The sequence below is a fragment of the Hyla sarda genome, chromosome 3 (genome assembly GCF_029499605.1).
Source record: "Hyla sarda isolate aHylSar1 chromosome 3, aHylSar1.hap1, whole genome shotgun sequence".
Classification (NCBI taxonomy): domain Eukaryota; kingdom Metazoa; phylum Chordata; class Amphibia; order Anura; family Hylidae; genus Hyla; species Hyla sarda.
The window spans coordinates 125065181-125328061 of NC_079191.1; the positions used below are offsets into that span (position 1 = coordinate 125065181).

Below are 262881 nucleotides of genomic sequence, written 5' to 3' on the forward strand. Positions count from 1 at the left end.
GGCGTGGCCAATCTAAGACGGCAGAGAGTTTGTCTGGATCCATTTGTAGTCCCTGGCCAGAGACCAAGTATCCTAGGAAAGGAAGAGATTGACATTCAAACAGACATTTCTCCATTTTGGCATAAAGTTGATTGTCACGAAGTCTCTGAAGAACCATGCGGACATGCTGGCGGTGTTCTTCTAGGTTGGCAGAAAAAATCAGGATATCGTCCAGATACACAACAACACAGGAATATAAGAGATCACGAAAAATTTCATTAACAAAGTCTTGGAAGACGGCAGGGGCGTTGCACAGGCCAAAGGGCATGACCAGATACTCAAAGTGTCCATCTCTAGTGTTAAATGCCGTTTTCCATTCATCCCCCTCTCTGATGCGGATGAGATTATAAGCACCTCTTAAGTCCAGTTTGGTAAAGATGTGGGCACCTTGGAGGCGATCAAAGAGTTCAGAGATGAGAGGTAGAGGGTAGCGGTTCTTTACCGTGATTTTATTAAGACCGCGGTAGTCAATGCAAGGACGTAGGGAGCCATCTTTTTTGGACACAAAGAAAAATCCGGCTCCGGCAGGAGAGGAGGATTTGCGGATAAAGCCCTTTTTTAAATTTTCCTGGATGTACTCAGACATAGCAAGAGTCTCTGGGGCAGAGAGAGGATAAATTCTGCCCCGGGGTGGAGTAGTGCCCGGGAGGAGGTCAATAGGACAGTCATAAGGCCTGTGAGGAGGTAAAGTCTCAGCTTGTTTTTTGCAAAAAACATCCGCAAAGTCCATATAGGCCTTAGGGAGACCGGTTACAGGGGGAACCACAGGGTCACGGCAAGGAGTACTGGTAACCGGTTTAAGGCAGTCCTTGAAACAAGAGGGACCCCAACTCTTGATCTCCCCTGTGGACCAATCCAGGGTTGGGGAATGGTGTTGAAGCCAGGGTAGTCCAAGGAGAATTTCGGAAGTGCAATTGGAGAGGACCAAAAACTCAATTTTTTCGTGGTGAGGTCCGATGCACATTAGGAGGGGTTCCGTGCGGTAACGCACGGCACAGTCCAATCTTTCATTGTTAACGCAATTGATGTAGAGAGGTCTGGCGAGACTGGTCACTGGGATGTTGAACCTGTTGATGAGAGAGGCCAAAATAAAGTTTCCTGCAGATCCGGAGTCCAAGAAGGCCTTAGTGGAGAAGGAGAAGGTAGAGGCAGATATCCGCACAGGCACAGTAAGACGTGGAGAAGCAGAGTTGACATCAAGGACTGTTTCACCTTTGTGCGGAGTCAGCGTACGTCTTTCCAGGCGGGGAGGACGGATAGGACAATCCTTCAGGAAGTGTTCGGTACCGGCACAGTACAGGCAGAGATTCTCCATGCGGCGTCGTGTCCTCTCTTGAGGTGTCAGGCGAGACCGGTCAACTTGCATAGCCTCCACGGCGGAAGGCACAGGAACGGATTGCAGAGGACCAGAGGAGAGAGGAGCCGGGAAGAAAAAACGCCTCGTGCGAACAAAGTCCATATCCTGGCGGAGCTCCTGACGCCTTTCGGAAAAACGCATGTCAATGCGAGTGGCTAGATGAATGAGTTCATGTAGGTTAGCAGGAATTTCTCGTGCGGCCAGAACATCTTTAATGTTGCTGGATAGGCCTTTTTTAAAGGTCGCGCAGAGGGCCTCATTATTCCAGGAAAGTTCTGAAGCAAGAGTACGGAATTGCACGGCGTACTCGCCAACGGAAGAATTACCCTGGACCAGGTTCAGCAGGGCAGTCTCAGCAGAAGAGGCTCGGGCAGGTTCCTCAAAGACACTTCGAATTTCCGAGAAGAAGGAGTGTACAGAGGCAGTGACGGGGTCATTGCGGTCCCAGAGCGGTGTGGCCCATGACAGAGCTTTTCCAGACAGAAGGCTGACTACGAAAGCCACCTTAGACCTTTCAGTAGGAAACTGGTCCGACATCATCTCCAAGTGCAGGGAACATTGTGAAAGAAAGCCACGGCAAAACTTAGAGTCCCCATCAAATTTATCCGGCAAGGATAGTCGTAGGCCTGAGGCGGCCACTCGCTGCGGAGGAGGTGCAGGAGCTGGCGGAGGAGATGATTGCTGAAGCTGTGGTAGTAGCTGCTGTAGCATCACGGTCAGTTGAGACAGCTGGTGGCCTTGTTGCGCTATCTGTTGTGACTGCTGGGCGACCACCGTGGTGAGGTCGGCGACAACTGGCAGAGGAACTTCAGCGGGATCCATGGCCGGATCTACTGTCACGATGCCGGCTGGCAGGAGGTGGATCCTCTGTGCCAGAGAGGGATTGGCGTGGACCGTGCTAGTGGACCGGTTCTAAGTCACTACTGGTATTCACCAGAGCCCGCCGCAAAGCGGGATGGTCTTGCTGCGGCGGTAGTGACCAGGTCGTATCCACTAGCAACGGCTCAACCTCTCTGACTGCTGAAGATAGGCGCGGTACAAGGGAGTAGACAGAAGCAAGGTCGGACGTAGCAGAAGGTCGGGGCAGGCAGCAAGGATCGTAGTCAGGGGCAACGGCAGGAGGTCTGGAACACAGGCTAGGAACACACAAGGGAACGCTTTCACTGGCACAATGGCAACAAGATCCGGCGAGGGAGTGCAGGGGAAGTTAGGTAAACATAGGGAGTGCACAGGTGAACACACTGATTAGAACCACTGCGCCAATCAGCGGCGCAGTGGCCCTTTAAATCGCAGAGACCCGGCGCGCGCGCGCCCTAGGGAGCGGGGCCGTGCGCGCCGGGACAGGACCGACGGAGAGCGAGTCAGGTACGGGAGCCGGGGTGCGCATCGCGAGCGGGCGCCACCCGCATCGCGAATCGCATCCCGGCTGGAGGCGGTATCGCAGCGCACCCGGTCAGTGGATCTGACCGGGGCGCTGCGGGAGCGAGAGTGTAGCGAGCGCTCCGGGGAGGAGCGGGAACCCGGAGCGCTCGGCGCAACAAGGTGTAGTGGACATTACACTGTAAGAGGCACAAAGAGGGAATTATTACTTTGTAAGGGGCTCAAAGGGGGAATTATTACTTTGTAGGGGCATTATTACAGTGTGGGGCATTAGCCCCTTAAGGACCAGGGTTTTTTCCGTTTTTGCACTTTCATTTTTTCCTCCTTACCTTTAAAAAAATCATAACTCTTTAAATTTTGCATCTAAAAATCCATATGATGGCTTATTTTTTTGCGCCACCAATTCTACTTTGTAACAACATCAGTCATTTTACCCAAAAATCTACGGCGAAACAGGAAAAAAAATCATTGTGAGACAAAATTTTTAAAAAACACTATTTTGTAACTTTTGGGGGCTTCTGTTTCTACGCTGTAAATTTTTTGGTAAAAATGACAAATTCTCTTTATTCTGTAGTTCCATATGCTTAAAATGATACCCTAATTATATTCTAGTTGGATTTTGTCGTACTTCTGAAAAAAATCATAACTACATGAAGGAAAATTTATATGTTTAAAATTGTCATCTTCTGACCCCTATAACTTTTTTATTTTTCCGTGTATGGGGCGGTATTAGGGCTCATTTTTTGTGCCGTGATCTGAAGTTTTTAGCAGTACCATTTTTGTATTGATCTGACTTATTGATCGCTTTTATTCATTTTTTCATGATATAAAAAGTGACCAAAAATACACTATTTTAGACTTTGGATTTTTTTTGTGCCTACGCCATTGACCGTGTGGTTTAATTAATGATTTAATGATATATTTTTATAATTCGGACATTTCCGCACGTGACGATACCACATATGTTTATTTTTATTTACAGTTTTTTTTTTTTTTTAATGGAAAAGGGGGGTGATTCAAACTTATAGTAGGGGAGGGGTTAGATCTTTATTCACTTTTTTTTTTACTTTTTTTTTTGCAATGTTATAGCTCCCATAGGGTGCTATAACACTGCACACACTGATCTTTTATATTGATCACTGGTTTCTCATAGGAAACCAGTGATCAATGATTCTGCCGCTTGACTGCTCATGCCTGGATCTCAGGTACTGAGCAGTCATTTGGCGATTGGACAGCATAGAGGCAGGAAGGGATCCTCCGGCTGTCTTGTAAGCTGTTCGGGATGCCGCGATTTCGCTGCGGCGATCCTGAACATCTCCCTGAGCTAACCGGCATGGTTCTACTTTCACTTTAGATGCGGCGTTCAACTTTGAACGCCGCGTCTAAAGGGTTAATAGTGCGCGGCACCGCGATCAGTGCTGCGCGCTATTAGCAACGGGTCCCGGACGTTGTTAGAGGCCGGGCCCGACCCGCTATGATGCGGGGCCACACCATGGCCCCGCGTTATAAAAAGGGAAAGGACTCAGGACATACCGGTACATCCTTGGTCCTTAACAGGTTAAGTGGAGAACTATTACTGTGTGAGGCTGTACCTATCGTTAACAAAAAACTTTTTACATAATGTAGATAATATTATTATATGTATATTTGTAATATACATTGGTTAAAAAATTTGTATATTTTTGGCCCTGCAGCTATTGACTGTGTGTCTATGTGAGGAGACCAAATACAGGACGTATGAGCGGGACAAGAAGGGCTCTGTGCACTGAGGCTCTGTGGCATGCTCCTGCCTCATACAGCAGGATGATTTACAATTTGGGAGCCTGCACAGACCCCTGTTTGTCCTGCCCTCACTTCTTGTATTTGGTCTCTTCACAGAAACACACACATGCAGTAACTGCAGGGACAGCATTTTGTCACCGAAAAATATACACATTTTATTACAAATATACATATAATTGTATTATCTACATTATATTAAAAGTTTTTGTTAATGACAGGTACACTTTAAATGGGGCACATACAATACAACAGTGATGTAAAAAGGTGACTTGTAGGCTAGGGCAACATGATGGCTGCTGAACATGACATGAGTTGCATGGCCATGTTGGGCGCGAATATTCGCATTTCAAAATTTTTTGGTGAATATTGCAAATTCGCGAATTTGCGAATATTGCAAATATATTCGCTATATATTCAAAATTACGAATATTCATTTGAATATTCTTTTCACTTGTGGGCCAACTAAAATGATGCAAATACACTTGTCAAAGGTTATCAACAACATCTCTAGCAACCAATAGTAAAGTTGCCCACCCCCTCACAGTTTTCTTCCTCAAATATGCGAAAATGTGAATATTCGCATATGCGAATATTCGCATATGTGAATATAATGAATTCGCAAAATTCGCCAATATAGGATGAATATTCGTCTATATATTCGTGAAATATTGCGAATTCGAATATGTGCAATGCAGCTCATCACTAATGGCCAAAGATCACCTTGTTGTGCTACCTAAATCATGCTGCATCACAGCTAATGTATATGACTGTCATGAATGTCACATGCTGTATATGAATGTCACATGCTGTGACCGAAAAAATTATTGCAACCAGAAATTAATCCAGGAATGGATTTCTCATGTTTGTCTGATCACGTCATTCACTTAGATTAGCTGGAATGCAGCATGAGGAGCAGTACACACTGATCTTTAACAGGGCGACCATTGGGACCCACTTTTGATTTTGCCCAAGGTCACACTTGGTCTACAACTGGCCCTGCATGTGTGTATTCAAATATGCAAAGCAATTTCAACATCAAGCGTGTGTGGCTTCTATTATGCCCTTTTTAATCTTACACACTTCAGTGAATAGGTTACTTAGAATATGGTACTGGAATAGTCTTCATTTTCCAGTCAATGCGTCTTGACACATCATTGCTTAGTTGCTTTTTTCTATCATGTTCTTTCCATGTGTTTAACTCCTTAATGATTACGGATGTACGTCCTAGTGCGGAGTTACATTTACGTCCTGTACATGACCACGAGCATCAGAGTGAGGCTCGCGTCATGCACTGCAGTAATGGCGGACATCAGCGATTACGCTGATGTTCACCATTAACCCTTCAGATGCCAGGATCAATACAGATTATGGCATCTGCACCAATGCGCATGTTTAAAAGGATGATCGGATCGCTCACGGTGCTGCCGCAGGGATTCAGTTATCTAAAATGGCAGAAGGAGGTCCTGTCACCTGCCCCGTCAGTCTCCTCGGGTCTTCTGCTCTGGTCTTAGATCGAGCAGACCAGAGCAGAAGATCCCTGATAACACTGATCAGTGCTATGTCCTATGTATAGCACTGAACAGTATTAGCAATCTAATGATTGCTATGAATATTCCCCTATGGGGACTATTAAAGTGTTAAAAAAAAGGTAAAAAAAAAATGTTAAAAAAACATTTAAAAAAAGTAAATAAAATGCGAAAAATCCCCTCCTCCAATAAAAATATAAATTGTCCCTTTTTCCCATTTTAACCCAATAAGCGTAAAAAGAATAAATTAATAAACATATATGGTATCACAGTGTGTAAATGTCCAAACTATCAAAATATAATGTTAATGATAGTGAACGGGGGGAAAAAAAAGTCCTAAATTGATGCTTTTTTGTCACATCATATAAAAAAAACCTAATAAAACATTTCTTAAAAGTTTTATATACACAAATGTGGTACTAATAAAAAGTACAGATCACAACAGATCACGACAAAAACTGAGCCCTCACACTGCCGCATATATGGAAAAATTAAAAAGTTATAGGTCGTCAAAATAGAGGGATTTTAAACGTACTAATTTGGTTAAAAAGTTTGAGATTTTTTAAAAGCGGTACAATAATAGAAAAGTATGTAATCATGGGTATCATTTTAATAGGAATGACCCACAGAATAAAGAAAACATGTAATTTTTACCATAAAGTGTAGAGTGTGAAAACGAAACCCTCCAAAATTAGCAAAATTTTCGTTTTCATAAAAATGTCCTCGTACATTTTATGGTAAAATGAGAGGTGTCATTGGTCACGCAAAAAACAAGCCCTCATATGGGTCTGTTGATGGAAAGATAAAAGGGTTATGGATTTTAGAAGGCGAGGAGGAAAAAACGAAAACGCTAAAATAAAATTGGCCTGGTCCTTAAGGTCAAAATGGGCCTGGTCCTTAAGGGGTTAAATAAATCTTTTTTGTCCGTTATTGCCCACATTTTTATTCTTTACATGTACAAACAAACTTGCAAGGCCCACACAGGGGTATAAGGATGCTATAGAGGAAGGTAGCCTTCTTGGGACTTTACCACCATTCAAAGTGAATGGATGCTGCAAATGCAGCACTTACTATTACAATCTCAGGTTAAATGTGCATTCCAAGGCAGCAATTGAAAGAATTTGGAGCAGAAAAAATTCAGAAGTAGAAATAACCACTTCTATCACTGGCGTTGATACATTTCCAATGGGGGCAATGTTGAAATGGATAATAGTACATGATCTAAGTATATATTTATATATATAGAAGAAATGTAGAAACAAAGAAGCACCATGTGAGGGATTCCAGATCTGGGTTGGGTGCTCAGCTCCAGCGTCAGACCAGGCCCCAAAAAAATCAAAGTAAATAGAAGAGGGCGGCACTCCAAAGTTATAGTGAAAACCCAGTGGGTGTATTTATTCACACATCTGTACAAAACGCGACGTTTCGGCCCATCAATAGAGCCTTTCTCAATCGCTGTGATTGTATGTTGGGGGCATGGGTGGGGGGCAGTCATACTTAAAGGGGTAAGATGCCTGATCGCGGGGGCCCCGCCACTGGGGCACCCTGTTAGAATCAGTCCCTGGAGAATGTTCGCTCCGGGTCTGTTTACTGGCGATCACGGGGACGGCTCCGCCCCGTGTGATGTCACGCTCCACCCCCTCAATGCAAGCCTATAGGAGGGGGCGTGGCAGCTTCCATAAGCTTGCATTCAGGGGGTGGAGTGTGTCGTCACACGGGGGTGGGGCCGTGAAGTCACAATGCTCCGGCCCCGTGATCGCCAGTAACCAGACCTGGAGCGAACATGCTCCGGGGACTGATTATAATGGGGTGCCCCAGCGGCGGGACCCCCGCAATCAAGCATCTTATTCCCTATCCTTTGGAGTACCCCTTTAAAGACTTCTGAAAGGATTCTGAACCAATGATATGACAGGAGGTGTGTTTCAGACTATTTTAGACTCCATTTAGATTATGCAGCTAAGTTGTGATCATTGATAAACATAGACGGTCGCTGTGCTTTAATGGATGAAAAAACAGCCAATCATCTATTACTGAAACACAATAAACAATAACAACAGATAAGCAATGCTTAAATATACTGCTTGGGTGATACATCAATTTAAGCAGGTTATTATCAACATGCAATGCAATGGGAATATAAGATCTTGTTAAGTTGTCTGCTCATTTAAGACAGATGATAGAACTTGCGGTTTTAAGGTCTGCATTGACCACATTGTAAATGGTAGAGGAATTCTCTAAGATTATTGATCTTTAGGGTTAACACCACATGTTATAAACAGATTACAGGTTTAGCAAAGGGATCAATAATATATAATTGAAGTTCTGCTTTTTCTACCCAAGTGATGCAGCAAAGTGCCCCATAGAAGTATATTTATACCGCATGGTATACGTACGAGATAATGTCACAATTCACAGTAATTCACTGTGTAAACATAGCAAGAAATATTCTATATCTAGATGAAGTAGCTGACTACACATGATCGATATCTAAAGCTGCCATCTATATAACCACATGCGCTTAACAACATACAAATTACTAGTACTGAAACATAACACTTTATTTTCCAAAGTAACAATAAATAGCAGTATTTCTAGCTACACTACAATGACTGCACGTCAAGCACCGGCTGAGTGAATGACACCAATCCAAGGATGTTGTAGTATAGTTTTTATTTAGCTCTGCCTCAGTCCCTGCTGTTATGTCTGCAGCTTTAGTATTCAGAGGTTGACATTCTGCTGAATTCAGGATTGTTAAATGTCACTTCCTGTGGTTACATGGACGATTAACTATCTGATAAATAATTCTTAGAATAGGTACATGATTATTTAACAATTTCTTATCCACGTACCATTATACGGGCAAGAAATTATATCATAGGGCAGTAGGGAAATCGTACTAAGGATCCAAAGACATTCTTCTAATGGATGCCATTTAATAGTGTTCTATTTAGGTAGAAAATCAATTACTTAGATCTGAAATGTACAGTAAGTGATGGAATTTACTAACATTGCATTTAGGTGAAGATTTTCAGTAAAGTACATCAGGGAACCACTAAAATATATTTATCTGAGATGTGTAATGGTAGATGAGGTAATCTGATGTCTCTATAGAATAGATTCAAGGGAGTTGTCCAGTAATAGGAAAACTAATAACTAATTTATTTTAAAAACAGCACCACTCCTTCTAAACTGGGCGTTTCCCGAGACAGGCGTCATCAGAGAGGATTTAGACAGAAAAGAACAACCTTAACTTCAGAAGCTCATAAGTACTGAAAGGATTAAGATTTTTTTTTTAATAGAAGTAATTTACAAATCTGTTTAACTTTCTGGAGTCAGTTGATATATATAAAAAAGTTTTTTTCCGGGAATACCCCTTTAAAGTTTAACATAACAGCAGCCATTTTGATGAATCTGTAATATTCACATATTCTCATAAACATTCAATTTTTCACAATAACAGATAAGGTTCTCAGAACACCATATTAGCTTTGTTTGGGGTATCTCTAATGGTCCCAGCTACAATGCCCTTCATAATGAGACATTAGCAATAAACAATATGGTGTTCATAGATATTACGAGGTAAAATTTCTCCTTATTTTTCTTATATTTTTGTTATAAAACTAAATGTTACCTCTTAATTATCACATATGGTCCCGGGCATGATATGTGGTGTTGAAGCGACACCTAGAAGGAATTGTACTGTCACGGTCCAGGGGGGCTGCCTATGTCCCTGTTGGTCAAGAGTTTTATACCAGGGGCATATGTCATAACAGCCATGCTCAAAAATATATCCCCATGCCACAGTAAGGGGAGGGGGCACATGGGAGAGCAGAATACACTAGTAGTTATCATATAATAATGTAATCTTCTAAGAGAAGGGGGTCCTGCATGGACGCGCCATGAGGCACAAAAGGTATCATGGGACCATAAGCCTTCCCTTGGAAGTTACCTGAGAGGCAAGGCCATGAGGAGCTGGAGAGGTCCTGCAGCAATATGATGGTAACTATACAATGGTCCTATGATTACACCTTCAATGGTCTTCTGATTACACCTTCTTTCCCTCTTTCCCACTACTTAGAGGTTTCACATATCACATATATCTGGTAGCGTACTAGTTCTTATTTGATTGTGATCATTTTACAATGTGGATGAGAATTATATCAATTAGTACGTATGGTGAAGATCTATCCTAATCTCCAGTTTGAGATGGTAAGTTCTAGAATACAGAAAATTATCCCGTCTACTGCAGAGAACAGGGTTTGTTCTGTGCATATTAATGCATACATATATTGCATATAGTATAGTCTTATTTTTCACCATCTAATTGACATAATAAAAATGTATCCACAGGGAAACTTATTTAAAGGGGTTCTTCGGTGCTTACACATCTTTTCCCCTATCCAAAGGATAGGGGATAAGATGCCTGATCGCGGGAGTCCCGCCCCTCAATGCAAGCCTACAGGAGAGGGCGTGACAGCTTTCACGCCCCCTCCCGTAGGCTTGCATTGAGGGGCGGAGGCGTGATGTCACACAGGGGCGGAGGCGTGACATCACACGCCGCCGGCCCAGTGGTCGCCTGTAATCAGACATGGAGCGAACACGCTCCGGGGACTGATTACAAACGGGGTGCCGCGTGCATGATCCCGGGGGTCCCCAGCGGCGGGACTCCCGCGATCAGGCATCTTATCCCCTATCCTTTGGATAGGGGAAAAGATGTGTAAGCACCGGAGAACCCCTTTAAGTATTCCTCTAAATAAAGTGTGCCATAGAAGACATAAAAGATTATAAATATGGTATTGTACCTAAAAATGTCCTACAAGATATGTATGGTTAGTTAGAAGGGCTGGTGGGTTCATGCAAGTCACCTCTATTTAATATATATCCAGAAATTAGATATTGGCCCATCCTTTATATCATTTGGTGTAGATATGATACAGTATATTGACTAACCATTGTTGTAATTGATATAATTGTCTGTAATGTGTAGTTTTACTACTAAGATAAGCTTAGAATGCTTCATTTATGTTCTACAGATCTCTTTAAGAATTATTACCATATAGATGTAAGTTACTAACATTAGCTTATAATGCTTACTAATATTATACATGATCATAATGAGTGGTGAATCATATATACTTTTATTGATTGTGTTTTGATTTCATATCCAATAAATCTGCATATTTTAGAATATCTGTGTATTGTTTTGTGATGTTGGAAAGGTACTGCCAAGCGCTAATCAATGAACTAAACAATTCTGGGTAAATAGTAACACCCAGAGACATAAATTGCATGATTTATATTTTTGGCAATTCATCAGGTCACATATTTTGCATCTTGGTGACCATAGGTCATAGGCCATATTGGCATCATGACCTTGTGCCATTAGCAGCACAATTAATGGGCTTCATTATTGGAGATCCCTTACCGAGATCAATGATAAGTGCAAAAATTCGGCTCCACATATTTGGAGATCCCTTAGCGGCGCAATAACCAGGGAACGTTAAGGGAGGTCCCTTGCCGTAATCATTGTGGCATTATGAATAAAACATTAGCTCTGTTTTTTTTATCCTGGATAACCAGTTAAATTGAGAATTTTCCTATCCTGGGTGACGGAAAATTTGGATTTTAATAAAAACAAAACGCGAGTATTATGCTATTAAACTTCTTTACTAAAACTCAGCAGCATATAAGTAGTAGATGAATTAAAGAAAATTTTCAATATATTTAGTGTAAATAAACGTATGAGATCTAGGATGCAACCTAGAGTGCTGTTCATGGCATCATCCAATCAGGACATAGTATAGATGATATCAATAACTGCCATATAGAAAACTTCCTTCTTCTTTGCGAAGTAGATTTCAGAAAAAACAGGAACAATCATCAACAGGTAATCGTAGAACAGGAAAACCAAGCGGAATGTAATAAGGAACTCCATCGATGACAAATGTTGTAACAGGAGAAGATGAAGCAATCATTGTTTAACTGAAAGAAAGAAAAAATACAATTACAGGAATGGGTTCTGGGAGGGATAATACTCGCGTTTTGTTTTTATTAAAATCCAAATTTTCCGTCACCCAGGATAGGAAAATTCTCAGTTTTAAGGCAAAAGAAAACGCTTCGTATTATGCTAGTTCAAAGCTATGATAAATATTATAGACTCTAATTAAAATATAAGAGAAGAAAATACATTAGATTACAACAATAACATGGAAACATGTGATTCAGGTCTAAAGTAGAAGGTTTTAAAGGTAGAATCAGAAGACCAGTTGGCAGCTTTAAGTAAGTCTGATAGGGAAGCCCCAGATTGGAAAAGTCTAGTGGAGACAGCACTTCTAGTAGAGTGGGCAGTAAATTTTGAAGTGTCAATACCAGCAAGTTGTAAAGTTTGTTTAATCCATCGTGCCAGAGTAGGAGAGGATACAGGTGCATGAGGTTTGCAAAAGGAAACTAGTAATTGAGAGTGGGAAGTATTTCTAAGAGATTCAGTTTTTTGTTCATAAGATCTGAGGCAACGAACCACACAAATTTTTTCGTGATGTGGAAAAGATGGGTAGAAAACCGATTGAAGGTTAGTTTTTGTACGACGATAAATTGAAAAAATAACACCTTGAGGAGTAAATTGTCTATGAGAAATGTCAAGAGATTTGACATCAGAGACCCGCTTCACCGAGATAAGGCATAAAAGTGTAGTGAGTTTAAATGAAAGAAATTTTAAAGAGAGGGAATCGTTATCATCCCATGAAATGAACATATTGAGAACTAGATTCACGTCCCATGTGGAAGTGTACTTTGGTAAAGGTGGTCTGCGGAAACAAATTCCTTTAAGTAGTTGGCAGACCAAAGGATGTCTACCAATAGGAATTGAGTCGACAGGTACATGTCTAGAGGATATAGCTGAACGATAAAGATTAATGGTTCTGTACGCTTTACCAGCATCAAAAGAGGCAGATAAGAAATTTAAAATGTGGTATATAGATGCTTGTAAGGGATCCAAATGTCTTCTATCGCACCAATCAGACCAAAGTTTACAGGCTGATCTGTAAGCAGATCTGGTACCTGTGGCCCATGCATCAGATAAGATGTCCTGAGCTGATTTTGAAAGTTGGAGGTTAGATCTTGGTGACCCGAAATCAAAACCAGAGGGTGGAAATTCCCCTGGGGATCCAGAAGAAGATTCTGACATGAAGGAAGAAGACGGGGAAAATCTAAGAGTAGATGAAGAATTTGGGGAAACCAAGACTGGGTTGGCCATAGTGGTGTTATGAGAACTAGAGTTGATTTCTGTATCGAGGTTTGAAATAGAACTCGAGGAATGAGATTGAAAGGAGGAAAGGCATAAAGAGTCTTTTGAGGCCAAAATTGCAGGAAGGCGTCTACCCCCAAAGCTTCCGGGTCCGGGCGCCAACTGTAAAAAAGAGGTAATTGAGTGGTGAGACGGGATGCGAAAAGATCTATGTGCAAAGGACCCCAAAGAGAATTGATCGATTGGAAGATTGGAAGATGAAGTTTCCAATCGCTGGAATCCGTCAAATGACGAGAATACAAATCCGCTACTGAATTGGAAATTCCGGGAAGGTATTCCGCTTTCAGGGTAATATTCTTGTCTAAACAAAAATGCTAAAATTCTTTGACAAAATCTGCAAGAATTTTTGAAGTTGTGCCTCCCAAATGATTGATGTATTGGACAGCGGAAATGTTGTCCATACGAAGAAGAATACAACAATGGGAGGAATTATTTGCAAAACTTTTTAAAGCAAAAAATCCTGCCAGAAGTTCTAGACAGTTTATGTGAAGAATGGATTCTGAAGGAGACCATTTGCCTCCTGTAGAAAGGGAGCCGCAACGAGCACCCCATCCGAAAAGACTCGCATCTGATTCAATAACGATGTCTGGATTCGGATGGAAAATCGCTTTCCCATTCCAAGATTCTATGTGATTGAGCCACCAAAGAAGTTCTTCTTTGGCTTCTGAGGACAGAGGAACTTCGTCTGAATAACCGAGACCTTGTCTCAAGTGGCGAATTTTTAGGCGATGGAGAGCTCTGTAGTGAAGAGGAGCCGGAAAAATGGCTTGAATGGAGGCTGAAAGGAGACCCACAATTAGAGCTATTGTCCTCAGAGATAAGATATCTTTGTGGAGAATCTGTCGGATTTCTTTCCGAATAACTTTCAATCTCCTTGGAGGGAGACTCAAAGTGGTCAGTTGAGTATCATGAAACCCAAAAATTCCAGATGTTGAGATGGAATCAGGATGGATTTTTTGTGATTGATGAGAAATCCTAGATGAGTTAGGAGGTGTAATGTCCAGTTCATGTGGAGCAAAAGTGACTCTTTTGTTTGAGCCATAAGGAGGATGTCGTCTAGATAAATAATAAGACGAACTCCGCGACTTCTTAGAGAGGCAACTACTGGTTTCAGTAGTTTTGTGAAGCACCACGGGGCTGATGAAAGACCGAACGGGAGACAAGTAAATTGCCATGTCTGATCGTTCCAAAGGAAACGAAGAAAAGGTTGAGAAGATGGATGGATTGGTACTGTCAAATAAGCATCTTTTAGATCTATCTTCACTAACCAATCGTTTTTCAGAAGAATGTCTCTTAGAAGATGGATGCCCTCCATCTTGAAGTGACGATAAACAACCAGATTGTTTAAAAGACGTAAATTGATCACAGGTCTGTGACCTCCGTCTTTCTTTTTTACCAGAAAGAGGTTGCTTAGGAATCCCATGGAATGTGGGGGTACAGATATAATTGCTCTTTTGGAAGCCAATTCTTGGACCTCTTGGACTATGAGTTTTTTGTCCAATAGGGAAAATTGGATTGGATGAGGTAAATGTGTTTGGATAGGAGGGGTGACAAATTCTATTTGGTAACCCATGACTGCATTTAGTATCCAAGAGTCGGACATAATCATAGTCCAATTGTGGAAAAAATGAAGGAGTCTTCCCCCTAATGGGATATGTTGGGAAGAATACAGGGGTAGGCTTACCTGTGGGAGGTCTTGAGCGGGGATAACCTCTTTGGCCTCTGGAACGCCAAGGTCTGGACCTGTAAGGGAAAAATGGGGAGGGAGTGGCAGGTGGAGCAGTGAATTGTGTGGGTGGTTGAGAGTAGGGGCCTCTATAAGTTCTATAGTGGGATGACCGGCCGGAAAATCGGCCCCGGCCTTTTCCGGCCCTCCCAAAAATTCTACTAGAGAATACTTTTTTCATTGATACTTGAGCTTTATTAAGAGACGAAAAAAGCCCAACATATTTGTTAAGCTCTCTGATGAAATCTTCCCCGAAAAGCATGCCGTTTGTGCGGTTGACCGGTTCAGCAGTGGCTAGGTTGGTAAGTTGTGGGTCAATTTTCATGAGTATCGATCTCTTTCTCTCAGTGGAGAGCGCAGAGTTAGCGTTGCTGAATATACAAATGGCACATTGAATCCAACCTTTAAGGGTCTCAGTATCAACAGTAGTATTAGAATTGGACGCTTCATCAGCCATATCCAAAATTTTTGAGAGTGGGCCAAGAAGGTCCATCAATTTGTCCTGACAGGACTTAAAACTACGGTCCACTCCTTTCTTCGGATTTTTACCCGTTTTAAACAGGAATTTGGCTAGAAGAGGGTCCAATTCCGAAGTAGCAGAAGCGTTATTAGGCAGAGAGGGACGGGGGCATTCCGCCTTTAGCTTGCTACGGGATGGACGGTCCAAAGATTTATTAGCGCGAAGAGCTAAAAATTCCGCAATCCTTTGATTGGGAAGCCACTCACCAGATCGTGGATGGCATATCAGAGTGGGGTCAAAATATGAATCCCCAGGTAGGTTCACTGTAGTGTCTTCCTGCATAGCAGGATCATCGTGATCTGACTCACTTTCCGCCGAGACATATAAAATTTCATCAACCTCATGTATGTCAGAATCCTCAGATTCTTCGGATGAGACAACTCGGTAGGAGTCTGGCTTCGCTGTAAAAGTGGAAGTCGTGGCCCTGATAGGTTGGACTTCCTCTTGGGCAGAGGGTGAGGAAATAGGTTTTTTAGAACCACTAGAAGGTAGGTCTGGTTTAGAACCCATATGTTGGGTGATATCGGTCTCATGGTAAGTTTCTGATGTGTGTTTCACACTTTTGGAGGTGTATGGTACATTGCCTGGGATATGGCGCTTTTTTGATTTTTCTTTACCAGGACCTCTAAGACCTTCTGCCAAACGAGAAACAGATTCGGCAGGAGACCAATAATGATCCGATGGGGTTATAGGAGGTAACACCCCTGTAATAGTAGTGCCAGAGCGAGCAATCACATTGGATAATGATTTCTCAAAAGATTCTTGCAGAGTAAAAACTGCATTTTGTATAGATTTAGACACTGAGGCATCTACCATGGACTGTAGAGCGTCAGGATTAACTTTATCAGATGAGATTTGACTATTTTCCTGAGACATATTGATAAAATAGAGGTGTAGAATAATGTATAAGTATATACTGTATATAAGGCAATTAAGGAAAATTAAATATAAGTAGAAGCATTAAAAATATCTAATGTAATCAAAAAATAAATTAATTAATAAATTATGAGGTAATAGATTAATTAAATATATATATTAATCAAGTATATTGATCAATTAATCGTATTAAAATCATGAATTAATAAATAAACAATATATTAACATAAGGTATATCCATATGGGTAATATAATTTTTTAAAACTATAAAATATTAAGATGTAATAAGTAAAGCAGCCACAAGGTGGCTGCAGAGGATAAACTAAAAGATTTTGGGAGGGTTTTTGGGAGGGGACAGAGGTATCTACATATAAGGATACAAATGAGTGCTTAGAAACAGACGCGTCCTCGGGCTTTGGCAGCTGTTAGGTGAATGCCGAAAGCCCGGGAATGCTTGACAGGAGATGACCTCGCTGTCAAGTGATCTCGCGAGAACAAGCAGAGCTCGAGACGCGAGAGGAGAGAACAGTCACTGGGAAAGGCGCAGAGGACGGGTCCCGTGCTGAGGAATGGCGGCGATGACGCAGTTTAAATAGAAGATGCGCAGTAACAGGTAGGAACTAATAGAAAGTTAGGAGTGATATAAAAGATCAAGATTCAGAGCTAGGGACGTACATAAAAGGCATATTATAATGAAATAATGAGAGGAACTATGTAGAAGATATTTTTATGTGAGAAAAGAAAAACAAATACAAGAAAGAGAATATATATATATATATATATAGGGTACAATCAATTAAGGAGATTAAAGTAATAAAAGGAATTACAGTAAAATTCAAATAAATTTAAATAAGTTACATTAATAAATAAATAAATTAAATTAAATTAATATATATATATATATATATATATATATATATACATATATATATATATATATGTAATAGTAATATTAATTGATTAAAGGATTAAATCATATATATTTTATACAACAATATATAAAATTTTGAGAGAGAAAAAATGACATAACTTCACCATCTGCTGAGCAGCAAAGAATAAGGAAGTTTTCTATATGGCAGTTATTGATATCATCTATACTATGTCCTGATTGGATGATGCCATGAACAGCACTCTAGGTTGCAACCTAGATCTCATACATTTATTTACACTAAATATATTGAAAAATTTATTTAATTCATCTACTACTTATATGCTGCTGAGTTTTAGTAAAGAAGTTTAATAGCATAATACGAAGCGTTTTGTTTTGCCTTAAAATTGAGATTTTCACACAATTCTAACTTGTTAAGGACTTAGGGGGAAATTTATCAAAACCTGTGCAGAGAAAACTTGCCCAGTTGCCCATAGCAACCAATCAGCTTGCTGCTTTCATTTTTATGAAGGCCTGTGAAAAATGAATGAAGTGATCTGATTGGTTGCTATGGGCAAGTGGGCAAGTTTTCCTCTGCACAGGTTTTCATAAATCTCCCCCATACAGTGTACAGATCCTGGTACTTAAGAACCAAGTGTCCTGGTATTAAGGACCAAGGGGGAGATTTATCAAAACTTGTGTAAAGGAAGAGCAGTGCAGTTGCCCTTAGCAACCAATCAGATGGCTTCTTTAATTTTTCACAGGCCTCTTTAAAGATGAAACAAGCCATCTGATTGGTTGCTATGGGCAACTGTACCACTCTTCATCTAAACAGGTTTTGATAAATCTCCCCTATAGTGCATACCTGTATGCCCTGAATCTTTAAAGAGTACTAGTCACCAAACTGAACTTTTAATATATCGTTCCTGAGGTAATTATAAGACACTTTGCTCTTCACTTGCTGTTAAAATTCTCAACCGTTATACGTTTTTAATATGATCGAAATATAAGGCCACTAGATGGCTCTGTTCTGTTCCCTGTGCAAGTCAAAAAGTTAATTTGGTCTCCTCCCGGCCTGGCAGGAGACCAAACTCAGAAAGTGCATGCAGGGCATGGCAAAGCACAGCTCTCACAGGCTTCAGTGACATCATGCCTGCTGATAAACACCCACTTTCTCCTGCTGGGAGCTCACACAATGTGAGCAAGGGCAAAGGTATGATACATAGCTTTTTAACCCCTTAACGACCACGGGGTTTTCCGTTTTTGCACTTTCCTTTTTTCCTCCTCACCTTTTAAAAATCATAACCCTTTCAATTTTGCACCTAAAAAATATGATGGCTTATTTTTTGCGCCACCAATTCTACTTTGCAGTGACATCAGTCATTTTAGCCAAAAATCTACGGCGAAACGGGAAAAAAAATCATTGTGCGATGAAATTGAAGAAAAAACGCCATTTTGTAACTTTTGGGGGCTTCCGTTTCTACGCAGTACATTTTTCGGTATGACACCTGATCTTTATTCTGTAGGTCCATACGGTTAAAATGATACCCTACTTATATTTTGTCGTACTTCTGTAAAAAATCATAACTACATGCAGAAAAATGTATACGTTTAAAATTGTCATCTTCTGACCCCTATAACTTTTTTATTTTTCCGCATATGGGGCGGTATGAGGGTTCATTTTTTGCGCTGTGATCAGAAATTTTTAGCGGTACCATTTTTGTATTGATCGGACTTTTTGCTAGCTTTTTATTCATTTTTTCATGATATAAAAAGCGACCAAAAATACGCTATTTTGGACTTTGGAATTTTTTTTGCGCGTACGCCATTGACCATGCGGTTTAATTAATGATATATTTTTATAGTTCGGACATTTATGCACGTGGCGATACCACATATGTTTAGATTTATTTTTATTTACATGGTGTTTTTTTTATGGGAAAAGGGGGGTGATTTGAACTTTTATTAAGGAAAGGGTTAAATCACATTTATTAACTTTTTTTTTAACTTTTTTTTTGCAGTGTTATAGGTCCCATAGGGACCTATAACACTGCACACACTGATCTTATACCCTGTTCACTGCAAAGCCATAGCTATGCAGTGATCAGGGTTATCGGCGGTCGATTGCTCAAGCCTGAATCTCAGGCTTGGAGCAATCAATCGCCGAGGGGACATGCCGGAGGCAGGTAAGAGGACCTCCGCTCGTGTCCCAGCTGATTGGGACACCGCATTTTCACTTTCGGTGTCCACTTACCTGCCTCCTGCCGCCAATCGCCGATCCAATTATGTAGCCTGGGTTTAGCTTATATAATTGGATCACCAATCTCACAGTGTAATGCTATGCCATAGGAATACATCGAATGCAATCTAATGATTGATATGGACTTAAAAAGTATTAAATATAAAAGTTTAAAAAAGTTTCTGAAATTATATAACCCCTAATGGCACCTAAGTAATTAGGAATGTGGGAGTATATGTTCTCACCTACGCAGCATGATGTCAGATGCTTGATGAAGTACGTTATGACGTAAGAAACAGCTGTTTTTTGCTGATCTCTCCTCCTGTTGTAATCATTACCGGATCCCACTGCAGTGTTAATGTATGCACGTTTTACTCTGGATGAATAAAGGTGAGTGCCATTGCATTTGTTTCTATATGATACAGTGCTTATGCCTCTACTATATCTACACAATAGAGCACCACTATAGTCTGGGACTTAGTGCATGATTTGCAGCAATAGTGCAGCCTTCCAAGAGATTGTGAACACATCCTGACAATTACTCTAGTGCCAGACAGAATCTACTATTTGTACTTAACACAAGAAGTTGCATATATATATATATATATATATATATATATATATGCTTAACTGTATGAATTAAGGGGGAAATTTATCGACACATATGTAGAGGAAGAGTGGTGCAGTTGCCCATAGCAACTAATCAGATTGCATCTTTAATTTCTCAATAAACCTCGGAAAAATGAAAGCAGCAATCTGATTGGTTGCTTTGGGCAACTGGCCCACTCTTACTCTACACAGGTTCTGATAAATCTCCCCCTTACAGATTCCACCACAACAATATGCTAGGGCTTGAAGTGGCTCAGTGGCAACTAAGTCCTATAGGGGAGTAACAATGTTCATTTTCTTTATTGTGATTAATGTGTGCCTAGACTTTTAACTAGATTACTCTGCTTAATACCCCTTTGTTGTTACTGTATTGTACTGTAAGAACAATGGCCCAAATGTATCAATCTGTTGAGGACAGAAAAATCTGTCTGATTTGCTTATAGCAACCAATTACAGCTCAGCTTTCATTTTACCAGAGCTCACTCAGATATGAAAGCTAAGCTGTGATCGGCTGTTTTGGGCAAAGCTAGACAATTTAGCAATCTAATTGGTTGCTATGCGTGACTGCACCACTTTTCCTCTGCACAGGTTTTTATCAATCTCTCCCATGAGATGAGACATCACCACATTTATCAAACCTAGAGTAAAAGAACAGTGGAGCTGTTGCCCATAGCAGCCTATCAAATTCCAGCTGTCATTAAAAGAAAAATCTGGGCAAAATGAATTTTTGCACAAATGATAAATTCAGTGCACTAACCAGTGCATGTGCTATCCATGCCCCCTGGAAGCGCACGACAAGAAAAATGGCAAAGCCAGTGCAGACAACATGAAAATAGCCCAAAATTATATGATAATTTTGGTGCAAGTCAATGTGAAAAAAAAAAAATAAAAAATAAAAAATAATAATAATAATATATATATATATATATATATATATATATATATATATATATATCAGTTTAATATAGGACACTCACTTCTGGGCTTGTAGCAGCAAACAAAATAAATGCTGGGTGTTGGGCTATCACACATGAATCTTGTAGAGCATTTCAGTTTCTTTTATTCTTTATATTATCGTCTTTACATGTAGATCCTTTCATATGATAAAACACTTTAAAAGTGTAGTAGACAGAAGACGTTACATTTGCGGTAGCCCCATAGTTCTGACCCTACGTTTCGGAGGCAGAGCCCCAATACTCATGGGCATAAGTGAGGAGGCCCTGCCTCCAAAACAAACCATGGAGATACTGCAAATGTAACTACTGCCTCCTACACTTACTAAGTGTTTTATCCTACGTAAGGATGTAAATGTAAGGACAAAAATATGATGCAAGAATGTTCTACAAGAATAGTGTGTGATAGCACAATAGGGCATTTATGTAGTTTGCCACTGCAGCCCCAGCAACATATAAAGAAGCGCTCTCTGCTCGGACAACACCTTTAAATGGATATTTATTATTTCAGTTTGCCGGCATGTGGAGTTTTACTAAAGTTAAAGGATTTTTTTTATAATAAATATTCATTTAAAATAATGTATTTAAGGTAACACAAGCATTCAGAGGTCAATGAGTGTTGATTTTTTTTTCAGATTTGATTGCAAATAGTTAAAGGAAAACTGTCACATATTTTCTCCCGCACTATCCACAGGTGTTGGTGGATAGTGCGGGAGACGCTGAATAAAACAAGCCCTACCTTGGTCTCATCCGCGCCGCCGTTCGCCCGCAATTGTAGTTTTAATCTCTGTGTATATCCTGTTGTAACTGGCAAAGGCGGGGCTTCTGCGGGCTAACGGACACTGACGTCAGCGCCGCTCATGAATATTCATCCCTCCCTCTGGTTAGGAGCGGCGAAGAGAGGGAGAACAGAAGGGATGAATGTTCATGAGCGGCGCTGACGTCAGTGTCCGTTAGCCCGCAGAAGCCCCGCCTTTGCCAGTTACAGCAGGATATACACAGAGATTAAAACTACAATTGCGGGCGAACGGCGGCGCGGATCAGACCAAGGTAGGGCTCGTTTTAATCTGCGTCTCCCGCACTATCCACCAATACCTGTGGATAGTGCGGGAGAAAATATGTGACAGTTTTCCTTTAATGTAGTGTTTCTGTGGATGACTTCATATATTCATTTTCCAATGCCCATCTGAGCACACATGAAACAAGGCATTAATGTCTAAACATATTTGTGCTTTCTTTATCTTTTGTCTTCTTTTCATCAATGATAAGCATTAGAGCATTTCTTTTTTAGAAAATTTCATGAAAATGAATGATTTAAAAATCATGATACATTGTGGGTGCATGGGAAGTGTGAAATTGTTGACTATTTTTATATATTTAAATGTCATTGTGATTCTGCATTTACTATGTATGAGTTACTTATTTCAAACATCCTGCCATCTCAAATCTACATCTGCTCACTTCTCGAAAGTGACTAATATTTCTGCCTTTGCCTTTTTAAACCAGCTTTAATGACATTTAGCAAGCTGCTAGTAACTTTTAGTCAACTACTCTATATAGGACAATAATTCTAATTTAAATGGGGCATCTTTCCCTTATATTGTACTTAAGAACGTGTGAAACTGGAGAAAAAATAATGTTATAAATAGAACAATAAAAACACGATGATTGCTGTCTTCAGCAAGAAATCTACAACATAGAAAAATGTTATGTAATCCAGTTAAATACATTTCTGTGGGGTATATTTCTATATGGCCATATGCATTTTAATTAAGTATATAAGTATTTAGGTATCTTGCATATAAACATTACAAGGAAAAGCCACATATGGGGTATCTATCCAGGGAATTCATGAGGATCCTTCCAGGCTTAAACCATTACAGTCCTCGATAATGCACTTTTGATCTTCAAAGCCCTGGTACAACTCAGACTGCATTGCACATTGGGTAATACCAGCAGAAGCACTGCTTGGGCATGCTTATTTTTTGGCAATCCTCAACCATGTGCCCTGCCATAAATTCCTGCTAAAGAAATGGGACACATTAAAATCCTTCCCTGCACAGGATCTTGGTTTGAGCAGAGAAACTGGCCATGTCTTCAAAAAATTGGCTGATTCAAAGTTCAGTTTGGGCTCTTGAGGACAGGGGATGGATGGAGTCCACATTTCCCATGGTCCTTTTAATGCAGTTTATTCAACAACCTCCTCTTCCTGGAGATTAGGTAAAAAATAATAGCACCCATCCATACAGTGTTTCGTGTATAGCCGAAGCCTTTTTAATATAAAACCTACAGTACTACTCCAATTTCTTGTGCCCGGCAAAACCGGGACAGACTGTGAAACATCACATCAACAAGTTGGCTTTGGATCTTTCCAGACGGAAGCCAAACATTGAACATTACTTTGATAGTACTGATGTCTTTGTTACCTCTTTGGGTATCAGCCAAATATGTTGTAACTCCTAGTAGACACTATGATAATCTTTCTTACAGAAGGGCAGAAGGAGCATCCACATGGCCTTTACAGCTATTGGGAACACTTGGTGTCTTTACATGGACCAATTTGTTTTTGGCTAACTATGTGTAGAAAATTTAGTCTATTCTGGTGCTTTCATTAGCAATTGGACTTGTGGCTTCTTTTTTTTTTTTTTTTTTTAAACTGTTTATTTGTAGTTTTTACAATTTTACAAAATGGTAACAAAGGAAAATAGAGCTAAGGTATAAATACAAAAATGGAAATTAAAACATATCAGTGTCATGTATATATATAGCAAAGTTATGACATCACAATAACAATGAGTAGCATTGTCACAATGCTTCAATATACAATACATGCTATTTAATTATAATTTTTTTTTTTATACCTAATTAAGTAAGTCGATAGAAAATAGATTAAGCTTACCATTCTACACATGGCAAGTTAGCTTATCTACATGACCAGTATAACCGCCTTGCTGAACATATTCCATTTTAAGTAAAGAAAGAAGAAAAATAAAAATAGAAAAGAAGAAAATGAGAAATAAAAATAAAAAAAATAATCAAGAAAAAAAAAAAAAGGGTAAATCGAAAGGAAATAAAAGTAGTTATAGATAAAATTAAAAAACACAAACTAAAAAGACAAGCTGCATGATCCCCTTCAACCTTTTGGTAGTTTTTTTATTTTATTTATTTTTTTTAATTATTTTTTATTTTGTCTATGGTGTTCTTGCTATGTGTCGTATTCATCCCACGGCCGCCAAATTTCATAAAATTTCGGCAATGAGTCTTCTAATGACGCTGAAAAATATTCCATTCTTTTCATTTCTCTAATCCTATCTAGTAATACATTTATAGGTGGAGGTGTACTCTCATTCCACCAACTAGCTATTACACACTTGGCTGCAGTCAGGATATGTAATAAAAGTCTAGTCTGTGTTTTATTAAGGTTTCTAGGGAACATATTCAAAAGGAATATAGATGGATCTAAAGGTAAATGTATCCCCAAAAGACGCCTCACTAGGATTCCGATGAAATTCCAATAATCAGCCAGGGCAGGGCAATCCCAAAAAATATGTGGAAGCGTACCCCTGGCTTGTTGGCACCTCCAGCATAAGGGTGGAACCTGGGGAAAAATGCGATTCAATAGATCGGGTGTATGGTACCAAAAGGTGAGTACTTTATATTGATTTTCCCTATAATTTATACAAGAAGAAGATTTAGCTGCATTTGACCAAATTGTCTGCCATTGTCCAATAGTTAGAGTCTTACCCAGGTACGCCTCCCACTTGTCCATATAAGAGTGTCGTATTTTAGCGATATCCTGTGGTATTAGTAACAGAGAGTAAATGCCTGATATAAGCCCTCGAGTCGATGTGGAATTTTTACATAAAGACTCAAAGGGTGTCATAGGAGGAAGGGTCGCAGCTGAAGTAAGGGAGGTCAGTTGGGTGCACACATCTTGATATAGTGAGTATGATGAATCTGGGAGATTATATTTGGACTGCAAGTCTGAGAAGGGGATTAATGTACGTCTCAACGGGTCTATCAGATCCGTCAAATACAAGAGTTTAGCTGACAACCAGTGTGTGACCACATCACTCCTGTAACTAGATGGGAAGGAGGGATTAGATATCAGTGGGGTAAATAGAGACTTTGGTGATTTAAGTCCATATGTTGACCAGGTTGCCTCCCACACCTTAAGTGTTAATGCAGTAGACTTGAGTATTTTCTTAGGAATTTTGGGTGTCTGCCATGTCCAGATTAAGGAGCTAGGATGGACTGGTGATATCCATTCCGTTTCAATTTCCAACCATTTATGGGTCAGTTTAACTGCAGTCAGAGAAGGAATCCTTCTTAAGTGTACTGCTAAGTAATATTTATATACATCTGGAAACGCCAGACCTCCATATGTTTTAGGCATAGTTAAAACTGCTATAGGGATCCTGTGACGCCCACCCTTCCAAATAAACTTAAGTAACATTGATTGAAACTTCATTAGGGCCCCCTTAGAGATAAAAATTGGAAGAGTTTCCATGATGTACAATAATTTGGGAAGTACTGTCATCTTGACTGCTGCAACCCTTCCAAGGAGGGATAGAGGAAGTGACTTCCATTTGATCAATAAGGTGTTAATCTCCTGGACCAAAGGAGGAAAATTATGTTTAAAGAGAAGAGAAGTGTTCGGTGTGAGTTTAATGCCGAGATACTTCAAGGTATTCTCTTGCCATCTATAATTAAAATTAGATTTAAAAATTTCCAAGTCTCCAGGTGAGATATTGATTGGCAGTATTTCAGTTTTATCTGAGTTGATTTTATAACCAGACATTTTAGAATATTTTTCAATGACCCTAAGAAGGTTGGGTAGCGACGTATGGGGTTTGGTCAATGTTAGAAGAACATCGTCCGCATACAACGATATCTTAAATTCTTTGGAACCCAACTTAACCCCTGTAATATCAGCATTTCTACGGACATATGCTGCTAGGGGCTCAATGCTGAGTACAAAAAGTAAAGGGGAGAGGGGGCATCCCTGTCGCGTCCCATTGTAAATTGGTAGGTATTTTGATGTTGCATGTTTAAGTCTTACTTGGGCAGATGGTGTTGTGTATAGGTTGGAGACAGCCGAGAAGAACGGACCATTTATTCCAAATGTGCGGAGAGTATTCATTAAAAATGGCCAACTTAGCCTGTCAAAGGCTTTCTCAGCATCAAGGCTGATAATTACCCCGGGCATGTTGGTCTTGTTCAACATATCTATTATATCCATATTCCTTCTCGTACTGTCTCCCGCCTGCCTACCCTGTATAAAACCCACCTGGTCCCTGTTGATTAAAGAAGGGAGAACCACCCTCAGACGATTGGCCAATAGTTTAGTAAATACCTTTAGATCCGAATTAAGCAGGGATATTGGTCTGTAATTTGCACAGTCTGTTGGATCTTTATCTGATTTAGGCAGTACGGTAATATATGAGCCTAGCATGGAGGAAGGTACAATTGCATTCAGCATAAATGAATTAAATAAAATTTGCATGTGTGGAGATAAAACTTCGATAAAAGTTTTGTAATAAGAGTAAGGTAGGCCGTCCGGTCCAGGAGATTTACCATTGGGTAGCTGCTTAATTGTATCATGGATTTCATCCAAGGTGATCGGGGAATTTAAAATTTGTAAGTCAGACTCCTTAATCCTCGGTAAGCCACAATTATCCAAATAATTTTGAAGAAGAGAATCTCTTTCCTCGGCTGTGGGAGGTAGGGAGGAAGGTAAATTATAAAGTTTAGCGTAAAACTCCCTAAATAGATCAGCTATACCTTCAGGGCTATAGACTAAGTGACCACTATTATTTTTTACTGCAAAGGGACTAGATTGTGAGGGCTGAGAATTCAGTTGAGAGGCAAGCAGGGTGTGTGGTTTATTGGCCCTAGCATAATATTTGTGCCTGGAGTAGGAGACCAGTTTTTCCGCCACATTCATCTCCAAATCCTTCAATTCATTACGTATCTTAGTTATTTTACGCAGTAGTGAGACTGTGGGGTATGTCTGTAACCTAATCTCCAGAGCTTTTAATTTGTTTTCTAGTTCCACTGTATTCTTTAGTAGGTCTTTTTTGAGCTGGGAAGCCAACGATATACATTGACCTCTTATTACTGTCTTATGGGCCTCCCATAAGACCGAACAAGATGAGACCGTCCCTATATTTTGTTCAAAGTATTCCTTAATGCACGCCCCCAATCTATCCCTATTGTCCGCTTTCTTCAGAAGAGATTCATTTAATCTCCAGTGACAAATTCTTCTTGGGATGGAAGGGTCGGCTAATTCCAACATGATCGGTGCATGATCCGACCACGTAATCGGGAGTATTGTTGAGGTTTTGGTTAACCTATAGGCCAGGATATTCCCAAAGAACATGTCGATTCTCGAGTGTGTTGTATGTGGATGGGAGTAAAATGTAAATTCCTTAACATTAGGTTGAAGGGAACGCCATAGGTCATATATATGGTGTTTCCTTATAATCCTACGAAATAATTGAGATAAGCGAATTGTATTTTGTGGGGGTATTGGGTGATTGACTGACGTCCTGTCTAATTTTGCGGAAAAGGGAAGGTTAAAATCACCTCCTATCAATAATGTTGTTGGAGGCAACCTGGACAACTTGTTAAGTACTCTACTTAAAAATGGAATTTGGCTATGGTTGGGTGCATATAGATTGCAAAGTGTCATAGGTGAGGAAGACAAACGGCCGGTAAGAATGATATATCTACCATGTGGATCTAGATAGGTAGTGTCAACCTGAAAGGGACATTTAGAGGAAATCAGTATGGCAACACCCCCCCTTTTCCTGTCTTGATTAGCTGCATATATCTTTGGGTACTGTTTCAATGCAAAATTGAAGGAGTTTGGATCACAATGGTGAGTTTCCTGTATAAAAGCAATATCAACCTCTCTCCTCTTAAGTTCTTTGAGTAATAATCGGCGCTTAACATCCGTGTTTAGCCCCTTAACGTTGTATGACATTAACTTAGCCATATCTTGGTTTTAAGGAGAGAGGGATTTACAACCACACAGAAAAGTACCAACCCTCCCGGATTGACCAATACCGAAGAACCCTCTGCCCTCGTGTAACGTTGGTGTGTGTTCGTTACCGTAAAGCAAGCGGGGATGAAGAACACCTTGTCATCCCAGACATTCCTGTGGTTGAAGGTTAAGGTGGGGACCATGCACTTAAAGAAAAAAAGGAAAAACATTAGAAGCAAGAAGATATCAATACAGGTATAACCACTATCCTGAGAATTAACTCTCTAACGATATCCAGTATATTCTCCTTGGATAGAACTTCGAAGAATTTCTACCTAATACTCGCGCCTGAGGCACTATGGGCTCAGGGATGAGAAAAATTCTTCTATAATAGGGGGAGAAAGCGTATATCAACAGAGAAACTAAGCTAGTCTAAGGAAGCTAGCTCCAAGCTGTACTTCAGTTAAGCATGTAAAACTAAGAATCCTAACTATCATAACTTGAATAAAGGACATTAGACTCAAAGTTTTTATATATCAATGCGGTCTAATATTACTTGAAATATATACTATGGGCCTGCCTAAAGCCATTTTTACAAAGTAATGAGGACTCAAGGATGCTATGTGGTACACTAAACTCTATCACTAAGAGTCAATATTCAAAGCAACCTCTACTCAAGATAGTCCATCACGTTGGGACGGACAGCCATTTTCAGGAGGGCGAGGTTGTGGTTTTCTATTCCTCCGCGGAGTCACCTTCGTCCAAACCGGAGGAGGAGCAGGAGGCGGAGGCAGGAGTTCCCAGTTACTCAGCTGTGGGACAGGGATACCCAAAAATCCACAGAATGAAGAGAGATCCTGTGAAGTCTTCAGTGTGACGCTTTTCCCATTCTTTCTTGCAGTGAGGCTAAATGGAAAACCCCAACGATAGACTATGTCCTTTTCTCGTAGGATCTGTAATAGTGGTTTCAGTTGTCTTCTCTTCTGTAGCGTTAACCACGATAAATCTGGTAGCAGTTGTATTGCAGCACCGTCAAAATCAATCTCTCTGAGATTTCTGGCTTTGTTCATTATTTGTTCTTTCAGGGTATAGTCCGTGATGCAGCATATTACATCCCTCGGATAGGGTGAGGAACCTTTTGGTTTAAGTGCTCTATGGGCTCTGTCCGGACTTGTGGCTTCTAACGTATTTACAGGGGTATTCCAGAAAAATCAACTGGCTCCAGAAAGTTAAACAGATTTGTAAATGACTTCCAATAAAAAAATATATGAATCCTTCCAATAATTATCAGCTGCTGAAGTTGAGTTGTTCTTTTCTGGCTGACAACAGTGCTCTCTGCTGACATATCTGCTTGTCTCTGGAACTGCACAGAGTAGAACAGGTTTGCTATGGGGATTTGCTTCTACTCTGGACAGTTCCAAAGACAGGTGTCATCAAAGAGCACTTAGACAGAAAAGAACTCAACTTCAGCAGCTCATAAGTACGGAAAGGATTAATATTTTTTTAATAGAAGCAATCTACAAATCTGTTTAACTTTCTGGAGCCAGTTGATAAATATAAAAAAAGGTTTTCCTCAATATCCCCTTTAAATTTCTAATGACTGATATCCCGGATAACACACATCTGTAATAGTGGTTTTCCCTACTAAATTGTTTGCTCTGCCTTATTCTGAATTAGGTTGCTATCTTCTGAAAAAGCACAAAAACTAACATGCACTTACAAACAATGAGGACAACCTGTGGGTCCAGCCTGCTAGAAGACCTAATCATGGCACCTTGACATCCAACCCTTTAAGTACAGTAGTATTACAAAAAATATGGCATAATATCATATTTATTACACACTAGCTGAGTACCCGGCGTTGCCCGGTTTTTCCTTCCTCATCCTTGTTGGGGAGGAAAATCAACAAAGGAGGAAGCTTTTGACTTTATATCCCATCCCCATATATTGTTGTCATATCCCAACCCCATATCCCGTCCCCATATGCCTACCTCATATCTCAACCTCATATTCCGTCCTCATATCCCATCCTCATATCCCGACCTCATATCCCATCCTCATATGCCAACCTCATATCTCGACCTCCTATCCTGTCCTCATATCCCGTCCTCATATTTCAACCTCATATCCTGACCTCCTATGCCGTCCTCATATCTTGACCTCATATCCCAACCCCATATCTTGACCTCATATCCCAACCTCATATCTCGACCTCATATCCTGACCTCCTATCCTGTCCTCATATCTTGACCTCATATCTCGACCTCCTATCCCGTCCTCATATCCCATCCTCATATGCCGTCCTCATATCTCAACCTCGTATCCCGACCTCATATCCCATCCTCCTATCCCGTCCTCATATTCTGTCCTCATATCTCAACCTCATATTCCTTCCGCCTATCTTGACCTCATATCCCAACCTCATATCCCGTCCTCATATCCCATCATCATATCCCGACCTCCTATCCCGTCCTCCTATGTCAACCTCATATCCTGTCCTCATATCCCGTCCTCATATCCCGACCTCATATCCCATCATCACATCCCGACCTCCTATCCCGTCCTATTATATCTCAACCTCATATGCTATCCTCATATCCTGTCCTCATATCCTCACCTCCTATCTCGACCTCCTTTCCCGACCTCCTATCCCAACCTCATATCCCATCCTGATAACCTGACCTCCTATCCCGTCCTCTTATCTTGACCTCATATCCGGTCCTCATATCTCGACCTCCTATCCCGACCTCCTATCCCGACCTCCTATCCCGACCTCCTCTCTTTGTGAGATGAGGTGTGACTTGCAAGCCGGATTGACACATTCACCAGGAGATGCAGAGCGGAGCTTGTGGAGTAAGGTACTGAAAGTCCCTTATACTCGCATGGGACTTGAAACAAAAACCCATCTTTTATGTAAGAGTGTAGGTAAGGGTTAATTTAACTATCATATATTTTTATTTGGCATATAAGTAATATGTGTGCCAGGTATGAATGAAATATCTCCAGCCGTACAGAAGTTATGTGGGAACATACATTTCCCATTGATTTGCAATGGACTTTAAACAAAAACCTCGACCCTCACAAATGGGGGTAGTTAAGGGTTAAATTAACTATCCTATATTTTAAGTGGACATATAAGTAACATGTGATCAAGTATTATAGAAATATCTCCAGCTGTTTGGAAGTTATATTTCCCATAGACTTGTATGGGACTTTAAACAAAAACCCTGACCCTGGCAAATAGGGGTGAGTAAGAGTTAAATTACCTATCCTATGTTTGTTGTTGACATATTAGTAATGTGTGTGCCAGGTTTCATGTTAATATCTTCAGCTGTTTGGACATGATGCTGAAACATACACACACGCACACACACATTGGGGGACAGGTATCAAAGATTTTACCCATTTTGTGTTAACATTTTAGCACAAAATTTTGCACAAACTGTTTTTTTTGCGTTTTTTGCGCAAATTCTGGTAGAGCATTTCCTCCAGATGTGTAGGTTTGGGTGCACCTTGGAGTGACATACTGGTATTTAGTACGCACAAATTTATTAACTGTGTACATTTCATTTACTCTGAGAAATCTTGCCCAATTACCATATTTTTAACGCAAATATAAGCCATCTTGGACTGCATGTAGCAAGGTGCTCTAAATCATTGATTCCATTTTTCAAAGAGTGGATTGAGGAGATTAGTATATTTGCCCGCAATTTATGAAACCCATTGCACTTGATTGATAAATTGAGCGCTTCTGCGCATAATTTAGAATTCGGCAAAAGGAGTAAACTGCTTCTACCATACACAAATAATTATACATGTCCCCCATTGAGTTTTATATCTATAGATACATACGGCATAATATAACAACTATTTATTACCACACTTAATAATAAAAATTATATATATAAATACATTACAAGAAAATGGCACATATGATGTATCTCAACCAGGATTTTCCCATGCTATAAAAAGATATTGATAGGTCCAATATGAAATAGACTGTGAGCCCCATTATTATTAGTTTAAAAATAGAGATGTATTTTCTTTCTATTTTACAGATGTTTTATGTTATTCATTTTATAATGTGCAAACATAGCCTTACTATTTGTACAATTTTTTTATTTTTTATGATTCTCTTGCAACTTTGTGATTTTTCAAAGGGGGATTCTGAGATCACTTCACCAATTCTCTAACTAAATTATGGGAATTTTTTAAAAGTTTAGTTCTGATTAATATGTGAAGATACGTAAACACTGACATATATGAACACAAAGAAGAATTTTTGATGGCACTCACCTATATAAACATGTACTTTATTGCTTCATATTAAAAGGTGCTGGCTCGTGGCTGGAAAGGAACAAAAAGTGCAGCAGCCGTGGCTGCGCGGGGCAATGGCGAAAAGCTTGTTTCGCCATAACCTGCTTCCTCCGGCCTCACCTGACATCAATCCCAAGAGACCATAAATCGGGAATTCAGAGATGACGTCACTTAGGGGAGGGAAACACTTTTTTTCTATGCAAAGAAATATTTGTAAAAACAATATAAAAGTCATTAGCAATAGACATAGGATGTAAATCATCGGAGGTGAATGAGTAATCTATAGAAATACAGTTAATCCGTTATGATCATTCAGTCCTAAAATTCCTAGCGCTTCAGTGTGCATGATCCACAGGGTTCTTTTTGCCGTAAGATCCTAACTCTTGCTAGTCCGAAAAATGTTTCACCACTATTGTGATGGCTTTTCATGTGGTCAATTAACCTCGCCGACCCCAGGCGTGTCATAAGAGAACGCTTGTGTTCTCTGAATCTTGAAAAAATATATCTTTTCGTTGATCCTAAATAGATTTTCTCGCATGGGCAAAGAATCGCATAGATTGTCCATTCCGACCAACTACTGATAAACTCTTTTTCCACAATTTTGTTTCCACCCAATTTGAAAAACACTCCTTTCCAAAATTGAGTGCAGTGGGAACAGGAGCCACAACGAAAATTGCCTGACAGTTAATTTTTCATTAAACAGTTCTCTGACTTCAGTTTAGATGAAAATGAAGAGGTAACTAACATATTCCTCAGACTTTCGCTTCTTCTGAAGTTAATCAATGTTTTTTGTTTCACTGCATCATGCAGAACTGGGTCCCTCTCCAAAATGTGCCAATTACTATACAGTGCTCTTTTCATTACATTCGAGACAGAATTAAATTGGAACAAAAAAAAATCTTCTACTTTTGTTATCTTTCACATTCTTTTTCAGTTTTTTTGTGGTTTTGAAGATTAAATCTGTATGTGGTATTTCTTTCACTTTATTTACTGAAGAAGATAAGAGATCTTCAGGATATCCTTGCTGTAGAAATCTATTTGTTAAATCCCTTGCTTGGGTTTCAAACACAGTATCATCACTATTTGTTTTTTGATTCTCAAAAACTGGCTATATGGTAGTGATTTCATTGTATGGTCTGGGTGGTAACTGTTATAATGTAAGTATGAGTTTGTGGCTGTTGCTTTCTGAAATCCTTAAGTAATAACGCTGTTATTTTGATGTTCCACTTCCACATCTAGAAATTTGTTTTTTGTTGTGCTGAACTTACTTGTAAAATACATATTCATTTGGTTATTGGAGTTTAAGTATTCCACAGTACGAATGTGATAAAGGTTTTTTTTCATCCCCTTGCCATGCGATAAAAATATTGTCCACAAATCTTGTTTAGAGTTTTAAATGGGTTATAAATGGATTACTTGGAGTATAGATCATCTTTTGCTCTAGGGCTGCCTGAAATAAGTTGGCGTGCCCATCGTCATTCCTGACACTTGAGAGTACCATCCTTTTTTGAACATAAAGCAGTTGCTGAGAACTAATTTGAGCCCTTCTGTAATGAAATGAATATCATTTTCACTTTTTCCAACAGACTGTAGAAATTCTCCAATAACTTGAATCCCCTCTTCTTGGGGTATGCAATTATAAAGACTTTCAACATCCATTGTTCCAAAGTTGAAGTCGTTTTCCCAGTTGAAATCTTCCCTTGTTTGTAGAAACTGGTCGGTATCCTTTAAATAGGAAGGAATTTTCACAAGCAATGGTCTTAGGATCCAGTCCAGATATTTGGATAAATATTCTAGAGGAAATCCAATGCCTGCTACTATAGGCCTTCCAGGCGGAGATGTCTTATTTTTATGTAGTTTTGGCAGCATATACCATTGTGGTTTTTTGGTATATGTAGGTATTAGTTTTTCTGCCTTCTTTTTAGAGATTAATCCTTTTGTTAAATTTTCATGCAGAAAGGACTGTAGCTTGGACATAATTTTTTGTGTGGGGTCTGTGGTGAGCGCTGAATATACATCTGTATTTGTTAAATGTCTCAAGGCTTCAGTTTTATAGTATTCACTAGACATCACCACCACAGATCCCCCTTTGTCTGCTTTTTTATTACTAGATCTCCTCTGGACAGTAACCATTTGATAGCTTTTTGTTCTTTCTCTGATAGATTACTGGGTGTATTAGGGTAAATGAGAGCTTTTACATCTTTTAGAACTTGTGTGTAGAATATATCTAAACAACTGCCCGGTTGTACTTGAGGTGTAAATGTTGACAGATTTCCTCCTGTAAATTCTTGAATAGTAATGCTGTTTTCTTCATTTTGATTATCTACCTCTAGGTTAATAAGATCCATAATGCAGGTTTGATCGCTATGCGATAGCGCATTCAGAGCATTTTTCTTTTTTTTCTTGTGTTTGTAGAACTATTGGATGATTTATTGACTGCAAAATACTTAAATAAATGTATTATCCTTATTCCTTTAAAAAGATCAATTTCAAAGAAATTTCGAATTTCTTAGGAATGCAAAAATGAAGTCCATTAGATAGCAACTTCACACATCCCTCTTTTAAATCACCTCCTAAAAGATTCAATACTGCATTTGAGTCTATGTGCGTTTTATCCATGATACTTGTTTTTTTTAACTTTTTTGACTTGTTCCTTCTTCCCTGCCGGATGTGTTTCCTGACGGGGGAGCTTCCTGGTTTTTTGATCCAGATCCTGTGGAATATTCAGATTGATTAAATTTTAGATTTTCCTTCTTCAGAAGAACTTGAATCACTATCAGTGGTCCAGTAATCTTTATTTCTGTTTCTTGGTTTTTTATTGCGAAAAAATCTTCTTCTTGATCCAAAATTTTTATTTTTCTCTTTTTCTTGTTCCTGTTTCCATCCAAATATTTTGTCATTTTCATAATCGGTTTCATCCCTCAAAAATTAATCTTTTTTCTTTCTTTAAAATTTGATTGGATCGGAATTAATCTTTTTTCAAATTTTTGCATGAAGAGTTACATCTGACCCTATGTAAGTCATTTTCTTAGCTCTATTTTCAATTCAATAATTCTATTATATAACTGTGTTATACTCTATTTCATTTCTTCTTAACACCAGATTCATCATACGTGTAGCACAATCTAGTTGTAAATTTTTCCATTCGGTCTGAAAATCTGTGCATTTGAAATTGATAAGCTTTCTTAAACTGTCTATAACCTTTAGGTATTTGGTAGCATTTACTGTAAGAAGTCAGTGATTTTATTGTCCAAAATAGTCTAACTTCTTTTTTGGCTAGAGTGGTAATCCTATGTTCTTAAGTGCGAGTGCTAATGACTAAAATGTCCACTTTATTATTGCATTTATCAAAAAAAAATTCTCTTCCAGCTCCCCGAGCTTTAGCTACATGTTTTGTGTTCTCCTCCACTCCTTCACTGGTTTCCATTTGCGAAAACATAGTGTTATAGAAAAACGGCTCTGATACTGCATGGTGTGCACAAACTTCAAAAATACAAATTAAATAAAGGCATATAATGAGGAATAGCGGGGTAGCACCACCAAATAGGTATACAAAAATAGCCCAATAAACGGTAAAATATTACATAGTGAGTGGGGGAGAGCCGGAAAAAAACAATAGGGGTGCACATCAATAAGAAAAAATAGCTTTCATTTCATAGACACAAAGAAGAATTTTTGATGGCACTCACCTATAAAAACATGTACTTTATTGCTTCATATTAAAAGGTGCTGGCTCGTGGCTCGATAGCGACAAGCTTGTTTTGTGGTAACCCGCTTCCTCCGGCCTCACCTGATGTCAATCCCAAGAGACCAAAAATTGGGAATTCAGAGATGACAACACTTAGGAGAGGAAACCACTTTTTTTCTATGCAAAGAAATATTTGTAAAAACAATATAAAAGTCATTAGCAATAGACATAGGATGTACATCATCGGAAATGAATGAGTAATCTATAGGAATACAGTGAATCCGTTACGATCATTCAGTCCTAAAATTCCTAGCGCTTCAGTGAGCATGATCCACAGGGTTCTTTTTGCCGTAAGATCCTTTCTCCTCCTGTGGTAACCCTTTCTATCCAGAAAAATGTAAGTAAATTACCATCACTATTGTGATGTCTTTTCATATGGTATGAAAAGCATATCTTCAACTTTCAGCCACAAATATTTAGATTTGTGCATTTCTTTCAAAACATTTAAAAACCTTTAAAGGGGTACTCTGCTGCAAAACATCTGAACGTGGGGTCCCGCTGCTGGGCCCCCGCGATCCCCCATAGCACTCGGCGTTCTAAACAAATGGCAGGTTCCTGCGGCAGTGGTTGTGATGTTAGGGCCATGCCCCGCATGACATAATGCCACGTCCCCTCCATTCATGCCTATAGGAGGCGGACATAGACATGAATGGAGGGGGCGTGGCGTGATGTCACGAGGGGGCATGGCTGTGACATAATGATCACGGCCTCAGGCTCCGAGCATTCTGAACAAAATGTTTAGAATGCTGGAGCACCGGAGTACCCCTTATTGAAAAATTGTATGGATATATAGAGCTAGGGTTATGATATATTTATTAGACTTGTGCACTAGAAAAATTTTCGTTTAATTTCGTTTTGTTTTTTCGTTTTGGAAAAAAATTTCGGTTCGGCAATATTTTCGGTTTAGATTTTTCGGATACATTCGGTATCCGGGTATTCGTGTTGTTTCTTTCGGATACATTCGGTATTCGGGTACATTCGGTAAATCTTTTTAGTCTTTTTTTGGACTTTAGTGATCCTAATAAATAATGGAGATACCTTTTTTATTAAAATTTCGCAGGGTATCATAAAAAAATTATAATAAAAAAGATACAGTGGTGATGGAAAAAATTGTATCTAACGAAATGTATCTTTTTTATTATGAAATGTTTATTCATTTTTAAACAGGGATCAATTTATGTGAGCGGGTAAAGCACAAAAAATGGAGCCGACAATAATAAAAATGTAGTGTGTGCGTGTTTTTCACTTTTTTTAAAACATTTTTTAGGTAGTACTACTACTCCCAGCATGGAACACACTCTTCCATGATGGGAGTAGTAGTTACCTCTACTAATTGACAGATCGCAGGGGTCCCTTGCGATCCTCTTGTATAATGTATAGATGCGGCGGCTGCTCTTCTATGGTCCCCTGCACTCACGTATATATACACATATTCATATTTCCCGCAGAGCTGTGATTGGCCAGATGGTTCCAGCCAATCAGAGCTCTCTGTGAGAAATAGGAATATGTGTATATATACGGCTGTGCAGGGGTCCATAGGAGAGCGGCCGCCGCATTCATACATTATACTGGAGGATCGCAGCGGGCGTCAGGAGTGATACCCGCAGTGATCTTTCCTTTACTACAAGTACTACCACTCCCAACATGGAGTACACTCTGCTCCATGCTGGGAGCTGTAGTACCTGCATTAATAGACAGATCGCAGCGGGTGTCAGAAGTTACACTCGCTGCCATATGTCTATTAATGCAGGTACTACAGCTCCCAGCATGGAGCAGAGTGTGCTCCATGTTGGGAGTATTAGTACCTGCAGTAAGGGACAGATCCCAGGGATGTCACTCCTCCTGACACCCCCTGCGATCCTCCTGATGTGAATGTCAGGATCAGCTGTTCTCAGGGCTACAGAGCCGGGAGAACAGCTGACGCTGAGCCGTAGGTATACATCGTATATCTACTGCCCAGCAAGAACTTACAGTGAGCCTGCAATGTGTATACAGTATACACATTGCTGGCTCACTTAACCCCTTGCTGAGCTGTGCGCTATGCGCAAGCCCAGCAAGGGAAGAGTTAACTTACACTGCTGGACAGTGTAGGTTAACCCTTTGGGCGGTATACACTTTATACAGCTATCTATAGATAGCTGTATACAGTGTATACAGAAGACGAAGTCCAGCTTACTTCCTTCGAGTCCCGGGCTGGGTTCGTGTAGCTCCGCCCCCTAGTGATGACATCATTAGGGGGCGGAGCTACAGAAGGGAACAAGGCTAGTTAATCTGAAGCTCTGTTCACATTGTAAGTTTTGTATAATGTGAACAGACCCTTCTGGCAGTGTCTACCCAGACAGGGAGACTCCAGCTGTTGCTAAACTACAATTCCCAGCATGCCCAGACAGCCAAAGGCTGTCTGGGCATGCTGGGAGTTGTAGTTTTGCACCAATTGGTTGCTCCCTGTTTGGGTAGACATTGCATCATGGGTGCTCTCCCCAGCGGACAGCGCCAAAAATGTCATAACCAATTTTTTGTGTTTTTTTTCTTCTCTTTTCAGATCCGTGTATGCAGAGGATTACTGCGGATTCGATGGATTACGGCGGATTATTTATTTTTTCCTTTAATAAAATGGTTAACGAGGGCTGTGGGGGAGTGTTTTTTTTAAATAAAATAATTTTTCCAATGTGTTGTGTTTTTTTTAATTTTTATTGAATTTTCAGGGTTAGTAGCGGAAGCTGTCTTATTGACGGAATCCATTACTAGGCCAGGGCTTAGTGCTAGCCCCAAAAACAGCTAGCGCTAACCCCCAATTATTACCCCGGTACCCACCGCCACAGGGGTGCCGGGAAGAGCCGGTACCAACAGGCCCGAAGCGTCAAAAATGGCGCTCCTGGACCTAGGCGGTAACAGGCTGGCGTTATTTAGGCTGGGGAGGGCCAGTAACAATGGTCCTCGCCCACCCTGGTAACGTCAGGCTGTTGCTGTTTGGTTGGTATTGTGCTGAGAATGAAAATACGGGGAACCCTATGCTTTTTTTTTTTATTTAAATAAAATTAAAAAAAAAAAAAAAAACGCATAGGGTTCCCCGTATTTTCATTCTCAGCACAATACCAACCAAACAGCAACAGCCTGACGTTACCAGGGTGGGCAAGGACCATTGTTACTGGCCCTCCGCAGCCTAAATAACGCCAGCCTGTTACCGCCTAGGCCCAGGAGCGCCATTTTGACGCTCCGGGCCTGTTGGTACCGGCTCTTCCCGGCACCCCTGTGGCGGTGGGTACCGGGGTAATAATTGGGGGTTAGCGCTAGCTGTTTTGGGGGCTAGCACTAAGCCCTGGCCTAGTAATGGATTCCGTCAATAAGACAGCTTCCACTACTAACCCTGAAAATTCAATAAAAAAAAAAAACACAACACATTGGAAAAATTATTTTATTTAAAAAAACACTCCCCCACAGCCCTCGTTAACCATTTTATTAAAGGAAAAAATAAATAATCCGCCGTAATCCATCGAATCCGCAGTAATCCTCTGCATACACGGATCTGAAACGAGAAGAAAAAAAACACAAAAAATTGGTTATGACATTTTTGGCGCAGTCCGCTGGGGAGAGCACCCATGATGCAATGTCTACCCAAACAGGGAGCCACCAATTGGTGCAAAACTACAACTCCCAGCATGCCCAGACAGCCTTTGGCTGTCTGGGCATGCTGGGAGTTGTAGTTAAGCAACAGCTGGAGTCTCCCTGTCTGGGTAGACACTGCCAGAAGGGTCTGTTCACATTATACAAAACGTACAATGTGAACAGAGCTTCAGATTAACTAGCCTTGTTACCTTCTGTAGCTCCGCCCCCTAATGACGTCATCACTAGGGGGGCGGAGCTACACGAACCCGGCCCGGGACTCAGGGAAGTAAGCTGGACTTCATCTTCTGTATACACTGTATACAGCTATCTATAGATAGCTGTATATTGTGTATACCGCCCAAAGGGTTAACTTACACTGTCCAGCAGTGTAAGTTAACTCTTCCCTTGCTGGGCTTGCGCATAGCGCACAGCTCAGCAAGGGGTTAAGTGAGCCAGCAATGTGTATACTGTATATACACATTGCAGGCTCACTGTAAGTTCTTGCTGGGCAGTAGATATACGATGTATACCTACGGCTCAGCGTCAGCTGTTCTCCCGGCTCTGTAGCCCTGAGAACAGCTGATCCTGACATTCACATCAGGACGATCGCAGCGGGTGTCAGGAGGAGTGACATCCGCTGGGATCTGTCCCTTACTGCAGGTACTAATACTCCCAACATGGAGCACACTCTGCTCCATGCTGGGAGCTGTAGTACCTGGATTAATAGACATATGGCAGCGAGTGTAACTTCTGACACCCGCTGCGATCTGTCTATTAATACAGGTACTACAGTTCCCAGCATGGAGCAGAGTGTACTCCATGTTGGGAATGGTAGTACTTGTAGTAAAGGGTAGATCACTGCGGGTATCACTCCTGACGCCCGCTACGATCCTCCAGTATAATGTATGAATGTGGCGGCCGCTCTTCTATGGACCCCTGCACGGCCGTATATATACACATATTCCTAATTCTCAAAGAGAGCTGTGATTGGCTGGAACCATCTGGCCAATCACAGCTCTGCGGGAAATATGAATATGTGTATATATACGTGAGTGCAGGGGACCATAGAAGAGCAGCCGCCGCATCTGTACATTATACAAGAGGATCGCAAGGGACCCCTGCGATCTGTCAATTAGTACAGGTAACTACTACTCCCATCATGGAAGAGTGTGTTCCATGCTGGGAGTAGTAGTACTACCTAAAAAATGTTTAAAAAAAAAAAGTGAAAACCCGCTCACATAAATTGATCCCTGTTTAAAAATGAATAAACATTTCATAATAAAAATCATACATTTCATTAGATACAATTTTTTCCATCACCACTGTATCTTTTTTATTATGATTTTTTTATGATACCCTACGAAATTTTAATAAAAAAGGTATCTCCATAACTTTTTAGGATCGCTTAAGTCCAAAAACAGAACAAAAAGATTTACCGAATGTACCCGAATACCGAATGTATCCGAAAAATCTAACTATCTGTATCCTTTTTATTAACTTTGTTATCAGAATTAATTCTTCACGTCGTTTACGGATAACGAATGCATTCGTTATTTACAGGTCGGGAAATAACGATTGTATTCGTTACTTTGCTATTCGTATTATCGTGGCTATTCGGGAATGTTCAAAATATGTTTTCGTGCATTCGGATGGGTCCGAATGCACGAAAACGGTAAAATTCGTTAATTTAGACATTCGTGCCGAACCGAATTGCACATGTCTAATATTTGTTTGTCTTTTAATTTTATAATACAGATTTTATTTGTATATAGTAAGTTAGTCATGTTCTGAACTTGCTCTGTCACTTCTAATGCTTGATGTCTTTATTTAGAGGCAAAACATATTAGTCCATCCCAGAGTCGAATTTCAGACCGCTGAGGACCAGATTAAATTCAACAGTACTCTTACTACAGTTTTTTTTTTTCTTATCAACTGGTGCCAGAAAGTTAAACAGATTTGTAAATTACTTCTATTAAAAAAAATCTTAATCCTTCCAGTACTTCTACTCCAGTAGCTGCTGAATACTACAGAGAAAATTGTTTTCTTTTTGGAACACAGAGCTCTCTGCTGACATCATGAGCACAGTGCTCTCTGCTGACATCTCTGTCCATTTTAAGAACTGTGCAGAGTAGGAAAAAATCCCCATAGCAATCATATGCTGCTCTGGACAGTTCCTAAAATGGACAGAGATGTCAGCAGAGCGCACTGTGCTCATGATGTCAGCAGAGAGCTCTGTGTTCCAAAAAGAAAACACTTTGCTCTGTAGTATTCAGCAGCTAATAAGTACTGGAAGGATTAATATTTTTTTAATAGAAGTAATTTAGAAATCTGTTTACCCCTTTAAGGAAATCTGGAGTACCCCTTTAAGGAACATCTTTTAAATGTAATCTTTCAACTGAAATATATTTCAATGCTATGATAAATGTTTGAAATATTTAATTCCACCCTGTATCACGCACAATAGAATTCTGTCTCATTTTACTTCCCCGATGTGTTTCTTAGCTCTTGAGAAACCCTTGTGTATATCATCCAGGCTGTACTGACTTTGCTGGTTACTGAAGCATGGGCAAAGCAAAAAAAAAAAAAAAAAGACTGTCAAAGGATTTGTAAGCAAAAGTTTTCCAACTATATAAATCAGGAAAAGGATATAAAAAGATATCCAAAGATGTGTCAATGTCAATCAATTCTGTATAGACTCTGACCAAGAAGTGGAAAATGATGGGTTCTGTTAACACTAAGCCACAGTCGGAGAAAGATTTCAGGCACAAAAATTGTCAAGATGTAAAAAAAAAAAATTTACAAGCAACTTCTATTGTTTTACAGGCTTCCTCTAAATGAAGTAGTGAGGCTGTTTCAACATGTCCAATAAAGAGATAAGTGAACAAAAATTGTCCAACATCACAAAACAGCCTCTTATTACATCAAGCAGCTGATAGAGAAAACTAAAAAATTTCGGAACAAAATAACTTGTACCCATGAAGCCCAAACAAAAGTTTATGGTCACAGTCATAAATGCTGTTAACAAAGTAGCCAAAAAATAAATAAATAATAACAATAATTTTAAATACACTATCCCCACAATGAAGCATGGAGATTGACTGCTGCTGTTTTGTGGGAGTGGGAACTACAGCAGCAAGGGGAAGTTAGTCAAAATTAGAATGAATACTGCACCATATTATGAAATATTGCAGCAGAATCACTATTCACTGGCTGGGAAACTGTACATAGACTTTACAATACAATCTCCTGATATCAACATCATTGAGCTACTTTAGGAAGAACTCAAACATGAATATAATGCTAAACAATCATATATTTGCAAGATCTAAAGGTTTTTTTTTATCAAGAAGGTGGACAGCTTTAGCATATGAGTATATATATATATATATATATATATATATATATATATATATATATATATATATACACCGTATATACTCGAGTATAAGCCGTCCCGAGTATAAGCCGAGACCCCTAATTTCAACCCAAAATCCCAGGAAAAGTTATTGACTCGAGTATAAGCCTAGGGTGGGAAATACATCATCCCCCCCCTGTTATCATTTAGACCCCCATCATTAACATCCTCATCATCATCACCGCCTGTCATCATCCAGACCCTCATCATCATCACCTGTCATTATCCCCTTGTCATCATCCCACACACCCCCTTCATCATCCCCTTGTCATCATCCCCACCCCCCTTCATCATCATCCCACACACCCCCCTTCATCATCCCCACCCCCCTTCATCATCCCCTTGTCATCATCCCCACCCCCTTCATCATCCCCTTGTAATCATCCCACACCCCCCCTTCATCATCCCCTTGTCATCATCCCACACACCCCCCTTCATCATCCCACACCCCCCCTTCATCATTCCACACCCCCCTTCATCATCCCACACACCCCCTTCATCATCCCACACACCCCCTTCATCATCCCACACCCCCCCTTCATCATCCTCTTGTCATCATCCGCCCGCAGTGGTCTTCAACCTGCGGACCTCCAGAGGTTTCAAAACTACAACTCCCAGCAAGCCCGGGCAGCCATCGGCTGTCCGGGCTTGCTGGGAGTTGTAGTTTTGAAACCTCCGGAGGTCCGCAGGTTGAAGACCACTGCGGCCTTCGACATCATCCAGCCCCCTCTCGCCCCCCTTTAGTTCTGTACAGTACTCACCTCCGCTCGGCGCTGGTCCGGTCCTGCAGGACTGTCCGGTGCTGCAGGACTGTCGTCCGGTGGGATAGTGGTTCCGGGCTGCTATCTTCACGGGGGGCGCCTCTTCTCCGCGCTTCGGGCCCAGAATAGAGGCGTTGCCTGGACGATGACGCAGAAGTACGTTGGCAATGAACGTACCTCTGCGTCGTTGTCAAGGCAACGTGACTATTCTGGGGCCGGGCCCGAAGCGCTTAGAAGAGGCCTCCCCGGTGAAGATGGCAGCCCGGAACCACTATCCCACCGGACCACCTCCTCACCGGACAGTCCTGCGGCACCGGCGGACCAGCGCCGAGCGGAGGTGAGTACTGTACAGAACCAAAGGGGGTGAGAGGGGGCTGGATGATGTCGAAGGCCACAGTGGTCTTCAACCTGCGGACCTCCGGAGGTTTCAAAACTACAACTCCCAGCAAGCCCGGGCAGCCATCGGCTTGCTGGGAGTTGTAGTTTTGAAACCTCTGGAGGTCCGCAGGTTGAAGACCACTGCGGGTGGAGAGTTCACTCGAGTATAAGCCGAGGGGGGTGTTTTCAGCACGAAAAATCCTGCTGAAAAACTCGGCTTATACTCGAGTATATACGAGATATATATATATATATATATATATATATATATATATATATATATATATATATATATATGAATATCTCAACTATTGTATAAATAGGAAGAAGGAGATAATAAACAATATTATAAACTAAGGCTATGTAAACATTTGAGTAAGATGATTTTATTACTTCTTTTATTGTTATGTAAAACATAATAGTTTAAATGGGTTATCCAGGAGTAGAAAAAAAGAGCTAATTTCTCTCACGTCTGTCCCAAGGTTGGGTGTGATATTACAACTTGGCTTCATTCACTTCAATGGAACTGAGCTGCAGAGCCACACTCAACCTGGAGACCGACAGGGAGCGGTTTTTGAAAGAAATTAGCTAATTTTCTATTCCTGGATAACCCCTTTTAAATTGAAACCACATTGAAATATCAGACATGATTTGTCTGATCAGTCATGTTTACTTAAAAAAATGTTATATTCTTTTATATTCTTTCATATTCCACCTTGGGGTATGAGTCCAGGTAGAATGCTAGGTTGAATATTGGTAAATCCTTCTCTTTTAACAAGGACGTGTGGACAACTCAAAGAAATTATTTTGCATTACCAGATCTGATGAGATTATGATCACACACCTTTTTACAGTTTCTTGATTCACCCTTCAGTTGCTGAGATATGAGGGTTTATAGTTTGACAATTCAGGGAATCAGTCAGATGGATGTGAACTTAATTTTAAAAATTGAAACTATTATGAGATGATGGGCGGGATTATACAGTCAGGGTGTGTGTCTTAGACATACCCCTTAATGTAAAACATTCACATCTCCTAACTGTATAATCCCACCCATTACATAAATAGCAGTACCATAACATGCACTTGGGGTATATCATGTGACCTTTCAAACGGAGGCTCAATCCGTATTCACACATAGAAACAAATGACACTGCACATGATATGCGATTTAAAATTATTATTGTTATACTATTATTATACTATTATGCAATAGTATTATTAAATGTGATCAGATTAGTCATCCTCTGAAAGGGAACAAATATCCTGTGAATGGTTACTACAGTTGCGACTCTAAACAGGTAATTTATCTACTAAAATGTCCCTGTGGACGTATCTATGTCGGCCAAACAGCTAAAAGAGTGAAATGCAGGATTAATGAACATCGGACGCCAATCCGGAAAATGATGAATGAAGGAATAGGTGAGGAACAGGTTAAAAAATATGGAGAAACTGGGGTAGCCAAACACTTTGAAGAACATAGACATCAACTCAGTGAATTAAGATGGATGGTTATTGAAGGGGTAGAAGGTCCAACTGAAGCTGCTATTAAAAGAAAACTGTTACAAAGAGAAGTCTTTTGGATAGAAACATTAAATTCATTATGGCCCGATGGGCTTAATGAAACCTGTAATTTTACGGTTTTTCTGTGATAGAATATCCTATATATATGCTGCGTTTTAAGTTCATGGTTTTAATATTATTTGTTATGAAATTTTAACACTTACCTTCTCGTTTCAGAGGTAACCTCTCGCGAGAATTGATGACTATGTAATTGGTGATGGGTGCACAGTAGGGATGCTTGAGAAAGGAGATGTGGCCTCCGAAACGTCGGAAGTGTCCGGCGCTCATTGCGGCTTCTCCTTCGTGAGAGGAAGGTGAACCTTATGGATTCTGGAAAGCCCGGCAAGGGTGAAGCATAAGCCGGAGACCATATGGACAGTCGTGCAGTTCAGTGAGCACTGTGGGTGAATATTGCTGTAATTTTGCTAAAAGTAACCTTTTGGTTAATACTACTAAAAACCAAATAATTTTTAATCCCGCCCATCACCTGATAGGCACTCCCATTATTACACTTAAAGCGGAGCTTGTGATGCTATAGCCCCGCCCCCATCATGATGTCACACCCTGTCCCCTCAATGCAAGTCTATGGGAGGGGGCGTGACAGCTGTCATGCTCCCTCCCATAGACAATGCATTGAGGGGGCGGGTTGTGACATCATGAGGGGCGGGACTATGATTTCACACGCTCGCGGCTGCAGGGTTCGGAACAGTTTGTTCCATACGCTGAGCAGCAGAGTACCCCTTTAAGTTATCGTGCATCTGACTGATCTGCTTTTTCAGACAAACTATAAACCCTCATATCTCAGAAATGGAAAGATATATCAGAAAACTGTACAAAGGTGTGAAATCAGGGTACCCTAAGATATTTAACCCCTTAACGACGCAGGACGTATATTTACCGTCCTGCGCCGGCTCCCGGGCTGCGACCCCGCATCACATCGCGTCGGTTCCAGCGCTCATCAATGGCCGGGACCCGCGGCTAATACCACACATCGCCAATCGCAGCAATGTGCGGTATTAACCCTTTAGAAGCGGCGGTCAAAGCTGACCGCCGCTTCTAAAGTGAAAGTGAAACTATCTCGGCTAGTCAGTCGGGCTGTTCGGGACCGCTGCGGTGAAATCGCGGCATCCCGAACAGCTTACAGGACACCTGGAGGGCCCTTACCTGCCTCCTCGGTGTCCGATCGACGAATGACTGCTCCGTGCCTGAGATCCAGGCAGGAGCAGTCAAGCGCCGATAACACTGATCACAGGCGTGTTAATACACGCCAGTGATCAGCATGAGAGATCAGCATGTGCAGTGTTATAGGTCCCTATGGGACCTATAACACTGCAAAAAAAAAGTAATAAAAAGTGTTAATAAAGGTCATTCAACCCCTTCCCTAATAAAAGTTTGAATCACCCCCCTTTTCCCATAAAAAAATAAAACAGTGTAAATAAAAAAAACAAAAACAAACATATGTGGTATCACCACGTGCGTAAATGTCTGAACTATAAAAATATATAATTAATTAAACCGCACGTTCAATGGCGTACGCGAAAAAAAATTCCAAAGTCCAAAAAAGCGTATTTTTGGTCACTTTTTATACCATTAAAAAATGAATAAAAAGTTATCAAAAAGTCCGATCAAAACAAAAATGGTACCGCTAAAAACTTCAGATCATGGCGCAAAAAATGAAAAATAAAAAGTTATAGGGGTCAGAAGATGACATTTTTAAACGTATACATTTTCCTTCATGTAGTTATGATTTTTTCCAGAAGTACGACAAAATCAAACCTATATACGTAGGGTATCATTTTAACCGTATGGACCTACAGAATAATGATAAGGTGTCATTTTTACCGAAATATGCACTGCAAAGAAACGGAAGCCCCCAAAAGTCACAAAATGGTGTTTTTTCTTTGATTTTGTCGCACAATGATTTTTTTTTCCGCTTCACCGTGAATTTTTGGGTAAAATGACTAATGTCACTGCAAAGTAGAATTAGTGACGCAAAAAATAAGCCATAAAATGGATTTTTAGGTGGAAAATTGAAAGGGTTATGATTTTTAGAAGGTAAGGAGGAAAAAATGAAAGTGCAAAAACGGAAAAACCCTGAGTCCTTAAGGGGTTAAGGACCCAGCCAATTTTCACTGTAGGACACGGCCATTTTTTGCACATCTGACCACTGTCACTTTAAGCATTAGTAACTCTGGGATGCTTTTACCTTTCATTCTGATTCCGAGATTGTTTTTTCGTGACATATTCTACTTTATGTTAGTGGTAAAATTTTGTCGATACTTGCATCATTTCTTGGTGAAAAATTAAAAAAGTTGATGAAAAAATTGAAAATGTTGCATTTTTTTTTTTTACTTTGAAGCTCTCTGCTTATAAGGAAAATTAACATTCCAAATAAATGATATATTGATTCACATATACAACATGTCTACTTTATGTTTCCATCATAAAATTGACATGTTTTAAATTTTGGAAGACATCAGAGGGCTTCAAAGTATAGCAGCAATTTTCCAATTTTTCAAAAAATTTTCAACATTGAAATTTTTCAGGGATCAGTTCTGTTTTGAAGTGGATTTGAAGGGTCTTCTTATTAGAAATACCCCACAAATGACCCCATTATAAAAACTGCACCCCTCAAAGTATTCAAAATGACATTCAAAAGGTTTGTTCACCCTTTAGGTGTTTCACAGGAATAGCAGCAAATTGAAGGAGAAAATTCAAAATCATTTCCTTTTTTACCCTTGCATGTTCTTGTAGACCCAGTTATTAAATTTTTACAAGGGGTAAAAAGAAAGAAATCCTTCTAAAATGTGTAACCCAATTTCTCTCGAATAAGAAAATACCTCATATGTGTATGTTAAGTGTTCGGCGGGCGCAGTAGAGGGCTCAGAAGGGAAGGAGCGACAGTGGGATTTTGGAGAGTGAGTTTTTCTGAAATGGTTTTTGGGGGGCATGTCACATTTAGGAAGCCCCTATGGTGCCAGAACAGCAAAAAAAAAAACACATGGCATACTATTTTGGAAACTACACCTCTCAAGGCACGTAACAAGGGGTCCAGTGAGCCTTAACACCCCACAGGTGTTTGACGACTTTTCGTTAAAGTTGGATGTGAAAATGATTTTTTTTTTTTTTTCACTAAAATGCTAGTTTTCCCTCAAATTAATTTTTTTACAAGGGATAATAGGACACAATGACAAAATTTGTAACCCCATCTCTTCTGAGTATGGAAATACCCCATGTTAGGACATAAAATGCTTTGCGGGCAAACTACAATGCTCAGAAGAGAAGGAGCGCCATTGAGCTTTTGGGAAAAAAATTGTTTGGAATAGAAGTCAGGGGCCATGTGCGTTTACAAAGCCCCCTGTTGGTGCCAGAACAGTGGACTCACATGCGACCCCATTTTGGAAACTACACCCCTCACAGAATTTAATAAGGGGTGCAGTGAGTATTTACACCCCACTGCCGTTTTACATTTTTCATTTTCACGGACCACTGTTCCAAAAATCTGTGAGACATCTGTGGGGTGTTAAGGCTCACTGTACCCCTTATTACAATACGTGAGGGGTGTTGTTTCCAAAATGGGCTCACATGTGGTTATTTATTTTTTTGCGTTTATGTCAGAACTGCTGTAAAATCAGCCACCCCTGTGCAAATCACCAATTTAGGCCTCATATGTACATAGTGCACTCTCACTCCTGAGCCTTGTTGTGCGTCCACAGAACATTTTTCGCCTACATATGGGGTATTTCCATACTCAGGAGAAATTGCGTTACAAATTTTGGGGGTCTTTTTTTCCTTTTAACGCTTGTGAAAATAAAAAGTATGGGGCAACACCAGCATGTTAGTGTAATTTTTTTTTTACACTAACAAGCTGGTGTAGCCCCCAACTTTTCCTTTTCATAAGGGGTAAAAGGAGAAAAAGCCCCCCAAAATTTGTAGTGCAATTTCTCCCGAGTACGGAGATACCTCATATGTGGCCTTAAACTGTTTCCTTGAAATACGACAGGACTCCGAAGTGAGAGAGCGCCATGCGCATTTGAGGACTAAATTAGGGATTGCATAGGGTGGACATAGGGGTATTCTACGCCCGTGATTCCCAAACAGGGTGCCTCCAGCTGTTGCTAAACTCCCAGCATACCCTGACAGTGAGTGGCTGTCCAGAAATGCTGGGAGTTGTTGTTTTGCAACAGCTGGAGGCTCCATTTTGGAAACACTGCCGTACAAAACGTTTTTAATTTTTATTGGGGGGACAGTGTAAGGGGGTGTATATGTAGTTTTTACTCTTTATTTTGTGTAAGTGTAGTGTAGTGTTTTTAGGGTACATTCGCACTGGTGTGTTACGGTGAGTTTCCTGCTAGGAGTTTGCGCTGCGACAAAAAATTTGCCGCAGCCCAAACTTGAAGCAAGAAACTTACTCTAAACCTGCCCGTGTGAATGTACCCTGTACGTTCACATGGGGGGGGGGGGGGGGGCAAACCTCCAGCTGTTTCAAAACTACAACTCCCAGCATGTACTGACAGACTGTGCATGCTGGGAGTTGTAGTTTTGCAACAGCTGGAGGCACACTGTTTGGAAAACCTTCAGTTAGGTTCTGTTATCTAACTCAGTATTTTCCAACCAGTGTGTCTCCAGCTGTTGCAAAACTACAACTCCCAGCATGTACTGATCACCAAAGGGCATACTGGGAGATGTAGCTATGCAACAGCTGGAGGTACGCAACTACAACTCCCAGCATGCCGAGACAGCTGTTTGGGCATGCTGGGATTTGCAGTTTTGCAACAACTGGAGGGCTACAGTTTTAGAGAACACTGCAAAGTGATCTAAAAACTGTGACCCTCCAGATGTTGCAAAACTACAAATCCCAGCATGCCCAGACAGCAAACAGCTGTTTGGGCATGCTAGGAGTTGTAGTTTTGCAAGATCTGGGGGGATACAGTTTAGAGACCACTAGATAGTGGTCTCAAACTGTAGCCCTCCAGCTGTTGCAAAACTACATATTCCAGCATGCCCAAACAGCTGTCTGGGCATGCTGGGAGTTGTAGTTTTGCAACATCTGGAGGGCTACAGTTAGAGACCACTATCTAGTGGTCTCTGATTGTACCCTCCAGATGTCGCTAGGCAATTCACCGGCTTCCGTAGGATCCAGCCGCACGACGTCGCCGCCCGCCGATCTCCGTCGCCCGCAGCCTCCGGATCGGTAAGTGGATCTTCGGCGCCGGTCCTCAGTCGTTTCCCCGTTCTGCCCCGCCTATTGTGGGTGGGCAGGATGGGGAAAACAAAAGTAAACCCCCCTGCCCCCGATCTGATATTGGTGGTCACTCCTATACCTTCAGGGGGATTGTGGGTGTCATGGACATCCGCGATCCCCCTTCTATTCCGGGTCACCGGGTCACCATAGACCCGCAATGACCCGGAATCGCGCAAATCACTAGTGTGAATTCACTTGCGATTTGCCGCGATCGCCGACATGGGGGGTCTGATGACCCCCCTGGGCCCTTGCACGGTCTGATCCCCGCCCGATGCGCGGCGGGTGCCGGAATTCTCCATGACGTAAGCACACGTCATGGGTCCTTAAGTACCAGGGTGTCATGACGTACGCTTACGTCAAGGGTCCTTAAGGGGTTAATTACAATCTCATTTTTGGGGATTGGCCGCGGTTCCTCTATAAGAATGTAAATTTATCTTTACTGGGAACACATATCCATGACATACAGTACAATACCATAAATTCATTTGAGGTAGCCAACTACATCACCTATTATTGACACTACTTAAAATAATCTCAACTTCCAGTCACACATCAAATGTGGATAGTTAACACATTGAAAGAACTCAGAGGAAGAGGTATAAGACTATAAGGGAAATGAAAAAAAAAAAAAAAAAGGAGAAATAAGTGTATGATACAAAACCCACACTGCTGTCCTGTGAAATAATTTGCAATATGGCCAATTCTGTCAGTTATGCCTCAAGCTATTTTTTAAGTAGCTTCACTTGGCATCTGGCTTTCGAGATTTTAAAAGTCACTTTTTTCCACCACAGTATAGTTATAGTGTCTGGAATTAAAGATAAGAAATGTAATTGAATACTTCAGAAAGAACAAAGAAGAGGAACAAAATGACAACATGTAGACCCTGGAATATCCGCTTTATCAGAGGAAAAAATAGGCTTGTTGCTTATCATTTTCTATGCAGAGTGAGAATTGGCAGATTTTCCCAGGTTCCTTTTATCATATTAGAAAACAAAATAAACTTAAACATAGTTTGTAGATATCAGTAGTATTATTATTACAAAGTGAAATTTATGTTAAAATGAGAGGCTCCAAAGAGATCTTCAAAATTGAGTATTTATCAAGTTCATCATTATCTACAGCATAATTGTCTATCTATCTATCTATCTATCTGAAAACAAACAATTGGTAAGCACATTCAAAATAACTATTATAAATATGCAGGTGCATGATACCATAGCTGAAATATAAATGCAGGCGCACACTGCAAAAGCTAAGTTATACTGTATGTATTTTATCATTTTTACCTTTTCACCTAGGTACACCTTGCTAGTACCGGGTTAAACCCATTTTTGCCTTAATCACTACCTCTATTTTTCGTGGCATACTTTCTACAAGATGCTAGAAACATTTCTCAGAGATTTTGGTCCATATGGACATGATGATATGAAGCAATAGCTGAAAATTTGTAGACTGCACATCCATAATGCTAATCTCCCGTTACACTACATCCTAAAGGGGATCTGTTGGATTGAGATCTGGTGACTGTGGAGGCCATTGAAGTACAGGGAACTCATTGTCATGTATGAGATGATGTGAGCTTTGTGACATGGTGCATTATCCTGCTGCAAGTAGCCATCAGAAGAAGGGTACACTGTGGTCAAAAAGGAATGGACATGGACGGCAACAATACTCAGACTGACGTGTCCAAATGATGATCAATTGGCACTAAGGGGCCCAAAATGTGTCAAGATGATGAGAGAGATTTATCAAGGGATTTTTATTTTTTTTTTTGCTTACAGAAGTTGCACAAAAAGTCACACGTGCGCCTAAGCAATTTTTTGTGCGACTTTTGTGGGTAAGCAAAAAATACCCATCAGCCCGACCTAAGCAATTTTCAGTTTTCACTTTGCAGTGGTCGGAAATGTATCAAGTGCGAAAGACGCACGTAAGCAAAAAAAAGTCACAAACTCCGTTCAAAAAGTCACAAGTGTAAGCCAGGTCAGACCTGGATTACAAACTTGCCTTTGACTTTGAATCTATACTTGAGAGCCCTGTCTTAGTCTTACGGACCATGTTGATATTGTAGCATTGCACCGCAGTGTTCAGAATCAGATATTTGCCTCTTTTTGTAACCATATCACGTAGTCTACTATTATATCACTAAGCCTTAATAGACTAAGGTTATGTTCATATCTGTATCAGATGCCTTCATCACAGATTACACACCAAAAAAGAAAAACTAACAAATAAAAAAACGTAGCGGAAATTATTTTTTTTGTGTCTGATAAATTCCAGGCCAAGCCCACTGGAAACCCATTGAACCCCAATGCAGATTTAAGCTTCCAACACAATTGTGAACAGAGTCTAAGAAGTATTGCATGAGCTGAGACCATTGGACATAGGTGCCAAATGTAGCAGAGAAGGAAACACAATCGATTGTTGAGTTACAGTCTGGTTACACTGTAAGTTACTGTACTATAAAATGATTACTAAAAGCTTCTCAGGATACACTCATTAGGGATGAGCAAATCAAATCTGATGAATTTCAATTTGTTATGAATTTCAGGAAAAATTTGCTTCGCAACAAATCCGAATATTGCAGTGCTTCGATCTCCCGAATCACTTCATTGAACTCTATTTAGTGCGGTCCAGGCTCCAGGGCATCTAAGATGGAAGTTCAACATGTCAAGACATGGGGCAAGGAACTCTGGGAAGGCGGGAAGATGGGTACGCGGGATGACCCTGAATCAAATGCAGCATGCAGCCTATCAGCAGCCAGCCACCCCTGAGTTTTATTAAAGAGAGAGAGAGAGATAGAGAGAGAGAGCAGTGTGTGTTGCACAGGAAAGCATTTTTACAGCCCCTCGTGACATCACGGCCCGCCCCCTCAATACAAGTCTATAGGAGGGGGCATGGCGGCCATCAAGCCCCTCCCATAGACTTTCATTAAGGGGGGGCCGTGACATCACGAAGGGCGAAGCTGTGACATCACTTTGCTCAGGCCCCTGTATCGCCCGTCATTACGCACAGAGCGAGTTTGCTCTGTGCAGTAATTACAGCAGGGTGCTGCAGTCGAGATCCCGGGGGTTCCCAGCAGTGGGACCCCCATGATCAGACATCTTATTCCCTATCCTTTGGATAGGGGATAAGATGTCTAGGGGCAGAGAACCCCTTTAAGCCCAAATCCAGTATACAAGCACTGATAGGGAAGGGAGAGAAATTGAGAGAGTGAGAGAGAGAGTGCGATTTTGGGTGTACTACACAGCGACTGTGTGCTGCAGCACTGGTGTGTACAACAACTGAAAAGCTAATAGTAGCCAGCCAGTTAGGGGGATAGATAAATACTGTTTTAAGTGTAGTGGAGCGTATTGTACTCCCCTCATAAGTGCATACCACGTACGTACATCTATGTGGTGTACCATTTTGTTCCTGTTATAGTCCTAAGGGCCTAGATACTGTGAAAGGCCAGCCAAAAGTACACACCTCCTGCTGTTCTAGATAAATACTGTTTTAAGTGTAGTGGGGCGTATTGTACTCCCTCAAAAGTGCATACCACGTACATACATTTACGTGGTGTACCATTTTGTTCCTGTTGTACACCTAAGGGCCTAGTTACTGTGAAAGGCCTGCCAAAAGTACACACCTGCTGCTGTTCTAGAAAAGTGCTGTTTTAAGCGTAGTGGAGCGTATTGTCCTCCCCTCATAAGTGCATACCACGTACGTACATCTATGTGGTGTACCATTTTGTTCCTGTTATAGTCCTAAGGGCCTAGTTACTGTGAAAGGCCAGCCAAAAGTACACACCTACTGCTGTTCTAGACAAATACTGTTTTAAGTGTAGTGGAGCGTATTGTCCTCCCCTCATATACTCACTAAGTATGTCAGGCAGAGAAGTGCTAGGACATGCACAAAGGAGTGGCAGAGGCCTAAATTCATCAGGCACAGTCAGAGGTCGCATCAGACTAGGAGCGAGTGGCAGCAGGAGTGGCAGCGAGAGGCCTGAGCTCCCGTTATCAGCTAGCGGTCGTGTCTCAACCAGCAATCCATCTGCCATCATTGACTGGTTAACTTGGTCATCTACTTCATCACAAGTGACATCTGACACCCCCAGTCAACAGTCGGTGGGTTCCTCAGACACAACTCTCAGTTGGCATGGCCCGGGAGCAGTCCCTGTCCTCCAATTGCTTCTGCCCTATGCTGTTCCATCCCCCATAGAAGTATCCTATGCTGTGGGTTCAGCTCCACTTTTAGTTAGGACGATCTACTAGAGCAGTGTTTCCCAACCAAGTCCTCAAGGCACACCGACAGTCCAGGATTTTAATTTTTCCCTGTTATATTCCAATGGAGTAACTGAAAAAACCTGGAATGTTGGTGTGCCTTGAGGACTGGGTTGGGAAACACTGTACTAGAGGACAGTCAGCAGCTACTGCCCAGCCAATTAGTGGAGGAGACATCCCCTGCTTCCTTCGCTAGGCGGACAAGTAGTGATAAGGAGAGTGGCGTGGTAGGCTGTGTTGGGAGTATTTAGGCTCTTGAAGCAGACACTGTTGAGGAACCTGAGGAGGACATCAGTGATGTGCAGACACAACTCGATGATGATGAAGCCAATCTCATTTGGTAGCGGGTGCAGAAGGGGCTTCATCATCATCATGAGAAGAGGGTTGCAGGTTGCCTGTGAGGCAGCAGTTGAGCAAGTAAGGTGATAGCATGATTGGGAGTCAGCATGGTGGCAGCAGTGGGAAGTCTGGAGCCAAACATGCCTGGGGTAAACCACCTGCTTCATGGCAGCCTACCTGCCCGGGAGGTAGTGGAACAGGGGTCCCTGGAGTTGGCGGCAGTAGCATTCAGTCAGTACGGACTGTTGGGGGGGAAATCAGCTACTCTGCGGTGTGGCAGTTTTTCATCAGGTATCCATTATGTTAATATGGCCGCATGCAATTTAAAAAAATATCATTAATCTCTTCAATTGTGAATCCCTATGGTCTCGTCAGGCTGCCAGCACCTCCAGGCTGTGTCATTCCGTCACCATATGGTCTCCTCTTGCTGCTGCCACCTCCAGCCTTGGTCATTCTGTCACATTTTTGTCTCCTCATGCTGGTGCCCGCTCCAGGCTGTATCATTGTGCTGCCATGTGGTCTCCTCATGCTGCTGGCACAGTACATAAAACATTTTATGCTAATCTATTTAACCCCTTAAAGACCATGAACGTGTATACACGTCCAGGCTGGATGCACATTCTGCCATTAGGAAGTGTACACTCGTCCATGGTTCTCGTGGGTGCTGCTCATTGCACCCACGAGATCGTGGCAGGGACTCAGCTGTAACACACAGCTGAGACCCTGCCGCACTGCCGCGACCGAAGTAAACTTCAGTCCCGGCAGTTTAACCATTACAGCTGTGGTCGGAAGTGACCGCTGGCTATAAGTGTTATGACAGAGGGAGGGAGCTCTGTCACCCCTGCAGCACTCCGCAGCGCGATCGCGGGGGGCTGTGTGTAATCCCCAACCGGCGGGGACCACCCGCACTGCCAGGACCGAAGACAACTTCGGTCCCAGCAGTTTAACCTTTACAGCCACGGTCGGAAGCGACTGCGAGCTGTAAAGAGTTTTGACAGAGGGAGGGGCTCCCTCTGTCCCTCTCCTGCTTGTTACCTGGGCAACCGGGGGGTCTTTCCAAGGACCCCCAGGTCTGCCCTGGTTGTTGCCTGTCAGGACGTGCCAGAGGCAGCATATATCTTAAATGCTTTGGAATACTAAGTATTCCAAAGCATTAAAAAAAAAGTGAAAAAAATATAAAATAAATAAAAGTGTATAAAAAACAAGTATAAAAAAGTGTAAAAAAGTGTGAAAAAGTGTAAAAAAAAGTGTAAAAAAGTGTAAAAATACATTGATTAAATAAACATAATGAAAAATAAAATGTATAATGTGTAGGATAATACATGCTGTGGATGCCCACCAACAGTCACCATAATGAGCTCCCTGCTGCGGCTTGTTAGCTTTGTGTGGATTTCCCGCTGGCAGTCATAAGCAGACACACTGAGCTACCCAGCCACAGCAGTGATCTCGCCTTTGTGACTGCTGGGGGGCATCCGCGGTGTGAAATATGATGCAGATGTGCTGTATGTGACCCTACACAGCGTCCCATTCATACTGCGTTTCCGAAGTGTAAGAGGTATCTGTCAGCATCACTTCAAAAAGAGCGATGCTGACGTATAATGTAGCAGCTCCATTTATTTCTGAATGAAATTGCTACAGTATACATTGGATCCCTTTTTTTGACATGACGACGGACACCCATACTGCAGAAATGCAGTATGAATGGGGACTAATTATACAATGTTGCCCTGAAAGCCAAAGGGGCTCCTCTCCTTCTTGGTCCTACAAGGCGGTCAGGCAACAAGATATGGCCTAAGTAGGGGTACTGCCCAGCCCGTGACGAACAGGGTGATAAAATATGGGGCGTATTTCCTCCATTTCAAAAGCGACGTACCAAAATGATGTCCCACAATTAAAGAATTTGTGGGGAAAAAAGCTAATTTCTATTATTTCCACTGACTTTGAAATAATTCTAGCCACACAATAAGGGCTCAACATACTCACTTTTGCCCTAGGTAAATACTTTAGGGGTGTAGTTTCGAAAATGGGGTCACATCTGGGGGTGCAGTACTGTTCTGACAGCTAGAATACTTTGCAAGATGAAGTACGGCCTACAATTTGTATAATGATATCCTGAAAGCCAAATGGTGCTCCTCTCTTTTTGGGTCCCACCATGTGGCAATGCAACCAAATATGGCCTAAGCATGGGGTTTTACCGAACACGGGACAAACAGCGTAATAAAATATGGGGCACATTTTCTACTTTTCAGATGCAATGTACAAAAAATATGTCCCACAAATAATGCATTTGTAAAAAAAAAAAAAAAAATTTAAATTTTTCCACTGACTTTGTATCCATTGCAGCCACACAAAAAGGACTCAAAGTACTCAATTTTGGTCTAGATGAATACTTTAGGGGGTGTAGTTTCCAAAAAAGGGGTCCCTTGTGAGGGCTCTGTGTGGTTCTTACAGCTAAAACCCTTTGCAGGCATGAAGTGCGGTCTATAATCCATTCGGCCTAAAATGATGCCCTGAAAGCCAAATGGCGTTCCTCTCCTTCTGGGTCCTACCACGCGGCCAAGGAACCAAATATGGCCTAAGCGGCGGTATTTCCATACATGGGCCGAGCAGCTTAATAAAATATAGGGTGCATTTCTTGCAATATCAAAAGTGATGTACAAAAAATATGCCCCACAAATGATGCAATTGTGAGAAAATGCAAATTTTGAATTTTTAACACTGACTTTGTAATAATTCCTGCCAAAAAAACATGGTGTTAAAATACTCACTGTACCCCCTAATGAATACCTTGAGGGGTCTAGTTTTTAAAATGAGTCATTTGGGGGGGTGTTCCTATGTTCTACCACCTTCAAATTTCTGCAAACCTTGCATAGCACATAAAAAAAAGATGTACTTTTCAAATTTTCTAAATTTCAAGTTAAATTGTTAGGCTTCTAATTAATTAAAAATGTTAATTAAAAACAAAAAATGCTGTCAAAATAAAGTAGACATCTGAAAGTATAGGTTTCATAAACTATTTGGTCAGTAACCTATTAGTGTTAAAATAGCAAAAAACGTAATTTTTAAAAATATTTCATGATTTTTTGTATTGGAAAAAAAATACAAATGATATCGGCTTACTTTTAATATGTACATAAAGGACAACTTGTGACAAAAAAACAATGTCAGAATTATCGTGATTGGCAAAATATTACCAGAGTTATTCTCTAATAAAGGAAGACATCCCCGATTTGAAAAAAACAGGCCTGGTCTTTCATGAGCATACAGGTTTACTTGTATTGGTCCTTAAGGGGTTAAAATCTTCAATTTAAAATTTTAAATATATATTTACTCTTTTCAATTGTGAGGCCTTATGGTCTTGTCAGGCTGCTGCCACCTCCAGGCTTGGTTATTCTGTCCCTATTTGGTCTCATTATGCTCCTGCCACCTCCAGGCGGTGTCATTCTGCCACTATATGGTCTCCTCATGCTTCCGCCTCCTTCAGGCTGTGTCATTCATCAAGAAATCGAATTATGGCTTACTCCACTAAAATCTGGAAATGGGAACCATGGTGACCTACAACGGGAAGAACATCTTGTCTGTGCTGCGTCAAGGTAGCCTGAGCCATACGCCCTGCATGACAAACTTGTTCAATCTGGTTGTCAACCAGTTCCTGAAGTGTTCCCCCCATCTGCAAGACATCCCAACAATGGGAAGGAAACTTTGCATGCACTTCAGCCACTCGTACACTGCAAAGCACACCCTCCTTGAGCTGCAGCGTCAGAACGGATCTCCCCCAACATAGTCTGATTTGCGACATTTCCACACGTTGGAATTCTACCCTCCATATGTTTGACCCACTATATGAATAGAAAAAGCCATCACCGATTTCTTGATGATCCAAGCGGATAGGAGGACTCCCCTATGTAACTTCAATGTCAACCAGTGGCAGTTCATAAGGTGACACCTGCTGTTTGCTCAGGCCCTTTGAGGAAGCCACATTATTAGTCAGTCACCAGGATTACGGGATGAACAACGTCATTCCACTGCTTCATATCCTACAACACGTGTTGGAAACGATGGCTGGTCTGGGCACTGTTGACGTGGCACCTACATCTCGAGGCCACATGAGCCCGGTGGGTCCTGAACTGGAAGAGGAGAAGGAGGGGGAGGGGCATAGTGGAGCACAGTTCAGGTTTCGCAAAATAGGTTGCTTTTACAGTCATCTGACAGGACAGGAGGAGCAGGAGCAGCCAGAGGAGCTAGAGGGTGAAGACGAGACAGATGACCCAGACACACTGTGGCAGTATGCAGTGGAGATGGAGGCAGGGAGTCCCTCCGAGTCACTTGCACAAATGGCATGATGCATGCTCACTTGCTTGCGCAGTGACCCCCGGATTGTCACCATTCGGCAGAGGGATGTCTTCTGGATCTCCACCTTATTGGACCCTCGCTACCGGCACAAAATGAGGGCTTTTTTTACACCCACTGAGAGGGAGGAAAAACTGACCTACTACGGATACATCCTACGTAGTCAATTGGATGATGCCTATCTGTGCCATTGTCCATCCTATCGAAGGTCTGATTGTTGGGGGCCCTCTGTGCTCACCCTCCACTGCCATGGCTTTTGGGGAGGGGAGGGGTGGGGTGGCAGGAGCAGTACCAGCTCCATCAGCAGCAGCCTGAGTCTACAGTCTGTGATGAGTAGCTTTCTTCATCTGCATAGTGAAGCAACTCATCAGCAGAGTTAGATCTGGAGCAGGACCTGAACCAGCAGGTGATGGCATACCTTGACATGACCCTGCCAACACACTTTGAAGATCCGCTGGACTTCTGGGCAGCCAAACTTGATATGGGTCCGTAGCTAGCAGAGTTTGCCCTGGAAAAGCTGTCCTGCCCAGCCAGTAGTGTACCATCAAAGCAGGTGTTTAGTGCGGCGGGGGCCATAGTAACTCAAAGCTGAAAATATTTTTATGTTAATCTATTTAAAATCTTCAATTTAAATTTTAAAATATATCCTTCATCTTTTCAATTATGAGGCCCTATGGTCTCGTTAGGTTGCTGCCACTTCCAGGCTGTCATTCTGCCACTATGTGGTCTCCTCATGCTGCCACCACTTCCAGGCTATCATTCTGCCACTATATGGTCTCCTCATGCTTCCGCCTCTTCCAGGCTGTGTCATTCAGCCACTATATGGTCTCCTCATGCTGCTGGCACATTAAATATATATATATATATATATATATATATATATATATATATATATATATATATATATATATATTTGTATCTGTTAATCTATTTAAAATAATTTCAATTCAAATGTTTAAATATATATTTAATCATCCAGGCCACTCAGCTACTATATGGTCTCTTCATGCTGCTGGTACATTAAATTTAAAAAAATTATGTTAATCTATTTAAAATCATCTATTTAAATTTTGCTGCTACCACTTCCAGGCTGTCATTCTGCCACCATATGGTCTCCTCATGTTGCCGCCACCTCTAGGCTGTGTCATTCTGCCGCCATTTGGTCTCCACTGGCTCATGTCAGTTTTTTTATAAATTCATATGGACCAAAAAATTTTCTGAAAATTCTGCTAATAGGACAGATGACATTTTTCATAAAATTCGACAAGGCAAAGTGTTCTACACCCCTATTGAGTCTCTCTGTAGTCTGGAAATAGCCATTTTTAATAGCGATTCGGCACGGGGGAAAAAACGGAAAATTTTCCTAATCGGCTGAATAAAATTTTTCAAAATATTGCTCATCTCTAGCACTCATCCCTGGAAGCAGAGAGCACCCAAGGCCGGCGGAGGAAAGTGCAGCACCTTCTTCTGAGGAAACCATATACAAAAATTGTGTCTGTTAAACTTGTTCTACAATAACCTCTTGTTTATTATGAGAACACCAAACGTACAGTAAGTACTGTATCTTCAAAAAATTAAGCCAAAGGCAAGTTGTTATTTCCCCTGAAAAGTTGAGTCTAAATGTAACATTACTCTAACCACAGCCACATCTTGATGACAAATGCTGGGTACAGCTACTCCTACCAATATGAACCCCATACAATTTGATGTTCTGCTACTGTGGTATGTAGACACTTAGCCTCCTTATTAGTAATAATACTTATCAATACATATTGTAGCCAATTTAATTTACATAGTTACATAGTTAGTACGGTTGAAAAGACATATACCCATCAAATTCAACCAAGGAGGTGAAGGGAAGGGATATGGTTGGGAAGAGATTCTATATTTCTGTGTAAGCATTTAAGTTATTTTGTTCTAGGAACGTATCTAACCCTTTTTTGAAGCTCTCAACTGTTCCTGCTGTGACCAGTTCCTTAGGTAGACTGTTCCATAAATTCACAGTTCTTATGGCTAACTCATCTCCTTCCCAGTTTAAAGTTTCTGCTTAACTATCACATCCACAATCCCTGACAATCCCCAATCAGTTTCTCAGTTTCTATTTAAGATGTGGAGAAACATTAAAGAATTGGTTATGGTTTTCCCTAAAATCCGTTGGCATATATTTGAAAGATCGTAATTTCTAGGTTACTTTAATTAAACATCCTAAAGATACATCTCTTCAGGCAGGTCTATATCATCCCCTAATTGGTCTTCTCTACTAACACTTCACTCCCTTCTGAGACCTCTGGGTCTTTGAAACATCTGCCATATTTGGCAATCTCCCCCTATGTTGGTGACTGGTTCCCCCTCTTTTATGTAGCTACTCTATTTATAAAACCTGGCTGGACCATCAATAAAGCACTTTCTGCCTCTTGTCTCAACCCCGTTCCTCACAGACTATAAGCTCTGGCGAGCAGAGGTAATATTGTAATGTCTGATATTTGTCTTTATTTGTATCCCCAAAATTGTAAAGTGCTGCAGAATCTGTTGGCATTATATAAATAATGATAATATTATTATATAGTTTTCTTAAGTGTTATTATTTTATTAAATTATATTAAACAAAAAGTAAATTGTAAAGGGATATAAACACAGTAAAAACTATTTTCAGAGTAATCCTTCCTCAGAAAGGGGAATCCTAAAATGCAATCTGCTTTATTGGTTCACTCTTGCGCTTTCTTCAAGCCTCAGTTAGCAAGTCACTTGTCACATCAAGTATTACCACTCGGCTTGGTCACCGCAGAAGGAGATTTGCTGCTTGTTGGTCCCAATGCTACAAAAGCATCAGCTGGGTCACTGCTCTCTGCCAGGCTGCTCACATCTACTGTAGATAAACAGAAAGAGAATTGAATTTGTTAACTCAGCAGTCTGCTGGAACTTCAGCCCCTTGAGTAAATGATAAAATGCAGCTAGTATATTTTAAAGACACACTAAAGAGCAGCATAAAAAATAAGGGTAAAAATAAGGTTAAAAGGACAAACAAAACTAAGTAATAAATATCTTTCCCTAGGCACAGGCATTTGCTTTAGTTCTCTGGTGCTTTCAACAAGTAAACAATAGCTAATGCTTGTCTTAATAGTATATTGGATTAATAGGAAAAATGCATAATTCTTCATGTTGTCATGGACTTAGGCATCACCATGTGTTCTCTGGGGAAGCACCAATAGAAAAAGGCTGAGTTACCTTGCTTTAACCCCTTTAGGACCAAGCATTTTTCTGTTTTTACACTTTCGTTTTTTCCTCCTCACCTTTTAAAAATCATAACCCTTTCAATTTTGCACTTAAAAATCCATATGAGGGCTTATTTTTTGCGCCACCAATTCTACTTTGGAATGACATGAGTCATTTTACACAAACATTTATGGCGAAATGGAAAAAAAAATCATTGTGCGACAAAATTGAAGAAAAAACACCATTTTGTAAATTTTGGGGGCTTCTGTTTCTAGGCAGTACATTTTTCAGTAAAAATTACACTTTATCTTTATTCTGTAGGTCCATACGATTAAAATGATACCCTACTTATATAGGTTTGATTTTGTCGCACTTCTGGAAAAAATCATAACTACATGCAGGAAAATTTATACATTTAAAATTGTCCTTTTCTGACCCCTATAACTTTTTTATTTTTCCACGTACAGGGCGGTTTGAGGGCTCATTTTTTGCGCTGTGATCTGAAGTTTTAATCGGTACCATTTTTATTTTGATTGTACTTTTTGATCACTTTCTATTCCTTTTTTTATGGTATGAAAAGTGACCAAAAATACGCTATTTTGGACTTTGGAATTTTTTTGCGTGTACGCCATTGACCGTGCGGTTTAATTAATGATATATTTTTATAGTTCAGACATTTACTCACGGGACGATACTACATATGTTTATTTTTATTATGGTTACATATTTTTAATATGGAATTTGGGAAAAGGGGGGTGATTTAAACTTTTAATAAAGAAGGGGTTAATGTGTGTGTTTTTAAACTTTTTTTAAACTTTTTTTTTTACACTTTTAGTCCCCTTAGGGGACTTTTAGGAGGAATCATTTGATTCCTCATACAGATGAATGGGATTGCATACAATCCCATTCATCTGTGTGCTCTGCGCTCGATTGATAAAGCCTGGTCCTGCCAGGCTTTATCATTCAGAGAGCCGGAGCCGACACAGGAGGAGAGGTAAGCCCTCAGGCTACCTCAGCAGTGGATCGCTCCCCCGCGATCGCGCTGCAGGGGAGCGATCCACCCCACTGGACCACCAGGGACTGTATACAGGCACCTTTAGACGCCGCTGTCAACTTTGACAGCGGCGATCTAAAGGGTTAATAGCTGGCCGCGGCGATCACCGCATGTCGGCTATTAACGCCGGCCCCCAGCTACAGGAATCAGCTGGGGGCTGACCGGTATGACGCGGGCTCGAGTCGGGAGCCCGCGTCATACCCCGGTAACGGCCATTGGACGAGTATAGACGTCCATGGTCGTTATCGGGTTAAAGGGAAACTGACAGCGGCATCCCCAGCACTAACCTACTAGTACAGCTAAAAGTGCGGATGATACTGACTACAAGAGTCTTCTCTTTTTTTCTTTTCTCCTATGTAGCACCATTCCCTAGATATGCCTACAAATCATGTTTCTTTGGTGCACTTAGGGCACATCCTTTTAATACATATTTCTAACTCTACCCTAAAGCATGTAGCCACTACCTGCTGAGATCCTGCACATGTGGGTCGACGGGCTGACTGTGCTGCAGATCTGACCGCGCATGCGTGGGATCTCAGCATGTATTGGCCAAGTACTTCAGGGAAGAATTATGAATATTTATTAAAGGGGTATTGTCCAAGGACCAGTCGGGCAGGTGTAGCAGTGGACAAAGAGGCTGGGAACACCCCAAGTGCACCAAAGGAACTGATTTACATATAACATTTTATGGTCATATCTCAGGAACGGCTCCAAGCAGAAAACAAGGAAATACCTTCGTAATCAGTATTACCTACACTATTAGCCTATATCAGCAGGTTAGTGTTGGTGAAGCTGCTGCCAGTTTCCCTTTAAAGGGGTACTCCGGCCCTAATACATCTTATCCCCTATCCAAAGGATAGGGGATAAGATGTCTGATCACAATGTGTCATTCAGCACCCACCTCCGCTGCGGAGAACTCACAAAGGTGGGTGCTGAATGACAGATTGCGGGGGGCCCCAGCGGCGGGACCCCCGCAATCAGACATCCTATCCCCTATCTTTTGGATAGGGGATAAGATGTATTAGGGCCTGAGTACCCCTTTAATGCAGTGGTCTGAATCTGTCAGTGCATGGTGGAAATTTCAGATTGGGATACAACAGGCCTTTGCTTTAAAACATTTAGATTTTTTTTATCACATATAGAAATATATAAATATATAAATGTACATTGTTTTTTTTAATCTTTAACAATTGTGTGGAAATCTATAACTGTAGTGTAATTTTTGCATTTTTAATGTACTCTCTGTAGTTGTGATGCCTTTGCCAGTCTCATATGCATTCACATGAGTATGCTTCTGATGTTTATCTCCTGCTGGTGTGACATCCTGCATTATAAACATGTGTTCACCCCAGTGTCGGCAGCTATAAATGAAGGCAATGAATGTAAAAGGAGAGAAAAAGTATATGCTGAGCATTTAGCCATTTTTGAATACTTTTCTGTATTTATAAGCTCAGAAAACCCCTTTAATGTAGACTGCATATCTGGGTACCAGATAACATCTGTAAATGTAAAATAAAGTATTTTTGTAATAAACCACCATTGCCTTTTTTTTTCTGTTTTCACTGTCACACTGTCACATTATCAGGCTGATGTTATGCTTAAACATAATTGCAGTATATCAATGTGTACCCTGTGGGGCCTGTTGGTTGGTGGTGGTTGATTGTGCTTTGTTTTATATGTAATTTTGCACTTTTGTAATGGATTTGAATTGTTCTATATTTTACGTTTAGTACACGTTCAGCAGTACATGTTTTGTATGACAGGAAAACAAGGCAACAGCTCCAACCTCAACTCATCAACGTGTACAAAACAAGTTTTTGTTAAATTGCTGTTGCTAAATTTTTTTCATTTCTGGCTGTGAGTAAGGGGTTAACCAATGAACTGCAACCATTCCTATAAATTGCGGAGGTAAAATAAGCTCATTGGGAGCCTTGCTTCTCTATTTGCAAACAGAAGAAGTTGAGTCAGTTGTAAAGTAGGGTGAGGAAAAGAAGAATGTCCTATCTCCCTCTTTCTATAGTTAGGCCTGAAACCAAGGATTGCTTGGGGCTAAATTCATCCTTCTTTACCAGGTGCCGAGAACGTGGCACTGAGACATAGTCAGAGTCCGAATTTAGGAACTACTGCTCTATGTAAGCACATGGAGCGGCTTTACAAGGCCTGGCTGCAACTATCACTGGTCCACCAATATTTGTTGTCTGCTGGTTACAACTACCACTAGTCCACTTCCCCTGCTGTCTGCTGGCTACAAATAGCACTAGTCTACCACCCCTGCTGTCTGCTGGCTACTACTATCACCACCAGTCCAAATTCCTTGCTGGCCACTGGCTTTAGCTACCACTAGTTCAACACTACGAAATTACGAATATTCTTTTTTTTTTTTTCACAGTACACATCACAGTGATTATCCCTCTCTGCTTCCAGCTTGTGTGGTCTAATGAAGGCTCTAATACTACTGTGCGAGAGCGCCGGGCGAAAATTTGCATATGCGAATATTCGCGAATATTGATCCTTCCCTTCTGCTGTTTCTATCAAGTTACACTGCTATACTTGCTATGAAGTTCATACATTTTCACATATGCAAATTTTTGCATATGTGAATTTTCGCATATGTGAAAAAAAGTGAATATTACGAATATGCGAATTTAGCGAATATATGACGAATATTCGTCCATATATTCTCGAAATATCGTGAATCTGAATATGGCCTATGCCGCTCAACACTATTCCTGGATAACTCCTTTAAGCACCATGTACTTAGTCAGTGTTGAGACTGTCGCCAAGTTGAGACGGTGGGTTTGGTTCAGCTCAGGGCTGCACTGTCACCCTACTAATAACATTATCTAAACAAAAATTAACAAACAATGAAAAGTTTTTTTTTGTTTTTTTTCTTTTGGGGGGGGGGGGGGGGAGCAACTGCAACAAATCAGCCAGATATCTTATCCTAGTTCAAAATCAAATAAATATATAAATTGGAAAATAAATACAGTATCACAGGGACTTTGCAGTTACTGAGTGTTGTTACTATATTGGCACTCATTTTTAATGAAAAATGAATAAATATTTACAATTGTTATCTGTTAGTATTGAACTTATGCTACTGTAGCTCTCATTTGGCAACAAATCTATTTAAAATAAGTAACTATTGGAATTATACTAAATGTGTCATTTTTTTGTCATAAAGCAAATATAATAAAATGAAAAGTTGGGAAGTTAAAGGAGTTCTTTAGTGAGAGATAACTTATCTTCTATCCAAAGAAAAGGGGATAAGTTATAGATTGCAGGGGGTCTGACTGCTGGGACTCTCCGCAATCTCCTTTACGGGGCCCAGCAGTCTGCTTGAAGGGGGTGTGCCGACCCGGAGGGCCGGAGGCCGACATATCCCTTCAATGTATCCCATAGAGATACATGGAGGGGGTGTTGGCCACAGCTTCCTTTTGGGTCGGAATGATCTCTTCCAGCAGACTGCTGGGGCCCCATTTAGGAGGATAGGGTATAAGTCATTTTTCACTGCACTACTCCTTTAATTTTTGTTGAAGATAAACTGCATATACCATCAAACACTTTTTGTATATCAAATAAAAGAAATAGGTCTCGAGCTTACCATACAGATTATAGACAAGTGATTTAGACTATTTTTCTGCTGAAGTTGTCATTGTCCACTACTGTCGTTTGAAAGTCATTCATTCCTGACAAACTGTCTAAAACAACAACCTTTAAAGACTAACTGTGAACAAGTCACTCAGAAAACAGCTTTCTGAAAGCCATAATGTATTGCCAGCAAAACTGGACAAATTAGGACTCAAGGCAACACATTTTTAAACAAAATGATTGAAACCCCATCTGGGTCAGAGGCCTCCAGGGTTTTGAGTGCCACAGCCTGAATCATGCTGTACTATTCATTCAGGCTATCTGTAGTCTCTCATCAATATTGTTTGTCAGGTGGGTCAGGTCACCACATGACAACCATATTGAATATTTCATGAGGTCCTACAACATTCAAACTGTGTACATATGTAGAAATCATATTTTCATCGCCACTATGTTTTGTTTTTTGACACCCGTTCAATTCCTGTTATCTCTGGCAGCCCTTAAAGAGAGCAGTGTTACTTGGTATTAATAACTTTGGTGGAAGAAAAGGGAATTGGTCTAGGATACAATATGTAATGTCGTACGGGGTAATGTGTTATTAACCTTTTCGTGATGCCAGGGCGTGGTTGACCTATACACCACCCGAAGTTGGCCAGCTTCACCTGTGCCAGGCACGGGGCAAATATTGACTCCGACGCAAGGTTACAGTTAACTGGCTTGCTTTACTGAGGTTGGAAAGATGGTACAATCCATTACATCTCAGATAAGCATGAAGGAGTTGCAGGGTGAACTTAGGGAAGCTTATCGGCTTGATGGGACTTATAGTTTATTGTGCTGTATATGACTGACTTGACTTGTGTTGCAGCCCACACTATTCTGGAGTTACTTGGACTGGACTAACTTGCTTGACTTGAACTGAATTTTATCCCCAAGACTGTAGGCTCAGATCAACCTCACAGACTTCACTCACAAAACTGTACCTCAGCATCAGACTCTTCTAAACTCTGAACTCTGGCTACAGTATATAAGGGAGAGAATTTGGAGCCTTCCGATTGGGCAGATAAGTCACATGTTCACCTCTTAACAACAAGGTCCTTGACAACAGGTTTCTTAAGGTAACAAGTACATAGAAAATACAATACATACATTAACCCTTACATTATATAGTGCATTATGGAGAGTTCTGAGGCGAGTGGACCCAAGACAGACATTGAAGGAGCATCTGCTACACAGGATGGGCAGGAGTACGGAAGAACACGTGATTCTGTACTTGGTCACCACAAACTTCCCCACTAGAGTAAAGCCGTCCTCAGCGTAACATCCTAGAGGGTAGATGTAATGAAATGGCCTATTGGGCCTTGGTTAGAACAAACAAAATAGTTCCTGGGGCATTAGTGAAAACATCATGCACAGGGCTATATACATTTTCCTGGGGCATTGGTCAGAATGGGGGTTGTAATTCACAGAGTTGTAAACAGTTGTAAGAGTTCATGTGGCATTTTTACAAATGTCTTCACATACTCCAATTAGGTGTAACAAAGTCTAAAGGACAGTAATGGTTATTGTAACGGTTTGTTGTGATGGGTCATATGTACCTTTGTACCAACACTTAACCCTGATTGTACTAATATTTAAAACTTATAAACATTTGTGGATACTGACAATAACATACACATACATATATGAAACCATATACACATTAGACATATTTAGGATCAGGCTGCCAGAGGCTTTCTACCCAGATGTCTGTGCTACGGGCCCATCGGCTTTCTGCTACTTCTCCCTGAAACATATATATTTTTTTAGTATTTAGAGGTACGGACAACAATGACCTCCGCTTAACCTCTTGGGGATGCAGGGCGTATGCATGCGCCCTGCATCCCCGATCCTTAAGGACTCAGGGTGTGCCTGTTCGCCCTCGTCCAGTATAACAGGTTTAAACCGTTCTCACCAGCTGAGAACAGGTTAAACCCCGTGGGTCCCGGTTGCTACCGGCCCAGCTGATTACAGGCATTAACCCTTTAGACGCCATGATCAAAATTGATAGAGCTGTCTAAAGTGAAAGTAAAAGAATCCCGGCAGCTCAGCGGAGCTGATTGGCACTATCGTGTCAAAATCGTGACGTCCCGATTAGCTTACCGGACGATGGGAGGGTCCTCACCTGCCTCTCCGTTGTCTGATCGGTGATCTATTACTCCATGCCTCTTCTTCCTCATTTCCACAACTAAAGCAGCCACTCGGGCCTCTTGTTCAGCTCTCGCCGACAGGGTTGCTGGAACTGGGGGATGCCCCTTTCTGGGTATGGGCAGGAGGTGCTGATGCATGTATTGGATAATTTACGGCTCATTGCTGAATACCCAATGGGGTAGTGGGGGTGGCTGAGGCCGTGGCATGGGCTCCAGGACCTGAGGTGCAGACTGGAGGGCCTGGGATGCGGACTCTGGACTGGACAGGGTAGAGGGAGTAGAAAAAACGGCTTCCACCAGGGTACTCACATCAGACTCCTCCGTGGGGATTTTTGCCCAGGATCCTCAGGTCCGGTGATGCGGTGAGAGCCTCACAGGCAATGATTCCCTCAATGAGACTGGTGTTCTGGCCTCTGCGGTAGCTGTCCATTGGTCGGCGCTCTCCTGCAGGGAGACATGCAGGCATCGGTCCTCCAGGGAGAGCGTCTGTAGCCGCTTTGCTAACTCTTGAAAAACGTGGGCAGCTGCTGCTGCTGCAATTTCACAGGTGCTGGGCGCCATCTTGGGACTCATTGGACTTGTGGCTTCTAGTGCCTCCGCCATGTTACTTCTCTTGAGAACTTCCGGTGGTCTGAAGAGGTCCTGCTGCACTCCGCTCTTTATGCTGGTCTTCGGCAAGATGGCTGCCGGACAGAAACACGTGAGCAGTGCACCCTCTTCAGCCACCCCCTGGGCAACAGTGGGTAAGCACTTTAGGTTCCACCTTGGATTCGGCACGGAGTCCTGGCTTCCACGCCCAGGGGCAGGATGCAGACTTTCGCGGGCATTCATCGCAGGCTTTTGTCTGGCTTCTTTAACCCTTTCAGGTACCGGACACTTTTAATAACGCAACATGTCTTCTTTGCACATGACAGACACAGACTTTGTTCTTTCACAGTGGCAGACAAACTTTTCTCCTCCACCCTTATTTCACAAGTGCCTCTTTGCATAAGGGTATTCACAGACAAGCTCCTGTACAATACTGGCACAATTTCGGTCACACGGATGTGCGTTTTTCTGCAATATGGACACAGTTCAGACTGGGGGGAAGGTTTCTTGCATAAGGCACACACCCATATCCTGTTTGTAGGATGCCAAGATAGACATTAAAGCAGCATCTGCCACACAGAATGGGCAGGAGTACAGAAAAACCCATGATTCTGTACTGGGTCACCACAAATACATTTGTTTACAGGTTGGCATGAGGTGTTTTCCTGGCCTCATCCTTGTGTCATGACTCAAATATTACTACTTTACCCTTGTATATATATATATTTACAGTGAACAGAATTGCAGAGATGTAGCTGCTATCTGGTACAATAATTGCTTTATTAACCCCTTAAGGACTTAGAGTTTTTCAGTTTTTGCACTTTCGTTTTTTCCTCCACACCTTTTAAAAACCATATCCCTTTCAATTTTGCACCTAAAAATCCATATGAGAGATTATTTTTTGTGCCACCAATTCTACTTTGTAATGACATCAGTCATTTTACTCAAAAAATTCGGACATTTCCGCACGCGCAAATGTTTTTATTTACACAGTTTTTTTGTTTTGTTTTTTTATGGGAAAAGGGGGGGATTCAAACTTTTATTAGGAAAGGAGTTAAATGATCTTTTTTTTTTTTTTTTTTAAATGTTATAGCCCCTATAGGTACACCCTGCATCCTTAAGGGGTTAAGTAAAATGTGCAATATTATAAAATATTTAAGATGTGCCTAAGTCTCTGAGCAGGGCCCTTGCTACAGAGATGGTACACTAGGTCATGTGATATGGTAAAGCAGTATGGTAAAAGCAGTTCGTGCATAAAATAGTAATAATAGCCAATAATGTGACTATGTAGATGTAAAATTGCCACATTGTAGCAATAAGAAAAATAGATGAAGCGCAGTTAATAATCAAGATGATATGTCAAAGGAAATAGTATGATAGAACAGTTAGTATATTTAAATCAGGTTAAGGGATTGTAAACAGGTTGTCACCGTCACTGATGTAAAGTACTTGTGATCTTCTTATGAACTGTCCCGTCTGTTGCAGGGGTATTTGTCCTCCTGGCATATAGCATCCCGTTTGATCGTAAGATCGCGGAGCAAGGATGTATATAGCACTGGCGGCAGCCACGTCCTCGTGTAGTAGAAAAAGCTTTCTGAGCACATAACTTGCTCCACTAACTTGACCACTACTCAGCAAGTTATGCGCTCAGAAAGCTTTTTCTACTGCACGAGGACGTGGCTGCCGCCAGTGCTGTATACATCCCCACTCCCGCGATCTTACACCCTTGCAGCAATGACCTACCTACCAGGAGCCAGACACAGTTCCTAGCCATCCATCCACCGGTCCAATGGGATACCACCTGCCAGGAGGACAAATACTCCTGCAACAGACAGGACAGTTCATAAGAAGATTGCAGGTACTTTTGCAATCAGGCCGGGTGCGCTGTGAGCATCAGTGCCCGTGCCAACCTGGTTTCCGTTATCCCTTAACCTGATTTGAATATACTAACTGTTCTATCATACTATTTCCTTGGACATGCAATCTTGATTATTAACAGCGCTGTAACTATTTTTCTTAATACTACAAGGTGGCAATTTTACATCTACATAGTAACATTATTGGCTATCATTACTATTTTATGCAAGAACTGCTTTTACCATATTGCTTTTTATCATATCACCTAGTGTACCGTTTCTGTAGCAAGGGCCCTGCTCAGTGACTTAGGCACATCTTAAATATTTTATTAGTCTGTCAAAATTGGTGGGACGGCACCACTGAGTAGCGTTCCAATAGTACTGAGCAGGTGGAGGGCAATACGTAGCGGTGAAACAGATACTCGACCTTAATAGTGAGTCAGCGGAGGTGCAAGGACGTGATATAGGGATAGACTAAGTATATTTACTGCTACTTAGTATATTTACTGGTTTAAATATTTAATTATATTGCATATTTTACTTAATAAAGCAATTATTGTACCAGATACCAGCTACATCTCTGCACTTCTATTTACTGTAAATATATATCCACACTTAACATTTGCAAACTGTGTGATTTTTTTCCTGCTTCATTGGTACCACGGGTACAGTGCATCTCAGTGCCTTGCCTCAGTTTGTTAATCCTTTTTAGTGTGTAGCCTCCCAACCATTTCTCATTTGTTTCTGCATCTTATTTGGAAAACGTTTTAGCTGTCTGACTTATATCTGGCTATAAACATGTTTTTAATAGAGATAAGCGAGCCGAATCTGACGAACCCAGATTCAAACTGAACTTTAGGATTTTTCAGGCCCTGCGAACTACCGAGATGTTACCGGTTCAGCTCGTGCAAGCTGGTAAATAGCACGAAAAACGGTGAAAGCATTTTTATGGGCGGCCGGAAGAAGCAGGGCGGGCAGGGGGTAGAAGTGAGATGACATAGGGAAAGCAGCAGATTACATATAACCTAGCTCTATCATATGATTGGCTGCTTTCATGTGTCAGTCAGCACAAAGGCCAATAGGATGCAGCAAGGGACACCGATAAAAGGCCAGTGACATCATCCACAGTGTTCAGAGCGACAAAGCAACTGAAGAGAGCAGGAGAGGCAGTAATAGGGACAGCTAGTGTTTAAAAAGAGAGAGATACAGATTAGAAAGAGAGAGAAAATAGGGACAGTTAGTGATTAGAAAGCTAGAGATACAGATTATAAATAGACCTTGGGGAAGATATAAAAAAAACTGCAGTACTTTCTGTTTCAGGGATATTATTCATGTTTTTTTTTTTTTTTTTTTTTAAATCTCCTAACATTTTCAAAAGTCTATTTTGCTGCTTTGAATATGTGAAAATTAAGTACGAGTTCATTTCTGTGTCACTTTTGTTTTTTTGCACCAAAATTGACAATTTTGGAGCCCCCAATTAATTTTTTTGCTGCCATCTTAAATTTTTGGTCCCAAAATTGCAGATTTTACCTCCAAATTTTGAATCATGGAGTATTCTTGTGGAAGCATCTCACATGACATTCCATGATTACTAGTGCCCATACAAGACTTAGAATATCTGATGAAAACTTTTTTGCGCCAAAATTTTGGAGCGAAACGCTAAATATTTGATATGAAGAGTTTTGTTTTTGACCCCCTTGTGTGTGTGAACAGGATTCAATTCCCATGCAAGAAACCTGTACATGAAAATAGTTTAACCACTTAATGACCACAGACATAAATGTACATCCTGGTGCGGAGGTACTTCACGCACTAGGATGTACATTTATGTCCTGTACATGACCTTGAGCATCAGAGCGGTGCTCACGTTATGCACTGCTATCAGCCCCCGGTATTGGCGGACATCAGCAATCGCGCTGATGTCCGCCATTATCCCCTCAGATGATGTAATCAATACAGATCACGGCATCTGCGCCAATGTGCACATTTAAATTGATGATAGTATTGCCAGCGCTTGTAGATGCAAGTTTGTGCAACAACAATCCTAGCCTAGTCATGGTATTCATCAAAGAAGATGCCTACTCAGCTGATGTCCCTTGCTGAGGAGACAACCTGTGTAATACCGTGTAGGACCTGTGCCTGGACTTGTTTGGAACAAAACATGTTTTATTGAAGATCTACCCCTAAAATTCCTACAGTTTTTTCCTACAGTTAAATGCGATACGTTTTCCAATATGTTTGACTCCATTAAGAAGCCTTAAAGGGGTATTCCAGGATTATTATTTTTTATTTGACTATGCTACATGGGGTTGTAAAGTTAGTGTAGTTCATAATATAGTGTCTGTACCTGTGTGTGATGGTTTTCTCACAATTCTTCTGTGATTTTCCCCCCAATATTTATTTTTAACAGCATACAAAATGACTGTTGTCTCAGATTTTTCCCAGGTTGCAATGCGACCGAGACCTTACTCACTAGTTAGCTGATGAGAGGGAGCCTGTTTTCTTTAAAGGGTGGAGGGATCGCTTTGTGGGAGAGAGATCAATCTGCAACTAATGCAACAGCTGTAGGCACCCTGATTGAAAACCACAGGTCTTTTGATATGATGCAGCTCTTTTATCTTTCAATGGGTGGGGTGGCTGATGTGTGGGAGGGAGGAAAATGAAATTATGGCATTTGTAGTCAAAAAAGAAAAATCCAACAGGAAATACCAGTTCACAAAAAGCTAGCCACAGTGTTATGGTAATCTCACAACATAGCCATTTAGCCCCAAGACAAGTGCAGATCCTTCCTAAGCATGTCCATTACTGCCTGCCAGGTACATACTCAAATCACCTTATGGTGGACAACCCCTTTAACTCATGACTGGGAATTTAATTAGCCAAGCAAGGTGGTTCCCAATAAGGGAAAGTTACCCATTTATAGACATCTGTTTAGGGATTGTTGGCCCTTGTCAGTACAGAGCAAGATGCTGGCTGGCTGCAGTTTATCGTTGGGACCAAAATGATAATGTTGCTCATTGAAAAATGTGGCATTAAGGCATTTTCTTCCAAACTACATGCCCATGTTATTCTTTCATGTTGTAGCTTTCAAATTGAATTGACATCCCACAGATTTCTTGCAGAAATTGTCCAGTTTTTGCTAAACAGACAGTATTCAGATTAGTTGAACTGCAACAAATTAACAATTTCTGCAATAAATTTGCAACATGTGAATCTACTTCAGGCAGGAGAGGTGATTGTCATTGTCATTTGAGCTACTGTTTCCTTATTTCATTTTTCACCCATATCAAGCAGCATTTATTTATAAACTCATATGCTTACTATGACTTGATCAATAACATGAAAAGAGTGGATAACTAATTCTTTTTTATAATACATAGGCTAAGCATCTTAATTTTTTTTTTTTATTAATACCAAATACCAGCTTTCATTTTTTAATCTCTTTGCTAAACTAGACAGAACAAGCATGGTCAACAGGTGGCCACACGTAGAAGCCAACAGTGTTAATGTGATGATTGATGAAAGCTGGATCATTTTCATAAGAGCCAAATGCTTTGAGCTCAGGAACACCGCCATGTTTTGCTGAATTTTTTTTTTTACTGGATCACTTTCTGCAATGGGGCTCTGCATTTCCCTGTAATATGTATTTTTTTTTAATTTTTTTATACAGATTAGCATAATAAACATCTTAATATTAATACTAATAATAATAATCCTATAATCCTTAACTGCAAAATTGTACTTCTAGTCTTGCTAAAGCCAACCTCCATTGGCCCTCACTTTTCCAGTGTTTACATTCTGTTACAATGATGTTTCATCAATAAGAGTCACTGGTCATGTGACCACAGCAGAAAAAAAGGACATTACACCTTTAAAGCTGTGTTCACATCAGCGTTGTTCTATTCCCTTATGAATGACCTCAGTTATGTGTTAATTATGGACATTTCATAATGTTAACGGAAGTAAAATGGTAAAAGATTTTGTAAAACTTGCATATAAAATGCAAGTGGTCTGTTAAAGTAAGCGCTGGCCTAAGAAACAGCTGTCACACCTTCTTGCTGAACGCTCCGGCGCACATGCCTGTCGCCCTGAGGAAGCTGCAATTTGTACTTTACCCACTCCATGAAGCTTATGCAATAAAGACGATCTGCATATGATGGTCATGGTGAGTGCTATCCTTGCTTTCTTTATGCATGTCTTGCATATAAAATAATGAACCATCAACAAGCCATTAAAACATCCGTTTATCTCTGTTAATGTCCGTTATTTTATAACCAGTAATTTTTTTCCTGAACATGCTCAGTAGGAATAACGGATATAAATAACGGAGGATACTTCCATCACCATGGACTTCAATGTTTAATTACTAATGTATGTTAGAATATCCGTTTTTTACGACAGAAAAAAAATATTGCATGCCCGGTATTTTTCTCCATTATAAATAACTAAAATGAAGCACAACTGATGTTAACCGAGTACAACAGAGATTTCAAAAAGCCCATAGGAATGAATGGGATCCGTTACCCTCATTTTAATTTCTGTTTCTCTATTTCTCTAACAGAATGGAGTAACGGCAATGAAAAACGCTAATGTGAAACCAGTCTAAGATCAAAAGATCACAGCAGCTGGGGTGTTTTATCATATTGTCATTCTTGGAAGAATATAAACTAGAATGTAAATTAAAAAATAATGGACTCCCAATGGGACTCCTTATGGCCCAAGTTCTGTTTTCCTCCTTGTATATTTATACATCAAAACTGATTCATTCACTATGATGGGCATTAACTAATCTTTTACTATGTAGTCTGGTTTTTACCCTGTTTTTTTTCTACTTCATTTTTGACTATGTGCGACAAATTTACTAAATTGTTGCACGGCATTAATAAATTTGGCACACATTGGCAAAAGTGGGAAATTTACTTCATGTAGTAGAAAAAATAGTCTGTTCCTTTTTCCTGCTGTCTGAATAGGTTTGGCTTCTAGGTTTCCTTCTGGATCTTTTGTTTTTGAGTTTTTTTTTAGCTTTTTCACCACATCTAAATAATTCAATAACTACAGTGGTCCCTCAAGTTACAATATTAATTGGTTCCAGGACAACCATTGTAAGTTGAAACCATTGTATGTTGAGACCAGAACTCTATGGAAACATGGTAATTGGTTCTAAAGGCACCAAAATGTCATCCAAAATAGGAAAAAGTGACAAAGAAAAATAAGTAGATAACTGATATAGATAAAGCAAATCCTTACATATAAAAGTAAGAAAGATCTGCTGGGAGCTGTAATCACTGTCTATGTCAGTGTTTCCCAAGCAGGGAGCCTCCAGCTGTTGCAAAACTATAACTCCCAGCATGCCTAGACAGCCAAAGGCTGCCCGGGCATGCTGGTAGTTGTAGTTTTGCAAAAGATGGGGCCACCCTGCTTGGGAAACACTGGTCTATGTAGAGGACAGGAGCGTCTTCAGGGGTCCTGTACAGTACAGGCAATGTCCCAAACAAGTAATGGAGTCGCCCTCACCTGGTGTCCAAAAGAGCAGCTAACCCTGATACAGGTAGTGTACAGAACATGTAATACCAGACACCAGTCAGTGCATACACTTCAGTAATACAGGGGTTTTACCAGTGAATGCCCATTTTGATTGGTTGGTTCTTCCAGCCATTGACACGTTTCACAGATCTGGACTGTCTGTATATTGTATGTTGAGTCTGGTTTCAACTTACGATGGTCCAGAAAAGACCATTGTATGTTGAAACTATTGTATGTTGAGGCCATTGTAAGTTGAGGGATCACTGTAAATTGTAGTCATGGCTCAGAAGTGGTAAACAGCGTTTAGTGTGTGTGTGTTTGTGTGTCTATTACATTTTTTTTAACACAGTTTTTTTCTCCCTAAATGTACTTACACTTTTTTTTTTTGGTTACTTCTTCTACAGATCTGTGTATCCTGTGGACTCCTTCAGATTCGGTGGACTACTTCGACGACCAGCGTTTTTCTTTGCTTGATGTTAATAAAATGGTTAACGAGGGCTTGTGGGGGAGTGTTTTTCTGTAATAATTTTTTTTATTTTACTTTACTAGACAGGCTTAGTAGTGGAAGCTGTCTTATAGACGGAGTCCATTACTAAGCCGGGCTTAGCGTTAGCCACAAAAACAGCTAGCGCTAACCCCCAATTATTACCCCGGTACCCAACACCACAGGGGTGCTGGGAAGAGCTGGTACCAACAGGCCCGGAGCGTCAAAAATGGCGCTCCTGGGCCTAGGCGGTAACAGGCTGGCGTTATTTAGGTTGGGGAGGGCCAGTAACAATGGTCCTCGCCCACCCTGGTAACGTCAGGCTGTTACTGTTTGGTTGGTATTTGGCTGAGAATAAAAATAGGGGGACCCTATGCGTTTTTTAAAATATATTTAATTATTTATTTAAAAAAAAACGCATAGGGTCCCCCCTATTTTCATTCTCAGCCAAATACCACCCAAACAGTAACAGCCTGACGTTCCCAGGGTGGGCGAGGACCATTGTTACTGGCCCTCCCCAGCCTAAATAACACAAGCCTGTTACCGCCTAGGCCCAGGAGCGCCATTTTTGACGCTCCAGGCCTGTTGGTACCGGCTCTTCCCGGCACCCCTGTGGCGTTGGGTACCGGGGTAATAATAGGGGGTTAGTAATGGACTCCGTCAATAAGACAGCTTCCACTACTAAGCCTGTCTAGTAAGGTAAGGAAAAAACACAACAGGTTTTAAAAAAAATTTATTACAAAAAACACTCCCTCACAAGCCCTCGTTAACCATTTTATTAAAATCAAACAAAGAAAAACGCTGGTCATCGAAGTAGTCCACCGAATCCGAAGGAGTCCACAGGATACACGGATCTGAAATGAGGAAAAAAAAAAAAAATAGGTTAGTACATTTATTATCACCTGCTCACACATCTCCCGCCCCGCACGACTACAACTGCCAGCATGCCCTTACAGTAAGGACATGCTGGGAGTTGTAGTTGTGTGGTGCAGGAGATGTGTGGGCAAGTGACAAGCTTGTCCCCTGCCCCCAGCTGCAGGACTACAACTCCCAGCATGCCCTTACAGTAAGGTGGGGCGTAGGCCGGGCACAGTGTTTCCCAACCTGGGACTTGTAGTTTTGCAACATCTGGAGGCACCCTGGTTGGGAAACACTGTTTTAGGCCAGTGTTTCCCAACCAGGGTGCCTCCAGCTGTTGCAAAACTACAACTCCCAGCATGCCTGGACAGCCAAAGGGTGTCCAGGCATGCTGGGAGTTGTAGTCTTGCAACATTTGGAGGCACCCTGGTTGGGAAGCTTGGGCAACTTACCGGCTTCCGTAGGATCCAGCGCTGCACGACACTGCCACGCGACACTGCCGCGCGACGATCTCCGTCAGCGATCGTCGCTGGAGCCTCGGAAGGGTAAGTGAACGTTTTCGCCGGTCCCCTTCAGCTGTTTAGTTTTGCAACAGCTGGAGGACTACAGTTTACAGACCACACACCAGTGGTCTGCAAACTGTGGCCCTCCAGCTGTTGCAAAACTACAACACCCAGCATGCCCTGACAGCCAAAGCCTTTGGCTCTCAGGGCAGGAGCCCGGGCTGAGATTACAGTGCAGCCGCCCGGGCTCCTCATACAGACCTACACCCCCCTCCCTCCCTTCCCCATAGGTATATGCAGGCCTACACCCCCCCCCCTCCTTAGGTATATGCAGGGTTAAAAAGAAATAAAAAAGGATGCTCACCTGATGTCCCACGCAGTGATCTCCTCAGCTGCAGGGCCGCGTCTTCTCCCCTCCACAGTACAGGCGCTGATGAGTGACGTCACCGGCGCCTGTACTGCGTGCTGCGTGGGGGCGGAGGTAACGTCTCCTCTGTGTAGCTGCAGATGCGGCTCACAAAGAGGAGACGCCTTCTCCTGTATGTGCGTGTATCGCGCATACAGGAGAAGGCACCGCTGTCTGCTGGGGATCTGGGACGAGTGTCCCGAATCCTCAGTAGTGGTGGCGGCGGGTAAGTCCGCCCCTGGCACCCCCCTTGTTAGTGGCACCTGGGGCGGGGTGCCAGCCCGCCCCCCCGCCCCCCCCCCTTGGTACGCCACTGCACTGCCATACTCCCTTTCCCCACCTGACTAGTGATGTAGTGTCTGGGGCCGCACTGCAACCTGGGAAAAGCCAGAAACAAAACTAATTTTGTATGCTACAAAATATGAACATTGGGGCAAAGATCACATAAGAATTGCAAGACCAGCCAACAAACACAGGTACAGACACTATATTATAAACTACGCTAATTTAACAGCCCCTGAAGTAAAATAAAAAATAAAAATACCCCCTTAATTTAGGATTCTGGTCTGGAATGTGGTAATTTAGGGGTATGGAGTCGTAAATAATTTTGGCTCTGGTTTGGGGTCTGATAAACGTAGGGTTCTGTTCTAGAATCTGATTACTTAGGGAATCTGGAATGGTCTTGGGTCAGACTTGGTTTAGGGATCTGATCTGGGATTTGATTCATTTTAGGAGTCTGTGGATTGCTGAGGAAGTCTTTTATAGGATCTAAGTAATATAAGGGGTTTAGCCTGGGTCCACAATTTAGGATTCTGGTCTGGGATCCGAATACAATTAGGAGGACTGGTCTGGGGTCTGAATAACTGAGAGGTTTTCACAAATATAGAGCATGTGGTCTTATAGAGGGACATTTATCAATGTTTGCTTATGTATTCTTTTTTTTAGTAATTTTTTCTTTACTTTTTTTTTGCTTATGTGCGACTTATTTATCAACTGCTTTCAGCCTGTTGATAATTTTCTTTCACGTAAGCAATTTTTCCTTTTTTACTTTGGTAGTAGCTTTTTCTGCTCCATGTTTGAGCTGGAGTAAATTTAGTCAATTTTTAACGCTGTTGCGACTTTTTTTTGCGCAGTTGCGACTGTCGCAGTTAATAAATACCTGACTACCCGTAGTCCATTTTAAAATTATTACTACATAGTAAATTTTAGGAAAACTTGCTTTTCTCGCTTTCCAGTCAAAATGTCGCACGAAAAAGCGTGTAGTCGCAGTTGCGACAATTTTGCGACAATTATAGTAAAGAAAACCTGACTAAACCCCTTGATAAATGTCCATAAAAGGGTCCTGTTGTAGGGTTTGATTTAATTGGGTAATTTGGTCTGTGATCTGAATTTTGTTTGTTATTGAGAGTAGGAATAAGCTGCAGTTAGGGATCAAAGTTGACTGAGCGGAAAAATTATGAGTAGTCAGAATAGTGGTCTTGGCTGTATGGAGAAGAAAATGAGAATAAATATCTTCAATAGCAGAAGAAATCACCAGTGAAACATTGGATGTAATTGTGTATTCTGCCTGTGACTGCATCTGATCATAACTATATCATCTTCTATAGTTGGTCTTCAGTGTAAGGATATTCTGCAGACCACCTATGCACAACTGGTATCTGACCACTTATGGTCACTATACAGCAGTATTATAGGCTATATAGGTTTATGTCTAGTGAAAGTACACAAAGCATACACCTGTACCAGACTGAAAGAACGAATATAGGCCATTATTAATTGTTTTCTTGTGTTGATGGCGTGGTTTAGGTATCTTAAAGGAACGTGTCAACCAGTTTTATTCTGCCCTCTCTGAGCTGTTGAATGACAGATTTCTCCCAATGCACATTCATAGAAAGAAACCTGTCTATCAGCAGCGGGAGCGCTCACATCTCATGAATAGATTGGACCCCTGCCTCACAGTGCTGGAATCGAGCTGCTGCAATTGAATTGTGAGTTCAACAAAATTACATTATAGACACAATGGGCACAGTCATGGAAAAAAATTGATGTAAAAAATTTGATCAGACCCTGATCAATCATGAGATCAATTTTCTCCAGGCTCTGTGTCAGGTTACCAAGATGGACTTATAATGCAAGGCTATGGGGTCGTCCTGGACTCAAAGACACAGAGAGAAGTGCTCAGTAGTGCTTTTCTCTTCCTGCTCATTCTTGTCATCGATCAGGGTCTGAACGCTTAAACCCCAACCAATAAAACCTGAGCAATATAATGGAACTGATGGGTTCCTTTAACCCCTTAAGGATGCAGCCCTTTTTCACCTTAAGGACTGAGCCCTTTTTCGCAATTCTGAAAAATCCCAAAATTTCATGAAAATTTTGAAAATGTTGCATTTTTCTAATTTTGAAGCTCTCTACTTGTAAGGAAAATAGATATTCCCAATCAATTTTATTTTTATTCACAAATAGAATATGTCCACTTTATGTTGGCATCATAAAATGGACATATTTTTGCTTTTTAAAAAAATTTGAGGGCTTCAAAGTAGAGCAGCAATTTTCAAAAATTTCATGAAAATTGCTAAATCTGAAGGGACAGATGTTACAGAACTACAACTCCCAGCATGCCTGGGAAGTCCAGGCATGCTGAGAGTTGTAGTTTGGCAACATCTGGAGGGTTACCATTTGGGCACCACTGTAACAGTGGTCTCCAAACTGTGACCCTCCAGATGTTGCAAAACTACAACTCCCAGCATGCCCAGACAGCCTTTGGCTATCTGGGCATGCTGGGAGTTGCAGTTTGGCCTTCCTAGTGGTTGCCACAGTAAAGATCACTTTACTTTCACTTTCAATTCCCCCCCCCCTCCCCCACATAGTTTCCCCACTTGAGCCAGGATCCAGCAGTCTCCAGCGAAGATAGGGGGGTCCCCAGGCATCTTCTCCTCCAGCTACTGGCCTCCATCTTCTGTCCATGTTCCCCTCGACATCCAGGGGTGGGCAGAACGGGGGGTTGCCATGGCAACCCACTGTCCTGCTCTGCCATTGGTCAGAATCAGTTCTGACCAATGGCAGGGGATAGGAGGAGATCGCAGCACTGCAACCTCACTCCTAGCCCTCAGGATGATTGGGGCTGTCCCTGACAACTCCGATCATCCCTATTTTCCGGGAGATCGGGTCACCAGAGACCCGATCAGCCCGGAATAGCAGAAAATCGCATGTCTGAATTGACATGCGATTTTCTGCGATCGCCGACATGGGGGGGTCTCAGGACCCCCCTGGGCAATGTGCCGGGAGGCCTGCTGAATGCTTTCAGCAGGCATTCTGATCCGGTCCCCAACCGGCTAGCTGCGGGGACCGGAATTCCCACGGGCGTATGCATACACCCCATGTCCTTAAGGACTCGGGATGCAGGGCGTATGCATACGCCCGGCATCCTGAACAGGTTAAGGAAGTGGCAAGGGGAATGACTCAGGTTATCTGGAATTAGTTATCCAGAATTAGAAAAACACAAAACAAATGCACCACACCTGTCCTCAGTTTGTGTGTGGTGTCCATTTATTTTAATGGAACTGAGCTGCAATACCACATACAAACTGAGGACAGAGAAAACGTCCTTTGTAGTTTCCCCACTGTTTTGTGTTCATCATGTAACTACAAAGTACATATAGAGCATAGAGCAGCAGTGCTCCCCCCACACAGATGTCATTCCACCTGAACTATTGCAGGATTAAACGAGAGAGCACTGGAATTAAAGGGGTGCTCCGGTGAAAAAAAAAAAATTTTTAATCAACTGGTGCCAGAACGTTAAAAAGATTTGTAAATTACTTATATTCTTCTATTTAAAAATATTAACCCTTTCAGTACTTATCAGCTGCTGTATGCTCCACAGGAAGTTCTTTTCTTTAAAAAAATAATAATATAAAATTATTGTCTGACCACTATGTTCTCTGCTGACACTCCTGTCTGTCTCAGGAACTGAGTAGAAAGATTGAATGTCGGAATTGGGATTTCCATGGCAGAAACCTCTTCCGTGAAAATTCTGCTGTGTGAACAGTGCAGCAGAATCCCATTCCCAGCAGATGGCATCTACTTGTGGCTTATTCTCAAAAGACCCCTTTTAAAATGATTTGATAGGAGATTGTGCATCATCTGGCAATATTTATTCATAGAGCATACTGTACTGCTTAGCATCATTACAAAGAACCTCATCCTTTTTGTCTTTTGTTTTTGTGAGCACTAATTTAAAAAGAATTTGCAAGTCTTAAAGAAAATGACCCATTTCTTCAATAAATAATTCCCATTGCAGACCAGAATGCTGACAAGTAATGAACGCTAGATCACCAGACTGGAAGGTGTTTCCTTTTCCTTCTTCTAATTATATCAAATGAACATGATTTCTTGAAACACAGACACCAGACCTCAGGACATATGGTAAAAATCCAACAGACAAACCCCAAGAGGTAGAAATAATAAATTGTTTTCTGTGAAAAAACAAAAAAACAAGCCGACATCTAAAACGATTGTGAAATGTGACTGGTCTCCAACACATGGGCATGATACGCCCCATAGGGGAGCATTTTATACAATCGAGCCATGTGTACACCATATTAAAAGAAATGACAATGTGCGGTGTTTAAATTAGATGGAAAAAAAGAAAAAAGAAATTTTTTGCTGTCTATTCCAATGATTATAACATAACCCAATTAGGAGGAGTGTTAACCTGAAGTGAAGTAGGTCTCATAAATCTCTCTCCGCTCGCTTAGCGCTAAAATGTCATTATAACAAAGGCATTCATAATTAGATATGTTTTAACAGCACATTAAAGTAATCCTTGCAGACAGACATATCCACCCTATGGCTCACAGTGGTGCTGCTAGGTCCGCACTGCTGTGTACAGCAAGTGAATAATGCTATGTAATTTGTCGCTCAGAAAAAGAAGTAATGTGGTATATGCTACTTTTTTTTTTTTTTTAATTACCAAGATAAAAAAGCTACGAACAGTCAGAATCACCATGGTAACGGTTAAGGCCAATCGTGTTTTTCATGCTCTGTATCAATACCAATTAGAAGCAGCGATAAGTTTTCAGTGAAACAAGGCGACAGAATCCTGCACCTATATCTCCAGAATCCTAATCTAGGCAAGCCACGTGCACGTCGCAGGTAGAGTTAAATACCGATATCTGTGTTTGTAAGGAAATGATGATAACGGGATTCTAGTGATCTTTTCAGTGTCAACACAAATAAGTTTGCCGTGCCTCATTGCAGTGATTTCAGCTTGCAGCTGCATCGATGTAGAATGTTTGACAGCCAAGCTTCTTAAATCTGGTACAGATTGTTAGCCTGGGAGGATTACACATCTCAGACCTGGCACAGAATGAATAAATATGCTTTTTTACACCTCCTTATTTTTCTCTATATTGGCACTTGCTAGTTCTCTGCTGATGCCAGTGGCAACGGGATGCAACCGAAATAGCTGTGATTCATTAAAGCTATCAGAAGAAGAAAACACTTGTAATTCATATTGATATATACGATTTGTTGTTGTATTCCTCAATCCTTATTGACACAGTCTCCAACCCTCCTGTATGTGGTGATTGGGTGCTTCCTTTTTTATCTCTGCTCTGCAATTATACTGACCTTGTGTTTGCTTTGTATTATGATAAGCTTGGCTTCAAAGCGCCCTGTAGGGCTGCAGCAGCAGGGAGCCTATAACATGACTGTATAGGCTTCAAATAAACAAGACAGGAACATTCCTGCAGTCAAGTTCACATCATTCCAGCCAATCATTGTGATTTTTAAGCTTAAAGCTACATATTCAGACCAGAAATATATCACATTTTGTATGGAAGACAAAGTATATCCAATGTGTCATCTATGCCACAGTATCAATGCTATGAGCACCTGTACCTGTATGTAGTCCTCCATGGCACTGACAAGCTGAAACTGGACCTTGGAAAAATGGTTACATGTAAAAATGTGTCCAGGTTGAAATCGATTGGATTATTACTGTGATATAAATATATATATATATATATATATATATATATATATATATATATATGTACACAAATCTTAACCCTTCCAGTACTTATCAGCTGCTGTATGCTCCACAGGAAGTTATTTTCTTTTTGAATGTATTTTCTGTCTGACCACAGTGCTCTCTACTGACACCTCTGTCCATGTCAGGAACTGTCCAGTGGGGGATAGGTTTGCTATGAGGATTTGCTCCTGTTCTGGACAGTTCCTGACATGCACAGAGTTGTCAGCAGAAAAAACTGTGGTCAGACAGAAAATAAATTTAAAAAGAAAATAACTTCCTGTGGAGCATACAGCAGCTGATAAGTACTGGAAGGATTAAGATTTTTAAGTAAAAGTAATTTACAAATCTGCTTAACATTCTGGCACTACTTGATTTAAAAAAATAGTTTTTCACCGTAGTGCCCCAGGATGTGGAACTGGTGGGGATGGGTGCTGCAGGGTAGGGGGCAGGTTCTGAGGAATCAGCTCAACGGCTGCCCTGATGTGACCTGTTTACTCCGGGTCTCGCCATGAGGCTGAGATGGTCTAAAGCCGAGGTACTTTAGTGCCTCAGGGAGTGGTGACCCAGAGGTGCCGAAACTCACTGGGAGTATTGGCTCACTTAGTGGAAGCACGGGCACCATGAACTCTTCACCTTCTGGCACTCACCTCTTGATTACCAGCCTTCTGGCTAGGATCAGAGAATTTTTATACATCTGGCCGGATGTTCGGGCAGTATACCTGCACACATTCACTTATTTATTTCCTTTTTGTGGTCACTGTGTCACTTTTTACGTGTTGTGTGTGCAAAGGATTGTTAGGATGCGGTAGCCCTTCTGGGTGTCCCTCCTAGCGGTCTAGGGGAGGTGTGTGTGGCAATTAGGTTCTGCATCTCCGTGCAAAAACCCCGGGTACTCCTGCATGGGCAAGGTACTGACCGTTATCGGTTATGCGGGCAAATACCTTGGCTAACGCCAAGGGGGATGCCGGGAGCATTTGTGGTCCCTTAGTAGCTTCAGCGAAAAGGGACATCGAACCTGGAACCTTGCAGGTACCTTTTGGTCCGGAGGCGAAGGGTACGCTTTGTTAGGGAGGCCTCTCTCCTATCGGAGAAGGGCTTGTGATAGACCATGTCCTTTGTGCAAGTTTATTTTTGTGCAACACGTTTGCTTTTTCATGCACTTTGGGTGATTCGAGAGCACGTTCCTTGGTTATATGTTAATTCATCCTTGGATGGGAAGAGTTAATCCTTCAGCACTCGGAGGATATTTAAGGCCTCTTCAGGTGCTGTTCTTTGCTGATAATTAGACCTGTGCTCTTACCATGTCTTGTTTATGATGCACCTTAGCTTTTGTTTGTCTGAGCACATTTCCTCAGTTTTAATCATGGTTATCTGTCCTGTTTAATATATAGATTTTAGTTTGCCTAGTTTGAGTACTTTGTCAGGTTTTAGCATTCTAGTATTTTTCGTTCTGCATATGCTTTGTGTTGCTTAGTCCATATTCACACTGTGTGTTTGTCAGTCCTGTTTTGACCTAGTTTGATCCTGGATTTCCTAGCATGAAATCCATGAGCCTTGTCCTATCCTTCTATCTAGGAGTGAGTTAGTCTTGTGTGTTTACCCGTGTTTGCTTGTATTTAGGATTTTTCTTTCCTCCTAGGCTAGAATTTTGATAACTTGGTGGGGAGTGCACGCTTGCTAGGAGCCTATTTGGCTTTGGTATTAAGTCCCTCCATGATTGGAGTGTGATTTCTAGCGTATTCTTTGTGTGGAGTCCAGCGTCAACAGTGCTCTTGTTTTCTGGACCTATTTGTATGCTATTTCCTGCCTTGTTTGTATTTATATATCTGTTTGTTGGTTATTGTATTCCCGTTATGTTCCTGACTTGTTCCATGACTTTGTACGATTCCGTTTGTTTTGTTGGCTTGACACCCATGCACTTTAGCACAAGGAAGGGACCGGCTCCAAGTTGTCGATCCGCCATTATGGGAAATTGGACAAGTAAATAAATTAAAGCATCTGCATATTTCTTAGGAGTCAAAGTTCATAGGCAGATAAAAAGAGAGAGCAATGCCACAGGAGGAAGGGATGTGTTAAATGGACAGGATTAACTGGGAAAACTGCTCCCCCTACATGTTACAAATAAACGCACATAACTAGTTCTAATATAATTCCTGTACCTCCCAGCAGAAAAGACAATGCTCAGCACACTTCCGTGAAGTGTTAGGACAGATTTTCATGTTCTTATTTTACACACTCCCTTGGCAGCTTTATAATGTGGATGACAACGTGATGTAAATCTGTAGGCGGAAATCATGATATACAGAAATATAAAGTGAAGAATCACCTTCCAGTACACAAATAAAGCAAGATCTCAGATATATGTCCATAAATAAATACTGGACTTAAATAAACTGAAAGAAAGAGACAGTGTTATAGAAGTGTTTGCTCTTTCCAATTTCTACTATTTTTGCACATTTGTCACATTTGTATGTTTTAGATAATCAAACCACCTATAATAATAGGCAAAGATAACCTGAGTTATCACAAAAAGCATTTTTTAAATGATGATTTAATTTGTTGAACTTTTATGAAATAGTACCGTAATTTTTCTAAAATTGTGCCAAAAATTGCTCTATGTTACCGTGATTATGTAAGTCACAGTAAAAATGTGAGGCCACCATACACTTTAAATGTACTGTACCTGTCATTAACAATAACTTTTTATGTAATGTAGATAATACGTATATATTTGTAATATACATTGGTTAAAAAACATGTATAGTTTTGTCCCTGCATCTATTGCCTGTGTGTCTCTGTGAGGAGACCAAATACAAGAAATGTGGGTAGGACCAGCAGGGCTCCGTACACTGAGGATAAGCAGGGCTCTGTACACTGAGGACAAGGGCTCTGTATACCCAGGACAAGCAGGGCTCTGTACACTGAGGACAAGCAGGGCTCTGTACACTGAGGACAAGCAGGGCTCTATACACTGAGGACAAGCAGGGCTCTATACAGTAAGGACAAGCAGGGCTCTGTACACTGAGGACAAGCAGGGCTCTGTACATTGAGGACAAGCAGGGCTCTGTGCAGTAAGGACAAGCAGGGCTCTGTACACTGAGGACATGCAGGGCTCTGTACACTGAGGACAAGCAGGGCTCTGTACACTGAGGACAAGCAGGCATCTGTTCAGTAAGGACAAGCAGGGATCTGTACACTGAGGACAAGCAGGGCTCTGTACACCGAGGACAAGCGGGGCTCTGTACACCGAGGACAAGCGGGGCTCTGTGCAGTACGGACAAGCAGGGCTCTGTGCAGTAAGGACAAGCAGGGCTCTGTACACTGAGGACAAGCAGGGCTCTGTACACTGAGGACAAGCAGGGCTCTGTACACTGAAGACAAGCAGGGCTCTGTACACTGAGGACAAGCAGGGCTCTGTACACTGGGGACAAGCAGGACTCTGTACACTGAGGACAAGCAGGGCTCTGTACACTGAGGACAAGCAGGGCTCTGTACACTGAGGAGAAGCAGGGATCTGTGCACTGAGGACAAGCAGGGCTCTGTACACTGAGGACAAGCAGGGCTCTGTACACTGAGGACAAGCAGGGCTCTGTACACTGGGGACAAGCAGGGCTCTGTACACTGGGGACAAGCAGGGCTCTGTACACTGAGGACAAGCAGGGCTCTGTGCAGTGAGGACAAGCAGGGCTCTGTACACTGAGGACAAGCAGGGCTCTGTACATGGAGGACAAGCAGGGCTCTGTACACTGAGGACAAGCAGGGCTCTATGCACTGAGGACAAGCAGGGCTCTGTACACTGAGGACAAGCAGGGCTCTGTACACTGGGGACAAGCAGGGCTCTGTACACTAAGGACAAGCAGGGCTCTGTGCAGTGAGGACAAGCAGGGCTCTGTACACTGAGGACAAGCAGGGCTCTGTACACTGAGGACAAGCAGGGCTCTATGCACTGAGGACAAGCAGGGCTCTGTACACTGAGGACAAGCAGGGTTCTGTGCAGTGAGGACAAGCAGGGTTCTGTGCAATAATGCTCTGTGACATGCTCCACGGCAGGATGATTGACAAGCCAGGAGCCTGCACAGAGCCCTTCTTGTCCTTCCCCCCCCCCCCTTCCTGTATTTGGTCTCCTCACAGAGACACACAGGTAATAGCTGCGGGGACAACATTTTTTCAACCAAAAATATGCAATTTTTTTAAAATTAATGTATATTACAATTATACATATAATATTATTATCTACATTATGTCAAATGTTTTTGTTATCGACAGGTACACTTTAAGACAATACCAGTGATGATATTGTTTGTGGTGAAGTGTTAAGGCGCCCTGCTGTGTATTTTTATACTCACATCATTTATCTTAGGATAGAGTAACAAACCATTTTTGTAGCAGTTTGCCTTGAAGAATATTTTATAGAAATGTACATCAAAGTATGTTACAATAATAAAAATTATCAGAAATAATTATACAAACATACAGTACACTAAAGAAATATGTATATGGATCAAAATGTCAATATTTAAACATTCTTTCAAAATTAGGGAAATAATCAAACAGGATTTTACTTTGGATTTTTATTTCCTTTGTGAATTACCTCAGTAACCAGAGGTTACATTGTTCTGTATGGGATTATGTGACATTTTACTTACAGTGTGTAATTGAAAGGCAACCTAAGCGGCATTCAAAACTATTGTTATCAGTTCTACAGTGAAGCAGTTTTCTATAAAAAAAAAAAAAAAGGTCTAAGAATATTACTAGACCTGTCTCTTTAGGAAGAAAAAAAATAGGACAAAAACTGCATGCATGTATCACACAGCTTTTTGACTGTCTAATGCACATGTGGGCTAAACCCCTTGCAGGACCACTAGTGCTCAATACAGAGGTTGTTGTAGCGAATAAGTGATATAAAGTCATCAACTCATAAATATGAATAGAAATAACATCAAACTAAATTAAATATCCATCATGGCCATGACAATGTACTTAGAACTGTAAAAAGCATATTAAAGTTAAGATAGGATAATGCATCATGCCACCGAGTAAAGAGTGTGACAGTCTTTCTCCAGGAAAAGCACATCATCTCAATGACATGGCCAGAAACAGTCCGGATCTGAATCAAATTTAAGGTTGAAAAAAAAAAAAAAAAAAAGATCCAGCTCTATTCTGCAAATCTGATCTGTTACTGTTTTTGAGGAAAGCTATAGCCAACCTCAGGTAGAATATTGTTTATCATTAGTACCGTATATACTCAAGTATAAGCCGACCCCAATGTAAGCCGAGGCCCCTAATTTCACCCCAAAAACCGACTATAAGCCTAGGGTGGGAAATACATCATCCCCCTGTCATCATCCAGACCCCCGTCATTAACACCCTCATCATCATCACCTGTCATCATCCCCCCTTCATCATTACCCTGTCATCATCCCCCCTTCATCATCCCCCCTTCATCATTACCTTGTCATCATCCCCCCTTCATCATCCCCCCCTTCATCATCATCACCTGTCATCATCCCCCCTTCATCATTACCCTGTCATCATCCCCCCTTCATCATCCCCCCTTCATCATTACCTTGTCATCATCCCCCCTTCATCATCCCCCCCTTCATCATTACCCTGTCATCATCCCACACCACCCCTTCATCATCACCGCTTGTCAATGTCTGATTTAACAGTGGTCTTCAACCTGCAGACCTCCAGATGTTTCAATACTACAACTCCCAGCATGCCCGGACAGCCATTGGCTGTCCGGGCATGCTGGGAGTTGTAGTTTTGAAACATCTGGAGGTCCGCAGGTTGAAGACCACTGCCCGGGCCTTCATCATCATCCAGCCCCCCCTCCCCCCTTTAGTTTTGTACTCACCTCCGTTCGGGTGAGCTGGTCCGGGCCATCTATGCTGCAGGGACCGTCCGGTGGGGAGGGATAGTTGTTCCAGGCTGTCCATCTTCACCGGGTGGGCCTCTTCTCCGCGCTTCGCGCCCGGCCCCGGAGTAGTAACGTTGCCTTGACGTCGACGCACAGGGACGTTCATGAGCAAGACCAATGAGGGCGGAGAGTTCACTCGAGTATAAGCCGAGGGGGGTGTTTTCTGCACGAAAAATTGTGCTGAAAAACTCGGCTTAGACTCGAGTATATATGGTAATGTCAGGCTGGAGTTTATTGGGCCCACTGAAGGAAATCATTGTTGGGTCCTCCTACCTTCCTTGTATTTTTAGGGTATATAATTATATGTCTTGCAAAATCTACCTCCACACAGTCACACACACATATAATAATGATATTGTTATAATAATTTATGTATATATATATATATATATATATATATATATATATATATGTGTGTGTGTGTGTGTGTATAGTTAAATAATGCTGCTAGACCATTACATGGTGACCAAATAATATCATCATAATGTTACCAAATAATATCCTCACACCATTACCTCCACACACTGCATGTACGGCCTCACAGTGACTTAATAATAACACCATGCTGTTTACAAATAATACCATGACACCTTATTCACCATTACCAATTGACCAGTTCTCTCTCTTACTGTGGCCACAGGCTCTGCACACTGTGGAAGGTACTGCAGTACAGTTACATCCAGATAAAACATGCTGTATGCAGTACTTTTTTTTTATTGTTTAATTGTTTAATAAATTGATGGACACCAGCAGAAAGTAAAATAAAATCAATGGGGTCCATCAGGCTGCATCGGTGTACGTCATGCAGCGGATCAGCCGAAGATGCGCCAGCCTTACCTGAGCCACTACCTGTCACCTAGAATCAGAGAAACATCCTGCACTGTATGTGAGCTGAGCCTGTCAGCCTCGAAATAAGAGGTAGCAGCTGTTACGCCGAGCGCTCCGGGTCCCCGCTCCTCCCCGGAGCGCTCGCAGCGTTCTCTCATTCGCAGCGCCCCGGTCAGACCTGCTGACCGGGTGCGCTGCGATATTACTCCCAGCCGGGATGCGATTCGCGATGCGGGACGCGCCCGCTCGCGATGCGCATCTCGGCTCCCGTACCTGACCCGTTCCCCGTCTGTGTTGTCCCGGCGCGCGCGGCCCCGCTCCTTAGGGCGCGCGCGCGCCGGGTCTCTGCCATTTAAAGGGCCGCTGCGCCACTGATTGGCGCAGCAGGCCTAATCAGTATTCTCACCTGTGCACTCCCTACTTATACCTCACTTCCCCTGCACTCCCTCGCCGGATCTTGTTGCCATTGTGCCAGTGAAAGCGTTCCCTTGTGTGTTCCTAGCCTGTGTTCCAGACCTCCTGCCGTTGCCCCTGACTACGATCCTTGCTGCCTGCCCTGACCTTCTGCTACGTCCGACCTTGCTCTTGTCTACTCCCTTGTACCGCGCCTATCTTCAGCAGTCAGAGAGGTTGAGCCGTTGCTGGTGGATACGACCTGGTTACTACCGCCGCTGCAAGACCATCCCGCTTTGCGGCGGGCTCTGGTGAATACCAGTAGCAACTTAGAACCGGTCCACCAGCACGGTCCACGCCAATCCCTCTCTGGCACAGAGGATCCACCTCCAGCCAGCCGAATCGTGACAGTAGATCCGGCCATGGATCCCGCTGAAGTCCCACTGCCAGTTGTCGCCGACCTCACCACGGTGGTCGCCCAGCAGTCGCAACAGATAGTGCAACAAGGTCACCAGCTGTCTCAACTGACCGTGATGCTACAGCAGCTATTACCACAGCTCCAGCAACAATCTCCTCCGCCAGCTCCTGCACCTCCTCCGCAGCGAATGGCCGCTTCCGGCTTACGATTATCCTTGCCGGATAAATTTGATGGGGACTCTAAGTTTTGCCGTGGCTTTCTTTCACAATGTTCCCTGCACTTGGAGATGATGTCGGACCAGTTTCCAACTGAAAGGTCTAAGGTGGCTTTCGTAGTCAGCCTTCTGTCTGGGAAAGCTCTGTCATGGGCCACACCGCTCTGGGACCGCAATGACCCCGTCACTGCCTCTGTACACTCCTTCTTCACGGAGATCCGAAGTGTCTTTGAGGAACCTGCCCGAGCCTCTTCTGCTGAGACTGCCCTGCTGAACCTGGTCCAGGGTAATTCTTCTGTTGGCGAGTACACCATCCAATTCCGTACTCTTGCCTCCGAATTATCCTGGAATAATGAGGCCCTCTGCGCGACCTTTAAAAAAGGCCTATCCAGCAACATTAAAGATGTGCTGGCCGCACGAGAAATTCCTGCTAACCTGCATGAACTTATTCATCTTGCCACCCGCATTGACATGCGTTTTTCCTGAAAGGCGTCAGGAGCTCCGCCAGGATATGGACTTTGTTCGCACGAGGCGGTTTCTCTCCCCGGCTCCTCTCTCCTCTGGTCCTCTGCAATCCGTTCCTGTGCCTCCCGCCGTGGAGGCTATGCAAGTTGACCGGTCTCGCTTGACACCTCAAGAGAGGACACGACGCCGCATGGAGAACCTATGCCTGTACTGTGCCGGTACCGAAAACTTCTTGAAAGATTGTCCTATCCGTCCTCCCCGCCTGGAAAGACGTATGCTGACTCCGCACAAAGATGAGACAGTTCTTGATGTCTACTCTGCTTCTCCACGCCTTACTGTGCCTGTGCGGATATCTTCCTCTACCTTCTCCTTCTCTGCTACGGCCTTCTTGGATTCCGGATCTGCAGGAAATTTTATTTTGGCCTCTCTCATCAACAGGTTCAACATCCCGGTGACCAGTCTCGCCAGACCCCTCTACATCAATTCTGTTAACAATGAAAGATTGGACTGTACCGTGCGTTACCGCACGGAACCTATCCTAATGTGCATCGGACCTCATCACGAAAAAATTGAATTTTTGGTCCTCTCCAACTGCACTTCTGAAATTCTTCTTGGATTACCGTGGCTTCAACGCCATTCCCCAACCCTTGATTGGTCCACAGGAGAAATCAAGAACTGGGGTACTTCTTGTCACAAGGACTGTCTTAAATTGGTGCCCAGTACTCCTTGCCGTGACCCTGTGGTTCCCCCTGTATCCGGTCTTCCTAAGGCTTATATGGACTATTCTGACGTTTTTTGCAAAAAGCAAGCTGAGACTTTGCCTCCTCACAGGCCTTATGACTGTCCTATTGACCTCCTCCCGGGTACTACCCCACCCCGGGGCAAAATCTATCCTCTGTCTGCTCCAGAGACTCTTGCCATGTCGGAGTACATCCAGGAGAATTTAAAAAAGGGGTTTATCCGCAAGTCCTCCTCTCCTGCCGGAGCTGGATTTTTTTTTGTGTCCAAAAAAGATGGCTCCCTACGTCCTTGTATTGATTACCGCGGACTTAATAAAATCACGGTAAAAAACCGCTACCCCTTACCTCTTATCTCGGAACTCTTTGATCGCTTACAAGGTGCCCACATCTTCACCAAACTGGACTTAAGAGGTGCTTATAATCTCATCCGCATCAGGGAGGGGGACGAATGGAAGACCGCATTTAACACCAGAGATGGACACTTTGAGTATCTGGTCATGCCCTTTGGCCTATGCAACGCCCCTGCCGTCTTCCAAGACTTTGTTAATGAAATTTTTCGTGATCTCCTATATTCCTGTGTTGTGGTTTATCTGGACGATATTCAGATTTTTTCTGCCAACTTAGAAGAACACCGCCAGCATGTCCGCATGGTTCTTCAGAGACTTCGTGACAATCAACTTTATGCCAAAATGGAGAAATGTCTCTTTGAATGTCAATCTCTTCCTTTCCTAGGATACTTGGTCTCTGGCCAGGGACTACAAATGGACCCAGATAAACTCTCTGCCGTCTTAGATTGGCCACGCCCCTCCGGACTCCGTGCTATCCAACGTTTTTTGGGGTTCGCCAATTATTACAGACAGTTTATTCCACACTTTTCCACTATTGTGGCTCCTATCGTGGCTTTAACCAAGAAAAATGCCAATCCCAAGTCCTGGTCTCCCCAAGCGGAAGACGCATTTAAACATCTCAAGTCTGCCTTTTCTTCCGCTCCCGTGCTCTCCAGACCTGACCCATCTAAACCCTTCCTATTGGAGGTAGATGCCTCCTCAGTGGGAGCTGGAGCTGTCCTTCTACAAAAAAATTCTTCCGGGCATGCTGTGACTTGTGGGTTTTTTTCTAGGACCTTCTCCCCGGCGGAGAGAAACTATTCCATCGGGGATCGAGAACTACTGGCCATTAAATTGGCGCTTGAGGAATGGAGGCACCTGCTGGAGGGATCAACATTTCCAGTTATCATATACACTGATCACAAGAATCTCTCCTACCTCCAGTCTGCCCAACGACTGAACCCTCGCCAGGCTAGGTGGTCGTTGTTCTTTGCCCGTTTTAACTTTGAAATCCATTTTCGCCCTGCTGACAAGAACATTAGGGCCGATGCCCTCTCTCGTTCTTCTGATGCCTCTGAAGTAGAGGTCTCTCCGCAACACATCATTCCTCCGGACTGTCTGATCTCCACTTCTCCAGCTTCCATCAGGCAAACTCCTCCAGGGAAGACCTTCATTTCTCCACGCCAGCGTCTCGGGATTCTCAAATGGGGACACTCCTCCCACCTCGCAGGCCATGTGGGCATCAAAAAATCCTTGCAACTCATCTCTCGATTTTATTGGTGGCCGACTCTGGAGACTGATGTTATTGATTTCGTGCGGGCCTGTACTGTCTGTGCCCGGGATAAGACTCCTCGCCAGAAGCCTGCTGGTCTCCTTCATCCTTTGCCTGTTCCTGAACAGCCTTGGTCACAGATTGGTATGGACTTTATTACGGACTTGCCCTCATCCCGTGGCAACACAGTTGTTTGGGTGGTCGTTGATCGATTTTCCAAGATGGCACATTTTATTCCTCTTCCTAGTCTTCCTTCAGCGCCTCAGTTGGCAAAGCAATTTTTTATACACATTTTTCGCCTTCACGGTTTGCCCACGCATATCGTCTCAGATAGAGGCGTCCAATTCGTGTCTAAATTCTGGAGGGCCCTCTGTAAACAGCTCAAGATCAAATTAAACTTCTCTTCTTCTTATCATCCCCAATCCAATGGGCAAGTAGAAAGAGTTAATCAGGTCCTGGGTGACTATTTACGGCATTTTGTTTCCTCCCGCCAGGATGACTGGGCAGATCTTCTACCATGGGCCGAATTCTCATACAACTTCAGAGTCTCCGAATCTTCTGCTAAATCCCCATTTTTCGTGGTGTACGGCCGTCACCCTCTTCCTCCCCTCCCTACTCCCTTGCCCTCTGGTTTGCCCGCTGTGGATGAAGTGACTCGTGATCTTTCCACCATATGGAAAGAGACCCAAAATTCTCTTTTACAGGCTTCATCCCGGATGAAAAGATTTGCTGATAACAAAAGAAGAACTCCCCCATTTTTGCTCCCGGAGACAAGGTATGGCTCTCCGCTAAATATGTCCGCTTTCGTGTCCCCAGTTACAAACTGGGACCACGCTATCTTGGTCCTTTCAAAGTCATGTGCCAGATCAACCCTGTCTCTTACAAACTCCTTCTTCCTCCTTCTCTCCGTATTCCCAATGCCTTCCATGTCTCTCTCCTTAAACCACTCATCCTTAACTGCTTCTCTCCCAAAGTTGTTTCTCCCACTCCAGTTTCCGGATCTTCTGACATCTTTTCTGTGAAGGAGATTCTAGCATCCAAAACGGTCAGAGGTAAAAGATTCTTCTTGGTCGACTGGGAGAATTGCGGCCCTGAGGAGAGATCCTGGGAACCTGAGGACAACATCCTGGACAAAAGTCTTATCCTCAGGTTCTCAGGCTCCAAAAAGAGGGGGAGACCCAAGGGGGGGGTACTGTTACGCCGAGCGCTCCGGGTCCCCGCTCCTCCCCGGAGCGCTCGCAGCGTTCTCTCATTCGCAGCGCCCCGGTCAGACCTGCTGACCGGGTGCGCTGCGATATTACTCCCAGCCGGGATGCGATTCGCGATGCGGGACGCGCCCGCTCGCGATGCGCATCTCGGCTCCCGTACCTGAGCCGTTCCCCGTCTGTGTTGTCCCGGCGCGCGCGGCCCCGCTCCTTAGGGCGCGCGCGCGCCGGGTCTCTGCCATTTAAAGGGCCGCTGCGCCACTGATTGGCGCAGCAGGCCTAATCAGTATTCTCACCTGTGCACTCCCTACTTATACCTCACTTCCCCTGCACTCCCTCGCCGGATCTTGTTGCCATTGTGCCAGTGAAAGCGTTCCCTTGTGTGTTCCTAGCCTGTGTTCCAGACCTCCTGCCGTTGCCCCTGACTACGATCCTTGCTGCCTGCCCTGACCTTCTGCTACGTCCGACCTTGCTCTTGTCTACTCCCTTGTACCGCGCCTATCTTCAGCAGTCAGAGAGGTTGAGCCGTTGCTGGTGGATACGACCTGGTTGCTACCGCCGCTGCAAGACCATCCCGCTTTGCGGCGGGCTCTGGTGAATACCAGTAGCAACTTAGAACCGGTCCACCAGCACGGTCCACGCCAATCCCTCTCTGGCACAGAGGATCCACCTCCAGCCAGCCGAATCGTGACAGCAGCACAACTATTCTCTATGACTGTTCCACACCGTAGCCAAGACACAGTAGATAAAGCACAATATAGATGTCGAGGCACACTGGATAATCATTACTAAAGTCTGTTCCCAAAAGAATTTAGGCATTCAAAAGTCACAAAGTATTTGGGGATTTTTGTTGATGATTTCAAAATAGTTTTCTCAATAATAATTGATTCTATAAACTTTTATTCTATGTGATCAGGAAAATAATATTTGCCATTAATTCAAATTATTTTCTTTCATTTGTTTGAGAATGGATTTGGTCTTAAGTGAAATAGCTGGGTGCCCATCTGCTAGGATTTATATATATACACACACACACATATACTGTAAATACTGTAGCTATTATTTGCAGGATATAAGCAATACGTAATAAGTCATATCAATAGATCCCATTGCCAAAATAATAGGAGCCTGTAAAATGTGTATACTACAAAAACAAAATGAGAAAAAGTGCTCAGCATCTAACACAAGTTTGCACTGGTGAAGGGAACATAGTATGATCTGGCATACTGAGCAGCAGTTTGTATCAGCGTATTCATCCCTTTAGAATGCAAATCACCCAATTGTAATGCTTGACCAGGCCTCCTGTATTATAATGTTTGATTAATATCCTAAAACGGAGGTTGGGCATTTTGTGGCTTTTGTATTACTAGACTGAGGCTGTGTAATCCTTACTTACCAAGAAAGCAAAAAGTCTGAAAGGGGGAGGCTGGTAACAGCTTTTCTAGTAAGCAGTGAAGGCTTTCTTTTAGGATATTCCCATCATTACCAAGAACTGTTGATGCAGAATCACTGACCTCTTTTTGGGAGAAATAGACCTCCTCCTGTATGACTTCCATTATGTACAAGTAAATGTAAGACCCAGCAAGACTGACAGAAATATAGATGAGCGTTTGTCCCGTGTTATATGCCATGGCAGAAACATGGCACATTTCAGCGGTGGCTTTACACCTCACTTGGATGCTAGGAATATGAAACAAACTGTTAGTTATTATTTACTGACGCAATCTGTTTCCTGCCTTATGTGTATGACTCTGCCGTTATTTACAATGATTGTAGAATTCATCACAATCACAAATATGTCCAGTCCTCTAAAAACACAGCACAAATGATAATAATCTTTATTTATAAAATAATCTTTAGCAATGAAAGCTTTTTAAATAGCTCTAACATATTTCATAGTACTTTCCAATAAAGAAGGCCCGTGTAAAGACAGAATCAGAATAATCTATTCAACAATTTAAGCTACAGATGTAGGAATCCTGTTCACAAGAGCTTATGAGCTTACAATCTATGAAGAAATAATGGTGATACAAAAGACATAGTGCTACTGTGGATGTTGGGAATCAATCTGATTGCTTAGAGTCTTTCAACCGATGTGCCATGGTACATTAGTGAGTTGGCATCACATGACCTGTACCCTGTTTGTGGCCCTGTTCTCTGTAAAAATGTAGCGAGCGCCTGTGTGCTGGCTGGATGGCTTCCGTGTCTATAAGATGGCGTGGTGCAGTGGAAGAGGCAGAGTCATGTGTATCGTCACATGCTCCTCCAGCCAGCCTACAGTGTTGGAGAATGGGGGGGGGGGGGCGGCAACATTTTTACAGAAAGAACCGGGAAACAGACAGGGAACACTTGATTGCAATGTGACAGCTAATGATAGGACTATATGACAATATATGATGTGATGAACTACCTACAAGGGGGTCCTACAGATGAGATACAAACTCAGGGGCATCCCCGGGGGGCTAACAGGGCTAAAGCTCCGGGTGTCTCGTCAATAGCCCTGGGTCCACCACCAGTCTGGTCCATCATGGTGTTGTGAAGGGTGTATGACACGGGCTCCTGACACGAGCCCACTCCATATTCGGCAGCCCTCAGCGGATTCTTGTAGCTGGGGGCCCCACCAATACCCAGAATGCGGTGATTGCCACAGACAGCTATTAAGCCTTTAGATCAAAGCTGACAGCAGCATCTAAAGGAACCTTTAATCTGTCCCTGGTGGTCTAGTGGAGTGGATAGCCCCCTGTAGCATGATCGGGAGGGGGCGATCCACTGTGGAGATAGCCGGAGGGCTTACCTTTCCTTCTGTCCTGGTCCTAGTTCTGCATTTGAGCCTGGCCGGATCAGGCTCTACCAAATGAGCGCAGAGCACACAAATCAATGTAGTTCTATAGAACTACATTGATCTGTGTGAGGAATCTAATGATTCCTCCTAAATTTCCTCTAAGGGACCAATAAAGTATAAAAAAAAGTTAAATAAAAGTAAAAAAAATAACATATTAACCTCTTACAAATTAAAAGTTCGAATCACCCCCCTTTTCCCATCATTAATATAATATGTAAACAAAAATATCATGAACATATGTGGTATTGCCGCGTGGGTAATTGTTCAAACTATTAGAATATAACATTATTTATCCCTTATGGTAAACACAATAAACATAAAAAAATACCAAACCCCAGAATTGTGTTTTTTTATCACATCACATCCCAGGTATACAGATCCTGTGCACAGCTGGTATCTACCTCTATATGGTGAATGTATTTGGGTATATGGTATTTTGTATAGTTTATTTTAATGGTGGGGGTGGTGGTCATGTGGTAATGGTGGGGGTGGTGGTCATGGTATGGTGGTATTATTTGACCCTACTGGTGACACACAAAACTAGCAGTATGCACCTATGCATGTGTTTCATTTTGTTTGGAGATGCTGACCATTTTTTGTTTTTTTTGTAGTGGTATTATTGGTCATACCACCTTAGTTTTGGTTAGATATGGTCAGTAACAGAGTGGTGGTACTATGTATGGTTATCATATTCCTCCTTGTATATTGGTCTTATTGGTCTCAGTATACAACATTTGGTCAGTAACACTATGGTGGTGGTAGTAGTGTGATTGCTGCAACTACACTGTACAGTTGCTTGCTGGTAGTAGGGAGTATATTAAAGGAGGAAGCTGTGTGCGATTGGGCGTGAATGAGGGCATGGTTAGGGGCGTGACTGGGGTGTTGTTAGTGGTGTGGCTTTGGCTATGGGCTCTAGCCCCTGTTTTTTTGAAGACCTAGCAATACCCCATGACAAGCTTACAAGCTTCCTACAGGTGGGAGGGTAAGTAAGCTCTGAGCACAAACAAAACGGTTAGGAAACACTGGTTTTGGGTAACGCATTTCAGAGAACAGTTCCAGCATGAGTAAAGTTAACATAATAGAGATAATAGTGGAAGGAGCCCTCACTGACTGAAGTGGGTCATCACTGTTGCCAATAATTGTTGCATACAACAAAAGAAAGAAGTGATTTATGATACAGCTCACCATGGAAAAGTCTCTTATCCCAGGCAGCTTACATCTCCAGGTGCACGGAGCACTTCTGTGTGGCTGCTCATGCTACCAAGTAGATGAGAAGGGCCTGAAGGAGGAAGTCCAATCAGGCTACCCTGAAAAAGGGAAACAAAACACATTAGTGTTTTAAAGTATTGAAGTCCCCTGGGATGTATTTTAATGTTATGGATTAAAGAAAGTCTGGATTTTATATCTTCTTTTTTAGTGTCGGCCATCTTTCCTGATTGGACGTCCTCCTTCGAGACCTTCTCAATAATTGGCGGAGTTAGCATTTCCTTCGATGTCCTGTGTGTCAGGACAAGATCAGGAAGCAGGGATTGTACATTGGTCATCACTGTTTTTCCTGCACAGTGGTGCTTTAAGCCACTCATAGTGCAGCGAACTATTCAAGTGAATAGTGCCGGCAGTAGTTCCCCTTTATTGTCAATATCATTCCAGATCAATCTCCAGAACAGGGGTACATTAATACTTTCCTATTAACTTTTAGCTAACATCTGTTTTTTCCCCCCAAAAAAGGATTTAAAAGGAATGGTAATCATAAAAGAAGGACTTATACCTCTCCTTCTTGCTGGATCAACTTCTGGGAAAAAGGGTATGAAAATTGCATTGCTGTTTTTCCCCCATAAAACTAACATTTATTGAGGCTGTATGCCAACAATTTGCATTTTTCTCATTTTTGTGTTACATGCCACTTTTCTGAGTTAGCAGAGCTTAAAGGGGTACTCCGCCCCTAGACATCTTATCCCCTATCCAAAGGATAGGGGATAAGATGTCAGATCACCGGGGTCCCGCTGCTGGGGACCCCGGGGATCACTGCTGCAGCACCCTGCTATCATTACTGCGCAGAGCGAGATCGCTGTGCACGTAATGACGGGCAATACAGGGGCCGGAGCATCGTTACGTCACGGCTCCGCCCCTCGTAAAGTCACGGTCCGCCCCCGTCAATACAAGTCTATGGGAAGGGGGCATGGCGGTCGTCACCGTAAGTAAGGGGACGGGCCGTGATGTCATGAGGGGCGGAGCCATGACATCATGCTGCTCCGGCCCCTGTATCGCCCGTCATTACGCACAGAGCGAACTCGCTCTGTGCAGTAATGATGGCGGGGTGCCGCAGCAGCGATCCCCGGGGTCCCCAGCAGCGCTACTGCAGCCCAGCAGATTTTTACTTAAAGCGTACCCGTCAAAGCACAGAAAAAAAATAATGCTTATAAATGTAACTCACTAAGTCATGCACATTCTTTACATTCTCTCTAATCTGCCGCTCACTCATTCTGACATCCACTGTTCACAAAGTGGGTGCATCCAGGGAAATCACTGAGCCTGCCCTCACTCACCATGTATTAACTTCCTCCCTTAGTCTGCTGTATTGTGCTGGGTCTCTTTATCCAACCACTGCAGGCTGCTTGTAACCCCTCCTATTCTACCTTCTCTTATTAGACTTTTCTCAGCCTGTGCTTCAGCTGGGACAAAGATGATGCTGCTGTCAGACAGGAGTATTTCCTTGATGGTATAGGGACCAGTAGTGGTATTTTTTATAAGATATGATTTCTATAAAAAGTAGATTTTTTATGAAGTATATTTGAAAGGTTAATGTTTTGCCAAGATGTCCATATAAAAAGGTTTTCGATTCTGACAGTGCCCATTTAGGACTGGGATGCTGGTCTTAATAAATTCCCCGCTACTGTGTTTAAAGTTAACATCAGCAGTAATATAATAAAATACTGTACCTTTGGCATCTATTTAAATAACTGTTGCTAAGCGAAAAGCAATTCCCAAGCAGCCTGTATAAGAGCAGCTACAGAAACCTCTCTCCTCAGGATGAGTTTATGGTGTCATCACACTTCATCAACAACTCACGGAAGGCGGGGGCAATGTGCAAACCAACTAGCTGAAAAGTCCCAACTGGATCAAACTCTTTTTTTTTCTTACGAAATATAAAGCTTAGCACCAACAGGATAAATATGATGTATTCATATCACCTCCAGCTTTTATTATAGAACAGGTGCAATCTCCAGTTAGCACTTCTCTCTATCAGCTGTGAACAGTTTTATTCAGTGGGAGATATTCTGCTGTCACTAAAAAAGAAGAATCACCTATATGCACACTGAGAATACTGCTTAGACTAATGGCTAAGGAGAAGGAGTCACTATTAGGCTAGGTTCAGACTACAGAATCTCAGGGCAGAAAATTTCCGCCCGGAGATTCCGAGTGCGGCCGGCGTTGACTGAATCAGTCTGCGCTAGTACCGCGCGGACACTGCAGTCTCCAATAGACTGCAATGTGTTCCGCGCGGATTTCCGCCTGAAGAAAGAGCAGCCCCTTTCTTCAGGCGGAAATTTCCAAGCGGATTTTCCGTTCACAAATTCCGCTTCACAAATTCCGAAGTGTGAATTTGTGAACGGAAACCCATTCACTACACTATACATTTTAGCAAGCGGAATTTCCGCCTGCAATTTCAGAGAGGAATTGCAGGCGGAAATTCGGTAGTCTGAACCTAGCCTTAAGGGCATATTCACACGGCAGAATTTCCGTGACGGATTCTGCATTGGAGTCCGGCGCTGAGATTTTCTATAGTAGAGTCCTGTTAAATTCAACAGGATTTTGCTGTTCTGTGCACACGGCGGAATTTCCGTGCCAGATGTTTCTGGCACAGAAATTAAATTTTTCCATGTCTGCACAAAGAATGAACATATTCATTCTTTGTGCGGAGTCCGCATGGAATGCATAGCCGTCTATGAGACAGCGCATTCCTGTGTGGTCATATTATGCCAGTGCCCCGCAGTGTCCAGAATGTCCACACAGAGATTCTCCATGCGAACACGTGTGAACATAGCCTTAAAGGGGTACTTACCCCCCTCTTATTCTTTTGCTGTGGTGTTTTGTGTGTATTATAGTTGTCTTACCGTTCCTTTTGTCACTTTTCTTTTTCATTTTTGTGCTTTTTGTACCTCAGTTTCCTTTCCCTTCCTTCCTACTTGTTGGCTAGCTGAAACTACATTTCCCATCCTTCCCGTGCGGCAATTTTTTTTACTTTTGTGTCCTCCCTTTTTTATCGTTGGCCTTTCCTAATACATTTTGGTGTCCAGCCCTGGCTTGGCCTCCTTCATTACTTAGTCTTCCATCTGTGTTTTTTTTTGTCAGCACTGCTGGCAGGTAAAACCTCCGCACGCGCATGCACACAATTAACCCTAAAAAAAAAAATACATGGACTTTTGGAAGTATCGTTACACTTGATCCTCTATCCACCATGGAGCAGCCTCATGCACCTGCACAGCCGCTGCGTAATTGGTGCAGCCATAGCCGCTGCGTAATTGGTGCAGCCATGAAATCACAACTCATCCTGTCAGCATCCTTTGTTATTGTAAACGAGGCAGAAAAGTCACATGACTTTTGTGAAACCTCATGTAATTATCCAAAACGAGGCTATGACAAATCACATGACTTTTCGGAATGTTTATTGGTGCCTCGAGAAGGAGGCTGTGAAGTCAGGTGATCAGGTCCCAGGGCAAAGAAGGATGCTTAGAAAACGAGCACATGAATAATAAACAGATGGGCATCAGGAGGCAGAACAAAGAAGGCAGGCTGAACCCACAGAACTCTTCCCATGATCACGTAACGATCACAGAAACTCCGCAAGATTGGGAAAAAAAAGTGGTCTTCATGAGCAGGAAATCCCAGAAACTACAAGGCTTCCACAACACAGCAAAGGTCAGAAAAAAAATATACACAGTTTGCAAATAATAAAAATACACTATAATAACACTCATAAGGAGAGAAAGTGATGCACACAAAATGTCTCGACATGGTAGTACCCCTTTAAGGGTATATTCACACAGCAGAATTTCCACACATCCACACTAATTCCGCGTTCGCAAGCTGTCCGGGCATGCTGGAAGTTGTAGTTTTGCAAAAGCTGGAGGTCCACAGTTTAGAGAACTAGGATATAGGGAATAAATGTTAATTGTTAGAAAACCCCTTTAAAGAGTACCCTAACTACTCCTAACACTCATCCCACCCTAAAAAAAATTCAGAACTTTAAAAAACTCTATATCTTACTGTTCTTCTTGCTCACATAGTGCAATCTCCCAGCAAGAGAAAGTGGGCGTTGGGGGACCACTTCTGCCCTCACATCTTTGCAGAGCTGTGATGAATAGAAGACCTCAGGTTCTGTGCAGCTTTCAGTGAGACTCTGTGCAGCTGTCAATCAAGCTCAGTGCAGAGAAACACTTCCTGACTTTGGTCTCTTGCCAGGCCGGGAAGAGACCAAACTCACTGTATTACTTGTGGCAGGGAACAGAACAGAGCCACCTAGTCGCCATTTTTTCTGTTACATGTTAAACATATTTATGTTGATAATTTTAAAAGCAAGTAAATGGGAAAGTGTCTGCTAATTACACAAGGAACACTATAGTAAAAAAAAAAAGAGTTTTATTTGGTAAGAGGTACTCTTTAAGTTTGAAAAACTTCCAAGTCCATGCGTTCAGCTATCTCTTAGGCAATGGTCCCACATAGTGTGAGATGTATATATGTAGCCTATTCCAATAGATTGCTAATAGCTGCATGATATGACAAGTAAACCAAATGGTCATGAATTGGTGATCACTGTGCTGCTTCTATGTAACTAAGTACTTTTTCAATTCTACCTTGCCTTGGATATACCGACAATAATATATTACCCGATCCTTTAAAAACAGAGATACGCACATATGAACTTATTTTCTGTACAAATATTTTCAACTAAATAAAAATTTCATATACATATTGTTTTATTCTATGTTATTATTTACTTCACGATAATGGCCCTGGATGGAATTCAGCATCATCATAAATGACATAACCGACAGAATATAAGGACGCGGTTAACAAACACACTATAATTAATATGTAAATCTCCATTAATATAGCCAGAATCATATAAGCTGTTTTGTGATTTTCCTCTCTGGAAGTTTAGCAATTGCAGCCAAGTAACAGAAAAATCCATCTGGGGATCTGCAAGTATTGCCTAGCAATGTTCAGAAAATGGTAATTTTGTCAGTGTGCTCAATACAGATCTGTGCAATGAACCCGGATGGTGTATCCAATTCATTAAATAGAGCGTAGCATGATTCCAGGGCTAAGAGCTTTCCTAGAGTATTTTTTAACCAGATCTCGTAGATCTGCAGCATAACCCTATGTATAATTGGCCATTAGTCTCCTGAGCTGCCATACATTGTCCAATGGAACAAATTATGTCACAGGGACTCAGCAAATCCCCTTTGTAATGGCTGAATCTCTCTTTGACAATGATAGTGTGTGCCAGAATGCTATACATGTACATGCCCTATAGAAATAAGAACATAATACAGCTTTGTCTGCACTGTTTGATCCTATGTGCATTTTGAAATCAGAACAGAATTCATCTAAAACCTAAAAAGTGTGACTGTAATGTGTCATGGAAGCTGAGATCTGCTTTTCAGAGAGATTTATTTTACACAGAACAGAGAAGAACAATCTTGTTACTTCATCCATTTTGCATGCAACAGAGCAGATAAATAAGATCCTCAGTGTATGTATTCCTTCAAAAATTGCTCCGTGTTTCAGCTGCAGAGGGTGCCGGCTGACATTTCAATGTTCTAGTTTATTTTGTCTGAGCAATATAAAACTATACATGGCTTAAAGAAGTACTCCACAGCTAGACGTGTTATCCCCTATCCAAAGGATAGGGGATAACATGTATGATTGCGGGGGTCCGCCGTGGTACACCAGTCATCCAGTGCACGGAGCAAACTCTGCTCTGTGCTGGATGACTGGCAATCACAGCCACCACACCCCCTCCATTCATGTCTTTGGGAGGAGGCATGATGGCTGAGTACTAGACGCCACACGTACTCCTAAGACATGAATAGAGGGGCGTGGCATGATGTCACGATCACCATTACGCTGCAGCGCCAGCCCGGAGATTCCAGGGCATCCCAGCGACAAGACCCCCCGCGATCAGACATGTTATGCCCTATCCTTTTGATAGGGGATAACATAGCTGGGGGGGAGTACCCCTAAGAGGACACACAGCGTACATGTATACCCTAGTTGTGGTGCTCACAAGAGGAGCATGCTTTATGCCCAGTCAATGTATAGCATTGACCCTTCAGATGCCGCAATCAAAGTTGATTGTGGCATCTAAAGTGGTTATTAATGTGGCACCAACCTTTTAAGGAGCTGATCTGGACCACCATGGCCGTTTGTGGGATACAGGTCAACCTGCATGATGGCTGGAGAGTCCCTACCTGCCTTCATGCTGTCCAATCCTCTTTCTGCTTCTCCAGCCTTCTCCTGCAGGCTAGAGAGGCAGAGCACCGATAACAACAATCAATGCTGTGCTATAGCACAACATTGTTCAGTATTTTCAATCAAAATATTGCAGGTTATAGTCTCCTATGAGGACTAAAAAATTGTGAAACAAATGTTAATAAATTTGAAAAAGCCCCTTTACTAATACAAGTTAAAATCACCCCCCTCTTTTGGCATTTATTTTTAGATAAGATATAAACAAAAATATACATAAATATATGTGGTATTGCCGTTTGCTTAAATTTCATATTAAATTTAAATATAATCTTAATGAAAACACAAGGTGAATGGTGTAAATGTCAACAAGTGATAGGCCAAGCGGCAGTGTGATATATCGAGCCCGGTCACCAGGAACAAGACCAGGGCCAGGGCCCAACACATCAAACTGCCACTCAGCCTACCACCGGCAGAGACAGGACATTGCTGCGCTTGGCAATTAGCTGAGCAGTAGTGTGGCGTGTTATTCCCCAAAAGCAGGAAGAAGACAACATCGGAGAACAGCTATATCAGTGGAAACGGGGAGCTGCAGGAGCTAAGTCAGTGTTTAGTCATGCAAGTCATGTTGGGTTTTGCACCATATTGAATCACCCTGTATAATGTCATAAAAAGTGCATCTTTTCATGTACACAAAACAAGTTATTTTGAAAGTCAACTGAAAAGGCAAGTACTCTAAGGTGTGGTCAACTATATAAGCGGACTGTCAAGCGTCAGATAATCTGCTGTGTATAGGTTCTGTACATGCAAAGTGTCTATGAAGATCAGTGAGGAGAGAGGTGATTAGGATTATCCGCACGCAAACCTGAAATTTACATTTTTAAATTGAGTTTAGAATTCTTGTAAAGATTGGTCATGAATATTCACACTGTCTTTATAAATATAGATAAAGCAGAAATCTGCTGGAAATCTTATAATGCAAGAACTTCTCTGCCTCCAGGGGAAACATATAAAGTGACAAAATAATTATCTATAGGGCAAAGTGAGGGTAGAGCCCAGAGATGACATCATGAACCATGTTGGTGCACTGCCCATTGTATGTATATGGATTAACAAGTACAGATCATGCACTAGGCCATCTACATGGTCTTGTCTTTATACAGAGCTACTGTGCTTACTTAGATAACATAAAGTTTAATGTGGTATCTGATAATCCAGAAAAAATCCACACATAAATGCAAGATAGTTCCATTTTCTCCAGAACAGAAGCAGAAAACAGATTTGGACTGGTTTTGATTAACCCCTTAAGGACACAGCCAGGTTTAATTTTTGCCAGACATAATTCTTTTATTTTTGCATTCACTAAACCCTATGAGGGCTTTTTATTTGTGGGACCAATTTCACTTCAAAATGTACAACGAAACAAAAAATATGTTGGATGAAAGAAAGCACAATTTTTCTAATTTTAGGGGGTTATGTTGTTAGATGGTGAACTAAATGGTAAAACTGTTATGCTATCTTTATTCTGTGGGTGAATTTTATTAAAACACAGTACTCATGTTCACATGCTTGTCTTTTGCTGTACTACTTTTAGGACGCTGGTAAGAGACTTCCAGAGGCCATTTGCGCACATCAGTCCCCTCTGATTGCAATGAGCCCACCCAAACCCACGGCATCTAAATTTTCTGGACATTGATCATGACTAATCACTGATGTCCACCATTATCGGTGACTTTCCAGCTGCTGGAGCTAACCTGCTATCTATTCATAGCCATGCCGTAAATGTATGGCACTGTGTGCAAAGTTACTTGCCGCAGCATCGTACATTTATAGCATGTGTCCTTATAGCATTAAAAAACAAAGTTACAGTAAAAGTGTTAGGCTTTGTGTTTGTGTTAGGCTTTGTTCCCATCTGCATCATCTTCTTTCCATCAAAGTTACAGTATGTGGATGGCAAAAGTTGTCAAAATTCCGGAATCCTAACAGTCACCTTATGGTGTATAATCACAATACTTCCATTTGTTCTGAAATATGTTTTCTTTTTGGTTTGTTTTTTTACAATAACACAAAAGGAAGTATATTTAGAAGTATATACTGTATATGTAGATGACTGAAATGTGAAGAATACACTCTTAGAACTTTAGAAGAGCAAAGAAGATAATAAATAGTCGGCCACTCACCAGTGCTGGCTCGATTACTCTTCTTTATTAAATATACTCACATACATGGGGAGAGAGACAACATGCAGGGGAATGAGCTGACAGGCAACGGGACCATTTCACATGGTATACATGCTTCTTCTGGCCTCAGCTAACTACTAAACGCGTAACAATAAATACAGGTAGGACTACGTGCTCCACCTATCACCTGAAGGTACGTGTAAAGTGACGTGTCTAGTGACGGAGTAGGTAGGCGGCAACCATATTAAGAAATAGTTGCTTTAGCCAGTGAAAATAAAATCATTAGAAGAAATACATTTTAAAAACAAGGAGCCATATCAACCCGGTCGTTCAATCCTAAAGGACCGGTTGCTTCTGTCCTTAATATCCAGAATGTTTCCCTTCTCTTTGTAATAGTAACTTATCACATGATATTCCGGGTCTTGGGTTAACTCTTTCTATTCCTGTGAAGGAAATAGCATCTGGGTTTCCTCCATGGGCTTCTATCATGTGGTTAATCAGGCGGGGAGCACCCTTTCGGGTCCGTAAAGAATAAATGTGTGCACGAACACGATTAAAGGGGTACTATGGTGAAAACCTTTTTTCTTTTAAATCAACTGGTGCCAGAAAGTTAAACATATTTGTAAATTACTTCTATTAAAAAATCTTAATCCTTCCAGAACTTATTAGCTGCTGAATGCTACAGAGGAAATTCCTTTATTTTTGGAACACTGATGACATCACGAGCACAGTGCTCTCTGCTGACATCTCTGTCCATTTTAGCAACCGTGCATAGCAGGTGTATGCTAAGGGCAGCATGGTGGCTCAGTGGTTAGCACTGCTGCCTTGCAGTGCTGGGGCCTTGGGTTCAAATCCCACTAAGGACAACAATAAATAAAGAGTTATTATTATTATAATGATGTCAGCAAAGAGCACTGTGCTTGTGATGTCATCAGAGAGTATTCCAAAAAGAAAAGAATTTCCTCTGTAGTATTCAGCAGCTAATAAGGAAGGATTAAGATTTTTTAATAGAAGTAATTTACAAATCTGTTTAACTTTGTAGCACCAGTTGATTTAAAAGAAAAAAGGTTTTCACCTGAGTACCCATTTAAATAAGGGCCTGATAGTTTTCCCCACATAACAGAAGCCACACGGACAGAACAATACGGACAGAACAATACGGACACAACGTATTTAGTGCGGCAAGTAATAAGCGACGACACTGTGTGTGTTATGGGGCCCAAACAAAATGTTTTTTGGCTTAGATTAAGTCTGCAAAAATTGCAAATTCTACATGCATAGTTACCTATTGGGTAAATAAGGTCTTATTTTTTCTGTAGGCTACTAATGGTTTTCTTTTTGCTATGTTCTTAAGGTCTTCATCCCCCTCTACAATAAACCAGTTCCTACGAATCGCTTGCTCTATCACTTTGTTAATGGATGAGTTTTTAAATATAAAAACAAAACGTTTTTCTGTATCCTGGTTCTTCTTTTTCTTTTTATATTTTAATAGTTCTTCTCTTTTGATACTATCAGTTTTTTTTTATTTTTTATGAGCTTTCATTATCATGTCATCTGGATATTTTCTTTCTTTTAACATAGCCTGTAAATCATCAGCTTGAATTTGGTATGTTTTTTCTGCTGTATTATTCCTTTTCAAACGGATAAACTAAGGAATTCCATTTTTAACACTTTCAGGATGGGAGCTTTAGAAATACAATATGGTATTTTTTGCTACTGTTTTGCGGTATCCTTCACTGACAATCTCATTGTCTGTAATGGATAAACGCACATCGAGGAACTCGATTGTTTCTCCTTTGAATTGAAACGTGAATGACATGTTGGCTGTATTACTGGTATTAAAATAGTTAACAAATTGTTGAAACTGATCTTCGGAGCCTGACCAAACAACCAAAATATCATCAACGAACCTGGAATAAGACTTAATATGTTGAATGTAGGGATTACTACTTGAATATACCAGGGTATTTTGCAGGACTGCCAAAAATATGTTAGCATACGGACAGGACACTGGTGTCCCCATCGGGGTCCCAGTGTCCTGACGATACCATTTGTCCTCATATTTAAACGTACTGTTGGTAAGTATAAACTTTAATGCATCTGTGACAAAATTAATTTATTCTGAGGATTTTTTTGTATTATTAAGGAAGTGTCTTACTGCTTGTACGCCTGCTTCATGGGGAATTCGAGTATATAGACTGACTACGTCTATCGAACACAAGCTCCATCCTGATTCCCAATTGAGGTCTTTCACTATTTGCAATAAATGTTGGGTATCCTTAATGTATGATGGTATTGATGTTAACAAAGGGCGTAATAACCAATTTGTATTATGAGACAAATGTTCAGTGACACAGCCTACCCCCGCGACGATTGGTCTGCCCGGGGGGGGGGGGGGGGCTCTGTCCTTTATGAACTTTAGGTAAATGATACCATTTGGCTGGTTTAGGCGTCTCAGGGAGCAATTTCTCTGCATTCTTTTTGGATATAATACACTCTTAGAACTAACCTGCATAACAATGGGAAGGAGGTGTACACCACTAGAAGCTTTCCTATTTGCCTTTTCCTTATAGAAAATATGTCATTAGTTTAATGCAGCCTGAACCACAGGTAGCATGAAACAGATGCAGACTTCTCTATTACAACTGGATATGTATGACTTGATCAGTCTCACACCTTTGACCAACCCTTCTTTCCAATGTAGCTTAAGTCATTGAGGTTTGTGGACATTGAATTAAGCACAGGTCTCTTAAAGGGGTATTCCATGATTCTTTTTATTTGACTATGTTACAGGGGGTGTAAAGTTAGTGTAGTTTATAATATAGTTTCTGAATTTGTATAATATAGTCTCAAAATTGTTATGTAATTTCCCCCCCATGTTTATTTTTAACAGCATACAAAATTAGTGTTGTCTCAGGACGCAGTGACCTGTTTTTTCCCAGGTCACAGTGAGGCCCTCGACATCACTAGTTAGGTGTTTAAAGTAACCTGTCTGCTTCAATGAGTGGAGCGACTACTGGATGGGAGGGAAATCATTCTGCAGGGAATTGTGGCTTTGCAACAGCTGGAGACACCCTTGTCAGAAAACACTGGTCTATTGTTCACAGCAGATCATGGAAGGCAACACACCTGTCTTTCAACAGGTGGGGTGGCTGATGTGTAGCATAGAGAAAAGTGACCTCACACTTTCAAACAAGGTATCCTAGGACTTGTGGTTATAGCAGAACAAATTTTTTAGCTTTTTCTTAGTCTGACAAACTTACAGCTTGGACACAGTTAATGTCCAAAAGTGGTTTATTAGCTCTTAAAACAATGCGTTTCTGGGTATGGTGCTCCTTACCTGAGGAAGGGTCTTGTTCGGACAAGAAACAAGTTGCTTTAAGTGCTAATAAACACCTTTTGGACATTAACTGTGTCCAAGCTGTAACTTTGTTGGATTAGCACTAAGAAAAAGCTCAAAAATGTGTTCTGCTATAATCGTCTTCCCACCGGACTAGTGAGGCTTATACCGGATGGACTGAGGCTGCAGGTCCCTAACCATATTTTAGATGTCTTCTCAGGTGTTGTGCTCTGAGCGCAACCCTACTCGGTAAATGGTTTTCCAACTACCACCATACTGTTAAGTTGATGTACTTCACCAGGGGCACATATTGTCTCTTTTTTTCTTATAGGACTTGGGGTTGGAAGGAGGGAACTCCAACAGGAAATAGCCATATCACCAAAATAAATCATCACCGATATAGAGGAATTACAAGACAGCCTTTTATCTCCAAGACAAGCACAGATCCTTTCTAAGCATTTCCATTAATGTCTGTCAGGTAAGTACTAAAATCACCTTATCGTCGATAACCCCTTTAACGTCCCACAACATAATTAAAATTAAGTTAAAGTCAGGACTTTAACTGGGACACTGCAGCACCTTGACTCTTTCCTTTTTTCAGCTATTCTGTTTTAGGTTTGCTGGTGTTCTTAAGATATTTGTTCTGTTACAAGTCCTAGTTTCTGCCAAGCTGGCATGGTCAACTCAATGACTGCAAGGTGCCAAGGTTGTCCTCAACATACCAAATTCTCCCCTTCCACCACTTTGCCTGAGGTGTTTGTGCTGATATGCTGTGTTTTCCTTATGCCAAACCAGGAACTATGCATTATGCCAAACCAATGGATAATGTACCAGAATTCTTATGGATTGTTCAGATCAGCAAACTTAAAGGGGTACTCCACTGCTCAGCGTTTAGAACAAACTGTTCCAAATGCTGGAGCCAGTGTCAGGAGCTTGTGCCGTCATAGCCCCACCCCCATATAACATCATGCCTTTTGCCTTCAATGCAAGTCTATGGGGCTGTCACACCCCCTCCCATAGACTTGGATTGAGGGGGCGGGATGTGATGTCATGAGAGGGCGGGGCTATGATGTCACAAGCTAACACCATCGGCTCTAGCATTCGAAACAGTACCCCTTTAAGCCATGCTATCATGTTCTATGAAGGAGGAAGAGTCTTTGTCCTGGCAACCTTTCCAAAAGCATGCCATGGTTCAGTCTTTTTCTAATTGTACTGTCATAAACATTTAACATGGTAGCTGAGGCATGCAGAGTTTGGGAGGTAGTTTGGGGGTCCCTTGAGCATTGTACAGTCTGAACTTAGGGTGAATTTTCTCGGACATCCATTCCAGTAAACTGTCTTGTACAGTATGAGTTTCACTTGGGAATGATATTTCAAATTATTGTATGAAAAGGGCCTAAAACCCTTCCCAGGTTTATGGGCAGTAACAATTACAGTGACCCCCCGGCCTACGATGGCCCCGACATACGATCATTTCAACATACAATTGCATGTTGAAGGCAGCATCAACATACAATGCTTTTATATGTTGGGGCCATCACATTAACGGCTGTCCGGCAGCGCAGACTGCTTAAGCTGCCACCGTATAGCCGTTTACGGTGCCCCGTGTGGTCCGCTGATGATCACTTACCTGTCCTCGGGGATCCGGCGCATCCTCTTCGGGATCCCCTGCATCGTCGGCGCTCTCCATCGTCGTCATCACGTTGCTGTGCACGCCATCCCGTCTTCCAATAAATGCTGGGGAAACAGAGGCCTTGCCGGAGCGTCGGGGACACCCCGGGGACGCGGCGACAGCAATGGAAGGCAACATCCAGGGCAGCGTTGACAAGCGGTGACGGTCCGAAGCGGCGGGGACACGTGAGTATATTCTCCAATACCAGTGGTCTTCAACCTGCAGACCTCCAGATGTTGCAAAACTACAACTCCCAGCATGCCCGGACAGCCGTTGGCTGTCCGGGCATGCTGGGTGTTGTAGTTTTGCAACATCTGGAGGTCCGCAGGTTGCAGACCACTGTCCTATACTTTACATTGCACAGATCCCTCAATATATGATGGTTTCAACAAACGATGGTCCATTTGGAACGGATTACCATTGTATGTTGAGGGACCACTGTACTTATTTCTCTGAGACCACTGCTGATGTAAAGTGTATTTCCTTCTTGGCATTGTATTAACACATGCCTGAATGCTTCAGACCAGCAAACTGCCAAAACTTCTGTGTTCATCAAAGGAGTCACACATACATACATACTGACAGTCAATTAACCAAGGTGAGATAGCAGCCAGGTGCTTCTAATTAAATGGCCTTAATTATTAATCATCAGCATGTGTGACCACCTCTATAATCACAGAAGTTTGGGCAGTTTGCTGGTCTGGAGCGTTCAGCAGTGATCTTAGAGAAGCAAAAGTTCATCATTCTACATTAAAGAAAATTATTCACAAGTGTAAAATATTCAAGACAGTTGACTGGAGTGGACATCCAAGCAGTGTCACGCCTAGTTTAGACTGTGCAGTGAATTTTGACTTGATTTTTGCAAAATTAAAAATTACACAATGAAATTTGTCCTGTGTTGTTCATCTGAGGTTGTATTTACATCATTTTAAGAGCCTTAAGACAAAATGCATTTTATTGTTATGTCCTGATATGTAACACAATAGAATTGAAACGGGATGTACTTTTTTTTCTTTTCTTATGAATTGGGAAAGACCTGTCAATCAAGCTCAGCTGGGCAGGAAGTAGCTGGTGGAGATCTGAGATATAAGCATCTGGATGCAAAAGACTTCATAGAATATACTTATAAAGAATTTAAGACAGTCTGGATTACATAACATTTTGAAGTAAAAGGTCCTCGAGGTTATCCACAAGCTGATATCCATACATTTGCCCAAGTCCCCGGGCCTTCTCCTACTCTCTATATTCCTGCCCGCCCTACCCAGATGGCAGGCCCACCTAGCCCGATTCATGGTCCTAGCTGCAAGATCGGTTATACCCAGATTGTGGAAGTCTTCCACCCCGCCCTCACTGTCTTCATGGTTTAAAGAACTCTCCCACCTTCATAGGATGGAGGAGTTGCTGGCAGACTCTAAAAGGCAGGTAGACAAACACCATCTCATTTGGGGTCCGTGGATTAACTTCCTATCATCAAACACCTACAGAACCATATATATCAGTCCCCCAGATTCGTGAACCCTAGGGCTTCTCGGACATGTGCCCTTGCACTCAATGTCAATCCGCTGCCCAGGAGAGGCTCCACCGGCGCGCTCCGCTAAGAGATCACTCGCCTACAAGCCTGTACCTCTTTACCCCTTTTATCTCTTCTCCTCTCTTTCTTCGTTGCTGCCCTTCCCCCTCCTTCTTTCCCCCCTTACCTCCCCCTCTTGCTTCTTTAGTACCCTCATGGGATTCACCGAAGCTCCTGATGTTGAAAAGATATGTCCATGAGGCTACACTACTGTATTAGTGGTAAATTTGCCGCTACATGGCTCATCTGCTGTTCCATATACTCTTGGTTCGCCATTCCTACGATTTAATTGTTTGTTTTTACATATGTTATGCTACCTGGCGCACTGTGCCCACTGTATTGCCTATCATTGTGACATGCTTCGGTGCTATGTATATGTTTTTGTTTTTTCTTTGTGAAAAACTTGCAATAAAAATTCTATTCTGTAAAAAAAACATTTTGAAGTAAAATGCTGAAGGTCTGTTTTGTTTCAGACATGCGGTATATTACACACATTGCACATTTGTAACATATCACAATTTAAGAGGATTTAGCACAAATCACTATGTAAGAGGAAAGAAAATTAGAAGTAATCTGAAATCCGACATACAAAACGAATAAGTGCATGTCTACGTATGTCAGCTTAAATTATTTGTCTTTCATGGTAACAGGAATGTGAAATATGCAGCCTCTCAAGATGTATTAAGTCTTAAGCACTTCTTACTTGCTTTGCATGTATGGATCAAAATCAATTTATATTGCTTTTGTATATCAATTGTTGTTGTTGTGGTTTTCACACCATATTTCATAATAGTTTTATATTTGATGGTCAAAGTCAAGAAACTTCATATCCCTAAATGAAGTATTACAAAATAGCCACTAGGTGGCATCAAAACACTTTCATTACGATGCTACTTTTTGGATGTGTTCTTAAATTATTAGCTCGATAAGCAATGAGGCCAATTCATATAATAGTAAGAATGCAATTAGTAAAACAAGAATTATTCAAATCTTATATAAATGCATGTTAGTATATTTTATTTCATTTTATTTATTTTTTGCAAACTTTGACAGGATCTAGAACTAATTATATAGGAAACCACACACTGTTTGGAAAGCACAGTAGCAGTTTGCCTATTTGTTTATTATGTTAATACTGAGTCAAAAGAAGACAATGTGGAAAAAAAAAAAATAGAGCAGCGACCCAGTGCCCCAGTGTCAATGCATATTCACACAGGTCAAAACTGCCACAAAAAATTGTTGCAGCAATTTTAGAAACTTTTACAAGTTTATTAAAAATGAAACACTAGTTTTGCATTAAGATAACAGTATAGATTCACCTGTGGTAAATTCAGAGGACTTGAAAAGACAGCCCTGTCTATATAATGTCACTGCTGACAATGTATATCATAGCAAAAACCGAGCCATAAAGTGTAAAGAACTGCCTGTAGAGCTCAAAAACAAGATTGTGTGAACGTGCAGATTTGGAGAAGGGTAGAAAAACATTTCTTCTCTACTTAAAGATCCTAAGAGCATAGTGGCCTTAATTCTAAAATGGAAGAATTTTGAAACAACCAGTACTCTTTGTATAGCTCACCAACCCACCACACTAAGTAATTTGGAATAAGGTGCCTTGGTAAGAGAGATGAGATGGAAAAAAAAAAAGACGGGTGTGCCCCTAGTGAAGCCTGTCAGGGATATGCAGAGAAAATTAGGGTACAAATGTTAGCCCTTACCAAATGGTGTTGCGCAACACCTACAGTAGCATGTGGAGAGAAATCGTCCGGTGTGCAAACTCAGGAGGGAACCTGTGCGGGAATTCCCTCGCCCGGAGGAGTAAATGAGCAGAAAATGCAAAAGTTATCCTGTATGCTGGTGCATCAATCGGACCCAAGTATACGTTCAGGTAGATTTATTCAAAAAAACTATGCGTTTTGACCTTGGACTAGAATCTTCTTCTGATGAATGCCCTAGTCCAGGATCAAAACGCGTTGTTTTCATTAATAAAACTACCTGAATATATACCTGGGTCCGATTGATGCGCCAAGAAACAGGATAACTTTTGTATTTTTTAGTAAGAAAGATAACCAAGAACACGATGGTCCCTCTTGCTGAACTCCAAAGAGCCAATGGGAGAACCTTTTAGAGGGTCCTCCACCAGTCTGTGCTTTATGGCAGAGTGGCCAGAAAGAGCCACACATGAAAGCCTCCTGTAGTTTGCAAAAAAGCTCCTGAAAGACTCTTAGACTATGAGAAACCAGATTCTCTGATGTAATGAAACCAAGATTCAAGATTTGAACTCGATTCTAAGGGTTCATTCACACCACGTTTTTGCAATACAGTTCCCGTATACGTTTTCAATTTGAAAACCGTATGGAACCGTATTGAAAACCATATGCATTGACTCTCCATTGAAAACTGTATGCCAAATGATGCATCCGGTTGCATCCGTTTTGCATCTTGTACGGTTTTGTCCGTTTTTTTCCCATACCCAAAACCGTAGCCTACCATGGTTTTTGGACCGGCTGAGAAACCATATTAAAACCGTAAACTTTTTTTTAACAAGGGAGTTAATGGGAACCGTAGAGAACCGTATGTGCGTACTGTTCCATCCGGTTTGCACCATGCAGTTTTTGACTTTGCACAGTTGTTTTCTTAGATTTTCAATTAAACAAGTGAAACCATATTCATAATGGAGTGAAAAGTTAAAAACGTATACAGTTTTTTCTTAAAAAAAAGGATGCAACCGGACATCATTTTTCAAATCCTATACCTTTTTTAACAGTATACGGGTTAAAATTTGTACACACGTTTTGATACAGCTTAGTATGGTTTTGAGGAATCCATTTTTCATCAAAAACCTAATATGTTTGGAGGAAACCAGGGTCTGCTCATCACCTGTCCATTACCATTTCTACAGGGAAGCATAATGGTGGCAGCATCTTGCTTGTTTGGTATGTTTTTCAGTGGCTATGACAAGAAGACTCGTCTGGGTTGAGAAAAAGCTGAAAAGCAAAATACAGAGATATTCTTAATATCCAAAGCAGGCAGAAGGTTCACGTTCTCACAAGACAATGACCCTAAGCACACAGCCAAGACAACAAAGGAAGAACAATTCTGTGAATGTCCGACATGTAACACGTAATCTCCCAGTTGGGGAGTACATAAGAGCAAAAAGGGCTTCGTCAAGTGATGAAACATATGTTGAAACCTGTAAAGATATTGACAAAAGATTGTTGAATAGGGGCTACTCAGTTCCTGTGTTGGCAAGAGCTAAAAGAATCGCTCAACATAAAAGCAGACAAGCGTTGTTAAGGGATAATGCAAAAACAGCTACAGAAATGAGTAATAAGGTCACTTTTTCCACTCAATACAGTAATCAGTTTACTGAGATCAAATCCATTTTATTGAAACATCTACCTGTCATGTACGATGATGACAGTTTGAATGAAATACTTCACAAAGGTGTGAATATAGGGGGATATTTATCAAAACCTGTCCAGAGGAAAAGTTGCCCAGTTACCCATTGCAACCAATCAGCTTGCTTCTTTCATTTTTAACAAGGCCTCTGCAAAATGAAAGAAGCAATCTGATTGGTTGCTATGGGCAACTGGGCAACTTTTCCTTTGCACAGGTTTTGATAAATCTCCCCCATAGTCGCCAGGAGGGGGAGAACCCTAGGTAACCGTTTGTCTCCTAGTGATTATGTGAGCACGCCGGAGAACAGTACATGGTTAAACATCAAAGGATTTCATAAATGTGCCGGTAGCAGATGCAATTTGTGTAAATATGTTACTAAATCTACTCATTTTTCATCTGCATTTAATGGTAAATAATATCCAATAAAATCTTTTCTGAACTGTGACACTACTCATGTCGTGTATATAGCAACATGCACAATATGTAAGATGCAGTACGTTGGCTGCACTACTAGAAAGTTGAAAAAACGCATGTATGAGCATTTTCACAATTCACAAAGTGCGTCTTTTAACTCACGTTCTCTGTCTGTCTTGTCCAAGCACATAGCCGAGTTTCATCACGGCAATGCTGATTGCATTGAGGTGTGTGGCATTGAAAGAGTCTATCCTCCGTGAAGGGGTGGAGATTGGTCTCGCTTACTATTGAAGCGTGAGGCATACTGGATACTCATGCTTGAAAATAGGTTCCCTGTTGAAATGAATTATAGAAATGACCTTGCTTTCATATATTGAACTTGCTCATTGGTTTTTTCTTTTTCTTCTTTTCTTTTCTCATTCATAAATGTTCTTTTTGTGTAGCATTCCATTACCTCCAGGTGTGTATGTCATGTGACCAAATGGTCACGTGACGCAAATGCTTGATTTTCAGCATATATAAACTAGCAGTGCTGGCAGTAACATGCACCAAGATTAAGGGCTTATAACAGCCCGAAACGCGTCGGTGACGTGCGTTTTTTAACTCACTATGCACGTGTGATTTTGTTTGTTTTGTCAATTTTTTTGTCTATTTTAATGGAACCTCATTAAAGATATATTTTTTACTTCAAACGGAGCTGAGATACCCTTCCCCCACCAGTCCCTCCTTGGATTTCAGTTACCACCCGAGGATATGGCTCGGCTACAAGCTCTCGTGCTCCCAACAAATTAACACCTTCCACCTGCAACCTCCTCAAAACGCTGAGCTGGAGTCTTTTTTTTATTTTTCCTTTTTGTATCTAGTAACCTACCTACTTACCTAGATACCTAACTACCTGGCTACCTTTCTAGCTACCTGGCTGCCAACTTAGCTACCTAACTACCTGGCTACCAATCTGGGTAGCATCCAACCTAACTAGATACCTAACTATATGGTTATCTCCCTAACTACCTACCTAGCTCTCTACCTAACTATCTGGCTACCTACTTGTCTATCTACCAACCTACCTTGCTAGCAATCTACCTACCTATCTACCAAACAACCAACCAAGTTACATACCTACCTAGCTAATAACCTACCTACCTGGCTGTCTATCAATATAACTACTTACTACGCTATCTAGATACCTAACTATCTAGCTTGCTAACAGCCTACCTAGAAAGCTATCTGCCTACCTGGCTACCTACCCTATATGGCACGTGTCATTGAGGGTGCAGGGGTTGGCTTGTCTCAATGCAATGTAATTGCTAGGAGGAGATACATCGTCTTAGGGATGTACTAGGCCTTCATAGCTTTTGTGACCTATCTTTTGCTACAGCCTGTCTACAGTATTTGTATTACATAGATTTGATGAACAATACACTGATTGCTCATACAAATTCCCCTAGAGGGACTAAAAAAGTATTTTAAAAAAAGCCAGGGATTTGCTGAGCGGCAATGTGATGAATTGATAATGGCCCCAGTCTCGACTGTGTTACTTTGTCTGGTTCTGGAGACAGAGATATCAAATAGTTGCTTAGCCAATCACTGGCTAAGATGTGACTCCGCTGTGGGGAGCACAGGAGGTAATTATAGTTTGTATTTCTTTTAAAGTGCTGCCAGAGCATGTTTTAGCAAAACAGTTTTCGCTTGACAACCCCTTTAGGGGTTAAAAATGTAATTTCATACACAAAAGCCTGACCTATGCCGCTAGAAAACATTATCCTGTTTACCGAAGACATTTCCTATCAGATATTGCTCCTAAGGGGCCGGTCCTTGTATTTATTCTATAACCAGCGTTTATCCACAATGTGATTCTTACCCAATAAATCTGCAGTACTGTTTGCATCCCTATTGATGTCCTATTTGAAATGAAACATGGGAATAGGTTAAAGAGTCTTTATAATCTCTATCTTCTGTTCCATCAGCCAGTAAACCTGTCTGGGTTATTATCCCACAGGGTCTGATAGAAAGTTCAGCTTCATCTTGCTGGCAGTGCCTGTGGGATCTCTTCAGCATTAAACCGTTTACTTATACAAACATGTCAGAGCCGGCATCATCTTTGGAGAGAAATTATTTTTTTACTATACTGACCTTTTGTGCAATTTTAGGGAGAATAACAACTTCTGCTGAGCTGTAGACATTCACTTGAAGCCATTTTAATCAATCAAACATAAAAAATTAAATAAAAAACAGGAGGAAAGATGCAAATATTCTCTGTATTACTAATCTGTTGGTGCAAAATCCTAAGACATATGGTACATTCACTGGCTCCTTTATTACCTTATTTTTCGCCGTATAAGACGCACTTTTTCTTCCCCAAAACTGGGGGGGGGGGAGTCGGTGCGTCTTATACAGCGAATACACACCTATCGCTGCGGTCCCTGCGGCCAACAACGGCCGGGGCCAGCCGGGGCTAATACAGGTCGCGGTGATGCCCTGTATTAACCCTTCAGATGCGGCGATCAAAGCTGACCGCCGCATCTGAAGCCAAAGTGACACTAACCCGGCTGCTCAGTCGGGCTGTTCTGGACCGCCTCGGTGAAATTGCGGTGTCCCGAACAGCTTGCAGGACACCGGGAGGGACCTTACCTGCCTCCTCGATGTCTGCTCCGTGTCGGGATCCCCTGCATGGCGGTGCTCTCCTTCGATGTCATCACGTCGTTGCACACGCCATCCAGTCATCCAATAGGAGCGGAGTGCGTAGCGACGTGATGGCGGTGACAGAGAGCAAGGATCCCGGGGAAGAAGACGTCTGGAGCGTCGGGGACGCGGCGACAGAGATGGAGCAACATCCAGGGCAGCAGTGACCGGTCCGGAGCGGCGGGGACACGTGAGTGCTACCTCCTATATCAGTGGTCTTCAACCTGCGGACCTCCAGATGTTGCAAAACCACAACTCCCAGCATGCCCGGACAGCCAACGGCTGGGTATAAGATGAGGTATGATTGGGCATAGAGGCACACAGGTTCTCTATGGTCTCCTCTAGCACATTTGCTCACACATATTGCAGCTGGGCCTGTAGATTCTGCACACTCATAGTTTTGTCGAAGGGGGCTGGGCAAGCAAAGAAAAGCCCTTGCTGTGTTTAGGGTTTTAGCCCTGTCATGAAATGTGACCTTAGGTCCTGTACATATTGTAGGCGATAGGTCCCCAGATCACCACACAAGCAGTCGGGCAGTATGTCTCTCCACAGCAAAGGCAAGATTGAAGCACTCACCACAAGGCCTCTTAAAGGGGTACTCCAACTCTATCTAGCTACAGCTCCTGTCCATAAGAATATATTGATTTGCATGCACCTCAGTGAACCCCATGTGGAGTACAGCTGTCACTTATGTTTCACTATAAAGTCTCTATTTGGCCCCAGCCATAATGTTCGAGTTCATTTCTCCTCTGCTCTTTATTCTCAGTGGTTCTCTCCATTTAATGTCTTTTTCCTCCGTTTTGTATGAATTATGGGTGAAATTTATCAAAACCTGTCCAGAGGAAAAGTTGCACAGTTGTCCATAGCAACCAATCAGCTCGCTTCTTTCATTTTTAACAAGGCCCCTGCAAAATGAAAGAAGCGATCTGATTGGTTGCTATGGGCAACTGGGCAGCTTTTCCTTTGGACAGGTTTTGATAAATCTCCCCCTATGTTTTTATAGAAATGTGTCCTCACCCCTTCTATTAGGCTGTATTCACACCACGTTTTTTACATACGGGTGCCGGATCCAGCCGGATCAGCCTGTGACTCCATTTACTTTAATGAGTCAAACGGTGACTCCAGTCAGCTCAGTTTTGACCCGTATCCGGTTTTGGACCGGACCTAAAACCATAGTCCAAAACCAGATACGGGTCAAACCTGAGCCGATCGGAGTCACCGTTTGACTCCGGTCAGCTCATTTACTCCGCCGGTCGGCTCATTAAAGTATTTGGAGTCGCGGGCTGATCCGGCTGGGGTACCTGTTTGCCCCTCCCCCTGACACATTTCTATAAAAACATAGGGGGAGATTTATCAAAACTTGTCCAAAGGAAAAGTTGCCAAGTTGCCCATAGCAACCAATCAGATTGCTTCTTACATTTTGCAGGGGCCTTGTTAAAAATGAAAGAAGCGAGCTGATTGGTTGCTATGGACAACTGTGCAACTTTTCCTCTTGACAGGTTTTGATAAATTTCACCCATAATTCATACAAAACGGGGGGAAAAAGACATTAAATGGAGAGAACCACTGAGAATAAAGAGCCGAGGAGAAATGAACTAGAACATTATGGCTGGGGCCAAATAGAGACTTTATAGTGCATCTTAAGTGACAGCTGTACTCCGGCACCCGTATGTAAAAAACTTGGTGTGAATGCAGCCTTATACTGTTAGAATCTGACCCATACTATCCACACAAATCTTCTACCTGCCACCTGACAATTTGTACCAGTAAATATTTGGATGGAAGATTCAGCTTTCCTGTACCCCCGAGCACATCACAACAATTGGTGACATTAGTAGAGCTGACAAATATGAATTATTCACGCAGTACGTGGTGTCAAATATTTTTTCTATGTACATTATCTCCCTTGTATATGTGTAAATATAATGGGTAATAGTTCACTGTGTTTCCGATCAGGTCAGTAATATTTATTATTCCTCAGTACCTTGTACCACGCTGTTACGCCGAGCGCTCCGGGTCCCCGCTCCTCCCCGGAGCGCTCGCTACACTTCCCTCACTGCAGCGCCCCGGTCGGTTCCACGGACCCGGGGCGCTGCGTTACCACCTCCGGCCGGGATGCGATTCGCGATGCGGGTAGCGCCCGCTCGCGATGCGCACCCCGGCTCCCGTACCTTACTCGCTCCCCGTCAGTTCTGTCCCGGCGCGCGCGGCCCCGCTCCCTAGGGCGCGCGCGCGCCGGGTCTTTGCGATTTAAAGGGCCACTGCACCGCTGATTGGTGCAGTGGTTCCAATTAGTGTTTACACCTGTGCACTTCCCTATATCACCTCACTTCCCCTTCACTCCCTCGCCGGATCTTGTTGCCCTAGTGCCAGTGAAAGCGTTCCTTGTGTGTTCCTTGCCTGTGATTCCAGACCTTCTGCCGTTGCCCCTGACTACGATCCTTGCTGCCTGCCCCGACCTTCTGCTACGTCCGACCTTGCTTCTGTCTACTCCCTTGTACCGCGCCTATCTTCAGCAGCCAGAGAGGTTGAGCCGTTGCTAGGGGATACGACCTGGTCACTACCGCCGCAGCAAGACCATCCCGCTTTGCGGCGGGCTCTGGTGAAAACCAGTAGTGACTTAGAACCGATCCTCTAGCACGGTCCACGCCAATCCCTCTCTGGCACAGAGGATCCACCACCTGCCAGCCGGCATCGTGACAGTAGATCCGGCCATGGATCCCGCTGAAGTTCCTCTGCCAGTTGTCGCTGACCTCACCACGGTGGTCGCCCAGCAGTCACAACAGATTGCGCAACAAGGCCAACAGCTGTCTCAACTGACTGTTATGCTACAACAGTTACTACCACAGCTCCAGCAATCATCTCCTCCGCCAGCTCCTGTACCTCCTCCGCAGCGAGTGGCCGCTTCTGGAATACGACTATCCTTGCCGGATAAATTTGATGGGGACTCTAAGTTTTGCCGTGGCTTTCTTTCCCAATGTTCATTACACTTGGAGATGATGTCGGACCAGTTCCCCACTGAAAGGTCTAAGGTGGCTTTCGTAGTCAGCCTGCTGTCTGGAAAAGCCCTGGCTTGGGCCACACCGCTCTGGGACCGCAATGACCCCGTCACTGCCTCTGTACACTCCTTCTTCTCGGAAATTCGAAGTGTCTTTGAGGAACCTGCCCGAGCCTCTTCTGCTGAGACTGCCCTGTTGAACCTGGTCCAGGGTAATTCTTCCGTTGGCGAGTATGCCGTACAGTTCCGTACCCTTGCTTCAGAATTATCCTGGAATAATGAGGCACTCTGCGCGACCTTTAAAAAAGGCCTATCCAGCAACATTAAAGATGTTCTGGCCGCACGAGAAATCCCTGCTAACCTACATGAACTCATCCATCTTGCCACTCGCATTGACATGCGTTTTTCCGAACGGCGTCAGGAGCTCCGCCAGGATATGGACTCTGTTCGCACGAGGCGTTTCTTCTCCCCGGCTCCTCTCTCCTCTGGTCCCCTGCAATCTGTTCCTGTGCCTCCCGCCGTGGAGGCTATGCAGGTCGACCGGTCTCGCCTGACACCCCAAGAGAGGACACGACGCCGCATGGAGAATCTCTGCCTGTACTGTGCTAGTACCGAACACTTCCTGAAGGATTGTCCTATCCGTCCTCCCCGCCTGGAAAGACGTCCGCTGACTCCGCACAAAAGTGAGACAGTCCTTGATGTCTACTCTGCTTCTCCACGTCTTACTGTACCTGTGCGGATGTCTGCCTCTGCCTTCTCCTTCTCTGCTGTGGCCTTCTTGGACTCTGGATCTGCAGGAAATTTTATCTTAGCCTCTCTCGTCAACAGGTTCAACATCCCGGTGACCAGTCTCGCCAGACCCCTCTACATCAATTGTGTAAACAATGAAAGATTGGACTGTACTATACGTTTCCGCACGGAGCCCCTTCTAATGTGCATCGGATCTCATCACGAGAGGATTGAACTGTTGGTCCTCCCCAATTGCACTTCTGAAATCCTTCTTGGACTTCCCTGGCTTCAACTCCATTCCCCAATCCTGGATTGGTCCACTGGGGAGATCAAGAGTTGGGGGCCCTCTTGTTCCAAGGACTGCTTAAAACCGGTTCCCAGTAAACCTTGCCGTGTCCCTGTGCTTCCTCATGTAACCGGTCTCCCTAAGGCCTATATGGACTTTGCGGACGTTTTTTGCAAAAAACAAGCTGAGACTCTACCTCCTCACAGGCCTTATGATTGTCCCATTGACCTCCTCCCGGGCACTACTCCACCCCGGGGCAGAATCTATCCTCTGTCCGTCCCAGAGACTCTTGCCATGTCTGAATACGTCCAAGAAAATTTAAAAAAGGGCTTTATCCGTAAATCCTCCTCTCCTGCCGGAGCCGGATTTTTCTTTGTGTCCAAAAAAGATGGCTCTCTACGTCCTTGCATTGACTACCGCGGTCTTAATAAAATCACGGTTAAGAACCGCTACCCCCTACCCCTCATCTCTGAACTCTTTGATCGTCTCCAAGGTGCCCATATTTTTACCAAACTGGACTTAAGAGGTGCTTATAATCTCATCCGCATCAGAGAGGGGGATGAATGGAAAACGGCATTTAACACCAGAGATGGACACTTTGAGTATCTGGTCATGCCCTTTGGTCTATGCAACGCCCCTGCCGTCTTCCAAGACTTTGTTAATGAAATTTTTCGTGATCTCCTATACTCCTGTGTTGTTGTATATCTGGACGATATCCTGATTTTTTCTGCCAATCTTGAAGAACACCGCCAGCATGTCCGTATGGTTCTTCAGAGACTTCGTGATAATCAACTCTATGCCAAAATAGAGAAATGTCTGTTTGAATGCCAATCTCTTCCTTTTCTAGGATACTTGGTCTCTGGCCAGGGACTACAAATGGACCCAGATAAACTCTCTGCCGTCTTAGATTGGCCACGCCCCTCCGGACTCCGTGCCATCCAACGTTTTTTGGGGTTCGCCAATTATTACAGGCAATTTATTCCACATTTTTCTACCATTGTGGCTCCTATTGTGGCTTTAACAAAAAAAAATGCCGATCCCAAGTCTTGGCCTCCTCAAGCGGAAGACGCCTTTAAACGACTCAAGTCTGCCTTTTCTTCGGCTCCCGTGCTCTCCAGACCTGACCCATCTAAACCCTTCCTATTGGAGGTTGATGCCTCCTCAGTGGGAGCTGGAGCTGTCCTTCTACAAAAAAACTCTTCCGGGCATGCTGTTACTTGTGGTTTTTTTTCCAGGACCTTCTCTCCGGCGGAGAGGAACTACTCCATCGGGGATCGAGAGCTTCTAGCCATTAAATTAGCACTTGAGGAATGGAGGCATCTGCTGGAGGGATCAAGATTTCCAGTTATTATTTACACCGATCACAAGAACCTCTCCTACCTCCAGTCTGCCCAACGGCTGAATCCTCGTCAGGCCAGGTGGTCTCTGTTCTTTGCCCGATTTAATTTTGAAATTCACTTTCGGCCTGCTGATAAGAACATTAGGGCCGATGCTCTCTCTCGTTCCTCAGATGCCTCTGAAATTGAACTCTCTCCTCAACACATCATTCCTCCTGACTGCCTGATTTCCACTTCTCCAGCCTCCATCAGGCAAACTCCTCCAGGAAAGACCTTTGTTTCTCCACGCCAACGCCTTGGGATCCTCAAATGGGGTCACTCCTCCCATCTCGCAGGTCATGCGGGCATCAAGAAATCTGTGCAACTCATCTCTCGCTTCTATTGGTGGCCGACTCTAGAGACTGATGTGGTGGACTTTGTGCGAGCCTGCACTATCTGTGCCCGGGATAAGACTCCTCGCCAGAAGCCCGCTGGTTTTCTTCATCCTCTACCTGTCCCCGAACAACCTTGGTCTCTGATTGGTATGGATTTTATTACTGACTTACCCCCATCCCATGGCAACACTGTTATTTGGGTGGTCGTTGATCGATTCTCCAAAATGGCACATTTCATCCCTCTTCCTGGTCTTCCTTCAGCGCCTCAGTTGGCTAAACAATTTTTTGTACACATTTTTCGTCTTCACGGGTTGCCTACACAGATCGTCTCGGATAGAGGCGTCCAATTTGTGTCTAAATTCTGGAGGGCTCTCTGTAAACAACTCAAGATTAAATTAAATTTTTCTTCTGCATACCATCCTCAATCCAATGGACAAGTAGAGAGAATTAACCAGATCTTGGGTGACTATTTACGACATTTTGTTTCCTCCCGCCAGGATGACTGGGCAGATCTTCTACCTTGGGCCGAATTCTCGTATAATTTCAGAATCTCTGAATCTTCCTCCAAATCTCCGTTTTTCGTGGTGTACGGCCGTCACCCTCTTCCCCCCCTCCCTACCCCCTTGCCCTCTGGTCTGCCCGCTGTGGATGAAATTTCTCGTGATCTTTCCACCATATGGAAAGAGACCCAAAATTCTCTCTTACAGGCTTCTTCTCGCATGAAGAGATTCGCAGATAAGAAAAGAAGAGCTCCTCCCATTTTTTCCCCTGGAGACAAGGTATGGCTCTCCGCTAAATATGTCCGTTTCCGTGTCCCGAGCTATAAGTTGGGACCACGCTATCTTGGTCCTTTTAAAGTTTTGTGCCAAATTAATCCTGTCTCTTACAAACTTCTTCTTCCTCCTTCTCTTCGTATCCCTAATGCCTTTCACGTCTCTCTTCTTAAACCTCTCATCCTCAACCGTTTTTCTCCTAAATCTGTTCCTCCCACTCCTGTTTCCGGCTCCTCGGACATCTTCTCTGTCAAAGAGATTTTGGCCTCTAAAAAGGTCAGGGGAAGAACTTTTTTTTTAGTGGATTGGGAGGGTTGTGGTCCAGAAGAGAGGTCCTGGGAACCTGAGGACAATATCCTGGACAAAAGTCTGATCCTCAGGTTCTCAGGCCCCAAGAAGAGGGGGAGACCCAAGGGGGGGGGTACTGTTACGCCGAGCGCTCCGGGTCCCCGCTCCTCCCCGGAGCGCTCGCTACACTTCCCTCACTGCAGCGCCCCGGTCGGTTCCACGGACCCGGGGCGCTGCGTTACCACCTCCGGCCGGGATGCGATTCGCGATGCGGGTAGCGCCCGCTCGCGATGCGCACCCCGGCTCCCGTACCTTACTCGCTCCCCGTCAGTTCTGTCCCGGCGCGCGCGGCCCCGCTCCCTAGGGCGCGCGCGCGCCGGGTCTTTGCGATTTAAAGGGCCACTGCACCGCTGATTGGTGCAGTGGTTCCAATTAGTGTTTACACCTGTGCACTTCCCTATATCACCTCACTTCCCCTTCACTCCCTCGCCGGATCTTGTTGCCCTAGTGCCAGTGAAAGCGTTCCTTGTGTGTTCCTTGCCTGTGATTCCAGACCTTCTGCCGTTGCCCCTGACTACGATCCTTGCTGCCTGCCCCGACCTTCTGCTACGTCCGACCTTGCTTCTGTCTACTCCCTTGTACCGCGCCTATCTTCAGCAGCCAGAGAGGTTGAGCCGTTGCTAGGGGATACGACCTGGTCACTACCGCCGCAGCAAGACCATCCCGCTTTGCGGCGGGCTCTGGTGAAAACCAGTAGTGACTTAGAACCGATCCTCTAGCACGGTCCACGCCAATCCCTCTCTGGCACAGAGGATCCACCACCTGCCAGCCGGCATCGTGACACACGCTTCTATTGTTCTGACATTTTGACTGTACGTTTATAAACGCAGAGTAAGCCTGAAATAAAACAAGCTGCAACTGATTGGCACGGATTTTATATTCAATGTAGGCATGCAGTTGCCATAGAAACCTTACATTACCAAGGGCCAATCTAGAAAGGGCATTGACACACAAAACTTTAAAGATTTCTCTCTCTTCATTTTATTACTGAAAAAAATACTTTGTGTGACTGGTCCATTTTATGTGGGTAAAACTGTGCTCTGTCTAAGGCAGGAAGACAAAGACTTATATAGAATAAAAGATGCAATAGCTGCATCGCACCACGGCCCCTAAACTTCAACACTAGATTTAAAGTGGTTTTCCAACATAAGGTGACTTTAGTAATTACCGTATATACTCGAGTATAAGCCGAGTTTTTCAGCACAATTTTTCATGCTGAAAATGCCCCCCTCGGCTTATACTCGAGTGAACTCTCCGTCTGTCAATCCCTTCTCAGTGGTCTTCAACCTGCGGACCTCCAGATGTTGCAAAACTACAACTCCCAGCATGCCCAGACAGCCATTGGCTGTCCGAGCATGCTGGGAGTTGTAGTTTGGAAACACCTGGAGGTCCGCAGGTTGAAGACCACTGCTGCCTTTGTCATCATCCAGACCCCCCCCCCTTTAGTTTTCTACTCATCTGCCCTCGGTGGGAAGGAAGGGAGAGCTGGTCCGATGGCTGTCCGGGCATACTGGGAGTTGTAGTTTTGCAACATCTGGAGGTCCGCAGGTTGAAGACCACTTATGGAGGGATTGACAGGCGGTGATGATGAAGGGGGGAATGATGACAGTGGTCTGGATGATGACAGGCGGTGATGATGAAGGGAGGGGATGATGACAGGGTGATGATGACGGGGGTTTTAATGACAGGGGTCTGGATGATGACAGGGGGGGATGATGACATGGGGGGGACGATGTATTTCCCACCCTAGGCTTATAGTTGAGTCAATAACTTTTCCTGGGATTTTGGGGTGAAATTAGGGGCCTTGGTTTATATTCGGGTCGGCTTATACTCGAGTATATACAGTACTGTAGGTGTCATACAGTAATGAACATGCTTATTAAAGGGGTACTCTGCTGCTCAGCGTGTTGAACAGACTGTTCCAAACGCTGGAGCCTGCGCTGGGAGCTTGTGACGTCATAGCCCCACCCCCTATAAATATTGGGGACTGTTACGTGCAGATGGTAAAATGCTTGAAAAATTACCGAGATTTATTTACAAGAAAGGTAAATCATTAGTAAATTTTCTGGTCTGTGCAGATATGAAAGAAAAAAGAAAAACTAAACAGTCATTTTTGTGTGTGAAAAAGAAAGGTACATTTCCTTGTTTGGGTTGTCAAAATTGTAACAGCATTATAAAAACTGATGTAAATTCCCATAAAAGGCTGGTACAATTGCAACTCTTAACATGTTGTCTACATGTTAAAATGTCCCTGCGGACAAGTTTACCTAGGGCAGACAATGAGAAATGTGAAATGCTGGATTAATGAACATCGGTGTGCAATCCGGAATATGAAAAGTAATAGAGGTCAAAGTCAGGTAGATAAAGAGAATACATTTGGAGAAACAGGAGTAGCAAAGCATTTCCATGAATTCGGTCACCAGGTTAGTGAACTACGCTGGTTGGTTATTGAAGAAATAGAAGGCGAGTCAGGAGAGAACATTTTAAGAAAACTATTGCAACGAGAAGTGTATTGGATAGAAAACCTTAACTCATTGAGTCCAGATGGGCTCAACGAGTTATGCAATTTTTCAGTTTTTCTGTAAGTGGCTGTTAACATCTGATGAAATATTGCTGTAATTAATTATTTTAAGCATGTATGTGCCTATGTTTTACATTTGAAATCTCTCATTTCAGAAATGAGCTCTCGCGAGAGATGAATGCTGTGTAATGGGTGATGGGTGCACGATAGGGTCACTTGAGAAAGGGGGCGTGTCCTCTGAAACGTCGGAAGTGTTTGGCAAACACTCACCTGTCTACCACTTCGTGAGAGGAAGGAGGATCAGCTCCGTTATGCCCGTGAAAGGGTGAAATTGCATCGGTTGCTGGATCAGGAAATGTCGGACGTTTATTAGCGAGCACTGTGGGTGAAGTAACTTTTTGTATCTTATACTTTTGAAAAGTGGAGATTTCTCCGATTTTGTACGAAAAAGTTGAAAATTACTAAAGCACTTTCTAAAAAACCCATATGCTTGTCAAGCGTGAATTACTTCTTATATAGCCCCACCCCCTCATGACATCACACCCCGCCCCCTCAATGCAAATCTCCCATAGATTTGTATTGAGGGGGCAGGGCCGGATGGCATGAGCGGGCAGGGCTATGATGTCACAAGTTCCCTGCACCGGCTCCAGTGTTTGAAACAGTTTGTTCCAAACGCTGAGCAGTGGAGTACCTATTTAAGGATCTGTGCTTTTGTTGGAGATGGATGGTCGTGTACTGTCAGCAGTATTGCTATGGGGGCAGTCTGCACCGGGTAACACCCCCCTAAGTGGGGTGACACCATCAAGCAGGAAGTAATCCTGCGATGGTGTCACCCCTGCAACATAAGCAAGTGTACTGCCTCTGTGAAGCAGAGCAGATGCAGTACATTAGAATGGTGGGAGCGGGGGTTATTATATTTGAGTGGCACAGAACATGTGGCATTATATGTGAAGGGCACATGACAAGAGGCAATATATGAGAGGGACACAGAACAGGGGGCAATAAATGTGAGGGGCACATGACAGGGCATTATATATGGGGGCACAGAACAGAGGGCACTATTATTATTTTGGGGTACCGGACGAGGCATTATTATGTGGGGGAAACAGGACAGCGCTCATGAGAAAAAGGAGTTCTGTGTACTCCCTACTTAAATAGAGTGGTAGTCGGCCATGCAACGTGTCGTTCCATTCAACTTTATGGGTTGTACTCTCCTATTTTTGGACAATAAAATACATGTATGGGGAATATTCAAAACTGACCTTTTTTGTGCAGACTGTGCCAGATTTGGTGAAAAAGGGGCACAAGAAACATTTTCAAGAAATGTTGTCTTGTTTGCACCATGTAGGAATTTTTTTTCTTTTTTTAAAGAGGGAGCGATCTCTGACAAATGGGTATGTCTTTATTTGCACCACATTATCCAAAGTCAGTATCTAAAAAAGCATTCTTCAACTAAAACACTTTAAAGGAGGTGTAGACTGAGCACACAATGTAAACTGTGCCAGATTTTCAAACAGACGCAGACACTGAGACACCAATCTTGCACAATCTTAAACTAACTTAGTAAAACTAAGCAAGTTTTGAAAATGTCCCCTATTGTATCTTGCAAAAACTCTTGTTAGAAGTGTCAGCCTATGTTGACCCTGTTTTTTTTAGTGTCATTCTAAGCCATAAACGGATATAAAAAACAGCTGAAAATAAGGTTATAAAAACAGCTAGTTTTCTAGCTTGCACTTATTGCATTATGCTCATATTAAATGAGAACAAGTTTTTCATATTGCCACATGATGTAATGTGAATTTTTCCAAATTGCTTTACTGCCTTGTATATTTCTATGTCACCCCTTGAATTAAGTGAAGTTACTCAATAAGAATGTGTCTTTTTTTTAAATAAATATGAATGTTTTTAAGGCCCTTTCGCAAATGACAAATGTGTGTAAAAACTTTACTCCAGCAAAGTCACGCTCCTAAGATCTATCAGAAAGCAAAATTGGCAAGCAACAAGAAAATAAACCACGATTGGTATAAATGCATAATAAATATGCTACAGTCAAAATGACAATAAATATGGTGCAAAGTATGCCATAATGAAATGCTAAATTATACCATATGGTGTTTTAAAGGGGTGTTCTGATGAAAGGCATTTTTTTTTCATATCAACTGGCTCCAGAATGTTAAACAGATTTGTAAATTACTTCTATTAAAAAATCCTAATCCCACCAGTACTTATCAGCTGCTGAAATTGAGTTTTTCTTTTCTGTCTGACAACAGTGCTCTCTGCTGACACCTCTGTTTCAGGAACTGTCCAGAGTAGAAGCAAATCCCCATAGCAAACCTCTCCTGCTCTAGACAGTTCCTAAAACAGACAGAGGTGTCAGCAGAGAGCACTGATGTCAGACAGAAAAGAACAACTCAACTTCAGCAGATGAAAAGTACTGGTAGGATTAAGATTTTTTAATAGAAGTAATTTACAAATCTGGTTAACTTTCTGGAACCAGTTGATATAAAACAACAAAAACAAACTGTTTTTCACCGGAATACCCCTTTAACAAGCTATAAAAACATACCTCAAAAAAAGATGCCCAGCATTGGTGAAGGAAGTGTTAGGGTATGTTCACATAGGCGAAACTTGTGCAGAATGTCAGCATGGACATTCCACTACCACAGAGTCCCATGGGATTCTGCAGCACTGCTCACACAGTAAATTCAGATTCCAGCATCTGGAGAAAGAATAGTCAAATCTATTCTTTCTGTGGAGTCCGCAAGGAAATGCATTGCCATATATGAGACGGCACATATCTGAGCGGTCCATGCACCCATGGGTTAGTCAAATGTTAGTCCATACCTGTTTTTCGTACAGACATTCCGCACATTTTTTCTTTGTGTGAACCGGCCTTAGGATATGTTCACATGGCAGAGTTTCCACAATTCTGCTGAAATTCCATTCAGCAAAGCTTGCTGAACAAAATTGCAGAATTCTGCTGGAACTGTGGCAGAATTGCAGCGGAATTCCGTGTTATCTGCTATAATTCAAGCCCCATTGATTTAAAAAGGATTCTTCTGTGGAATTCCAAAAAATATAAGACTAGTCTTATATTTTGACGGAATGCGGAAAGCAGATTTTCTGCAGCGGAATGCCAGCAGCGGAAATTCTACTGTCTGAATGGGACTGCGGAATCCCATTTAACCCCTTAACGACCACAGACGTAAATGTATGTCCTGATGGGGAGGAACTTCGCGCACCAGGACGTACATTCACGTCCTGTACATACCGCACCATATACAGAAAAATGAAAAAGTTATAGGTGGTCAAAATAGGGCGATTTTAAACATACTGATTTTGTACAAAACGTTTGATACTTTTTAAAAGCTGCACAGTAATGGAAAAGCATGTAACCATGGGTATCATTTTAATCTCATTGACCCACAGAATAAAGAAAACATGCAAAATTGTGTTTTTCATTGAATTTTTTTTTTTTTTTGGGGGGGGGGGGGGGGGGGGGGGACTTTGCCATACATTTTATGGTAAAATGAGAGGTGTCATTGCAAAGCAAAGTTGGTCACTCAAAACTCAAGTCCTCATATGGGTTTGGGGATGGAAATATAAAAGAGTTATGGATTTTAGAAGGCGAGGAGGAAAAAACGAAAACGCTAACATTTTCATTGGGTGTGTCCTTGAGGCCAAAATGGGCTTGGTCCTTAAGGGGTTAAATCATTTTGCAGAAGATTGCGGCTGAATTTCCGTCCGAATTCCGCTGTGTGAATTTACCATTATAGTACAGTAGATTAAAGTGCCCCAAAATCTTTTGAGGTCATTTGAAAGACAGCCATATGTTTCATGGACTATAAGCTTTGTGTATAGCAGTGTTTGCCAATGACGGTGCCTCCAGCTGTTGCAAAACTACAACTCCCAGCATGCCCGGACAGCCTACGGCTGTCCGGGCATGCTGGGGGTTGTAGTTTTGCAACAGCTGGAGGCACCCGGGTTGGGAAAACACTGGTATGAAGTATTGCCTAGACTGCAATGTAATTCAATCAGTATGACTGATTATCATTTTGTGCACAGTTTGTTTTAAAATAAATAAATATTTAAATCAATAAATGAAACAAATAAGTAAACATGTCTGATACACCGTTAGTAAACCTGGTGTTTAATAATAAGACTGATATTTATGGTCCAACAATATCACAGCTATGGGAATAATCCAATGTCTATGCAGGGAATTGGATGAAGGATAGATTTTGTTCCTTTGTTTTCACTGTGATTAGCAGCACCAGTTATGTCTGGCAGCCCCTTATCTCGCTGCTTCCATGGAAATGACATGCCCATTCAGCCAAAACTAATTGGCATGAAAATAGGAGGGTGGGAAATGTAACACCAAGCCAGATGATCATCATACATCTTATGCATGATCGTTTTCCAGACACAGCTTCTTTATATGGGCTGTTACATAACATTGCATAACATTTATTATTCAACATTTATTAAGTAAGGCAGCGTAGGTAGCTCATGTGCTTGCTCATGTTGTATTATTTACTTAATATTACAGATTTGCATCAATGCAATGTACTGATAACTACCTATAAGTATAGTACCTAGGTTGTAAGAATCACATGATAAGTGAATGCTTCTGTTGGTAAAGTCATTGAAAAGCTAATATTGGAGCTCCCTCTAGTGGGCAAATATTACACCAAAAGCAACATGACAAGAACATAGTCACACTTCTTATGTAGGAAAAGCTCCTGGCAAACAGGCTATCTTGTCCCCATAGTGCACTAATCCCTAGCCAAAGGCTGATGGGAGTTGTAGTTTTGTGACAGCACTCATCTCCAACCGAAAGTATGATGGAAGTTGTAGTTTCATGACACCTGCAGAGCCACTGGTTGGGGAACAGAGATAAAACTGTATTTCTGCAACAGCCTTCAACTTATTTATTTATTTATTTTTTTTTTTTTTGCAAAGCCTTCAGCTGTCACTGCATGATAGGAATTGTAGTCTTGAAACAGCTGGAGAACCACAGGTTGTAGAACACTGACATTTTTGTATATTCTACGCTGGGAACAGCATCAAATATGTTGTTAGAAAGTTGATTTCGGCTGTCAGGGCATGAGGAGAATTGTAGGTATGCAACAGCTGAAAAGTTGTTGCAAAACATATGAAGGTTGCAGCAGCACTCTTGGTCAGAAAAATGGAGGTTCTTAGTGCACTGTGTGATTAAAACTTGTCCCCATCCACCACGCGGAGGTAGCCTCACTTTGCATAGGACCCTATCACGCTGACTCTACTCACCTCTGCTGGGCATATAGCCTCTGACTGGGTGACATGCTGGATCCACTAGAGGCTATACACCCAGCAGAGGTGAGTAGAATGAGCGTGTTAGGGTCCTATCCAAAGTGAGGCTACCTCCGCGTGGTGGATGGAGGGCATGTTTCAATCAAAAAGTGCATTAAGAGGCCCCATCTCTTACTGCTGCAACCTTCCGTTTGTATGTTTTACATTTGCCACAGCAGCGTGCACCCGTGTATTAGATAGTTGTGCTGGCTATTTTTCTGTGTTTTATTTTGCTGTGTGTGTGTGTGTGTGTGTGTATATATGTATGTATGTATATATATATATATATATATATATATATATATATATATAAAAACCAGATACATATATATATATATATATATATATATATATATATATATATATATATTTAGGCAGTAACAAATGTTTTGCTATACACACGTTTATTCCCTTTGTGTGTACTGGAACTAAACCAAAAAAGGGAGGGAAAAAAAGAAAATTGGACAAAATGTCACATCAAACTCCAAAAATGGGCTGGACAAAATTATTGGCACCCTTAACTTAATATTTGGTTGCACACCCTTTGGAAAAAAATAACTGAAATCAGTCGCTTCCTATAACCATCAATAAGCTTCTTACACCTCTCAGCCGGAATGTTGGACCACTCTTTCTTTGCAAACTGCTCCAGGTCTCTCTTATTGGAAGGGCGCCTTTTCCCAACAGCAATTATAAGGTCTCTCCACAGGTGTTCAATGGGATTTAGATCCGGACTCATTGCTGCCACTTCAGAACTCTCCAGCGCTTTGTTTCTATCCATTTTTTGGTGCTTTTTGACGTATGTTTGGCGTCATTTTCCTGCTGGAAGACCCAAGATCTCGGACACAAACCCAGCTTTCTGTCACTGGGCTGTACAGTGTGACCCAAAATCTGTTGGTAATCCTCAGATTTCATGATGCCTTGCACACATTCAAGGTACCCAGTGCCAGAGGCAGCAAAACAACCCCAAAACATAATTGAACCTCCACCATATTTCACTGTAGGTACTGTGTTCTTTTCTTTGTAGGCCTCATTTCTTTTTCGGTAAACAGTAGAATGATGTGCTTTACCAAAAAGCTCTATCTTGTCCTATCTGTCCACAAGACATTTTCCAAGAAGGATTTTGGCTTACTCAAGTTCATTTTAGCAAAATGTAGTCTTACTTTTTTATGTCCCTGTATCAGCAGTGGGGTCCTCCTGGGTCTCCTGCCATAGCATTTCATTTCATTTAAATGTTGACAGATAGTTTGCGCTGACACTGATGCTCCCTGAGCCAGCAGGACAGATTGAATATCTTTGGAACTTGTTTGGGGTTGCTTATCCACTATCCTGACTATCCTACATTGACACCTTTCATCCATTTTTCTCTTTTGTCCATGCCCAGGCAGATTAGCTACAGTGCCATAGATTGCAAACTTCTTCATAATGTTGCTCACTGTTGACAATGGCAAATCTAGATCTCTAGAGATGGACTTGTAACCTTGAAATTGTTGATATTTTTCCACAATTTTGGTTCTCAAGTCCTCGGACAGTTCTCTTCTCTTTCTGTTGCACACACAGACACACAATGCAAATACTAAGTGAACTTCTCTCCTTTTTATCTGCTTTCAGGTTTGATTTTTATATTGCCCACACCTGTTACTTGCCCCAGGGAAGTTTAAAGGAGCATCACATGCTTGAAACTATCTTATTTTTCCATCATTTTGAAAGGGTGCCAATCATTTTGTCCAGCCCATTTTTGGAGTTTGGTGTTATATTATGTCCAATTTGCTTTTTTCCTCCCTTTTTTAGTTTAGTTCCAATACACACAAATGGAATAAACATGTGTATAGCAAAACATGTGTTACTGGAATCCTTTTTTGTGAGAAATACTTTGTTTTCTAGAAAAATTTACAGCCATATCTCAAAATAAAACACAGAAAAATAGCCAGCACAACTATCTAATACACGGGTGCACGCTGCTGTGGCAAATATAAAGTATACAAAAGGAAGGTTTCAGCAGCAAAAAATGGGGGCTTTTAACGCACTTTTTGATTAAAACATGTCCCCCATCCACCACACAGAGGTAGCCTCACTTCGGATAGGACCCTAACATGCTCATTCCACTCACCTCTGCTGGGTGTATGTATATATATATATATATATATATATATATATATATAATTACACACACACAGCATGGGTGCAAATACCCACAGTGTGTTGTAGTGATATCTCCAGTTATACACAATGTTACATAAATCAGTAGTCCAACAGAGAAGATAAGAAACGTTGTAATATATCATGTTGAAGAAATGTTGAATGTTTCAGGCTTAGAATTACAGTCTGGTACAAAGGGCACACCAGGGTCAGCACTGTAAAGCCTTAGGTCATCCTAACTTTGAAACTGTACAGAAGCTTGTTTTGACCTGTGAATCCTAATAAAAGGGCAATTTTTTACATGTTAAAAATGTGAAAAAGATTATTTTGATAAAGACATGGGGTGATCATGCAAAAGTTCAACAATCAGCAATGGCAGGGTTTAAAAAATAAAATAAAAAGGCAATGTGGCACACAGTATATTGGGGGCCATAGCCGTATTCAAAAACTTGCTTAGTATTACTAGGACTAGACAGTCAAGATTGTGCACTATTTTTAAAAGCTACTCAGGCCGTTTAAATATCTGGTGCAGTTTACTCTGTGTGCTCAGTCTATACCATCCCTGAGGTAGCGTAATTAAAGGCTTTTTTGTTGTTGTTGTTGTTTTTGTTTTTTATCACAGACCTTAGAAAATGTGGCACAACTTAAGCAAGGCCATGTCCCTTTTAAAAAGAATTGCACATAATGCAAGCAAGTCAAAATTCTTTAAAGGGGTACTCAGGTGGAAAAAAAAAAAATCAAATCAATTGGTTCCAGAAAGTTAAACAGATTTGCAAATTACTTCCATTAAAAAACCTTAAAGGGGTACTCCCCCCCTGGCATCTTATCCCCTATCCAAAGGATAGGGGATAAGATGTCAGATCGCCGTGGTCCCGCTGCTGGGGACCCCGGGGATCGCCGCTGCGGCACCCCACCATCATTACTTCACAGAGCGAGTTTGCTCTGTGCGTAATGACGTGCAATACAGGAGCCGGAGCAGCGTGACATCATGGCTCCGCCCCTCATGACATCACGGCCCATCCCCTTAATGCAAGTTTATGGCAGGGGGCGTGATGACCGCCACGCCCCCTCCCATAGACTTGTATTGACGGGGGCTGTGACGTCACGAGGGGCGGAGCCGTGATGTAACGATGCTCTGGCCCCTGTATTGCCCGTAATTACGTGCAGAGCGATCTCGCTCTGCGCAGTAATGATAGCGGGGTGCTGCAGCAGCGATCCCCAGCAGAGCTGACAACAGACAGCACGGAGGCAGGTAGGGACCCTCTGGCCATCATGTAAGCTGATCAAGACTCCGTTATTTCTTTGCGGTGGTCCAGAATAGCAACATCAACTATGCTTCCACACTTAGCAACCGGCTTTAGGTCCCGTGATCAACATTGATCGAGGGATCTAATGAAGTTAACAGCTTAGCAGCGGCAATCGTCACTGCAGGCTATTAGCTGCGGCACCTTGCTGATGATTTTAGCCAGGGGTCACATGGTACAGAACAGGATGACATCACAATCAGTCACCCCTCCCCAAGACATACCCACATGTTCTATAGTGGGAATGAGTTAAAATATTACAGTCAGAATATTGTAACAGCTTAGAAAGCAAATACATGCTTTATTATCTGGCTCTAATGAGTAAAATATATATATATATACTTACAGCAACAAAAGAATGCAGCAGCACACTGCCAGCACAAGGATATAGGTGAAACATGAACATGCAGATAAAACATGGAGAGCTATACAGCTATGGTGTAATGGCGTGCACCTGCAGGCCAGGTCCATATAATAGTTTGGTATCAACTGAAGTGCTGGCTGACTTATTCTTTGTCTATATATATATATATATATATATATATATATATATATATATAAACATTTCTTTTAAAAGGGCAGAGCAGCAGCATAGGCAAATTAGATTAGAAGTGTATCAGTGTCTGATTTAGTTTATAAGAATAAATATAAGTGACAAGTTCCCAATAAAGGAAATCTGTCATCAGTTTCACCTGCACTAACCTGGACCTTCCTGACGTCACTGCTGCTGTTTGCTAGCAGCAGGGCCCAGAAAAGAAGAAGGAGCTGTGATGTCAGGAACAGAAGATACCGAAAAAATAGGAGGAGAACTGGAGCATGGAACAGAATCAGGTAAGTATCATTGACATCAGTGTCACCTGTACTACCTGTACCTGTCTGACAGATTTTCTTTAACCTGTTGGGGACGAAGGGCGTATGCATACGCCCTTGCGTCCTGGTACTTAAGGACGAAGGGCGTATCCATACGCCCGTGGGAATTTCGGTCCCTGCCGCACGCCGGGCGGGGATCGGGCCGGGGTGATTGCTGATATCTATCAGCAGGCACCCCGTGCAAATGCCCAGGGGGGTCATTAGCAATTCACACTTGCGATTTGCGCCGATTCCGGGTCATTACGGGTCTATGGTGACCCGGTGACCCAGAATAGAAGGGGGATCGCGGGTGTCTAAGACACCCACGATCCCCCTGAAGCGATAGGAGTGAGGTGGCAGGGTTGCCACCCCTCCTATCTCTGCTATTGGTGATCTAGACGCGACCACCAATAGCAGATCTGGGGCGGAGGGGTTTACTTTCATTTTCCCCGTCCTGCCCTCCCACAATAGGCGGGGCAGAACGGGGAAAACGAAGAGGAGCGGCGCCGGAGTCCACTTACCCCTCCGGAGGCAGCGGAGCGACGGGGATCGGCGGCGGCGACGGAGATCTGCGGCGGCGTGCGGCAGAAGAGGACAGCTCCCGGATGCGATGGAAGCCGGTGAGTAGTTGCATAGCAACATCTAGACGGCTACAGTCTGAGACCACTAGTGGTCTCTAGACTGTAGCCCTCCAGATGTTGCAAAACTACAACTCCCAGCATGCCCAGACAGCTGTTTGCTGTGTGGGCATGCTGGAATTTGTAGTTTTGCAACAGCTGGAGGTCTGCAGTTTAGAGACCACTGCACAGTGATCTCTATACTGCCCTCTAGATCTTGCAAAACTACAACTCCTAGCATGCCCACACAGCTGTTTGCTGTCTGGGCATGCTGGGAGTTGTAGTTTTGCAACATCTGGAGGTCCACAGTTTGGAGATCACTGTTCAGTGGTCTCTAAATTGTAGCACTCCAGATGTTGCAAAACTACAAATTCCAGCATGCCCACACAGCAAACAGCTGTCTCGGCATGCTGGGAGTTGTAGTTGCGTACCTCCAGCTGTTGCATAACTACATCTCCTAGCATGCCCTTCTGTGATCAGACATGCTGGGAATTGTAGTTTTGCAACAGCTGGAGGCACACTGGTTGGAAAATACTGAGTTAGGTAACAGAACCCAACTCAGTATTTTCCAACCAGTGTGCCTCCAGCTGTTTCAAAACTACAACTCCCAGCATGTACTGACAGACCGTGCATGCTGGGAGTTGTAGTTTTGCAACAGCTGGAGGCTCACTGGTTGGAAAATACTGAATTAGATAACAGAACCCAACTCAGTATTTTCCAACCAGTGTGCCTCCAGCTGTTTCAAAACTACAACTCCCAACATGTACTGACAGACCGTGCATGCTGGGAGTTGTAGTTTTGCAACAGCTGGAGGCTCACTGGTTGAAAAATACTGAGTTAGGTAACAGAACCTAACTGAAGGTTTTCCAACCAGTGTGCCTCCAGCTGTTGCAAAACTACAACTCCCAGCATGTACTGACAGACCGTGCATGCTGGGAGTTGTAGTTTTGAAACAGCTGGAAGTTTGCCCCCCCCCCCCCCCCCCCCCATGTGAATGTACAGGGTACATTCACACGGGCGGGTTTACAGCAAGTTTCCTGCTTCAAGTATGAGCTGCGGCGCAAATTCCTAGCGGGAAACTCACCGTAACCCGCCAGTGTGAATGTACCCTAAAAACACTACACTACACTAACACCTAACAAAGAGTAAAAAACTACATATACACCCCCTTACACTGTCCCCCCCCAATAAAAATGAAAAACGTATTGTACAGCAGTGTTTCCAAAACGGAGCCTCCAGCTGTTGCAAAACAACAACTCCCAGCATTTCCGGACAGCCACTGATTGTCCAGGCATGCTGGGAGTTTAGCAACAGCTGGAGGCACCCTGTTTGGGAATCACTGGCGTAGAATACCCCTATGTCCACCCCTATGCAATCCCTAATTTAGTCCTCAAATGCGCATGGTGCTCTCTCACTTTGGAGCCCTGTCGTATTTCAAGGAAACAATTTAGGGCCACATATGGGGTATTTCCGTACTCGGGAGAAATTGCACTACAAATTTTGGGGGTCTTTTTCTCCTTTTACCCCTTATGAAAAGGAAAAGTTGGGGTCTACACCAGCCTGTTAGTGTAAAAAAAAAAAATTTTTTTACACTAACATGCTGGTGTTGCCCTTTACTTTTTATTTTCACAAGAGGTAAAAGGAAAAAAAGACCCGCAAAATTTGTAACGCAATTTCTCCTGAGTACGGAAATACCCCATATGTGGGCGTAAAATGCTCTGCGGGCGCATAACAAGGCTCAGGAGTGAGAGTGCACTATGTACATTTGAGGCCGAAATTGGTGATTTGCACAGGGGTGGCTGATTTTACAGCGGTTCTGACATAAATGCAAAATAATAAATACCCACATGTGACTCCATTTTGGAAACTACACCCCTCACGGAATGTAATAAGGGGTACAGTGAGCATTTACGCCCCACAGGGGTCTGACAGATTTTTGGAACAGTGGTACGTGAAAATGAAAAATTTCATTTTTTTGTTTGCACAGCCCACTGTTTCAAAGATCTGTCAAATGCCAGTGGGGTGTAAATGCTCACTGCCCCAATATTACATTCCATGAGAGGTGTAGTTTCCAAAATGGGGTCACATGTGGGGGGTCCACTGTTCTGGCACCACAGGGGGCTTTGTAAATGCACATGGCCCCCGACTTCCATTCCAAACAAATTATCTCTCTAAAAGCTCAATGGCGCTCCTTCTCATCTGAGCGTTTTAGTTCGCTCGCAGTGCACTTGACGTCCACATATGGGGTATTTCCATACTCAGAAGAAATGGGGTTACAAATTTTGGGGGGCATTTTCTCCTATTACCCTTTGTAAAAAAGTAAAATTTGGGGAAAAACCAGCATTTTAGTGGAAAAATATTTTTTTTTCATTTACACATCCGACTTTAACAAAAAGTTGTCAAACACCTGTGTGGTGTTAAGGCTCACCGTACCCCTTGTTACATTCCTTGAGGGGTGTCGTTTCCATAATAGTGTGCGATGTGGGGTTTTTTGCTGTCCTGGCACCATAGGGGCTTCCTAAATGGGACATGCCCCCCAAAAACCATTTCAGAAAAACTCACTCTCCTAAATCCCATTGTTGCTCCTTCGCTTCTGAGCCCTCTAGTGCACCCGCCGAACACTTGACATACACATATGAGGTATTTTCTTACTCGAGAGAAATTGGGTTACAAATTTTGAGAGGATTTTTTTCCTTTTACCCCTTGTAAAAATTCAAAAACTTGGTCTACAAGAACATGCCAGTGTAAAAAATGAAGATTTTGAATTTTCTCCTTCACTTTGCTGCTATTCCTGTGAAACACCTAAAGGGTTAACACACTTACTGATTGTCATTTTGAATACTTTGAGGGGTGCAGTTTTTATAATGGGGTCATTTATCAGGTATTTCTAACCAGAAGACCCTTCAAATCCACTTCAAACCTGAACTGGTCCCTGAAAAATTCAGATTTAGAAAATTTTGCGAAAAATTGGAAAATTGCTGCTGAACTTTGAAGCCCTCTGGTGTCTTCCAAAAGTAAAAACTCATCAATTTTATGATGCAAACATAAAGTAGATATATTGTATATGTGAATCTATATATAATTTATTTGGAATATCCATATTCCTTATAAGTAGAGAGCTTCAAAGTTAGAAAAATGCTAAATTTTCACATTTTTCATGAAATTTTTTCATTTTTCACCTAGAAAGGATGCAAGTATCGCCGAAAATTTACCACTAACATAAAGTAGAATATGTCACGAAAAAATAATCTTGGAATCAAATTTATAAGTAAAAGCATTCCAGAGTTATTAATGCTTAAAGTGACAGTGGTCAGATTTGCAAAAAATGCTCCCGTCCTTAGGGTCATAATGGGCTCCGTCCCCAAGGGGTTAAGGGTAGGTTCACCCCACAATTGTGCCGCCTTATGTACAAATACATGAGCAAACTAGGGTCTAAGTCAAAACATGTATACGTGAGAAATGATCTGGATGTATGGAGGAGAGGTGTTGCAGATAAGTATTGAGCCTTACCCAGAAACAATTTGTTAGGAAGCTGTGACTGACACACTATTCTACTTATTCTCCCAGGAAGTCAATGCACTTGTGAAATCTGTTCTGCGGCTTTTTGAGATTGGGGAACAGATCATAGACAGACAGAAGGAGCCGGGTCTGGGGAGTAGGATAGATGGGGCATCACTTGAAAGCCTAAGGAGGTGAGTTTAGCCATTGTTTCACCTGCAGTGTGCAACATAGCATTATCCTCTTTTGTTCAGTTGTTAAAAGTTTTGGGATTCACTTTGCTGCAAAGCTTTGTCAATCTCAAGTCCTTGTGGATAATGGCACCAACTCTATCAATGATATTCCCAGATATGTAGAAATATTTTTGGCTGCTATTCGGTGGTGCTCCGTGGTCATGTGATGGATGGCTTTCACATTTGCAGGCACAGAGACAAAAGCAGGCCTTCCACTGGGATTCTTATTTTCAACACCAAAATGGACAGTTTTAAAATCGACAAGCCAACGTTTAACTGTAGGGTATGAAGGGCCAATATGACCTAACGTCTGTGATTTTTCATCATGGATCTACTTTGCACATTACCCTTGGAGAAACAGGAACCTGATTATGATCCTATCCTCTTCCACAATTAACTTTTTTGCAGGTGCTGCCATGTTCAGTTTGGACCAGAAAAATAAACATAAGTTACAATCATAGGTAGCTAATTTTGCACCATTGAATATAAGACACATTGGCCAGTATATCCTGTAATTTACAGTTTTCTAGCTTATTTTTTTCTGGGTAAGGCTAAATACATATTAGCACTGCCTCATAGTCACTAGCTATGTTTGTCCCATTAAATCTATGGGGCCTGTGCCTTCCCATGCTGTCAGAATCCCATTTTGACAGAATGCTGATATTATATACATGCCTTAGAAAGCCCAAATGAGGTGTAAACGCACCCGAAGCTGGACATATGCACAGTGTAACCTGACAACCAAACCCACATATTTCCGCAGTTCAATATATTCCTATATGCTAATTCGCATTGTTCTTGTGAACCTAAGAACACTTTTTTGCCTCTAAAACTCCTTTCATGATTAATAGATACCATCACCCTTATGCATAAAGAAACACTTCCAATTTTACAAAAAAATCCACAGATCAACAGAAGGAATGAACATTCTCTCAGTAAAAACATTTACACCAAAGAATCATGTCTGACCGGTGAGTCAGGTTGTGTGGCTATGGGGAGAGGAAATGAAAGATGGCCCAGAAAATATACTGTTCACCTCCAGCTTCCTGCTTATGATTATTCGTGCAATAATGCTCGAACTCATTATTTATTCACAACAAAATATGGGTGTTACTAGATTCTTCCTTTTCAGTTGGAATGTAATACTGCATATTTGTCACCTCTACACTGAAAAGCATATTACATCTTCATTTTGCATGTCAATACCTCTAAAAATGTGTTTTATATTGGAATCAGGACTGGTTTAAGACTGATATAGACCCCTGGGCAAAACTCAACCCCCCCTGACCCCTTGAACTGGCTTTTTTGTCTTTATACAAATGTATTTGTATGGTGTCTCGCTGCAGTGTACATGTTTTACGTTCTGTTTTATTACAGGTGCTGCAAGGTGGTATGCTGAGGTACTCAGTGATGCCACCATGTTTGAAGTGATTTGGCAGCCGAGATGAAGGTCTATGGGGCTTCCAACCACCAGAAAGAATGTAGATATGGTATAGGCCCTAAGAGGCCTAGCACTGACAAAGAGTTGTGATGGGTGGGCCTGATATGAAAGGCACCCTGGAGCCTAGCAGGGCTCTTAGTAGCAAGGGAAAAAAATTAGGATGCCAGCCTAAATAGTTATCCTTTTGGGGCAGATGAGTGATGGCGTACTCAACTCAGTTAGGTCCATTTCAGGAGATGAGTGGCAATCCTGCGGGAATTTTCTGCTCTGAAGTGGTCTGGAACGTAAGGTCGGCGTAATAGGTCTCATTAGGACAATCATTTTTGGAGTAAGCTATATTTTATGTTAGTGCCCTTAAGGTCAGGGTCTGATAGGAAGTAGTCTCTAGACAGAAGGTGGGAAGTGTCAAATAAGTGTTTAACTGTATGAAGAAATAAAGAAAGGATAAAGACACTATAGACTTAAAGGGGTATTCCAGTCAAAAACATTTTATCCCCTATACAAAGGATAGGGGATAAGATGTCTGATCGCGGGGGGTCCACTGCTGAGACCCCCCGCGATCTCCCTCCAGCACCCTCATTCTATGCAGGTGCTGAATCTCCAGTTTCGGAAACCTCTGTGTTTCCAGGACTGGGGACGTGATGTCACGCCAAGCCCCCTCCATTCACGTCTATGGAAGGGGGCGTGACGGCCGCCACGCCCCCTTCCATAGACATGAATGGAGGGGGCATGACGTCGTGTCCCCAGTCCCGGAAACAAGGAGGTTTCCAAAACTGGAGATTCAGCACCCGCATAGAATGCGGGTGCTGCAGGGAGATCACGGGGGGGGGGGGGGGTCTCAGCAATGGGCCCCCCGCGATCAGACATCTTATCCTCTATCCTTTGGATAGGGGATAAAAATTTTTTGACTGGAATACCCCTTTAAGTCTAAAGTGTTGCAGGGAGATCGTGGGGGGGTCTCAGCAGTGGGCCCCTGCAATCAGACATCTTATCCCCTATCCTTTAGGGGATAAAGTGTTTTTGCCCGGAATACCCCTTTAACTGAACAGTTGTGAGGTTGAATACCATTTTTACACTTGCTAATATTGTATTATCTTTAAAATATAAAGTGTTAGATAAGGCAGGCTCCATTGTAAGTTTATGGAGCCCATCTTATGCAATCAGGCTCAGTCCATAACTTTTCCTTACTCGAGCCAATGATCGTCGGGGGTCTATAGCTGTGTGATATGTGAAATGACAGTAATGCTTTTAGAAACATTTCTACCTTGTGTGAAAGTAACCAGTAATCTTCTGTGCCTCTCTGGAGATTGTAATCAATAAAAATTACTGTACCATTGTATTTGAAAAAGTGCACTTGATTGTCTGAATTACATTAGTCTATGCTTGTTTTCTTTTAAAAGAAACGGAACATGAGGAAAGAGACTCGATCATTACATTACAAATCTACCCAAGAGCTTAAGGTATACTATTTATATTTTAAGAATGAACCAGTGTGAGTTCTATCACTGGCCATAGATAACTAGAGAGTCAATAGAGGAGTAGAATACATGATGGTGAAAGTATGTTACTAAGCTGTGTCCACTTCTTCACTGTACCACTATAGTGCCAGTCAGCTAAGCTGAACACTTCATATTAGTCATTTAGGACAAAATGCATCAGTCCCAAACTTTGGTATGAGGTTGTCAGACAGAATGCTTATCTTACATTACACAGGTCTTCAGCTCAGAACTGATCTGGTACTTAAAGGAAAACTTAAAGCGTACCCGTCAGATCCAACAAAAAAACTTTTTTTCTAATGTATCACTCAGTACCTAATGCTGATCATGTACATCAAATATTTATATGTCTAGCACCTTTATTTTTTTTATTACACTTTTTTAATTTAGCTCACTAGTCTGAATTCCTCTCAAAGGGAGGGGGCATGGCCTCACTATGCAGGTCTCCGCCCTCTCCCTCAGTATGCTATCTGCTCACATCTCCCCTAGCATTAGCAAAACTACAACTCCAAGCTTGTCCTCACTGACAGTAGCGGGACACAAGCTGACAGTAGAAGGATTTTTCCTCCAGCTGTGAGCCCTGCACTCACAGCTGTCAATCAAGGAAGTGTGTCCATGACATGGATGATGATGCATGGACACAGAAGAACTAGTATGTGTCCAAGCAGGCAGGGGGGGGGGGGGCAGTTGTTTGACTGGCTTTTTCAGTATGAAATACAATTGCAATTGGTCATACATGCTTTACAACATATCAAAAGTTTTTGTATCTGAAGTGCCCATTTAAGGGAGGTCCAACTGCTGGTGTGGTAGCCCTTGGGGGGTATAGTGTAGTTGGGGTGTTGCTGTGTTGTAATATGAGGGGTTAATTTAACCCTTGTCACTCGTGACGCCAGGGTGAGGGTTAATACGCTGAAGTACTTGCTAGGCCTATCACTACCCTTCTCAGAAACGATAGGTGCGTGTAGAAATAAATGATTGTCCACGGCAGTGCTGAACTTGAACTTTCAGGAACTTTACTGATGAATTGCGGTACATTGAGTAACGGTAACAGTCTTAGTAACAGAGTCTATTATCAGCACGGCAGTGACTGACAGTTGCTTTGGACCGATAAGTTATCCTGAGATTAGTAGAATTAGGTTTTGCAGAGATCCGCTGGATTTAGGGTTCTGTTTAGGTCCAGTGATCTTGCAGAGTAATAGGGAATTGAAGTAACTCACAGTTTTGGAATGATGGCCGTTGCCACAAGGCTTTGGGCCTAGTGGTTGCCGATGGCAGCTGCGCAGATCCGTCCTCATTAGCAACCCACGAGGAAAGAGAGAGATTAATGGCCGCCGCTCCCTTATATGAGTAGGGCCGTTTTGGATTGGTCCATGTCAGCTGTCACTCACCATTACAAAGCATGGTGGGTGATCACCTGACTACCTTCAAAGGTCCTTGAGTAAACACCATAGAGTTCTGAAATGTATCATGTGACCCGCAGGTCCTGCGACACTAACAACAAGGTAAGTACACTTTATATACATATAGACAATTAGAATTTGAATAATTTTAATTATTAAAGGGGTGACTAGGGGCTAACTTTAGATGAGGATCCCACTGGTACCTAGGGACTCTGACTTTGGGGACCTCACCACAAGGTAACGGATGCAATCCGGTACCGGGAGACAACAAACCCCCTTACTTAAAACAAGTCGACCCTGACGCCTGTCCCCTAAGGCAGAGGAACCAGGGCAGGCAGAACAGGATTGCTAACTAGACAGAATCTATATCCTGACAAAACTTTTATACACATTAGGTACTTTTAAACCTACTAGACATTTGAAACATTCGAAGACTAGTAATCCTACTAGACACTTATAAGGCTTCCTAGACAATTATGAAGCTATCTAGGCAATTATGAAGCTATCTAGACCTTCAGTTTCTAGATTCCTAGACATTTTAATTAAGCTTTACTATACATTTTAAACTTACTATACAATTAGGCAGCTATCTGACATTTAGTTGCTAGCTCCTAAAACATTTTGTTTTAGCTCTCTTACACATTTTATGAGGCTAACTAGACATTAGTACAGCTCTCTATACATTTAGCTTCAAGCTGACTAAACATTTTGGAATCTCACACATTTTTTCTTTTTGCCAACAATGAGTTACCTGTTAGTACACGAAAGGTATACTGGCTAGCCGCCGGAAGCTAGGTCACAGTAAGATGGCTGCTAGGGTCCATTGGCTACATGCTACTTATCCCTAGAGCACTTCAAAATAACCTACCTAGGTTACCTTTAGAACTACGAGTTTAATTGTATACCCGCAAGAGCACCTACTGGCCAGGTAGAGCATCTCGCACACGCAATACAGAGAAGAGAAATATGAGTGTACCTAACAGTGGCAGGAATTTGATATCAATAGGCTACAATTCCTAAGTGTTTGTTTGAATGTGAGATACATTTTGTTTTTGTGTATGTACTGAAATAGATTGAAGTCGTACATTTAAGTGAGTAGTCTAGAGTACTATGTGTGCAAGTACCATCCTAAGGGCAAGTTACCCTATTATTTTTGTTGAGACAGGTGCTAGCGATTGGCGACAGCAATAATACTACCCGGAGGAGCCGGGGTGTCACCTATTCATCAACTGCTAAACACCTTTAGCATTTTATACATTTGTATGTACAAGAATTATTTACGTTTTTTGGGTTTAGTGTACACGTGCAATACACTGACATTTTTCATGTACAACTCTTACCTACTTCTTTATGTACATAGACACTAGGCTATTTTTCTATGCACAACCTTTACCTGTTTTTTATGTACACAGACACAAGGATACCTTCCTGTGTACAAGAACCATATACATATTTACTATACAAACTTACACACTTATCAACACTCCAACAGGGTTCAGGCGCATTCACCTGATAAGTGCAACATTTAGCATAAGAGTTCTTATGAAGCTGCTGGTGTATACATAAAACAGACGTGTAAGGATCAGCAGTCCACCTACACTAAGAGTCCATAGAAAATATACAAATTGGCGTCTAAAGATCAGCAGTCCACCTACACTAAGAGTTCATAGGAAGGGAAAGGAAACACGGCTTTACCACAAATCAACCGGGTACAGTCCTTATGAATCTTCTACTGACTAGGAGTCTATTGACCTATGGTCAGGCACAAAGCTTAGTGGTTATGTTGCTGAACTTAAAACTGGAACAATCACAGTCCTGCTAGGCACAATTCTTGAACTCGGTTGCTGCAAAATAAAAGTGGTTAGCAAGAGAAACAACAGGACATTACTTTAGAGTTTCTTTAGAGGATGTTCTTCCTCACTCTTCTAGTGCCTCTCTGGGTTCCTCTGTATCTGCCAACATCAGGGGCAGGATTGGAATTAACATAGCTCTGCCACACCACATTGGTGAGGGTGGATTGGTTGATGGTAGGATTTAAAGAGGCTATAGGCTTACTAGCCGGAATATAAGTGGGGCAATAGGGCTTGAGCACCATCTCCAAACTAGGATGGACCCATGACCCTTTCGTCTGTACCTCAGGAACAGGCAAACTCTTATGGCTCCGAGAGGGCCTTGGTACATATGTTGGTACCTTGGGGACAGACAAACTCTCACTGCTCTGAGAGGGTCTAGGTACTGACTTTGGTGGCCGCAACTTTGGCCTACTTTCCTGATCCTGTACAGGACTTGGCTCTTGTCGGGACACAGAAGATGATTAACTTGACTCTTTGCTGTACACAGAAGATGATGAACTTAACTATTTGCTATACATAAAAGGTGATGTTTGCTGTTGAGGCTCCTCCTCCTTGGGTATGTTGATGGAGGCTTTAGGAGCGGACCATTTTGGCCTCAAGTTTAAGGGGTCGGACTCCCAATCAGTTGATGGGAAATACTTAAAAGGAAGCTGTGTTGGGGCAGTTGGTCTTGTGACCGCAGCAGCCCATTCCCCTCGAAGACTCTGGACGGGGGTGTACTCCACAATTTCACCCACCTCCAGGGAGTAAAACTTCTTGTGTAGATATGGCCTTTGTACTGCTCGCCGGTTTACGAGGATGGTCTGCCCAGTGTGGCAGTTAAGAAGTGTCCCATAACCTCTGACCTTGTCGAACTTGGCCACAGTTGCTCTTCTTCTTTCTAATGGCTCCTCCCCTTCTCGGGGATGATCCCATTTGCGTATGTACAATGCCTCCATTTCTTTGGTATTTTCTTGATACCGCACTTTTTCTTCATGAGGCAAATGCACGTGCTTAGGGGCATACAATTCTTTGTGTCGGGCCTATAACTTTTCCATCAATTTGTCCAGCTCGGCTTCTTGACGGGCCCTTTCTCTTTGTACAGTTGCAATTTGTGGGAGTGGCTTCCCAGGTAATGGCTGAAGTACCTTGTACATATATTCGATCAGCTCCGGCTCCTTGTGTAGACTGAAGAGGTCACTCAGCGTGGTGTCTTTTATAGTGGGCTTCCCCAAAATGGAGGCCGGCAGGAAGGACGTCATCGGTGAAGCCCCAACTTCCGGTCCCTCCAGAGACGACTCCTGTATCTCCAAGTTCCCTTTCGGCTGTGATACAGTGACACATGGGTGGGGCATGGCGCAGCACGGGCCTTCTTCGCGCGCTTTTCCGGCAGCAGTTCCGCCTGTGCTGACCGGACCAGAGGATCGCAGCATGAACTCATTGCACAGTTTATACATCTAAGTTGCAGATACATTTTCGCCTCCCCCCTTACTTTTCTCGTGGCCCCCTTTTTATGGTGCACTGCTCCCGTACACAACAAGATAGTTTACAGCACATGAATAAAGTTCGTTACTTGGGGGGGGAGTACAGTTTCACTAGTGGCAACTGTAGTAGGCACTATTCATGTGACGCCAAAAAGGCTTTGTGGTAGCCCTTGGGGGGTATAGTGTAGTTGGGGTGTTGCTGTGTTGGAATATGAGGGGTTAATTTAACCCTTGTCACTCGTGATGCCAGGGTGAGGGTTAATACGCTGAGGTAGTTGCTAGGCCTATCGCCACCCTTCCCAGAAACGATAGGTGCATGTAGAAATAAATGATTGTCCACGGCAGTGCTGAACTTGAACTTGCAGGAACTTTACTGATGAATTGCGGTACATTCAGTAACGGTAACAGACTTAGTAACAGAATCTATTATCAGCACGGCAGTGACTGACAGTTGCTTAGGACCGATAAGTTATCCTGAGATTAGTAGAATTAGGTTTTGCAGAGATCCGCTGGATTTAGGGGTCTGTTTAGGTCCAGTGATCTTGCGGAGTAATAGGGAATTGAAGTAACTCAGTTTTGGAATGATGGCCGTTGCCGCAAGGCTTTGGGCCTAGTGGTTGCCGATGACAGCTGCGCAGATCCGTCCTCATTAGCAGCCCACGAGGAAAGAGAGAGATTAATGGCCTCCGCTCCCTTATATGGGCAGGGGCAGGGATGTTTTGGATTGGTCCATGTCAGCTGTCACTCACCGCTACAAAGCATGGTGGGTGATTACCTGACTACCTCCAAAGGTTCTTGAGTAAAAACCATAGAGTTCTGGAACGCATCACGTGACCTGCAGGTCCTGCGACACTAACAACAAGGTAAGTACACTTTATATACATATAGACAATTAGAATTTGAATAATTGTAATTATTAAAGGGGTGACTAGGGGCTAACTATAGATGAGGATCCCACTGGTACCTAGGGACTCTGACTTTGGGGACCTCACCACAAGGTAACGGATGCAATCCGATACCAGGACACCACACTGGCATCATTTGCGATCTCCTGCACGGCAACCCCATTTTCCTCATGCACGGATTACTGTCGGCAACTGCAAAAGCGGTGGCCAACATGCCCCCTCAATGTATCTCTATGGGAGGGCAGAAGATACACGATTGCTGTATCTGTTCCACAGATAAACATTGAGGGGGCTTGTCGGCCACAGCTTTGTGTGGTGGTCAACAGGAATCAGTCAATGTAAGGGAGCTGGTTCCGTGCATCAGGAGAGCCGGGGTGTCAATCAGGAGATCACAGGGGGTCAGACATGTATCCCCTATACTATGGATTGGGGATAAGAACGTATGTACCAGAGCACCCCTTTAAGGCCCTTTTACATGAAGTGATTATTAGCTGAGAAAGCAGCTTATTGCACCTTGTAAAAGACACAGTGATCAGCAGATACATTTTTTGGCTTGTCCCATAGATGGTGCGGCCCTATAGAAAACTGATTGTTGGCAGTACAGCTCCCATGTAAACAATTTGTGTGCTGCTGAGAATGATAGAAGTGAATAACCAGACAAACTATTTAGCAATCATTTGCAGGCCCATTCTCTCCCAATACCCGGTCTGTTTACAGGACACTTTTAACAAGTGCGGATCAACTTGTATATAGCAGTTTGGTCTCATATCATGAAGCTGTCTGCCCATGTAAAAGGGCCCTTATCTGATGACAAAGAAAGGCAAGGGAGCCTGAAAGTACTTGGCAGACAAGATATAGGTGACAATTGCGGGCGTAACAAATTATTTGGAATACCTTAAAGAATTTTCAGCAACTGATGTGGGATAAAGCAAAAAATAAAAACTGTCCCATTCATAAGGGGTTAATTGCATACCCGCAGCTTCTCTGTGCATTCATTCACATGCAGACATTTACTGTGCTTGGTAATGAGCCAAACTCTTTCCCATAAGCATTTAATGGCAGGTTGTCACAGCCTCATTCGCAGCATCACTTAATGGTGATATCCTCTCAAGTCCCGAACTATAACAATATATGTATATTTGTAGTATGATGCAACAATATATGTATATTTGTAGCCTAATGCCATCCATATCAGTTCTCTAATTTGTGCTTGGCTTTCAAGGTATATGTTAGTTTTCATGTGACCAAGAGGCTATTTTCTCCTGTTATGTCTCTAATGCATATTGTAAGTGGAATAGATATTTCAGATTTCGCATCTCACTTCTGTTTCTTGCATATGGCTGTAATTGATTTTGTGCTTTCATGCCTCCTGTTAACCAGATGGCTCATGCAGGCTTCTCATAACTCGGATCAAGATATAAAAAAATAAAAAAACTTACTAGCTTGTTACTTGCAGTTTACAAATTTTCCTCATACAAGGCAAGATCCTGCCATGATGCACAAATCAATGAGACCCCCAATGTTTTCACAATAATTGCAATTGTCTTCCAAGTACTAATTGATACAATATAAAGTACCTACAGCAGATCCAAAATATAGAGTATAAGTGGCACCAATCGCTGCTGCACAACCTTGACTAGCAAACCGGATAGGTATATAGCAACGGGTAACAGTTGGAAGATACATGCGGTGGTGCTCGAAAAAAAGAATATAGCCAGATCTAAATGAAATTGTAAAGAATCCTGCACTCACCGCAACAAAGACTTCTTTATATGTTCATATCGACAAGACCGGTAAACAGCTGGGGAATGTGGATGAGATTTGGCACCTAGAAGGCAACTGCCGGCGGTTTCGTGCAACAAAACACTTCTTCTGGCTTCCAGAGAATGCGGGAAAATGTGCTTTGTTGCACGAAACTGCCGACAGTCGCCTGCGGAGGCTGAAAAAGTGCTTTGTAGCACGAAACCGCCAGCAGTTGCCTTCTGAGTGCCACATCTTGTCCACAGTCCCCAGCTGTATACCGGTCTTGTCCATATGGATATATAAAGAAGTCCTTGTTGTGGTGAGTGCGGGATAATTCATGATTTAGTACTTACAGCAGACCTTCCTTTTATTGTGATTTGTGATATTCTATCGGGCTGGGGGTGAGCTCTGTATACAACCCTAAGAGAAATAACGAAAAACACAGAGGTGTTGGTTAGGAGTGGTGGATGGAGAGTGGACTGGGCCTCTGGATTTTAAAGCCCCTTACTAATCACTAGAACTATGATGCACTTAGTTCTGAACTTGTTCTTGGGTAAGAACTTGCCAATTCTTAGCTCCGAGTATAATATCTACTGTAACCCTCATGATAACTGTTACCTCTGCATCCCCATAGTTACACTACTGATTTGTAACGACCATTACACTGCTGAGATAAAATAGACACTGGAGAAAGACATCAGTAGTAAGGAATTTAAGCATGAAGCATATAATATTTTGTTGCTGTTAGAGCTCATTCACATTGACGTTTGGCTCTGTTAAGTCATGTCTGTTAGTAAAATCTACAACTTGCAATCTTTTGATTGCTTACACTGATCAATGCTATGCCATAGCATTGCATTTATCAGTCTTCTCGACGCTCTGCTGCTCGTGCCTCCTGAGCAGGCTTTGAGCAGCAGATCACCGAACGGACAACAAAGAGGCAGGTTCTCAGCTGTAGAGAGTGACGATCGCTCTGTGGCTGATGACAGGCGATGCAGGGGATGGAGTATTGTGACGTCACGCCCCGTCCCCCCCGTGATGTCACGCCCCACCCCCTCAACTAAAGTCTATGGGAGGGGGCATGGTGACCGTCATCAGCATCGCTTTTCATCAGCCACTGAGTGATACTCTCTCTGTGCAGCTGAAAAACGGGGGTGCTGCAGGAGAGATCGTGGGGAATAAGATGTCTAGGGGCGGAGTGCTCCTTTAAGTTCCACGGCTAGGGGGCATACCTGTACGCCCTTGGATCTGGACAGGTTAAATAGTGCATTAAAATGACTAATGGTGTCCGTTTGCATCAGTTTGCATTCTTTTGCATCTGTTTGTTAGCATGGTCTGTTTAGCAGCAATAACGGGAGAATAGCGGGATGGGTGAGAATGGCCATGTAAACCTAGCCTTAGACTTTTGAAGCACAAATGGTATTATTCTTTTTTTGGGGGGGGAAACCCCCTTTTGATAACACTGTACATTTTGTAGGCATTTTTAACACATATTTTTAGCATTTCATGGCTAGTAGACTTGATGTTCAATTGTTATATGTTTAAAGGGGCACTCCGGTGGAAAACTTTTTTTTTTTTTTAGCTCTTTATAAGTCAACTGATGCCAGATAAAAATGTAATGTAAATTACTTCTATTAAAAAATCTTTACCCTTTCTGTACTTTTAAGCAGATGTATGCTACCGAGGAAATGTTGTTCTTTTTGAATTTCTTTTTTGCCTTATCCACAGTGGTCTCTACTGACACCTCTGTCCCTGTCAGGAACTGTCCAGAGCAGCATAGGTTTACTATGGGGATTTTCTCCTGCTCTGGATAGTTCCTGATACGGACATCAGGTTTCAGCAGAGAGCACTGTGGACAAGACAAAAAATTAATTCAAAAAGAACCGAAATTCCTCTGTAGCATACAGCTGCTGAAAAGTACAAGAAGGGTAAAGATTTTTTTATAGAAGTATTTACACATCTGTTTAACTTTCTGGCACCAGTTCATTAAAAAAAATAAAAAAATTCCACCGGAGTACCACTTTAAGCAATATCATTAACATAATTTGGTGACACTGTATATACTACAAATAGAAAAGGTCTGTATTTGTATAAGGCAGATGATAGCCTCAATGCTGTCTTTTTAATTGAGGGCAGAACGTTAAGACAGCGGTAGACATGTATCATTATCATGTAAATCCCTTCAACTGGAGCTCTGGGACAATGGATTCTATTGATGTTGTCTGACATCTCCTCTCCAGGGAGTCTCAAGGCCAGCTCTGCCACTTCCAGGATACTGGCCTCTCTCAACTGTCTCTTTTTACGATATCCTTCTTGGTGAAGTAATCGCTGAAAAAACAGGATATTGTACACATCTTTTTTAGAGCTTTGTGAATGGCAATGCAAAGAATGTGTTTTTCCATTTGACATGAGCTGACTGATGACATATTGCCTTTGACAGCGCTTGTAATGTGCAAACTTTAACACACAGCAACACAACTACTGTGCTTCATTATGCTCGTTATTGAGATCAATAACACAAAGGAAATACATTTAACCCTTTATCATGTACAAGGCCTTTACTTCAGCCCCGTAGACCTACTGTAGATTGCTATGACATAATCCCCCAACCCAAGTCTGCCTACATATGAGGCTTGTCTATCTAGAATGGGGGGGGGGGGTGCCCTCTAGAAACACGGGATAGCAGGTCATAGCTGCACCAACTGTCTAAAGTCCCCTCCCCAGTGGACACACAAAGCAGGTCCTTGCAGTGAAAACCCGATGTTAGAGTCTAGGGATTAAATTGTAGTTTCGGATCAGATCTCAACTTTAGTCTCCATAGAAGCTGTTGTCAGTTTGTTTGGTAGTGGTTTCACAGGAAAAAATACTCCCAGCAGGCTTTGTAGCAGACTTTAAACAGCAGGCTCAGCAGCTCCCTGTCGGTAGGGCAGATTTAATAGGGGAGTTGCCTGTACAGATTCATCCAGCTGATCATCACAGCTATGCTCACCTTACCTATCCTCAGCCATTCTCGAGGATTGTGCAAATTGCAAAGTGGTGCTTAATAAATCAATATGCAAAAAAATCAATAATGCCAGTAATTGGTATTAGGACGACACAAGAATATTTTAGCCCTCCTGGGCCTTGTTCACAGTCCCCCTTAAAGTAAGGTGTGAGTAAAAGTAAAGGTATACAAAAGATAGAAAAGTATGAAAGGGACTGTCACAACCATATGCATATATGAAATAGAGGAGTGGCTGAGAAACCAGACTAAAAAAAAGAAAAGATACAAGAGACATCTGGAAAGGGGTTGGGATGGGCCGATAAAGAAATAAAAAGCTAGACACAGGGTATAAAATGTATAATATGATTTAATGGTATGTTACCAACATTAGCACAAATATAAGTGGAGCACAAGGCTATGTGATGCATACAGAGTATATCATTCATAATAAGGTTGAAACACATGTTATCGGAAAGCATAAGGATAAAAGGCAGGTATTAATGCTGCGTGAACTGAAAGGAAGGCATGAATACAGAATGGGGAGAAGGAGTTATGAGACTAATTGAAGAGGAATAGAGCAGTAGACAAGGTAGGAATGATTAACCCTTTAAAGGGGTACTCTGGTTGAAAAACAAATGGTGACAGAAAGTTAAACAGATTTGGAAATGACTTCTATTTAAAAAGTTTAATCCTTCCAGTACTTATCAGCTGCTGTATGCTCCACAGGAAGTTCTTTTCTTTTTGAATTTCCTTTCTGTCTGACCACAGTGCTGGGTGCTGACACCTCTGTCCATGTCAGGAACTTTCCGGAGCAGGATAGATTTGCTATGGGGCTTTACTCCTGCTCTGGACAGTTCCTGACATGGACAGAGGTGTCAGCAGAGAGCACTGTGGTTAGAAAGAAAATAAATTCAAAAAGAAAAAAACTTCCTCTGTAATATAAAGCAGCTAATATGTACTGTAAGGATTAAGATAAATAGAAGTGATTTACAAATCTTTTTAACTTTCTGGCACCAGTTGATTTGAAAAAAATATGGACACAACCCATTTTGGCCATGATGACACAGCCAATGTTAATTTTTTAGTTTTTGTTTTTCCCTTGCACCTTTTAAGAGGCAAACTTTTTCGTATCCACAGAGCATCATGGTGTTTTTTTTCTTTTTTTGCACAACAGATTTTACTTTCTAATAACACCTATCATTTTACCATAAATGTAAGGCACAATGAAAAATATTATTTATGGGGTGGATTTTTTTACGTTTAAACCGTTCACCATACAGGATAATGAACACTGTATTTTAATTGTTTAAACATTTTCGCACACGTTGATATCAATATGTTTACTTTGTTTTACATTCTTTTTATTTGTAAAATGAGAAAAGGGGGTATTTAATTTTGTATTACTGATCAGTGATATCAGCAATCAACATCTGTTATCTGCCAGAAGGCAGACCATAGAAGAAGACTCCCGGAGCCGAACTTGTAGCAAGTGAGTGGAGCTTTAGCCGCCATCTTCACTCATTGCTCCCCGCAATTGCACTACAGGGGGTTTGATAAGTCTCCCGTAATACTTAAGATGCCATGATCGGTATTGATCACAGCATCAGAAGGGTTGATGGCGGGCATCTGTCATTTCTGAAGGAAACAAGGCACTGCTCATCACCTGCCCAATAACATCTCCAAAGTAAAGTGGCGACAGCCTCATACATTGGAAATGTTTTTTATATCAGCTGGTCAGGGTTGAGGAAAAGCTGAATGGAACAAAGTACTAGGCAAATGGTTCATCTTCCAAAAAAAAAAAAAGACAGATACCTTAACCCTTTAAGGTTTTTTCTGGTTTTTGCACTTTTGTTTTTTCCTCCTCAGCTTTTAAAAATCATAACGCTTTTAGTTTTCCACCGACAGACCTATATGATTGCTTGTTTTATGCGCTACCAATCTACTTTGTAATGACATCAGTCATTTCACCACAACATCTATGGAAAAACCAAAAAAATATATATATTTTGGGACAATATAAAAAAAAAGCCATTTTGTAATTTTTAGCGGCTTCCGTTTCCACGCAGTATACTTTTCGGCAAAAATGAAACTTTATATTTTATTTATTTTGTAGGTCCATATGGTTACAAGGATACCCAATTTATGTAGGTTTTACTTTATTACTTTATTTTTACGACTTTTTTAAATCATTTTTATCGGTGCCAATTTTGTTTTCCTCTGCTGATTTATTGAAAAGGCAAAACTAATGTAATTCATTGATATAAGTATTTAAAGGGGTACTGCAGTGGAAAACTTTTTATTTTACATCAACTGGTGCCAGAAAGTTAAACAGATTTGTAAATGACTTCTATTAAAAAATCTTAATCCTTCCAGTACTTATTAGCGTATGTATACTACAGAGGAAATTATTTTCTTTTTGGATTTCTTTTCTGTCATGACCCCAGTGCTCTCTGCTGACACTTCTGTCCATTTTAGGAACTGTCCAGAACAGCATATGTTTGCTATGGGGATTTTCTCCTGCTCTTGACAATTCCTGACATGGACAGAGGTGGTCATGACAGAAAAGAAATCCAAAAAGAAAAGAATTTCCCCTGCAGTATACAGATGCTAATAAGTACAGGAAGGATTAAGATTTATAAAAGAATAAATTTACAAATCTGTTTAACTTTTTAGCATCAGTTGATTCAAAAAAAAAAAAGTTTTTCACCTAAGTACCCCTTTAAACCCTTTACTCAGTGCTGAGTACAGGGACTGAATACTTATGTCAATACAATACATAGGTTTTTTATGACTCAACCTGGTTCTGGCAGAAGGGTTAAAGGGGTATTCCAGGAAAAAACTTTTTTTTATATATCAACTGGTTCCAGAAAGTTAAACAGATTTGTAAATTACTTCTATTAAAAAATCTTAATCCTTTCAGTACTTATGAGCTTCTCGAGTTAAGGTTGTTCTTTTCTGTCTAAGTAATCTCTGATGACACGTGTCCCGGGAAACGCCCAGTTTAGAAGCAAATTCCCATAGCAAACCTCTTCTAAACTGGGAGGTTCCCAAGACACGTGTCATCAGAGATTACTTAGAAAGAAAAGAACAACCTAAACTTCAGAAGCTCATAAGTACTGAAAGGATTAAGATTTTTTAATAGAAGTAATTTACAAATCTGTTTAACTTTCTGGAGCCAGTTGATATATAAAAAAAGTTTTTTCCTGGATAACTCCTTTAAGTTTTCTGGTGTTTAGCTGAAGCATCATGTGTTGCTGTGATGATCCCCCAGCCAATATCATCTTGTCTCAAGCTCCACGCCCTTATTAGGTGGATATAAATTTCCAGCCAGCCTGTTATTCCTGGGTTGTATTTGAATCTGTCTGCATTAGCTCTTGTTCTGCTCCTAGCTTGTTCTATTCTGTGTATTCTCACCTTGGCTTGTTACACATTTATTCTCTGCTTAGTGATTTGGTATCTTGCTGCTATCTCAGTTTCTACCGAGCTTGTTAGATTACTATCTATGGGGGACATTTATCAAAGCATTTAGTAGGTTATTTTTGCTTAAAATTTTTGCAAAAAAAGTCGCATGTGCGACTACTCTATTTTTTGTGCGACTTTTTGATTGTGCAGTGCCCTAAGCAAAAAAGAAAAAAGAAACTTGCTTACCAAAGCAAAAAGTGATTTTTGACTTGCAGTGGTCAGAGATAGAGATGAGCGAACTTACAGTAAATTTTATTCGTCACGAACTTCTCGGCTCGGCAGTTGATGACTTATCCTGCATAAATTAGTTCAGCTTTCAAGTGCTCCGGTGGGCTGGAAAAGGTGGATACAGTCCTAGGAAAGAGTCTCCTAGGACTGTATCCACCTTTTCCAGCCCACGGGAGCACCTGAAAGCTGAACTCATTTATGCAGGATAAGTCATCAACTGCCGAGCCGAGAAGTTGACGAATAAAATTTACTGTAAGTTTGCTCATCTCTAGTCAGAGATTTATCAAGTGCGAAAGTTGCAAAAAAGTCACATCACATGAAAAAACTACTAAATTTACTCCAGCTCAGACATGGAGCAGAAAAAGCCACTACCAAAGCAAAAAAGGAAAAGAAAGAAATGTATCAACAGGCTGAAACCAGTTGATAAATAAGTTGCACATGAGCAAAAAAATTGTAAGGAAAAAAATAAATTAAAAAAGGAATACATAAGCAAACATTGATAAATGTCTACCTATCTGTTTGTCTGTTTATCCACTGTGTTTTGTATCTTGTTCTGTGCCTGTTAACCCTTTGTTTTATGACCTACTTCCCTGACTTGTATACATTGTTGTTTATTGTTTTGGACTTATATGCCCCTGCACTTACTCAGTACAGGGTTCGCCATCCAGTTAAGGATCTGTCGCTTAGGGCAGATACTCAAGTAAGGTGAGATTAGGGCTGCACATATTCCTGTCTGCTGTGACAGGATCTGAAGACTTTTCCAATGCATTGTATTTATTCTGGGTGGGTGTGCATTTATTTAGGGCATCTTATAATCTAATAATAGGTCTGTATATTTTCTGGGGTCCATATTTATTTAAGCGTCTTCAAGCTTTTAATTATGGGTCTGGGATTTATAATTATTTATGTGTCTACACTTTCTGCTCCTGCCAGTCTAGTTTAAGACTAGTGATTGGGACACCAGAGAGTGCTGGAGCCTGAAAGGTGAGTAAACCATGTGACACTATGTACTTGACTCTTAACACTATAATTTTTAATTGATTTTATGGATGGGAGGATGGAACAATTTCCCTTATCTGCCTAGGGCACCAAAATGCCTTATTCCGATCCTGTTCTCTGATAACACAGACCATAGGACTACATACCAGAGCATTGAAAAAACAATGTGAGAGCCTAATGGAAAAGATGATGACTCTAGTGTTGGAGACATTTGTTCCTGGCATTGCTGGTTTACTGACTTCGGTGAGACCCAGTCAGCTGATGTAGCAGTGATGTTTTTTTTGGAATACAGTGAGCTGACAGCACAGCATGCCAAAAAGGCCCGAGGTCATTGGCTATGAAGATTCAGCAATCTCTGGAGAGAATCCAGTCTTGCAACTTTGATGTATTTTTATGCTTTTCAACAAAAATGCATTATTTCTGTAAGAAAGGGTCAACTATTACAATATTGTTAAATTGTAATTATAGATATATAACATAAATGTAATTGAACTGCTTTATACCTTAACCCCTTAAGTACCCAGGGTTTTTCCATTTTTGCATTTTCGTTTTTTCCTCCTTACCTTTCAAAAATCATAACTCTTTCAATCTTTCACCTAAAAATCCATATGATGGATTATTTTTTGCACCACCAATTCTACTTTGTAATGACGTCAATCATTTTACCCAAAAATCTACGGCGAAACGGGAAAAAAATTGAAAAAAAAAGCCATTTTGTAACTTTTGGGGGCTTCCATTTCTGCACAGTACGTTTTCGGTAAAAATTACATCTTTTTATTCTGTAGGTCCATACGGTTAAAATGATACCCTACTTATGTAGGTTTGATTTTGTTGTACTTCTGGAAAAAATCAAAACTACATGCAGGAAAATTTATACGTTTAAAATTGTCATCTTCTGACCCCTATAACTTTTTTATTTTTCCGCATGATCTGAAGTTTTTAGCGGTACCATTTTTGCATTGATAGGACTTATTGAGCGCTTTTTATTCATTTTTTCATGATATAAAAAGTGACCAAAAATGCACTATTTTGGAATTTGGAATTTTTTTGCGCGCACACCATTGACCGTGCGGTTTAATTAATGATATATTTTTATAATTCGGACATTTCCGTACGCGACGATACCACATATGTTTGTTTTTATTTTTATTTACACAGGTTTTTTTTTTTTTATGGGAAAAGGGGGGGGGTGATTCAAACTTTTAATAGGGGGGGGGGTTAAATGATCTTTATTGACTTTTTTTTTTCCACTTTTTTTTGCAGTGTTATAGCTCCCATAGGGACCTATAACACTGCACACACTGATCTTTCACATTGATCACTGGTTTCTCATAAGAAACCAGTGATCAATGATTCTGCTGCTTGACTGCTCATGCCTGGATCTCAGGCACTGAGCAGTCATTCGGCATTCGGACAGCGAGGAGGCAGGTAGGGGCCTTCCAGCTGTCCTTTAAGCTGTTCGGGATGCCGCGATTTCACCGCGGCTATCCCGAACAGCTCCCTGAGCTAACCGGCATGGTTTCACTTTCATTTTAGACGCGGCTTTCAACTTTGAACGCTGCGTCTAAAGGGTTAATAGCACGACGCAGCTCGATCAATGCCGCGCGCTATTAGCCACGGGTCCCGGGCGTTGTTAGAGGCCAGGCCCGACCCGCTATGACGCAGGGCCACGCCATGGCCCCGTGTTATAGATCGGGAGCGGACTCAGGGCATACAGGTACGCCCTGGGTCCTTAACAGGTTAAAGGGGTACTCCCGTGGAAAACTTTTTTTTTTAAATCAACTGGTGCCAGAAAGTTAAACAGATTTGTAAATCCACACAAGAAGAAGAAAGCAGAGCACGCACCAGCGACCTTTCTTGCTAGCAGCTTTATTTCGGCATGTAGTTTACATCAACCGAGTACACATCGGGAAAATCACAGACAGGGGAGTGCAGACGTGAGACGCAGGGGTAACCTCCAGGTGATGGGTCGTTGCGTGCCGAAGTGCTTCTCCAGACCAGGAATGATGAGGTCACAGGAAAAGGTGTGCTTTATGTGAAACCAGGTAGCTGTGACGCTGCAGGTATGTGAAACGTTATTGGACATGCTAGCCGGGTATACAATAAAAATGTTATAAACATACAAAAGTGGTTAAAAAGCAACATCTTATCAAGTGAGAATAATATGCATCATAAATATACTTAGATCAAAGCGCTATACTCCTGTTTTTCATTTAGACCGAGAGGCCCAGTGGCATCTGTCCGGATTATCCATTTTGCCTCGTTCTTAAGGAGTTGCTGGTGCTTGTTTAACCCTTTAGCTGAAGTGGTTACATGTTCAATACCCACAAAGCGTAAAGCTTGCGGGTTGTTATTAGTGTTGCTCACGAATATTCGCAATATGAATTTTATTCGCGAATATCGCATATTCGCGAATTCGCGAATATTCGCGAATATAGCACTATATATTCGTAATTACGAATATTCTTTTTTTTTTTTTTTTTTCTTCACAGTACACATAACAGTGATCATCCCTCTCTGCTTCCAGCTTGTGTAGTGTAAAGAAGGCTCTAATACTACTGTGTGAGACTGGTGTGCGAATTTTCGCATATGCAAAAAATTGCATATGCTACTTTTCGCATATGCGAATTTTTGCTTGTATGTGTTTTTGTATATGCAAATTTTCACATATGTTAATTTTCGCACAGGCGAATATTTGCATATGCGAAAATAAAACGTGAATATTCGCGAATATATGACGGATATTCATCCATATATTCGCGAATATTCGCGAATTCGAATATGGCCTATGCCGCTCAACACTAGTTGTTATGATGGCATTCTTTCATGTGGAAAATCAGCCATGGTGCCCCCGTACCAGTCACCAGGGATCTCAAGTGTTCCCTGATCCTGTGGTACAGTGGACGGATGGTTTTTCCAACATAAAAGTACCCACAGGTACACATTAGGCAATAGACTACATTGGTGGTCTTGCAGGTTATCATCTCTTTAACTTCAATCTGGCATCCCCCTAAATGTAAGGTTTTAAATTTTCCATTGAATTTGCATTGTTTGCAGGACCCACACGGAAAGTTGCCTATAGGGCAACTGTCCAACAACCAATTCTGTTTCTGTGTCTTCTGCTTCCTATTTTTATTATAGTAGTCTTGTATTGTTAAATTCTTTCGGTGTGTGACTATAGGAGGGTGGTGTGTGATTAGTGACAAGTCGGCATCCTGCTGCAACATGTACCAGTTTTTTTTAATTGATTTTTTTATTATATCGTTCATGGAGGTGTTTTTAAAGGTGAAGGTAAATCTAGTGTATTTTTTCACAATTTGTTTGCGTGTAGAGAGAAGGCTATTTCTAGTAATTTTATCTACTTTTGATCTAGCTGCTTTTAGTACCTCGGTAGGGTAACCTCGTTTAAGTAGTCTTTGTTCAAGTTCATCAGCCTGTTCCTTATATTTGTGACTATTGTTATTAATTCTTTTGAGTCTGATGAACTGGCTGGTGGGTATACTGTTTTTTGTGTGAGTGGGGTGGGAGGATGTATAATGTAGGATGGAGTTCCTGGATGTTGGCTTCCTGTAGCCTGAGATTATAAGTGTGTTATCCACCACCTCTAAAAGGACATCCAAAAATACCAATCTATAACATCCAAATACTAAAGTAAATGTCATATTCATGGTTTTCACATCATTTAGATATTGGACAAATGCAGTAAATGATTCTGATGGCCCGCCCCCCACCACAAACACATCATCCACAAAGCGGAGGATTAATTTGATGTAACGAATGAATGGATTAGAAGTGGTGAACACATAATTGCTCTCAAATATGGCTAAGTAGATATTGGCAAATGAGCAAGAAATGGGTGTGCCCATTGCCGTGCCAAGTCTTTGCTTAAACCATTGTTCGCCATATTGGAAGCAGTTATTACTCAAAATCAGTGACGTGGATTCTCCGATGAAATCAATGAGTGTTTGTGATTTTTCTGACCCAGCCAAAAACTGACAGAGTACCCACACACCTGCATCCTGAGGGATGCGGGTGTATAGGCTCTCTACGTCAATCGAAGCGAGGGTATAACCCTCTTGCCACTCAAAACTGTCTAGGGCTGTTATCAACTCCCCCGTGTCCGAGTCTTAATGAAAAACTGGAGTATTGTGCTTTGATCTAAGTATATTTATGATGCATATTATTCTCACTTGATAAGATGTTGCTTTTAAATCACTTTTGTATGTTTATAAATTTTTATTGTATACCCGGTTAGCATGTCCAATAACGTTGCACATACCTGTAGTGTCACAGCTATCTGGTTTCACGTAAAGCACACCTTTTCCTGTGACCTCATCATTCCTGGTCTGGAGAAGCACTTCGGCGCGCAACGGCCCGTCACCTGGAGGTTACCCCCGCGTCTCACGTCTGCACTCCCCTGTCTGTGATTTTCCCGATGTGTACTAGGTTGATGTAAACTACATGACGAAATAAAGCTGCTAGCAAGAAAGGTCGCTGGTGAGTGCTCTGCTTTCTTTTTCTTGTGTGGATTTATGCAATGCTGTTTCTTTAGGCGTGGAAGCACCACCTATGTACCTCCAGCAGTTGCGAAGAGAATTACTAGGCCCTCACGGGTTACCTATCTAGTGGATATTATTCAGTGGTGCCGAGCTTTTCTTAATTGAGATTTGTAAATCACTTCTATTAAAAAATCTTAATCCTTCCAGTACTTTTTAGGGGCTGTATACTAAAGAGAAATCCAAAAAAGAAATGCATTTCCGCTGATGTCATGACCACTGTGCTCTTTGCTGACCTCTGCTGTCCATTTCATGAACTGTCCAGAGAAGAAGAAAATCCCCATAGCAAACATATGCTTCTCTGGACAGTTCCTAAAATAGACAGTAGGGGTCAGCAGAGAGCACTGTGGTCAGGAAATCACAGGAAATGCATTTCTTTTTGGATTTCTCTTTAGTATAAAGCCCATAAAAAGTACTGGAAGGATTATGATTTTTTAGTAAAAGTGATTTACAAATCTGTTTAACTTTCTGGCACCAGTTGATTTAAAAAAAAAAAAAAAAAAGTTTTCCACGGGAGTACCCCTTTAAGTGAATTAAGTACATTCAAAAACGTCCAAAGAATTAATCTAATGAGACAAGTGAAAAGGCATCTTCGTTGTATAATAAGATTATCATACATTATCATAAACTAAACATAATGGTAATATTTTACATATGGTTTCAGAAATATTTTATGGACCCCATAGCAATAAAGCTTACATGACTAATGAGCATTGACAGTGTTGTCACCGATAGCAAGTGTTATGAGCTGCATGCAATATGAGTCAACCAGAATGATTCACTATAGTGAATATCTGTCTATTTCAGTTATTACTTATTGCTGTCTTGGAGGTTACGGCAGAACTCCCAGTACAGCTGTGTGAATAAAATTGATGGACCTGTCGTCATTCTTAGTCACATATTCCTTATTTTTATATGTTATTAATATAACTAATGAGGCGGCAGATCTAGAGCTCATCAACCCAGTCAACAGGAAATGGATCCTGTTGTGTTCAGACCACAGCAACTCTTACTTCTGGATGTGCTAATCATGTATAGACATGAAAGGTGGCGTTCTGAGCCTCCAGACAATACCTGCCGCTCCCTAATTTAGCTCTGCTGCTTCCTGTGGACTCCCCTACCAGTTGGAGACCTCCTGCTGACATCAACCATTTGAGGAGATGTGTGTTAGACATGGCCTAATAGTATTAAATGTAGACAAATGAACATTGTAAATAGAGCAGTGCGAAATAGTATTATCCAAAGGTGAGGAAATTCTACAAGTCAGTGGTGTGCGGTCAAAGAAGTCTCAGTGGACAGAATGTCCTTTACTGGAATATGCTGGTAATAATAACAGATTATGGTAACAACACCTTAATGATCACCTATAAGCCTTTTCACAGCAGTCATTAACCCTTTGAACACCAAGGGACATATTTGTCCTGTATCAGGCAATTAAAAACAAATACGTCCCTTGGTCCTCAAAGGGTTAAGCATCCTTACTCCTGCCTATATGGAGAATTGTGCCTGGTATTATGGGTGCTCTGCTGTTGCATGAAAGCTGGCTCTGGATTTAAAGGGGTACCCCCAACCTCTATACATCTCATTCCCTATCCAAAGGATAGGGGATAAGATGTCTGATGGCGAGGGTCCTGCTGCTGGGGACCCCTGAGATCTTGGCTGCATCACCCCAGACATCCGGTGCATGGAGCGAACTTCGGCAATGCGGCCATGCCCCCTCAATTCAAGTCTATGGGAGTCCCATTCGTTGTATTGAGGGGGCGTGGCCGTGATGTCATGAGCCTCCGGCGCTGCACCCGACGCTCTAAATGAATGCCGGGTGCAGCAGGGAGATTGAGGGGGTCTCCAGCGGCAGGACCCCCATGATCAGACATCTTATCCCCTATCCTTTGAATAAGGGATAAGATGCCTAGGGGCGGATTACCCCTTTAACTACCAGGGACGTAAAAACCTCTTATCCTGCTAGTTCAACCCTTCAGATGCCACTTTCACATTGTAGCATAGCATCTAAGTAGTTTTTGGGAATTTTTCATCAGATCAGCACCTCAGCAACACGACCGCAAGATGAAGGATGCAGGAAAGGGCTGGGCAGCCAATGTCATGCACATAAGACCTAACAGCGATGCTGCAGTTTTTAACCTGATCTGCAGCTGCACCTGCGCATTGCCAACGTCTCTGGGTAACGTCAACTGGGAAGCGGAGTCAGTGCCCAGCTCTCTCACGAGTATTTACAGTAGGCTGTAGTCTATATTCAGTAGAAAGGGAGGGGGGGTATACCCTTCAATGCACATAATAATGGGTGCAACAAGAGCCAGCATTGCCTGTGTCAGGCTGTACAAGCAGATCTGTTACACCATGCACTGAGGCCTTCAGAAGGCCTTAGGCTGCCATGACAATGGATAGTCTTCCTGCAATTGCATCACAAGGAGCCAATCCATCACCTATACCACAAGTATAACAGCATTTAACTGTTTAAATGCTGCTGTCAGTTATGAACAGTTTAAATAGTCATCACAGAGCAATATTCATGGCAACTTTCAGCAACAGCCCTTGGATGCTGAAGGCACATGGGTGCACCAGGTATGGAGCAGGCTTGAGTCCCGAGCCTGCTTCATACACTGTTGATGGTCACAGGATGAGTATATTGGTCCTGTGTTGTCTGCAGGCAAAGAAGCATTTCCTTTCCACTCCTCTCCCCCACGGACGCATGTGTGCATGTTTTCACAGTATCTCAGCTATTTGCATAAAAGAGGGCTCTAGTTTTAACCTTAAAGGAACCTTAAAACCTCTGATCTTTGTAGTTCAACTCCTAAGATGCAACACTGAAAACATGACCACGGCACATAAGTGGTTTCTGGGAATCTTTCACTTCATCAGCACCCCATGATGTGATTGCCAGATTTCAATAGGTTTCCATGGCAGCCAGGGGCCCAATGAAGACTCACAGGTATGTCATCTATGTGGAGCTAACTGGCTGTGCATTCAACATGGCTGAAAAGATTGCCAGTCAGCAAAATGTTGAAGTATAAATATCTGCCCTTTTGGTGTGTACCATAGCATATGATCGGCCATTAACTGAATCGATGGCATGTAATACCACATCCACCAACCACATTAGAAGCTGGACCCACAGCAACTAGCTGATCGCCAGGATGGCTTCAATTGTTACATCAGTTTTTACATCCATTGCCTCATAAAATTCTGAGTAAAAATTTATGGATAAAATATCTGCCCTTTATCACAGACAATATGTTATTCCATTCAATTATTTTTCACAGAAGTCAATGAAACAGCAAATGTAATAAAAAAAAAAACTGATGAGCATCTATTTTAGGGTCTGTCCTAGTGGCTTCAATGTAAAAACTCATGGATGTAAAAATGTGCACATTAATTATTTTGCCTTTTACAAAAGTGTTCTACATTGTTCAGGTTATTGTAAATAACATGTTATTTAGAAGTGTATTACTTTTAACGATATGAGCAAAAAAAAAAAGAAATGTTTGATAATGTATCAAGTTCCTATTCTCTGACCCTATAGTGAAATCTGAAAATAAAAGGCATTGTTTAGTGATTAAGCCTTAAAGAGAGCCAAATTGAGATCTGGGGAATTTGGAAGCCACGTCAATTATCCCTCTTAAAGGGGAAGTCCAGTGGTGAAAAACGTATCCCCTATCCTAAGGATAGGGGATAAGTTTCAGATTGCGGGGGGTCCGACCACTGGGGCCCCCCGCAATCTCTCTGCACGGGGTCCCGGCTCACTGGCTGGATAGCGCGTGTTGACCACCACACGAAGCGACGGCCGACACGCCCCCTCAATACATGGCTATGGCAGAGCCGGAGATTGCTGAAGGCAGCGCCCCGGCTCCGCCATAGAGTTGTATTGAGGGGGCGTTTCAGCCACCGCTTCGTGCGGTGGTCAACACGCCCCCTGTCGGGGCCCCGTACAGGAGATCTTGGGGGGCCCCAGCGGTCGGACCCCCCGCGATCTGAAACTTATCCCCTATCCTTAGGATAGGGGATAAGTTTTTCACCACTGGATATCTCCTTTAACCCCTTAAGGATGCCGTTTTTACATTAATGACCAATCCCGATTTTTCATATATGGCCTGGGTCTATTTAAGTGGTAATAACTTTGACATGCTTTTACTTAGTGAGGCGATTCTGAGATTGTTTTTACATGACATATTGTACTTTCTATTAGTGGTAAATCTTTGTTGATTCATGCTGAATTTTTTGTGAAACTATTGGGAAAAATTTGAACAATTTCTGGTGTTTTTTTGTTATTTTAATCCCTTAAGGACCACAGGGTTTTTCGTGTTTGCACTTTCGTTTTTTTCCTCCTCACCTTTTAAAAAGCATAACCCTTTCAATTTTGCACCTAAAAATCCATATGATGGCTTATTTTTTGCGCCACCAATTCTACTTTGCAGTGACATCAGTCATTTTACCCAAAAAATCTACGGCAAAATGGAAAAAAAATCATTGTGCGACAAAATTGAAGAAAAAATGCAATTTTGTAACTTTTGGGGGCTTCCGTTTCTACGCAGTAAATTTTTCGGTAAAAATTATACCTTATCTTTATTCTGTAGGTCCATACGATTAAAATGATACCCTACTTATATAGGTTTGATTTTGTCTTACTTCTGTAAAAAATCATAACTACATGCAGAAAAATGTATATGTTTAAAATTGTCATCTTCTGACCCCTATAACTTTATTTTTTACCGCATATGGGGTGGTATGAAGACTAATTTTTTGTGCTCTGATCTGAAGTTTTTAGCGGTACCATTTTTGTTTTGATCGCATTTTTCCCATTTTTACTTTTTGATCACTTTTTATTCATTTTTTCATGATATAAAAAGGGACTAAAAATAAGTTATTTTGGACTTTGGAATTTTTTCCGCATACGCCATTGACCGTGCGGTTTAATTAATGATATATTTTTATAATTCGGACATTTACGCACACAGCGATACCACATATGTTTATATTTATTTTTATGTACATGTTTTTTTTTTTTATGGGAAAAGGGAGGTGATTTGGACTTTTATTAGGGAAAGGGTTAAATCACATTTATTACATTTTTTTTTACCCTTTTTTTTTTGCAGAGTTATAGCTCCCATAGGGATCTATAACACTGCACACACTGATCTTATACACTGTTCACTGCAAAGCCATAGCTTTGCATTGATCAGTGTTATCGGCAGTCGATTGCTCAAGCCTGCATTTCAGGCTTGGAGCAATCAATCACCAAAAGGATACGCCGGAGGAAGGTAAGAGGACCTCCACTCATGTACCAGCCGATCGGGACACCGCATTTTCACTGCGGTGGTCCCGATCAGCCCCACTGAGCAGCCGGGCAGCTTTCACTTTAGTTTTAGACGTGGTGTTCAACTTTGAACACCGTGTCTAAAGGGTTAATATCACGCGGCACCGCGATCGCTGCCGTGCGCTATTAGCCCTGGGTCCCAGTTTCAGATACATGCTGGGACCGACCCGATATGACACGGGGTCACGGTGTGACCCCGCGCTATATCGCGGGAGCCGGCCAAGGACGTAATATACGTCCTTGGTCGTTAAGGGGTTAATGGAATTCGCTGTATGGTGAAAATTATGCTATTTTTATTCCGTGGGTCTGTACAATTATGGTGATACCCAATTAATAAAGCTTTTTTATGTTATTTTTCCTTTTCTCAATACAATCCTTTTTCCCCCATTTTGTGTTGTCATGTTCTGATGGCCATACATTTTTTATTTTTCGTCCAACCACATTGTGTGAGGACTTAATTTTTGATAGACAAGCTGTACTTTTTAGATTAGGTTCACACTACGGAATTTCTGCCTGCAATTCCGCTTTGAAATTGCAGGCAGAAATTCTGCATGCTAAAATGCACAAGCTAGGGAATGGGTTTTTCATTCACATTTGAGAATTTTGGAAGCAGAATTTGTGAACAGAAAATCAGCTTTAAAATATCTGCCTGAAAAATAAGGCTAGATTCACACTGCGGAATCTCCACAGGGAATATTTCCTGAATCAGTCGGCGCTAGGACCACACGGACATTGCATTCCCCAATAGACTGAAGAAAGAGCACCATTATTCTTCAGGCGAATATTTTAAAGTGGATTTTCCGTTCACAAATTCCGCTTCCAAAATTCCGAAGTGTGAATTTGTGAACAGAAAACCCATTCAATTGCTTTTGCATTTTAGCATGCAGAATTTCTGCCTGCAATTTCAAAGCGGAATTGCAGGCAGAAATTCCATAGTGTAAGGCTAGGTTCAGACTACGGAATGTCCGGGCAGAAAATTTCCGCCCGGAGATTCCGAGTGTGGCCAGCGCTGACTGAATCAGTCGGTGCTAGGACTGCACGGATACTGCAGTCTCCAATAGACTGCAATGTGTTCCGTGTGGATTTCCACCTGAAGAAAGAGCAACGCCTTTCTTCAGGCGGAAATTTCCAAGCGGATTTTCCCTTAACAAATTCACACTTCGGAATTTGTGAAGCAGAATTTGTGTACGGAAACCCATTCACTACACTATACAATTTAACAAGCGGAATTTCCGCCTGCAATTTCAAAGCTTTGAAATTGCAGGCGGAAATTCCGTAGTCTGAACCTAGCCTAAACCTAGCCTAGGGCTAGGTTCACACTGCAGAATCGACACTAGGACCTCGTGGACACTGCAATCTCCAATAGACTGCAATGTGTTCCGCAAATATTTCCACCTAAAGAATGAGCAACGACATTCTTCAGGCGCAAATTTTAAAGCAGATTTTCCGTTCACAAAGCGGAATTGCAGGCGGAAATTCCTTTGCGTTAACCTAGCGTAATGGTGCTCTTTCTTCAGGCGGATATCTTCGTGGAACTCATTGCTGTCTATTGGAGACTGCAATGTCCACGCGGTCTTAGCGCTGACTGATTCACTGGCCGCACTCGGAATCTCCGGGCGGAAATTTTCCCTCTGGAGATTCCGCAGTGTAAACCTAGCCCAATTGGTATTGTTTTTGTGATTTATGCTAGCTTGTGGTCTTTTTTATTTCACGTTTTGGACCAAAATTTTCATTTTTTGCGTTGTTTTTGTTGTTGTTTTTTACAGCGCTCACCATGCGGGATAAACACCATAATTGGTTTATTACGGATGTGTCAATACCTATTCTGTATAGGTTTGGGCATTTTTTATATTTTTTTTTGTGATAATATAGGGTTTTATTGGGAAAGGGGCATTTATTTTATGTTTCTACACTTTAATAATTTATTTAGAAACTTTTTTTTTTTTACTTTTCACTTTTTATGGGGCTTATTATGCAGCAGTACATCTTCTGTACTGCAGCAGAGTATAACTGTCAGTACTACACTGACATTGCAGCCTGTGCAATTCAGCCTATGGCTGGCCCTCACAAGCTGCCGTACTAGGCAGACAGGAGGCCATCAGCTGGCCTCCTACTGCTATGGCAACCAACGGGATCCCACGATCGCATGGTGGGATCGCTGTTGGTGAACAGGAAGAGCCCCCTCCCCCTGTCAACCCCATAAATTCAGTGATCAGGAATTATCACGGCATCTCTGAGTTTAATGCTGGCAAGACTGTGATTGACAGCCGAGTCCCACCGACATTCTCCAGGATGTATACATACGTCCAGTTGTGTTAACTAGGTAGCAACTGGGACATATGCATATGACCTCGGGCAGGAAGGGGTTAAAGAGGGCACTGCTATTGGGTAATACAATATTGCCATGAAGGGGAAGGTCAATCACCACAATGGGGCTCAGAAAAACCTTGTGCCCTTATTGAGCACATGAGGGTCATGTGCGCAAATAGCAAGCACAATGTCTACGGCCCATTCTATTTTGCCTAGAATAGTGTCACTGACCACTCTTAAACATGCTAAAGGAATGGTTTATTTCACAGAGAGGAAGATCTGCCAAACATAGTCTATCAGCAGGTTGGTGCACCTCTACATTTCCATTTGGATGTCCATACATACATCAAACTCTACCAGCACTTTGGATCGACTGCACTAGAAACAACAATTTACCAATGTTTTGCTGGTCTCTACGATCACTAGATAATCCACCCTGCGACTTCTTGCCGTGATGCTACATCAAGGACTCTGTATCTGATACAACCTGTAGAAAATCAAAACATTCACTGTAATGCATATGAGTGTTGATGTTAATACAGGATATTGCACAGTGTATTTTGATGAAGAATAAAGTGCTATCATATAATGAGTAAGCAAAGGGCTCACACCTATGATCCAGTGGAAATGACATAACATAGCTGATTCAACTAGTGAGTCACGGTATAGTTGGCACTAGTTTACATTGACATAACACCATGAAAACTAGTCCAGGCTCTGCTGACATCAGATTTAGAACATAAGTCAGATGTATACAATTCTATACACGAATGTATGGTGCACTTCTCCAACAGGTTTCTAAGGTGCAACTGTGTGCCAAAGGAGCACCTGTATGGAATTTGTATGTTTATTAGGTTTACTTCTAGACGCCCTTTTGATAGTACTAAATTGTATAATCTGGTCCATTTCTTGTCACCATCAAAAATATAATCTATTGACAACCTATCAGTGATCACTTTGTGGGGGCCGTTTGGGTAACAAAGAGAGCCTCCTTCTTCCTTCTGTCTAACTACCTAAATGCTGCTGCATCTAAGGGGTTAAACTGCCAGGTCACAAAGGGTCACAAAAGGCCCAAAAATGATGCAATTATTGGTTGGTGTAGAAAAAGAAACTGAAGACCCCACTATTATCACAGCAAACCCCATGTGAACATGGAATAGTATAAGACTGGCTGGAAATCTGGATAGCTGCCTATCTTCTGTACATTACCAAGTTGAAAATTCAGAAAAGATTTTCTATGGGTTCAGCAGTCTCCTCTATAATGAACGGCTTGTGGAGTGATGCTAAAATGTGTACAGCACACAAAAAAGGGGGAAGAGTTATCAAAACTTTTGTCGAGGAAAACTAGTGCAGTTGCCCATAGCAACCAGACTACTTCTTTTATTTTTCAGATGCGTCTTTTAAAAAGTGAAATAAGCAATCTGATTGGTTGCTATGGCCAACTGCACTACTTTTCCTCTACGCAGGTTTTCATAAATCTCCCCATTTGTTTAATAGCTAAACATTCTGTCTCCATGAAACATGTGAAAGGAAATTATTCTAATGTATCCCTTATGTTGTTTTAACCCCTAGAGGCCAAAGGGCAAATGTATGCCCTGGTTGCCTGGTAATTAGCACATTTATGCCCTGCAGCTGTGCTTGCTTCATAGACTGTGGGTCCTGGTTGCTATCAGCAACCAGGGACCTGCCACTAATGGTGGAAATCAACGATCATGCTGATGCTGGCCATTAACCCCACAGATGCCATAATTAACACTGATCTGAAGCATTAGGAGGGCTTTGTGAAACTCATCAGACCACCCCCAGTGTGATTGCAGGGATCCAATGAGTCAAGATGGTGGACTGAGGTCTTCATACCTCCTCTGTGCCGTTCTTAGTGGATCTTTCTGGCACTTATTTCCTGTTTGAGCTACCTTCAGAGAGCTGAGCAGGTCACATGGTTAGGGAAGCAGTGACTATAGATGAGGGAGGCGGGTGCGCCTCAGCTAATCAGGGACAGTAACACACTGAAGCACTCTTGGCTCTCTGAGAGCTGCGGAGAAGGGAGGGTGACATTGCAAAGTGACGTGTCTTCTACACCCAGAAAAGTGAAGATGACAATCATCATGTTTGCTGAAAACTACTGGACTTCATGCTTGGAGAAAATCTGAGAGAAGCAGGGTATGTGCTCAGATTACACTTGTACATTACAAACTTACAGAACTTTAGCATGTTTAGCGATATAAAGGTAATTTTATTTGACTGGAGTTCTCCTTTAATTTCACATGGAAAGTTCATACAGTCCTAACAAAGCTGTTTGATTTAGTTATTAAAGTTGGTAACAGAAACAATGAAAAGTGTTATGAAACATCTTAAAGATGGATATCTTACACATAAAATGCTAGTTTTTCCCAGCCGGTTGTGTGTAAAAATCAGAAAATAATAAAAGGAAAACATACGGGTGCACCAAATAAGTGTCAGAAGTGAAAATGCAGAGCAATGTGTATATCAAATAGAAAATGTGCAACGAAACAAGGAAAAATAAAATGAGCAGAAACAGTAGTCAATGGTTTAAACTGAACTGTAATAAATCAGTGCAAATTTGCTTTATATATAGAAAAGCCAAACAAAAAACAGCACCAAGACCTAAACAGAAGGAAACAAGTTTATTGGAAATAAGTTTGGAGGAAAGTGATATTCGGGGAGGAATCGCCAATCTGCATTGGAAATTGATTTCTATAGGTATCAAAATGATACCTATAGAAGACAATCACATTTTCCCAACTTTGTTATGAGGTTATATCCAAGGTAAAGAAAATTGTGTATCATGCGCCAGAGCAGAAAATGTTAAAGCTTTTATTTATTTATTTATTTATTTTTTAAGAAAGATATCAATTTACTGACATGATCAGAAAACATTAGAGATCTGAATTAAGTAGAAAATTTTTGTTAGAAATTTTTAGAAATCCGTCCATGACAGGGCCCAATTCTGCAAAGCTGATCTGTCAACCACTCTTTGAAAAAGTTGGAACCAGAATGATATAGAATATTTTCTCAATATTAGTGAAGACCATGCCTCAAAGAATTCAGACATCATAAAAGCTCAAGTAGAAGCAAAGTATAATTAAAGGGGTATTCCAGGATTTTTTAGTGTCTGTACCTATGTTTGATGGCTGGTCTCACAATTCTTATGTGATCTTTGCCCCAATGTTTATTTTTAACAACATACAAAATGAGTGTTGTCCTCGGTCTTCCCAGGTTGCAGTGGGGCCCAAGAAATTACATCACTAGTCAGGCGTTTAAAGGGAGCATGTCTGCTTCAATGGGTGGAACAATTGCTAGGTGGGAAGGAGATCATTCTGCAGGGAAGTTGTAGTTTTCTGGAGGCACCTGGCTAGAAATCACTGGACTATTGCTTACAGCACAGCATGGGAGGCAGCTCAGGTGTGCATCAATGGGTGGGGTGACTGATGTGTCTGAGGGAGAAAAGTGATCTCACACTTACAAACAAGGAATAATGGGTCCTGTAGTTAGATGGAGGGAATTCCAACAGGAAATAGCAATTTGACAAAAATAAATCAGCAGCATTATAGTGGACTCAGGACACAGCCATTTAGCTCCAAAACAATTACAGATCCTTCTTAACCATGTCCATTACTGTCTGGCAGGTAAGTACTAAAATCACCTTATGGTGGATAACCGCTTTGAGGATTGTTCTTGTTGATGGATGTATTTGTATCATCCTTATCATTGTTTCAATTGAGATCTCTTTGGTTCTATCCTTGTTTTCTATCTGCTAACTCCTGCAGTTTAGGAAATTCTAAAGGCACTTTCCCTGTCAACTGGAGACTAATTTACCTTTCTTGATGTATACCTGTGGTTGTTTTAGAAATTCTAATTACCAGATAATGTTTTATGTCATATCTGTAATATATGTATTTGCTATGAAGCAAAAGGCTGGGTGACCATCCCCTAAGTGTGGGGATTTAAAAGTTTTTGCCAGGGGTTGTATCAGTGTATCTATCTACAGTATTTTACATAAACATTCATTTACAGGGGCTGAAGAAAACCTTCTATCTATCTATCTATTTATTTATGTGTGTTAAATAAAACTTGCTTTCTCCATTACTATGTATTTCACATCACACATATATTTACTTTATCCAAAGGCCATACATATTTTTACTACTGAAAACGTCTGATAATGTTATTGGTTTTTTTGTGAAGATATGAGAAATGAGCAGTGCGTGTTACAACACAGAGCCCTGAAGAATTTTTATTACAGACATTCTCTAGATAACACTTCAGCTGACACTTAAGTTGTCTCACACATAGACAGAATGCTAGTCAGGTGATATTACTGGAAATGTTCACTCTGTGACTATTATTACTTGGGAGGCTTGTTTAGTATCTCCTATGAAAAAGATATTCTATATAATCCATACATAAAGGCTAAGCTATTGTTGGCCTTACAAATTCTCACGGTTGTGTCATATGGGTGTTCAGCTGCTTTCTGTGTGGACTGCGCAGAGATTCACTGTTTACATACAGCAGTGCGAGCCGTGTAAACACCAGTTATCTACTACATCTGTATAGCATATCCATTAGATCTACTATAGTGTCAACTAGATGTAATTTACAACTGTAGTAGTATGCAGGTATAACAGTGTTAAAGGGGTATCTCAGGATTTTCTTTTTACTAAGCTACAGGGACTGTAAAGTTAGTGTAGTTCATAATGTAGTGTCTGTACCAGTGTTTCACAGTGGTCTCACAATTATTCTGTGATTTTTTCCCAGGTTGCAGTGTGGCCCAACATATTACATCATTAGCCAGGTGATCAGAGGGAGCCTGTCTTTGCTTCAATGGGTGGAGTGACCACTGGGTGGTCGGGCGATCATTCTGCAAGGAATTATAGTTTTGCACCCTGGTTAGAAAACACTGGTCTATTGCATGAAAGGGATCACATGTGTGTTTCAGTGGGTGGGGTGGCTGATGTGTGGGAGGGAGAAAAGTGACTTCATCCTTGCTAAGCATGTTCATTATTGTCTGGCAGGTACGTACTAAAATCACCTTATGGTGGATAACTCCTTTAAGATGGGAACACAGGCTAATTTATTTGTTCTATTAGAATACTAAGACCAACCTTCAGACTGCTCCATTTGTTAGCATATCTGTCAATGTCCAGCTTTTTTGACTAATATATTAGAATTATAAGTGCCTGTGCTTGTGAAATAATGTATTTATATACTTTAGATACTCGTCAAAAGACTTTACTAATTTTAGTGGCTTCTGCCAACATTCAGAAATTTTCTTTGAGTTGTGATGATTAAAAAATAATCTGATAGCGATAAAATATCTGAAGCAACTGATATTGACCTGACAAGTAAAAGGGATTAAGCTGATAAAATCACCCCAGAATAGGTACACCAGAGATATGTACCAGCTACTCACCTATCTTTTTATATTCACACCACTGGGTCATCTTCATGTAACATTGGAGATAACATGGAGTAGAACCACGAGGAGAACAAACTATATTTTGGGCTATACGGCATCTGAGGAAGAGGCTGCACTTGGCCTAGAAATGCATCATGATGATAGCATTTTATTATTTTAAAAGAAAAGAAGTTTATAAATATATTATCCTAACTACAGTGGCTAGCGCCTCAGAACCAGATATTCCCAATCTTTCCTATTCCTCATATTTACACGACATATTGATCCAAAATGATGGTTCCTTATACAATCATATTATAAATGATTTTTTTTTATTATTATTTTATTTATACAAAAAATATCCCAATTTACATGGATATAAAAAAAAATAGCATACAATATACCAATCCAAATACCAACCAACACAGCAGCACCACAGAAAAATACGTACATTTTACGCCAACCCTCCCACCCAATACTCCCAGGGGGAAAAAAGATATTAAATGGTTAATATCTATGTGAAGGGTGCAGACATTAGATTACCAGCAAAAAGTTTAGTGGATCATGCTAACATACTTTAGATTGCTTTCATTAGCACTAGCAAATGCATTTCTTCACTGGAAATAATATTCATATTCAACAGTGGTCCCTCAAGTTACAATATTAATAGGTTCCAGGATGACCATTGTATGTTGGAACTATTGTATGTTGAGAACTAACTCTATGGAAACCTGGTAACTGGTTCTGAATCCACCAAAACGTCATCCAAAAATAGGAAAAAGTGAGGATTAAAGATAAATAAGTAGATAACTAATACAGATAAAGCAAGTCTTTACATATAAAAGTAAGAAAGATCTGCTGGGAGCTGTAAATCACTGTCTATGTAGAGGACAGGAGCTTCTTCAGGGTCCTGTACAGTACACACAATATTGGGGGAGATTTATCAAAACCTGTGCAGAGAAAAAAATTGTCCAGTTGCCCATAGCAACCAATCAGATTGCTTCTTTCATTTTGCATGGGCCTTGTTAAAAATGAAAGAAGTGAGCTGATTGGTTGCCATGGGCAACTGGGCAACTTTTCCTCTGGACAAGTTTTGATAAATCTTGCCCAATGTCCTAAAAATGTAAAATGGAGCTGTCCCTACCTGGAGCACCTAACCCTGGCAAAGGTAAAGAGTAGTATAGAGCATGTAGTACCCTCCTGTACTGTAGGGGGTGCTAACAGATCATCAGCTATCAGGTTTTACCAGTGAATGCCCATTCTAATTGGTCAGATCTTCCGGCCATTGACACGTTTCACAGATCTGGACGGTCTGTAGCATTGTATGTTGAGTCTGGTTTCAAGTTACAGTGGTCCAGAAAAGACTATTGTATGTTGGAAATATTGTATGTTGACGCCATTGTAAGTTGAGGGATCAGTGTATTTGATGAAAAAATTGTAATTATATGGCTTTGTATAAAATACTTATAATGCTAATATATATATATATATATATATATATATATATATATATATATATATCCTGTTTATTAGACTGAAGCATGCAAACAGAGGAGAGGGTTGCAGAGCAGTATGCAGTGATTTGATGAAGAGACTCAGTACAGCACAGCAGACTCAGGGAGAAAGTGAATGCAAGGTGAGTCAGGGTGGGATCAGTGCTTACCTCTTACACGCTGTTTCCTGAGCAGAGGATTTCAGAATGAAAAGAGTGAACAGCAGATAGATTACGGAGCTAAATACAGAAGCTAGACACATAAAATAGATAAGCATTATTTTTTTCTGTGATATGACATGCGCCAAAATTATTATTATTTTTTTTTTCGGAAATCCCATTATTTTGTTTCTTTTGTTTCTCTAAAATATTGCTGTGGTTTTTGTTTCATTGATGAACATTTCCAACGTGTTTTTGGTATCTTTTCAGGCTGTAATTTGTCACTGTCAACATAGAGATTAGTTCATATCTTCCTTGACTGTGAGAAGCTACAAAATATTGGGCAAAAAGTACAGGACTTGAAAAGGCGAAAAGAGATTCCGTGGTCTACAAGGGCGCTCATCTTAAATATTGGGCTAGAAGAGGTTGAGTATAGAGAAATTATTATAAAACTTTGGGGTTTGACCACACTGATAATACTAAGGGGATGATTTTATGAAAATTGGAAGAAAAAAGATTAGTAAGTGACCCCATAGAGTCCGATAATTGCTCATTGTCAGTATACTAGTTGATGAGTTATAAGTGAAAATGAACGTCCCCTGGAGGATGTGTCATTCATAGTCATACTGCTTTGCCCCGTGTCAGTCTTCGGCTAGTAAACTTTTATGATGTTACCTCTGCGAAACCTGTTCATGATGAGTCAGTAATGAAATCCAAAGCATGAATCATTGAGCTCAAAGTTCTTTCGGGGAACTTCATTGCCACACCTGACTGACCTGTTCTAAAAAATAAACTTGTTACAGTCATTTTGAAAATATTAGGTCATTTCTGTGTAAAAGGCTTATTTATTCTCACAGCCTCATGGCAAAAGGAAGGACAAAAATACTTGTTTGTACCCCAGTAGGAGGTTTGTTACAGTGTGTCACCCCGGTAGTAAGTAAGTTACATGAGGAGGAGGTTTGTTATAGTGTGTCACCCCAGTAGTAAGGAGATTACATGAGGAAGAAGTTTGTTACAGTGTGTCACCCCAGTAGTAAGCAGATTACGTGAGGAGGAGGTTTGTTACAGTGTGTCACCCCAGTAGTAAGTAGATTACATGAGGAGGAGGTTTGTTACAGTGTGTCACCCCAGTAGTAAAGTGATTACATGAGGAGGGGGTTTGTTACAGTGTGTCACCCCAGTAGTAAGTCGATTACATGTGAAGGGGTTTGTTACAGTGTGTTACCCCAGTAGTAAGTAGATTACATAAGGAGTAGGTTTGTTACAGTGTGTCACCCCAGTAGTAAGGAGATAACATGAGGAGGAGATTTGTTACAGTGTGTCACCCCAGACATATGGAGATTACATGAGGAGGAGGTTTGTTACAGTGTGTCATCCCAGTAGTAAGTAGATTACATAAGGAGGAGGTTTGTTACAGTGTGTCACCCCAGTAGTAAGTAGATTACATAAGGAGGAGGTTTGTTACAGTGTGTCACCCCAGTAGTAAGGAGATTACATGTGGAGGGGTTTGTTACAGTGTGTCACCCCAGTAGTAAGTAGATTACATAAGGAGGAGGTTTGTTACAGTGTGTCACCCCAGTAGTAAGGAGATAACATGAGGAGGAGGTTTGTTACAGTGTGTCACCCCAGACATATGGAGATTACATGAGGAGGAAGTTTGTTACAGTGTGTCACCCCAGTAGTAAGGAGATAACATGAGGAGGAGATTTGTTACAGTGTGTCACCCCAGACATATGGAGATTACATGAGGAGGAGGTTTGTTACAGTGTGTCATCCCAGTAGTAAGGTGGGGTGTGTCAATGGGAGGAGTCAAGGGTGTGGCAAAAATAGCTTTTGCCTAGGGTGGCAAGATCCTTGTACCAACCCTGGCACAGACTAACATGTATTATTATTATAAACAAAATGTGTAGGGTTTATTTATTTGTTTACTTCTTTTTTTGTGTATGGCCTACACATAAAGAATAAAGAATATTTATAAATTAAAACATAAATAAATATGCACATATAGCATTATGTTTGCTGTGTCCGTCACACTGTTACTGGGCTTTGGGTTACTTTGTCTATTGTACTGTTTAGCGGTAATGATTAATAGAGTTATATGTACACACTTTATGACAAGTTATTATAAAATACACTGCCGGTACACTTCTTTTCACATACTTATTTGTACGCAGTCATATTTTGAGAATGCTCCAGCAACTTTCCCAGTAGTTTCAACAGAAAGTATTTTTCCCCGGGGCAAATTCCTGTGTCTACGCTGACCTGAAAAGAAAGCAAATGCATGTATTCCTGGCAGACTGTGTAATGGGTGTAAATGGGTCCTGGAATCACTGTTATTGTCCAAACTGTATATATTTAGTTAAGGGACTATTATTTTTCATAAATGACCTGCACAGTGTACACTACATATGGACCAAATCTATTGTCGAGATGCCAGTAACAGCCAGTTGTTAACCCCTGCTGGAATGACAATGGATAATATCTATCTTTCCCAGCAAAGATGTTTTTAAAGCTTAGTAATTTATTATTTTTTACTTCTGGGGAATGCGTTTTTTCATCTAAAATATTGGGAGGTATTTTTTTTTACGACAATAAAAAGGACTAAATTGTGCTAAAATTGTAAATATAAAAGGATATATTGCCGGCCATTTATCATTGTATTTCGAGCTGTTTTTGTGTGTATATTTGCAGTGCTGCGCCTCGAGCTATTTTTTGCGACTTTTGGGTTTACATTTAAAAGTGCATGCAGACCAGCTGTTGGTTAGTCTTTTGTAGTGGTAATGAATTTATCAACTGCGACTTTTTAAAAAAACGTCACCAAAAACTTACAAAAACCACCAAAAAATCACAAAACTACACCAGCCCAGACTTGGCTTTTCGGTGTATGTGAAGAGAGAAATTTCAGAAAATGTGACCTGCACAAAATTTATCAAACGCTCTGTGACCATTTAATAAATTTGGCGCTCCGACACATTACCAGCACACAAAAATAAGGTGTAGAAAAATGCTTCACTTATAACTAAGTTCCCCCCACTATCCTACCATTAAGATCTATCTTACTCAGGACCTAGCAGTTGAATGTCCATTATTCCCTATTATGTGGATGGGGGATGAGTCCTAAGAGGTTTGGTGCAAGGATTTTTGCCACCATAGGCGAAAACTAATTTTGCCGCCCCTTGACCCCGCCCATTGGCTCTGCCCTTTGGCATGCATCATTTTACTACTCGGGTAACACACTGTAACAAAACTCCTGACCTGACTGTCTAGCCTCGGAGGTTTCACTGCGCTCCTCCAGCAGGCTGAAGAATGCAGATTATTATGGTACCAGGGGGGTGGGGGGGTGCGACAGTGGTGCTTTCTGGACAGGTGCTTTGGATGCTGGCTGCTATTAACTTTCTTGCAGCGGGCACAGCGGTGCCCCCATCTAAAGGGTGCTCAAGGCGGCTGCCTATTTTGCCAATAGGCAGAACCGGCCCTGAGTCCTAATTGTGAGACACCCCTTTTAAAGGAGTTTTCTACCTAAATAGGACAATTTTATATTCTTAACCTAATGTAGGGAACACTATCCAACATGTCTTTTCTCTAGAGCTCAGAAGCGCTATTCTGCCTTACCCCCAGCCAATAGGCGTGATCAACTGAGCTCTTTTACTTCATCGGTGGACAAGGACAACGGCCACCAGTTATTGATATCAGAGCTCTTAATACACCTCTGGTAGTGGACATGTGACTGTCCTGTCCATCAGATCCACTTGTGTCTTCATTCTCACTTGCTGGGACGTTTTTGTCATTTTGTTTTGAAGTCTACAGCATTGTAACAGGCGCTGATCATGAGATCAGCCAGGACCACAGCAGAATGATGTGTCTATTGGCCAGGATTTTTATGGAATGACTGGCCTTTTGTGTAGTGAGGCCTGTCATCTCCCTTCATGGTCAGTCCAGGTTTTCAGTTTGGAAGTTTGATGGCCTACTGTTTAGTCAGGTCACTTGTAGGAAGTCACTAGGTAAAATACCATGTTTAGTAATTGCTTTGACGGGAAGGATTTATTTAGTATATTCTATGCCTAAATGTGAAGGCTTTTATTTTGTGCTAAAAAAAAAACAAAAGCAGAAGTGTGTCACTGCCTTTAATTGCTGTTTTGCCACTATTTGCCCAGTTCTACAAAGCTAATCCCCCACTGGTAGATAGATATGACAGGTACCCTACAAAAATATAACAATCCAGCCACCACTCCTGCAACAATTTTTTTTAACAAATATATACTGAATCAATCAATTTCACCAGTTTATGCAACCCAACTATTTTATTTAACATTCGCATTTACCCATCTTACTGTTAACAGTTATCATTACATATATACTGTAATCCTAGGTTCAAATCCCACCAATTCTTCCAGTTTCCTCCCGCACCCCAAAACACACTTAATTTGAATTGTGAGCCCCAATGTGGACAGGGACCAATTTGAGTGCTATGTACAGTGCTGTGGAATATGCTGGTGCCATATAAATTTAAGTGAATAGTGCCAAGCTGTAATATCCCACACAATTTGAGGACAGATGTGGTGCGGTTTGTAGAAGAAATTAGCTCTGTATTTCTAGTCCTGGATAAAGGCTGCATGAACAATTCAGCAATCGTTCATGTGGCCTTGCTGTATGAATTACCAAGCCTTGTGAATCTTGTATTTTCCCTTGTCAATGAAAGAAAGTTGGGAAGACATCATACAGTGAGGAAACCACTATGGAGTGACGAAACGCGTGGGGGCCTGGCTGTCCTTTCCTGCACCAGCATATTCCTGCTCCTTCGTCTGTGGTTTGCCACTTATTATACTTACCGTATCTATTCTTTTTTTTTTTTTTGGTATTTGGGTACTTAATATTGTGTTAGTATATATATATATATATATATATATATATATATATATATATATATATATATTCTTTGATTCATCTTTGTGGGCATCCTCACAGGAGTAATTATCATCTGTGTTATTGTGCAGGACAGGGGGGATAGAGGGTTCATGGCCCCTTCCCCAGTTGTGGTTTGCTCACTTTGTGAGCTTTTAATTGGTTTTAGATGTTTTTGTTGTCTCATCTAATTTCTATGTATATAGTTACATAGTTACATAGTTAGTACGGTCGAAAAAAGACATATGTCCATCAAGTTCAACCAGGGAATTAAGGGGTAGGGGTGTGGCGCGATATTGGGGAAGGGATGAGATTTTATATTTCTTCATAAGCATTAATGTTATTTTGTTCCATGAATGTATCTAATCTTGTTTTAAAGCTGTTAATTGTTCCTGCTGTGACCAGTTCCTGAGGTAGACTGTTCCATAAGTTCACAGTTCTCATGGTAAAGAAGGCGTGTCGCCCCTTGAGACTAAACTTTTTCTTCTCCAGACGGAGGGAGTGCCCCCTCGTCCTTTGGGGGGGTTTAACCTGGAACAGTTTTTCTCCATATTTTTTGTATGGGCCATTAATATACTTATATACGTTTTTCATATCCCCCCTTAAACGTCTCTTCTCAAGACTAAACAATTGTAACTCCTTTAATCGCTCCTCATAGCTAAGATGTTCCATTCCCCATATTAGTTTAGTCGCGCGTCTCTGCACCCTTTCCAACTCCGCAGTGTCTCTTTTATGGACAGGTGCCCAAAACTGAACAGCATATTCCAGGTAAGGCCGTACCAATGATTTATAAAGGGGGAGTATTATGTCCCTGTCCCTTGAGTCCATGCCTCTTTTGATACATGACAATATCCTGCCGGCTTTGGAAGCAGCAGCCTGACATTGCATGCTATTCTGTAGTCTGTGATCTACAAGTACACCCAGATCCTTCTCTACCAGTGACTCTGACAGTTTAATCCCCCCTAAGACATACGATGCATGCAGGTTATTAGTACCCAGATGCATAACTTTACATTTATCCACATTGAACCTCATTTGCCAAGTGGATGCCCAGACACTTAGTCTATCCAAGTCATCTTGTAACTTATGCACATCCTCTATAGACTGTACTGTGCTACAAAGCTTGGTGTCATCTGCAAAGATAGAAACAGAGCTGTTAATACCATCCTCTATATCATTAATAAATAAATTAAACAACAGCGGGCCCAGTACAGAACCTTGGGGTACACCACTAATAACCGGGGACCAATCAGAGTACGAATCATTGACCACCACCCTCTGGGTACGATCCATGAGCCAGTGTTCAATCCAGTTACAAACTAAAATTTCCAAACCCAAAGACCATAACTTACCTGTCAGACGTCTATGAGGTACAGTATCAAATGCTTTAGCAAAATCCAGAAACACTATATCCACAGCCATTCCTCTGTCAAGGCTTCTACTCACCTCTTCATAAAAGCAAATTAGATTGGTTTGACAACTTCTATCCTTAGTAAACCCATGCTGGCTATCACTTATAATACAATTATCCCCTATGTATTCCTGTATGTAATCCCTTATAAGTCCTTCAAACAATTTACCCACAATGCACGTTAAACTTACCGGTCTATAGTTTCCTGGGGAAGACCTAGAGCCCTTTTTGAAGATTGGCACCACATTCGCCTTGCGCCAGTCCCTTGGCACAATACCAGACACCAGAGAATCTCTAAATATCATGAACAGGGGTACAGATATTACTGAACTTACCTCTCTAAGAACTCTTGGGTGTAGTCCATCCGGTCCTGGGGATTTGCTTACATTTATATCACTTAACTTACCTTGTACCATCTCTACATTAAGCCAGTTCAGTACATTACATGATGTGTTACCAGCACTGACCTGGCCAATGTCAGCTCCTTCTTCCATAGTGTATACAGAACTAAAGAACCCATTCAGTAGCTCCGCCTTCTCTTGATCGCCTGTGACAACCTCCCCATTATCATTATTAAGGGGTCCTACATGCTCTGTCCTTGGTTTTTTTGCATTTATATGTCTAAAAAAATATTTAGGATTAGTTTTGCTTTCTTTGGCCACCTGTCTCTCATTTTGAATTTTTGCTGTTTTTATTACATTTTTACAGATTCTATTAAGCTCCTTGTACTGTTTAAATGTTATAGCTGACCCATCAGATTTGTATTTTTTGAAGGCTATTTTTTTGTTGTTTATTGCTCTTTTAACATCATGTGTCAGCCATGTAGGATTTAGTTTTAATTGTTTATATTTGTTCCCCTTTGGTATATATTTAGCTGTATAGTTATTTAGAGTTGATTTAAAGATGTCCCATTTACCTTCTGTATCAGTATTTGAGAACACCTCCCCCCAGTCTATGTCCTGTAGTGCAGATCTCAGCCCAGGGAAATTTGCCTTTTTAAAGTTATATGTTTTTGCCTTCCCCGCCTGTCTTTGTTTTCTACATTTTAAGTCAAAAGTAACTATATTGTGGTCGCTATTCCCAAGGTTTTCCCGCACAGTTACATTCCCAACCAGCTCTGCGTTGTTGGAAATGATCAGATCCAACAAGGCATCACTTCTTGTTGGGTCCTCCACAAACTGGCCCATAAAATTATCCTGCAATAAATTTAGGAATTGTCGCCCCTTTGTAGTTTTAGCCAACCCCGGACCCCAATCTATATCTGGATAGTTAAAATCTCCCATTATTACCACTGTACCTGCCCGGGCGGCCCTCTCTATTTGTTTATGAAGCCGAACTTCTATCTCTTCATTGATATTAGGGGGTCTGTAGATTACCCCAAATATTATTTTTTCAGTATTTCCCTCCTTTTGTAATTCTACCCACAGTGATTCCACATCCTCAGAATCATCACACACTATGGCATCGTTCACACTGACTTTCATACCACTTCTTACATACAGACAGACTCCACCACCTTTTCTGTTCATTCTATCCTTGCGAAACAATGTAAACCCCTGCAGATTGACAGCCCAGTCATGCGAGGAGTCCAGCCATGTCTCAGTGACCCCAACTATATCAATATGTTCCTCCAGTATCAAGGCCTCAAGCTCCCCCATTTTATTTGCTAGGCTTCTGGCATTTGTGAACATACACTTTACATTTCCATCCTTTATGTTATTGGGGTTAATGGGATTCAAGGGTGTAAGTTTTATTTTCCTATGAAGCTTATTCCTATTAACTATTCTAACCCCTCCCTCCGCTCCACCCCCAGGTACATTTATAATTCCCACCTCTCTATCTACACTATCTTCCCCCTCTTTGCTGTAGGTTCCCTCCCCCCAAGTCCCTAGTTTAAACACTCCTCCACCCTTCTAGCCATCTTCTCCCCAAGCAAAGCTGCACCCTCCCCATTGAGGGGCAGCCCGTCCCTACGGTAGAGCCGGTAACCGACAGCGAAGTCAGCCCAGTTCTCCATGAACCCAAACCCTTCCTTCCTACACCAGCTTCTGAGCCACTTGTTTACCTCCCTGATCTCCCGCTGCCTCTCTGGTGCGGCTCGTGGTACTGGTAGTATTTCAGAAAAGACTACCTTGGAGGTCCTTGCCTTAAGCTTGCGGCCTAAGTCCCTGAAATCATTTTTAAGGACACTCCACCTACCTCTTACTTTGTCATTGGTGCCAATATGTACCATGACTGCTGGGTCCTCTCCAGCCCCGCCCAACAACCTGTCAACCCGATCCGCGATGTGCCGAACTCGTGCGCCAGGCAGACAACACACTGTTCGGCGATCCCGGTCTTTGTGACAGATTGCCCTGTCTGTCCCCCTAATAATTGAGTCCCCCACCACTAGTACCTGTCTGGCCTGCCCTGTACTCCTCCCTCCCTCCTTACTGGAGCAGACACCCCCCTGGCAGTCAGAGGTGGTATCCTGCTGCAGTTCTCCTAGCTCTGTAATGGCACCCCCCTCATCTGCCAAGCGGGCAAACTTGTTGGGGTGTGCCAGTTCAGGACTAGCCTCCCTGACACTTTTTCCCCTACCCCTCTTTCTAACTGTAACCCAGCTAACTGCCTGACTGTCCTGCAACTCCGTCCCACTGTCCTCCCCCACCTCTACTCCCGAGAGTGCCTGCTCAGTGAGCAGGAGACTCCTCTCCATGTTGTTAATGCTTCTCATTGTTGCCAGTCGCCCCTCTAGATGCAGGATCTGGGCTTCCAAACGGACAACTAGCACACATCTCGCACAACAATATGCACCCTCAAACTGTTGTTCAAGGATTGCATACATTGAACAGGATGTACATTGGACTGCATTTTCCAACATGGAGGCCATCTAGTAATGGGGATTTCACAAATGTATAGGAAAAAACAGACAGTCAAAATTACACTTAAAAATTTTTTGTAGACCTTGTGCGTTCAGAAATTAACACTCACAGCGATCTCAACCTCCTGCTTTCAAACTCCAGTTTTTGAAACTCCTCTTTCACGCCCCCTCTTACACAGCAACACTCAGAAAGAGCAAGCTCTCAATAAGAGTCCCAAGCTAAGATTTATACACCTGTGCCCAATCTACTCCTCCTCCCCCTAGAGGTGGAACAGAGAAAAAAAAAAAAGGGTGTTTAAACTCTAACAGTTATCCCACTATGTGCAAAAGAGAAAAACTTACCCAAAATATGAATGTGGGCTATAGGCAGTCGCACCCACTCCACAGATTCACTCCGCACAACAGATAATCACAGTTTTTGAAACTCCTCTTTCACGCCCCCTCTTACACAGCAACACTCAGAAAGTGTATATGTTTTGGATAAAATTATTTTGTATAATAAAGTTTTTCATATTTGTGATATTTTTCTAGTGAGTGTTCACTTTATATGCAGTGATATCTTTTTTTCTTCTGTGTTATTGTACTTCTAGTGTCACTGTTAGTTGCACCCCATCTATATCTATGTTTGGTTGAGCCCCCCCCCCCCCCTTTACTTTTCTCTACAACTGCCCCTACATGACATTAATGTAGGAGGTATTAGCCACTTTTCAGCTAACACACATCATTGTACTCAGGATCTGTAGCATGTAATATCCAGATATGGTGTCCATAGTTTATTGTGAACCTATTAAAGACATAAGGTCCTGGAAATAACTACAAGGTAGGGCTAAACAGTCAACACAGGTCTGAGTCAGTGCTTCGAATCTTTACTAAAGGAGGTCTGTTTGCTGTGTTAAAGCTACTCTGAATCCAGAGCACACAAGATATGTCAACACAAATAGATCGCCCGACTCTATCTCCATATTTCATGTTGTGTAGACTGTACCTGTCCAGATAGGCAGGAAGTGCATGAGTATGCATTAATCATTTGTTATTCAAAGTATCTGGCACAAAGTTGAATTTCTCCTGTCAAGACAGCGGAGTGCTCAGATTACGGTGCAGTTGAGTCATCTTGTCAGGGCATGTCTACGAATTGTTGTAATTGGCTCAGCTCCTCCGCACCTTTACTGGACGGTTGTGCATGTGCTGTATCCGCTCACCTCCCTCTGCTGGCTCTCACCCCACCTGTGCTGCGGACCAGCCAGTCCCGCCTCCAGGTCAATCAAGGAACACTATGTAAGAAAGTGTCCGGCACTCCAGGAATGTGGGTAAAACACAGCATGCTTTATTGAATTATAGGACCAAAGTCACTTACAGAAATCTTGTCTGACGTGTTTCACCCTCTATGGGGCTTAATCGTAGACTGACAAAAATTACAAACCACACCATTAAAATACATAGACGTGGAGTCACATGACTCATTACATTATTGGTATAAAATCAAGTCAAATGGGAAACCCGGAGTGAGAATTATATACATTTACATGGCTTAGACCTTAGTTCACACATATGGGCAGCAGGACAAAAACCACAATGCAACACTATATAGTAATGATATACTAACATACATAATTTACTGGACAATTGTATTACAACACTTGTCTGTTCAATGGAAAGCCTGTGAACAAATGCAAATGCACCGTGATACAAAACAAATACAGTTATAAAGACAACAAGATTTCCATGAGGCAGTTACTCTATAATTAAAAGCCTTGCGACATTTGCATAACTAAGGACCTTTTACTAGAAAGCTTTTTCTGTCTTTGTGTCAGTGTATTTGTCTGTATCATTCCTAATTAGTCTACAAGAGATGCGATAAAACATTTACCAGGTATGATTCACTTACTGATGCTTTGTGATCTACTAAAGGTATTCACTAATATATGTAGAAAATAAACAAGGAGACACTGGAAATGTAATTAGCTTGACTACAGAAATAGAGCTTCATTCACACTTGTAGTTTCATGCCCGTACTAGTCCCATGGTTTGAATACAGAGCTAACGTTATCCAATGTGCTATCCTCAGGAGTACTAACTTAATAAACTTAATTTATTAATGATGTCATAAGAATATCACATAAAACATTGAGGATCACACCCCTTTTAACCGTAAAAGAAATGGAGAATAAATGGTTAATTTCTTTATAACAGATATATATATATATATATATATATATATATATATATATATATATATATATATTTTTTTTTTTTTTTTTTTTTTTTGGAGCTGCCCAAACAACATTACATTAAATAATTTGTGAAAGAGGCTATTAACATGGTCTGGGAGGAGAAATTTATTAAAATGACAAAATATACTTAACCCCTTCATGACCCGGGGTTTTTCCGTTTTTGCACTTTCGTTTTTTCCTCTTTAACTTTAAAAAATCATACCTCTTTAAATTTTGCACCTAGAAATCCATATGATGGCTTATTTTTTGCAGCACTAATTCTACTTTGTAATGACATCAGTCAATTAACCAAAAAAATGGTGAAACGGAAAAAGAAATCATTGTGTGACAAAACTGAAGAAAAAAAACATTTTGTAGCTTTTGGGGGCTTCCGTTTCTATGCAGTACATTTTTTTGTAAAATGACACCTTCTCTTTATTCTGTAGGTCCATACAATTAAAATGATACCCTACTTATATAGGTTGGATTTTGTCGTACTTCTGGGAAAAATCATAACAACATGAAGGAAAATGTAGACGTTTAAAATTATCATCTTCTGACCCTTATAACCATTTTAGTATTGATTGGACTTTTTGATCGCTTTTTATAAAAAAATTTCATGATATAAAAAGTGACCAAAAATACGCTATTTTGGACTTTAGAATTTATTTGTGCTTACGCCATTGACCGTGCGATTTAATTAACAATATATTTTTATTATTCGGACATTTCCGCATTCAGCGATACCACATATGTTTATTTTTATTTACACAGTTTTTTATTTTTTTTTATGGGAAAAGGGAGGTGATTCAAACTTTTATTTGAGAAGAAGTTAAATGATTTTTGTGAACTTTTTTTTCCACTTTTTTTTGCAATGTTATAGGCCCCATATGGGACTATAACATGCAGTACATTGCAGTGGCGTTGCGACCCGGGTGCGGGGGGTGCGGCCCGCACCCGGTGACACCAACCTAATGGGGTGACACCAAGATGCTCCGCAGCACCCACACCCCCTCCCCAGCTACACTGACACCCCCCTATGTGCCCGACCGGCCTCCCATCCGTCAGCACCCCCCCCCCTGTGCTGTGTGTGCGGTGCGCCCGTCCGTTAGCAACCCCCCTTTCAGTGCGCCCGTCCGTCATCACGCGCCCCCTCCCCCTCTCACCTTCACCAGTACTGTGCCCGGCCTCCGCTCCCACGTCTGCGTCGGCCTGACGTCACACGGCATGGCCGCGCAGGGGGACGTCAGTTACGTCACTCGCATTGCGCCGGTGAGAAGGATCGCTGCGCTGGATGGGTGAGTGTGTGTGTCTGTCTCTATCTATGTTTGTGTGTGTGTGTGTGTGTGTGTGACTGTGTGTGTTTGTGTGACTCTCTGAGTGTGTGTGTGTGTGTGTGACTCTGTGTATTTGTGTGACTCTGTGTGTTTGTGTGACTCTGTGTGTGTGTGTGTGTGACTCTGTGTGTGACTCTGTGTGTGTGACTGTGTGTCTGTCTGTGAGTGTGTGTCTCTCTGACTGTGTGTGTTTGTGTGTGTGTCTCTCTGTGTTGTATGTGGTTTTTTTTGTGTGTGTGTGTGTGTGTGTGTGTGTGGGGAGACTTTGACGCATTGTGGGGAACCTGCAAGGGAACCTGCGGCCTAATGTGGGGAGTCTATGCTACCTAATGTGGGGAGTCTATGCTACCTAATGTGGGGAGTCTATGCTACCTAATGTGGGGAGTCTATGCTACCTAATGTGCGGAGTATATGCTACCTAATGTGCGGAGTCTATGATACCTAATGTGCGGAGTCTATGCTACCTAATGTGGGGAGTCTATGCTAGCTAATGTGGGGAATCTGTGCTACCGAATGTGGGGAAACTGCTACCTAATGTGGGGAATCTGTGCTACCTAATATGGGGAAATTGCTACCTAATGTGGGGTAACTGGTACCTACCTAATGTGGGGAAACTGGTACCAAATGTGGGGAATCTATGCTGCCTAATGTGGGGAAAAGATGCTACCTAATGTGGGGAAACTGCTACCTACCTAATGTGGGGGAACTGCTGCCTACCTAATGCTCCCCCCCTGGCAGTAGCACCCTCATCATCCACCAGCAACTACCCCCCCCCCCCAGCAGCACCTCCATCAGCAGATCCTGATGGTGGATGATGGCGGTGCTCCTGCCAGGAGGATGATCCTGCCGATGGATGATGGGGGTGATACTGCCAGGGGGGATGGCCAGTAGCACCCTCATCATCCTTCAGCAACACCCCCCCCAGTAGTAGCACCCCGATCATCCACTAGCAACACCACCAATCCCCCCCTCCCGTGGTAATAGCATCAGCTAACGGATGTTGAGGGGTGTTACTGCGGTTGTGGTATTATATTCAGAGGGTGCACTGTATGGCAACGTTATATTCAGAGGGCGCAGTTTGTGGTAGTGTTATATTCAGAGGGCACAGTGGGTGGTAGTATTATATTCAGAGGGCGCAGTTTGTGGTAGTATTATTAGAGATGAGCGAACTTACAGTAAATTTGATTTGTCACGAACTTGTCGGCTCAGCAGTTGATGACTTATCCTGCGTAAATTAGTTCAGCCTTCAGGTGCTCCGGTGGGCTGGAAAAGGTGGATACATTCATAGGAAAGATTCTCCTAGGACAATATCCACCTTTTCCAGCCCACGGGAGCACCTGAAAGCTGAACTAATTTATGCAGGAAAAGCCATCAACTGCCGAGCCGAGAAGTTTGTGACGAGTTGAATTTACTGTAGTTTGCTCATCTCTAAGTATTATATTCAGAGGGCGCAGTGGGTGGTAGTAATATATTCAGAGTGTACAGTATGTGTTGGTATTATATTCAGAGGGTACAGTATGTGATAGTATTATATTCAGGGGTACAGTATGTGATAGTATTATATTCAGGGGTACAGTATGTGGCAGATTTATATTCAGAGGGTACAGTATATGGTAGTATTATATTCAGAGGGTACAGTATGTGATGGTATTATATTCAGAATGTACAGTGTGTGGTAGTATTATATTCAGAGGGTGCAGTATGTGGTAGTATTATATTCAGTGGGTACAGTGTGTGGCGGTATTATATTCAGGGGTACAGTATGTGTTGGTATTATATTCAGAATGTACAGTGTGTGGTAGTATTATATTCAGTGGGTACGGTGTATGGAAGGTTTATAATCAAAGAGTATAGTGTATAGTAGTATTATATTTAGAGGATACAGTGTCTGGCAGGTTTATAATAATAATTGTTTTCATATAGAGGATGAGAATGTGCTGACATAGTGAGGAGACGTCTGGGCGTCACATTCTACAGACAGAAGTTTTAGCTGGACCAGGCGGTATGTACCATCTGAATTAGATAAGGGAAGACTATAGAGAAGACGTCACTGATATCATTGTACATTCTCCTCTCTATGTCCTATCAGAGCTGTAGTCGCTTGTCAGTTCTACAGTTATGGTCAGTGAAACTACAACTCCCAGCATAACCTCACCACTGCATAAAGGGGTACTCTACTGGAAAACATTTTTTTTTATCAACTGGTGCTACAAAGTTAAACAGATTTGTAAATTACTTCTATTTAAAAATCTTAATCCTTCCAGTACTTATTAGCTGCTGTATAAGCGATTCACAGGAAGTTATTTTCTTTTTTCATTTCTTTTCTATCTGACCACAGTGCTCTCTGCTGACACCTCTGTCCATGTCAAGAACTGTCCATAGTAGGAGAAAATCCCCATAGCAAACCTATCCTGCTCTGGACAGTTCCTGACATGGACAGAGGTGTCAGCAAATAGCACTGTGGTGAGATTGGAAAGAACTACGCAACTTCCTGTGGAGCATACACCAGCTTATAAGTACTGTAAGTATTAAGATTTTAAATAGAAGTAATTTAAAAATCTGTTTAACTTTCTGGCACCAGGTGATATAAAAGTAAATGTTTTCCAGTGGAGTACCCCTTTAAGTAATTCTGGATGCTGTATATTTAAATGGTGAAAACTTCTTTAACACTTTCCCATTCTGTGGCAACTGGTATATCTGATTATTATACTGGAATTTCTCACAATGCGCTACAACAGTGGTGTCTGTCACAACAGGCTAAAAAACTTACTGAGGGGGGGGGGGGAAGGTATGGGGGTGACACCATTTTCTACCGCACCGGGTGACACCAACCCTAGCAACGCCACTGGTACATTGATCTCTCATATTGTTCAATGCTATGCCATAGCATAGCATTGATCAGTGTTTCTTCCGCTTGACTGCTCCTGCCTGGATCTCAGGCACAGAGCAGTCATTCGGCGATCGGACACGGGGAAGGAAGGTAAAGCACCCTCCTCGTGTCCTCCAGCTGTATAGGACACCGCAATTTCTCCACGGTGGTCCCGAACTGCCCACTGAGCTAACCGGCACTGATTAGCTTTCACTTTAGACGTGGTGATCAACTTTGAATGCCGTGTCTAAAGGGTTAATAGTGCGCAGCAGGGTTAATAGTGTCCTGAGAGGACCCAAGACATATCGGTACGTCCAGGGTCGGGAAGGGGTTGAAGGGGTATTCCGCCCCTGGACATCTTATCCCCTATCCAAAGGATAAGGGATAAGATGTCTGATCGCTGGGGTCCCACCGATGGGGACCCACGCAATATCCCTGCTGCACCCGGCATTCGTTTAGAGCGTCGAGTGCAGTGCCGGAGACTCGTGACATCATGCCGCGCTTGTGACATCACGGACAAGCCCCCTCAATGCAAGTCTATGGGTGGGGGTGTGACACCTGATGTCTGAGATGTTGCAGCCGAGATCGCGGGGGTCCCCAGCAAATGGCCCCACAGGACCCACCTCTTCCTAACAGACCAGTTAAAATGTCGATTTGTATTCAGTTACTAACATTAAAATTGTGACTGGGTAAAAGAAAGTGAATTAAAATCTAATAGCATATTGTAATGTATGATCCTTTATTTCAAAGTATACCAGTGTTATTTGTTCACTGAAATTATGCAGATGGTGGTAGTAGCAGTGCCTTGGTATCTGGGTTACCAGTCGCCTTTTGCTTTTTTTGTTTTTAAATCCCTGCAAGCATCAATGTTAAAACACCAATACAACCTTATTGGCCCCCAACATGTTTTGCTACAATTGCATCATCATCAGGAAAATGGGACGAATAAGACATCTTGATCATCATCAGCAGTGTCTACACAATCAGCATGACAACAATGCTTCTGCCTGGCACTCATGGTAAGCATACCTCTGTGCCCAGTCTTCTCTGCTTATAAAGCCCAGCAGGATCAGGCTATATAAGCAGATTGTCGATATCATGCAATAGCATAGCACTAAACTTTAAAAGCAATCTATTGATTGCTCTTAAAGGAGAACTACGGGATTGAAAAATGTATCCCCTATCCTAAGGATAGGGGATAAGTTTCAGATCACGGGGGGTCCGACCGTACGGGCCACGGCTCTCTGGTTAGAGAGGGCGTGTTGACCACCGCACAAAGCAGTGGCCAACATGCCCCCTCCATACACTGCTATGGGAGAGCCGGAAATTGCCGAAGGCAGCGCTTCGGCTCTCCCATAGCAGTAAATGGAGGGCGCGTGTCAGCCGCTGCCTCGTGCGGTGGTCGACACGCTCTCTCTATGCAGAGAGCCGCGGCCCCGTACGGGAGATCGTGGGGGGCCCCAGCGGTCGGACCCCCCGCGATCTGAATCTTATCCCCTGTCCTTAGGATGGGGGATAAAATTTTCAATCCCATAGTTCTCCTTTAATTGTACTCTTTGGGAATCTAAAAAGTGTAAAATAAAATAGACTTTTTTATTTTGTTTTGTTTTTAAGTGTAAAAACCCCTCCCCTAATAAAAATGTAATTCCGCCCCTTTTCCTATTTTACAAAAAAAAATATGTAAAAAAATTAATAAATAAGTAATCAAGCATATTTGGTATCAGAGAATGCAGAAATATCCGAACTATTAAAATGTCATGCTAATGATCCTCTACGGTAAACGGCATAAAAGTATTAAAAAAAAATACTAAAGTCTAAAACTGATGATTTTTTGGCTGTGTCCTTTAGGCCAAAATGGTCTGTGTTCTAAAGGCCAGGTTCACACTTACAAAGCTCTGGGTGGAATAATTCCGTCCAGGGCTGCCCAGTGTGACACTATGACCACGTAGACATGTCTGCGGAGCAGATTCTGCCTAAAGAATGACAGCGGAATTTTAGCAGCCGAATATTCACTGCTAAAAAAGCGTAGTGTGCACTGTGCAGCAGAATCCCATTGCCAACAATGCTGCACCGGAATTTCTAAACTGAATTCTGCTCGGAAATTCCATAGTGTGAACCCGGTCTAAGGGACTAATGTGTCCCAGTTAACATATTAGTGTGTATATCTATTATATACATATATGTATCAGCATATTATGTTGATGCTAATGGTACCATAGTATTACATCCAACTATTCTATTTATAAGTTTGGTCTAGCACTGCATTTTTGTAAACTAGCATAAAAAAACTATCCACAACAATGTGTAGTCTGAATAGTGGTGTATGGAGGAAAAATTGCTCTCATTATGCATTATCTATGTCCCATTTGAGGATTCTCATCTTATATACATTGCCAGCAGCTGCTGGGCACTGGCTTCTATAGCTCAGTTTGCTGCCCAATAAGATCCACAAGTTCTTTAGGTTTTCAGTTTCACACAGTGTTTTTAGTATGTAACAGTGATATTTATTTTGCCATCCATTTAGGTGTTATTCTATGTTCTCCTGTACAAATGACATTACAGTTAAAAATAATTCTCAACCATTAACCATGAATATCATAAAATAAAATAGCAGGCACAGTCTTATTCTACAGGGTGGGCCATTTATATGGATACACCTTAATAAAATGGGAATGGTTGGTGATATTAACTTCCTGTTTGTGGCACATTAGTATATGTGAGGGGGGAAACTTTTCAAGATGGAAGGTGACCATGGTGGCCATTTTGAAGTCGGCCATTTTTAATCTAACTTTTGTTTTTTCAATAGGAAGAGGGTCATGTGACACATCAAACTTATTGAGAATTTCACAAGAAAAACAATGATGTGCTTGGTTTTAATGTAACTTTATTCTTTCATGAGTTATTTACAAGTTTCTGACCACTTATAAAATGTGTTCAATGTGCTGCCCATTGTGTTGGATTGTCAATGCAACCCTCTTCTCCCACTCTTCACACACTGATAGCAACACCGCAGGAGAAATGCTAGCACAGGCTTCCAGTATCCGTAGTTTCAGGTGCTGCACATCTTGTATCTTCACAGCATAGACAATTGTCTTCAGATGACCCCAAAGATAAAAGTCTAAGGGGGTCAGATGGAGAGACCTTGGGGGCCATTCAACTGGCCCCCGACGGCCAATCCACTTTCCAGGAAACTGTTCATCTCGGACCTGACACCCATTATGTGGTGGTGCACAATCTTGCTGGAAAAACTCAGGGAACGTGCCAGCTTCAATGCATAAAGAGGGAAATACATCATCATGTAGCAATTTCGCCTATCCAGTGGCCTTGAGGTTTCCATTGATGAAGAATGGCCCCACTATCTTTGTACCCCATATACCACACCATACCATCAATTTTTGTGTTCCAACCGTCTTGGAGGGATCCATCCAATGTGGGTTAGCGTCAGACCAATAGCGGTGGTTTTGTTTGTTAACTTCACCATTCACATAAAAGTTTGCCTCATCACTGAACAAAATCTTCTGTGCAAACTGAGGGTCCTGTTCCAATTTTTGTTTTGCCCATTCTGTAAATTCAGTGCGCCGATCTGGGTCATCCTCGCTGAGATGCTGCAGTAGCTGGAGTTTGTAAGGGTGCCATTTGTGAGTAGCTAATATCCGCCGAAGGGGCGAGTGCTACGCTGTGGGCTCTTGCTGAATGAAGCTAGGACAGCCACTGATGTATCTTCATTAGTGACAGATTTCATGCGTCCACATTTTAGCAAATCCAACACTAAACCAGTTTCACGAAACTTAGCAAGCAGTTTGCTAACTGTAGCATGGGAGATGGGTGGTCTTGTAGGGTGTCTTGCATTGAAATCTGCTGCAATGACCCAGTTACTGCGTTCACCAGACATCAACACAATTTCTATCTGCTCCTCACGTGTTAACCTCGACGACATGTCAATGGCTGTAAACAAAGAGAAACTTGTAAATAACTCATGAAAGAATAAAGTTATGTTAAAACCAAGCACATCATTGTTTTTCTTGTGAAATTCCCAATAAGTTTGATGTGTCACATGACCCTCTGCCTATTGAAAAAACAAAAGTTGGATTCAAAATGGCTGACTTCAAAATGGTCGCCATGGTCACTACTCATCTTGAAAAGTTCCCCCCCCCCCCCCCTCACATATACTAATGTGCCACAAACAGGAAGTTAATATCACCAACCATTCCCATTTTATTAAGGTGTATCCATATATATGGCCCATCCTGTATATTAGTCCATGCACCCTTAGACTTCTTATGGGCATAAATCCTCAATGTAAATATCTTGACACTACTTTTTTGCTGTATAAAATATTGTAGGTTGCTACAATACTGTATTTTTTTTTTCAAAAAGTCAATAACAAACAAAACAACAAACATGCCTTAACTATGTGGCCCTAAACCTGTAGTAAAAGGGGTCTTCAAAGACACTGTTGCCATGGCAAGACAGCATAGCAAAACAGCCATGGATCTTATATTGTAGACATGTAAAGGGGTTTACTAGGGCTACTTTACATAGTAGATAGGACCCAACCATTATGCAATTAAGGAACAATGGTGCCATGTGATAAACCTGTGGGAACAATAAGGGGCCAGAATGACCAGAATTAACAGTTTTTGTTTATAAAAAAAATATATTTGTTAAACTATTAGGAAAAGTCATTTATATGTTAAAGATTTTTTATTTTTTTTTGCAGCTTATACTTTTACTGTTAAAGGGGTACTCCCACCCTAGACATCTTATCCCCTATCCAAAGGATAGGGGATAAGATGTCTGATCTCGGGGGTCCCGCCGCTGGGGACCCCCGCAGTATTGCATGCAGCACCCATCTGTTTTTTGTGCGGAAGCGCTGGAGGGTCTGAGTCGCGACTATGGGAATGGAAATCAGTGACGTCAGGACTCCGCCCCATGTGACGGCACATGGGGCGGAGTCCTGATGTCACAGACTTCCGTTCCCGCAGTCGTGACTCAGACCCTCCAGCGCTTCCGCACAAAAAACAGGTGGGTGCCGCATGCAATACTGCGGGGGTCCCCAGCGGTGGGACCCCCGAGATCAGACATCTTATCCCCTATCCTTTGGATAGGGGATAAGATGTCTAGGGTGGGAGTACCCCTTTAAGTCAGAGACCAATTTTTCCAATGAGTTCTCCAAATTCACAAACAGACAATTTCCCCTCTGTTTCTATGAAATGATAAAATAGTACCTAAATCCAAGATAAATGTATCTCTAGTCTCTTCTAACTATGTCAGTGAGTGACAATGCACTATAATTAGTGTATGATAAATAGACCTCCTGTATATCATTGAGTTATTTATGGCTTTTGTTGTTGTCAGTTAAATAGTAACATAGCAAACAATGTAAAGTTCTGAACTGTTTCCAACTTGTTATTAGATACTAAAAGTAAATCTTAAATCACTCAATGAAAGTTCAAAATTGTACCAATATTAATGTAAGGAGATAATGTAAGACAAATGTATCATAAATATCCCAAGTGCCATGGGGGGCTATGGAGAGCTCAAGCCAGCCTACTTCCCTTGTAGGAATGTATACTAACAACCTGTTAGTTTATGAAATTATGCTGAGAAGCAAGTAGATCAAATTACAAATGGTGGATGTGCGGCTGTGTTTCTCTTTTTGTGTTGCACATTTGTAGTCTCTCCCTCTTCCATGGCCAGCACTCCGCTCCACCCATTTGGCCCAGCGGTTTTTAATTAGCAGGAAACTGCATAAGGGTTTCCTCCTACCATTCTCCCAGCCCTCTGGCAGTGAGCACATGGTAGGTTTCATACTGGTGTGTTTCTCTGTGGCGGCCATTGTTTCTGTGATGCTTTGTCTGTGGGGTGGAGTGGCCCAGAGCCAGGGGCTTGGTCGGGCAGTAGTGGGGCTGCCTGGCCACTGGGTCACTCCCCCCGTTGGGCACGGGGTCTCGGAGGCAGTGGTTGCCGCCAGGCGCTACGCCAGTGTCAGGTTAGGAACCCACTCTAACTAGGTGGCCTTGACGTGGCCAGTGGGCTTGCACCTTTTTATCAAAATGTATACCAACAACCTGTTAGTTTTTTAAATTATGCTGAGAAGCAAGTAGATCAAAATACAAATGGTGGATGTGCGGCTGTGTTTCTCTTTTTGTGTTGTACTTCCCTTGTCACACTACTTCTATGGACAGCCAATCATCTATATCGCCAACATAAAATACTACAATTTTGGCTAGTGTCATCTTTCTCTGGCATAGTAGGAAAATTACAAAGGGTGCTGAAAGCTGGACCCAAAGGGGTCAGTTATTTTTATTTGCCACTAAAACCTTGGTATCAAATGTTTTGTGCCTGCTGAGACAACCCAACTAATTGTTATGGCTTAAATGGGTGTTCGGCAGGATATGTTTCAAAGAGGCAGACTGGGTAAAAATCTAAAAGGATTACTTACCTCCCTGATCCCCCTCTGATGCTGTTCAGACATTCACCAGGTGCCCACAGATCTTCACTTCCTGGTGCCCTCTTGGCACACAGGATATACCTGCTTAACCAATGACAGTTACAATACCGGCTTAACCATTTTTGCCATTTTTCTGTGTCCGAATGGGGCCAGGAAATGGACATCAGCAGGGATCCAGTGAGCATTGGAATGGTACTGGCACTGGAATGGGAGATTGGGGATGTGAGTAAGGCTAGGTTTATGGCATTTTTAAAAAACTGCCATTGTAGATTTTGAGCCAAAGTCAGAAGTGGATCCAGTAGAAAGGAAAAGTATAAATCCTTCCTTTATATTTCTCATTCCATTTGAATACACTTGTGGCTTTGGCTCAAAAACTGAAGTGGCAGTATTCCAAAAAATGCAAGAAAAAAAACCTGTGCGGAAACCTAGACTAATGCTTTTTTTTTTCTCCCAGTCTGCCCCATAAAAATTAACTTTCCCTACCGGCCTAAAGTTTACTATAAACTGGCAGATAAGGTATAATGGGATATTCCCGCCTCCAAAAGTTATTCCCTCACCGATCACAAGAGTAATGCAACATCCCTTCCCCCCAAAATGAATGGAATGCCCCGAGCAGCTTGTTATCCACTATCCTAAGGATAGCAGATCGTTTATGGAGAATCCTATGCCTTGTGTTATTTCTTAAGAACAAATGTTACACCTAGAACTAAAATTAGTTAGTAGTAACCTGAAACATTTCCTTTCTTGTTCTACATCCAACTTTTCAATTTATTTGTTAAATACATTTATAAATAATATTAAAACGTTTGAAATCACTTTGTGTTATAAATAACATGGGTTTCCATTCTAACAGGAAATGTTTAACTGAAATAAACAAAGGCCTAATTATTGTCTTAGCTCCGCATCTGACCTGTATAAAAGTCATCTTCTCTAAATGTCAGAATAGGATTAGAGGCTAGAAGTTTGGGGGCTGTGGAGATGTCGGCCTGTATGATACAAGCCCCCTACTGTTTCTTCCTTGTCTCAGAAATGATAATATCAGGGTGGCTTTTGATCCCTGTATGTGTTAATGAGACTGTCTGGGTGTGGATCTACCCAACATGTGGCCATTCAGAGTTGTCAAGGTAATGAATGTTTCTGTAAACAAAACAGGTTTAGTACAGTTTTACAACAAAAGTCTAAGCTTTTCATAGGATTAACTTTTCTTCATGTGAACACTTCCTTAAAGGGTTTTACTGTAGGCGGGTTTGGACTTCATTCCTTGCTGCTATTCTCCATTAGCATGTCATCACTCTGGTATCACTTAGCCTACACCTATATGTCACATCAATGTCATGAAAGCTCCTCTCCGATTACACCCAAGACCATGCATGCATATGTACAGTATGTATCAATCATCTGTTTATATTAATATTTACATAATACTTAGGCTGAAAAATATAGACAATAATAATAAAGCAGACAATAATTAAAACTTTGGTTTAGTTAATTTCTGCAGCAAACTGTATTGAGGAGATTTATTTAAACCTGTGCAGAGGAAAAGTTGATTAGTTGCCTATAGCAACCAATCAGATTGTCTGTTTAATAAAAAAATAAAAAAAAGACCTCTGAAAAATGAAAGGAGTGACCTGATTGGTTATGATTAGTGTTGCTCGCGAATATTCGCAATGCAAATTTTATTCGTGAATATCGCATATTCGCGAATTTGCGAATATAGCACTATATATTCGCAATTACGAATATTCGTTTATTTTTTATTTTTTTACAGTAAACATCACAGTGATCATCCCTCTCTGCTCCCAGCTTGTGTGGTGTAAAGAAGGCTCTAATACTGCTGTGTGTGACTGGCGTGCGAATTTTCGCCTATGCAAATTTTCGTATATGCTAATTTTCACATATGCGAAAATAAAACGCAAATATTACGAATATGCGAATTTAGCGAATATATCACGAATATTCGTCCATATATTCATGAAATATCGTAAAATCGAATATGGCCTATTCCGCTCAAGACTAGTTATGATGAACATTTGGTTAATTTTTCCTCTGCACATTTTAAAAAAAATCTCCCCCTATATGTTGTAATGAAGCTAATGCTGTGCCAAACTATTTTTCTAGGGGACACCATAGAATATATTTAACATATGAAGGAATATGATGGAAAATGAACCAGGACCCAGTATGGGTACGCCCTGGCTCCCTGGTGCTTAAGGACCCAGGGCGTACCTGTACGCCCGTGGGAATTTCGGTCTCCGCCGGGTGGGGACTGGACCGGGATGACTGCTGATGTCTATCAGCAGGCATCCCATGCAAATGCCCAGGGGGGTCCTGAGACCCCCCCCCCCCCATGGCAGCGATCCTGCAAATCGCCGGTCAATTCAGACCTGCAACGATTACAGGTTATACAGGTCCACGGTGACCCAGAAAATAAGGGGGATCGGGAGTGTCCAAGACACCCACGATCCTCCTGAAGGGATAGGAGTGAGGTGGCAGGGGTGCCAAAGGTTAAAGTTTGGTTCCCCTGTTGTGCCCACCCACAGTAGTGCGTGTCCTGTGACCGGCGCAGGAGGTCCACTTACCATCGGTGGTGGCGGCGGTGACGTGCATCTCGCTCCCTGGTGCAGACTACGGGAGCCGGTGAGTTGCTTTGCAACATCTGGAGGGCTACAGTTTGGAGACCACTATACAGGCTGTTGAAGATCGCTGCGTGGGACATGGTGTGTATCTTCTTTTTTTTTTTTTTTTGTACGCGGGGGGGGGGATGTATGGGAACCACACACATCATGTTACACCAGTGTGCCTCCAGCTGTTGCAAAACTACACTCCCTGCATGCCCAAAGGCTGTCAGGGCATGCTGGGAGTTGTAGTTTTGCTACAGCAGGAGGCACACTTGTTGGGAAATACTGTCCTAGCCTATTCAGCATACAGATGTTACACCAGTGTTTCCCAACCAGTGTGCCTCCAGCTGTTGCAAAACTACAAGTCCCAGCATGCCCTGACAGCCTTTGGGCATGCTGGGAGTGTAGTTTTGCAACAGCTGGAGGCACACTGGTTGGTAAACACTGTCCTAGCATATTCAGCATACACATTATGTTAAACCAATGTTTCCCAGCCAGTGTGCCTCCAGCTGCTGCAAAATTACAAGACCCAGCATGCCCAAAGGCTGTCAGGGCATGCTGGGAGTTGTAGTTTTGCAACAGCTGGAGACGCACTTATTGGGAAACACTGTTCTAGCCAATTCAGTATTTCACAAACAAAGAGCAGTGTTTCCCAACCAGGGTGTCTCCAGCTGTATCAAAACTACAACTCCCAGCATGCCTGGACAGCGTTTGGCTGTCCGGGCATCCTGGGAGTTGTAGTTTTGCAACAGCTGTAGACACCCTGGATGAGAAACACTGTATTACCCATGCTACTTTTTGAGAGATTTATTCCACCACCTGCTGCCTACCTACCTGAGTGTATTCCCACCTACGTATCTACCTGTCTTACTGTCTTCCTACCTAGCTACCTACCTACCAGGCAACATAGGACGCTAACTGGCTACCTACCTACCTACCTGGCAACCTAGCTAACTACCTACCTACATGACTTCATACCTACCTGGCAATCTATCTATCTACCTACCTGGCTATACCTACCTGTTTTTTATACCTGACTACCTACCTTGCTATCTTTCTACCAAACTACCTGCCAACCTAACAACCTACCTATTTGGCTATTTCTCTACCTAACTACCTGGCAACCTAACTGCATACCTACCTGGCTGTCTTCCTTCCTACCTACCTACCTGGTTAGCTACCTACCACACTATCCAGGGAAATGTTTTGCATCAAAGCCCTGTGGTTTCAAGCTACCCCCCTGGGCAGCAATATGAGGGGGGTAATATAGAAAGAGGAGCAATATCAAGGGTTAATATAGAAAGGTGGAGCATTATGAGCAGCATAATATACAATGGGGACAAAATGAGAGGGGATAATATACAATGGGGTCAAAATGAGGGGCATAATGTACAGTGAAGGGCAAAGTGAGGGGCATAAAATACTATGGGGGCAATATGAGGGGCATAATACCCTATGGGGGCAATGTTTGGACCTGCTAATCTATAGGGACAATGTTGGGAACTAATACTATACAGCTGCACAGAGGGATCTAATACTATCTGGGGCAGTGTAATCCATATAGGGGGTTTGTATAGAGGTGAGGACTTTGCTGTAGCGAGAATGCTAAAATGTTTGTCCAGCAGATTCGGTGGAGATGAGTTGTGATCGGGAGAAATCTTCATGATGACTCAGGACAGATGGAGAAGAAAGAGAAAAGTGAACGACACTGATCAGAGAAGACGCCCCTGTGAGTATGTAACTATAATGACTTATATGGTCTGCAGCACCTGTGTACAGCCAGTATCTATTTCTGTATGGTCACTGTATGGGGGATATTGGTATTTGTATAGTGGTTTTTATTCAATAACAATATAGGAGTATTAGTCAGTGGTAATGGTAGTTATTATGGTGTGGCGGAATTATATGTCCCTTGTATTGTGGTGTTATTAGTGATACTGGCCTGCGTATAGTGGCTTTTATTTCCTTACAGTATTCACTACAAAATTAATACAGAGTGGTGATATTATTTTATGTTTCTAAGCCCGATACTAAGATAAAATCTAGTGTGTGTGCTGCGGGGAGGGGGGCCCAGACTTCAAGCTGTGTAAGGGGCCCCAAAATTTCTGATGCCAGCCCTGTATGTAGGCTACATATAATAGACAGTCACAATCATACATGATGGGAATGTAGTCCTGAGCTGTGAGCCTGGGCATGTGTGGTGTGGTCAGGACATACTGGGAGTTGCATGCTGGGAGTTGCAGTTACTACTGTAACGCCCAGCATGACCTGATAGCACCAGAGTATGCTGGGCATTACAGTTAGTATTAACTGCAACTCCCAGCATGCCCTGATACAATCTGGGTCTGCTCTGCAGCTGTCTCAAAATTAGTTTTGGGTCAGCGGCAAAACCGTAGGCTGCATCAGCCTGATACAGTCTATGGTTTTGCAGCTGACCCAAAACTACAACTCCCATTATGTTGCACTATACTCCTGAGTCCTGGGGAAGCAATGCATTAATTTTGGGACAGCTGCAGAGCAGACCAAGATTGTATCAGGGCATGCTGGGAGTTGCAGTTACTATCTGTAATGCCCAGAATGCCCTGATTCAGCTTATGGTTTTGCAGCTGACCCAAAACTACAACTCCCATTATGTTGCACTATACTATAATATAAGTTATATGGAGCTACATGCTGGGGGGAGCTGTAGTTTCGGTTCAGCTGCAGAGATATAGGCTGGAATCTGGATCAAGAAATTTCCTTGATCCAGATTCCAGCCTACATCTCTGCAGCTGACCCAAAACTACAGCTCCCCCCAGCATGTAGCACCATATAACCTATATTATAGTATAGTGCAATATAATGGGAGTTGTAGTTTTGGTCACCATATATTGTATCAGGGCATGCTGGGAATTGTAGTTGGTAACTGCAAATCCCAGCATTGCATTCCTTGAAGGAACGCAACTACAATTCCCAGCATTCCCTGATACAATCTATGATGACCAAAACTACAACTCCACACATCTTGCACTATATAGGAGTACAATTTAGATTATGGTGCAATATGCTGGGAGTCCTAGTTTTGGGTCAGCTGCAGACCCAAAACTACAACGTGCATGCTGCTCCAAGCTTGCTGGGTGCCGCATCACTTTTTCAACCAATCTGTGCCACCATCTTATAGTAAAAGCGTTCTTCTGTTTGCCAAGTAAAGAAAAACATGAGTTTTACCATTCAACTTACAATTTTTTTTTTCAAATCCACATCAAATGCCTCCCTATAAACACCAGCAAACATACACACAAGTGGGAGGTCTAGTCAGGGCTGGTGCATGGATTTTTGACACTCTAGGCAAAACCTAATTTTGACAACCCTTTTGCTCCGCCCATTGAACCCCTTGGCAAATATAAGATCAGGGGTAGAATTAGTCCCGTAAGCCTCATGGTAAATTCTAGACTTGCCCTCCTTCCTACAATTATAACTATACTGCACCTAATGTGGAGAGCTATACTGCACCTAATGTGGGGAACTATATTGCACCTAATGTGGTGGAACTATACTGCACCTAATGTGGGGGAACTGTACTGCACCTAATGTGGGGAACTATACTACACCTAATGTGGGGGAACTATACTGCACCTAATGTGGAGAACTATACTGCACCTAATGTGGGGGAACTATACTGCACCTAATGTGGAGAACTATACTACACCTAATGTGGGGGAACTATACTGCACCTAATGTGGGGGAACTGTACTGCACTTAATGTGGGGGAACTATACTGGACCTAATGTGGGGGAACTATACTGCACCTAATGTGGGGGAACTGTACTGCACCTAATGTGGGCAAACTATACTGCCAACCTAATGTGGGGGAACTGTACTGCACCTAATGTGGGGAACTATACTGCCACCTAATGTGGGGGAAATATATTTCCATCCTAATGTGGGAGATTTATACTGCCAACCTAATGTGGGGGAACTATGCTGCCAACCTAATGTGAATACAAAAATATAAAATTGTACTATTCTGATCCCTATAGCACTTTTATTATTCTGTATATGGGGATGTATGAGGGTAATTTTTAGCGCTGTGATTTGTAGTTTTTATCGGTACCATTTTTTTTTTTTTGCTTTTTAGATATTTTTGATGGTATTTGAAGTGACCAAAAATGTGCTAATCTGATTAGTGACCTATTACAACTTTTGGGACCCCACTTCTGATTTTGCCCAGGGCCATGCTAAGTTTAAAACCAGCCCTGGATCCATTCCTCCTACTACACTATGCAAGCAAGAGTGTGTGTGTGTATGTGTGTGTGTGTGTATATATATATATATATATATATATATATATATATATACATAAACACACGCACGCGTGCGCGGAGTGAGTTTGTGCTTTAGGGTGCACACCCTAATGCAATAGGCTGCGCACGCCTATGGTGTTAAGGCTGACTGTACCCCTTGTTACGTTCCTTGAGGGGTGTAGTTTCCAAAATAGTACACCATATGTTTATTTTTTTTTTTTTGCTGTTCTGGCACCATAGGGGCTTTCTAAAAGTGACATGCCCCCCAAAACCATTGCAGCTAAATTTGCTTTCCAAAAGCCAAATGTGACTCCTTCTCTTCTGAGCACTGTAGTACGCCTGCAGTGCACTTGACGTCCACACATGGGGTATTCCCATACTCCCAAGAGATGGGGTTATACATTTTGGGGGACATTTTCTTCTATTACCCCTTGCAAAAATTTTAAATTTGGGGAAAAAATGTATTTTAGTGAAAAAAATAATTCATCTACACATCCAACATTAACAAAAAGTCGTCAAACACCTGTGGGGTGTTAAGGCTTACTGGACCCCTTGTTACGTTCCCTGATGGGTGTAGTTGTTTTTTTGTTTTTGTTTTTTTGCTGTTCAGGCACCGCAGAGGCTTCCTAAATGGGACATGCCCCCCAAAAATCATTTCAGAAAAACTCACTTTTCAAAATCCCATTGTTGCTTCTTCTCTTCTGAGCCCTCTAGTGCACCCACAGAGCACTTCACATACACATATGAGGTATTTCCTTACTCGAGTGAAATTGGGTTACAAATTTTAGGGTGATTTCTCTCCTTTTACCCCTTGTAAAGAACATGCGAGTGTAACATTTTTTTTAGAATTTTCTCCTTCACTTTGCTGCTATTCCTGTGAAACACCTAAGGGTTTAACACAATTACTGAATGTCATTTTGAATATTTTGAGGGGTGCAGTTTTTATAATGGGGTCCCTGAAAAATTCAGATTTTGAAAATTTGGTGAAAAATTAGAAAATTGCTTCTGAATTTTTAAGCCCTCTGATGTCTTCCAAAATTAAAAACATGTCAACTTTGTGATGCCAATATAAAGTAGACATATTGTATATGTGAATCAATATATAATTTATTTGGGATGTCCATTTTCTTTATTAGCAGAGAGTTTCAAAGTAAAAAAAAATGCAAAATTTTCATCAAATTTGGGAATTTTTCACCAAGAAATGATGCAAGTATCGACAAAATTTTACCACTAACATAAAGTAGAATATGTTACAAAAAAACAATATTGGAATCAGAACGAAAAGTAAAAGCATTCCAGAGTTATTAATGCTTAAAGTGAACATGGTCAGATGTGCAAAAAATTGCTGGGTCCTTAAAGTGAAAATGGGCTGGGTCCTTAAGGTGTTAAAGGGGTACTCCGCCCCTAGAAATCTTATCCCCTATGCAAAGGATAGGGGAAAATATGTCTGACCACGACGGTCCCGCCACTGGGGACCTCTGCAATCTCCTTGCTGCACCCAGCGTTCAGTTAGAGCATCGGACCTCGTGATCTCGGCTGCGGCACCCCACACATCCGGTGCACAGAGCGAACTTCGCTCCACGCCGGATGACTGGCAATGCGGGCGAAGGCTCGTGACGTCATGGCCATGCCCCTCAATGACGGCCATCACAGCCCCTCACATAGACTTGCGGGGGCGTGGCCGTGACAGCCATCATTGACGGGCTTGGCCGTGACGTCATGAGCAGAACAAGACATCACGAGCCTCCGCGCACATTGCCATTCATCCAGCACGGAGGGAAGTTCGCTCCCTGCACCAGATGTGTGGGGTGCCGCAGCCGAGATCGCGGGGGTCCTTTGGATAGGGGATAAGATGTCTAGGGGCAGAGTACCAGAGAATAGTAGTATCTGATGTTTGGCAGTTATGGTTCTTTTTTAAACGTTTTATTGTTAACAGTTTTGCAAATCTGACAACAGGGAGAGAAAACATAGGGAAAAGGGAAAATCTGGTTGCAGTTAATTTCCTTTTAACTACAGTACAAGGAGAACAAAGGAAGTTTTTGAAAGTCAACAGACCCCCAATAGCTGATGAATGATGTTGTCAAAACACCTAATGAAGATCAGTGGGTTTTGCTCATGTTAGGGTGTCGTTACATATACCCGGTGATCTGGCTCAGTACTGAGCCGGATCTTTTGCCACAGTTGATGCCAAAACTTATGGCAAAGTGCATTAGTTGTGGTATGGTCTGGTGCTAAGATATTTCAAAAGGCTGGGTAACACTGCATTCCCCCATCTGTTGGTTCAAGGGATCCGATTATTCTGAAGTGTTCTATTTTATGGGATCAGTTTAATGATCAGTTTGATCAAAAACTGAGCCAGATTGCCGACATATGTAACAGCACCCCTAGTCTGATGTGTATGGCCACATTTAGGCCATTTTCACACTTATTGTTAGCTGTTTGTTTTTCCTAGAGTTTCTATTGATCTTTGATGGACAAAATATATAGAGGTATAATACTTTTATGTCCTAAAAATAAGAGAGATCAGACAGACTTAACCATCATGACAAAACTGATCTCAGAGGATCAAAAGATTCATCATGGATCCTGTAAAACCTGAATCCGCAATACAGATTGAGCAGTGTAAATTAGTATAGTGTTATGGTGGATTGCTCAGGATAACATGGCTGCATGCATGTACATTTATAACGTGCTGATTCACTCACAAAATAATAATAATAATAATTTATGACTAGAAACAACTGTAAAATATTCTTTGCTTCTACTCTTTAGATTCATCCCTAAAAGGCTACAGGTTCTTTCACAACTGATAAGCATTAGCAAAATTGTTACAATAATAAGAATTTTATTTTTTTATTAAATAGATTTTTTTTATCTTTATTATTTTTATGGTTTTTAATATAGTATAAAAACATGCTAAATATTTTATCATATTTATCATATTTAGACTGTTCAAAGCAGTCCAGGGTGATCACATTTTATAAATACCTTAAAAGTTATTATATATAATTTATTATATTTTCATGGGTGTTTCTGGTTGTTCAGAAATAGCACCTATAAATTTAACAGGCAAAACATCTTTGAAGGCGTTGTACGTATAGTACTATTAGTATGATCCATTTAATGGTTGAATATAAAAAGCAACCTAGAATCAGAATTTAAATTAAATGTAATCTTGGCCAAGAAACCCAACCCCTCTTAAAATGTCAAACAGAATATCCTGTTATTATGAAAATAAAGGGAACACTTAAACAACACAATGTAACTCCAAGTCAATCCCACTTCTGTGAAATCACACTGTCCACTCAGGAAGCAACACTGATTGACAATCAATTTCACATGCTGTTGTGCAAATGGAACAGACAATAGGTGGAAATTATAGGCAATTAGCAAGACACCCCCAATAAAGGTGTGGTTCTGCAGGTGGTGACCACAGACCACTTCTCAGTTCCTATGCTTCTTGGCCGATGTTCTGGTCACTTTTGAATGATGGCAGTGCTTTCACTCTAGTGGTAGCATGAGACGGAGTCTACAACCCACACAAGTGGCTCAGGTAGTGCAGCTCATCCAGGATGGCACATCAATGTGAGCCGTGGTAAAAAGGTTTGCTGTGTTTGTCAGCGTAGTGTCCAGAGCATGGAGGCACTACCAGGAGACAGGCCAGAACATCAGGAGACGTGGAGGAGGCTGTAGGAGGGCAACAACACAGCAGCAGGACCGTTACCTCCACCTTTGTGCAAGGAGGAGCAGGAGGAGCACTGCCAGAGCCCTGCAAAATGACCTCCAGCAGGCCACAAATGTACATGTGTACTCTCAAATGTGTTTGAGAACACCAAGATTGGCAAATTTGCCACTGGCGCCTTGTGCTCTTCACAGATATAAGCAGGTTCACACTGAGCACATGTGACAGAGGTGACAGAGTCTGGAGACGCCGTGGAGAACGTTCTGCTGCCTGCAACATCCTCCAGCATGACCGGTTTGCCAGTGGGTCAGTAAGGGTGTGGGGTGGCATTTCCTTTGGGGGGGGCAGAACAGCCCTCCATGTGCTTGCCAGAGGTAGTCTGACTGCCATTAGGTACTGAGATGAGATCCTCAGACCCCTTGTGAGACCATATGCTGGTGCGGTTGGCCCTGGGTTCCTCCTAATGCAAGACAATGCTAGACCTCATGTGGCTGGAGTGTGTCTGCAGTTCCTGCAAGAGGAAGGCATTGATGCTATGGACTGACCCGCCCATTCCCCAGACCTGAATCCGATTGAGCACATTTGGGACATCATGTCTCGCTCCATCCACCAACACCACTTTGCACCACAGACTGTCCAGGAGCCACCTCATCAGGAGCATGCCCAGGCATTGTAGGAAGGTCATATGGGCACGTGGAGTCCACACACACTACTGAGCCTCATTTTGACTTGTTTTAAGGACATTACATCAAAGTTGGATCAGCCTATAGTGTGGTTTTCCACTTTGATTTTGAGTGTGACTCCATATCCAGACCTCCATGGGTTGATAAATTTGATTTCCATTGATAACAACGATAATTTTTGTGTGATTTTGTTGTCAGCACATTCAACTATGTAAAGACGAAAGTATTTCATACGATTAGTTCATTCATTCAGATCTAGGATGTGTTATCTTAGTGTTCCCTTTATTTTTTTGAGCAGTGTATGTTCCCTACCATCACAACAAGTTTAATTTTATTACTTGTATTTATTGACCTATGAATAGTCATGTAGGTATAGGGTACTGTATGCTGCAGCTGTCCGGTATTCTCCAGAAAAAGGAACCTGGCAGCAGGTCAGTGCTGAAAACTAACTTATCAAATGCCAGATAGAAGGGATTGTACTATACTTCGATGTCTGTATTACAGCCACAAGTCCAGTTCTGACTACATGACCTGAACTGAAAGCATCATAGGAATTTATAATGCTGTCAGTTTCCTTAGACCTGTGGTCAGGCCAGGACTTGTGACTGTAAATGGATGCCGAAATGCAGCTGTATAATGCTCGTCCTTAAAGAGAATCTGACAGCTGGTTCACCCACATTAAACCTGGGATACTGAGTTATAGTGCAAGTGAAGAGCTATAAAATGAGGATTCACTTACTTAAATTAGTTGGTTAGGTGCTGCGTAGAAAATAGATTCATTGCCATTGCGCCCTCAGTTCACCTTCCCCCAACTCTCACTTCCTAGTGACGTAAGATTGAAGAATTTGAATAATCAAGCTGGGGGCGGGCCAGGGAGTAAATATGAATGAGGCAGGGGAGCTCAGTCAGCGGGCTCCCTGTCTCCGATGCACGGTGACGCATTAGGAATAAAATAATTTTCTATCACAATGCAGCACCTAACCAGTGGACTTATTTTACAGCTCTTCCTCTGCATTATAATGCAATATACTGGGTTTAGCGCAAGAGAACGAGCAGTACAATTCTATTTAACCCCTTAAGGATCCGGGGTTTTTCCGTTTTTGCATTTTCGTTTTTTCCTCCTTACCTTTAAAAAATCATAACTCTTTCAATTTTGCACATAAAAATCCATATGATGGCTTATTTTTTTGCACCACCAATTCTACTTTGTAAGGACGTCAGTCATTTTACCCAAAAATCTGTGGCAAAGCAGAAAAAAAATTCATTGTGAGACAAAATTGAAAAAAAAAAAAACACCACTTTGTAAATTTTGGGGGCTTCCGTTTCTACTCAGTAAATTTTCGGAAAAAATTGCACCTTCTCTCTATTCTGTAGGTCCATACGATTAAAATGATACCCTTCTTGTATAGGTTTGATTTTGTCGGACTTCTGGAAAAAATCATAACTACATGCAGGAAAATGTATACGTTTAAAATTGTCATCTTCTGACCCCTATAATTCTTTTTATTTTTATGCATATGGGGTGGTATGAGGGCTCATTTTTTGCGCCATGATCTGAAGTTTATAGTGGTACCATTTTTACATTGCTAGGGCTTATTGATCATTTCATTTTTTCATGATATAAAAAGTGACCAAAAATGCACTATTTTGGACTTTGGAATTTTTTGGCATGTACGCCATTGACCATGCGGTTTAATTAACAATATATTTTTATTAATCGGACATTTCCGCACGCGGCGATATCACATTTATTTATTTTTATTTACACAGTTTTGTTTTTTTTTTTAAACGGGAAAAGGGGGGGGGTGATTCAAACTTTTATTATGGAAGGGGTTAAATGATCTTTATTCACTTTTTTTTTGCAGTGTTATAGCTCCCATAGGGACCTATAACACTGCACACACTGATCTTTTACATTGTTCAATGGTTTCTCATAGGAAACCATTGATCAATGATTCTGCCGCTTGACTGCTCATGCCTGATCTCAGGCACTGAGCAGTCATTCGGCGATCAGACAGCATGGAGGCAGGTAGGGATCCTCCGGCTGTCTTGTAAGCTGTTCGGGATGCCGCGATTATGCCGCGGTGATCCCGAACAGCTCCCTGAGCTAACCGGCAGTGATTTAGTTTCACTTTAGACGCGGCGTTCAACTTTGAAAGGTTAATAGCGCGCGGCACCACGATCCATGCCGCGCGCTATAAGCCATGGGTCCCGGCCGTTGTTAGACAACGGCCGGGCCCGACCCGCTATGACGCAGGTACGCCCTGGGTCCTTAACAGGTTAAAGGGATTTTTCCATTAGGATATTTCATCACTTTTAGTCCCCTTTCAAACTACACAATTCTCAGTTTTTAAACATCCGTACGAAGTCCTGTCTGAAAATCAGCTGAAAATAACAGTTACAAAATCCTATACGGCCGTTAGAAAATCCCATTATAGTCTATGGGATTTTTCTAATAGCCGTTTTAACCCGTTGTTAATAATGAACGTTATTTTTTGATGGAAGATAGTAACGGGAGAAATAGTTCATTAAAGGGGTACTCCGGTGAAAACCCTTTTTCTTTTAAATCAACTGGTGGCAGAAAGTTAAACATATTTGTAAATTACTTCTATAAAAAAATCTTAATCCTTCCTGTACTTATTAGCTTCTGAATACTACAGAGGAAATTCTTTTCTTTTTGGAATGCTCTCTGATGACATCACGAGCACAGTTCTCTCTGCTGACGTTATAATAATAAGAATAACGCTTTATTTAATGTTGTCCTTAGTAGGATTTGAACCCAAGTCCCCAGCACTGTAAGGCAGCAGTGCTAACCACTGAGCCACCATGCTGCCCTTAGCATACAATTGCTATGCACTGGTTGATAAAATGGACAGAGATGCCAGCAGAGAGCACTGTGCTCGTGATGTCATCAGTGTTCCAAAAAGAAAGGAATTTCCTCTATAGCATTCAGCAGCTAATAAGTACTGGAAGGATTAAGATTTTTTTAATAGAAGTAATTTACAAATATGTTTAACTTTCTGCCACGAGTTGATTTAAAAGAAAAAAGGTTTTCACCGGAGTACCCCTTTAACTATTTTTCCCGTTGCTATCTTCCGTCACAAAATAACGGCCGTTATTAATAAAAGGCTATAATGGGTTAAAACGACTACTAGAAAAATCCCATAGACTATAATGGGATTTTCTAACGGCCGTATAGGATTTTGTAAAGGCCAGACGAAGTACGTAACCCGTGCGAAACAGCGGCTGCTGTCACCTTCCACATACACCCCCCCCCCCCCCCCTACTGTGTCCCTCCCCTCTGTTTGTGCTATGTGAGTATTGTCTTTAATAAAGAAGAGTGAGAAGCACCGGTGAGTTGTCGACTACTTTCATCTTTCATATTTTTGCTGATCTACACAGTGCCCAGCCAGAGCACCACCGCTACTCTACACGCAACCTCCAGCTAGTCATCTGCACACCTAGATCCCCCTATACAGCGAGAGGCAGTGCCGGTCAGATCTTTCTTCTTTTTTGTTTTGTATAGAATTTGGTTACTGCCGTTTTCAGCTGAACTTCGTACGGATGTTTAAATATGGAGAATTTTGAAGTGTGAAAGAAGCCTTAGATCAACATTTAACAAGCTGAGCAGGGTTCTAAACCACAGCCCAAAGCATTTACCGTATTTTTACCGTATAAGACGCACTTTTTCTTCCCTAAAACTGGGGGGAAAAAGTTGGTGCGTCTTATACGGTGAATACACCCCTATCGCGGCGGTCCCTGCGGCCATCAATGGCCGGAACCCGCGGCTAATACAGGACATCACCGATCGTGGTTATGCCCTGTATTAACTCTTCAGACGCGGCGATCAAAGCTGACCGCCGCGTCTGAAGCGAAAGTGACACTAACCCGGCTGTTCAGTCGGGCTGTTCGGGACCGCCGCAATTTCACCGCGGCGGTCCCGAACAGCCCGACTGAATAGCCGGGTTAGTGCTTACAGGACACCGGGGGGGACCTTACCTGCCTCCTCGGTGTCTTCTCCGTTCAGGGATCCTCTGTATGGGCGGCGCTCTCCTCCGTCGTCATCACGTCGTCGCGTACGTGCGTCGGCGTGCGTAACGACATGATGATGGCGACGGAGAGCGAGGATACCCGGCCGGCAGCAGAGACGTTCAGCAGCAGGCCGGCAGCAGAGACGTTCAGCAGCAGGCCGGCAGCAGAGCGACAGGAACCCGGCGACAGCGATGGAGCGACATCCAGGGCAGCAGTGATAGGTCCGGAGCGGCGGGGACACGTGAGTATTACCTCCTATGCAGTGGTCTTCAATCTGCGGACCTACAGATGTTGCAAAACTACAACTCCCAGCATGCCCGGACAGCCAATGGCTGTCCGGGCATGCTGGGAGTTGTAGTTTTGCAACATCTGGAGGTCCGCAGGTTGAAGACCACTATTGGGTTCAAAATCTTTAATTTTTTAGATTTTGCACCTAAAAATAGGGTGCGTCTTATACGCCGGTGCGTCCTATAGGGCGAAAAATACGGTATGTGCCTTTCTATATTTCTATAAGGCCAAACTTATGCCACAGAATCCCGACTTAACTTACCACATCTCTGCAGTTTACGTCCCCTGATGAGCCCAATTGAATATGGTTTGTTTCAATATACTGGGGCTGTTTGATTGGAAACGCTCAGGTCTTTTGTAAAATGATTTCTTATGGATGTCGGGGCCAAAAAGACTGATTTAGGAGTATTAGGTCACATAATTGGTGTGTGTCTAGTTGGACTACTTTTTTTTTTTGTTTTGTTTTTTGTTTGTCTTTGTTGTTTAAACAAGTGCTATAGTATATATATGGTTACATAACACTAAGGGGTACCCCTGTATAGGCACTAGGGTTATATAGGAGGAGTCAGGTTCCAGAGCAGGGCTACCCCTTTTAGGGATATTACTGTACCTAGGCTTAGGGCTTGGTGTATATTGCATGGTGGGGAAAGTTTCCTTTCACATGGATCTATTATTGGGAAAATGAGCATTCCATGGAATACTTACTCCAAAATAATGTAAGAGGGACAGCAAAAGAACAAACACTTGTTTGTGAGCCTATCACATATGTGACCATATATATTATCACTATAGGCTGTAAATCTCCTGTCAATGATGAATTTAAAGGGGTACTCCAGTGGAAAACCTTTTTTTTTATTATTATTATTTTTTTTTTATGAACTGGTGCCAGAAAGTTAAACAGATTTGTAAATTGCTTCTATTAAAAAAATCATTATCCATCCAGTACTTATTAGCAGCTGTATGCTACAGAGGAAATTCTTTGCTTTATGAATTCCTTTTTTTGTCTTGTCCACAGTGCTCTCTGCTGACACCTCTGTCCGTGTCAGGAACTGGCTAGAACATCATAGGTTTGCTATGGGGATTTTTCTCCTGCTCTGGACAGTTCCTCATATGGGCATCAGGTGTCAGCAGAGAGCACTGTGGACAAGACAAAAAAGAAATTCAAAAAGAAAAGAATCTTCTAAAAAGTACTAGAAGGATTAAGATTTTTTAATAGAAGTCATTTAGAAATCTGTTTAACTTTCTGGCACCAGTTGATTTAAAAAAAAAAAAAAAAATCAACTGGTGCCAGAAAGTTAAACAGATTTGTAAATTACTTCTATTAAAAAAAAATCTTAATCCTTCCAGTACTTATTAGCTGCTAAATACTACAGAAGAAATTATTTTCCTTTTGTTACACAGAGCTCTCTGCTGACATCACGAGCACAGTGCTCTCTGCTGACATCTCTGTCCATTTTAAAGGGGTACTCCGGCCCTGAGAAATCTTATCCCCTATCCAAAGGATAGGGGATAAGATGTCTCACTGCGGGGGTCCCGCCACTGGGGACCCCAGCAATCTTGTGTTCGTCGCCCACCTGTTTGAGCTGCACGCCACGGTGCCAGCTCACAAACACCACGGGGCCGGAGTATCGCTATGCAAGTCTATGGTAGGGGGCGTGATGGCCCCATAGTCGCAACCCGGCAGTTTGTGAGCTGGCACCGCGGTGTGCAGCTCAAACAGGTGGGTGGCAAATACACGATTGCGGGGGTCCCCAGCGGTGGGACCCCCGCGGTGAGACATCTTATCCCCTATCCTTTAGATAGGGGATAAGATGTCTCAGGGCCGGAGTACCCCTTTAAGAACTGTCCAGAGTAGGAGAAGATTCCCATAGAAAACATATGCTGCTCTGGACAGTTCCTAAAATGGACAGAGATGTCAGCAGAGAACACTGTGGTCATGATGTCAGCAGAGAGCTCTGTGTTCCAAAAAGAAAATAATTTCCTTTGTAGTATTCAGCAGCTAATAAGTACTGGGAGGATTAAGATTTTTTTAATATTTACAATTTACAAATCTGTTTACATTTCTGGCACCAGATGATTTTTTTTAAAAGTTTTCCACCAGAGTACCCTTTTAAGGCTGTCTGGGCATGCTGGAAATTATAGATCGACAATATTGACAGGAATCTATTTCAGTATTTCCCAACCAGGGTGCCTCCAGCTGTTGCTAAACTACAACTCCAAGCAGGCCCAGACAGCCGAAGGCTGTCTGGGCCTGCTGGGAATTGTAGTTTTGCAACAGCTGGAGGCACCCAGGTTGGGAAACGCAAATTTATTGAGTTGTCAGTCACTTATTCTAACCCAGAGAAGGGCGATTTAACGTGTCACTTTTGTACCCCAGTCTAATATTTTAGATGACTTTTTTGGTTATAGTTGACAATGTTCATGAATACAACATCCGCAGTGGTGTCACTCAGATTTCCTATAGTTTTTAATGAAAATTCTGCTTATTTGTATGGAGGAGCAGCAACTTTTTAAAGGGGTACTCCGGTGGAAAACGTATTTTTAAAAAATCAACTGGTGCCAGAAAGTTAAACAGATGTGTAAATTACTTCTATTATAAAAAAAAATAAAAATAATAGTTCTTCCAGTACTTATTAGCTGCTGAATGCTACAGAGGAAATTCTTTTCTTTTTGGAACACAGAGCTCTCTGCTGACATTCCGAGCACAGTACTCTCTGCTGACATCTCTGTCCATTTTAGGAACTGTACAAAGTAGGAGAAAATCCCCATAGCAAACATGTGCTGCTCTGGACAGTTCCTAAAATGGACAGAGATGTCAGCAGAGAGCACTGTGTTCCAAAAAGAAAATAATTTTCTCTGTAGTATTCAGCAGCTAATAAGTACTTGAAGGATTAAGATTTTTAATAGAAGTAATTTACAAATCTGTTTCTGGCACCAGTTGATTGAAAATAAATAGTTTTCCACCGGAGTACCCCTTTAAGAAGGCAGCATTGTCATTCTGGTTTGTAGGAAAGATGGGTGGTTACCTTGTGCAATCGTGTTGGTCACACATCTTTCCTATAGTCCTGAATAAAAATAATTTTTATTTGTATGGAGGAACAGCAACTATTTAAGAAGGCTGTATTGCCATTCAGATTTCTAGGAGAGCTGGGTGAATACTTTTTGCATTTACACAGCTTTCCTGTAGTTCTGAAAGAAAATTCAAATATTTTGCGTAGTACACGGGCAACTATTAAATTAGGCGGTGTTGCCATTCAAGTTTCTAGGAAAGCTGGGTGACTACTTGGTGCAATCATATTGGTCATACAGCTTTCATATAGTCCCTAAATTAAAATTAAGTTTATTTGTGTAGAGAAGGAGCATCTAACTAGGTAGAATTGCCATTCCAGTTTCTAGGAAAGCCTGGTGAGCACCTTGTCACACAACTTTCCTATAGTCCTGAATAAAAATTCAGTTTGTTTGTATAGGGGAGCAGCAACTATTTAAGAAGGCTGTATTGCCATTCCATTCAGACTTCTAGAAAAGTTGGGTGACTATTTTATGCAATTACACAGATTCTTGTAGTCCTGAATTAAAATTTAGATTGCATGTCTATTTGAGTAGGTAATATTGCCATTCAGGTTTCTAGGAAAGCCTGATGACTACCTTGTACAATCTCATTGGTCACACAGCTTTTCTGTAGACCTGAATTAAAATTCCTATTTTTATAGAGGATGAGGATTTTCTATTTGACTAGGCAGTATTGCCATTCAGTTTTCTAGGAAAGCCTGGTGACTACTTTGTGCAATCATATTGGCCACACGGCTTTCCCGTAGTCCTGAATGAAAATTCATATTTTAAAGAGGATGAGGATTTTCTATTTGATTAGGCCGCATTGCCATTCAGGTTTCTTGGAAAGCTGGGTGACTCCTTTGTGCAATCATCTTGGTCACACAGCTTTCATATAGTCCTGAATGAAAATTGAGTTTATTTGTATAGATACTAAGCAACTATTTAACTTGGCAGCATTGCCATTCAGGTTTATAGGAAAGCTGGGTGATAAAACTTGTATTTGTACAGAGCAGTGTTTCCCAACCAGGGTGCTTCCAGCTGTTGCAAAACCACAACTCCCAGCATGCCCGGACAGCCTTTGGCTGTCCGGGCATGCTGGGAGTTGTAGTTTTGCAACAGCTGGAGGCACCCTGGTTGGGAAACAATGGTATAGAAGATAAACAGTGACTATCCAACTAGGCAGTATAAACATGTTGGGTTCTTGAAGAGCTGAGTGACTACTTGGTGCAATCATGTTGCTCACACAGCTTTCATATAGTCCTGAATGAAAATTGAGTTTATTTGTATAGATACTAAGCAACTATTTAACTTGGCAGCATTGCCATTCAGGTTTATAGAAAAGATGGGTGATTATTTCATATAATTACACAGCTTTCCTGTAGTCCTAAATAGAAATACAGATTAATTAGATAGAAGAGGAGTGTCTATTGTCATTCAGGTTTCTAGGAAAGCTTTGTGACTACCTAGTGCAGTCATGTTGGTCACACAGCTTTCATATAGTCCTGAATGAAAATTGAGTTTATTTGTATAGATACTGAGCAACTATTTAACTTGGCAGCATTGCCATTCAGGTTTATAGGAAAGCTGGGTGATAATCTTATGCTATTGCACAGCTTTACTGTAGTCCTAAATAGAAATTCAGATTAATTGGATAGAAGAGAAGGAGTGTCTATTGTCATTCAGGTTTCTGGGAAAGCTTTGTGACTATCTAGTGCAGTCATGTTGGTCACACAGCTTTCATATAGTCCTGAATGAAAATTGTTTATTTGTATAGACACTGAGCAACTATTTAACCTGGCAGAATTGCCATTCAGGTTTATAGGAAAGCTGGGTGATAATCTTATGCGATTAAACAGCTTTCCTGTAGTCCTTAATAGAAATTCAGATTAATTGAATAGAAGAAAAGGAGTGTCTATTGTCATTCAGGCTTCTAGGTAAGCTTTGTGACTATCTTGTGCAGTCATGTTGGTCACACAGCTTTCCTGTAGTCCTATATAGAAATTCAGATTAATTGAATAGAAGAAAAGGAGTGTCTATTGTCATTCAGGCTTCTGGGAAAGCTTTGTGACTACCTTGTGCAGTCATGTTGGTCACACAGCTTTCCTGTAGTCTTCAATAAAAACTCATAATTGTATAGAGCAGTGTTTCCCAACCAGGGTGCTTCCAGCTGTTGCAAAACTACAACTCCCAGCATGCCCGGACAGCCTTTGGCTGTCCGGGCATGCTGGGAGTTGTAGTTTTGCAACAGCTGGAGGCCCCCTGGTTGGGAAACAATGGTATAGAAGATAAACAGTGACTATCCAACTAGGCAGTATAAACATTTTGGGTTTTTGAAGAGCTGAGTGACTACTTGGTGCAATCATGTTGCTCACCCAACTTTCCTAGGAGCAGATAAATAACTTGATAAAACTACTGGACTTTTCCCCTTCGTAACATGGTACAATGCAATATCAGGAGGCGATTATTGGGAGGAAAGGTGATTCATGTGAGGGATTTGTGAGCAGAAACTCCATGTAACGATCCCACCAATCACAGGCCGCGCTCTGCCAGCCAATGGCCAATGACTCATGCCTGACTAATGAGAAGACTTTCTCTGCAGCTAATGAGACGAGCCAATCAGCGGGCGGCTCTCCTGACTGACAGGCCGAGCGGCCAATGAATGCAAAGTAGCTACAAAATGCAAGTGTAATTCAAGCTAAGTAGAGTGTGGGCTGCTGCTGCCTCAGAGAGGGAATGGAGAGCAGCAGGGCAGCGTAGGAGAGAGCTGCGGGCTGACACCACTCCGGAGCCCGGGCTTCTTTGTTGCACGTGGAGCTGATGAAGTAGTGAGGGCTGCTGCGCCTCTCCTCTCCCTCCAGCCTAGCGGCAGACAGCGAGAAGCCATGAGAGAATACAAAGTAGTTGTGCTGGGCTCAGGCGGGGTGGGGAAATCTGCCCTCACTGTCCAGTTCGTCACAGGCTCCTTCATAGAGAAATATGACCCGACCATTGAGGACTTCTACAGGAAGGAGATCGAGGTGGACTCGTCCCCCTCAGTCCTGGAGATCCTGGACACTGCAGGGACCGAGCAGTTCGCTTCCATGAGAGACCTGTACATCAAGAATGGACAAGGCTTTATCCTGGTCTACAGCCTGGTCAACCAGCAGAGCTTCCAGGACATCAAACCCATGAGGGACCAGATCATCAGGGTCAAGAGGTATGAGAGAGTGCCCATGATCCTGGTGGGAAACAAGGTGGACCTGGAGGGGGAGAGGGAAGTGTCCTATGGGGAAGGCAAAGCCCTGGCCGATGACTGGAACTGTCCTTTCATGGAAACTTCTGCCAAAAACAAAGCCTCTGTGGACGAACTCTTCGCGGAGATAGTCCGGCAGATGAACTACGCCTCCCAGCCCAATGGGGACGACCAGTGCTGCTCCTCCTGTGTCATCCTCTGAGGGGGCCCTGGGTTACAATGCGCTCGATCACTTGGGGACTTCCAGCTCTGAAGGGAAGGATCCTGCTGAGATGTCACCATCATGGGCACTGGGCTCTGCAGAGGAAAGAAGACAAAGTTTAGCAGATGGCACGGTGCCCGGGCCGATCAGGAGTGATGGGACTGTCATTTCACAGAAGTTCTATGCAAAGTGGGATTATTGTTACAGAGTATCCATTCATAAGTATTGCACATCTACAATGATGCCAACTCAGTGTGGGTAGCATGGGGTGCAGCCCTGCTGGTGGGCATGAGAGGGGGAAATCTATTTTGTTTACTTGCTGTCTAAAATGGGAATTTGGGAAGATTTTGTTTTTAACATTATTTTTTTTTAATCAGCTGTGAAAAAATGTTACTTTTTTTTTGTTTCCATTTTTGTTTCATTTTTATGTCGTCAGGCGCTGGCAATAACTGACTTTTGATGCCCAGCTATGTATTTAATAGATGATGAAATAGTGACATGCGTGTACCAGGGTCACCAGCGCCCTGTGTCCTTAGAGTGCCTTCAAAATTCAGCTGTTCCAGCCGGTGCCAACCTGTGAAATCTCCACAAAATCCCATTATCTCCTATTCTGCAAACTACTTCACAGTTTCCTCTCGGTATTCACACTGAACAAGCGTGGACAAAGGGATCTATTGTCCCTGGAACCTATATCTGAGCCTGTAAATGTCATTTCCATGTCTTGCACATTTTTAAGGGGAGGGGGGGATGGTATTTGGTTAACCATTTTGTGACATGCCAACAAGCGTGTGCACAGAAAGGGTTGCAGTCTTAGGAACTCACTTTCTACTTGGCATGCAATGGTTTTAGCATTGCGCGGAGATCATCTTCTAAAGAGAAAAATGTGATGTACCGGAAGATTAATAACAAGTGTAATTTTATTTCTCGGACATGCTAGGACATGTTTTTTTATTTTATTTTTATTTTGTTTTTTGTTTTTTCCTGTTATGTTTTAAAATATGTTGAATACAGATTCATTGTGACATAACACGATGTGGCTGCTTTCCTTTATTTTCAGGGGGGGGGGGGGGTCTGGGAGTTGGGGTTATTGGAAAGGTGTTCATGAGGTGATGGTGGGTATGTTCCCAGGCCTTGATGTCGTACAATGTGGAGTTACCTACTCCTCCCACTTGGTTTTAGGATGTTTTCTATTGTTTTGTTTACAGTTGTCTCCCAGAGTGTTTGTTTCTTATTCTGCTACATTGTTTCATAATATTCCCATGTAGCAACAGGGCTGGGTTCACACACCACGTTTTTACAATACAGTTCCTGTATCAGGTTTTTGATTAAAAAAACAAAAAAAAAAATAAAAAAAATATTCCTCAAAACCTGACTGGTGTACAAATTTTAATCTGTATACGGTTTGAAAAATGATGTCCGGATGCATCCGTTTTCTAAGAAAGAAAACGTATATGTTTTTAACTTTTCACTCCATTATGAATAAAGTTTCACTTGTTTGATTGAAATTCCAAGGAAAAAAAATTGTTCAAAGTCAAAAACCGTATGGAACCGTACGCACATACTGTTCTGTACAGTTCCCATTGACTCCCATGTTATAAAAATAAAAAAATATATGGTTTAATACTGTTTTTCACCCGTCAAAAACGGTTTGAAAACTGGAAGGAACCGTATGCACATACTGTTCTGTAAGGTTCCCCTTGACTCCCTTGTTTAAAAAAAAAAAAAAAAAATATATATATATATATATATATATATATTAATATATATACGTTTCAATATGTTTTTTTTTCACCCGGACCAAAAACTGTGGTTGGTAGACTATGGTTTTGGGTATGGGAGAAAAACTGAAAAAACCATACAGGTTACAAAACGGACACAACCTGATGCATCTTTCGGCATACGGTTTTCAATGGAGAGTCAATGCATACAGTTTTCAATATGGTTTTTTACGGTTTTCAAATTGAAAAAGTATATGGGAACTGTATTGCAAAAATGTGGCGTGAACCCAGCCTATGTTTGGCATCTGTTACTACTGATGGTTTCTAAACAAGCCACCTAAGGTCATGATTTTTAAGTGACGAAGGCTGTCCGGGTATGCAGGGAGTTGTCGTTTTACAACAGCAGGAGGCACCCTGGTTGGGAAACTCTGCCTTTATAAAGATATCTCAGAAGTCAGGGTTCATCCTATAAAAGCTTTGCCGTTCCAAGAACTTAGGGGTCTCAAAGCCAGAGCTACCAGTCGTGTTAGTATTCTTTACATCTTTTATAGCTGTGTAATACTAGTTCTCTGCATGTCAATTTGCAAACTACAGTTCTTTTCTTCTGAATGTTGCTGGGAGGTGTAGTTTTGCAACAGCTGGAGGCACCCTGGTTGGGAAAAACTGCCTTTTATAGAGACCTTTTGGGTACGTTCACACGAGCGGCCGCCGAAGGACCCTCTGTATTCTATATTCACATGTGCCTGCTCGTAGCGGCAATATGTCGCAACGTGCAGACACACTGAAGCAATGTGCGAGTCGCCGCGCATGCGCGGTGTACTCGCACACGTTGCGGCCGCTCCCCCTGCTCAATGAGCTAGGCACGCGGCGACTCACACATCCTACTGTGTCTGCTTGTAGCGGCGTATTACTGCTCCGAGCAGGCACATGTAAAGGCAGAATACAGAGGGTCCTTCAGCAGCGGATCTGCAGTGTAAAAAATCCGCGGCAAATCCGTGAGTGTGAACGTAACCTTAGGGTACGTTCACACGCGCGGATTTTCAGCGTGGTGAAGGCCCGCTCTATGCTGTGTTTACATGTGCCTGCTCGGAGCATCAATACGCCACTACCAGCAGGCACATTGGATGTGCGAGGAGCAGTATACTCGCAAATCGCGGGAGCTCTCTACCTAGCTCAGAGCAGGAAGAGTGGCCGTGATGTGCGAGTACGCCGCGCACATCGCTGCAGTGTGTCTGCTCGTAGCGGCATATTGCCGCTACCAGCAGGCACATATAAAGCCAGCATAGAGCGGGGCTTTCACCAGCGGATCCGCAGCTAAATACGCTGCAAAAATCTGCACGTGTGAACGTACCTTTAGAGTAGTTTTTATTTACAAGGTTTCATCCTATAAAAGCCTCACTGTTCCAAGAACTATAGCATACTGGGAGTTGTAGTTTTGTAACAGCTGGAGGCACCCTGGTTGGGAAAAAACGCCATTTATAAAGACATCTCAGAGGTTTTCATGTACAGAGTTTCATCCTATAAAAACCTTGCTGTTCCAATAACTTAGGGGTCTCAAAGCCTGAGTGCCCACTCCTTTTATGGCTGTGTAAGGGTGCATGCACACCATGTTTTTACAATACAGTTCCCGTATCGGGTTTTTGTTGAAAAACGGATTCCTCAAAACCTTACTAAACTGTATAAAAACGTGTGTACAAATTTTAATCTGTATACGGTTTGAAAAATTGTCTGGTTGCATTCGTTTAAAAAAAAAAAAAGTTTTTAACTTTTCATTCCATTATGAATAAAGTTTCACTTGTTTGAAATTCCAAGCAAAAAAAAACTATGCAAAGTCAAAAACTGTATGGTGAAAACCGGATGGAATTGTACGCACATACAGTTCCCATTGACTCCCATGTTTTAAAAAAATTAAAAGTATACGGTTTCAATATGGTTTTTCACCCGGACCAAAAACCATGGTAGACTATGGTTTTGGGTACGGAGGAAAAAAACTGACAAAACCGTACAGGATGCAAAACGGACAAAACCTGATGCATCTTTTGGCATACGGTTTTCAATGGAGAGTCAATGCATACGGCTTTCAATACGGTTTTGTACGGTTTTCAAATTGAAAACTTATACGTGAACTGTATTGCAAAAACGTGGCGTGAACCCAGCCTGATACTAGTTCACTGCATGTAGATTTGCAGACAGTTTGTTCTCCTGTGTTGCTTTTTGACATTGGATTTCTAGAAAAGTTTCTCCCTTCATATAGGGGGTGAATTTATCAACAGTGGTTGTAGTATGCCTCTTTTGTTAAAGGGGTACTCCGCCCCTAGTCATCTTATCCCCTATCCAAAGGATAGGGGGTAAGATGTCAGATAGCCGGGGTCCCGCTGCTGTGGACCCCCGGGATCTCCGCTGCGGCACCCCGCTATCATTACTGCACACTCGCTCTGTGCGTAATGACGGGTGATACAGGTGCCGGAGCATCATGAAGTCACAGCTCCCCCCCTCATGACGTCACGGACCGCCCCCTTAATGCAAGTCTATGGGAGGGGCGTGATGGCCGCCACGCCCCCTCCCATAGACTTGTATTGAGGGGGCGGGTCGTGACTTCACGAGGGGGGCAGGGCCGTGACGATGCTTCGGCCCCTGTATTGCCCGTCATTACGCACAGAGCGAGTCTGCTCTGTGCTGTAATGATAGTGCGGTGCCGCAGCAGAGATCCCGGGGGTCCACAGCAGCGGGACCCCGGCTATCTGACATCTTATCCCCTATCCTTTGGATAGGGGATAAGATGCTAGGGGCGGAGTACCCCTTTAACTGGTTTTCTTGTGTTTGATTTTGGTGAATGTGTGGTGAATTTATCAATTTGGCGATGATTAAACAGCATCCAATAATGGCTCTGCACAGCACTTTTCTAAGGCTGGGTTCACACTACGTTTTTGCAATACAGTTCCCGTGTCAGGTTTTTGATTAAAAACTGATTCCTCAAAACCTGACTAAACTGTATCAAAACTTGTGTACAAATTTCAATCCGTATATGGTTAAAAACCATATACGGTTAGAAAAATATCCGGTTGGATCCGTATTTTAAGAAAAAAAAAGTTTTACGTTTTTAACTTTTCACTCCATTATGAATAAAGTTTCACTTGTTTAATTGAGATTTCCAAAAAAAAAACGTATGGAACTGTACGCACATATGGTTCTGTACGTTTCCCATTGACTCCCATGTTAAAAAATAAATAAAAAATAAAGTTATAGGGTTTAATACGGTTTTCCAACCGGACCAAAAACCGCGGTAGGCTAAGGGTTTGGGTATGGGGGAAAATAACTGACAAAACCGTACAAGATGCTAAACGGATGCAACTGGATGCATCATTTGGCATATGGTTTTCAATGGAGAGTCAATGCATATGGTTTTTAATACGGTTCCATACGGTTTTCACATTGAAAACGTATACAGGAACTGTATTGCAAAAACATGGTGTGAATGCACCCCAAGTATGGGTTGCGCCTTTTCAAGAGCTGTTTTGCACCAGAAGTGTGCGACTTTATAAAAATAAAATAAAAACTCACTCACAGTAAATTCGTGACCAATCCAAAAAGCGGAGTACTGTAGAATGCAAATTTTGATGCAAAAAATAAATAAATATTGGTACGCCAAACAACTGCGCCCAAAATAGACTTAAATAAACCTCCAAGCGTAATGATAAATGACTGTCTACAGCAGTGTTTCCCAACCAGGGTGCCTCCAGGTGTTGCAAAACTACAACTCCCAGCATGCCTGGACAGCCTTCGGCTGTCCAGGCATGTTGAGAGTTGTAGTTTTGCAACATCTGGAGGCCCCCTGGTTGGGAAACACTAGTCTACAGAGGAGGAAGTATACTTCATACAGACTTTGGTGTTCTCTTCTTCCTGTTTCTTTCCAGAGGGCGGAAACTGCTGTAGTCTATCCACAGTGAGGACGGCAGTGATAGGGCTGTGTGACACTTGGCAGCACAAGGCTATGATTATGGGAGGGCAGGGGAGGCAATGTTTGTTGCTTTCTTTCAGAAGTGTTCTTTAAATACAGAGAGGGAGCATTGGCTGTTGAGATGTGCATTTAGTTCTGGGCTTTTATGTTTCTATTACAGTTTACATGCCCATAAAGATTATCTGCGTCAGTAATGTTTCAGGTATATGTTCTCTGTCCCATTGTGTTTAACAGTCATTTAATTGTTTTATAGCAATATTCTAATCCCTGGATGCCAGCTGTGATTTGCAGTCGGAGTTGGCCCTTGCAAACCACATATGGGATATGTTCACACAATGCCGATCAGTTGTAGAAAATATGCAGTGTTTATGCACCAAAGATATCATATATCATATATATATATATATATATATATATATATATATATATATATATATATATATATATATATATATATGTGTGTGTGTGTGTGTGTATATATATATATATATATATATATATATATATATATATATATATATAATATGAATATGCAAATCAGCTCATTACATCACCTTTTCAGGCGATGTTCCCTGGTATCACCTTAGCTCCAGTTACCTGAAAAGGTGATGTAATGAGCTGATTTGCATATTCCCCTACCCAGAATGCCTGCAGAGTGCTTAGTGGCCCTTGAAAGCTCCATCACACCACGAGTGGTGAACTCTCCCTGAGTTAAATACTCATCCCCTTTAGATAGATAGATAGAGATATATATTATAATTTATTTATTTATTTTCTATACCAAAAGTCTAGCTCACAAATCATGTGATCTCAGTTGTATGCTACACTATGCTGCGTTCACTGTTAGGCGAAGGTATAGTATATGATAGATCTCATTGCATTTAAAAAAGAAATCCAACAAAAATTAACTTATAGCCTATCCGACCGCTGGTACCCCCTGAAATATCTGGAACGGGACCCAGCTCTCATTGCGGAGCTCTGGCGGCACGTGCTTCGTTCATTTTTATGTGTGTGGAGAAAAGACCAGAGTACAGCATCATGGGTGCCCCAAAAGAAATGAATAGAGGACGTGTTGTCTACCAGTAGATGATACTCTCCCCCTCACTTTGAGAGCCAGTGTCCCATCCTGGAGATTGCAGGGGGGGTCCCACTTGTCAGACCCCCTGCGTTCAACTACTTATAAGTTAAGTTGCTATTGGGCGGTATGACCAAAAATGTAATTTTCTAATAAATTAGACAGTAATAGAGTAATTACTGCAGTAAATTTCCCTACAATGACCTATTTTACCGTCATGAGTACTGAAAATTGTAGAAAGACATTAAAGTGGTACTCCGCTGCTCAGCATTTGGAAGAAACTGTTCTGAACACTGGTGCTGGGAGCTCGTGACATCATAGCCCTGCTCCCTAAATGCAATGATGTCCATGATGTCATGCCTCGCCTCCTAAATGCAATTCCATAGAGGGGGTGTGAAAGCCGTCACGCCCCCTCCCATAGACTTGCATTGAGGGGGCGGGGCATGACGTTTTGAGGGGCAGGGCTATGTCACGAGCTCCCGGCTCCAGCGTTCGGAACCGTTTGTTCCAAACGCAGAGCAGTGGAGTACTCCTTTAATGTTCACTCTAGTATTAATACAGGTTTGTATGCATGAACCCACAAAATGCTGCTGTTCCCAAAGAGGTGTCACTCATAATTGTAATGAAGTGAAGGAATCAGAATTCTTGACTGTTGCAATCAAAATACAGAACCTTTATTGTGCATGTTTTGCAACTTGAAAAAACATCTTTTATAAACCAACTGGCTACACAATGTAAATAATACGTCCCCTGTAACTGCAAAGGGAAGACTTGTTCATCCACTGAATATTCATTATGGCAACATCCAATGGTTAAGCTTGAAGCAATATATTAATGCAATTTGCACACCTTTCCTAATTTTTTTTTTTTTTTGTGTGTTTTCTTTCAATTTTATATATGGATGTCATCCATATCTATATTTATATATATAAAACTCAACGTGTGTGTGTGTGTGTGTACCACAAAAACTTCCAAACGGCTAAAGATATTAACATGAAACTTGGCACACATGTTACTTATATGTCAGCAACAAACATAGGATAGGTGATTTAACCCTTACTCGCCCCCATTTGCCAGGAGCGGGGTTTATGTCTAAAGTCCCATACAAGTCAACGGGAAAGATGTTACTGCATAACTTCCAAACGGCTGGAGATATTTTGATAATACTTGGTCACATGTTACTTATATGTCCACTTAAAATATAGAATAGTTAATTTAACCCTAAACTACCCCCATTTGTGAGTGTCAGGGTTTTTGTTTAAAGTCCCATGCAAATCAATGGGAAATGTATGTTCCCACGTAACTTCTGTACGGCTGGAGAGATTTCAATACCTGGTACACATATTACGGGACGGGATAGGAGGACGGGATAGGAGGTCGAGGTAGGAGGTCAGGAAATGAGGTGGAGATAGGTCGGGATATGAAGTCAAAAGGTTCCTCCTCTGTTGATTTTCCTCCCCAACAAGGATGAGGAAGGAAAAACCGGGTAACGCCGGGTACTCAGCTAGTAAAATATTAAAACAAAAAAATAGGAAAGGTGTGCAATTTGCATTAACATTAATATGTTGCTTCAAGCTTAACCCCTTAACGACGATGGACGTAAATTTACGTCATGGTGCCGTGGTACTTAACGCACCATGACGTACATTTACGCGCCGCCATGACCGCAAGCACCGGAGCGGTGCTCGCGTCATGCGCGGCAGGTCCCTGCTGCTATCGGCAGCCAGGGACCCGCCAGTAATGGCGGACATCCGTGATCGCGCGGATGTCCACCATTAACCCCTCAGATGCCGTGATCAATACAGATCACGGCATCTGCGGCAGTGCGGTACTTTGAATGGATGCTCGGATTGCGCGCAGCACTGCCGCGGGGATCCGATCATCCAGCATGGCAGCCGGAGGTCCCCTCACCTTGCTCTTGCTGTCCCCCGGGGTCTTCTGCTCTGGTCTGAGATCGAGCAGACCAGAGCAGAAGATCACCGATAATACTGATCAGTATTAGCAATCAAATTATTGCTATAAATAGTCCCCTATGGGGACTATTAAAGTGTTTAAAAAAAAAAAGTTAAATAAAGTAAACAAATCCCCTCCCCCAATAAAAAAGTTAAACGTTTTTCCCATTTTACCCCCCAAAAAGCGTAAAAAAAAATAATACACATTTGTTATCGCCGCGTGCGTAAAAGTCTGAACTATCAAAATATATTGTTAATAATCTCGTACGGTGAACGGCGTAAACGTAAAAAAATTTAAAGGGTCCAAAATTGCTGCTTTTTTTGTCACTTTTTATTCCCAAAAAAATTTACTAAAAAGTAAAACCTAAGCAAAAGTATTACTGATAAAAACTACAGATCATAGTGCAAAAAATGAGCCTTCATATCGCCCCATATACGGAAAAATTAGAAAGTTATAGGTGGTCAAAATAGAGCAATTTCAAACATACTAATTTTGTTAAAATGGTTTGAGTTTTTTTTTTTTTTTTTAAGTGGTACAATTATAGAAAAGCATATAACATGGGTATCATTTACATAGTTACATAGTTAGTACGGTCGAAAAAAGACATATGTCCATCAAGTTCAACCAGGGAATTAAGGGGTAGGGGTGTGGCGCGATATTGGGGAAGGGATGAGATTTTATATTTCTTCATAAGCATTAATCTTATTTTGTTCCAGGAATGTATCTAATCCTGTTTTAAAGCTGTTAATTGTTCCTGCTGTGACCAGTTCCTGAGGTAGACTGTTCCATAAGTTCACAGTTCTCATGGTAAAGAAGGCGTGTCGCCCCTTGAGACTAAACTTTTTCTTCTCCAGACGGAGGGAGTGCCCCCTCGTCCTTTGGGGGGGTTTAACCTGGAACAGTTTTTCTCCATATTTTTTGTATGGGCCATTAATATACTTATATACGTTTATCATATCCCCCCTTAAACGTCTCTTCTCAAGACTAAACAATTGTAACTCCTTTAATCGCTCCTCATAGCTAAGATGTTCCATTCCCCATATTAGTTTAGTCGCGCGTCTCTGCACCCTTTCCAACTCCGCAGTGTCCCTTTTATGGACAGGTGCCCAAAACTGAACAGCATAATCGTATTGACCCACAGCATAAAGAACACATGTTATTTTTCCCGGAAAGTGTACAGCGTGAAAACAAAACCTTTTCAATTTTCCCACATAAATATTTTTTGGGTTGCAACGTACATTTTATGGTAAAAGATATAAAAGAGTTATGATTTTTAGAAGGCGAGGAAAAAAACGAAAATGCAAAAATAAAATTGGTCTGGTCCTTAAGGCCAAAATGGGTCGAGTCCTTAAGGGGTTAAAGAAGTACTCCCCTGAAAAACATTTGTTTAAATCAACTGGTGCCAGAAAGTTAAACAGATTTGTAAATTGCTTCTATTTAAAAATCTTAACCCTTCCGGTACTTATCAACTGAAGTTCTTTTCTTTTTGAATTTCCTTTCTGCCTGACCACAGTGCTCTTTGCTGACACCTCTGTTCATTAAAGGAACTGTCAAGAGTAGGAGCAAATCCCCATAGCAAACCCCTCCTGCTCTGGACAGTTCCTAAAATGGACAAAGGTGTCAGCAGAGAGCACTGTGGTCAGGAAGAAAGGAAATTCAAAAAGAAAAGGACTTCCTGTGGAACATACAGCAGCCAATAAGTACTAGAAGGGTTAAGATTTTTTAATTGAAGTAATTTACAAATCTGTTTAACTTTCTGGCACCAAAAAAATTTTTTCTAGGGGAGTACCCCTTTAACCGGTATTTAAAATGTATAAGAAGCTTAGGTTGAACTTTTTAAACAACTAAACTTTCACACATCCATATGGACTTTGCTTCAAGAAGGTATATTGGTCTGGTACACACATTTAAACAAATAAAAAGTAAACTAAAAGTATGCAACTTGCATGAATATTGCTATTGCTCCAGCCCGGCACAGTATTCAAGTATCGAACTATAAAACAAGTGCAACTTGCCTTGCAGGATTATCCTGTAGCATAGAAACAATATTCACACATTTGAACTTTATGGACACGACAAGCTTCATAATTTGAACTTCTCAGCCATTACAAATTTTGAGCAAGGAAAACCAGACGGTCCACAGCATCTGGTTTGAGTGCAGCTCTGTGGCACGTAACAGTGTTGCCACCAGTGCTGAACACTCTCAGATGGAGCACTGGTGGTAGGTATGCATAAATACAGTTGCGCTAGATTTGCAGCATGGGAGAACTTTGCCTGGTGGGATCTCCACCAATCCAAAGGGTCTGTATCAATGTCAACCTCTGTGGTCTGCAAGTAGGCTCTCAGCTCCATCTTGATGGTTTCCTCCTCTGAGAGAGTTTCATCGGTGTCGCCCATTCTGCTGGTGCTGTGCTTTTTGATATAACTGGACAAGGTCCTTTTCCTTTTTTCCCTTAGGTGGAGCAACAGGCCCTGCTGCTGCAGCACTAGGAGGCTCTGAGGGAGGGGCCTGCTGTTGATCCTTTAGCGACATGATCTCTTCAACTGCTCTGAAAATTAGTGTTTGCCCCTTTTTTTTCTCTTTGTATAGGTGGTTCTGTATTGTGGATCAAGGAAAGATGTGATATTGAGTTGGTCATCTGTGTCTGGATCTGAGTATTTCTCCTTCAAATAGACTAGAATGTTTCTCTTCTCATCCTTGGTTAGTTCAGTATTGTTGTCTTCCTCAGGAAGAATGGTGGTGCTGAACAGATGAAGTACCGGCTTGACGTAGGACACGCTGACATACCGCTCTCCAGGCAAGGTATCTGTGAATTCCTGAACTGGGCTCAACACCTGACAGACAGAGAGACAGTATTATTTCCATAACAAAAAAAAATTATATATAGGCAGGCTGTCCCAGGTGTACCTCATTTGAAAGCTTATATTCTCCACAATCCAGTCACTAAAATCATTTTACAGACAGAGCAGTCATTCTTGAATCTCCAGCCCCACACCACAGCTTTTATTTTTACACTATATTAGTCCCCATAGGGGATTATTTATAGCAATCCTTTTATTGCTAATACTGTTCAGTGCTATGCATAGGGCATAGCACTGATCATTGTTATCAGTCATCTTCTACTCTTGTCTGCTCTCTCAGACCAGAGCAGAAGACCCATGGATGGCGGCGGAGGCAGGTGAGGGGACCTCCGTGCGCCGTTCTGAATGATCGGATCCCCACGGCAGCGCTGCGGGCGACCCAATCATCCATATTTCTGACGCACTCCCACAGATGCCATGATCTATATTGATCACGGCATCTGAGGGGTTAATGGTAGACATCCCCGAGATCATGGATTTCGGCCATTACCAGCGGGTCCCTGGCTGCGATCAGCAGCCAGGAAGAGCCGTTCATGTCCTGAGCGTTGCTCCAATGCGCACGGTCATGTACAGGACATAAATGTACGTCCTGGTGCACGAAGTACCGCCGCACCAGGACGTACAGTTAGGCTCTTGGTCGTTAAGGGGTCAAGACCAAGTGCACAAGTTTTTGGCAAATTTAAGACTTTTTAAGGCCTTAAATTTAGAAATGTTCTTTTAAGACTTTTTAAGACCCCGCTGAAACCCTGACACACCTTGACAGCCTCCAGGACATCCATATCTGGCAAACTGAGGACCAAATGCCTTGATTTTTTTGTCGGCTTTCAAAACCTGACTAATTGCTCTCTCCTGCTCAAGTATTTTGTATCATCATCTGACGTGATCCCCACCTGGTGGCTGTCTCAGTTGTGAGCATGTGCTTTGGAAGACCCAGTTCATCCTGAGCCATGGCCAGGTCCCCCGTTTTCTTCCAAGAGTATGAGAAGGATGCCACAATTTTTTTGCAAACTCCAACTGTGCGTTGTATGCAGTCATCTTTCAGACCTCTCTCTGTAAAAAACGACAAGAAACAATGTTAGTTTGCTAATGTTAAATTAGCACACACAAACACAAAGATTCCAATAAACCCACACATGGTAAGTTGAAAATAAATATCACGTCATGACAAGTCACTGGACCGGTGGAAAAACCGCACACTGGGCAAAAATGAGCCGACTGGAGTCGTTTCACTCCGGTCGGCTCATTGAAATACGTTACATACGTATGCGGTCCCGTATTGCCTTAGGCTGAGTTCACACCATGTTTTTGCAATATAGTTCCCGCATACATTTTCAATTTGAAAGCCGTACGGAACCGGTTGTGTCCGTTTTGCATCCTGTAAGGTTTTGTCAGTTTTTTTTTTTTTTTACCCAAAATCGTAGCTTACCACAGTATTTGGTTCGGGTGAAAAACCGTATTGAAACTTATAGGTTTTTTTATTTTATCATGGGAGTCAATGGAAACCGTACAGCATCCGGTTTTCACCATACTGTTTTTGACTTTGCACAGTTTTTTTTCTTGAAATTTCAATCAAACAAGTGAAACTTTATTCATAATGGAGTGAAAAGCTCCAGCAACCGGACATCATTTTTCAAACTGTATACGGTTTTTAACCGTATACAGATTAAAATTTAAGGTTTTAAGGAATCAGTTTTTTTTTTAAATCAAAAACCTGATACGGGAACTGTATTGCAAAAACGTGATGTGAACCCAGCCCATGGTGTGAAAACATAACATTTTTCATATACTCTGCATTTTGTTTGTCAAATTAACTCCGATATGAATCAATAAACTTTTTTGTGGATTAATGAGCTCTTTGTCTTGTATTGTCATTATCTTTCATCTTCATTACTATCATGTCTTTTAAGCTTATGGGGTCGAATATTTTTGCTATTGCAACTGTAATAACTAGTTAGTAATAACTACTTACCAATGGCTAGGAGAAGCCTGTGACCAAAGCACTAGAGTCTTGTCCAATTATTAAGCTGGATAGCCTTAAAGGGGTATTCCAGGATTTTTTTTTATTTGACTATGCTACAGGGGTTGTAAAGTTAGTGAAGTTAGTGTTAGTACCTGTGTGTGACGGTTTTAGTTAGTGTTAGTACCTGTGTGTGACGGTTTTCTCACAATTCTTCTGTGATTTTCACCCCAATATTTATTTTTAACAGCATACAAAATGACTGTTGTCTCAGATTTTTCCCAGGTTGCAATGCGGCCGAGACCTGACTCACTAGTCAGCTGATGACAGGGAGCCTGTCTGCTTCAATGGGTGGAGGGATCGCTTGGTGGGGTGGCTGATGTGTGGGAGGGAGGAAAATGAAATTATGGGATTTGTAGTCAAAAAAAGAAAACTGAAACAGGAAATACCAGATCACAAAAAGCTAGCCACAGTGTCATGGTAATCTCACAACATAGCCATTTATCCCCAAAACAAGCACAGATCCTTCTTAATGCCCATTACTGCCTGCCAGGTACGTACTAAATCACCTTATGGTGGATAACCCCTTTTAATGATGTTGGCTCCACCTTCAGTTGTGATGGCCACTAGTCTTCTCCGAAAGTCCCCAGGAATCAAGTGCTTCCTGAAAGCCTGCTGCCAGTAACTCGCCAGTGTGGTCATCTGGGAAAAAGCTTGTTTGCAGACAACTATGCAACACCCAGTCGTCACTTATAAAATGAACAGTCAGGCTTAGGTATGTCTCCATGCTGTGACTAGACCATAAATCAGTTGTTGCTGAGAAGTAGGGAACGGTAGCCATGTCTGCTTCTAGCTTGGCTCTGTGCTTTAGGTACAAGGTGGGAATTGTGGTTTGGCTGAAGTATTTGCGACTTGGTAAAACATAACTGGAATCCCTCGTTTTAATCATTTCCCTGAACCCATCTTTCTCAACAGTACTAAGCGGTACCGTGTCTTTGGCTAAGTGGATAGTGATAGCATTTGTAATCTAGTTCCACCGTTTGCTTTTCTTTTTGTAAGACTTCCCCCATGCAAACGCCTCTCTGATTGACATCTGACTGGTTGTTTGTCTAGCGGTCCCAGTGTTACCTGCAGATGTGGAGGACAAAGATTTTATATTCATGCATTCTTGATACTCCAGGACATGATGACGTCTAAGGTGGTGGAGTAAATTGCTTGTGTATCCTCCTGTGGCTACAAATTTAGGCCAACAACATTTGTACAATATTACAGTTTGATCGACGTTGGATTTTTGAACCCCTTAAGGACCAAGGACGTACCGGTACGTCCTGAGTCCTTTCCCATTCTATAACGCGGGGTCACAGCGGGTCGGGACCCTTGGCTAACAACGGCTGGGACCCGTGGCTAACAGCGTACGGCACTTTATTGAAAATATAAAAATAAACATATGTGGTATTTCCGTGTGCAGAAATGTCCAAATTATAAAAATATATCATTAATTAAACCACAAGGTCAATGGCATACGCACAAAAAAATTCCAAAGTCCAAAATAATGTATTTTTGGTCACTTTTTATATCATGAAAAAAATTAATAAAAAAACGGTCAAAAAGTCCGATCAATACAAAAATGGGACCGTTAAAAACTTCAGATCACGGCGCAAAAAGTGAGCCCTCATACTGCCCCGTACAAGAAAAAATAAAACAGTTATAGGGGTCAGAATATGACAATTTTAAACATATACATTTTCCTGCATGTAGTTATGATTTTTTACAGAACTACGACAAAATCAAACCTACATAAGTAGGGTATCATTTTAATCTTATGGACCTATAGAATAAAGATAAGGTGTCATTTTTACCGAAAAATGTACTGCATAGAAACGGAAGCCCCCAAAAACAAAATGGCGATTTTTCTTCAATTTGATTTTTTTTCCCATTTTGTCGTAGATTTTTGGTTAAAATGACTGATGTCATTACAAAGTAGAATTGGTGGTGCAAATTGGAATTTTAGGTGCAAAATTGATAGTTATGTTATTTTTTTAAAGGTTAGGAGGAAAAAATGAAAGTGCAAAAACTGAAAAAACCCTGGTCCTTAAGCGGTTAAAGGCGAAAAACCTTCTTACAACAGACATGGCTCCTCATTTTGGCACCAGTTCTTCTGGTTAATTTTCTTCAGTTTAACTACTTTCACCGGGGTTGTCCATTTTGTTCACCGCTCATGCTCAGGCTGCCGTTCTCTCACTCACATGGTGCTTGTTTGGTTTAACTGCAAAACCAGGCCCCTCTCAAACAATGTCCCGAGGCGTGACGTTCCGCCGCTCTGCTTTCCCTATGTTTTGTATAAACTCACCGGTATTGGGGTATATGAAAAATTCATATCATAAAAAAAAAATAACACACCGGTATTCGGTTTGAAACGGTATGCCGCCCAGCACTAAGTTAAGTAAATTTTTGCTGGATTTTTTCTTTAAAACCTGCTGCATATCAGTACAGATAATCTACATCATGTAAACATCCTTATATAGTGACATCGCCAGAGTACAAATTATTGTATCAAAGAAACCATTCTAAAGTGGACTTATTTGCTGATGTGATGTAAAAGCATCTGGAAACATATCACGTGGCATCCTTGTTTATAGTACTTGACTGTATTGGAAGGGCCTCATACCTACTGGTAAAAAGTTAGAACAACTTAGGCTTGGTTCACATTGCTGTTATGCTTCGTCCGATTCTGGATTCAATGACTGTATTTATTTATTTTTCTTCTTTGCGCCGATGGACCCAAAACGGGTCGGAGCACAACTGAGTCCTGACTGATTCCATTGACTTGAATGGGGTCCGTTCGGGATCTTTTATTTATTTTTTTAACAAAAAATAGAGTCTGCACACTTAGGCTAAGTTTCTACTTGTTGTTTTTTTTTTGTGCGTTTTTCCCAAAAAAAACTGCCCCCATTGCGTTTTTTCATAGAAAAAACGGTGTGGCCAGATGTTAGCTGTAAATCAATGAGAAATCACCAAAATTTTTTTCCACTTTGCGTTTTTTTATCCTTTTGGCGTTTTTTTTACTCTTTTGGCTTTTTTCCACTCCTTGGCGGTTTTGCAAAGTCACAGCATGTTGAGCCTATGAAGTTTTTTTTCCCCTGAAATTGTGGCATTTTTCTCCCATGGAAGTCTATGGTATAAAAAAAATCGCCAAGAAAAACGACATGTGGGTTTTAACTTTGGCATTTTTGCAGGCGTTTTTTATTCTTTTTTTGGACTTTAGCGATCCAAAAAAGTGATGGAGATACCTTTTTTTAATAACATTTCGTAGGGTACCATTAAAAAATAAAAAAGATACAGTAGTGATGGCAAAAATTGTATCTTACAAAATGTATATTTTTTATAACAAAATTTGTATTAATTTTTAAAACAGGGATCAATTTATGTGGGCGGGTAGGGCACTAAAAATGTAGCCGACAATAATAAAAATGTAGTGTGTGTGTGTTTCACTTTTTTTTTTTTAGGTAGCACTGCTACTCCCAGCATGGAATACACTGTTTCATGATGGGAGTAGTAGTATCTGTACTAATTGACAGATCGCCCCGGGTCCGTTGCGATCCTCCTGCATAATGTATAGATGCGGCTCTTCTATGTTCCCCTGCATTGCCGTATATATACACCTATTCATATTTCCAGCTGAGAGCTGTGATTGGCCAGATGGTTCCAGCCAATCACAACAGGACGTATATATATATATATATATATATATATATATATATATACGTCAGTGCAGGGGACCATAGAAGAGCGGCCGGCTGCATCTATACGTTATACAGGAGGATCACAGCTGGTGTCAGGAGTGACATCCACTGTGATCTTTCCTTAACTGCAGGTACTGCTGCTCCCAACATAGAGCACACTCTGCTCCATGCTGGGAGCTGTAGTATCTGCATTAATAGACAGATCACAACAGGTGTCAGAAGTTACACTTCGCTGTGATCTGTCTATTAATGTAGGTACTACAGCTCCCAGCATGGAGCAGAGTGTGCTCCATGTTGGGAGTAGAAGTACCTGCAGTTAAGGACAGATCACAGCAGGTATCACTCCTGACACCCGATGTGATCGTCCTTTCTATTACAGAGATGTGGAGCGGCTCTATACAGTGCTTGCATCTCTGCACTATACTCCAGCGAGTGATGTGAATAGAACATCACTCATTCATATTTCCCTCTGAGAGCGGTGATTGGCTGCATATGAGTGATGTGAGTTTCTATTAACATCACTGGCCGGAGTGCAGAGCAGAGATGTGAGCGCTGTGTAGAGCATTTCTGCTATATTATGGATGATTGCATCAGGAGTCTGTTCCATGCTGGGAGTAGTAGTACTACCTAAAAAAATTAAAAATAGAGAAAAAAAAGTGAAACACAAACATACACTTTATTAAAAATTAATTAAAATGTAGTTATAAAAAATAAAAATTTCGTTAAATCCATTTTTTCCATCACTACTGCATCCTTATCCTTTTTTTTTTTTTTGGTACCCAACAAATTTTGAAAAAATGTCAGAGGCCAGAAATGCAATTTCCACTTAAAGGCAAAAAATGCAAGAAAAAAATGTCAAACACAGGAAAATCCTGTGGCGTTTTTTATGGCTTGTTTTTCTTGCGTTTTTTTTTTTATTTTTTTTTTGGGCCACAAAGAAACCAAGTAGAAACTTAGCCTTATTATTTTTTCTCCGCTAAACTCCTGTCGTTCCGACAAAATTGCAGACGGAGCTCCATATAGTGAAGCCCAGCGGCAATGTGAAAGAGGCCTTGCAAACTAGTGGCAAATATATCTGTGGTAGTTTGCATCTTTGTTGTGAACTATTTTTAGTGTGAATAAGGAAACCAAGTCAAGTCTCGCTCTGTTGCACTAGTTTTAATAATTGTAGGCTATAGGCATCAAATGCAAATCAAATCCTCCACACTCCAGGCACCCCTCAGTTATGGTAGACAGTCGTGCCACCACAATGATCACATGTAAATACACACAGGTTGTGCCACTGTTTCTGTGATATAGTAATGGTGCATTAGGGCCAATATGCATAATAGAAATTCTACTCAGAATAATGATCTTATTCTGGGAGTGCACACTATGGAAGGTCTGTAGATCAGTGTTTCCCAACGAGGGTGCCTCCAGCTGTTGTAGAACTGCAACTTCCAGCATGCTCGGACAGTTATTATTGCAACAGCTGCAGGCACCCTGATTGAGAAATACTGCTGTAGAGACTGCGGATCTGTTTTCTGCTGAAATAATGAACATGCTTGTTCTTTTAGCAGAATCCATCCATAAAAGCCCATTAGTGAATGGGACTCTGAATTGTAGAGTTTTCATTCCGTGCTAAATTCTGTGCAAAATGAATTCTGATTCCGTGCTGCCCGTATCTGTAGAGGGAATTTAGCGTAGAAATTCCTTGGTGATTTTCCTCATTGTGCATGGGCCTTAAGCCCTTATGTGGTTGTCTTCTGTGAATATGTCAAGAAGTTCCATGGCAGGCAATGTTATCAATTTTTTTTTCCAAAAACAGCACCACTCTTGTCCTTAGGTTATGTGTGGTATTACAACTTCTTCACTTCAATGGAACTAAGCTGCAATGCCACACACAACCTGAGGACACCTGGGGTGCTGTTTTTGGAAGAAATTACATCTGTTTTTCTAATCCTGGATAACCCCTTTAACCCCCTTAAGGACTCAGCCCATTTGGACCTTAAGGACTCAAACAATTTTATTTTTACGCTTTCTTTTTTTCCTCCTCCCCTTCAAAAAATCATAACTCTTTTATATTTTCATCCACAGACTAGTATGAGGGCTTGTTTTTTGAGCGACCAGTTGTCCGTTGTAATGCCATCACTCACGTTACCATAAAATGTATGGCACAACCCAAAAAATACTATTTGTGTGGGGAAATTGAAAAGAAAACCGCAATTTTGCAAATTTTGGAAGGTTTTGTTTTCACGCCGTACAATTTATGGTAAAAATAACATGTGTTTTTTATTCTCTGGGTCAATACGATTAAAATGATACCCATGATTATACACTTTTCTATTACTGTTGCGCTTAAAAAAAATCGCAAACTTTTTAACCAAATTAGTACGTTTAAAATCCCCCTATTTTGAAGACCTATAACTTTTTCATTTTTCCGTATAAGCGGTGGTATGAGGGCTCAGTTTTTGCGCCGTGATCTGTACTTTTTATTAATGCCATATTTGCTTATACAAAACTTTTATTACATTTTTTATAAAAATTTTTTGGGAATAAAATGTTATAAAAAAAGCAGCTATTTTGGACTTTTTTTTTTTTACGTTCACGCCGTTCACCGTACGTTATCATTTACATTTTATTTTAATAGTACAGATATTTACGCACGCGGCGATACCAAATACGTATATAAAATAATTTTTTTACACTTTTTGGGGGTAATATAGGGAAAATGGGACAATTTACGTTTTTATTGGGGGAGGGGGGTTTTCACTTTTTTTTTACTTTATTTTTTTACTTTTATTTTTACACTCTTATAGTCCATAGGGGACTATCTATAGCAACAATTCGATTGCTAATCCTGTTCAGTGCTATGTATAGGACATAGCATTGATCAGTGTTATCGGTCATCTTCTGCTCTGGTCTGCGGGAAGGCAGATCAGAGCAGAAGACTCCCGGAAGACAGCAGAAGCAGGTGAGGGGACCTCCGTCTGCCGTGCAGGATGATCGGATCGCCGCGGCAGCGCTGAGGGCGATCCGATCATCCTGTTAAGTGACAGCGATGCTGCAGATGCCGTGATCTGTATTGATCACGGCATCTGAGGGGTTAATGGCGGATGTCCGCGGGATCGCGGGTGTCCGCCATTACCGGCAGGTCCCTGGCTGCGATCCACAGCCAGGACCTGCCGCGCATGATGCCGACATCGCTCCGATGCCCGCGGTTATGCTCAGGACGTAAATGTACGTCCTGGTGCGTTAAGTACCACATCACCAGGACGTACATTTACGTCCTGCGTCGTTAAGGGGTTAAAGGGGTACTCCGGTGAAAATTTTTTTTTTAAATCAACTGGTGCCAGAAAGGTAAACAGATTTGTAAATTACTTCTATTAAAAATCTTAATCCTTCCTGTAATTATTAGCTGCTGAATACTACAGTGGAAATTCTTTTCTTTTTGGAACACAGAGCTCTCTGCTGAGAGAACAGTGCTCTCTGCTGACATCTCTGTCCATTTTAGGAACTGTCCAGAACAGCATATGTTTACTATGGGGATTTCCTTTTACTCTGGACAGTTCCTAAAATGGACAGATATGTCAGCAGAGAGCTCTGTGTTTCAAACGGAAAAGAATTTCCACTGTAGTATTCAGTAGCTAATAAGTACAGGAAGGATTAATATTTTTTTAATAGAAGTAAGTTACAAATCTGTTTAACTTTCTGGCACCAGTTGATTTAAAGAAAAAAAAAAAGTTTTTAAGCCTTTGTGGTTTATAGCAGGGGGTCCTGAGTGGGCAAGTGGACAGGGAGTTGTCTTAATGAGACAACCAATTTAAAGGGATTACACAGCCTGTAAACATTAAAGGGGTTATCCAGCATTAGAAAACCAGAAATTATTTTTATTAAAAAAAAATAAAAATAGCATCACAGTTGTCCTCTGATTGTGTGTGGTATTGCATCTGAGTTCTATTAAAGTGAATAGGGTCCATCTGTAATACTACACACAACCTGAGGACAGGGGTGGTGCTGTTTTGGAAAAAAAATCAGCTTGGTTTTTGTGTTCCTGGATAATCCCTTTTAATGGCATGTTCTCTGGATAGGCCAACAATATTAGATCAGCAGGGGTCCGACTCCCGGCACCCTCACCTTTTGACGGGTCAGCAGAACTTGTGTGGGGATACAAGGAACTGTAGTGTTGTTCCATTCACTTTGATGGGAACTTTGCCAGGCTGGGTAAACCCCTTTGAATAAAGCATTACCTAGTAGCATCACATTTGGTGTTATCAGATTTGTTGTGTTTTTTCTCTCTGCAGTTGTACTGTGAGTTATATTTGTTGCTATCATTCGGCGGTGTCGGTGCAGAGTGCACATATTTCTGATAGTTGGCAAGAATCCAATAAATCAGTGACTAATATTTATTTTATGAAACATGGCATCAAAACCAGACGTCAAAGATTAGAGGGAAAATAGTCCAATAATAATAAAAATAACCTTGGTCAACTATCAGTTCAGTTCTCAGTAATGGGAGTTACATTTTTATTTGGCTTACGCCTACACTGTATGTTGTCTGGGCTGGACACCATGAAAGCTTCTTTTCTTGTCACAAGTTGTTGTTGTTTTATGCTATAAAATAGTTCATTTAATATGTGTATGTATAGGCCTAAGTAGAATAGAAAAAAAGTACAGGATCTGCTGCAGGTTTGAAGCTGCAGATTATAATGTAGACTAATTAGACAAAGAATCAAATCTGCAGTAGATCCTGTACGTGTGAATATACCTTTTAAGGGGCTATTCACACATACAGGTTACTGCACATATTTGTTGTGCAGGATTTTATGCTGCAGAGTTCAAAGAGAACTAAATGTTTCAACACAGTTTGAAATCTGCAGTTTCAATTCCTGCATATCAAATATGTGCAGGATACTGTACGTGTGAATACAGTGGTCCCTCAACATACGATGGTAATTCGTTCCAAACGAGCCATCGTTTGTCGAATCCATCGTATGTTGAGGGATTCGTGCAATGTTAAGTATAGGAAGCTGTACTCACCTGTCCCCGCCGCTCCGGACCGTGTCCCGCCGCTCCCGATGGTGTCCCCGCCACTCCCGATGGTGACCCCGGGCCTCCGCTGGGCTCTCCTGGTCTTCTCCGGTCCTCTGCTGCGCTCTCCTGGTCTTCTCCGGTCCTCCGCTGTCTTCTCCGATCCTCCGCTGTGTACTCTAGTCATCTTGTTAGGAATCACCCTGTGGTCTATGCATCCTGCTGCAGTTATTTTTAACCTTTTATGCCTATTACTTAGGTGGGGTTCCCTTTACCCTGCATCAGAAGGAGCGAGAAGAGGTGTCACATGTCTGTATAGACTCACGAGCCATTGCTTTCACCCGTGTGACCCATCATCATGTGAAGGATGCATATTTCCTATAATCTAGCTCACTGGTTTAAGAAAAAAAAAAAACTTTTTCAGAAGTGTCCTCCGAAGATTAAAGCTTTTATCATGTGTGAAAGATCAGCGAGGGACTGAGATCTTATCAAGTCTCCTGCCAATATACATGATAAATATCGTTCCTATTAACATCTAAACACAAATGAAAACTAAGCCTTACCTTGTTTGACAGTAAGTTATGAGACTATTGTAACCAAAGATAATTAATTGTAGGGCTGTGCGGTATACCGGTTCATACCGAATACCGAAATGTTTGTGCTGCACGATATGAATTTTTCCCAATACCGCAATACTGGTTTGTCCCCTCCCCCTCTGGAATGAAAGAATTATCAGCCCAGCGCAGCGCTGTCCCCACATCGGGGAACTAATCATATGTGGCCTGCAAGCGCTGTTCTGCCCCCCCGCCCCAATTAATTATCAGCCCAGCGCTGCCACTGTCCCCATCGGCCTGCCAATCCCTTCATCAGTGGTGTTCAACGTGCGGACCTCCAGATGTTGCAAAACTCTCAACTTCAAGCATGCCCGGACAGCCATCGGGCCAGGCATGCTGGGAGTTGTAGTTTTGAAACCTCTGAAGGTCCGCAGATTGATGATCACTGCGGCCTTCGTCATCATCTAGACCCCCCCTCCCCCTTTAGTTTTCTACTCACCTCCCTTTGGTGGGAAGGAAGGGTGAGCTGGTCCGGGCCATCCATGCTGCAGGGACCGTCCGGTGGGCAGGGTTAGTTGTGTCGGGCTGTCAATTTTCACCGGGGGGCCCTCTTCTCCGCACTCCGGGCATTTCCAGGACTAGTGATGTTACCTTGACGACGACGCAAGAGGGAACGACTAACCCTCCCCACAGGACGGTCCCTGCAGGAAACATGGCCCGGACCAGCTCACCCCTCCTTCCCACCGAGGGGAGGTGAGTAGAAAACTAAAGGGGGGGGGGGGGCTGGATGATGACCAAGGCCGCAGTGGTCTTCAACCTGCGGACCTTCAGAGGTTTCAAAACTACAACTCCCAGCATGCCCGGACAGCCATTGGCTGTCCGGGCATGCTGGGAGTTGTAGTTTTGCAACATCTGGAGGTCCGCAGGTTGAAGACCACTGAGAAGGGATTGACAGGCGGAGAGTTCACTCGAGTATAAGCCGAGGGGGGCATTTTCAGCACGAAAAATGCTGAAAAACTAGGCTTATACTCGAGTATATACAGTAAATGTAGCTCTGCAGCTCACTAATTTCTATAATTGTGCAAAATTTATCAAGTCTTATGCACGATTTTGGTAAATTTTGAGCAGCTGCGGAAAAAAATACACCAAACAAACATGGGTAAAATCCATACTACCTCACACCAACATTGATGTCTCTCCGTGTGCTTTGTGAATTATCGATGAGTAAGACGTTTTGTGAGTATGGAGTGATTAAGCTGCAACCGTAGATGTGAACATCAAGTTTTTAATCCTATTCTAATAAAGATGTTTTAATTGTAACTGATGCTAGAGAACTTCAAGTATTCATTTTCTTTTTGATGTCTACCTGCTTGCCAAACCGGTAATACTGGTGCAAAAATGCACTCGCATTAGACTCATCAGAGCCAGCCTTAGGCTGAGTTTTTTTTTCTGCTTTTGAAATGTTTTACATGTTTTTAAAGTACATCTCTGCATTTTAGAGAGGTGATGCCAATAAAAACATTGCAAAACTATAGAAGGTCCCTGTAAAATGCATGCAAAATGCAATAAAAATGCACCTGGTAAACCTAGCCTTTTAAGGGGTTATCCACCATAATGTGGCTTTGATACTTAGGCTAGGTTCACATGACGATTTAACCATCCAATTATCGGACCGTAAAATCGGACAAAATCGGATTTCAAAAAATCGGATACAATCGTATGTAAAAATATATTTGATTTTAAAATTGTATCCAGAAATCATTCAGATGAAAATTCCATTCGATTTTCAATAAAAATCTAATCCTTTTTTTAAAATTAATATGTATGCCAATGGCAAAAGTTTGTTTTATATATTTGAAGTGTATGTGTTTTGAAGTCTACTGCGCATGCATACAAAAAAGTTTGTGCATTAATCTGACACGATTCCATGCGATTTACATAGACATCAAAATAAATCAGACACGATTTCAATCCGATTTTGAATCTGGACAAAAAATCGTGGTCAACCACGATTTTACCCCCGATCTTAAATCGTGCATAATCGGATGTGGATCAAAACGGATGCATTTGTTGTCTATCATTAATGAATGGAAGTCAATGGATATGACTTGGCATGCAGATTTGTACCATTTCAAAGTTAAAAATCGGGAGAAGAATTAGGATGGTAAAATCGTGATGTGAATGCACCCTTACCTGCCAGACACCAGATTTATTTGTGAAGTGGCAATTTTCTGTTGGCGTTTTCTCCCCCAACTACAAGTCCCAGGATCTCTTGTTTGTAAGTGTGAGGTCACCTTTCTCCCTTCCACACATCAGCTACCCTACCCATTGAAGCACATCTGAACTACAATTCCGTGCAGCGCTGTGGAGAATGATCTCCCCCCTCCGAGCAGTTGCTCCACCCATTGAAGAAGACAGTCTTCTTTCAATACCAGACTAGTGATGTAATGTCTCGGGCAGCACTAAAACCTGGAAAACCTGAGAAAATACTCATTTTTGTATGCTGATAAAATTAAACATTGCGGCAAAGATCACCTAAGAATTGCGAGATCATCCATCACACACAGGTACAGACACTATATTAGGAACTACACTAACTTTACAGCCTCTGAAGCATAGTAAAATTAAAATAAAAGAGAGACCCCGTTATTGCAAATTTACAGCAATACCAGTGGCTGGAGTTTTCAAAACACCATTCACGTATACTGAAAAGATTCAGCATGGAACTTAAATCCACAGCATGTTCATTTTGTTGTGGCTGATATATATATCAGGTGATGGACAAGATTATAGAGTCAGGGGTGTGTATTAGGCATATGTGCCCCTCAGTTTACAATGCTTACACCCCTTAACTATATAGTCACTCCCATTACTAAAAATAAGTTCACGCCCATCTGTCTGATTCCATGAATTGTCAGACAAAACCAGCTAGAGGAAGCACATAGTACATGTATGATATAGTCTGTCCTGGATGCCCCTGCCCTCTCGCTTCTACTGCCCTTTGAATAAAGAAGACCCTTTTGGTAAGTGCTGTAAGTGTCATCTCTGTCATCTATTGTCTCCTCAGTATAAAACTTTCATATCCCAGGAATGGAAGGATGTATCAAGAAATGGTAAAAAGGTGTAAGATCAGGGCAGCCATTAAAGGGGTAGTCCAGTGGTGAAAAACGTATCCCCTATCCTAAGGATAGGGGATAAGTTTGAGATTGCGGGGGGTCCGACCACTGGGGCCCCCTGCGATCTCTCTGTTTGGGGGCCAGGCTCTCCGGCCAGATAGCGGGTGTCGACCTCCGCACGAAGCGGCGGCCGACACGCCCCCTCAATACATCGCTATGGCAGAGCCGGAGATTGCCGGCTCTGCCATAGAGTTGTATTGAGGGGGCGTGTAGGCCGCCGCTTCGTGCGGAGGTCAACACGCCCCCTTCCCACGGGCTGTCGGGGCTCCGTACAGGAGATCGCAGGGGGCCCCAGCGGTCGGACCCCCGCGATCTCAAACTTATCCCCTATCCTTATGATAGGGGATAAGTTTTTCACCACTGGGTCACCACTGGACTACTCCTTTAAATGACAATACAGTCTTATATTGGTTGGCTGGCCAAAGGTCCTCTTTAAGTGCTTTTTATGTTTAACAAGCTTTTTTTTCTCATCTTAATGGTCTATTCACACAAACAGTATTTTGTGCAGATTTGATGCGCAGGATTTTCTGCTGCAGATTTCAATGTAAACTTAATCAATGAACACAGCATGAAATCCTGTGCATCGAATCTGTACAGAATACTGTACGTGGGAATAGACCCTAAATCAGGATTGACCCAAATCTGTTAGGAACAGCCTTTAGCATTGTATAATATTAAAAGGTTATACAACTAACAGTGGGGAAAACTTATAAAAAAAAAGGTGGGGCATTTGCTCATGACAACCAATCACATTCCAGATATGTTTTCAGAAGTTATTTTTTTTTTTTTTAGCCCTGATACCTAACACAACCCATGAGAATGAGTAGTGCTATTTCTAATCCTGCACATCAGGTGGCTGAAAACAGTACTTGCCTGTGGTTTTATCTCAGATTGACGTGGCTTTTAATTAAATTAGTGTCAAAACAGTATGAAAGTAAAACTGCTGCTTACCTGCAAAATTACTTGACCATTAACTTTCAGTGGGAAAACTGCGCTGACTAGCAGACTACATAAGGACACATTTTTGCCATATTGCAATCACTACATGTGGATTTACACTCAAAAGGATATTTTTTTTTTTTAAAGACACCTAAATTCTTTAAAAATAATAGTTACTCACCTTTCTGATCTCCCATTCAGGTTCCCATTGGCACCCCGGTCTTTCTTTTGGAGTGGCCATCATGTGACCCCTTCAGCCAATCAGCAGCCTTGGCTGTCATGTGCAGTACTCCAGGGATCCCTGCTCAGACACGGGGGAGTATACCAAATATATATATGTATATATATATATATATATATATATATATATATATATATATACATATATATATATATATATATATATATATATATATATATATGTGGCAGATCCCGAAACACATGGAAAAATGTTCTCTGGTCAGAAGAGACTAAATTGAACTTTTTGGCTACAGTGGGAAAGATATGTGTGGTGCAACTATACTATACCCACCACTTCAAGAAGACCAGTCTCATAGTGAAGAATGGTGGTGGCAGCATCATGCTTTTCATCATCAGTGACTAGAAAACTAGTCAAGACTTTAGGAAGGAAAGATGGATAGAAGTCAATATGAGGCAATTCTGGAGAAAAATCTGTTTCAGTCTGCCAGAGCTTTGAGGCTGGATTGGAGGTTTACCTTCCAGCAGGACAATAACCCTTAACATGCTAAAAAAAAAAAAAAAAAAAAAAATACGGTAAAGTGGTTAAAAGGGAGAAATGTTAATGCCCAGACCTCAGCCCAATACAAAATTTGTGGCATGACGGCTGTATACCAATGCCACCCATCTGCCTTAAAGGATTGACTTTCACAGTGATGAATACTTATGCACATAAAAGTTGTCTATGTTATAATAAAATAATAATAAAATGTTATATTGTAGGTATGTTGTGTAAATCAAATGGTACAAAAGTCCCAAAGATCCATTTTACTTCCAGGATGAAATGCAACAAACAACGAAAAACACCAAAAGTAATGAATACTTTCACAGGGCACTGTATGTGGCATTTTATTTATTTTCTATGGTATAAAATTCTGTATATCTTTTCCATAATGACCTGCAGGACAATGTATTCCATAGGCAGCTCTGAATGATTTACTATGGCGCTCCCACACGTTAGTGGCTGTGAATAAAGGGAACCAGTCATCATCTCAACTGTGTTGCTGGAAGTCATCGGGCAGGTCCCTGGCGGCTTCTCTCTGCCCCACTAGTCTTGATTGATAGGTCTCTACCTATTTGGGTGTAGAGATCTATCAAGGCCTCTGAGGACTTCCCTTATGACTCATGGTTCGGGCAGTATTGAAGTGACAGATTCTCTTTAACAAATCAAGGATAGTAAGGGACCTCTTAGATGGACAGATGTCTTCCCAAGATAATACACAATATAGGGCAGTTAAGTTAAACTGGGTAACTTTATAAATATAGAAAGAACACCCAACTGGGCTCACGATACTGAAGTGTGTTTCAACAGATTCTTTTTTTCCTTATAAACCATAGACTTCTAACTCAGATAAAGTGCTTTTAGCTGAAAGATGCATCTCTATTGCAAAATACAAGTAGAAGCTTAAAGGGGTACTCCGCTCCTAGACATCTCCCTATGCAAAGGATAGGGGATAAGATGTCTGATCGTGGGGGTCGTGCCGCTAGAGACCCTCAATCTCGGCTGCGACACCCCAGAAATCCAGTGCATGTAGCAAACTTCGCTCCGTGCCGGATGACTGGCGATGCGTGCTGGAGGCTTGTGACATCATGGCCATGCCCCGCTCGTGACGCCCCCTCCCATAGACTTGCACTGAGGGGGCATAACATTACGAGCGGGGTGTTACTGTGATGTCATCAACCTCCGCTGCTGCACCCAACGCTCTAAACGGGACACCCATGATCAGACATCTTATCCCCTATCCTTTGGATAGGGGATAAGATGTCTAGGGGCGGAGTACCCCTTTAAACATTTAGTCCTGCTCTGTAGTCATGGCATAGAAACATAGAATGTGTCGGCAGATAAGAACGATTTGGCCCATCTAGTATGCCCAATAATCTGAATCCTATCAATAGTCCCTGGCCCTATCTTATATGAAGGATAGCCTTATGTCTGTCCCATGCATGCTTAAACTCCTTCATTGTATTTGCAGCGACCACTTCTGCAGGAAGGCTATTTCATGCATCCACTACTCTCTCAGTAAAGTAATGCTTCCTGATATTACTTTTAATTCCTTATATTACTGGCACTATGTTTTGGAGGGGGACCCCTTAATCATCAGTGATTGTGTAGGCTGGACCGCAAGAAGAATCACTTTTTTTTATTTGGTCCTTGAATTTTTTCAGCTGTTCATTCCCTGTTTACATGTGTGTTTCTGTGTTAGCTGATCACTTGGTCCTTTACACAGGCCAACAATAGGCTTATGTACCTAATAAATAATTGTTACATGTTAAAAGTCCATAATTGTACTTTAGCAACAGACCCCTGTAATTGTAGAGATTATGAAAAACACAAAGCAAAAAGTTAGGGTTCCTTGGCTCATCCTCCAGCTATACGGAACATACCGTATTTTTCGCCGTATAAGATGCACTTTTTCTTCCCCAAAACTGGGGGGGGGGGGAAAGTTGGTGCGTCTTATACGGCGAATGCACACCTATCGCGGCGGTCCCTGCGGCCATCAACGTCTGGGACCCGCGGCTAATACAGGACATCACCTATCGCGGTGATGCCCTGTATTAACCCTTCAGACGTGGCGATCAAAGCTGACCGCCGCGTCTGAAACGAAAATAACACTAACCCGGCTGTTCAGTCGGGCTGTTCGGGACCGCCGCGGTGAAATTGCAGCGTCCCGAACAGCTTACAGGACATCGGGAGGGACCTTACCTGCCTCCTCGGTGTCTGCTCTTTTCCGGGATCCCCTGCAAGGCCGGCGCTCTCCTTCAACGTCATCACATCGTCGCGTACGCCGTCCCGTCATCCAATAGGAGCAGCGTGCGTAGCGACGTGATGACAGCGACGTGATGACGGCGACGGAGAGCGTGGATCCCGGGGAAGAAGACGTCCGGAGCGTCGGGGACACCACGGGGACGTGGCGACAGCGATGGAGCGACATCCAGGGCAGCGGTGGGGACACGTGAGTATTACCTCCTATACCAGTGGTCTTCAACCTGCGGATCTCCAGATCTCCAGGTTGAAGATCACTGTTGGGTTCAGAATCTTTTTTTTCTAGATTTTGCACCATTAAAATTGGGTGTGTCTTATATGCCGGTGCATCCTATAGGGCGAAAAATACGGTATACATGTCTACTTTTTAATTACACAACACATTTTATCATTGTACATACCAGACATGCTACTGTAAGTAAAGTGTAATGGGTCATTTGTGAATCATCCAATAGGAAATAGACAAATGATTGTATCACAGTGGGGTGGTCTTTTCCTTCTCAGTGTCTGGACCCACATTAGGACCTTTTTTTTTTATGAAGAGGTACTAGAGCTTAGAAAACAATAAATGAACACTCCTGAAGGAAGACATATGCATTTTATATTCCAAAATTCAATTTTTCCTAGTGATTCACTAGATAAACGCAACTTGTCCCCTTTAATGAATTCTCATTATTATAAAGCACATTAGTAATTGCCTGTTGTATTACCGTTTGGAAGGAATTAGAAAACTTCACATAAAATAACCAAACTAGGCACAGTACATTTTGCTGAGCTCACCAGGAAGATCAATACCACATATATTTTATATCTTGTAAATCTTGTTTATAGATCTCTAAGAATCATGAATGCCAAGGAAAGAGCAAGAATTTGTGAGTAAGTCATCCATGCAAGCCAAATGTAATGGGGTTAGTAAATGATGTGTTTGTGTTACATTGGATGTGTGCCACTCGAATGCAAGGATGTGGCTGCCTTGTCACAGTGATTAACATCTCCACCTATCTACAATACAGCAGTCATGACTGCCTTGTCATTTTGATGACCTTACGCCATTGTTCACAGTTGAGATGTGCAGGATACCGATACAACAAGTCAGCACTGGCCATATTATGACATGAAGATGACATAAAGTATATATTATACAGCTGTGTGAAACTCTGGCAGCACAATTACATTACCGCCATTTCCTATACTAGCCACCATGGCTTGCAGTTATTACTGGGCTCCTAACCCCAGCTCAGAAGAAGTAAAGGACACACAAAAGCCATGTTACAGGAGACAGCAGACCAGAGAATGACAAGACCACCTGGGATAATAGAGATTTGCTGTTGTCACCTAATGCATATATAGATTGACTGTTATTAAAGCAGATGTCCGGTGCAGACTTTTTCTATTCCATCCTGCCCGGGCTGCAAAAAAAGAAAAAAAAAAGTTTCACTTACCTTCCTACATTCCCCCGGAGCTCCACAAGAGCTGATCGGTCGGCAGGGCTGTTTACTTCCTACTTCCCTTAGCCTGGTACATCACACAGCACTTCAGCCTATCACCGGCCAAGGAGGGACATCGCTGCGGCCCATGATAGGCTGAAGTGCCGTGTGACGTACCAGGCTAAAGGAAGTAGGAACTAAACAGCCTGTCCGACTGATCAGCAGTTGCAGAGGTTCGGGGGAATGTAGGAAGGTATGTGAAAGTTTGTTTTGTCTTTTTTTGCAGCCCGGGCAGGATGGAATAGAAAAAGTCTGTACGGGACATCTCCTTAACCCCTTAACGACGCAGGACATATATTTACGTCCTGCGCCGGCTCCCGCGATATGAAGCAGGATCGTGCCGCGATCCCGCATCATATCGCGTCGGTCCCGGCGCTCATCAACGGCCGGGACCCGCGGCTAATACCACACATCGCCGATCGCGGCGATGTGTGGTATTAACCCTTTAGAAGCGGCAGTCAAAGCTTCTAAAGTGAAAGTGAAAGTGACCCGGCTGCTCAGTCGGGCTGTTCGGGACCGCCGCGGTGAAATTTCACCGCGGCGTCCCGAACAGCTTGCAGGACACCGGGAGGGCCCTTACCTGCCTCCTCGGTGTCCGATCGGCGAATGACTGCTCCGTGCCTGAGATCCAGGCAGGAGCAGTCAAGCGCCGATAACACTGATCACAGGCGTGTTAATACACGCCTGTGATCAGGATGAGAGATCAGTGTGTGCAGTATTATAGGTCCCTATGGGACCTATAACACTGCAAAAAAAAAGTAAAAAAAAGTGTTAATAAAGGTCATTTAACCCCTTCCCTAATAAAAGTTTGAATCACCCCCCTTTTCCCATAAAAAAAATAAAACAGTGTAAAAAATAAATAAAAAGAAACATATGTGGTATCGCCGCGTGCGTAAATGTCCGAAATATAAAACCGCACGGTCAATGGCGTACGTGCAAAAAAATTCCAAAGTCAAAAAAAGCACATTTTTGGTCACTTTTTGTACCATAAAAAAATGAATAAAAAGTGATCAAAAAGTCCGATCAAAACAAAGATCATACCGATAAAAACTTCAGATTACGGCGCAAAAAATGAGTCCTCATACTGCCCTGTACGTGGAAAAATAAAAAAGTTATAGGGGTCAGAAGATGACATTTTTAAACGTATAAATTTTCCTGCATGTAGTTATGATTTTTTCCAGAAGTGCGACAAAATCAAACCTATATAAGTAGGGTATCATTTTAACCGTATGGACCTACAGAATAATGATAAGGTGTACTTTTTACCGAAATATGCACTGCGTAGAAACGGAAGCCCCCAAAATTTACAAAATGGCGTTTTTTCTTTGATTTTGTCGCACAATGATTTTTTTTTCCGTTTCGCCGTGCATATTTGGGTAAAATGACCAATGTCACTGCAAAGTAGAATTGGCGATGCAAAAAATAAGCCATAATATGAATTTTTAGGTGGAAAATTGAAAGGGTTATGATTTTTAAAAGGTAAGGAGGAAAAAACAAATGTGCAAAAAATGAAAAACCCTGAGTCCTTAAGAGGTTAAAGCAAATTACAGCAGGAGTTAACATTGTCATTAAATGTTAGCATATACAGTTATCACTTGTCTGGAAACTAGTAATGATGGAATATTACATGAGATGCTTTCCCCAGAATTTTGAAGGATATAAAATTGGGCGCGAAAATTGGCAATTTTGGGGCCAAAAAAAATCCAACATGGCAGCAACAATTAAAATTGTGCCACCAAATTCTGCAAATGTTGGCGTGAAAACAACAAAAGTGGCACGAAAATATGAGGAGAAAAAAAAGTGTCAATATCTCTGGAATAAAAATTAATTCACCAAAAGATCACCGAAGTGATCCACTAATTCCCTATATTTCCCATATATTTGTTGAAAGGTATAATCTTTATTAATTTCAAAACACCAACAAAAAAAGGAGTTAAAATTTGCAGTGTATCTCTCCTCCTGTATTATTAATTATCTGTGCCAGCCAGGCATCACCTATTATCTACCTGTGTGTACCTGCAGTGTACACACGGTTAATGAAGGAGTCTACACTGTATATTAAAAACCCGTCCTATGCCCCCCTCGACATGTTTCGCCGCAAGACGCGGCTTTGTCAAGAGGCTTAGGGGCACTGAATGAAAAAGCGCCAAAACAGGGGTTAAATAACCTCCTATTGTGACATCATGGTGGGGTAATATCCACTTCTGATTGGTGGGACACCATCCCATCCAATCATCCTCTATTTAATTTGATGGACATTTCCATGCGCCTATTGCTGCTCTCATAGTTCAACCAATCCGCATAGTTGTTTATTGGTTGCCTCGGTAATACATCACATGATTGCTGCGTCATGATCTCAGAGTCGATGTTCACATCCGCCTCCTGCGCTATGACCCCTGCGCGAGCTCTTGTACCAGCGCCGATATCCACATCCGCTTCCTGCGCCGTGACCCCTGCGCGAGCTCTTACACCAGCGAACGTACCTTACTGTCGGAGCTGCGCAGTTCTATATGCGTGGGGACTTAGTCTCCACGGGCATTTCTAAATAGATATAATAGTCAGTCACTATGTAATTTCATATGCGCCAGAATTTTTCTATATAAGGGCTGCGTGATGTATTATCTGCGCACATACTTGGTCTTTCATAGTGCTCCATGTTGATAGGGATAAGCTCCAATAAAATACATTATTGCTCTATATGATATTCTATATTATTCTATATTGTATATTATTATCACCATAGAAGTAGTTAATTATTTAGTGATAATTGAAAGGCAGCATATTGGTCCATCATGGTTAGTCCATCTACAATTCCCTCCCTGATGTCACTTCGGCAAGGTGTTTAAAAATTGTGTTGATAAATGTGCACGATGTTTATACATTATGGCAGCTATTCTAAATGAATGCTGAGAAGGTAAATCCCTCATTGAGTCCATTAGGGCTCAGGCTTTTGAGTCGCACTGCAAAT

At 42.0% G+C, this 262881-nt stretch overlaps 1 protein-coding gene and 2 long non-coding RNA genes across 5 annotated transcripts; 2 read left to right on the forward strand and 1 right to left on the reverse strand.

The window, feature by feature from the left end:
- Positions 1-62775: 62775 nt before the first annotated feature.
- Positions 62776-183901, reverse strand: LOC130361686 (uncharacterized). 2 transcript variants are annotated; one of them, XR_008891110.1, is made up of 4 exons: positions 183857-183901; positions 182728-182854; positions 177693-177783; positions 62776-63013 (listed from the first exon to the last, which is right to left on the reverse strand). It is a non-coding gene; the product is annotated as an uncharacterized LOC130361686 (long non-coding RNA). The 2 variants fall into 2 exon arrangements; XR_008891109.1 differs by lacking the exon at positions 62776-63013 and having other exon boundaries at positions 177546-177783.
- Positions 183759-185636, forward strand: LOC130361687 (uncharacterized). The gene is made up of 3 exons (XR_008891111.1): positions 183759-183880; positions 184246-184348; positions 184634-185636. It is a non-coding gene; the product is annotated as an uncharacterized LOC130361687 (long non-coding RNA).
- A 36077-nt stretch (positions 185637-221713) lies between these two features.
- On the forward strand, positions 221714-229507 carry RAP2B (RAP2B, member of RAS oncogene family). 2 transcript variants are annotated; one of them, XM_056564988.1, is made up of 2 exons: positions 221714-221732; positions 227945-229507. In XM_056564988.1, the coding sequence occupies exons 1-2, from the start codon at positions 221714-221716 to the stop codon at positions 228478-228480; spliced, it is 555 nt and encodes a 184-aa protein (XP_056420963.1). In that variant the 3' UTR covers positions 228481-229507. The 2 variants fall into 2 exon arrangements, with proteins under 2 accessions (XP_056420963.1, XP_056420962.1); XM_056564987.1 differs by lacking the exon at positions 221714-221732 and having other exon boundaries at positions 227539-229507.
- Positions 229508-262881: the final 33374 nt, after the last annotated feature.